At 38.1% G+C, this 288358-nt stretch overlaps 3 protein-coding genes across 6 annotated transcripts; all 3 read right to left on the bottom strand.

Moving 5' to 3' along the window:
- Positions 1–1548: 1548 nt before the first annotated feature.
- Positions 1549–10241, bottom strand: tmem267 (transmembrane protein 267). Of its 2 annotated transcripts, XM_084934841.1 has the most exons (4): positions 10132–10226; positions 9096–9406; positions 7967–8431; positions 1549–4521 (listed from the first exon to the last, which is right to left on the bottom strand). In XM_084934841.1, exons 3-4 carry the CDS (start codon positions 8372–8374, stop codon positions 4186–4188), a joined length of 744 nt encoding a protein of 247 aa, XP_084790967.1. In that variant the 5' UTR covers positions 8375–8431; positions 9096–9406; positions 10132–10226; the 3' UTR covers positions 1549–4185. The 2 variants fall into 2 exon arrangements, with proteins under 2 accessions (XP_084790967.1, XP_084790966.1); XM_084934840.1 differs by lacking the exon at positions 9096–9406 and having other exon boundaries at positions 10132–10241.
- A 9746-nt stretch (positions 10242–19987) lies between these two features.
- Positions 19988–232741, bottom strand: cntfr (ciliary neurotrophic factor receptor). Of its 3 annotated transcripts, none has more exons than XM_084934843.1 (11): positions 232464–232741; positions 198377–198417; positions 149775–149844; positions 117206–117439; positions 58846–58963; positions 58191–58357; positions 52404–52567; positions 33274–33342; positions 32734–32854; positions 24710–24839; positions 19988–21604 (listed from the first exon to the last, which is right to left on the bottom strand). In XM_084934843.1, coding segments are annotated over exons 3-11 (1074 nt in total). In that variant the 5' UTR covers positions 198377–198417; positions 232464–232741; the 3' UTR covers positions 19988–21603. The 3 variants fall into 3 exon arrangements, with proteins under 3 accessions (XP_084790969.1, XP_084790970.1, XP_084790968.1); XM_084934844.1 differs by lacking the exon at positions 232464–232741 and adding an exon at positions 232159–232295; XM_084934842.1 differs by lacking the exons at positions 149775–149844; positions 232464–232741 and adding an exon at positions 232159–232297.
- Positions 91512–104535, bottom strand: LOC146383538 (zinc finger protein 862-like). The gene is made up of 2 exons (XM_084936530.1): positions 104463–104535; positions 91512–104318 (listed from the first exon to the last, which is right to left on the bottom strand). The coding sequence occupies exons 1-2, from the start codon at positions 104533–104535 to the stop codon at positions 102760–102762; spliced, it is 1632 nt and encodes a 543-aa protein (XP_084792656.1). The 3' UTR covers positions 91512–102759.
- Positions 232742–288358: the final 55617 nt, after the last annotated feature.

Raw genomic sequence — 288358 nt, forward strand, 5'->3', positions numbered from 1 at the left:
CCTTAAGGCCTTTTCTTTTTGAGGCAGTTTCTGACGTCTAAATGCTTAAGCTACCTTTTCTTGTCTTCGTGACAAGGAATTTTAAGATTAATAATTAGAAGGAAATAACCCCGATATTCTGATCACACTTTGACAACAGTCTTATTTGTGGTGCAGGGGGGTTTAGTGCAAAGATACTTTGTCATAGCCAGACAAAGTTGGTGGCACCAGGTAGTGCTACCAATAAAGTCAAAGCAGGGTGATGAATATCTCTACACCGTGTAAGGAAATATAACATAAAAGGCAACGTTTGTGGTGCAAATAAGACAAGTCTTCATCGTGGCTCTCAGTGCTTCTGTTTATGCCTACCATAACAGCCGTACATTATAGCTCCGAAACCTTTGATATTTAAATCTTATAGTGTACTCGGTGCAGTCGGGCGTGACACTCTCAGCCAAATAAAGAGCTATAATCTTGGTGAGAAAAGGAAAAAAATGCACGGATTCATTTTCCAATCTGCACTTCTGTGTAAATCATCAAGTATAAACGTACTGTGAGTGGAATACACACAGTATTGTATTAGCACATTAGCACATTAGCACAAGGGCTTTGTACTGACCCTATAGGTCAGTTTAAGACAATAACACTTAGAAAGATAAAAGCTGTTATTGCTCGTGTTTGCCATCGTTAGTTTATAAATGGAGGCCATTTATAAACTAACGATGGCAAACACGAGCAATAACAGCTTTTATCTTTCTAACTGTCTTATGTTACCAACAGTGAGCTTTGCCAAGTAAGCCTTTTGGTTAATGTATCTCAGACCAGACAATTACTGTATATGCTTAGTGTTTCATAGCTATGCACTCAACTGTGCTTAACGAGGGATCTTAGAACATTTATCCCACCAGGCATGCACTGTGAAGCAGGATTTTGTCTCCGGTAATGTCAGGGTTAACCTTGGCTTTTTAGGACTATGAAGTTGGTTCGTTACTTATCAGGGTATGTCACTACAGTAACTTATGCTGGAGAAGGGCCCTGAAAAAGTCAACAATCCTTCACAGATACAAACATTCACAAGCAGTTTTGAACCAAACTTCCTTTGTGAGGTTTGAACCCAGAATCTCCTTGCTCTAAGGTGACAGTACTAACCACTGAACCAAAGTCTTATTAGACCAAATGCTGCATTTATCTGGTTTTTCTGGGACACTTCACTGAAACTTCTCTGGTAAAATGCTGCCTCCTGGTGGTGAAAGGTTAAGACTGGCAGTTTGCACATTTGCCTTTCACACAAAAAGATCTCGGAGGAGGCCTGAGCCAGTGTACTCCTACTGCTGGACGAAAGCCCAGAAAAATAGGAGGATTGTGTCAGGATGTTAAATCAATGCCAAATCAAACACGTGGATCCTCTGCAATCCCCTGGAAAACAGGGGAACAGCTGAAAGCATGCCCACCCCCCTCATTTCTTTAGTTTTGAGCAAATAACCAGACCTTGCCCCGTGACGAAAAACTTTCAGAGCCCTTAGAGAACTTCAGAAAGATGCAAGTCATTATACAAAAACACAACAAATATACACAGGATACATTTTATTGAGATAAAATAACACTACATTAAAACTATCTTGTTACTATATACTTTACTATTAAACAAAAACATATTTGTCCAAAAATACAAAACATTAATTTAAAGCACAAAACTTAAATAGTGCAAAATCCAACACTTAAAGTCATATGGTAAACATAAAAGAGAAAATGACACTGGCAGTTAAAGTGGGACAACAGCCAGCGTGTAAATTCCTTCCATAAGCACTAAATTTCAAGTTAAATAGGTGTAAAGTGGAGGATGGTGCTCTGTTTGCCACTGTTAAAGCTGTTTTTCCGCATCCTGGTAGTCATAAGCAAAGCTTTACAATGCCTTTGTCTTCTATGTTGTTTTTGTTTTATTTAAAACTCCAGTGTTACTCAACGCTTCTGTTACTCAAACAGTTGTTTCCGATCCGTTCTGTGACCCTTCCAAGAAAGTAGCAACAAAACAGACAAGCCTGTAATAAATCAAATAAAGAGCACTTCAAACTATTACGTACCAGCAAGTTTGTTTGTTTTTCTTCCCCCAAACAATGAGCACTTTTCAAACTTTCTCCCCCTCATCCATTATTTTATTTCACAATCACAACTAAATATTCCTGACTTACCTCCACTTACTAATGGAAATAAATAAATAAATAAATAAATAAAGATCATCAAAAGTGAAACTATAGTAGCCACCTAGTGGACAACAGGCACAACTACAACCTTAATCACCAAGCACCAGCTTTACAAAAATGTATCCCTGTTTTCCATCTGGAAACAGACAATTCAAGTCCACCTTCTCTTATACTGAAAGCATGTTGCTTATATTCAAATACCCATTTCTAAACCCACTATAATACAACATTACTAAGCATCATTTAAACCAGTGTATAATACTGTTAATGAGTGTTTATGTATTTGGTCTACATCTAAAAACAGTGTAATGACAAAAACTCTATATGTGGTATATCTTTGCTGCTGATAATGCAGCAAAGTGATTATAATGAGTGAAAACAAACAGTCCTGAAAACCCCGTTTTCACCGCTGAAAAGCTAAATTTCAGCATATAGACCAGGGGTGACCAACTCCAGGCCTCAAGGGTCAGTGTCCTGCAGGATTTAGATGTGTCCTTGATCCAACACAGCTGATTTAAATGGCTAAATTACCTCCTCAACATGTCTTGGAGTTCTCCAGAGGCCTGGTAATGAACTAATCATTTGAGTCAGGTGTGTTGACCCAGGGTGATATCTAAAACCTGCAGGACACCGGCCCTTGAGGCCTGGAGTTGGACACCCCTGATACAGACTGTACCTCACACTGTTAGCCATATAAATATGGCAGCATTATGGGAGGAAAAATGCTGGAACCACGCACAGATAATTAACACAGCATGTCCCCTTTCTTCCATTTTGATGATCTAAATCTAAACTCAATTTTTTTTCAAGTTTCACTCCATGCTGTCCTCTTTTCTGCTCATGTTTAGTGTAAAAACAAGATGTCAGTCAGGACACCGAATCACACCGACTTTACTCGTCCGTCACAGTTTTTGCTCAAACGATGAGGGCCGAGCTTGAAGCCGTCAAAGAAATACATAACAGCACGAAGCCAAAACCTAACTGAGCATCTTTACTACAGCATGTCTTAAAAGGGGATTCATTCCCTTCCTGTGATGATTGACGTGCACAGTAAAGAAGCCTCTGAGCCACATATAACTCACTGTTGGCAAGGTTTCACCTTTGGAATAAGGAGACTTGATGTTATCCATTTCTGTGGCTGGCTCAACTTACCCTACAAACTGATTTCTAAAAACTGACCATTACAGGAAAAGTTATGACTGAGTGCACATTAAGGCTTCTCCAGGCAGGAAAATGAAAGTTGCAGTGTGTTGACATGCTGGATATTACAAGCATTAACAGCCAAAGACAACATTTTGTTTAGCTGCTGGTAATAGACATGGGAAATAAAGAACCGTATGTGGGCAGATTTTTAACGTACTATAAAGAAAAAGTTTTGAGGTGCACTAAGAGTGAAACTGAAAGAAGTCTCGCAGAGCCTGGAGTTGATTTTGCCTTTGGTTGACGTTTCCTTCAGCGCCCTTTGAATGAGGCTGGATAGTGACAGTAAAAGTGATGAACCTCCATCGGGGTTTAAATCTGTGAGGTGTTGTGTAGGTGAGCAAAAAGTTGGGCAAGCCCTGGTAAAAAAGATATGAGTAAAAAGAGGGTTCACATCTTTACATTTAGTCCCCAGGTTATTGAAGAGGATTCTGATACAAATCCATGCCATGAAAAGGAAAACAAACAAACAAACAAACAAACAAACAAACAAACAAACAAACAAACAAAAACAGTGATTGGCACTTATATTGGGATGTTCCCATTTCAAAAAGCTAATTTAGTATTTTACAGCCATCTCCACCAATGAAAAGTCATACGTTTACTTTTTTCCTTATAATATAATGAGCTTTCTCATTCTTTTGTGAGAAAAGAAAACAAAAAGTTTTCATTATTTATGTCAAATGAACTGAAAAATGTCTTCATAGCCATATATACGTGTTCTTCAGAATTTAAAGGTATTTGATAATTATTTTAAATAGCTAAGAACATTTTTATCCAAAGGTGATCCAAAGTTGGTGATGCCTTAAACATCGATGGCCACCCCGTGTTTAGTGAATATCACATCTCTGGTTCCCGTCAGGTACATGAGCACTGAACACAGGTGAGGGAGCGTGGCTGTGGTGCTGACGTATAACCAGTATGGGATCGGCGCCGTGTTGCCGAATGGGCACACCCACAGGCCATGGCGCACTGCATCCCGGACGTGGTGTGTCACCATGGAAATGAAAAGCATCCATGGCAAGGAGCACCAAGCGTCTTTGAGGCGCCCGAGCCACATGAGGAAGCGGAGAGTGAGACAGATGATGGGAATGAGAGAGGAACAGTGCAGCGGTGGACGCTGAGGGAGTGAGACAGCAGCCTGGAAGAGCAGTGAGAGACGGCGTTAGCACCACGTATATCCTTTGGAAACATGTCAATCCATGTCAACAGTAGGGCTGCCACAAACGATTATTTTGATAGTCGACTAGTCACCGATTATTTTTGCGATTAGTCGACTAATCAGATCATGCATCCATTGAACGTAAAACGTACAGCTTATTGCAGCAGCATGCATCTGCTCTTATATAACTATCATTAGCTTACAGCTTTAAGTGTTTAAGGTATGTGCTAACTAAAAATAAAGACAAGATGATAGTTTATTAAATTTTAATGAAGTTTGCAGATTGTTTCGGTGGAGTGTAGTAAACTGAGACGTCTGCTCCTTGCTATCTAAAATATAACAGGACACCGGAGTATATTCTCGAGCATCTCACACTTCTGATAATCAGTTGTCTGCTTGACATTTATTCAGCTGTGTAAAAACTGTAACTTTAATCTCAGCCAAACCGATTTACTCAGGAACAAATAAAATACTGAAAAAAGCCAAACAATAACATTTTTAAGTTCTCTAAGTGACTTATATATATTTAACCTGAGTTAGCGAAAGACGGCGGTGGGTTTGAAAACGATTTGCCGGGAGTCCGGTGTTCTCACGGCTCTAGTGAGCCGTGTCCCCGGCTCGCTATCGAGCTAGTGGGTAACAGACGTCTCCGAAAACGTCGGAGCGCTTTTGAAAATATGTGGTGTCTTGATAAACCAAGCAGATATTTGAAGTTTACACAGCTACATTCTCGCCTGAAAATATGTTAAACGTTTATTTTGTGACCCAGAAAGAATAATAAGAGTAACATTAAAACTAACTAGCTGCCGCCATTGTTGGAAACTGAGCAGGGCCGCGCTATGAATTCTGGGACACAGTTTCTTCTTCTTCGGGGTTTAACGGCAGCTGGCATCCTTGTACATGCAGTGCTGCCATCTTCTGCTTCAGTCCGTTATTACACTCTTAAATCCTACTACTTATTCCTGCGTCTTTTGTGATCTTACAAAGCTTCAAACGACGCGTCGACTATTAAATCAGTCGTCGACGATTTTGATAGTCGACGTAATCGTGACTAGTCGACTAATCATGGCAGCCCTAGTCAACAGTGTTCTGTACTGTGGAGATCCTGTCATGAGTCATGCTCCAGCACACACACACACACACACACACACACACACACACACACACACACACACACACACACACACACACACACACACACACACACACACGTGTATGAGGTATAGGGCTGCCATGATTAGTCGACTAGTCACGATTACGTCGACTATCAAAATCGTCGACGACTGATTTAATAGTCGACGCGTCGTTTGAAGCTTTGTAAGATCACAAAAGACGCAGGAATAAGTAGTAGGATTTAAGAGTGTAATAACGGACTGAAACAGAAGATGGCAGCACTGCATGTACAAGGATGCCAGCTGCCGTTAAACCCCGAAGAAGAAGAAACTGTGTCCCAGAATTCATAGCGCGGCCCTGCTCAGTTTCCAACAATGGCGGCAGCTAGTTAGTTTTAATGTTACTCTTATTATTCTTTCTGGGTCACAAAATAAACGTTTAACATATTTTCAGGCGAGAATGTAGCTGTGTAAACTTCAAATATCTGCTTGGTTTATCAAGACACCACATATTTTCAAAAGCGCTCCGACGTTTTCGGAGACGTCTGTTACCCACTAGCTCGATAGTGAGCCGGGGGCAAGGCTCACTAGAGCCGTGAGAACACCGGACTCCCGGCAAATCGTTTTCAAACCCACCGCCGTCTTTCGCTACTCAGGTTAAACATATACAAATCACTTAGATAACTTAAAAATGTTGTTATTGTTTGGCTTTTTTTTTGTATTTTATTTGTTCCTGAGTAAATCGGTTTGGCTGAGATTAAAGTTATAGTTTTTACACAGCTGAATAAACGTCAAGCAGACAACTGATTATCAGAAGTGTGAGATGCTCGAGAATATACTCCAGTGTCCCGTTATATTTTAGATAGCAAGGAGTTTATTAAACTTCACCGAAACAATCTGCAAATTTCATTAAAATTTAATAAACTATCATCTTGTCTTTATTTTTAGTTAGCACATACCTTAAACACTTAAAGCTGTAAGCTAATGATAGTTATATAAGAGCAGATGCATGCTGCTGCAATAAGCTGTACTTTTACGTCCAATGGATGCATGATCTGATTAGTCGACTAATCGCAAAAATAATCGGTGACTAGTCGATTATCAAAATAATCGTTTGTGGCAGCCCTAATGAGGTACATCTCTAAATGTATGTATGTATGTATGTATGTATGTATGTATGTATGCATATGTATACATACTTACATATGTATATGTAGATGGATCAACTGACAGGTCAGATGCGTCTCTTAGATCTTTGCTGGAACTTTTTGTATTTATATGACTTATAGATGCTGTTCAGTTTTTTCACACTGCACACCATGCTAAGATATACCAAGTGTTTAGCTAATTGCTCTTTGAGAATCACTTTGTTGGTGCTGACATACAGTTTTATGCCTGTCAATTAAACTGTTATCTACTGTCTGTGTGTGTGTTCTCTATCAGTAACACAATGAAAGAAGTTACTAACATTTTTTTGTAGATTCAACTAAAGAAATGAGAACCAATGCTGTGTTTCTGCCAGTGAAAGTGTCTAAAGATACAATTTAAATTTTTGATACATTGCTACACTGTCTGGCTGAAAGACCAAAAGAATAGTCAATATTTCAATGATGTAATGGATGACAGTAATTTTTTAACATACATATAAAATGAAGTAGTATTTTTCTTGGTGCGTCACCATAGCTCACCCTGTGGATTGTGCTATGTTCCCGGCATAAAATCCATATCAGAAAAGCCCAGATTGAATTCTGCCCCAGGCCTGTTACTGCATGCCACTTACTATCCCATCATTTCTTCTGTGTCTAAGTGTTGTTATGTAACAAAGGCAAAATACCCCCCAAAAAATCTTTTTCATAAGGATCCAAACTTATTAATATTCAGTGGCCATTTGGAGTAGAAACCATTTGCACTCCAGCATTGGTTCTCCTGGCTCACTCGTTTGATTTAGCATCCCCGTGGATTATCTGGCAAAGAAACTGAATACATTTACAAGAAAAACAAGGCTGCTGCCAAACACAAACACCTACAATCCCTGATAAATAGCAAGTTATGAGGCTTAAAAATAAAAACAAGTCTGTGAAATTAAAATTTTCTGCATGGGTTGTTTCAGTGTTTTCTCTCAGTGGGAAGGTTATAATGAACATTGTGTCCTGTAATCTACTATAATGGCACATGTATGGGTGCATTTAAGACTTAATCACTAAATAATTAGCTCTCCAAGAGAAAGGTGAAGGACTTAGGGAATACTTTGTACCCTATCATTTGTAAGCTTATTAAGCATTCAGATTAACCCTCTATGGCGAAAGTCTTACCTTGAGTGATAAGGATCCAGCCATATAGAAGTGGTCCAGGTCTATGATTGATGCCAGGAGCCCTGCGAGTAACACCTCATATAAATCGCTCTTTTTCCTCAGTCCAATAACAACCGCCCATGACCACAGCCCCACCAATCCGTGCGTGGCGTTGTCCAAGACAGCACGCAGCCACAAGTGTTGCTGTATGACAGACAGCTGGAGGGCGTGGTCTGCCACCACACAGAACATCCCGAGTCCTGCCGACGCCAGCAGGGAGGCGGAACTGAAAGTCTGCAGGAGGGCCTGAGCTCTCTCCGTCTCCAGAGCCAGGCTGAGAGGTACGGGAGCACCATCTCCCCTGAGGCCAGGTCCCAACAAGGGGGACGAAGAAGGGGAGGAGTCGAGCTTGGAGTAGAATCCTTGCATGTTGTTAGATGGCTGGAGGGGCCAGTCAGCATTAAAGGTCAGCAAGATTCAGGCAGACTGGAGTAAAGGAAATAAAATGTTCATCATACACTGCTTATCTGAGCAAACGTGAAGCAATCACACACACACACACACACACACACACACACACACACACACACACACACACACACACACACACTCTAATGCATGTTCATGGACACAAATTTTATTTTATTTACTTATTTATTTTTGGTGACAGACTTTGACACTGATGTATTTTAACAGGAAGCATATTTTGTGTCTTATTTAGATTCTTTAGAGGACACATGTCAGCTGTCCTGAGGGCTTTCTAAAAGCAGCTTCCACTGTATTGCAACTCAAACCTAACTGGGGAATTTTTATAGACAAAACATAACAAGGAGTTCTTAATGATAAAATAACAATTAAAACAATCCAACTGTAAAATTCCCACTACCGCCACCCCCATCCTGTCTCCAAATGTGGACAACATTGCCTTTTAAAGGTGAAATATATTCATTTGACATGAATCAGTGCATATGAAACTGGAGAGATGAAAAATTGAATATAAAGGCATAAAATAAAGGATAATTAATTTTAAATGAATTCATGTATGAAAAGCAGAAAATACACCTGAAAAATGTGTGTCTGATAAATGAAACTATGGGCTCATTTAACAAACTTCAATGTTATTATTATTTATTTATTTAAATTTTCATACCTATATTGTTTCTGACCATGTCTGTCCCTTTTTGTTGGCTGGCAGGATAAGATGCAACGTTACCAAGCTCAGATCATCAACCTGGTTTCTTAAACACAACAATGAGTTCACTGTACTCAAGTGACCTCCACAGTCGCCAGATCTCAGTCCAACAGAGCAGGACGTGACTCACATCCTAAAGGAAATCTCGGAGGAATCTTTCCAGCACCTGGTTAAATCCATACCAGGTAAAAGGGGGAACAACCCAATACTAGCAAGCTGTGCCGAATAAAATGTCCAGTAAGTGTACGTATTTCAGTTACAGATCATACCTATATGAAAAGAGCATAGTATTAAAAACAAAAACCACCCCGCACCTTCCACATAGGAACAATACCTAATAACAACACATAATAAAGTACTGTGGAGAACTGAACAACAAATACAAAGTTCACGCACATAAGACAGTTGGAGTTCCCTGAAAATCCACAGCTTTCCAACACCCAGATTATTCTTTTATTTTTTATTTTTTGGACCATGACGGCATGCAAAAATAGATCTGATGCGTCTCATGCAACTGAGCGAAATGTAGGACAGACTCAAAAGGCGCCCTGCTTTTGTCTTTTACTACCAGCTGATGATGCAACAGCAGTGCTTCTCTTGAAGATGCTCCTTTGAATGAAAATTTAATTAGCTGGTTATTTTTGTCACCGGCTAGCGGCTCGAGCTGAAGTCCCTGCCTGCAAAGCTCCTTGCGGTCCGCGTAATGTTTGTTTGACTTGACATTAAAGTCAAACAAACATTAAAGACATCTTAATTAGACCCCATATAAGCTAGCTAAAATAACACCACAGACAGTGCTAGGCGCTACGTGGCTAGTAGTGACAGAGATGCTGCTATGTGTAGGCGGACAGCAGCTGTCACGATTAGCGGTGGATTGCACGTCATGACAGGCATCGTCCCCGATTTAAAATTAAGAACAAATGTATAACCGATCAATAAGAGATTTTTTTATGTCATTTTTGATGAAACGCTTGAAAAATAAACCAACACTTACCCCATTTCCCTGCATCCGTAAATCTACTGAAGTGTTCACACTTCTTCTGCTGTGTAGCGCCAACGCTCAGCGGTGCTTTGCTGCCACTCGCAGGGCATGAGTGGGCAGTGTTGCCAACTCCTCAGTAAGGAAAATCGCTATTGGTTGTCCTAAAAGTCGCTAGAAGTCACTAAATGACGTCATCGCCTAATTTGCATAATTGGTCATGCTAATCTAATTGTAACCTATGTTGTTGGAGAGAGAAATAACATCGTGGAAGAGACATAAAGTGAATAAAAAACGTCCTAAATGCATTTAGAGTTTATTTAGAAATACAAATTAAATTTCTTTTAGCAATTATTGTTTTTTTTAATGTCACAATTTCAACCCTGCTCCTTTACCCGGGCTTGGACCGGCAAAAGTGACCCGAAATAGGCACTCTGGTGGAGTTACTTTGTGTGTGTGTGTTTATAAGTAGTTTTAAACCTTGTGATCCACAAAACAGCATAAGAGTAAAAGAGTAAAAGAAGAACTGACTGCGTTACAGCACCCGCTGCTTGTTGAGAGTAAAAGCAATACGCGCTTTCACGTCTTTTTTTAGCGACTTTTTTTTTAGAAAAAAAGTCGCTAAGGGGTCTGAAAACTCGCTAAATATAACGACAAAGTCGCTAAGTTGGCAACACTGTGAGTGGGACCCACCAGCAAAGTATCGCTAGAAGACCAGAAGGGTTCAAATCCACTATATTGCCAAAAATATTTGCTCGTCTGCCTTCATACGCATATGAACTTGACTGTCACATTTTTAATATGATGTGAATGCATGCTTCCTTTGCAGCTATAGCAGCTCCAGCTCCAGTGTGTTTATGGGAATTTGACTATTCTTCCAGAAGCACATTTGTGAGTCAGACCAAAAGTATTCTGTCAGGTTGTGCGTCAGGACTCTGTGCAGAGGTGTCAAGGTCTACCACACCAACAATTCTTCAAAACATGGATGGCCTTTTTCTGTTCCAATTGTCATATTATAACAGGGAAAGGGCCATCCTGAAACTGTTTCCAGAAAGTTGGGACTATCCCACCTCCACTTTTCACTTGGCACAATGCAGTCAGACAAGTGCTGTTGTCCTGGCAACCACCAAACCCAGACTGGTCTGTTGAATTGCCAGACAGAGAAGTGTGATTTATAAAAACACATCTCCATTCTTAAGTCTAGTGGCACCATGTTTTACACCACTACATCTGAGGCTTTGCATTGCACTTGGCAATGTAAGGCTTGAATGTAGCTGCTTGGTCATGGAAACCCAATCCATGAAGCTCTCTGTGCAGTCTTCTTGAGCTAATCTGAAGGCCACACGAAGTTATGAGGACTGCTTCCACTTGGTTACAATAGATGACTGTGGAATGTTTAGTAGCAAGAAAACTTCATGACTAGACTTGTTGCACAGGTGGCATCCTATCATGGTACCATTCTGGAATACACTGAGTTCCTGAGAGCGACACACTTTTTTAAAAATCTTTGTCTGCATGCCTAGGTGCCTGCTTTCTTACGCCTGTGGCCATGTAAGTAATTGGAACAACTGAATTGATTTATTTGGATGGGTGAGTGAATACTTTTAGTAATATAGTGCAGGTCAGGGGGGAAGCAGGGCCTGTATGAAGAAAGCAAGTGAGTGATGAGTTCTGGGGTAGAATTGACAGATGGGTTTCAGGAGGGAGTGGGATTATATCATGGACCAACTCTGTGCCTCTTCTTGTTCGCGATGGTTTACAGATGAGGTCAGGCAGGAGTCTTTGTGGACTATGATGTCTGCAGATGATGCTGTAATCTGTAGTGAGAGTAGAGAGGAGGTGGAAGAAAGCCTATAGAGGTGGAGGCATGCTCTGAGAGAAAAGGAATAAAAGTCAGTAAAAGCAGGACAACTACAAGACTGAGACAAGTGTAACAGTCACAATGCAAAGAGCAGAGGTATTGTAGATAGATGAGGTTAAATACCTGGGGTCAACCATCATAAGCAACAGACAGTACACAAGAGAGATGATAAAGAGAGTGCAGGCAGGGTGGAGTGGGTGGAGATGACTCAACAGACTGACAAAAGAGTACCATAACACAAGTACAAGAAATACCTTTTAGCAGAAAGGTGATTCAGTTCATGTGAACACACTGCTTCCTGTTCCCACTGTAAACACTGTGAAATGAACCAAACCTTTACCTGGATGACTAAGCATGCATCAAGTGTCATTTGTTTCAGTGGGACAACAAACTAAAAAGCAAACCAGGGAATTAACAGTGCTCTCACTCCAGCTGCCAAACTGCCAAGCACTGTTTCACTGTGCTTGGTGCTGCAGAAATATCAAAACATTTAGAGAGGAGATCAGAGTTACATATAAGGAAATGTTCCTTTCCTTTCCTTTCCTTTCCTTTCCTTTCCTTTCCTTTCCTTTCCTTTCCTTTCCTTTCCCTATAAATTTGCTAATACAAGTTGCCAGAAGAGGGAGAAAGAGTCCACAAAATGTATCTCAACACTTTAAACGAGCACACACCCAAATAATAATAAACACCAAAGGAAATTTTATTAAAATAATAATTTCTTACTTATCACATTGTTACATTCAGACTTCTCTATTACATACACCATAATCCAAAGATGAAAAAAAGCCTCCAAAATAATAATTTCATGCCTCTAAAATACATTTGGGCTCAACTTTAATTAAAAGTGCATTTCTGGGGTGAATCCGACAGCCAGAATAATTCTAATATTGAACCCCGGCTGGCGGAAAATATTAATTCTCATATTTCAAATTATGCAAACCTGCTGAGTGGAAGGTATTTAAATAGGTGTGTCAGTTCAAATCCTGAAACTTACCATGCAATAAATTTTAATTTCACCACTCATATTAAATCCAATTTTAATAATGTCTCTATTAAAGATCCGAGATTAGATCTGTAACGACAGAGTCTAATCTCTTTTAATGGAATGCCTTTAATGTGCCAGTTTCTCTTTATTGTATCCCTGTAGATCAAATTCAATCTAGATGTGTTGGGTTTTTTTCTACATTTATGCTCTGTCTGCCCTTTTTGTATTCTTGTCCCCCCTTTGTTACACCGAGTTCCACTTGCACATGTACTTATCTATTTTATTTTTTTCATTTTTGAGTATTGAATGGTGCTGCAGTGCGCGTGTGCTTTGACATTTGACAGACCATTCTGCTGCACACACAAATCCTCATTTGGAAAACACAAACCTTTTGTGAAATGCTCTGGATTCTTCAGCTTCACAATGTACTGTGCGGATTTCAAGGAAGGAAATGCAGACAGCTGCTAATATGATAGACTCACAATATGTGAGTCATCAAGCTTGTGCAGTGAGTTCCTTGATTGATCTAAATCTTGCCTAATTTTATCTGTTCATGGAAGGCATGCCTCAATTCTCCAAGATCCTAACAATCACAAGAATCTCCACAATTTGAGAACGAGGCTTCAATGCAGTGCTTGGCAGAAATATTAGGCCGCAATGTTCCAGCAGCGGCTGTGCCGAACATGACCTCTCATTTTGTGTCACTGACTTACAATTGCAGTACTTCACAGATGTCAGTGCTGTCAAGTGTTGTCATCAGCATGTGTGAGCTCGATGTGTAAGGCTGACAAGCAATTTGTGGAGCAGGCCTGTGATTGGTTGGACTCTAGATGCGAACATGATTTGGGATTCAAGCCACCTTGCCGTGCAGAAAGTCACTTCTCACGGTGAAACGTTCCTTCTTTTCCTCATTATCCATCATTTCAAGTCACTTTGTTGTGACATGAAACAAGCACCATTAATAACAATGATGACCTATTTTTGTTTTTGAGGACAGATCACAAGAAGTTGATGGCATTTGGGTTTTGCCTCATAATCAAATTCTGTTGAACAAATAGAGTGTGTGTAAGTGTTGGATGTTTCAGGTCACCCAATGACAGAGGGCATAAAGAACCTGAGATGTGCGTGGGCTTGACTCAGTTAGCACCATGGGGTGACTCGCAGAGACCTAACACTTGGGTTTTGACTGTTTCAGGACCATAGACAGCGCACAGCAAGGCCCACTGCCTATGCTGCCATCCAGTGGACAAATGCATGTCAATTCTTTAAATAAAGTTGACTATTTTTGCTTTTCTTTTTGTGGCTTGACATTAACAAATTAACACAAGACACATCAGAATCAGAATCAGAATCAGAATCGTGTTTATTGGCCATGTATATGCGCAAACACATACAAGGAATTTGGTTCCAGGAGTAGATGGTGACTCTCAAGCACAGCAATGTAAATCACAACAATATGTAAACGACACAATACACACACACACACACACACACACACACACTTATGTGTATACATATATATATATATATATATATATACACATACATATGCACACATACATACACAAAGGTGTGTAAACCAACCATAAATAACCAATCTAAATCTTACATACATAAAATACAGGATGACAGAAATGAAATGAATACCACAGAATGTACATAAGGTGCAGCTGCAGTCTGCTGGTGGGAGCAGTGTGACAGTTTGACTGTTTAGGAGGGAAATGGCTAGGGGAAAGAAACTGTTCCTATGTCGGATGGTCCTGGTCTGCAGGCTTCTAGACCGTCTGCCACAGGGCAGCAGGTCAAAAAGTCTGTGTCCAGGGTTTGAGGGGTCTGTGAGGGGGGCGCTGATGATACCCATACAGTCTGCACCTGTCCTGTTTAGTGGCTGCACCATACCAGACTGTGATGGAGGAGCACAGGACAGACTCAATGACTGGAGTGTAGAACTGGATGAGCAGCTCCTGTGGAAGACAATACTTCCCCAGTTGTCGCAGGAAGTACATCCTCTGCTGGGTCTTTTTGAGGATGGAGTAGGTCTCCCACTTCAGGTCCTAGGGATGGTGGTACCAAGGACACCGGGCTGTCTGATATGGTGAGGGGGAGCAGTGTTGAGGGATGTCTCCTGAAGTCCACTGTCATCTCTACAGTCTTAAGCGTGTTCAGCTCCAGATTGTGCTGACTGCACCAGAGTACCAGCTGCTCAACTTCCTGCCTGCATGCAGACTCATCACCAACCTGAATGAGGCCAATGACGGTGGTGTCATCTGCAAACTTCGGGAGTTTAACAGCTGAGTTCTTGGAGATGGAGTCATTGGTGTAGAGCAGGGGTCGGCAACCCTAGGCACGCATGCACCAGCTGGCACGCGAAGGGTTAACTGATGGCATAACCATAGCTGGACTGGCCATCGGGCATACCGGGCATTTGCTCTGTGGGCGGATGATTTATTTTTTTGTAACGGTATAAACAACGAAAGGTGGTGGATTGGCCAGCTGGATGCTGACCAGTGTGTAAAAATTGTGGTGGAGGCCAGCAGGTGGATGAGGGAGAGGGGAGGCAGGAGGAGCAGAGACCCGAGGCAGCCGCCGGTCCGAGTGTCTGTAGCTAGTGATTTCCCGCAGGTCCCTCCACACTGACGCAGGGACGTTGGCTGAGAGCCGTTCTTTCAGCTTCTGGGAGTAGATCTTTTTAGCTGCTTTGATCTCCATGGTCAGTGTGTTCCTGACCTGCTTGTACAGGGCCCTGTCACCACTTCTGCAGGTGTCCTCCTTGGCCTTAAGAAGATGTTGGATTTTAAGAGTGAACCATGGTTTATTGTTGTTGTATGTGCAAAAGGTCTTGGTTGGCACACACACATCTTCACAAAAACTGATGTATGATGTCACAGTGTCCGTCAGCTCATCCAGATTCTCAGATGCAGTTTCATGTAAAGTGTAACATGTAAAGTTCCCTTAAAATCCAGAAAAATAATTAAAATTAAAAAAGAAAATTAAAAGAAAATGTCATGTAAAACTATTGCATTTAATATGTAGGTTTTTCCAGTGTTTTCCAATAAAACAAATTTTTATCAAATTTTATTTTTTATATCTGGGGCCTGGATCTCCTCCATACCTGCTTCATACCCTGGTGGACGGGGCTATGGCTCCCCACACTCCCTAGCAGATCGTTACATGGAGAAACCTTTGGAATACAAGCATGCTGATCCACACAGGTATGCACACAGGTGTACACACGGGTGTTCACAGACGCGGACTACACCTTTCTTGGCTGCTGCCTCAAAGCACATTGTGCGCTGTCTATCTTGCGTGCTGCACAATATCGTTTATTATTTAGTATCTACTGTTATCTACTGCTAGCTAGTTTATTGTGATGGTGCTGTTTTTATTATGTTGCTCTTTGTTGTTTGCTTTCTCTTCTGTTTTTTTTCTCCATACAGGTGATCCAGGCGTTTTGTTTGTTTGTTTGTTTGTTTTTTCCTTTCTTCCCCCCCTTCTCACCGTCTTTTCTCCCCTTTGGTTTTCTTTCTCTCCCTCTCTTTCTTTCATTCTTTCTCCCTGTCCTATCCCCCAGTCACGTCTGTCCCGTTTGTAGCAACTGAAAATAAAATAAATACATAATTATAATAAAGGTCAATCAAATGGACCAATATGGCAAGGCCATGATGATCCACTTGGTAAAATAAATCCGCTTGGCATCTTTCTTGGCCTTAAGACAACAATTCTGATGGCTAAAGATCCAAACGGGACACACACACAAAAAATAAATAAATAAATAAATAAATAAATTATTTTTTATGAAGAACAGGTGAATTATTCTCATTAAACCATTATCTGTGAGAGGTAAACAACTCTACTGCACAACATAGTGATTGAAATGGTTTGTAATGGAATGGCAAATTATGTATAAACACTGTTTATTGGGATTTTTGGTCTCTAACCCTTTTAGATAACTAAACCTGCAATGTTTATTGGGTCAAACTGAGTCAGGGACATCATTGCTGTCCCCTGAGAAACATAACAGATGGGTTAGCCATACATAAAAATTTCACAGGGGGTCACCACAGCGAGTAGCTCTGCATACTCGATTTGGCAGATTTTCACTGCGTGTAAAATAAATCACTCCAAGATCATTTTAAGTCAAAAAGTTTTAACTTTGGCACCCAATTTAAAATAATGGGAAATGTTCTTTCCTGCAGTCCATCGTTGGCACACACTCTGCCTTTGTGAAGTTCAGATTGCTTCAGCTTTTGTTGCAGTGTTGTTGTGCAGGACCGCATTGCAATGAAATATGTGTCTAATATTATTTTTCCTTCATATATGTGGATGGCAAATCACTGCAAAATTAACGCCAGCCTAACACAGTTTACTTAAGTGTCTAATAAAGTAGCAAGTGAGTGTATATTAAAGAGAGGCTGCCTTGGAGTATTCCTTGTTAGCATATCTGGCACAAAGAAAATACCTTTGAAAAGAGACTTTTTGAAGAGCAAACAACACATTGCTGCCAAAAGCAGAAGCAGTGTGCTCAGCAAGTCGTGTGCAGCGATGTTCATCTAACTTGAAAATGGTGTGAAAACTGGTGAAATAATGCTCAGAGAGAAGTTGGGTGTGCAAACGTCTTGAAATATTAGCTTAATGAGGAAGTTAGAATATTAGGAAGATGGACAAAAACAGTTTGACTGAGTGAGGCCGTGGATAGAGAGGAAGTAAGCTGAGTGTTTAAAGAGGTCAGAGCCAAAAGCCAGATCAGAAGTGATATGGACGCAGAGATCATGTCATTCATCCAGTTTTCTGTGAAAGGTCAAACTAGTCATTAGAGCAGAGCAAGGCGGATGGAACTGACAGGCTCTGGATGGTACACACACACGCACACAAAGACACACACACTCTCTATACATCTTAGGTTAATATGAATCACATCATGGTTGTGGACAAAGAGAGCATGGCTAAAAACCCATCTGTGATTTAATTAAAGCTATAAAGAATGAAATGTCATCATACAGAATTATTTTTAGCTATAAAATAAAAACAATACAAAGAACACAAAGAACAGAAACCTCCTTGGTTGTGTACCCTCCTTGTTCAAGTCCACTGTCATTGTAAATATTAGTTGACTCCTCATTGACACTGACATTAAAAAAAAAGCAAAGGGCAGATCAGTATAAGCAGGTGGAGAAGAAAGGAATGAAAGAAAGAGTAATGAACGCGATAACTACACAAGCAGATACACTCTTGTCTGCTCTCGCACACACAGGGAACTGCAGCTGACAGCTGTTAGATGGTGTATTGATTTGTCCTCGGCCTCCAAATCGGCCTGCCAGAGCTTGTCAGTATAATGGAAGAAAGAGAGCTTGAGAGAGGGACGAGTGAGATGGCGAGACAGCCAGAGTAAAAGCTAAAGGTCAAAAGGGAAATTTTGACCAGCCGTACCTCCAGTGCTCTGCTCATATTTCCTGTTGCATGCACATCGGTGCAGATGTTATATATCTATGAAACTCCTACTTGTTTACAACCCATCCGGTAATCACGTTTCGGCTTTCAACAATGCTACAGCGTTCACAGAACTCAGCTGTTATATCTACGAGTGCCATGTCATTGTGAGAGATTAAAATGATGACACAAGCCATTAGGGAAAACTCACAGGGTGCATTGTGGAGGAAATTTCATATTTTCCACTTTTATTTCCGTGTATATTCTGCAAGCAGAATCAGCTTGCATATAAGGTTGACCTTTGCTGCACTGATCAAAACGTCCTCCTCTCCTTTGAGAAGCTCTCATCTATTCACTCTCAAATGTTAATTAGAGAACCGTGTTTGGTGAGGAACAGAGAAAGATAAGTGCACAGATGCAACCCTGGGAAATGACAGTTGGCTTTATTGGTAGACAAGGCTGAAAGGGACACAGACACAAATCCCCTGCCACCTGTTTTTCTTCCTTCCCTCTCTGCTAGGAGAGGTATAGGAGATCGAGTGTAACTTTATTTCTTTTCTGTCTGTGAACTGTGAGTGTGCTTCCCTTTGCATGGACAGTCTGACCCACATGCATACACCAAAACCACATGAAATATTTCTGGATGAACAGCCATCCATTTTGTGCAATTATTTATAGTTTAAAAAAAATCTTCTTTTCTTCTTTTTTCCAGTCAGTTCTACAAATATACATTTCATTTTGACCTTTCTAAACATTCGGCTCCCATAATGGGATATAGCACAATCATCAAGTCAGTTTGCCCAACACTTTTGATATCTGCAAAACTATTTTAACAACATCCCAATTTCTCTCAGATGTGGGCTGTGTGATGCACTTGGCATAGTAGCATGCTAAAATAACATACAAAGACAAAAAAAAAAAAGCATACAGAACTACTAATGATCAGTATGTGACCTTGTCAGCATGCTGATGATGGCATTCAAGTAAACACACTGCTGAATCTCTTGGAGTCTAAACTTAGTTTTGTTTTCCTTGTATTCTTGTGTGTATTGAGTATGAAACTGACTTTTAAAAAATGCACTCGTCAAGGTTGCTCAAACCAATGCTGCTCTCAGTGTCTTTCTGAGAATTGACACAGATCCTCTATCTTGAAATTTTCGCGATTTTGAATATTCCCCCCATAAAAAAGAAAACAAGAAGTATATCAAGGATAATGCATCATGCCCATAAAGTATTAAGCTTTATGACCACTCCATGCAGTGTCAGTGGAGCTTGTTAGAATCTGCAGACACTCATCTTTCAGAAACAAACTGAGAAGCAAACAACGTTACCTCTGCAAGGTCAAAAGTATCGATCTGTAAAACCTGAAATGAGGCACTGTGTGTTTATAGCTGTGTCTGGGAAGTAATTTGTCTTTACTTTTATTATAATGAAAACTTGTTGCATCTTCTTTTTTTTAACATCCCCCATTGGCACCTCACCTTCATCTTGTTTTGCCAGGAGAAAATCATCAGGATCAACCAGACGGAGCAGGAGGCATTAGTCTGCCCTGATGTGTTATAAGTTCACAAAATGAACATGAGGCCAGTGCATCGTAATTCATTGTGAAATGGTCACATTTAATGGTTGAAACCTGTCATTGTATATACATCTATAAAAAAGACCCCAGGTACAGGTTACGACATTCTACGGCTAATACATACATTATTATTAAATAATAAACTTTTTGTTCATTGTTAAAGTTACATACTGTATCATAGTTTACAAAATAGGATCAAAGAGAATTAAGCCATTAAGAATGTCTGGAAAAAAAAAAAACTAAACTCCTATATGCGTCTTTTTATTATTTGTCCATAAAAAATACAATAAACACTTCAAGATTCCTGTGAATAACATAATATTAACTGGTAACTGATATTGGCTATTGAAATGTAAACTGCAAAAAGACATTTCTAATGTTTGTAAAGGCGTCAGAAGTCAGACAGCAAACTGATTTGTGTTACTGTATTTTACAGCACAGAGCAGAATGGAAAACCAACATAGCTTGTATCAGAGTTCCAATAACCAGCTTTGCTGCCATCAATACAAAGTCAACCCAAAAATAAAAAACAACGGTGGGGAAAGAATGGTTCAGTCTCAAATCCACTTTATTTCATTTATTTTTTGTTGTTTTTTTGTTGTTTTTTAGGTTTGTTTTTTTTTTACAGTTCAGGTCGTCCTTGCCGGTTTCTCAAAGCTCTATGTAAAGCTAACCGTAAATAAGCCAGACTATGGTTATTGAATTCTCCAAAGTGTTAGTCTTCTTGTTGAAAAAACAAAAACAAACAAACAAAAAGAAAAAACAACAAACAACACTCTGCTCTGTCAGTTGTTGGAGATGTGCAGACTCAGAGTCTGACTGAATAAATTTGTGACTTCTTTGTTAACTGGCGGGTTGACACAAACATGGGCTGCAGGGCTTTGTCCCCAGTTTGATTCCTGTAATGGGTTTCAGCATCCATTAGATGTCGCGCATACACGTGCGCACGCCCAACTTTCTGGGGGTTTCATCCCATGATGAAGACAGGCACAGGCTTCAGGAAGCTCAATGACTTGGGTGGGAACCACTTTGTTGGGGGTGTAGTGGAGTCTTTGGCATGATGATTAAGCTGTATAAGGGGCTGTAAGTATACACACAAATACACGTGCCCTATATCAGTGTGTGTGTGTGTCTGTGTGTGTGTGTACTGCACTGCACTGCGACTTAAGAAGAGAGTGAGTACAAAAAAGAAGAAAAAAAGGTCAAAAGAGATGTCAGCTGTGGCCTTGATTCTGTTGCCGAAGAGGAGCCTCTAAAACCCAACTGAGACAAATCAGTTTAAAGTGGCTCATCAAATCCACCAGGGGGTAATGTAAGACAATAATCTTGTTTTGGTGTTTGCCTCTCAGGTCGCTGCAGTTGCTGTTGGTGATGATACCGATGACAATCTTCCAAAGTTCCTCTGTAGATTTTTCTTGGGTTTTTTTGTCAGCAAATCAAATAATCCAAAAATGCTGAGTCGCATTATCGTTGTCTAATGTCTGAATAATTTTGGTGAGTAACTGTGTGATGGACCAAAATGATCAATGCACTGTATCCTAAAAACATGTGCAAAACAGGAAAAAATACCAGCCTCCTCCTTCTTCTTCTTTGTCCTCCTACTTCACATCAGCCTTCAGCAATAAGACATTCACATCTGCAGAAAGAGGAACACAAATTAGCCTCGTCAAGCTGCACTGCATCAAAATATGAATGATCTGTCTTCTTGCCTTTCTCTTATATGTCATTCTTAATTTGTTTGCTTTTTTGGCCTTTATATTTGGTTCAGTGGGACTTTTTTTGACTTAGCCATATAACTCTGTTTGCAAAAAATGCAAATCCCCTACACATTTGTTTGTGTTTCTCTTCTAATTCTTGGCAGGTAGCTGCACACTAGTGCGACTTCTCCAATCCTGTTGTGTCAGTGCACATATGTGGCTCAACTGGCAGGATGGCAAAAGAGGACAGTTTTTCTCTCTTTGCATTGTGTGAAGTTATTACACATTTAAAATCAGTGGGTAAAATGGGCAAAAACAACATCACAGTGACATGTATATTAGGCATTGGGTCATAACTAGTGTCTGTAAAAGCACTTGGATGCTAAACACATCTCCATATTGCTTGTGGCAAGGAAAAGAATAATACTCCCAAAGTCAATTAAGCTATTAGTTGGAACAGTAATGAGTTAATTTCCTTAGTAAGTTATGATATAATGTAACATAAGGGATTAATCCTTAATAGCAGTAACAGCATCAGCTCGTAATGTTATGAGCTGCTTTTCATTTTTTAAACACTGCACAAGACTGAGCTTTCGTTGAGCTGCCATCAACTCAACCATCTAAAACGTAATAAGGGGCTTCTAACAGCTTTTGTGTAAGAAACCAAAGATGTTGGGACTCAAACTATATGACTTGAGCCAGCCCTAATTTCTTCACATGTTGCTTCCAGGGAGACTGACTTTTGTGTATTTAAAAAATAAACAAAACAAAATAAAATTGTTCTCCAGGCTTTCTGAAGCTCTTTTCAAAATTTTCTTTGGACATGGGTGCTTTTCCCCTTATTTTTAGTCTGATACAAGGATTGGAATGAGAATGAGTGAAAAAAGCAGCCAATGTCATTTTCAGAGGGTTTTTTTCCACACTTAACACTAATCTATGAACCACTCAAGCATAAAAAAGGTACCTAATATGGATGAACCAATGTTGTGTCTCCAGACAACTTAGTAAAGAACCAACTTTAAATTGTACCATTAGGTCTTTTGTTACTAGCAGTAAAGCTGCCGGTCATAAAACCATAAAACCTGTTCCTAATTCTTTAAGATAAGATAAGATAACCTTTATTTGTCCCACACGTGGGAAATTTGTTAGTTTGCTAGTTTAGTTGAGTTAATAAAAAATTATAGTTATGGGCCGTTATAATAACAGTTTTAAAGGCATAAAATAATGTTTCTGCACCAACAAAGTGATTCCCAAAGAGCTATTAGCTGAAAACTTGATATATCCTCTCAAGGTGTGTAGTGCATCCTTAAGAAATTTGAGGAAACTTGACAAGTTGAGTGCAAGAGACTTGGCAGCCCTAAAAAGCTACCTAGACCATATGAACAGTGTGTGAAAGTCATGTCCTTAACTAACAGGAAAAATTCAAGTAAAGCCCTGACACAGGATCTGACAGATGAATCAGACACTTCAGTTGATCCATCAATACTGGCATACGTGGATAGAACAATACATAACTGAAAACTATCAGTCATTGATTGGCCTTCCCAGAGCTCAAACCTGATAAATGGTATGGTACTTAGTTGGAGTAGAAAAGCATTACATAAGTACTCAAAGCACTTTTTATTACCTCATTTGTAGCCAACATCAAAAGAAGAGCTTTAAATGTCATTCAAGGAGCCTGGAGAACTAGACTACTTCAAAACTACTTAAAGAAATTAGAAGAAACATTGCCTAAAAGAACTCAAGCTTTGTTAAAGAATAAAGCAACTTGAAATGTTCATTACAATTGTACAAACTTTTGTTTCCTTATATATTTTGTATTTTCATCTGTGTTTGCACGTTTCAATGAATTGCATCACCAGCTTCCAATTCCTATAGGAATTAAGTTGTTTAAGACTTTTACACAATACTATATAATTGTATTGATAATAATTTCCTATAATTTGCAATAATTCTCTACATATTTCCAGAGTATTTTTTAATTGTGCCGTCTAATTTGTCTGTCACCCTTTCTGCTTCCCTTTGTTGTTATAGAGTTATTAATCCTTTGGTGTGTATCTGTTGACATGGAAATGTTGACATCTTTTGAAATGGAGTGTGCTTGTAACTCTAAAACAAATTAGAACAGATTCCCATTTGGACCTGCACATACAGGCTGCATGGGAGGGGAACTGGCATGAAAGTGCCTTAATCGTATTCAACCACTCCACTTGCAGCGGGTGTTCAGCTGGAGAAGCGTCCATGTTTAATGTATTTTTGTTAAAGTGTTATTGGTATAAAGCTGTCGCTAATCTTTTGATTAAAGTAAAAAGAAAAAAATACAACTTCTACGCATGGTTTCATTAATTTTAGATTGTATATATTTATTTTTCAGCATTTAGATAAAATATGAGTTCATCAGAAGGACTGCTCAGGTCGAACCATTTGGAGCCAAAGTTAGAAAGGCAAGGATGAGATGATTTGGACATGTGTAGAGGAGCGATAGTGAATATACTGGAGAAAGAATGTTGACTATGGAACGCCAGGTGGGAGAAGATGAGGAAGACTATAGCAAACATTCATGGATGTAGTGAAGCAGGACAAGCTGAGGGTTGGTGTGACAAAAAAGTACTATGGATAGGGAGATTATCTGCTGTGGTAACCCCTAAACGGGGCAGCCAAAATTCAGTTCAATTCAGTTCAATTTTATTTATATAGCGCCAAATCACAACAACAGTCGCCTCAAGGCAAAAGAAGAATAAGAAATCTAAACCTTTACCGTTACTATTTCAACAGGATTTAAAGAGTTAAACTACCCAGATGTTACAGCTCCTGGTCCATTAAACATGCTCATGTAAACAGAACATATAAATATATGTCATATAAACACATAAACAGACATGCATCGACCTGCCAATACATGAGTGAGCGATTGAGTTACTAATCAATTTGAAAACTGGATCATGTAGACTAAGGAGTCTACATGGTGTATCTATGTATATGTATATACATAAGTGATGTGTATATATGTGTATGTGTGTGTGTATCCGGGTGTTGTCGCTCACCACATAAGCAGCAGCAGCAGCATTCCTAACAGCAAACGGGAGAAAAATGTGATGACCGTGGCAGCTCCTCCCACTGGAGGTTCAGCCTTCTGTGGTGCGTTGGAGCATGGCATGGGGGAGGTCTTAGTGTCTGTAGAAAATTTATCAGAAGACACAATAAACCTTAGGAACATATTTTAATTAACAACTGAAATTCTTGGTGAGTTTTATCATTTCTCTGTGTGTTTATTTATTAATTTTATTGGGCTAACACAGTGCACAATACTTCTGTCCCTACGTGTGAAAAAAAAAAAACATTAAAAAATGACATGCTGATGAATGGATGCTGAAAAGTGCTCATCACACCAGGAAGAACCAAGCAGAAAGGAAAATACAGTGAAGAGCAAAATCAATTGTAATCTGCACAAGCAATCAATATAGAACTTGTCAAGGCAGTTATGAAGTGAGCTGGAATAAAAAAAAATCCCCTTCACGCTAAAGCCACAGGGAAACGGGGCAAAGAAAGGACAGGGAACAAAGTATATAGATGAAATATGGAGAAACTGGAACGGAAACAGACGGCAAGGTAAAAAACCCTGAGGTAAAGCAGGCGGGGAATACAGCAGGAGATGGATAGAAAGAGTGAAAAATAAAGGAAATGTGCAATAAGGTAGTTAATATATTGCTGACAATAGTCAATTGCACAGCTAGAAAATCTATCCATTTATACCCAACTGTAATACAAAGCCGTAGAACAACTGGATTCACAAAAACTCTTTTGACTGCACCGGGGCTAATACTTTGCATGGCTTCACATTTCAGAATAACAAATCAGTAAAGATTAAAAAAAAAGAAAAAAAAAGAGAAAGACAGATAGAAAAAAAGGTCTCAGCAGCTTAGTAGCAGAAGCAAGTGAATTTTAATACAATCGGCACGCAATTTTCTTAAAAGATCTACTGACTTGTACAGTCTGGTGAGTGCAAAAAGTGTATATTCAATTATGGAAACATTAAAAAGTTATGATACTCTTGTATATTTTCAGCTAATCCAATTACGCTCAAGCGTACGAGAGTGAGAGAGGCACTTAACATCTTGTGGCAAACATAAATATGCTGAAAATCACTATGTGCTTAAGCATTTTTTAGTGCTTCGGTTTTTCATTGCTCGACAAATAAAAATATCACAGTTTAATGCTTTAGAAAACGGGACCTCTGCTACAGCTGCAGGCAGCAGAGTAGATATTAACTGGTGCACAACGTTTGCACTCATTCTTTTTTTAGCGAAGAGAGAATATGATTTCCCTCTTCTTGCAATTAATGACTGTTGTATAGTACTGCGATGGGAGTTGGGAGATATTAGAGGGAAGCAACCAGGTGTGAAATGGCAAGAGAGAAACGAAAGGGGGGGGGGGGGGGTAGGACGCATTTAACATGTTCAGCAGCTCAGTGCAATACTTCCTGCCTGGAGCAAAACATTGTGCTTTGGAGTGACAGAGAAAATAAAAATTATGCAGAAAATAATGTGCCTGTGACAAGGAAATACAGTCATGGGGTGTATGCTGATGTAACAAGCTAGGTGAGGACAGGTAAACATAGCAGATGAGACAGTGATGTGATGAAGAATGGAGGAAGAGGCTAAGAAAAGCAGAAAGACGAGGAGGACAAAAAGCTAATGAGATGAGAAAATTGCTGAACGACTTGAACTCCAAGCACGCTGCCTGTTTATGCAAATGCTGTTGATGTGTGAGGCGCTAGGATATCCTAATCCAAAATGCACACATGAAAGCGGTGTCTGTTATCATCCAGAAGTGTAGAGTTTCTGTTTTGGAGATTAGATTGGGCTTTTTTGTCCCCCTTGCTGCTGTATTTGTGGGTCAATGAAGTCATTTCAGCAGAGTGGCAAACAAGGTGGCATAAATTATGAATCTAAATTATGAATCCTCGAAACAGTTTGGAATGGCAAAGCAGCTGTGATTTGATATTATTGTAAAGAACTTATGTCATATGTTTTTTATATTTACATTGGGATCACTTTCGAACAGATTATGCAACACTATCTGTTGGCTTTGACACTCTGCTTCACCTTAGCAATTTTTACTATAAGTTTACACAAACTGCAGTGCTTTTCAGAGTGGGTATACAGAAGAAGAGGATCTTAAAGCATTTATGCAGGGTTCAGCCTGGTTGCCTTTTAATAGATACTCCTGTTCTACTATAAGGCATGAAACAGAAGCCATACATTTATAAATAGCCCCAGACATGAAATACACAAACTAATATACAGTGCCAGACAGTGTCCAGTTTCTGTCTCACACGCTGGGTGAGGCACCAACTTATATCTTAGATGCAATGCCTCGGCTAATCCGCTCTTCTTGGAATGTGGTCGCTAAGCAATGGCCCAGTCACAGAGGATGGGATCCTTAAATGTCTCTTGCCTGCCCCCCGTGCTATCCTTCTGATTCAAAGCTGCTCTGTGACGATGCCGGGAAACAGAACAGCCACTTAGGTTCAACTGGCAGCTACTTTTGCATGATGTATAGGTGACTTTCTGTTGTTGGGGGGAGGGGTGGGGTGTTACAAAGGAGAACACAAAATGTGGTACACGGACAGTGGAGAAGAAAAGGAGAATGTGTAACTGCGTGTTAAGACTCCGAGCAAGACAATCAATAAGTCACAGGAAGTCTGTTGATTTACTATTCGGCTGAGCAGCCAGAAAATATTGGTGAGTGTGGAGATGTTAACAAGTTGGTCAGCTAAAAGTAGCAGGCCTTGGCTACATTTTATTTTGTGTGTGTGTGTTTACGAATCATAGACAGGAATCAGATATCGTCTCTGTTTCCTTATTGCCTCATTGCATGGTTCTACTTCAGTAGTCCCATTCTGCTGTTCTGGACTGCTATTCAACTTTGTTTTTTGTTTTGTTTTTGTTTTGCAGCATGCTTTGCATCATTATCCATTTGCACTGTGGAGCACCAAACAATCAGTTCCACAGTATTTGAGCATTTCTAAATCTGAGCAGAGTCTCTTGGCCTGGACATTACATCGTATTACTTCTATCAGCAGCCACATCATCAGTAAATACTAGCATTTTCCATTGGCAGCCATTCAGGCACATGGCGTGACATTGCTGTTTTTTTTCCTTATTCATACATTTTTTTCTTTTCCAAAACTGTGCAGGCTCTTTCAGACATTTTCTGGCCTAATCTGGCTTCTCTGTTCCTGAGTGTAACCAGTGGTTTGCACATTGTTGTAAACCCTCTTTGTTAACATTTATAAATCTTAACCATGGAAAGAATTCTGTGATCATCCACTTGATTTCTGTGTTGTTGTTTTTTTCAGGCCTTTTTGGTAATCCTGAGCTCGCCAGTGCATTCATTCTGTTAAGAATGCATACCAAATTTGAATGCAACCTCACAAAGTCATCACTTCACATTAATTATACATTTGATTTATCATGAAATGACAAGGAAACAGACCTCACCTGGCCATTAAACTCCTGTTCAGTGAACAGTCCAATTACTTTTGAGTCTCTGAATAGGGAGCACTTTATAGAAAAATGAAGTCTGAACTTCAATCATCTCTTGTTTGCTTGCTTTTAAATCCAGTGTTTATGGTGTACAGAGGCAAGTTTACAAAAAAGTGTCCAAAAAGACTATATAACTCATTATTTATATAATCTGTTACAGTTTTTACAAACAAGCAAACAAAGAACAGTGTACAGATCACAGATCAGCTGGAATGACAGCCAAACCTGAATGTAATTAGTGATCGAGTAAGTAACATTTGTAAAGGAAAGTAGAAAAAGGCCAGAATGAAAAGCTAGAAATTAATATGAGTGAGAATATGAGAGAAGTGAGAAGGGAAGGAAAAGAAATGGAGAGAAAAAAGAGAGCTAGAGGCAAGATGGAGAAGGATAGGGGAAGAGAAACAGGACAAGGGAAGAGGGAAGGGAAGCAGAGAAGCGGCAGCTGGATCGAGAAGGAGCATGAGGAGAATCCCAATAACCTCCTGTTCTCCGTCTCCATGAGACCAAGAATAATACACTGTGTACTGACTGAGTGTTTATATGTGTGTGCGTCTGTATATACACTACAGGTTATCAAACTGAAGGACTCTGTGTGTGTGTGTGTGGGTGTGTTTGTGCTGATGTGTTTGTGGCTCACAGAGTATTGGAGAAGGCTGCATGTTGTGAGTGTGTCTTTCAGCATTAGTGTTTGTGTGTTGCCAGGTATGTGTGAGCTCATTTAGTGCTGAATGTGCCGATGATTGTGCAGTGCTACTCTTTGCCAAGAGGAGTCAGTATTCTACCGTAAAACCATTATGTTTTAACAGACTTTCAGAAAGACAAAGAGAAACACAGACAGACAGACTTTGCCCCTTAGAGAAATTAGCGTCAAATTATTGGCTTCAGAAGTGAGTGAAAGAAAATAATGGTAAACCCACATTAAAAATGTTTTAAACAGACAAATACAAATGCATAAATACACATAAACACAACAATGCAACAACATCCACCAAACCATTACAGCACTATGGTTTAGAAAACTCGGGGGAACAAAATGAAAGTTTCTGTAGTGTATTGGTGTGAGTGCTCTGTAATAAATTACAGCAAACTAAATTAATATATCATAAATTCAGAGCTTTCCTCATGTGGAGCATTAAGTGAATAGTTTGACATTTTAGGAAATATGCTTATTTGCCTTCTGCCTCAGAGTTAGCTGAGATGATCAATACTACTATCATTGCCTGTTCAATCTAATAATACAGCTTGCTAATGATCACACATCTCATTTGCTTACACTGGATGTAAAGATGACGAGGAGCAGCATTATGTGAGGGTTATCTCAAGGACAGTCTTTTTTTTGTCAAATAGCAGTTTAACCCAGGGAAACGATCAATTTACTACTCTTGATGAAAAAGAGGCGTTGTAGAAGAACCATAGATTATATGGTCAAAAACTCTTGACTTTTAAGTGACTCTTTAAATCATGGAAGCATGTAGGTAGCATGTAGGCTGCTGTCTGTTTTTGGAAATCTGTTATAATGAAGAAGGTTGTATCTGAGTTAGAAACTAAGAACCCATCATGCTCACAGAGTGGCAAGAAGTCAGAGTCAAACCTGGCTTGCCTTGAAGCACTCCCTACTTTATCATCTTTATACCTTTTAATGGGACCATAAATTAGAAAATGAATATCATGCAGTATTAAATAAGAATTGAAACTAGTGATTAAGACCATAAACTCACCAGGAAAATGTTACTGCGATCAAGTGAGCAATGGGGTTATTCGATCATAAATCGTAAAGTCAGACATCTTTCTTGCAAGCAGATACCCCCTGCTGGTCATTCAAAGAATGCAAGTTTGAGGCGCTTTGAGGAAACTGTGTCCATTTTTCTACATATTTTGTAAGAACTAAGTCACTTTCTACTGAGTTATATAGTTGTAATGCTAATACTACTACTACTACTACTACTACTACTAATAATAATAATAATAGTAGTAGTAGTATCATACTATCCTACTTATATTATACTACATACAATTGTGGAAATAGCAACCTTACATTTTTTTGCTACAATCTGTGAGTTGTTTTTTTAATTAATATTTTATCAGCTTTGTAATGAACTTTCTGGGGCAGGGGTGTCAAACTCAAATACACAGTGGGCCAAAATTCAAAACTGGAAAAAAGTCGCGGGCTAACATTAATATTTATTGAAAAAAGAATCTTCCTCTAGATATAAGAATGAATCTTTTCTTATGGACTCAAACACGTTTTGCTGAAAAACTGAATATGGAACAAGCAAAGTTTAATACTAAACAATATATATATTAGCTGTATAATACCAGTAGGCCAGCTCTAATAGTAATTTGGTATGGCTTCGCAGGCCAAATGTAATTAGGCTGCGGGCCAAATTTGGCCCGCGGGCCACAGTTTGACACCTATGTTCTAGGGCTAGTAATATATTTTCATATTATTGAATAATGTAACACATTTTGCAGACCTGCATCAATGTCTATGCTTGCCTGTCTGATACAGTACGCACAGTTTAAAGTTGATCTTGGTGGTTAGTTTCAAGATGTAACATATCGATAATAGAAGCTTCCTCATCAGCCCGAGTGCTTTCACGTTATGTTCTTTTAAGTTGCATAATTTAATACTGCAGATGTACACATTGCCAGTAGACCTACTAAGGATATATTTCTGCCCTAGCCACTTCAGCTTAGAGGGTTCACAGACAATGTAATATTCCAGTTTTATACAGTTTTTCCTCTGCGTGACATTTAAAAATTATCTTTTTTTTGCTAACTTCAAAAGATTAAAAGTACTGTTGCTGTAACATAGATGTATACTAATAGTGTGTCCTTTGACATTAATATAGGGTATTGATAAATTTGCCCACTTGCAATTTAAGCTGCTTTAGTGTGCCCACAGGTGCTGCACAAATATAAGCTACTTTGCAACCCACCTTCACACCAGCCCCACATTTCATGCTGTATCTGTCATATCAGCTGTCATGTTCTGCTCTAATTTTTTTGTTCTGCTAATTTTTGCTTCATGCTTTTTGTGTTCTGTGGTAGGGCAGTGAGGTCATAAGGAGAGTGTCACTGAACCATACCACCAAATGTAAATTAATGTCCTATAGGGGTCCTGACTGAATACTCATCTGGTGAGTAAATACTCCCTACATCTGCAAGACTAAAATGGAAATCGTCCAAATCCTTGTCTGCTTCATATCCATTTCTTTTTTTCATTCAACCATTTCTTCTTTCCTCCATCAGTGTGATGTGAAGATGGTGCACAGACAAGTATTTGGGCCTTGAATAGGTGTCTTGCTGAAGGTCTTCAGAAAGTTTTGAAGATATTAATTTCACAAGTGAGTCGTCCTTTGTCTTTGCTATATGCTCAAGTGGTGCCAACTAAATAATTCCCAGAGACTGTTTTTGTCACAGTCACTGAATATAGTGTCCAGTCAACACATACACATGCACACACACACAAAATCCAATATCCATAATGAATTTTTTAATATATATGATCTGCCAGAAGTTGACATTTTTTTGACAACATAAGAGCAGTTTTTTTGTTTTGTTTTTTTTTTAAAGGAAGGGCTCAGGTACTTAGGTTGATGTGTGTCGATTTGTCTCGAGGCAGATGGGTCTTATAGCTTAGACCGTAATAAAAATTCAGAGCTATCAAATGCTTATAGTGTACTCTGTTTAATCATTAAGAAAGTTATTAACTAAAATTAATTTCATACCTAAATGCTTCAGAAAATTTACTGTGAAAGCCACAGGCAAGAGGAACAATGTCGAGAATGTTATTGGAATACTATATTACGCTATCACGATTCCTCCAGCCAACAGACTACAATCTCATTTAACTTTTAGTGTTAACCTTTGTTCACTACTAACTTCACAACTACACATGAGCCATCTTAACATGTTAACATACTACTGAGCCCACTATGTTTTACATGCTACTATTTTTATTTTATCCCTCTATCCTTTCAGTCATGCCAGTGGTGTAGCTCATTAGAGTAAGCTGCTGAATGTGGGAAATATTAAACCTGCCAAGCAACGTTGTCATTAACAACCTGACATCAGGGCATTAGCTCAAAGGACTGTCACACTGAGTTGCCAGCACATTTGTAGACTTCTCTTTGGGTTTCCTTATGTTTCATTGTCCCCTGTTATTGATCTTTTCATGGAACAATGACTCATGTATTTTGAAAACGTCTGTTAAAGTACATTTACACACTGAACAGCCTCCAACCAAGAAAGATCTGCATGATAAAAACGAGTCTCCCTCTGACTGAAATTGGGGCTATAACTTACCAGTTGTTGTGTTCTGTAATGTTATATACAATATTGCACCACTAGAGGGTGGTATCATGAAAAACTGCCATTGAAAATATAGAGTTAGGAAATAGAGTTAAGATGGCGAACTGTTAGCATGATGTGTCACCCTGCTACCCCTACGATTTAAGGTTATGTGCTGCATTCATCCTCCTTGACAAGGATTTATTTATCACCAGCCATCGTTATACCAGTATGAAATTCCACTTCAGTTGTGGAAACAACTGGCACGGGTTCTTCAATCCAGGGTGTAGCATGGACAGCAACACTCCAGTCACTCCATGTTCCAATCTCTGTGTCCTTGGCAGCCACCTAATGAACACAGGGATAACAGAAGTATTCGATTCAGTTTTATTTATTTAGCATCAACTCACAACAACAGTTGCCTCAAGGCACTTTATATTGTAAAGTAAAGACCCTACAATAACCCTTCTTCTTTTGGCTGCTCCACAACAGATGACCTGCCTCCATCTAAACCTATTCCTATCCCCCACTGTCACACTGACCCTCTACATATCATCTTCACTACATTAATCTTCTCTCAAGTCTCCCTCTTTTCCTCCTGTCTGACAGCTTAACATTCAAAATTAATAGTAAAAGTGTAAAATTAATGTGATTTCAGTAGAATGTACATAATACTGAACCCAATATTTACATAAAGTATTGAGCTGATCTTGAAATAACTTTTTTTAACCTTCATTTTTCTTTAATAGTTAGTATGAAATCTTTACCTGGATGATGTACTCCTTCCCAGCGTAGGCATCAGTGATGTTATGGGATGTAGTGTCAGATAGCTCCACCTAAACATCAAACGGAAAAGAGCATGGAGTCAGTCTGGATCGGAAAACAGCACATGTGGTTTCCCTGGGTTACAGTAGGGTGTGTCTTGCCTGTTTTATTTTTGCAGTATATTAAAGTTGTTATCAAATATCCTTATTGCTAAATATGGTCTCTATGGCCCTGGGGATATGAAAGGTTCCAAGATTATGAATTATGAAAATTCTCGGCTAAAAAAGACACTTTCGAGGTCCTAATTTAACTTTTGGTCTGGATCAATCTACCCACAGCTCTACCCATAAATTATGATCTCTGTATAGCAATCCAAGCTTGAGCTTGTTTTATGGAAGCCTCAGCTGTGCCTTACTGAATACAGTGTTTCTGCAGTGATCATTTATTGATAACACGTCATTCATCATTATTCTATGCATAGGTCAAGTGTATTGTTTTATCCCTGTGTTGCTTTACATTATTGAATTGATTGGACCTTGATGGCCTTGCAGCCACAACGCTCCATGCATACCAACTGTCAGACACACATGTAAAATACCAGCTGCATAATTGATGATTATACCAGAAAACATTGGCATCAATGCTACATAATTTTATGACACAATATTATGCATGCCAACATTTGAAAGCCTTTTTGCGCACACTTTAATTTGCAGAGCGAAACAGAGAATTAACTAAATGTTCGAGTTACAGAGGAGTGTATGAGAGAATGATTTGCTGCTCCTCTGTAATTTACGGTTAGTGCTGTGTGTGTGTGTGTGTGTGTGTGTGTGTGTGTGTGTGTGTGTGTGTGTGTGTGTGTGTGTGTGTGAAGGACTGAAGGAAAACTAGGTGGAGGGAGGGAGCTGCCTCTTTTTGTTTCTCCTGAAGTCATAATAAATGATTTATTGACGTGCCTGTTGCCTTGTGCAAGAGACATATAACCACTTGTGCACCTGCAGATGGACACACACACACTCATACACAAGTTTAGGATAATGAGATACTGGATAGGTTACTTGAAATTTCTAATTTAACAAGTAGATACAATTTCATCTAAAGAACAATATAATGAATGTACATACTGAAAAATAATGAACAGGAATATACATAAAAAGAAAGTGCATTCAATTTGAATCTTAAGGTTTTATCTATTGGGACATAGAAGCAGAGGAGTTGGCTGTTTGCTGGTCTGAAACATTCCAGTGTTTTTTTGACACAACGCCAAGAAGGAAAGACATCAGCACTGACTTTGGAAAAGCAATGATAGCTGCCAATCAATCTTGGAAGGATCGCTGACCAAAAAAGCCCAACATTCTGCAGTATGAAAGATTATCCAAAAGTTCACAACATTCAAGACCGTTGCCAATTTTCCCTGGAGTGGACGTCCCACCAAATTCACCCAAAGATCACACTGTGCAATCCTCAGAAAAAAATGTCAAAAACCCCACGCACTAGATCTCAGTCTCTGTAAGCCAAATGTACATGTGACAGGTTAAAGGTTACGATAGTACAATTAGGAAAAGACTGACATGTTTGGAAAGTTGCCAGAAAAAAACCTCTTCTCTCTAAAAAGAACAAGACAGCACAGCTTAACATTGCAAAACTGCATCTGAATAAACCACAAGAGTTCTGGAACAATGGTCATAATGCACAGAACACCGTACATAGCATGTCAACACAAACATCTCATACCAACTGTCAAGCGCAGTGGTGGAAGACTGAAGATTAATGCTTGTTTTTCAGGCAAAAGACCTGGGCACATTGTAGCCATTTGTTGCCCATAAACTCCTATACCAAAGTACTGTAGAGTGAGACCATCTGTCTCACAGCTAAAGCTTGATGATCCCAAGGACAAATCTACAACAGAATGATTGAAAAAGAAAATAATCAAGGCGTTGCAAGTGCCCAGTCAAAGCTCAGATCTTAAAGTAATTGAAATGTGGTGGAACCTTAAGAGAGCTGTGTGCAAACGAATGCCTGCAAAGCTCAGTGAACAGAAATAACTGAAGCATGGTCTGAAATACCTCCACAATGGTGTGAGAGACTGAAAAAGTCATATAGACAATGAATATTTCAAGTCATTTCAAGTTATTGCTGCTAAAAGTGATTTCAGAAGCTACTGAAGCATGGGGGCACTTAGTTTTTCTACACATTGTTCTCCATCTTTGACTTAGTGTTAAAAAATAATCACACTGTGTAATATGTCCCATATTATTGTTCATCTCAGGTTGCATTTACATTATTTTAAGGCTTGCTAAGGACAATGATTGTACATTTCATGTAACCTGTGCTGGCTAGTTAATAAAACTTGTCAGAAAAGAGATTTTACAGACCCTGACAGGCAGCTGACCTGCTGGAGAACACAAATATAGTCCAGTACTTGATAAATGATTGGTGATGCAATCATGTAATCTTGATAATTCCAACTCTGCAACACAAACTACAACACGTGCTACTGATGCCCACCTAGCTATCTTCTAAATTATATTTATGGTAATGTTTATCTAGGTGAGAATTCCAGCAATGTCAGAAAAGACTACAATTACACAGACATTTACATGAATGTCATCAACACCTGCAGCAGCAAGGAAAAAAAATATTCAAATGTTGTTGTTTTTTTTCCTTTCTTTTCACCATAAACTCACAGCTCACTGTTAATTCCACTCAAGTAATTTAGGTTCTTCATTAGCATCTCTGGCTATTGTTTCTAGGTTTTGACACCATGTTAATTACTGATGTTTGGGAATGCAGCAATTTCACTAAAGTGAAGAATGAAAGTATCGAGCAAACGACAAAAAAAGTCAGCAGTCAGATGAACGGAGAGGATATCAACAAGGCAACAGCTTAGCCAAGTTTTCTAAACTGCTTCTTTTATGAAGAAGAAAGAAAAACAGAACAAAACAAAACTGAAAACACCTGTGAACGCACTAAGGAACAGCATAACCAGCAATGGATGGATGTTTACAAACTATGTGATTTTTCTCTTTGGCTTTGATTCGTTAACAAATAATCTAAAACAGATGAGGATGACAGTCAAAATAAAGTAGGGGAGTAAATAATAATAGTGATAATAATAAAATTCGAAATATCACTAGCAGCTGCTCCGAAGAGTCTTGTGATTTGATCAAAACTCCCTCACAGCCACCATATAATTTTCACCCACTAACAGTCATAGCCAAGCCTCAGCCTGGAGTTTCCCCTTTACTTCTCCACTCCTCCAGGATATGAAAACCTGTAGTCAATCTGACAAATAACCCACTGAAACAACCCCAGCATCACTGCTTTCTCTTTATTCCTGTAAGCCATCTCGAATCGCTCACGCTCTATGTAAAGTTGACCCCTCTGTTTTCCACATTGCCTTGAACTGAGGCAATGTATTTTTCAGCTCTCGCACCCTCGCTCTCTGTTTGGAAGGAAGCTTAGTCTTTATCTGCCTAACCAAGCGCTACATTTATAGGCTTAATTTCATTAGTGGAATGCAATAACAACATCATTTGAGCATGTGCGTGTGGTTAGACTGCAGTGTATATTGTGTGTGCATATGGATCGGTTAAAAGACGTCTGCGCTGGCTTTGAGGCTAAAACTTCCATTGTTTAGATGTTGTCCAACCAGCATATCCAGCCATTGCTTCTATCAGCATTCCTTAGTGACTGCAATCTGTATGTGTATGTTTGGATAGTGATGTCTATGTTAATCTGCTCACATCTGTTTGACTATGTGTGTATGTGTTGTTGGGCTTTTATTTTTTTATCCCTATCTCTCTATATTTTTCCTGTGCGTGTGTCGGTGCTTACATTCGATATGGGAAAGCACACATACACCAGTTTAGGCAAATATGCCTTTGTACAATTGTGTTTGCGTTTCTTTGTATTCGTGTATTTATTGTCATGTCTGCACACGTCTGTTGCATTATTGTTTGTGTTTGCGAGGCTGAACCGGAACTGACGGATCCGTACATCAGCATGTGTATGAACTACATATACCGTATGTCTATGTGAGGAGGAGTAAATGGAGTAAACAGCTTGCAAATAAACATTTCCAGAGAGATGGATGTGTTGCCGTGTTGCCAAGTGGCTAACAGGGAGCAGTGAAAGCAGCACTTAATATCGCGTAGTAAAAAAAGGTGGCGAGGAGGGGCTGAGGATAGATGCAAGGCGATTCACTTTGGAAAGGGCTTTTGCTATTGCTGCCAAAAAACACTATCAGATCATTCACACTGCAAGACCAAATCTGTGTGATGTGCCATGTGGTGGTGAAGGTTCAGTGATCAGCCAAACTGATTAAAATCACCTGTCTGGACCTATGTAGGTCTCTGTGATCCTACAGACTTGCTTAAAAAAACTCAGCATAATCCATACTAAAAGTGTGCGCAAGCAGAAAAGACTAACAGTTATTTGAACAAAAAAAGTCAATTTTTTCATACACACTTGCACACAGTGTTCCTTTTATGGCAGTCCACCTGGAAATATGCATATCTGGATTGGCTCTTTAAATGGCCACATTTAACCATAAATGGTCAATGCAAAGTACCGCGTGAATCTTTATGCATAGAAATTAGTCTCTTTATTGTGCTCTTTGAACCGTCCTTGTCCTTGTTTGCTGTGCAGTGGGGCGCATTGGAGGGTATGTTAAGTCTGTTATGTGTTGGTGCATGTCCCATAACATCCACATGCCAGCAGCCAAGGTTTCCCAGCACAATACTGCCTTGTAAGGAGATAAACATCGCGATTCACCTCACCTGTCAGTGGTTTTAATGTTGTTAGTGTAAATGTACGTGTGTATGTGTGTGTTTGGGTGCATGTGTTTGCGTGTGTGTGGGGATATGTGTTTCACATGTGTCTTCAGGGCTGATCTATTGTAAATAGAGCTGTTCAAAGCTGTTCATCAGACTTGTTTACCGCTCTTTGTATGTGCAGTTCTACACACTGACAGACAGGCAAGCAGGTACACACACACACATACACACACACACACACACACACACACACACACACACACACACACACACACACACACACACACACACACACACACACAAAATGCCACTCCAAAAACATATATATTTATCTTGCCATAATCATGTCTCATTAAGACAGAGTAAATATTCACTAACCCTGAGATATAATATGATAATAATTCAACCATAATAGACTAACCACAGAATGGACTATTTTGGAGGTAATTACTAAAATATTACTACAGTTTCTTGTTTAATGAATAAACACATATGTCTTTTGTTTGTACACAGCATATGCAAACATGGCTGTTTGAAGATACTTGCTGATGCTACAAGAAAACAACGGTAACCAATCCTCACCTTTAAATGCCGCTAACGCCATCTTCCCAAGGTGGGTCGTGTCTACTGATTGTTACTGGCAAGTTTCAAAGTGAATGAACTGTGTTTGAAGCAGCATTTACATTCTTAGGACATTTCCCAGCAGAAACTCCTCCAAAACAAAGCAAAGCAAAATAACCCACATATCTCAGTAAAGATCAAAGGAAGAGAGAGCACTACCCTCTGGTTACTTCTGATTTCTGCTAACACTGACCCTGCGTTTCACAAAATAAGTTTACTAACCAGCCTAGCAAGTTAACGAGCCTGGTAGGTGGCAAGCTAGTTAAGCACCATAAATAAAAGTGGTACAGGTAGATAACTGATTAAGCAACACTGACTAATTGATTAACAAGCTAAATGATTTTTTTTTTTTTTTTTTGATTTTGATTTGATTTTATTGATTAGCATTCAAATATCTCAGTGAAGACAGAACAAAGATCTACCACAAAGCAAGAAAGCATGAGACAAGGCTAATCAAAAGGTATTGGCTGAAGCATTTGCTTATTACGCCAACACGTTAAGTACATTTTATTGTAAACGGTGACGAGCGTGTCCTCAGATGAGTGGGGAAGAGCACTGTCAAAATTTCAAAAGTTGTATTTAACATGAGCGGGGTTTGCAACAATGTAACAGCTTCTTACAAGAAAAATATAATTTAAGCATCAGACAATAAATCCTGAAATAAAAAAAAAAACTGTTCAAGTACTGTATCACACTGACAGCGGTGTCTACAAATAACTAAATGGATAATTGTGAGAATGCCTGGTGTGGTGGTCATAGGTTGTTTTAAAAAAAGGTCAGGGGACTCTGTCTTAGACTAATGTGCTGGTATTGGAGCTTCTGTTTAGTTTGGTCCCAGGTTACTCTAGTAACCAAATAATACAATATTATTACTGCTGAGCAATAATCTTGTGATAAACTTAACTGGATAGACTGTATTGTGTAAGGATCAATAAAGTACACATCTAATTTCTTGTCATTCTATAAAACTGGAATGCATGACAAGCTTTACATTAGTAGTAAAGACAGAAATTAACACTAATATAGTATGCACTCTATATTTTCTGTTTCTTTGTTCTAACTTTATTCACAGCAGCTTGTAAATACTGTGTCACTCTCAGTCTGTTATAACACATGCACAAAGACACACACAATAAACTTCTACAAAAACCCAGACAATGGGAGAGGCAGAGAGACGAGCTGTGAACATTCCTTAGGGATTGCATAAGAAACTACAAGGAAAGTAAGTGACCCTTTGCTTTTCCTCTGCTCTGCCCATCTCATTTATTTTGTTTCATGCCTCCTTTTTCTTGTGTTCTCTTTAATTGTTTTGCCCCACATTGCTCTTGTCTTGTCTAGTACTTTGTTCAGTGTTGCAAAAACTACAAACAATACTTTCCATGTAGAATCAATAGAGGTTACTCTCATCTTAACGTGCACAGGTACAAATTCATTGTGAAGTGGAAGTGGAAATAAAAAGAAACAGAGGAACTCCAAAGGACTCCAGTGATCATGGCGGGCTTTGTATAATAATACAGTTGTAATTGTAACTCGTATGATTGTGATAATGCATGCTAAGATATCATATTTTGTTGTACACATTATCTGCAAGGCCATTTCTGAGAAAGCTACAGGTTGTAGGCTGACCTGGAAAGGACAATAAGACATGCTGACCAGTAAGGAGAAAGGAGAAATACCAGACAGAAAAACCAGGGGAAAAAATGAAGAGGCTGAGAAAAGAGGATGCAAAAGAGAGAAGAAAAAGCAGAAAGAAGGAGACATGGAGGGAATTGGCGTCGGTGGTCAGATCTAATCCAGTGAGCATGTCTCTTGTCCTGGAAAGGAAACCCAATTATATGGCACTTCCACTGGCCCGATGGCGCTCTGTGTGTATGTGTGTGTGTGTGTGCATTCAGAAGGTTGGTCTCATTAGGTTGACTGACAGCTCCCATTTTTCCGCCGCACTCTCCTCCCATTTGAGAACACATACACACGGACACGAACACTAGGTCCAGGGGTAATTTCTCAGACAGTATTTCTCTCTTTGAAGCCCCAATCACCATAGCAGCAATTACTGTAAAAGGAAGCTAACCCCCCCCCCCCCCCCTAGCCAATCGAAAATCCCGGACTAGACCTTACACCCTTAAAAAGCGTGTGGTAATTTGAACAACACAGGAGGTGGAGTTGGCTCTGTATTAACACTGTTTTATGCTATCTGCCAGCGTGTTAAGGATGTGAAACATGAACATGTCATAAAACCTAAAATCAGAGTTCATCTTTCTCCTACTCCTCTACTGTAGAAACTCTTAAAAGCTCAAGTCACATTTCCAGAATGTCTTTATCAGCTCATAATCCTGCCTTTCTGAATGCTGATCAAATGAAAGCTTGCCCTTTTTTAAAGATGCACACATCCTTATGTAGATGCTGTGACATGTCACACCTTATACACACATTAAGACAGTAAATGGAACATCATGGTCTTATATTGGAAAAAGGGGTTATTGTCCATGTATTATGAACAGCATTTACATAGCACTTCTGCAGTAAGTGTTATATTTCTCCACTCATACAGAGAATTCATGGTAAGTTTCCCTGCTTAGGCCATTTTAGTATGCTGGTGAGCAAAACCAAGCATTGAACCCTCAACCTTGAATTAGCTGACATGCTTTACCGTTTTACACAGACTTGTCATTGGATGAACTGAATGAGCTCAGAAGAGGAGTTATTTAGATGTGAGATTTGTGCCAAACAACTATTTTTAAAGCTTCGAATGTTTTGCTTTGTCATGTGCGGAACGGGAAGTCAGACATCCATTAAATAATGTTTTGATTTCTCAAATAATCAAAACCACGAGACAAATGACAAATAGCATTAATTATATTAGGATGCAGTGTTTCACAACGTGAATTCTAAAAGGGGGGAAAGAACCAAGGACTGATTAAAATGATTAATTATAAGATAACAAAGTATTAATGCTGAGCTTTGTTCAACTGCTGCTCAACAATGGCTACCTTCTTATTAGAACCACATGGTGTGGTGTTATTTTGAAACATACTATCATATAAAAATCACAGCTGATAAAGCATTACCTGCATTGCTAAGGCACTCCCCAATGGCTGCAGTCTCCCTTAGCAAGACAGCAAACCTTACCATACTTCAAAAAAACTGCTTAGGAGAAACATGTCAATGAGCCAAGGCTACCCAATCTTCAGACGCTCTGTGCTCTGAGTTGCCCCACCTTGTAAAACAAACCTCACAGTCTTCAGTTTTTCTAGACTCTGTCTAATCTGGGAAGCATGACTGAGAACTTGGAGAGACTTTCCAATGGCAGCAGTCTCCCCAGTCATGACAATGAACCTTACCACACCACAAAAAGTGCCCAGGAACAAATAAGTCATTTTATCAAGAGGGATCCATACAATACAGGTAAGTATGATGATGTGTCTGACTGTTTTTATATTTCTGCTAGTTTCATTTATTCATAAATGAGTGCTTTAAAATATATACTTGCTACATGGTTAGTCTCAAAAGGACTATTTGAAAATCCTTGCTATTTTTGTGGTCTCTGCTGGACGATAACAATAATACAGGTATATATATTTTTTTCCAAATCCTTAACACGGCTTTGTTGACTTCATTTGGTGTCTGTCATGTTCATTTAATTAGAACTATATTGACCATGAGAAGCAAGACCCCCTGAGATGAGGTCAGTGCGTGACATGCGTGCATCATGCTAAGTCAGAGCAGATAGATATGTGTGTGTGTGACAGGCCAGACTGACACAGTGATATAGAAATCAATAGAGGCAGAGAGAGGGCAGTGGCCCCATTCATCTTCATTTCACCCTTACACAGTAAGACATCTAAAGGACTACAAATAGAAAATGCTGAAATATTCCAACTGCAATCTTGGAAAGAGACACAAGATAAGACCTCTCTCTTGGATGACTCATATGCCCTCTTTTAACTTGTTCACCCCCCCCCTTTACAGAATCTTTAGGCTTCTCTTGTGGGAAATACATGTAACTGTCATATTCATTTATTAAATAAAAAAAAATTAGTTCAAATTAATAAAATGCTAAGAGTTTGCACAGTGTAAGACCATGCCACTCTATCTGTCTCCCTGTGCAAAATGTTTTTGAGTATATGTAAAGGTTTTGATCCAGCTGTAATGTATTTTGACAGCACAACCTAATGATGGTGACTTTTATATGTGATGGCACTGAACCTGCAGTTTGTGGGTCTATGTGCTTGAGTGTTAGGATGATGGGGTTTGATAAATGATCTGTCTGTGGCAGTGTCCTTTAGATGGGATGTTTTTCCCAAACAAGGTCTACACATTTATCATGTGCACATATAGATACAAATAGATGGCTTGAGGGACGGATGGTTAGACAGGTGGCTTAATGCATGGGTGGAAGGGTGCATATGTCGATGAACGAGCGGATGAAAGGGGGAAAAAAAGAGATTGCGGAAGCTGGAAATAGAAACTAATGGTAGAGTGGGAGGGAAAGGTGAAAAGTAAACACGAAGGTGGAAATTTGGACATAAAAAGGGAAACGATGGAAATAAAGAGAAGATGGAGAAAGTTCAGAAGCACTTTTTCACTTTCATGATGTGCACATCAGTAAGTTCTTATTCAGTGCCAATCTCTGCTTTTTCTTTGCCATGATAATGTTATTCATGAAAATACAATACTCTAGTTACGCACCATATGCATAAAAAATTTACAGAAAAATCAAATATGCTCACTATGAGCAGTGGATGTGAATTGTGACTTCATGTTTCCATCACTTCCAAAGAGATTACATTAAATCCTTTAGAGCATATCCTTAACCCTACTACTTTTTGCCTAGCACTACCCAAACCGTAAATCAAGACTCCAACCTTAAAATTACCAAGGACTTGCTTTTTGACCCCTCCCGAAATACCGTATGACTGTGTAAACAGATTTATGTTCCAAAATCAAAACTAAAAAGTACGCACACACAAATACAACTCGTGCCTCACTATTGATCCATCTAAGTGCTTGCTAGATGAGAGAGACTTTTGGCAAACATACACACACATTGGATGAACAGATGGAGAGAGGTGGAAAAGGACTGATGGCAAGACGGGAACAATACGGTACGTAAGCTGGAAAAAAAATTAGGAGGAGCGAGAAGAAGAAAGGAGGGATAAAAACTGAAAGGAAAAAGACAGAGGCTTGACCAAATGTGAGGTGGGAGAAGAATGAATGGCAGAGAGAGGATGCAGCACACATGTGGAATAAATAAATGAATGAAAGGCTAATCTGTTTTGCTCAAGGAGATGAAGATTAAAGAAAGAAAAAAAATAGGTCTGCCTCTTTTCTTTCTGCTTCGACTGCTGCATTTATCCCATCAGTTTCTCTGAATTTATGTATTTAACATGGTGGTTATTCATCTTTTGTCCAGTTCTTGTTTTTCCACTATGGAGTATGAATGCTGTATGTATTTGTAGGTGGACATGGTGTTTGCAGATATGCAAAAGGTTATTTCAGCATATTGCCAATACTAACCACCTTAGTCTATCAATATAAGCAATAATTTATGTGTTTGCTGCTTATGCAGATACACACATGCATGTTCTAGAGATTTCTTGACATTTGTATGCATGGTAGACTTAGTAATTATGAAGCAAAAGAATGTATGTGTGCAGTGATATTTGTGAGTATTGATTTATATGCATACCAGCATTTAATTGCATATCTGCGTATCTGTCTCTGTGTGTGTTTCCGAGTCTGCATGAAAATATCTGTGTTTTCACTTGCCTGGAGTTCAGCATCATCCCCAAAGGGCAATTACAGCACAGCAGATGCAGTTTCATACCATGAACTGAATATTGAGCAATCTGAAATTGTTCTTATCACAGTTACTGGTCCATTGCTTTAATTGCTGTGAGTGTGTGAGCTCACCTCTGTCTGAAGGGAGCGTGAGGAAACAATGCACACAAGGCCATGGGAAACAAAACAATTCACCGACCATTTAGAGATATGCAGATGCATTTTCATGTGTTGTTTCTGTTCTCATTTTGATAATTCGCTCTTGATAAAGTGTACTGACGTAATGTGAAGTGAAACGGTGGATGCAGTCATTCTCTGAATTTAAGGTGTTTTTAGTTGACACTAAATGAAAGAAATTCAATTTTATGAACAGGGGAAGAGGAAGTTTCATGGATTAAATCCTCCTTTTTTTTAACACTCACTTGCTTAATTTGTAATAATTGAAACCTGTTGATGACAAAGAGTCAGTAAAGGGTTGGGAGCAAGTATGTGCATTCCTTGTTGTGAAATGACCACTGATGAATCTAGGGATATAACACAGTGGTGTGATAATGATGTGTATGAAGTGTGGCTATCTGCCAACAACTAAGATGCCAGCTCACGCACATCATCCTACATTGTTTTACAGCAAGTTACTGATCAATAATTATTATGTTTTTGGGTTTTTTTTGCTTTTACTGAACTACAAGGGAATCACATATCGGTGACTTACTTGTTCCTAGGGGCAATATGTGTGTGTTACAAATCACATTACTCTATGCTGTGAAAAACTAAGTACATCTCATGGTTAGGTAGCTCGTAGAATTTATATATATATATATATATATTATATATTATATACAGCTCTGTTAAGGTCCTGCTACAGCACTTCAGCCAGGTTGAGGTCTGACTGGTATGAGGTGTTTGTACTAATATGTTGTGTTTGGTTTTAACCAAGCATGGCACCATGCTTTATGGCCAAACAGCTCCAGTTTGTCTTAATTTTTTCATAATTTTTCAGTGTTTTGCAACTTTTTAGTGTTTTTTCTTCTATTTGCACATGCTAACTGAGGCCTGTGGACTTGAGTGGAGTGGAGATGTAGCTGTTGGACTGCACAGTCTGACTTTAGGATGTAGCAATCCTTCAAACTCGTGCTCGTGAAAGAGGGGGTCACTGATGATCGAGGGCATTTAATTAGCAGCACTTGGATGCTTCTTGCCCTCCTATTTCCTATGGAAGCAGTTAGGCTGTATTTAGGGTTTCACAGGACTACAAAAACGTTTGTTTTTTAAATAACTGTGCACTGTTTCAAATGTGTAATAGCAGCTTCATGATCTGAAAAAAGCTCAGTACCAAGACTCCTAAACTAGTTGTAATTTTACACTTTAAAAATCAGTTGTTTGGCAGGCACAGAAAAATAAACCCTTTCAGCAAAACCTTGATTTTGCTGAAAGGGAATTTAAAAAGCGTTCCAATTTCGAAATCCAGCAAAGCAGTAAATTATTCCATGCCATGAAGTTCAGCTATCTAAGAGAAATAAAATTTAGGTGGTGGGGGGGCTTCACTGTTAATGCTGCACTTTACTTTTCACTACATCCATTTACAAACCACCACTAGCTCAATAAGAGCACCATTCTGTTGGTTTTTAGTGTTTTTGTAGCTGTTTATATGTCTGGCATACCTACTTAAAGGTTAAAAAAATATATGTACAATTCAATTCCCTAATGGGCTTGTTTCTGCTAAGTCCAAAGCCTTTCCCCCTCCCTTTTTCTCCATTCACTCCACTAGTTTAAGGCTTAAAATGTTTCAGATATATTTTCTCATTCCCCCCCCCCCAGGTAACCAATAGCCTACAAAACTTCACTTTCAAAGCAGCCTCTTTTTGCTCCCTTTTTCTTTACGTCTCTCCAACTTTCATCCATTTATCTGTCACACTGCTCTCCATACAGCAATTTCTCTTTTTCTCTCCATACCTCTCTCCCTAACCATCCATTCTTCTGTCACTTTTCATAATCAACTAATATGGTTTCAGTCTTATGCGCTCAATTTCACCTTACATCTTTTCAAATGTGGACTTTGTATTATATTTCTGTCACCCTAGTCTTGGACTCGAGTTCAAATGCATCTGTGTATCTATGCATGTCTATCTCATTTATGTGTCTCATTTTACTGTATCTATGAGCATCTGCTGTCCATTAACGCCCAATCTCCTTCTCTAATGCACTCCATTCATCTCTACTTCAAAACTTTTCATCATTTGCCTCCACCCATCTGACTTTCCATCACTCTACCTATCTGTCCCAGTCATCCCCTGATTCTTCAGCACGATGGATGGTTTCTTCTGAGGATCAGTCTGATCACATGACCGCTTTCATTTCTGACTGAAAACACATTTCAAAATATAACATGTGAAAGCCATTCGCACCCAGCTCTGCTGTCCGACCACATTAAAGGAGAATTCCTAAGCAACACTAAGCGCTTCAAGTTGTATTAAACCTCTGATACTAAAATCAATCACGTATATATGGGGGGCAGTAAATAGTGCGTTTTATTTTGGCAGCCTCATTAAACTTCAATTACTGATTTATGTCACAACTTGATAGTTCTAAATCCAAATATCTTCTGCTACAGTGCACTACCATAGATAGTCATTACAGTTTTTCTCAAATGTTAAAACACAAAAGCCAATCCTGTAACCCAAATGACCAGTAGTCTAAACACATTTACTAAATGTAGCCACCATATTCCAGTACCATAAACACATGTCACATGAAGACACAATTCACAAAACACAACCCTCTGTACTCATAAATCTAAACACATTTTTCCTTGCTAAAACACATGTTGCAAAACAACTCTGCTCATATTCTCAAATGAAAGCCCATGTGATGCAAAATGCTTGCCACAGTCACCAATCTTTGAACACAGGGAACACACCTGGCGTCAGTCACTACACACAGCGACTCAAAATTGAAGACACCTGTTGCTAATGATGTGACCCCACCTATAAAAGCATAGTTTGGTGAAGATGCCAAACAATCACAATGGATGAAGGCATTCGAGCGTGCGGAAGGAGAAGAGCTGCAGGCCAAAGAGGAAGAGGGGTTGAGATCAGAGGAGGAAGAGGTGAAGGCCTAAGAAGAAGAGGAGTTCGGAGTAGAGGAGGAAGAGAAGGAGGCCAACAAGAGAGAGGAGAAGGTCCAGGTGGGAGAAGAAGACAACCTCGCACCATCATAACAGATGATATGCGAGCAACAGTAATTGATCATGTCATTGGCCATGGCATGACAATGGCTGAAGCGGGACGAAGAGTACATCCAAACCTGAGTAGGTTCACCGTGGCCACCATTATCAAGGCATTTAGACAACACAACAGGTATAGTACGCTATTGCTTTCTTTGTCACACTACAGTTTTACAGGCCTGTGAAAGTGGTCTGTTACTTTACATGTAGTTTTACATATAAATCAGTCAATTGACAACACATGTTTCTTTCTTTAGAGCTGAAAGGATGCCACATAGAGGTGGGAGGGTTGCCATATTCACAGCGGCACAAGAAACCCTCATTGCAGATATGGTCCGTGAGAACAACTGCATTAGACTCCGAGAGATCAGAGACAAAGTCATTGCAGATAATGTAAACTTTGAGAACATTGATGCTGTCAGCGTGTCCACAATAGACCGAGTTCTCCGGCGCCAACAGATGAGGATGAAACAGGTCTACAGGGTTCCCTTTGAGCGCAACTCTGCGCGACACATAGAACAACGTTACGAGTATGTGCAAGTACGTATACATCCATGTCCACAGTACAGTTCGTGGACATACTGTGTTGCTTAGTGGTCTACATTACTTCTGGACAATACTGTGCTACCTGATTGACCGTTCTGAACACCTGTACGCTTTTCCATGTTCACAGAGGATAATGCAGTTGGACGCGATGGCCAGACCCCATGAGTACCTCTTCCTGGATGAGGCTGGCTTCAACCTCCAGAAACGAAGGCGAAGAGGCCGTAACATCATTGGCCAAAGAGCCATCACTGAGGTTCCTGGCCAACGGGGGGGTAATATTACTCTTTGTGCAGCTATGGGTACGGAGGGGCTTGTCCACCGGCATGCTGTCCTTGGGTCTTACAACACCCAACGTCTCCTCACCTTCCTAGAGGAGCTAAAAGACATCCTCCTGGACCGTCAACAACACCATCCTAGGCTAGCACATCACATGTATGTGATCATTTGGGACAACGTCCGCTTCCACAAAACACACCAAATCAGAGTGGTTCACCACCAACAGTGACCACTTTTTAAACGTCTGTCTGCCACCCTACTCCCCTTTCCTGAACCCTATAGAGGAGTTCTTCTCATCATGGAGATGGAAGGTGTATGACAGACAGCCATACACAAGAGAGAACCTCGTACGGGCAATGGAGCTGGCCTGTGCTGACATCCCAGTGGAGGCCTTCCAGGGATGGATTCGCCATTCCAGGGCATTTTTCCCGCGGTGCCTAGCAAGGGACAATATAGCCTGTGATGTGGATGAGGTGATGTGGCCCAATGCAGCTCGGCGACATGACGCCGCACAGTGACTGTGTGTAATACTGTAAAAAGACCGTGTAGACAATAAAAAAGACTTCACACCCTGATCATGTTTCCGAGAGTACTGTTGTGTGCGATAGATTCTGTTTTTGCATTGAGTTGTGTTACAGTAGTGTACGTACATGCAGGATGTTTTTATAGATTTATAGTCTTCATGTGAAACTCACAAATCTAAATGCCTAATCCTCTGCAGGGTTCTATGACGATCCGTTACTGTACAGTTTATAAAAATATGCATTGGCAGTTATGAACCAAAGAACCTTCTCACAAATTGAGCATTGTGTTTTCAATTGTTTTGCTGTAGTGTGTAATGCTGTGTATAGTGTTTACAGTTTTGACAGCTTCGAGCTGCTCTCTTGGTGTGGGAGTTTGAGTTTTGCAGTGGGAAGGTGTGGTTGTGTTTATGTAGCTTTAGAGAAGGGTGTTGTGTTTGGACATTGGGGGACCTGGTGGTAACGTTTGTGACATGTGTTTTAGCATTTGAGAAAAACTGTAAACCCATCCTCAACAAGGGCAGTAGCAAGCCAAAAGCTGGGTTTTCTAAAATAAACATTTTTTAGTTTTTTTTATAGTAGTACAGTTCTTGATTCAGTGTATTTTAAATTTCTGCAACGATGTGGTCTAATAATGTGGTTTAACACATGAAAGATCCCTGGTTCAAGTTTGGAAAGAGACACAGGAGACACAAATCCCTGGGAGGGCTGTGCCAAGTCATCCATCTGCTGTGGCGACCCCTTGCGCATAAGGGAGCGGCAGGAGAAGTAGTAGGTTCACTTGTATAGTGGCATTCAAAATTATCTGAAAGAAGCTTTGTCTGCCCTATTTACTATTCTTCAAACAAGACGGTGTGGAAGTAATCAAGAAGCCAAAATATTTGCAACTGAAGCTGCAATTTTGGTTGCTGTGTCATTCGTTCTTCAATCAACCTACTGTGGGTGTGTTTTTACTCAAACCAGTGTCAACAAGCTCAATACCAGCGTATTAGAATTGCAAAAAAATGTAAATGTAGAAGGTTATGCCGAGGTTTAGACAAATGTATTACATTTATAACATCTCTAATAATAAATGGTACTCTAACATGACAAGGCTGTCTGCTGGTTGCCACTCAACCTTTTCAATGAAGTGGCATAATCGTAAAAGTTAGTGGAGAAATTAGGCAACTCATACAAATACAAATTCAGCACACACTTTCTGTGTGATTGAGAACAGTGCCAACACGGTTAACCGACAGTTAACGAAGGGAGCCAGAGGCACAACTATAAAGTGCTCACAAGTCCAGAGGTGATGGTGTCGGAATTTCCCCTTCAGAAAACCACACTAATGGCTGCAAAAATAAAAACCGTGACCACAATAACATTCATCAAAGAATGCCGCAAAAACGGAAAACCTTGGAGTTTTCAGCTGTCATCGACTCTATTTATGCAATTTCCAAATTATGTCTCCTTACCAAATCCAAACATTGACTTAAGGTTTCCCAACTTTCAGGTCACGCGTCGGTTCACATATTGATTGATTAGCGGCAAGGGGGAGAAGAAAAACTTTGAGTGTGTGTGTCAGATTTAATCATCAGCTGGAACCACAAAGATCTGAGGCTTTATTATAACTACAGAGAGGCAGGAAGTGACTGAATGTCAACGTGTTTATAAAATAGCACTTTGCCATTCATATGTGTGACTGTGTCACGGAAGATTTGTAGAAAGATGTAACACAAAGAGATTATATATCATGTCTGATATCGCTTCTTTGTGTTTGTAAGGATGTGAGAGATGTGGTAATAACTAAGTGAACTTGGTTCTGCTGGCTGTTCCCATTCTGTTCTTTAAAACCAAATACCTATTATGTTACCTAAAACCTAAAAGCAATTTGGCAGTCAATTATACAAAACTGAACAAATCCCCACATTTGAGAAGCAGGGACTTGGCAATTCTTGTACTTCATGACTCATTCGAAACATTAAACCATTTGCTCTAATTGCTCTAATTAATTTTCAGCTGAGCAATTATTTAGACTTTCAGTTCATTGCTGTGAAGGGTCTTAAAGCCAGCTTATCAGGAGGAGAGTTTAATAAAGGATGCCTGGATTTTTTGTTGATGTCTTCGGTTCAGCTTTGCAGTTGTTTTCCCCTTTCTTGTAAAGCTCATGATGGCCTGCTTGGAGGCTGAATAGACCTAAATCACTATCACGAAATAACTCGACATCAAAATGCTTTAAGGTTTGCTGTACAGAACTACAACCTTGCCAAAACTCTTCTTATTTGAAGTGTAGAATAAGTAAGAAACAAAGAAGTACCATCAGACGAACTTTTCCGCAGTTCAAACCAAAGAAAGTTGAGAGGAAAAGTAGTAAAACAAAGAAACTGGGGGTGAGGGTGGTGGAGTGAAATACAAAGACAGTGACACAAGAAGGTGTTGAAGGACAGACGAGATGAATGAAGTAAGAGAAAAAAAAGTGTATTGGTTTATAATTTGTGTGTGTTAGTGTGTCCGTGTGATTCCAAGCCAGGCTCTGTAACTCAAGCTCTTGGAACAACACCTTAGCAAACCATTGACATGTTAATAACCCTGTAATATTAGACCTTGGTAGACAGAGCTTTTATCCCAGGAATCCTATAGTGGACACATATGCTTTTACTGTATGAAGCCCTCAGGGAATTGAACCCACAAAAAAATACTCAGATTAAGTAACATACACCAAAGCGGCCGAGCAATTGTGTCTGTCTGACCAGGGATCAAACTCCAATTTTTCGTAATATTCAGTAATTGTTCTCAGAGGCATCTCTTGACAGGGATTTTTTTTTTAAAAACAATTTCTATGTTCAATTTACCTTGGGCAATACTATTGATCAAATGTAGAAGAAAAAGGAGGCTTATCCCTGTGTTTCAATAAAAGTGCCAGATAAGTAAGCATGTCTTGGTAAAATAAGATTATAACGTGAAACGATACTTCCTAGCGCTTTAAGAAAAAAAGCAGTATGCCGTTTCCATTTAGAGGATTATTTTTTGTGATAACTTCAAACTCTGGCTGCGCTATCTGAGAGCCTTTTTCTTTAGAGCACCAATAATTAATAATTAACTTCTATCCTAGTGTTGACTTGCAGACACTGAGAAAACAGTGTTTGAGCAAACTGTTCTGACCATTTATAACCTCTTACTTGTTTTTGGCTTGTGCCAGATATTCCACTTGTAAGTTAGAATTTTCCTGAAAAAGAAAAGAGAAACAAAACTTTTCTACTTTGCACTAACTAATAAAACTAATTTTCTCTGCTCCACTGGATAAAACCTTTTTCATAATGGCATAACAACACGTCACATCGTATTTCTCATCGCACCTTTTTTTTTGGGGGGGGGGCTTTGTGAGCACTAGTGTAAAAGGTACTCACATGCTGCCACTGCTCTCGGATGAGCGGCCGGTATCGAAGGAAGTACTTTAAAGGGAAGTTATCTATGTCAGGCCACGTGGCGGGGCTGTGCCAGGATACCTCCAGTCTCCGAGGGTTGAAGCGGATCGGGGTCGCTGTCACACGTTCCGGGGGGTCTGGCTTTACTGTAAAGTGGGTATAAACAGTTAGTTAAAGGGGAATATTAAGGTCACTCAGACAGTTGCATAATGTTTTATATAGCACTAAATTGTGTCATAGAGGTGGAGTTAAGGCATTAACTTGTTACTTTAATGATACTTATTTATATCATTGCACACGTTCTTTTTTATTTTAGAAGAATAACAACAATTTTCATAGTTTCAAGTCTAGCAGTGGTCAGCAGCAATTGGCTGCACTCTCAAGGTTAATTGGTAAAATGTCAATTTAGAGAACAACAAATATGAACTTTCACCAAAGACCTGCAACACTATTTGTCCAGCAAATATCTGCACAAATAAAAACTTGCAATGAAAAGTGAGAGCTTTGAAACATGCAGGAAGGGGAAAAGACAGGCAGGGGTGGTGTAACAGAAGCACCTGTTGAATTGAAGGCTGAATACATTCACTATTTAGGATCTTCCAGCCTCTGAAACATGATTTAGAATTTTTATTATTTTTTTTATTATATCTTGCAAGTCTTGACATGATAGAAGGGATCTATTTAATATTGCTACTACCATTATTATTAGTACATGCTTAAGGTCGCAATGTATTCTAATGCAAGAAAGACTTTAAATAAGGCTGAACTGAAAAAAAAGCTTTAGCTGAAAAAAGTGTCTGAGGTATCTGTGGCAAGACAGAAGATGAGAAGCCATCACTCCCCAATGAAAAGGCATGTGTGTCTGAATACCTGTCCACTGAGGAACACACCAAGACAGAGAGATTGAGAGAATTCAATTGAAAGCTTTTCAGATGATATTGAATGACCCAGTCTTTGTTAGATCACTCCCACAAGGGAACACACCGGCCTGCCACTTAAGCTACATGAAACCCTTTCCCATCTAGATGCAAACATAGCATTACACAAGCAAATGGAAAACCACAGTAATAATCTCAATGTCTGATAACATACTGATGGCAGCAGTGGATGAAAGAAATGTGGATAAAAAGGTAATGCATACTTATGAAGACTCATAAACAGGCAGCACACAATTAATGAGTGAAAATACGAAAGATGGCTGTTGGCACATACAAACAGACTGCTTTCTCACTCGAGAAAGAGATGTTAACAATCTCTTTGTGACTTTCAAGTAAATTTTAAAAATCCCCAAAAAACTAGGGAAGCACACAAAGAAAAGAAAAGAAAAAAAAAAAGAAAATTGCATGCTGGCAGAGCAAGAGCAATGTAAAGTCAGTGGAGACCAGAGAGAATAAATTTTCTTTGTTCAACAGCACCTAACAGAGGAAAAACATGTGCAAGCACAGAACAAAACAGCGAGAAATATGTCTGGGTGGGGCGTCCCTTAGGTTTTTAAAGTATCCATCTGACCTGAAACATATACTAGTAGCTTTGTGTTGCATGAGTAATGAACACATCCTTCACTTGATGACCTCTGCAATAGCAGCTGGGGCGTGACAAAGGAGTGCTTTTTTTATATGAGAGATAAAAGAAAGAAAGAATTTACACTTAAAAGAAGGGTGTGAAATTTACCGAGACAAGAAGTGTTTGGACATTACTGACCGATGCAAATGCAGATTTAAATTTGTGCAATGCAAATACCAGGAAAAAATATTGTCAGCTATATACCCAGAATTAGTTTGAAGATAAAATCAACCATGTAATTTAGCAAGCTATAGAAACATAAACAAAAAGAAAGGCAAAAAATGTGATCACAGGGTTTCAATTTTTTTGACATCCCGTTGTTCGATATGTTCTTGCCTGGCCTGAAAACGCCTGTCATTCCAGCCTTAGCTTTGTTCTTTCATTTGTGTCCACATTACTGGCCCTCTATCCTCAGTCTCATATTGCACAGTAACTGCAGTCCCTTATTTTCCCCTTTGTCGATGTACTGTAACATAAAAATCTAACCTTTCACAGGCGAGAGACAAACTAATTTTTTTCTTTTAAAAATTGTGGAAAATGTATCTGATATATAGCTTCAACATGTGGTCTCTTTAAACATAAAAAGGGTAAATTCTGCAAAAGAGTGCTGTGCATTTATTTATACATGCATGTATTTTTCGTTTTCTCTGAAATGCTCTGATTTAGTGTTTCTAACATGACTGCCATGTGTCTATTCCCTCCACCTAATGGTGTAGCCTGTTTTTTTTTCTTCAAATAAATAGGCTTTTCAGAAAGAACAAAATCTGGACATCAATTCACTGATGTGCTGGATGACATCGTCTAGCAGTGCACTTGCACAAATGGGAAAATCGATCTGCAGTGTTATCTTGCACACTGATCATTGAATCTTGTCTAAGGTGTAATGACAGTTGAGAGTTTTTGTAATGAAGTCCCAAATCAAAATCTCGTTTCTGAAAGTAGCCTGTTTTTGAATTTGTGAATGGACTGATTGCACGCGCAAAAGAGAGTCAATGGTCCAAAAAACAGAAAATATCCAGTGTCCAACAGTTCTCTGGGCAAAAATGTCTTGTTGATGTCTGAGGAAAACAGCCAGACTACTTTCGAAGGAAACGTAAATGAAATAACCACTTGTTACAACCAAGGAAACAGAAGGGTTTCTCTGAACGCACAATGTGTCAGACCCTGAAGGGGATGCCACTCCTGTCAGCTAAGAACAGGAAACTGAGTCTACAAAACTGGACAACAGAAGATTGGGAAAAAAAAATAAAGATCCCGTCTGATGAGACTCAATCTCTGTTGCTGAATCCTGACGGTAGGCTCATAATTTGGTATAAACATGAAAACAGGTATCCATGCTGTAATAGTGTGAGGATTATGTTGCTGAGTATTGTTGATAACCATCCTTTCATGACTGCATCTCAAACTGATTTATTGAACTTTAAAATAAGTCACTAGATCTCAAGCCGAAAGAGCACCTTTAGCATTTGGTGAAACAGCAGAGACACATTAAAAATATACTTTGACTGGTTACTTCTGGCTGACTATTGTAGACCCCACAGACTATCCCAAGTTAATACACCCGAATGAAGACCTCTCTTCTAAGAAACAATTCAAAGCATGACACAGGTAACAAATAATTTCAATGATTTCAGTTACTGCAGCTACTCTGACCTGGTGGAATTAGGTTACAACATATTGTCTTTCATCTCATTGGATGAGTAATGTAGTAAAGCTGAATGACGGCGGGTGCTCAGGTGGGCTGCTGTCAGAACTGCCAGCAAAAAAAAAGCTCTTTGTTGTAAGTGAAAATACTTTAACTGTAGAAGCCTTTAAAGCTCGGCAAGATCAGTTAGCGTTTGATCATCTTGGCACTAGAAAGCTTTAAGTTATCATTTGATGAGTGTGGAGCTTCCTTGAGGGTTCTCTTTGTAACTTCACCCACAGCACGCACATGTAGGGACACACATGCAAGCACACACATCTCATCTCATCTAATTCCGCCCCAGCTTTGGTCGGATGAACAAGGACAGTTGAGAACCGTCTTACTCCCGCTCAGAATTCAGAAGTGAACCAGGAAGCATGAAATTGTTTTATTTATTTACGATCTGCCTCGTTGTCCCTGAAAATGAATGTGACTTACATCGTAGAATGGCATAAGAAAGACTTTTAACAATGCAGGAACGAAGAACAGATGAGGTGAGGAGAGACAGGAGGGCTAAGTTTCAAAACATACTTTGTTAGAAGTTTTGGCCTTTCAACTAGCAACTTTGCAAACTTTGCAACTTTGCAAAGGTTTGGGCTTGTTTTCTAGAGTCAGTGACAGAAAGTTTCTGTAGCCACCGCCTCTCTTTGGGATCAATGACAGCTGTATCAGTTATCCAGGAGGAAAAGCGAGTGATTGCGTGTAGATCTACAGTTCAAAAGAAGCAAACTTTACTTTATTCAGACCAGAGTATGTAACACCTAGTTATATGTAGCTGTAAGCATCTAAGTATGTTTTAAGGCTTAAAAAAAAATAAAACAACCAAAAGCATGGACGAAAAATGCAGAAAAAAAGTGAAATAAAATGATTGTTTGATAATAGCAAAAGAGAGGGAGAGATAACAGGAAGGAAGGAATTAAAACAGGAGGAAATAAAGGCGGGAAAGAAATGCAAAGTTACACTTTTCAGGAAATGAAGAGAAGGAAGAATTAAATGGTATTTTGCAGTGGGGTATTTTGCTATTACCAATAGTTGAGGGATATTTCCTCAGCCAAAGCACTAATCCGGCTACCATTAGCATTTTCATGAGTCCTGTGTCCAGGGCTTGGCAGAGCATGTCACTGCCTCATTTGGTTACTTATGTGTACACACACACAACCACACACACACACACACACTCGCACACGAACAACACACCCACACACACACACACACACACACACAGACTTTCTTTCTTTCCTCTCTCTCTCTGTCTCTCATTTTCAATACCTAACCCTCTCAACCGACACTCCGCACAATCGCTCACAGCCCCATTGGTGTCTGTGTGTGTTTATGCACCATGCACACCCATATCACCCTAAGCAATGCAATAGAGCTGAGGACTGCTGGCAGCAGTTCCCTTATCTATCAAAGTACTCCTCATTCCTTCTTTAAAATGAATTTCTCCTCTTCACTGCTTTCCAGTCAGAGTTGCTTGTGAATTTCAAGAGTACTGCTGTTATTATGAGGCCTTTGGTAGAGTAACTGATGAAAAACTTCACAATTCAAAGTTAATTTTGAAATTACTCGCCACATAATGAATTAATTAATTGAAAGTACAAAAAAAAAAATCAACCTTGAAGCACATTTATGGCTTCTTTTGTTTTTGTTTTTTTTAGATTAGAAATGTGCTGATATGGCAGCTGGTGTTTTGGCTGAGGGAAAGTGAGAAACCAGACCATTGATTTGTGACCATCACATCCTGTCCAAACCTCAATTAAATACTGTTTGCTGCAGAAAAGGTTCAGAAATCAATTGTTTATTATCTGCTGCTTTTGGTAATGGCACGGATGCACAGTCAGTGGGTTTCTCGCTAATGGACTATGCTGTGGGTTAAAAAAACAAACAAAAAAAACCCCAAACAAAACTGTACACTTCTGCTATCAGCTGGGTGACATTTATTTGGCCATTGCATTTTCAATTTTCTATGTCTTCCTGGCACCAAGCATTGCTGTGTGTGCAACAAATCTCCAAAGGGAACCAGAAATGAATGAAATCAGTCATCTGTGAGCAAACAAATGCATTAACATTGCTCGGCGGTTGGCACACACAAAGAGATGCCTTGACACTCGGCATTTTAGTTTTTTCCTTTGCCAAATACCCGTCAATCTTTGTGGGAAAAACATTTTACATTTGTCCCTGAACTATGTGCGGATAACAATTTTAATGAAAAAGTGGTAATTTGTTGCGAGCGGAACGGTTTAGGAGCAAATACTTGTAAGATTTTCAAAATGTCAGTGTGGGTTTCATTTAAACTCTTTGAATTCAGGGCTTAATGGAACCCTCTAATTGTGAGCAAAACTTAATAAGAAAGCACAACTGTTTCCTTTCTGTGTAGCTGCAACAAAAAGCCTGTAATTCATTTCGAGTCACATTTGGTCAACACACGCGACTTCATGAGTGCTTTAAGATGCAACAGAGTGAAGGAACAGGAAAAGAGAATGTAACAGAAACCACAAAGCATAACACAGAGCATGTTTTACCTATAGTGGACTCTTCAAAAGTTTTAGTGGCAGAAGCTTTCCCCAAAGCATTGATGGCTGTTACATTAACTTTGTAGGGGAAGCTGGAGAAAACCTCTGGGAAGCGTACATGGCAGCGGTTCTTGTGGAACAAATCTTTCTTCACCTCGAGTGAACGCTGGTTATGTCTGAAGAGAAAAAGGTGAGAGAACAGGGAATAAAAAGGAACAGCTGTTGCAGGTTTTCTGCTTAAAGGCAAAAACTGTTGTAGACTAAAGACTGAATGATACAGATACTTAACACAAACACTGAACACTAAAGACATGGGCTTGCTATTAATCTTTGTATCAGTCTCTTTAACTATGGCCCATTCCTCATCTTTATTCAAAGAGAATAATATTAGTGTTACACCTTCAATGAAAGCACCTGCCATGGTGTTGGCTGTGGGACTCTGGGAGTCTCAAAGAGAACTTGACAGAGACCCACTTCTAAAATGCTAAAACTCGTCTAGGCAACCGAGACTTGTTTGTTTGCCATGTTGGACTAAGATATGAACCAAAATGATTATATCACTCTTACTGTTTTATTATTATAATGGCAAAAATAACAGGAAATAATCTTCAGAAATCCACAGGTTTCATCCTGAAACATCTGTATATGCATAAAATGCACTTACTGTACTTCCACATCAAATGTAGTGTTGATGTACGTTGAATGCTGCTGGTGCCAGCTGCAGTAAAAACCTTGAGGGTAGGTGTTGGACCTACAGGTGATAGTAGGCTCCAGAGGGGGAACTATAGAGAGAATAATGAGAAGAGAAGGGAGGGGAAGATGGTTAATGAATATCTACATGTATACAACTGAGGCAGACATGAAAAGAAGCAAACCAAGAGGAGGGATCACAATCAGATGAATGCACATTGCAATATTCAAAGGCAAGGCAACAGTGCCTTACACATTACCTCACTGCATAATTCAGTTTCCATCAAATGTTTAATTGAAAAGGCTGCTACTCAGTTAAAATTAAGACATGTTTCTGCCAAGTTTTTTGAAAACGTAATTAATTTTGTTGTTGTTGCGTACTATATTTAAATATTTAATAAGACTAATTAAAATTTAATGAAAGTTTAATTAAAATCATGGAAATTTTAGAGTATGACTTTTCTATAAAGTTAATCTCAGGCAAAATTAAAAGTGATGTTTTCATTTCTTCAATATATCAGTGCTTTTTGCCGTTGTGGCTGAGAGAATCACAAAAAGCAATTAAAATAAAGAAAAGAAGGAAATAAATAATTTGTGGTGATTTGTTTTCTTATTTGTCTGAATTCTGTTTATAGAGTAAAGGAAATGATGAAAAAACAAAGGAGAAAGGGTTGCAGTGTTTGGGGGATTGGCGTTGGGGCGCCGGTGTTTACGCTGTGTGGAGACACAGAGGATATTGAAGTGGTAGAGCACAAGAAGAATAAAAGAGTTTGGCAAGAAAACGTGATGTTACACCAGCTCTAACCTCCTCTGAGATTAGGGTTCTTTTTCACGGTTAGCCAACCATGTACTCGTCTGCCACTCCCTCTCTCTCCACACAACTTTTCAACATTTTACCTTTGTTATAGCTAATATAGCGCATGGACACAGCTCAGCTGCTAAAACCAATCTTGGCAAGTTTCATTATTTCCCCCCTTGTGAAGTTCTTTTGTGTCTTTTCCTTTCACCTAATCATCCTCTTTTTGCTTTCAGTTAGCTGATGTTGATCTAAATTATGGCTTATAATTACACACTAGAAGGTACTCATCAATTATTCAGATTACTGTGGGGTGTGTGTGTTTGTGTGTGTGTGTATCTAGCTATATATCTAGGACTGAGGACATGCTCCAGACAACTGCACTTTACAACACTTAATACAATACTACTTCTTAAATTGTTTGCTTATTGCATATCCTATTGTATACTCTATTTCCATTTTTTGTTTTTTATTTATTGTGTGTTTGTCTGTGTTTTTAAACTTTCTGTTCTACTCTGAGTGCTACTGCACAGTATTTTGTTATGTGAAGACATAATGACAAAAAAACTTGAATCAATCTATCTATCTATCTATCTATCTATCTATCTATCTATCTATCTATCTATCTATCTATCTATCTATCTATCTGTTGTTTTGACCAATGTGAGAAGAAAGTGAATATTTCAAACAGCAGCATCTTGATAAGATTTAGAAAGAGGCAACTCAAATGACTTTGGGAAAGTAGTTATTGGGATGATTTATGCTGGGATGGTGTAAATGTCAGTACAGTGGTAATAAACACTAGGTTATATTCCAATTTAGAATCAAAATGCATTCTATTTTATTTTAATGATTATTTTACTTCAATTCAATGTAATTAAATGTATATTTTCAACACTACCTATAGTTACTGAAACCATAGTATATTTAAAGTGAATTATCCAGTCCTTGTTGTTATTAAATAAAATCTACATCTAAATTTCCAGTATGACTGGCCTGACTTCAAAGCAGCCCTTATTCTCCGAGATACACTTAAGCTCTGTGGGACTCACATCATCTCAGGATTGACTGTTCTTGTCTTTGCTGAAAATGGTTATTTAGGACTCTGGTTGTGCGTCTGGGTTAATTGCATCATGCTACAGAGTGAATTTGGGATCAATCATAAGTATTCCTACAGCAAAAAGTCAAAAAATCGAAAATGTCTGAAACTTTTGCACAGTGCTAGATAGCCTATTTAAATGGAGATCACTCTTTGAAGTGATTTATAATAATCGTTACATTTTTGATTAAATAAAAGGAAATGCCAAATATCTCATCAGCGGCAAACGTTCCCTGGGTCTGAAAAAAAGATGCAAAGTGACTTACTCTATCAGATGTGAGTACCACTTTTGTTTGTGTGATTTATCCACAGTTTCTTAATGTTCCAGTCACCACTTATAATTACTGAGTGGATGTAATTAATCTGCCGCCACAGTTTCAGAACCAAAAATATTTTTTCTTCCTATCTCAGCACTTTCTCTCTCTGGATGCACACTTGTTATGGCTTGGTGGCTATAATAATAACAATAATAATAATATTAAGCATAATCTAGCAGCATCTTGTTGTTTTTTCCTGCAACATCCTTGTAAATTTCTTGGAACACCTCCCTAAAGGTGTATTCGGTCAAACACGCATACACTCACACACCCACAAGCAAGAGGTATGCATGATTGGCTGCGGTAGGGTCGTTTCACTGTCACACACAATCAACTGTGTTTAAACGGTCACCAAGGCAACTAATTAGACTGTCAATAACGTCTAATGATGAGGTGCCATGGACGACATCCAATCACACTCAATTAACCGTGGAGACTAATTGGGGCCATCTCAATCAATTGGCTTCTCATCTGAGAGTTTCAGTCAAAGTCGTGAAAACACAATGTTAAACACAGACATCGCCACACACTATTATCAGTACAGACCGGCATACACACACACACACACACACACACACACACAGAAAGGGCTTTTTACAAAGTTGGAAAAGCTCAGACAGAGCAGCTAAAGATTAGTCTGTTAGAGGAAAGAGAAGCAGCAAGAGGAAAGTTGAAAGACAAAAATTGTGCGGATTGGCGAGAGACATCAGGTGTAAAGAAGATGAGCATAGGTGTGTGTGCTCATGCCAGCCGTGTTTGTAGTGGTTTGTTTGAGCTCTGGAGTGTTTGCGCCTTTAATTTAGTTCATTTTCCCAGATGTGAGTAGTGTCAGTCAAACTACCACTGAAACACCTTGAAAGGGCAGTTTCTACTGCAGGGTTCTTCAAAGGGGGCTGATGTATGGCTTATCAGGAGCGAGAAATCTCTATCTCTCCATCTACCCATCCACGATCGCTGGGAGCAGATCCAGCAATCATAGGGTGAGAAGTGGGGTACACTCTATTGGGGCGACCGTGGCTCAGGGGGTTGGGAAGCGTATCTGTAACCGGAAGGTCGCCGGTTCGATCCCCGGGCTCTCTGTCCTGGTCGTTGTGTCTTTGGGCAAGACACTTTACCCTACCGCCTACTGGTGTTGGCCAGAGGGGCCGATGGCGCGATATGGCAGCCTCGCTTCTGTCAGTCTGCCCCAGGGCAGCTGTGGCTACAACCGTAGCTTGCCTCCACCAGTGTGTGAATGCGAGAGTGAATGAATAGTGGCATTGTAAAGCGCTTTGGGTGCCTTGAAAAGCGCTATATAAATCCAATCCATTATTATTATTATTATTATTACTCTGGACAGGTTTCCAGTCTGTTCCACGGCTGACACAGACACTATGGACCCAATGGATTCAAACCCAGGACCTTCTTGCTGTAAGGTGACAGTGCTAACTAACCCCTTTACCAGTGATACTAAACAATTTTTCAAATCTACGGTTTATGTGTGTGAGGAGACAGATGACACAGTTATAACAATAAACACAGACAAAAATGGACTAATATGGACACAGTGATTAACCTCTGTCTAATATAACTAACTCCAAGTCAATTTGATTTCAAATAGAGCCTAGCCAATATAGAATTTTTGGGACTGATACTATTATTGATATTTGGTGATTTTTGAAAAAGCAATATATTGGTCGATTCATGGAAGATAAACATCTATCCCACCCTTAGCCTTACTAAGATACTCTGACAACTCAGTTTAAAAACAAGGAAGTTGCGCAGTCTATCACCATCAACATATTAACAGGTTTAAGGGAGTTTCTCCCATCTCTTTCTTACATTTATACACATTTTATATGTAAACTGCCCAAAAAAGGGCTCTAATTTTAATTTGTAGTTCATTGAGATGTATGTTATTAAGCTAATAATTAATACTTGTGATTTCTCGAAGACTGTTAAAATGTAATTAAAACCTGAGGTCAGGGGTCTGTAATAGAAAAGTGGAGAAATGAGGACATGAGGAGGAAGGAAGAAAGAGGGAACAAATGGATTGGCATGAGTGGAAGTAAAGAGGAAACATCTCAAAAGATAAAGGGAAATGTAGAGGAGATGACACAAGACAGCATTCTTTCATCATATTATACTAATGTGCCCTTAAAACAAAACAAAAACAACAACAAAAAGCACAAACAACACATAAGCATGCGCACTGACAAAGAACTGCTGCACAGTTTCTCCAATAATATTACAACATCAAAAGCTTTCAATGAATCTCATTAAAGTAGAGTTAAAAGAACAAGAGATCACACACCTGTAGAACAAAGGCAGCATAAATATTAAAGCAAATAAAACAATAATTGAAATTAAAATTACATTGAGCAGGCGGTCATTTTTGTGTGTGTGTGTCTCTGTGCACTGCGCATAGCACCTGAGCCAATGGCACACAGGACACCGCTCATGAATAAATGGTATTTGAATTACTGCCTTTTCATCATCTGGTTTGAATTGCTAAATCAAACGTGATTCTGAAGGTGCTTTTTGTTAGCCTCACGAACCACAAACCACATGTGTGCATACTCAAGTAGTAGGGTTACTTTTTAATGGAAATAGGTTGCAGAAATGCATACAGATTTGTTCTTGAAAGGTAACTTCATGAGTTATTAACTAAAACAATGTACTTAAAACTGTGAAACAAAGTACCAAAGAGTATAGAGCTGCTATTTGGATTGAACTGAATTACCCAGCTAAAGTTACAGTGAGATGGTGTCAGTCAGGAATTTGATCAATTTTTGTTGGGGGGTTGGGGGGCAGCAGCTTGTTCATTTCATTGATAAGCAGCCAAAAAACACTGCAGCTCTTTCTCTCTCCCCATATTCTCTCTTCTTCTCTGCCACTATTCTAAACCTGTCACACAAAAATTCAAGATCTTGCAAAAGAGGATCTTTGTCACAGGAGCACTCACACAAACACAGAAATGTGATGAGGGACAATGACATCCAGTTGCCTGGTTGCTAGGCTGCAGACACTGTAGTAAATGCTATTTGGTTATGTTGGTAGCCTCCCTGTTGCTTTGTGTTTGTGTTCATATGCATCCCACATTCATTTCATTTTGTGCAGTGTGTGTATGTGTTTGGAGTGAATTCTCTGACTACGACAACCAAAATGAATGCATTTTCTTCCCTTGCTCCAATTTCTCCATTCATTCGCTTTGCAATAAACATGGTGGTTTATAGGCCTGACAAAAACACAAAATTGCAGCTTTATCAACCTTCCCAGGAATCAATTTGACAAACTACAAACCAGTGTTGTTACAATAGCAAACAAATCCAACTATTCGACTACCTATCCCTCCAACTGTCTAAATTCTCTTTTAGTGTAAGAATTACATTTTTAGAAATCCTGTTGGAAAGAAGTGTATTCTCTTGGAGTCTGTACCGGTCTGAATGGCAAAACTTGTTTAGGCAGATGGCTTTGGTCTCTGCTTGAGTCAGCCTGCCAATGCCAGGCTCACTGCATTTTAGATTAGCTTAGTCATGTGTCATGGGAGAAAAAGGAATGTAAATAAAACTGTAGAACAAAGTCGTAGAGACGCTGTGGTGCCTTTTTGTCCAGACCAGCTGTCTTGGCTAACGGTAATGTAATTGTGGTGTAATATTTTTAACTGCCACTCCAAAGCTATGATAAAGTGTACGCGGACACACAAGTGTGCATGCGCTTGTGTGCCGTGTGTGTGTCCGTAATGAGAATATGCAATTTTATATATACATAATCAAAATAGTGCAGGAGTACTAAAAATGTTCATATTGTGCTTGCGTGTTGTGCGCTTCTGTGTACCACTAAAAGTTTCTGTGTCAGAAGTTATGATAAGCGCATTTTTATAAAGCACGTCCAACTTTTTTTAAAGACTATATGTACACATTTTTGTGCCTTTACTGGGCATCTTCTAGATTTGAAACATTTCTGAGGAAACTGCAGCGTGATTGCCGAAGGTTTGCTTGCTACTGCTGACGCTGACTGTTTATAATCTCCACTCGGTTGATGTTTTAAAAGTAAATGGTAAATGGATTGTCACTTATACTGTATAAGGGCTCAAAGTGCTTTCTTACTACAAGTCCCATTCACCCAATTACACACGCATTCATGCTTTTGTTTTTATCTGTGCCCACACTTTGGCTTGCAGACTGGAGGAATCAGAGATCGATCCACCCCACCACACTAGAACGTGGAACCACGTTTCTATCATTTATGGTATTACATCAACAACATTCAGCAGTGCACACTCAGCTCTCTTTTATGTTTCTTGCTTCTTTTCTACTTTCCTCCTGTATCCATCTTTATTCTCATCCTACCAACCACTCTCTGTCTCTCAGCAGTCTCCTGGTTTAGAGCTGTTTCTTAACATGAGTGAATGAATAGAGGGGCAGTGGGTGTGCAAGCGCACACATAGACACACACACTGCACAACACAATGATGCCTTGGCATTCCAGGAATGTCTGTGAGCCAATTGGAAACAGCCGTGTGTGAGGGATGAATGAATGAAAAGAGGACGGATACCTTATGAGAGCATCAGGAGTTGATAAGGGACGAGGAGGGAGAGAGAGAAAGGCAGAGAAACTAGGTAATGCAAACAGGTTATTATTTGAAATAATGTATTTTTGCTCTTTATAATAAGATTCTGTCATACTTATCCATCACTAATAAGCTCTGATAACAAAGTTATTATAAAAAAACTGAAACAGCTATCTAACCATGATATATAAGCTGTAGTAACCTAGATTTATCTTTTACATAGGACAGAATAAAAAAGGCATGGAGGTGGTGAAAGGGTTGCACTGACCTCTGTAGCTCTCAAGGTCAGACCCAGGAAGACAACCATTATATCTGGACACTTAAATTACCCTGCAGCCAGTCTCTCACCCCCACTAAAGCACACACACATGCACTTAACCAACTGACATCACAAATCTTGCTCAAAGCTCAGGAATAACAAGAAGATTCACGCCTGAAAACAACATCTCACTATCTACTGTATCTACAAGAAGAAAATGTCTTATAACCAAGGTTGGTGATGACAAGGCAGGTTTCACACCTGCCAACAAAAACAATAAGTAATAATAAGTAACAGTGCACAAATGCATTCACTTACTCCACAATATGTGATTTTTTTTAAACTTGTACATGACTTGGTCCACTGAGTGTTCTTGACTTTCCTCAGAACTCTGCGCAAACCAGCAGCCTTAAATACAGAAGCTTATGAGAGGCTGCGGATTCCTTTCATGCTACTTCATTCTGGCCATATTTCATTATTATTTATTTTGAAAGTGCAGTGGAGATTGCCAGGAAAGTTGGGGGAAACAGCACGGTGCCATTCATGAGTGATTTGTTCATTTAAAAGTAATCTTCTTAGTAAAACTTGGAATTCAACTTTTCAAGCCGTAGTCTCACATGCCTGGACCTTTTTTAAACTTTTATTTTTTTCCAGTTCTTTTCCAGCTTGTGCACAACTTCAACAGCAAAGGTCTGGCACTACAAGGACAAATGAAACAAAATAAAAGCAGTAAAAAAAAAAAAAATGTGGGCATTTATTTTCCCTCACACTTAACCAAGAAGAAATTCATCCTTTTATTATAGTGACTGAATGCCTCAGAGCAGATCTGCTTATAGATTGTTTTTGCCAGGGCAGCCGCAACACAACAAACAATTTGGTTAGCAGGGGACTGAGCCCAGCAGCATGTCAAATTGTACGTATGACAGGGTGACACAAATTTAGGCATTGCAATGATCATAATGTTTCTGTTTCAAGTGGGAAATGGAAGGGATTTCTTATTTTCTGCGGTTCTGCCCATGTGTGTACGCTATTTGATCAGTGTCATTCCTAACACTTTCTTTGTAGCTCTTTTCTGTACTTTAATATAAATTATGAACCTGCTATGTATGTTGGGATTTTTTGTTCATACTAATTAAATAATAATGTCAGCAGCCCTTTGAATAGCTTAACTCAAACAAAGTAAGGATCAAAGTAAGAGAACGCTACATGGATGGTTGGACACTGAAAGAGAAAGGATGACATCATGCTAGAAATGAAGCTAGAAATTGCCATTCCATCAGTGCAAAATCCTGTCTCCAGTAAGCAGTACGTAAATGGACCGCATTTATATAGCACTTTTCTAGTCTTATCGACCACTCAGATGGTTTCACTGTAGGGTCTTACTTGCAGGTAGCCTTTTACTGTGCAAAGCTAAAATTTGAGTGCTGTAAAGCACTTGAGTTGAGATGTCTCTAGACTCGCTAAGAGGTAAAGCTCTGTGTCACTGCAGCAATAATAGCCCGAGGTCCTGTCACTGCAGCGACAATTGCCTCTTAGCTGATGTGTCCATGATGGTGTAATGAGTGACAACCTGGGATTGACCAATCAGAGGTGTCAGTCTGCCAAACGCGCAAACAGCTAACTGCCATCACTCCCAGAGCGAGCCATGAGAGAGGCAGGTAACACCCGAATCGCTGATGTCTGAATCGAAACAGCTGACTCCCTTTAAATTTAGCTGTCAGATTCAAAGCTAGACAGACAGACAGATACACAGCGAGACAGGCAGGGAGACGAAGAGAAATCAAAAGTGTCTGGCCTGTAAAGCTCGGGGCCATCATTGTTAATTCTGCCAGGAGCTTTGTGCAGGAGCACACTGTGCTGTCTTTTTACATAAACCGCATTCTCTTTATAGAGTTATGAAAGGTGTCACATTACTATGGAGGCACAAAGAGAAAACCTTTAGATACACACATAAACTAGTTGAGAAAGGTCAAACAGGCAGCTGCACGAACTGCGAGTACCTTAAAGAAAAAATAGGAGGATGCACACACCGTATACACCCATAGAACTAACAAGAGATAGAGCATTTTACGCAGCCACATGTTGGGGCTACTGCAGAATAACAGTGATTCATACTAATACCGTAATGCTATTCTAATGGAATGTTTGCTCAGAGACTTTAAGCTACATGGTTTCAATCAGGTCCTCCTAACACCAGCTGTGCACAAGCCGATCTAACCCAGGCTCCCTGTCAGCCAAGCTGGAAGATTTCAGCTCTTGGCAATGTCAGCAAGAGTATAAGTGCCTGCAAAACTTCAAAAAAGAAACGAATACTGTCTGTGTTTTCTCAGTACTGTATGAGTCAGTTAGTAAATGTGAAAGGGTGCCCGTAACATGTTATTTTGCTGAGGTAAAGACAGCATGCATTGAAAAAGGAAACAAGGAATAAATAAAGATTTAAAATTGCGCACTGGATCATTCAGGTGGATTCAACGTGGATCTGAAGGTTCTGGTAGATTAAAATGTATCACACTGGCCAAAAGGCATCGGTTGAGATCATTCAGTGGTAACCATATTATGACTAAATGATTATATTGAATTTTTCATCAATTCTGCTGCTGGAAAAAAAAATTAAATGACCTTTTTGAAAAAAAATTTGAAAATGTTGCCCATGACAAAAAACATGCGCAAAGCTAATGTGAAGAAACAAAATGCTACCAATTATAATAACATAGGCAATACATAATAAATCTGAATTGCACAAGCTGTCTAAAGGGATATATTTCATCTTGGATTTTGTGCAGATGTCAAAATTCGATGTGACCTTTCCCCGTAACAGTTATTAAATCCACTTCAGCTCAGAACTGGTCACTGTGCATCACAAGTGTGATATATTACTTGTCAAAGCATAGAAAGGAAATGACAGTGTGGAGTATTCTAACATGTCCTTTGCCAGTAACTCTAGATCAGGGGTCAGCAACCTTTAAGACCCAAAGAGCCATTTGGACCTGGTTTCCACGCAAAAGAAATCACTGGGAGCCGCAAATACTTTTTGACACCTAAAATGAAGATAACACTGTATATATTGTTTTTTACCTTTATGCTTTGTGTGAACAACTAAGGTGTGTTGCTTATGAAATCCATAAAGTGCTACAGAGAAAATTACATTTTATTTATGTAATTAACACATTTTGAACTCTTAAAGAAATATAACAAAAGGAAAGACACCCAGCTGAACTAAAATGATCCATGTAGCAAACAAAAACAAAAACATTGTGAGCCGCCACCCTTATGTCGCCTTTGGGCTTTTGGAGCCTTGACTTGACTTTTAAAAATAATTGGAAAAAAGCACTATGCTGCTAAAAAAAGTGTGTGGAAAGTGGTCAATAAAGAGATGCTGAAAAGCGTGTTCATGCAAACATCGTCGGGTCTGCCGTGGTATGTTTAAAATGGGACTTCTGCTCCTGAACCTCTGTGCACAGCGTCTGTAAATCGGGGCTGTACAAGTCACTTTCATCTTTACGCAGGACTGTAAGCTGTCGTCTGTGAGGCGTGAGTGGTGTTTGTTTTTAACATAGTTCACGGTGGAGAACAGCTGCTGACATAATGTGGATCCGAAGATCCATAACTGGCCTACCTGGGTTTGAAAGTCTCGATAAATGCACGGCGTTTCGCCCGGTACACCGGCTTCTGCAAGTGTGACCCTTATTTTGAGCGATGAAAAAATAATAAAATATAATTTTATTTTTATATGTCAATATCACAATAATCTTCCAATTTAGAAATACAAGTTAAAAAAAAGAACTAACATAAATAAAATACACTTCAGCTATTTACTTCTAATTTATTTTCCCAAATCACGCGGAGCCGCACTATATGGACTAAAGAGCCGCATGTGGCTCTGGAGCCGCAGGTTGCCAACCCCTGCTCTAGATCATAATCATAAAATTCAGTTGCTTTATCCTTGAGATAAAACGTCCAAAACTTTCCAGTTCTGGAGGCACGAACCAGCAGGGAGGAAGGATAAATTAAAGCAATACAGCAAGCAACAGTCAGTCTACATGGTTCAGTGAAAAAACAAGCAGTGATCTCATTCCCTCAGCCGCATTTTGGCAAAAGCACAACCACAACAGGATGCTCTTATCACACCTATCCTCATTGCTCTGAGTGCTGTTTGGAGTCAGCAGCAGGAAAACATATACACACAAGCCTTGAGTTTTGAGCTCATTGCTGAATTAGAGTGATGGGTTAGAATGAGCTGATTTTCTTTCCCCATTTTTGTTTATCTCCAAGTGGATTTTGTGATATTACCGAACGGAAAAGTTTGAGAAGAGATCAGAGACTGTAAATGCTAACATAAAATATTGAACATTAGTTTTTCCTTTTCCTAAAACATGTGTTTTCTTTTCAAATTGTGGCAATTTAAAGTCAAAAGATTTCTGTCACGAGCCGCAAACACACAAGTTGCAAATAGTCTAACCAAAGAGTAATGGTCTTTCTGAAATTCTTTCTTGTAAATGGGTCTTTTTTTAATTTGCCTGCCATGCAAGCGATTGTGCTTGTTTGCCTGACTATATCTGCTTATACATCCTAAAAACAGAAATGATTCATTCTCATCAACAAGAGTGCCGAGTTTCAGTCATATATTTGCATTCAGATATTGCTTAAGATGATTGTTCCCACCTTGGTATTTGGGATGCCAGATGCCAGTGTGCAGTTTGGAAATCATAGCTGGAGATTTTATTTAACTACACTGGAGATGGTATTCCATGATTACATTCTGTGATTAGACCCAAGCTGTTTTTAATGGAGCAGTACTGCCGAACAATGCTTAATGTGAATTCTTAATTTTATTTTCACTTTTATTCTATTTTTTTTTTGCTGAGAAATTTAGATTCTTTATGGGAACAATTAAGTATGTGGCAGGCAGACAAGAGGGGGAGACAGGCAGTCATGCGGGGTGGGGGTGGGGTGGGGGGTGGGGGTGTCAGAGATTAAAAGCAAGGAACAGAGAAAAAAAAAATACAAATAAAAAGAGAAAGAAAGGAAAGAGCGTGAGTAGGCAAGACAGAAGAAAAGAAAGAGGATAAATGACACTTATTGTTCCGTCCTCTTGCTGTCAGTTCTCAGTAATGCTAATGATTAGGCCAATCTGACAGGATGGCACGCACATTCACACAAACACACACACCGTGTCTCCTACCCCCCTGGTGTTGCATTCCAGTGCCCAGTGTCAATGAGAGGGAACCGCCACATTACATGGCTGTTTGTTCCTTTTGTACGCTCGCCTGCAATGCTTTTAACACCAGGGAGTATGAATGTGTGTGTGTGTGTGTTTTGGGGTGGGGTGGGGGGTGGGGGGGTGATCAGTACAAAATCAAATTTTGTTTAAGAAAGAAAAACAAAACTTTTAACAGGTTTTGAATAGTGACACTGTGCATTCAGATTACCATGAGCAAGCAGTTTCATTCCCTCATATATGTACCTCTACTGTGTTGGAATAATTGTGTTGCTGTTCCTTTTTTTCATTACATGCTACTTATAGTGAGCCTATAGAGTGCCAGTTACTGTGGCCTTAAAGGAAGCACAGTTTAGATTTGAAAGAAAAGCGAAGCCAGAACATAATCTGACCTGACTAAGAAAGCAGAAACAGTTGTACTTGTGTCTTAAGTGTCTTTTTTTTTTTTAAATGTATTTTTTTTTTATGATGGATCCTTTACCATCCATGCTGGACAAAAGTATGTAAACCTCTGAAAGCTACTTTCAGTTTGGTCTCCCAAAGACTGGACTTGGGGCTGTAGAAGTTTTGTACACTTTAAACACATGTCTTAAAACTCTGATTAGTGAAAGAGTCTCCTTTTGTCATGAGCAGATGGCAAATGTAAACTAGGGAGTAATCACAAGAACTTATATAGGACCATAGAAATAGGCCTGAGGAGATGCTGAAAAGCTGAAAAAGGCTACAAGTGGGTTTCTGGTACACATGTTAAAATAAAATGTACACAAATAAAGGAAAATTATGACTGTTGTTATTCTCCCCAGTAGAGGCCAACAATTAAAGACCACATCAATCTTGAAACAGCGTAACAACTAAAACTTGCAGAAATCTCTGGGACTTGCCAAAAGCCCTGCTAGTGTGTTCACTATGAGAAAATCACTGAATAAGAAGAGTGGAAATGGAATCAAACAAACAAACAATGAAACACGGTGGGGGTAGCATCAGCATTTGGGGCTGGGACATCATTACATCATTAGGGGGTGGGGAGACTGTATCTGTGTCATGGCAGCAGTCCATGACTTCAAGCTCAGAACAACCTCCTTTCTACTGAGCAAACACAGGGAAAAAAGTTCTTAAAAGTCTACACGGTACAAAATGATTCTTACTTTCAGTGAAAGTTAAGGGGTCCACGCAATCTTGGACTTAAGTGGGATGCAGAACCGTTAAATAAGTATGCATGCTTGTGTGTGTGTGTGTGTGTCCTGAGGGAAAAGAGGGATCTTGGTTTAGACTAAGTAACAGTGGAATGTAATTGAGCTGAAAATTGAAAAGAGGAGCCGTAGCAAAGCCAAGCTAGTGTGCATGTGTGTGTTTGTGTGTGTATAAGCAGGTATTCTTTGGAATGTGATTCGATGTGTGTTTTGTGCACAGGATTATTTGTGTGTGCGTGTGTGTGTGTATACCTGTGTTTGGTTGTGTTTTAAAACCAGAGTGGGATGCCAGTGTAATCCTTGCACAGATGGACCCCCAAGGATAACAGAATGACTGTTGAGTGGGTGAACCATACAGGTATGCATATGAGAGTACACACCCACACACACACACACACACACACACACACACACACACACACACACACACACACACACACACACACACACACACAATAATGCACACAGTCCCATGCCAACTACCTGAGAGTAAAGAGAAGTGAGGATGAGAGCATGCTGAGTCTCACTCCCCTTCTCCCCAGAAACACTTGCTTAGAAAATTGGAAAGAGCTTTGCCATCTCCACTGGGCATCACTCATGATGGTTCATTTTAAACCCCACATAAATAATGCAGTGGGCACAGAAATAGGTGATATACTGTATGCTTGGTGCTTTGCAAAGTAGTTTGGATGTTGCGACACTGTAGTTCTCCTTGAATAAATGTATAATCAAACCCAGAGATACATAGCCATGCCAGTGATTAAATCAAGGCAGGAAACGACTGATGTAAACATGGACACACAAAAGTGGTGAAACCTTGAGATTTTGCCCTGAAGGGGTCACACTGTCTAATCTATGAACAGTGCCATAAAGACTAATGGCCACTTGAGGAGGAAACAGAGGCAAGTGGATGTAAAGTATTAAGCATTTATGTTTCTACTTACAGCTGGACTTTGATGCTAATAGTGCAGGTTATATTCATCACCCTTCAGTGGAAGTAAAGTGAAACGATGTCCTTCCCACAAGGTCGCCAATTACACCTCAAAATATTAACTACTCAGGCGCCTAATTTTTATGATTAAAGTATGCCATGTTAATTTAAAGTCAACAAACCTGCAACTTTATTTATCATCTCATATTTGGGTCAAAGGACATTTTCTTCTGCTACTTTTGGGAAAATTGACACTTCAAGAGGAGGTGGAGTGTTTTTCTAGTTTAATGATAAAGCAGATAGTTATGTTTTGCACCCATTAACCACAACAATAAAGCAGGTAGAGTTAGTTACAGTATGATGTTTTGCTGGAATGGGGAACGTTTGGTCAACAGAAAATACTTCAAGGCACTGAATCTCCAAATAATCATATATCTGAGGGATGGAAAAAGCCCAACTGACAGAGGTAAATAAGATAAAAGTAAGATGTGAAATATTTGTCCTGTTAGTCCTTTATGTGGGGGGACTAACAGGACAAATATTTCATATCTTACTACTACACAAAATTTATGTCTCTCTGTTTCTTTGTTTCTTTGTCTGCAAACTCTTCCTAGACCATCAGGACTTGAGCAACCAGATTTGGCACACGGGTGCATCTTATGCCTCTGAAGGTTCTTATCTGTATCAGGTCTAATGGTAATCATGTTACCTAGCAATCAACTTGCGATAGACTAGAACTGTACCAATGACACCTCACAAAAGCGTGTATCATTTTAGGAACCTCCTAGAAATGGACTAAAATTACCCATTTTTAGCATATAAAGAACATCATCAGCCATTTCCAGCTACATGTCAGTTGCATGGGCATGGACCTATTTCAGATCTGCGTAATGAGGATAAAGGTTTTAATTACTTTTAAATACATGTTTTTTAAAAAATAATTAAAACATGTTTGAAGCCGATTTATTTATCAGAGACATTGAAAATGTAACCACTTGCACTGCTTTATACTTAAGAAGGAAGACTTGAGCATGAGATATTCTCTCTTTTCCGAAGGCTCTTGGTGCCTAGGTAAATCGCTTTTGCTGACTAAAACAAAAACTCAAACTGAATCATGAGAGTTGGTCTGGTGTGAACCCACATTTCACTTAAACAGGCCAGAGGCTTCACTGCCTCAGTTCTTCTATTTCTGATAAACATGAAACAGAATCATTGAGTTTCTTTGACAGTCCTGGCAGGTGGTCAGTTCAGAAAGCAAAAAAGAAAAAAAAAGTATTTCCCTCATCTCCTTTTACAGTTTCTTCTCTCTTCATCGTATCATTTCTTTTTTCTTTTATTACCACTCACATTCTGTCTCTTCTGCTATTCTCACCTTTCTGCAAGTGTCTGAGTGTGTTTGTATCTGTGTAAGTTCATGCTGTGTGTGTGTGTGTGGTCTACAGACAGGGTCATTTGACTGCTTGATAAGCAACACACACAGGCGCTGACAGCTTCATCCATCAGGATGTCTGTCTGATGGACAGGTCCTGTAGAGGGGTCAGACTCCACACATGCATCTGTATATGTGTGTGTGGTCAAATATAAATACAGTAAAATAAAGTTGGCAAATTGTGACTATGCATTAATCAGAATGTAAAACAGACTGTGCACTCCGCTGTGATGTCCATTTCTTTCTTTTTGGTTTTTAGATGCTGTGCCCCCCCCTTACTGGCTACTCTTGCTTTCCTCTCCCTTTAGTTTCTTTTCCCCAACAGGTTATAACTCTTATCCCTTCTTACCTTGGCATTAGCTGAAGTGCAGGAAAAGATCATCAGCATGTTTATACTTATTTCATGTTCCCTGGAAATTGCAGCATGAGGGTTCATTCATCCAATAGCTTGACAACCTTGGGAACTTTGCTATTTTGCACATTCATTCATCCACGGGTGCACACAAATGACAACACTGGTATGTGAGAACATGCATACCAGCATGGCGTCGGAAGAAAGAGCGCTGTCACTCATTTCCCAGAGGCTCAAGATAGCTCCCAAATACCTAACAAGTACGTTCTGCCTGGCAACACAAGCAGCTAAAGGAGGTAAAGAGGAAACTGACCTCCAATTTCTAGATAAATTGACCCCTCGAGATGTTTCAATGCATTTTTTTTTTTATTCACAGGCAAATTTGTTACGGGAACATGATGCGTTGATTGCAGTTATGTCATTGTCAACATGGGAAGTTACATAGCTAACCCCTCCTGCTACTCTCCCATGACACCCTGCTATGGAAGCAATAGTAATGAGAAGAAAAGCAATGCAAAAGAATTACCAAAAATCAAAGTTAGAGATTGTTCAAGTGTCTCCCTACTGAGTCATGTGTTTCTAAATTTCTAAAAATCAGACACAGTACGCAAACAGTTACATTCTGATTCAAACTGTGGGTATTTCCACTTTCAATATTCAAATAAACACGCCATTTATCTGTCTCATTCCATTCACTGTGGTGACATTTTTGTGACATTTAACATTCTATCTTCAGGTTTCCCTCTGTGTTTAACTCTTTCCCACCCGCTCTCTTTGACCGTCTGACTCTCACAGTTTCACATCCCAGCCAAGCTTGGCTCCTTTGTCCTGCATGACATCACAGACATAAGGTCATGACAGGCAAGACAGGAGGAATGTGGTGCGAGAGAAGGATAGAAAGCATAAAAGAGAGAAAGACGGAGAGACAGAGAGAATTACCAGATGATGGAAAAAGAGTACGTCTGCGAGGGAATGAGAAAATTTAAAAGACAAACCCCCCCCCAAAAAAAAAAAAACGGGAAACCAGACGGGGAGAGTGAGGGAGAAAGAATTCCATTCAGATGGGCATGAATGGACTTCACAAAGCAGCACACACATATACAATCGCACACACACCCTCACCTACCAATGCTACAACCCTCCAGCCCTTCGGCTCCCTCTCTTGCAGCCTTTTCTCTCTCATCCCTCCATCTGTCCCCTCCTTCTCTGTTTGTAGTCCTTTCATTAATCTCCTTTAGGGGAATCAGACAACAGCCCCCCCCCCCCCCCCCCCCCCAAATCCACACACACACACAAATCCAGAGGGGAAAAAAAAGTTTTCACACATGCAGCGGTAAGCACAAGTTCCACTCTGTTACACAGTTTTGGAGAACAAAAGAGGCCTGGTAGGTCTGATAAAGGCTGTCCGGAGCATGTTTTTAAAGAAAAATTACACTTGTTTCACAGATGACTATATATTAATAAACTCCAACTTTAAGAGGTGCCCAAATTTCCATTGTTTTTACAAATATCTGAGTCACTGAAATTAAGAAATTTGCACAACTCAGCTTGTCCTGATAAACTACAGCACAGATATTTATAAATCGTTTCTGATGAATATGAATAACAGTTTTACTGAAATTGTTGTCCATTTGTAGTCTAGCAATTTCTGAGCATGCTTTGATTACACGGCAGTGGAGAATTATGACCTTACAGTGATTTATATCGTTATTCCTGGTTTTCTTTGTTGGGTTGCTTTTAATTTACCGGCAATAACAAACAATAACAGATAGATAGAACAGCAAATCTCAGTCCAGACATGTTATACTGGGAATTTCAAAATACTGGTCAATAGGCTAAATCAGCATAATCTTAAATGGGGTCCCAGAATTCTCTGATATTAAGTGTGAGTTAGTGTGAGCCCACTGTTAAGCAAAATTACTAAACTGGTTCTAGTTTTTTGTTTTCTTTATTAATTTGCTGCCTACATATAAATTAAAGCCCATCATTGTTTTGACGTCTCATAAATTTAAATTTTTAACACGTAGACACAATTTTCTGATCATGAATAGAATGGCTATTGCTTCATTAAATAAAATAAAGTAAAAAATTCCAATACAAACTGAAGAGTGACTAGTAATTAAGAGTAGACATTCTCATTCTCATAATAGATCTATTGAATGCTTCAGGCATGAAAAGTCCGAGTTCAAGGTGGATACTGGCTATCAAAAGGTTAGCTCCACTTATGTAAATTTTGCTTTTAAGATAAACATCTTTGTAAGAAAGCACGTCATGCTATTAAAACAGTGCAACGTGATCGCATATAAAAGTGCATGCACGTGAAGAAAATGCAGCCAACTGAATAACAAATAAAAAATAATTTAAGCCATTTTTTGAATGGAAATTGCCTTAACTTCTCAAAGTGTTTTATTTAATCCAGCCCAGCTAGCGTCTTACTTCACCCTCATGAGGAATCATTTGAAAACAGCTGCAGTAATAACTGAGAAGAGCTGCAGGATATGGTGGCCTTTGCGGTTACATGGTAAAGAGTAGAGAAGTGGGATAGACGCAGGATGTGGGGTATTCTACAATGGCTAACACGGTATGAAACTTACTCTTCTGACCACAAAATCACACAAGACAGATTGCATTCTCTCAGATATCTGAGCACAACCACATCAAGGACAAATCTGTCATTCTGATGGAGAGAAAAATAAGGTGATTTAAAGAAAAAAAAAGGGAGAGATGGTCCGAGGACTGAAAAGTGAAACTGGAGCCTGGAGGAACAACACAAAGTTAAAGTTAAACAAAGTGAATGAGAGAGACAGAGAAACCCATGTCACGCACCAACCATCAGACAGACTTCCATGGTGACTAATTAATTTGTCGTCAGATCAATAAGTCATTATCACATTCAAAACAGAACTGCACAGACATTTATGCAAAAACACAAAGGGATGAACACATACAAATACACAAACAGATTCAGGGGAGTCACACATAATTTCTTGCACACACCCAAAGTTAAGAGGTTTGAGATATTGAGTGGTTGGATGAACTTTTCCAAACCTCTCTGCTGATGCGGTGAAATAATTTCATCCCATTAAAAACAGCGAAGCAGCCTTGGCCAAACTAATTATGGTGAATTCTGTCAAATGCAAGGGAGGAGAAGGGTGGTAAATACGATGTGTGTGTGTCTGTGTCTTTCTGTAGCCACAGATGAGGTTAACACACACAAGCCCAACGTGAGCGCACCATCTGCAGATGAAATTAAGAGCCAATACAGCCCATCGAATCCAGAATCAGCTGGAATAATCCAAACCAGATCATTTTTATTTTCAAATCAATAGCATCTTGAGCTCATATTAATCTCCATTCACTCTTGGTTTAAACAAAACAAAAGACTTGACGACACAGCTGTCAGATGGTGTATTGACAACTGCTAATCGAATCACTAACGACAGTAATAATTACATAGGATCTAAAGCAAGAACAACTATACCAGTCTGTCAGTCACAGCATTAGCTGTTAGATTAGATGCACTAAATGTAGCCGCATATCGTCTAATGGCAGTAGCCTGAAGCATGTTTTAGAGGGTAATACAAGCACTAAAGTACTAAAGTACTAAAGGGAGGAATGTTGTCCATTATTCCAGGAAAAAAAGAAAAGGAAACTCATCATGCAACTCTCCAAAAAGGGCTTAATCTAGAACAGTTCTCATTACTGAAATAGAAGAGTTGTCTCGCTTCTCAATCAGCCATACAATAAAGCTTTTAAACATTTGTTTCTGCAGAATTGGGCTTTGTAAGTACAACAAAATACCCTAAGCAGAACACATAAAAATGAATCTGAAGACTACTAGACCCTAAAGATGGATTGCACAGTTTTACACACAGCAAAACACTGAGCTAGCTAGTCATTAGAGTGTGAGTGATGGTGTGTTATGTTTGAGCTGACTCCGGTCTGCATCAAGGCCAGAGTCAGCTTCTCGGCTCGCCTCATTTTTTATTTTCTCAAATTTCTCAGTTTTTCCAAGCTCCCCCTTGTTTTTCCCTCTCAAAGTGTAATATCCATGTGTTATTTCAGACTCGCTTTCTTCGTCTCTTTTCGTTAATTGCTTTCCTGGTCCCTCTTGGTCCCTTTCTAATGCCACGTGTTTGTTTTGCTTTGTAAATCGTTAAAACTCATTTTCACTCTTGCTTTCATTCACTTTTATAATCTGCTGTCTTCTCTCTCTTCACTCCTTTTCCTTTTCTTTCGTTCTTTTTTTGTCTCCCATTTTCCTTTTCCATCCTCTTGATTCTCTTAATCTCCTGCTGCTTCTTTGTAGACAGACAGCTGCTCCATTTAGAGGATTTGATCAGCTTGATAAAACAAACGCCCTCAACAATGCATCTATATATGCTGATCACTAGCATGATGTTTTGTTAAATTTTTATGGGAAGTAAGGGCAGAGGATAAGAGAGAAGGGAAGAAGGACAGGATGGAAGGCACACACTGTACAAAGAGCATGCCTGCTTATTTCAGTTTATGGTTTAAAATATTAAATATTTGGTTTACAATAACATTAAGTGGCCTGGGCCTGAGTTATGGTGCCGCAGTGGGTTCTCTGTTTGTTTTGTTGTTTATAGTTTTAAAATATTAATCCTATGTTGTAGACTAATAAGGCTAAGTGGTCTGAGTGAAAGAATTATAGTCTGTGCATCAGTTTGTTAGGTTTTTTTTGCAGCACTGATCACATTTGCATGCTCACACACTCATGTTCCATCAGAGGTCATATCTCAGATGGACTGTGTAAAACCTATCATGCCGATGCTTGCTTGTTATATACTAGATAAACACTCACCTCCATGCTCGTCGGCCACTTAAACTGCGCATTGATGCAGCAACTCATTGTTTTTATGCATGTGGATATGGTCAAAACAGCCTGTTGTAATTCAAATTGAGCATCAGAATGGGGAAGAGAGGTAATTTAAGTAACTTTAAATGTGCTGTGCTTGTTGGTGGTGGACGGGCTGATCTAAATATTTCAGAAACTGCTGATCTACTGGAACCTTCCCACACAACCATGATTAGGGTTTAGAGAGAATGGTCTGAAAAAGAAAAAATATTCAGTAATACTAAAAAGGCATTCCTGGTCAGTGAACCGGCCAAAAATGCCTTGTTAATGTCTGAGGTCAGAGAAGCATGGCCGGATTGTGTTAAGCTAATAGGAAGGCAAATAACCACTCCAACCAAGGTATACAGAAGAGCATCTGTCAGATGGGCTACAGCAGCAGAAGACCGCGTTACTCACTAAAGAAGACAAAAAAGAATCTAAGTAAACAGAGTGTCACAGTAGACATTTTATTGCCTATACTCTGCAAGATTTAAGTCAGCAAACACTTTCACCCACTCAGAGAAGAAAGCAGTTTCAACAGTTTGCAGTTTGACCAAGACCAAGACAACAGTGAGGGCAGAAAACTGAAGCTGTCATAGAATGCTGCAAAAAGATGTTGGCTGGATAGATTTTGGCAAAATTGGTGCACTTTGGACCCCTACCAGGTATCTTTTAAATACTACATGAATATTCTTGCTGACCGTGTCCAGCCCTTCATAATCACAGAGGTTCAATCTCCTGATGGCTTCTTCCAGGAGGATGTCAGAAAGCTTAAAATACATCAAACTACATGACTGACAGTGAGGTCAATGTATTCAAATAACATCCACAGTCACCAGATCCCAATCCATTAGAACATGTTTGTGATGTGATGAAAGCTGTTTTATGATGCTGTTAGGGCAATATGGACAACAATCAAGTTGTAAAGGTAAGAAGGAATCCAAACCAGTACTATCAAGATGCAGCTTATAAAGTATATATCAGGATATTCTTTATTTATTTTTAATGTTATAGAGTACAACATGCATTTCATTACATTTAAAAATCTATAGAAATAAACATGGTGGTGCTATAATTAGGACTGTCGCTCGCTTCACAGGTTCTGGGTTGCATGGTCTGCCTGTAAATTGGCTGTACTTTGGTTGTCTGTCTCTCTTTGTTAACCCTGCAACAGACTGCTAACCTGTCCAGGGTGCATCGCTCCACAATTCTGAACTGGATAAGTGGAAGGTGAATGGATGTATTTATCAAGTCTGAAGCCTACTGAGACGTCTTGTTGCAATTTGCCCCTCCTCCTGTTATAATTTAGGGAATAATTTTGACAATGAGCTGAATGAAAAATCCCAATATTATTAAATCACCTAAACTTGGAATAAAAAAATAAATAATAATAAATAATAAAAAAAACCTCGGAGAAGGTTTACTTTCAACTCCATGGGAGATAAAAGTGAATAGTTATAACTGCTCAAGCTGTTTTTGCCATTTTCAGAATTTTAAAGGGCATCTTTAAACTCTTACAAAGCAACAAATTGCTATTTCATTAAAAAAAAAAAAAAAATTAAAAAAGAAAGAAAAAAAATCCTTTGTGCTTGTTGTCTATTGGTAACAACCAAAAAATAGCCTCTTACACTGTACATTTTGATGTTGCATTCACAACAAAATTCAGTTAGGTATATGAACCAAATTGGCTGTTGTGATGCCAGAGATGCAGAGAAACAGAAATCCAATATTTAACAACATGCCTGCTCAGTCACATGCCATCTCTTTAACCTCCTAGGACCTGGCGTCCACATATGTGGACATCACATTTTGGGACGTCTAGACCAAAATACTTAATTTTTCTCTACGAGGGTCTGATATCCACTTACGAGGACATTACACTGTTCTATCAAAATTTGAAACAAATGTCCTCATATGTGGATCTCATTTTTCTCAAAAAACAAAAATTAGGTAAAAAAAAATCTGGTAATTCTTTGTTTTTACATTCTTTAGGTCCCAATCAACCCAAATAGCAAACAAAAATTAAAAATGCATGCCATGAAAGAGTTCGGGTCTTAGGAGGTTAAACCAATACCACATTCTTTGTAGCATGAAAATACCAGATACTGACACTTGAAAACTGAACAACTATATTAGACATGTTACAGCCTTGCTTGTGAGATCAGTACAACATCACTCAAAGAACTGCCATCTCAATAAATGACTGCTAAATTTCTCCACTTCTCCAAGATATGCTTTAGCTGGCTGGGACCAAAGAGTTTGCATTTGTGGATTTCACCTTTCTGAACTGTCAGCAGGCATCACAATGTGTTGACAGCTTCAAATGAAACCTTAAAGCTATGTTTACTGAATAGCTTTCTTGAGATGATGCAATTCAAAATATTGTTGATGCTTTTTTTTCCCAGTTCCCTTCCACCACAAGCGGCAAAGAAAGACACAACTCTCACAGCATGTTGAAAAGTGAATTTAAACATATTTTGTGCCTGAACAGCACACACACACACATATATATGTATGTATGTATGTATGTATGTATACACATACATACATTTTTATTATTTATTTTTTTATTTATTGATGCCCAACTCATTTTATTCTGACATTTTAGCATTTTTATGTATAAAGAATTATCTAAATTCTGTGGATGTTTGTACAGCTTTCTTTTTCATACTGTATTTTTTCTGCATTTATCTACAAACACGGGGATGCATGGTTCACGTCTTTCTGTGTGGTATATGTCTCTGGGGGGATAATGGCTGGGTAGAATAATTTCTGTGTGATAACTAATGGGATTAGCAGATTAAATAGAAGATTACAGCATGGCTGTCTCCATCACCACTTTACCTAAATTAGAGGGAAAAAAAGCAGGTGGAAAAAGGAATGAGATCCACTATCTAAGATATACTGTATAAGGAAAAGAAAACTTCTTGAAACATTTTGTCAAGAGCTCTATCTATCTATCTATCTATCTATCTATCTATCTATCTATCTATCTATCTATCTATCTATCTATCTATCTATCTATCTATCTATGTGTGTGTGTGTGTGTGAATACAAAAGTCATGTCAGCATCATTTTTAAGGCAATGTTTGTCAGTTTCAGACACTTTTGTCAAATTAAATAAATTAAATATGCAACTTAGTCTGACTAATAATTACTGTCATTTTGCTTTTGACGGCTTTCTTGACGACCACGCTATCTATTGTACAAAATGAAGAAGAATACAAATGCAGTATCTCCACTGACTCATGCTACTTATTTTTAAACAAGTGCAAGGTTAGGGTTTTACATCTGGTGTGACCCCCAGGGACCACACTGGAGTTTGATTGAAGTAAAGCCAGGATCACTGTTTTGAGATAGACCTGACAGCTTTTCTGCACTGCACCTGGATTTGACAACACCTGTCACACTTCACCAAATGCACCGAACCCTCTGCGCATACTGTGGTGCTCTGGGAAAAGAAAAAATAAATTAAAAAAAAGAAAAGCAGCATTTGAAGCCCACGGTAAGAAAAAAAACCCCTTAGAGATTAAAAACAGGAGAGCCTCTGTCATTTTTGCACCTTTGTTTAAGAAGTGGTAAGTGCAGTCCAAAAACTGTTAATGCTTATTTGTGCAAATAATCCATCCTGAATAAAATTTTATTGTAATTTATGAATCTGTTCTACAATTTCTTTGTGATTTTTTTCTGATCCCCCCCCCTGTACACACACACACATGCACACACACAAACCCATTAGATTTGTGTTTGTGTGTTTGCGTGTGTGTGTGGTACTGTGTGCCGCTATCTGGGAAACAACAACATAACAGATTCCCAAAGGACACGCTAGATTTGGACTACATTGAGGTTTATGGTTCTAGTGTCCCTGAAACTAAGAACTGTCTACTGCTATTACCAACCACTGGGACTGACTGCACATGTACACACATATGCATACAGTATGTTCAGTCCTTTGCCCACACAGTAGTGGCCGGGAGGAGAAGGCCATGGGCAGACCCAGCCAAGGCCACAGGTCAGCAGATTGCTTGTCATAACAACACAGTCTCCTGTCTGGTTCACCCAGGATATTTGTGGTCAGACTTGATTTGGGCTGAAAAAAATTATACAGTGTAGGCATTTTTTTCATTTGTATCTCTCAAAAAGGAAAAAAAAAGAAATATCAAGTCTTTTGGTGCAGTTTTAAACAATTGCCTACCAAATATTTCCATCATAATGAGTTCTTTTGGAGTTTGTTGTTTTTTTTGGGGTTTTTTTTGGAACGTACACATGCTGTGGATGCAATTCTAACCTTATTTTAATTAATTTACACAACATTTTACAACGTAGAAAAGAATAAGCCAACCCATTCACACACACACTATTAACTATATCCCTTAATTTCTCTTTTGATATATTTAAAATGTAAAACATGGTGTCCTCAGTCCCAATTACATCAAAATGTTTAGCTCATCCCATAAAAGTACTTGCTTGTAAAATGTTGTGCATGGAGGAAAAGAAGAAAGAACTCCATTAAGAAAGCAGACATCACTGATGATTCACTTTGAAACTCATTCAGTGTGACATTAGTCATAATATACTTGTTCCTCATTATAAACACATTAGCGTGCTTCTGGCAGGTTGAGCGGTAGTCTGGGTCTGCTCTCCATTATACTGGAACTATAGTGTAAAGAGAGGAGCTCCTTACTCCCAAGTCTGCTCAAACACTGAAAGATACAGTCACAGAAGGGCCAACCTGAAAATGCACTCGAAGCTTTAATATGACAGTGAACAGAAGATTCGAAGAAAGCTTCAGAGAAATCAAAGGCAGGGATCAATACTGATCCAGGAAGAGAAAATTTCATAGTCCAAAAAAACCCCTAGTAATAATTTGGTGGGCTTGTGTGCAGTATTGTGAGTCTCTACTATCTGTTTATATTTAACAGTCAGATTTGGATTTACCTTCTGTTTCTTATTATGCTCTTAATTGTGTTGCCTTGTGGGACGTTTTTATAAACAAAGGGTTTTATGATTAAAGTGGTGATTTTTTTTGCACCAAATTGAAATATCCTCGAGGTCTAGCAAACATGTTAAATCCATTTTCTTTCTCATAAACCTTTGGCAAAGATGATTTTTTGCATATTTTCACACCTTAATCGCTTAAATACATGTTTACATCGATTAGCAGTGTTCTTTTAATCTACTTTTTTAGTTTGAATGCTTGATTACAGCTGCCAAGTTAGACCATCAAAGCCAAGGTTTAGCTTTAAAAGTAGCGGAAAGTGGCAAGAAAGGGGCCAATGAAGTGAGCCTTCTCAAAATTTATGTGTATTGTTTTTCTGTTCTATTTCAAGATCAAGCTTATAAAGTTTTATTTTAAAGCGAGGAGACTAGCTTGTGTGTTTATATGTGTGCGCCACACAGTATCAAAGAGCAGGCTATGGTGTTAGCCGGATGGGGATGGAGTGTGACATGACTAATCGGTACGTGGCACACAAACACCACCGATGTCACATACCCAAGGACCTTTCCTCTCCCGAGTGTAGACGCACACGTTCAGACAGAAAATCACAGATATAGCCTAGACAATATATTATGTTGCAGTGAAATCATGCAAAAACAATGTGAAAGCTGTGCAGAGTCCCCGTGTAGAGGTGCACTGCTGTTGATTGTGCGGTTACTTTGAAGGGCAATTTCATCTGGCTGACGGAAATGCGTGTGCGTGTGTGCAAGGGGAGAGTGTGCTTTTTCAGCGACAGGGGGTCAGTCACCTGGAGTGTTAGGGAATTTTCTATGAAAATATTCCCCTGTAACTGAAGAAGCCTTGTGTGTATGTGTGTGTGTGTCCACGTATGTATGTGTGTTCATTTTGTCAGTATAATTTGCAAGTAGTTATCTGTGTGGCTGTATGGATTCTCTGTGTGAGCGTGTGCACATGTGCGTGTTGCAGGCTGGCTTTAGGCCAAAGAGAATAGAAGCCTTGTTGGTGTTTTAAATGCCTTCTTGGATCTGACAGGACATGTGCAGGCATAAAAGCATGCCAATGAGGTATGCGTGTGTGCGTGTGTGTGTCTGTGAGAGAGAGAGAGAGTGAGGGAGAGAGTTTGCGTTTAGAGAGTGATTTAAGGAGCCAGTTCATCAACCATTAGACCTCTTGTCCTTTTAGCATGTGCATGTGTGCATACGTGTGTGCTGAGAGAACACTGATTTCCAAGAAAGCTGTCACATGATGTTTAATTTTACAAACAGCCTGACATATCGCTCCTGCATTAACACTCTTTCAAAATAGGGCAACACTGAAAATAGGACCTTACATGTGGTGCTCACAAATACTACTTTCGGAGAAGCTCAGTCATCCCAGCGCTCATCACACCAAACATAAAATGGCAACGACATCAACAGATTTAACATTGTTGTTGGAAAATTGAGATAGATTTAATTTAATTGTTCACAGGTTTATTACATAAAAAAGGCAGGTGAGTGAATTAGAAAAGGAGGGAAAATAAGTCAGTGCAAGAAAGTGGATGCTCTGACTAATAAAAAATTAGCAACTTTCCTTCCTCTTAGTCAGAATAATCTTCTGGGATCTTGGCACAGATGGAGGCATCTTTTACAATTACTGTGGCTTCCAATTACATAAAATCTCTTAAACTATGTTTCCCCTCAATATAAATTCTTCAACCCTAAGAAATGTTTCCATGCAGCAAAAAATACACTTTAATTGGAATGAAGGTTATGAATTGAATTTAACACAGTGTGTAGCAGGGATTGTTAAGAGGAGATTTTTCCAGTATCTGTCATCCAAAACTGTTTGCTGAATATATGAATCCTCTGCCTTTTTGTTGATTGCACCCTTGCGCTGGACTGATGGCAGCAGAAATGGTCTGCAACATTTAATAAATGGATGAGGTGCAAACACTCAAAGCACCGCATAACCGTACATAGCTCATTTAGCATTTGCACTCCAATTAAACTTTGCGCAGGCAGCAAGAGGCTTGTGCAAAATAGGACATTTCTACTTTTTATGCACTGCAAAGTGGTTAACCATTAGGCAGCAAAGTATTTTAAATGTGTAACCAGCCAGGAAGCGCTTTCTCCTCATCATTTAGAATGGCTTTATGAATCTTTGCATGTGCAACAGGCTGGAAAAAAGAAAAACAGTAATGTAAAGGACAAAAGCAGGAATTATGAGTAAACTCAAAAAATGGTATGGCAACGTGCAATTATGAGAAATGAATCACACAATATAGACTCATAAATATTAGGGACTGACAATCTCCAGAAACACAAATTGTTATTTTCTGCATCGGGAAGAGTATTTTGGGGAGAACTCATTATCCACCAAGAGGGTACAGCCTGGCCATGGATGAAATCAAGTCAAACCACTGCTACTGGTTATCTATTCCTCTTAATAAACAGTCTTAACTGAGCCTCAGCTGCACACATCCCAGCGGTCAAGCTGTGAGTTAATCAATCCTGGCCACCATAAAATAGAACATTCATATCGCTCTCTGTACTGTCATCATCTGCTGTTGATTTCCAATCACAGTTTAGCACAAAAAGAATTCAAGTGTATTTGTGTGAGTTTGTATGTTTATGTGAGTGAGAGTGCATGGACGAGTGTGCACATGAATCCTAGTGTACGTGACTGCTTCGTGACTGCCTAGCTATATATAAATATAAAACTGTGGTTTTAAATGATTCTATTCAAAGGTTGAATTCGTGCCCCTGCATCACTTTACAGAAAAGGAAGAAGAAGGAACAACATTGGGCAACAGCAGAAAAAGAAAATATGAAGAAAGAGACAGTTAACAGAAGTGAGACTGAAAAGCTGAAGACAGAAAGAAACTAAAAGTAGTATTTCAGACAGGAGCACGAGATAATGAGACTGACACAAAACCAAACAGGATCAGGAAAAGATGACAAAAGCTGTATGAAAAAAAGAGAGAAAGGGCAGATTGGAGGATGGTAAAATAATGGAAAGGGCAGAGAAAACATTGTGAAAAAAGCTGTAGGAAACATAACTAAAAAGAAAGGGAGCATGGGAAAGCAGCAAAGAATTTCTGACAAAAAAAAGGAGGAGTGTCTGAGAGAGCTTTACACAGTTCTTGGGTGATGAAATCATGAATGCCCCCCTACCGTGGATCACTCTTTGAGGGCGCGTCCTGTCTCTCTCTCTCTCTCTCTCTCTCTCACACACACACACACACACACGAAAACAGATCTGCAGACAAACAAACACAAAACGAAGCCGATGAGAAACACACACAATCCTTAAACACCAAATCCCATCTCGACCACCATCCCAAGCTACGATTCTGTTCCCCTCCTCTCATGCATAGCGCCCTGCTCTCCCTTGCTTCCCCTTTCACTCTTTCCCCCCATCGCTCCTCACGCTAAACACAAGGTGACAGTCCGTGGCCAGAGAGGGATAGATTGACACAGAGAGAGAGAAGAAAAAAGACAACTAAGACCAGAGAGTAGGCAACCTCTTGACAAGAGGAAAGAGAATGGGATAAAGAAAGAAAGGTTTTAGATGGAGATATACGGAGGCCAGTGAGGGAGATTATTTAAATCTTTTTCACTTGCTTCAGACTTAACTTCAAAGTATTCTTATGAATGGCTGAAATGACAAATGTTCTTTCTAGCCTATACGGCTCACATAGCTGAACAAGAAGACATTGGTGAAACAGGCTTCTGATGTCGGATGGTAGAATCTGGCTGACTGCTCACAGCATCCCTATTCATCTTAATGCTGCATACTTGAGCAACTAAATAGGTGAGCGGATGGATGAAAATGCACATCGTACATAACAGTCGATCGCTGAAAAACTTTGTCTCGTCTCCATGTCTCTTAATCGCTAAAAGGAAAGGTCTCATAACATGTTAATAGTGCATAGTTACAGTGACCACTGTAACATACAAACATACTGTGTAGGCTGATATCAGCATAATTGTATTTCAGTACATTTATGAGTTGTTGATTGATGTAGAAAACTTGACACAGTGACTCTCAGCATAAACAAATACATAAATAAATGTGTAGAAGTGTATTTTAATTAAAATGTCATAACAAAGATAACCGTTAACTGGTATCATGCATCATTGGTCTACTTAAAGCTAAGAGTTGCACTTGAACTTATTTTATATAATATATTTTTCTTAATGAAGAAGACCAGGCCATCTGTAGAATGACGTCAAGATACATCTACAGCAGGTACAATGGATTTTATCATTTTACAGTGGCTTTCAACAATAATACCGAGCAAAATCATAGTAGAGATGCGAATTTCTCTTCTGATAATGGAGCAGAAGCCACAGCTTGCCTTTTAAAAAACTAACTCACTTCTTCTGAAAAGCTCACAAACATAAATGGAATACAAATGCATGCTTTTTGAGGGTTTGTGTAGATGCGTTTCGGGAAACGTAGGAAAACACTGACGAAACCAGAAGTGGATGAAACTGACTGAAGCAAAAAGCAGGGTAGAGAAAAGTCCAACTTCCTGGCGCATTACTTCATCACTATGTGGCTAAGAGACATGGACACGACTTAATGCAACAGATGGAATATTCGATTACAGGCTGCATCACGGGTAAATTAGAAGGGAGGAGGAACAGGAGAGTGATGTGCTGTCACAGTATCAAGGCAGGGAGATGCACCGTGGAAAGCCACATGCACAGTCATTAAGCAGACAGCTGGCTTGAATCCATATATACATATATATATATATATATATATATATACACCACAACATTTACAGGATTACTTACATATGTACAACATTCTTACTGTTTTCTTCTTATGGACACAGCTTAATGAATCAAACATAACAATATAATCCATTAAAATGTATCATGTCAAAACTGAAACCCTACATTCACTTAGTGCTACTGGGCTAGCTGTGCCACATGCTAAAGATTCCTAAGAAAACAGTCTGCTTTGATGATGCACATGAAGTTTCTGTGGGGGGTCATTTACAGCACTTCCCACCTCATTCACCTACATATCAAAATCTCCATACAGGGAATGAGGTGACCCTGTTCCATTCACTGAGATTAACAGACCTTCAGAGATTGAAAGTCAATAAGTATCTCAAATGACTCAGCTCTGTAATGTGTTATACAGCATAATGAACGTCGAACAGGTTAGGGCTGATGTCGGCACACCGGAGTGTGGGTGCTCCTCTCTATCAGCACATCACAGCAGCTGCAAAACCAACAAGCCATGTGCGTAACATTTCTTCAGAGTGCACTTCATAACAGGGTTTCTAACTGCAGGTTGTTACAGACAGTGCCTGTGTAGCACAAGTGCATGATAAAATAAAATAAAATAAAAGGCTACATCTCACCTTTGTGTTTGAGACTAAGTAGGCAAATTTCTAGGATTTTTTATTTTTTTTGCAATATTTGAAATTATTTTCCTTTATTTAGTTAGTGGTAGCTTTCATGTTGAAACAGGTTTTTGGTGGCATGATGACAAGTTCTCTCCCCCTTCAATCTCCAATGCTGACAGTGAAAGTCAGTTTCTTGTTATGTTATTATTGGTTGCAGTGCAGACCGTTCCAAAACGCAGTGCTAAAAATTAGTTTATTTTTTATGCATACCAGTGACAGAAATAATTTAACAGACAGGGAGAGAGGCTGAAATATATGTACTAATGAATTATGTAACATAATGGTTACAAATTAACGTGAAAACACAATTTTTGTGCCTATTTAGCACCAAACGCCACTTTCAAAACTTTCATAAATTTTTTATATCAAGTCTATTTATCAGGTGGCAACACAAATCTGATGTTAAAAAGCAGCAACATATTTTTTATATGTTTTGATATTATAATATATAAAAGTTGTCTGTATGAATCTTTTTGAATTGTATTTTTAAATGAGCTAAATATTTCTCAGGGTTTTTTGTCTAATTTAAATACTGCATGTTCTTTCTATACATAAAAACAAACAAAAACAAAACAAATGACCAAAAAAGAAAAAAAAAGAAAAAAAAAACAACTTAAAATTAAAAAAGGGAAGGTTGATGGTAAAAAGTGAACAGCAAATATGAGGCTTACAGTATGTGAAGTGTTGCTGCCTTAAAGCACTCAAATCCTCTTATCAGACACACACAGAGGACAAGGCTACTCTCTATGATGTACCAACAACAGCATGTCATGGTAAAAAAAATGCTATAATATACCGTTGTCACTGGAGTTTTGTGGGGTTCTCAGGCTTACCAAAGGTATTTCTGTGTTTATTTCCAGTTTATTTTCCTGCAGGGTTAAATGTGCCTTTAAGTGTGAATCATCTGATTATTAAAAGGTAATCATTCAGTGCACTGAATTGTGATTCAGCCACTTATAATAGGTTTTACTGATCTGTATAAGTATGATGATTTTCAGTTATGGTGATCTCAATTTTACTACTGTGGACACAGCATTTAAAGTTTGGTCAGTTAAATTACACAGGTGTCATTGTCCTTAGCTAGCTACCTCACCAAGACTGACAGTGAATAAAATCTCCTTGTCAGAAAATAAATGAAACTATAATTAACATAATGAGTGTGGATGGTGTGTATAAAAATATTTTTTGTACATGCTATATTTAAATGTATTTTAATAATCAACACTAAATAGTAATGCAAGAATGAAAAAAATATATATACATGGCAATTAAATATTTTACAATATCTTACATTTTTTCCTCTGAGTCACCTCAAATGCTCTGGCTGATGTTCATCGATACTAAGTGTAGGCTCAGCTGTCAAAACACCAGGTGTGAAGCATCCATTTACTATTTGGAGACTGTAAAACTTTGCGAAAGCCTCATTTCTGACTGATGACAGTGATATTATGAGTGAGTGTATATTGGTGAGAATGTCTTAAACTTTTCTGTTGGTAAAGGCTGTTGTTTTTGTGCTTTTTGGCTAACTACTGTTAGTCTGTGTCACTAAAATGTTCTTTGAAGTGGATGCAACGTTTCCAGATTCATAAACTCTCTTACAATGTGAGAATGTAACTAAACTGCTTATCAGAGTGAAAGTGTGATTTTTAGGACACAAGCCTAATGTTAGCTGGCAAAAGATTAGCTTGTAACCAGCTGTTGCTGTTATTGCCAGCTTGCTGTGAGCTGTGCAGAGATGGGAGGGTTGCTTGACTAATCTGCTGACAGAAACTAAATGTGACAATATTGGAAATAAATAAGCATGGTTGTGCGCATGTTCTTATTTTAGAGCCTTGACTTTAATTCAGGAGTTTGATGTTTCAGGTGAGGGGGAAGAGAATGATTAAGGAGGAGGACACAGTGATCGAGGAGACAAATTACAAAGTTGACTCACGAAAAAGAGATAATGAAAAAACAAATGTGCAAATCTTAAACGGTCATAAATAGTTTGAAACACCTATTTGTGATCTTTAAATTAAAAAATAATTTAAAAATAGCAGAACTGACACTTTTCAGTAGTTTCAGTTTTAGTTATTTAGAACATTTGGATTTTCTCTTGAAAACAGGGGAATTAAACAGTTGTATTATTTACCACATTAGCTAACATGTAAGTCTTAGAATTCTTCAATAAGAGTAAGTATTTCTGGCAGTAACCTGAACCCATGCTAATGAACTCTGTGTGTAGGTTTTTTATATATATATTTGTGCTGTTGCAGAACAACACTAAGGTGATATGATAGTTAAAATGTATAGGGGTTTAGCGCAGTTTTTAAGCCAGCATGTTAAGATACTCTTTTATTTTCACTACACACAAAGCCAGGTATTTTAATTGTTGAATCAATGTCTAGAACAAATCAAACAGCAACCACAACAGCTTTAAAATTACTTAATTAAATAAGAAACATAATGTGTCTAATTATCAGTTTTTCAGATAAGAAGTAAAAAAGAAACTAAAATATGCCCAAAAAATAACTTTAATGTCGACTTAAACTGTTTTCACCCACCATTAAACACATTTAAGACAACTCCCAGGTTTCTCTTTATTATGCTTCTGTTTTTCCATTAAAAAGAAAGAAATTCATAATTCAGCTGGCGTAAACTTATCTGAGGCTGTGTTATTTCAGGAATTCAAAGGATATGTTTTCAGCTTTGCTCATTATTTGGATATGGTGACAGTAAACAAAATACTGCGGCTCCATTTCAAGGTGTCTGAACCTTAATTACATTTTTAATAAACTCCTGGGCATGCAAGCATATGAATGTGTATTTATGGAGGGGAATGGGGGGGTGCACAAATTATCCACTAGGAAAGGATTTTATGTGTGCTTCTCTGCTTTCATTGAAGGGCAATTTGTGGACACACAGGCACAGCAGCACAGATACTCAGATACAGTATGCACACACACACACACACACACACACACGGATGGCCAGATGCTACATGGGCCGTATATGGTGAACTCTGAGACACGTTGATATTGAAGCTTCTAATGGCCATCATTAATCATATGATACTAAATCACATTAGAGATAGAGAGTGATGGGGAGAGGGGAAAGGAAATAAAATGGAGAGCATGATAGAAGACCGAAGTAAGAAATAGTGAAAATGAATCCAAGAAAACCAAGCTGAGTGAAAAAATGTGAAAGGGCAAGCAAATGTTTTTTAAATAAAATAAAGAAAATACAGGGATTATCAACTGATTGTAATAACGCTAATACTACATGCAAGTTCAAATACATTCACTACTCCACTGTTTAATTTCATGTTTTCTTCCATTATATGATATAATAAAATATGTCTTTAATATTATATACTAAACCAGCTCAAGTCATATATAGACAACACTCCTCATGAAGATGGACAAGTTGCAACTCTCTGTCATTTACGTACATGGCTGGGCAATACGTATTTGAAAACAGTTTATTTTGGGGATCTAGAGTCCAGCTTTTTAAAGGGATTTCCTGTTTGAATTGGTAATTTTATCCTTACACAAAACAAAGACTTACTTGTGCCCCAATCCATGGTATGTTTTTGTCAAGTTGTTATATTGCACTGATTTAGTTTTGTTTTTAAGGCCGCACAGTGTTTTGCTTCTTTTCACATGTCTTCGAGCTCTGGCACTGGTTGCTTTGTTTGAGATACTAAACTAAGCTACGGTTGTGTTTTCCAGAATTGCTGTTACAGTACTTTTCTTGTTATTGCTTGACATAGCTTGCTGCACATGTGACCTTTTCATTAACACTTGTACATGAGACAAGTTGCTCTGTGGAATTAACTCTCCCGCCATAGCATTTTTAGCTCTGCTTTCAACCATGCTTGTAATGGCCAGAAGAGCTCTATGCAGCACTGCATTTAGAATATTCTGATATGATCAGTACATCGTGCTTGTATCATGAACCAAACCAATTGAAGGCCTCGATAAAAGAACAGAAGAGTGGTTGGTGGTATGTGGCGAGACCCAAGGATGCGCCCATATCATTAGCTGTGCACATGTTTGAACACATCCCATTTCTAAACAACAACACTGACGCAAAACCCTTTAGCCTTGAACATGGCCCAAAAACCAAAACGCACACATCAGCAAGGCTGCCGTCAGAATGAGTAGCTTCACTGTGGGTGAGCCTGCAAGCACATCACATAACCGCTGTGTAAAGGGAAATGACGGGTTTTGATACTGCCAGAGGAAATTCCCTGGTCAGATTATATACAGATCAATTTTCATGTGGGTTTAGAGGTAGTCAGACATTGCTATGCGTTAATCATTGCTTGCACCTAAATATGCTTATAACCACACATGAAGCACCGCGGATGTCAACACACACACATTTAGAAGATGCTATCATAGAGATTGCTTTACAAGAAATGTAACCCAGGGGCGATGTGGGAAAATTATTTTCCTTTTAAGACAAACACAAGGTTAGGTCCAGTGAGAAATGGGTGGTAAGGGTAGAGGAATGTGAGATGATTCTTCAAAAGCAACATTTTCAGTTCACAAGCAAAGACAGGCAGTGACTGTCAGTCTGACTGGAGCAAGAGGGCCGTTACCCCACTGTAGAGCACAAGCTGATAAGAGGCGTAGCAGTGACACAATCACTACAAGAAGGGAGATACAAGTCTACAGACTGCACAGGAGAGCTGTGATACATCGCACTGGAAGAAGCTAAAAAGCATGTTTGCATCATATAGCATTTTTAAATCTGATAAGAGATGGCCAATAACCTCTATAAACAGATACCTGCACATAAAAGCAATATAAATATGCACAGTCTGTGAGGAGATTTATACACCTCTGTAGTCTGTCACTCGTCCGAGTTCTACTTACTGATAATTTCTGGGCATACATTGCATGCAGTGTCGATAGCAAACGATGAACTGGACTTGTCAAAATGCAGTGTTAAAATCCTAGGCTATTGCTCAAAGACTATTTTGATATTTATTTGTATTCATGGGTGGCAGTATAGCTTGCTGGGTTGAGCAAGTGACCCCTATGCTGCGAGGCTATTGCAGAGGTCCAGAGTTTTGTCCACCCTCAGTTGTTTCCTGCACGTCTTTCCGTTCTATCTCTTTACTATCTTTCCTTTCTGGTGTAACCTCTGGCTACACCAAGGGCTTGGACAAATTGTCCACTGCATCCAAGGGTTGAGTCAACATACTAGCTAAGATATTGGCTGGACAGTTTCTTTCAAGTAAGGTAGGGTAGGCTGATAATATTACAAGCCTTTAATACTTTGATTTACGTTACAAATGTACTGTAAGAAAGTCTTATTGTCTGTATGTCCAAGTGACCTGCAATCATAATAGAAAATAATATGGATTTTTCAAATACTATAAGGTTAATGATCAACCAAATTATCACTAAAGTAAAACCCAGTCAGAATGCCTTGACAGCCTTAACCACTTTTAAAAAGAACTACAGCCATATTGAACAATTGCTGTCTTAATAGCTATTAAACCTATGATCAAATGAAAGATGACATCCTGCATCGTACTATCCCGCTGCCTTCAGCGTGACACCAGTCAGTAATCAAATAAATTATGTCCAATTTAACTGTGAGGCTATTAATCCCCATTTAATTGCTTAGCTTTGCATCTTTATCCAGTTTCAGTGGCCTCTCAAAAACCCTGTCTGGAATCTCAAAAGCACAAGCAATATTATATGAAAGCATCATTCTCACATGTGTTTCACCAGATGTGCACATCGCCCTTGACATTGCTATAGGCCAAGCTGTGAATTGTAAAACAGGCAACACTCCACCTTGCTATATCCAAAAGATATCTGAAGATATGAAAAACTGTTGTCATGTAGAAGCCTCGAATGAATAATGCATTTTCTTTCCCCAAACTGCATTGGACAGCAGACATGGTCTCCATGAAATGTGTCCTGAGCATGGAAACGACTTAGACCGGTGAGATTGAATTTTGTAATGACACTAGAGGGCAGAACTAATAAGCTTTTCTAATACCTTTTCTAAAAGGGTATTTGATGCTTGAGGTGTTTGATGTTAGCCCGTCATTAACCTGGAGGTCACAGAACCAAGACAGTAAAGACACAGCAGGAATTGCCTGTTTCACTGTAATTTATCATCTCCAAAGTGGTGAAAGAAATAGTTATTTGAAAAAGAAAATCTCTAATATGCAGATAGATACATGAAAAGCTCATAAATTTGACAGTTAAAGTGATTATTAATTGCTAAATATATTTGATTACATCCATTTAAAAACAGTGCATGAAAAATGAGTATAGAATTATAATTACAGACCTTAATGTGACATGTATAATAAGTACCTTCTTATAAAATATGTCATTTTTAAGTGCTAGGTGATATTTGAGAAGTAACTATCTTCAAAGTAGGACTACACTTAAAAGATAAACATTTAGTCAGACTTTTTCATTGAGTTTTAAATGCATGATACACTCATCTGTGATTAGTTTTGATGTAACCACAAAACTGCAGTAAGATGTTTTTAGTGTGACGCACGCCCAAAAAAGCTTTTTTTGTCATTATATATTGTGCCCATGCATACTGTGTGTGTCCAAGTGTACACTGTGAGTCAGTGAGTGCCTATGTTTCCTGGCGAGTGTTATGTATCTAATTGCTGTATTCTTTAATAATTTATATTCACTACTCTCTGATGGTCATCATTAAGAAATGAGGCAATTGCCCTCGGCTGCATGTGTAGCTGCATGCGAGATGTACATATGTGATTGTGTGTGTGTGTGTGTGTGTGTGTGTGTGTGTGTGTGTGTGTGTGTGTGTGTGTGTGTGTGTGTCTGTGCTTGCTTTGATGATTTTTTGTGAAAATCTAACATAATATATCTTAGCTGACTGTTGCGTGTGTGCTCTCTGAATCTCTTACAGAAAGTGTATGTTATTGCCAAGATCATTATCAACAGAGTGCAAAGATCGACGTAAAGAAAAGAAAAGATTGGAGGAGGAAGTGAAGTGTGTTTTGGCTTGTTAGATGAATGGCAAAACAGTTCACCTTTTGTTACCAGCACTTTATCATATTGCATTTTAGCAAATTTATTATTAGGACATGTGAGCACAGAATAAAAAGAAATACTCCTCTTAAAACGTGCACTTAGATAAAACATTTTCCAGAGATGTGACATGCATCAAATGGAAAATAAATATACTTGACAAAATTACATCTTCTGTGTGATTTTAAAATGCTAATTAAACTGGAATGAAAATTAAACATTCTTATTTGTTTAAATGTAATGTGTTAATTTGTGTAATTTCTGTGTTTTATACTCCTCATGAGCATGCTTACTTGTTGTTTCCATCTATCTGAGCATATTAAACTCCAGTCTCCTGTGCATATAAATCAAAAGGAAAACAACTGGAGATTGCTTCTTCTGTACTAAGAAAGTGAGCCTATAGTGAGTAAGGCTTTTATGTGACATATGTAATATTAATGTAGAACTGCCAGAAGATGAGCAGGCAATCATATACATCCAATTTACCAGTGCTTGTACCGGTGGACCAAATTGTGTCTGTTTATTTTACTTACGTGTCCTTTAGACCGAGGACACAATTACATTTTCATTGAAAGAATACCAACGTTTTATTGTTTCAGCTCTTCTTTAAATCGTAGTTATTATGACAGCGGATAAAGAATGACCTTTGCCATCAATGAATGTCATCGTCTTTGCCGATAAGTCAATGACAGCTCATGAGGTTCCTGGTATAATCATGGTGAATCCTTATTAACTTTTACGTGGTGGCTCTTCTCCAGTCAGACTGGCAGACACTTATTTGTTCACATAAATTATAAGAAGACTGTACGTGCAAATATTAACATGTATTGCATTTATGTTAACAAAATGCAACTTGTAAGACATGGCTACGTGTCAGGCTCAATAACTGACATTTAAAGGATACTATAACACTAGTATCCTCCTCTCCTGTCAATCACAGTATGCTTATTGATTGGACATGATGTTGCTCGCCTTTTTTGGACAAAAACTGCAGTCGGTCCAAAACTAAAAGATCTAATATAATCTCTGCTTCAGAATAGTAAGTCAAACATATTTTCAAGTTGTTCTTCCCACTAAAAAACTCTAAAAACATTTTTTCCTTTATTCATTTATTTTTCTCATTTGATTCTTTCCTTCAACACATTTGGCATTTGAATCATGCTCCAATAATGAGTTGCATGCCCAGTGCAACAGTGCAGTGTTATCATTAATTCTGTCTTCATTTCCCAAAAGCATTTTCATGCTGTCCACTATCTCTCTTTTCATTGTAAGTCCGTATTATAAAATACCATTGGGAAAATCTGCCTAAAGCAAAAGTGAATCAGGTTAATTATTTCTTAATGAGCTTTAGAAAGATAATACAAGAGGACTGCAGAGCCAAGCTTGAGTTTTTCAATTTATTATTTTAGCTAAAAACAAAAAATTGCATTCATTGTGATTTTGATGATGAGACAGATGAGTGGGGCAGATGCCAAACAAGAGAGAAGGAAAGAAAATGTAAATATGTTTACAGATAAAAGAGGAAGAGGGGACCCTTATAATCATTTATTAATAGCCTCGGGCCAACAAATCCAATTTGTATTTCAAATCTAATACTGAATGTCCATGTCGCAGTTTGCAAATGACCAGAGTGAATTTACACAGAGTAAACAACTGCTGCCATTATGGCGCTGGTTGTCAAAGAAACAACTGAGGCATGGACATGCTGAGTAAGGGCACATTTTCTATCAGCAGCATCCTATTAGTGTGGACATTCAATCCAGTCATTCTTTCTTTCTTTCTTCTAAAAAATAATAATTTACAGCAAAACATTATATTAAATATAGTGTAAAAGTATATTCTGGTCAGAGATTCGATAATAACTAGCTCAGACTGTCAGTTACATGTCAGACACAGAGGCAAATTGAACAAAACTGACAGAAAGGACTGACAGACAGGCTTGGAGAAAGGAAAGAGGATGAAGAAAGGGAGAAGGAGACGACGTACCGAAAGCAGAGGAGGGTGAAAAAGAAATGAGAAAGCAGACTGAGCGTTGCGATCCAAGCAGACTCACTAGACTGTATACTGCTTTGATGATTTCATCTTTCTCTCTGATTAGCACACAATAAGATTCCCCTCCAGAGATGCTGAAAGAAATGTGAAATGATTTCTTTTCTTTTCTGAGTTTTCTCAGCTTGCTGTCTCGCACAGTAACAGTCCAACATGGGCACTTGCAAACACACATCTGCTAGCTGAAAGAAGAACACTTCTGCATGCTTCAGAGGTATACACAATGGTTTATTATTGTGTTTTAAAAACATATTGAAAAACATTGTTTATGGATTTGCAATTTGTCTCTTAAGCTGTTTATTCAAACAATCTTCAGTATTTCTAAAATAAAATACAATATTCCTTTGAAGATTAATCTTGCAAGTAGCTTTATTCAAAGCAGAACAATATCTAAGCCAGGAAGTATTTGATGTTATATTTTTTTGTCTCAGTACAGATTTTTTTTTAAATTATTATTATGTATACTTGCATACTTTAGGCCATGCACACATACATGAATCAAGCCTAATAAACTGAAGTGAAGATGAAAACTAGTTTGGGTGAAAAAGCCAATTCCACATTCTTGCTCTTCTTATATATTTTTTAATATATAAAATTGACTATTCGTATTTATAAATGTAGTTGCCAAAAATTGTGTGTAAAATATTTAACATGGTCTCTTAATCATGCTATAATTGTCTTTGGTCACATTTAATAGTAAGGCGATGCTTTGTTGTGACTACCAACTCTTCTTTTCACCTGTAAAGCTCTGTACTTAAATAGTTGTTTATTTTCTTTCCTTCATTATTTTTAATCATTGATTTATTTAATTAAATTGCAATTGTAATTATTAAATTTTTATTTAATTGCAGAACTGAGATCACAAAATTAAACACAGTTCCTTTTCTCCACTGAGTTTTCTCAATTTTACTTCTAGTGGAACGGCACTTCTTCTTTCCTGTAGACTTCATTGCAATGGCAAATAAATTGAGCTATAAACACTGAGTGTATATGCAATTAAAAAAACAACAACCCAAAAAACAAAAAACAAAAGAAAAAAAGCAATATGTGTGTGCGTGTTTCAGTTTCAGTGGAATAGAGATGCAGCTACTTTCATAACTTTAAATAGTGACAAAGTCTTTGGGAAAACCCTGACAGTGGCATGCTTGTGCAATTAACTGAATCTGACATGTCATAATACTTCTTGTAAGATATTTACATGATTGTTCACAGAGGGATAGAAGAAGGTCAAGTACTGTTTGATAGCTTTTTGACTTTGTTTCATGTTCTAGAAAACACACTAAGAGCTGAGATGATCCACGGTAAATGAAATCAGTTTTACTGTGAAGGAATAATTTTCACATTCAAAGACGAAGATAAATGAATGTATAAATAATCAAATGTTTTGCATTTCCTGAAGTGCTGAATCAATCACAGCTACAAAAACTACTTCAAAATGGTTGGGCTGACACTTCCTCAAACTATACAAATGATAATTAGGCTTGTGATGATTGTGTGAATGTGTTTGCATCTTCTTCTTTAACAGTATAAAACAAAACCCGCACAAATAACTGAGCTTTCATTGGTCACACACAAGTGCTGCTGATACACACAGCACAGATCCAGCTCACATTCTTGTCCGGCCAAGACCAACATTTCTGTGTTTTTCCACAATAAGAGTGGTTCATTCGACACAGGAGCTATGTTTGTGTGAGAGTCCTTTCATCTGCCCACTGCAACATGTGGTGGTGTATTTGTGTGGCTGAATATCCAGAAGGTGCTTGTTTATCTTAAACAAAAGTAGACTTCCCGTACCCATTTCTGTAAATCTCAGATCTCAATTTCTTTTATGAAAATTTTCAAGTAGGTGCATTTATTGATATTAGTATTGTAATAGCCACCCCCCAAAAAAGTAATTACTTCAACCACACTGTTGCGTTCTGTGAGTATATCTGTCCTTGGGGACTGTCCCATTTAGCCACAGTCCAGGCGCACAGCTTCTTGGTCCCCAGGGATCGGGCCAACAAGCTGGTGTAATTGAAACGTTTCCAAGAAGACAGCAATGCTGAACCAGCTATTGTGCTAGAACTTAATCTTAGAGAGCACAATATCACTTAGGTATATGAAAAAAATACAGATGATAAGACAGTTCTTGCCTATAATGTTACCATGACCACTATAGCTGACCTATAACAAATTATAGCAACAACTCTTGCTGTAGTTGAACAAAAGCTGAACAAAACACTGGTTTGTTAGTTTGGGGTTATTTATTTATTTATTTTTTATTTTATTTATTTATTTATTTTTACAAATTTTGTCCCTTTTTAACAATAGACAACAAAGAATAGACAGTTAGGAAAACAAGCAAAGAGAGAAAAAAAGATTTCCAACAAGTAATTGGAGAGTGGAGGACACAATCCCTTGGTATGTGCTTCAACCCTTTGGAGGTGGGGCAACCACATAACAGCACATGTTAATGGGTGAGACCTCTGTTCAGTTCACATTTTAACCATACACAGTGTTAAAATGTGATTCAAAATCAAATTTTGGTAGGCAGAGCTGGTCATCTGCTAACTGGAAGGTTGGTTGTTCGATCCCTGGCTACTCTAGCCTGCATGCCAAAGTATCTCTTAGACACTGAACAAGTTGTCTTAATGTTAGATAGAAAGCACTTAGATGTAGGAAAAAAGTATTTCTTTTAATGGGTGAATGTTATAGACAACATTATGTATAAAGTGGTTTGAGTGCTCCAGTACAGTCCATTTATCACCTGGCTAATCATATATCATATAGCTGATTTACAGAGGTATTTACAAAAAAGTTGGAATGCCATAAATATATGTATTAAAATAAACAAGCAAACGGCTTAAGTTTATGAATTTTCTGCATTCGTTTTCTTCTTTTTTGCTGGCTAAGTAAAATCGATAGCACATTTGCAATCTTTCTCAAAAATACATTGACTTGAACATACTCACTGACACACCATTAACTGTTTGTTGAAGTCTTAAATTCCTACTGAAGCAGGTGCAGCAGAATACAAGTTAAATACTAACAGTCTGCCTTTACATCAGCACGACTTTAATAAGTCAGTCAATGTGTGAAACGATCTCCTTGGGAAGAGCAGATTAGTTTGCTGCATCAAACGTAAATGGCCCAAATAGACTAAATGGAGGAGTCACTTTTATCCTGAAGCAGAAAATTATGTTAGGTACTAGTTCATTACACACCAGGGCTCGCAAAATTTTAAAATCCCTGGTAGCCCTTCGGGCAGGCACTCTTTAGTTTTTGGTAGCCCGAAATAAATTTGAGTAGCCCGAATAAAAAAAGATTATTTTTATTGTATAATATTGTAAAGGAAACAAAACATCAATCAAAAAATTGTTAAAACACAAATTACAACAACTGTGTAAACATTACAATCAACTCAAATATCTGGTTCTAATTAAACAGAATTTTCTGTGAACTTGTTAGAACTGTGTAGAACATGAACTGGTCTGTGTCAGATCCTGAATCTGAAATTTCCACTGAAGTCTCGGATGAGAAAATGCCACTCGACGTTGAGGGCATAGCATCTCCTTCATCAGCTTTCTCTTCCTGTGCATTGCCCTCCATTTCACTGCTCTTTGTTCTTGTCGGGGTTTTATGATCCAGGTGTCTTGAACCTTTTCCAGAAAACATCCAGAAACGAATCGACTTGTCAGGGCAAAAAGATTCAACTGTTTCCCCATTAATGGAGAGTTGCATGCAGTCATTCTGGGGTAGGGAAGAGTGGAAGGGTCAAAAACCTTGAAACAAGAGAGAGGCTTTTCATGGAGATTTTTAAATCTGTTGTCCATGTACTTGACTGTGTTGTCAATAATCTTCTGGATCTCTGCACCAAAGGTGTCTTTGTCTGTTCCCTCACCTCTTCTAGCAGGTCGCTGACTTTTTGTTAGCTGAGTTCCACAGTAGCAAATGCTACCATCCTGGTTCGCTGTGAACTTTGTGTCCAAGGTTTTCTGATATTCTCCTGGTTTTGTTTTTAGGCTGAGTAAGCGTGATGTTGTGCTCTCAACTAACTGATTTGTTCGTGTGATGTTTAGGTTATCATGCTGAAAATCAGTAGAGCACTTGGATAAGATGGTACTGTAGTCCAACATGAAATGCAGGAAGCGAACAAATTTCTCAGTCTTCATCTCCTGCACCACCCCCTTAGCCTTGGCTGCATCCTCGGCTTTGACATCACTTCCTTCTGCCATGTTCTCCATATGAACAACAGTGGGAGTGTAATTTTTTTCCACAGCCTTTAGACATCTCAGCCGGCTTGGAAGCCACCGTGTGCTCTTCAGCCCACTGAAATGTGCCAGCCTCTCATTTAGCAGTTCACTTATTTCTGTCAGCTCTCTTCGCTTCTTTGGGGAATAGTAGTACATCTTAAAGATGGTTTTCAGTGTATCTTCAAATTTCACCAGGTACTCACAGCCTTTCACGCTATCCAGCACGGCTAGCTCTACTTTGTGTGCCACACAGTGGATTGTTATGATGTGGGGTATCCTCTGTTTCAGTCTCCCAGCTACTCCTGTTTTCTCACCCATCATCACTGCAGCACCATCAAAATTTGCACACACTACTTTCTTTTTCCATGTGTCCTCTCTGATACCCATGGTGTTCACTGCTTCATCAATAGCCTCTAAAATACCTGCAGCATTTGCACTCTTGACTGGCTGACATTTGATCATGTATGTGGCTATGTCACCATTATCCCTCACATACCTGACGTGAACCAACTCCTGTTCTATTATACCAGTGTCTGTACTGCCATCTGCAAGAATGGATAAGAACCTGCTTTCTTGAATTTCCTTTTCAATCTGGTCTCTTGAAGTTTGTGCTATTGCTCCAATAAACTCTCTGCAAGCATGGTCATTGAGGTAAGTGGAACCAAGATCTAGGCCATTTGCTTTCTGAAGTTTGCAAAGACTGCTAAATTTTGCCAGTGGTAGTTCACTCTTTGCAACATAGTACGCAGTTCTAAACAGCTTTTTCAGGACTTCTTATTGTGCTTGGTTTATTTTTAGTATGGTTTTTGCAATTGGTGTTTGTTCTGGGACAGATGCTGCAGACTGAGCACCAATGCATTTCTTGTGATGCAGAGATTTCTCATGAGTTCTGATGGGGTCTTTCCTAAAATTACTGGTCCCAGTAACAAAGGCGCTTGTCGACTCAGCAATAGAGGGAAACTCACGACACACCCGGCAGAACATCATGTTATTTACCTTGTCATATTCCAGCCACAGAAATTCTTTTGCCCATGAATCCAAAAAACTGCGCTTTCTTTTTGCCTCGTAATCTGATTTATCATAACTTTTCCGCTTTGTGGTAGGCCTTTCTTTGCCTGTCCCTTCTTCATCCTGACCTGTCTTTTTTGGCTCAGCAGAACTAAAATACCTGCGTAAATCCATCTGTCTTTACACATGCCAGAGATTTTTTTTTTTAAATTCTCTGCGCAGTCAACCTCTAGCACGTTTAAGCTTGCTGCGGGAGATTTCACGTGCCACGTTTGAAGAGTAAGCTAGTGAGTGATGTTGTGTCCTGTCTGACTATACCATATTGCACCACTAGAGGGTGGTGTCGTGAAATAAGAGGAAAGTGCAGTCGGGAAATTGTAGAGTTAGAATATAGTTAAGACGGCTATCTGATAACTCGATATGTCTCCCTGTTACCTCTACGATGTAAAGTTATGTGCTGCATTCATTAAAGAGCACTGTTCTTTGATGAGGACTCAGCTAATTACTCAGCTACATTTGCGAAAGAAAGCAAAGGCATTGTCATATATTTTTACTTCCTATGATAGCCCGACGGGCAGGGCTGAGATAGATTTTGGTAGCCCGACTGGAAATATCACTAGCCCCGGGACGTCGGGCTAGCGATTTTGCGAGCCCTGCACACGCATATAAAGAACATGCAGAAGAGAAGAAAAAAAATACCAGGAGACCATACATAAATGGATTTGTCTACACAAATACATTCTACATGCAACATGAGCACATGTAAAAGACATCTATACAAAGACATGTAAATCAATGTACTCTATCTATCCATCCATCCATCCAGCTAGCTAGCTATCTAAACTTCAAAGAGATTTGAGAATGGCTTGCAACATTGCTCAAAATGACTTTTAATATCTGTATTATTAAATTTAATATGATTTTGGTGCACGAATGAGTATCTTTTCTGTGTCCGCCTATGCAGACATCAGTTGAGTTGATTAAGCAGCCCTTCAAGATGGCCCAGGACACATTGGCGTACACACAGCCATGGAAATGTGGCCATATGCATCTCAAGCTACATTCAGATATGTTCTGAGCAATTGGGTTTCAATGTGTCCCCAATACATATTGAGGTATAGGAGAGAGTACAAAGGGGGGATATACTGCTGAAACCTTCTATCCCCATTTATTTTCTATGCATCCATGTGACATGTGTGACTATTGTTAAAAACTGAAAGCTTAGGGAAATCTTTGTAACAGTTAACAGTTTCTTTTTCTTTTGCTTTGACCAAAAGTTCTGTTTTCAGGTGGATTAGACTGAACTTATGTGACATGCCTGGCTGAAAGGGTCAGCAGAAGGAGGACAGTTTTACCTTTCAAAACATTTGACATTTGAAAATCTTTGCAGACACAGGCACGCACACACACGCACACACACACACACACACACGCACACACACACGCACACACACTCATATACACATACACACAGGAATGGCCATTGAGCATATTTTCATGGATATCTGACCATTCCTCAGTTGCTTGACGTCAGTGGAGCAAACTATTCAACCTCACTGATGGACATTGAGCCAGGGGGAATAGTTTCTGGTCACAGTCACTCCTTCCTACTGATTCTCGCTTTCTCTTTTGCCTTCACACACACATGCACACATGTACACGCGAGCACACAAACACACGAGATCATAAAAGGGCCAAGACAGCCCAGAATTTTCTGTTTTACTGGACAATAGCGTGAACAGGGCTTTTGCTTCTTAGCAGACACACAAAAACACATTGTGACATCCAGTGACAAATTATTATGAAGCATGCAAAAAGGCACCCATAGACAGCAGTAGCTACATTCAACACACACACACGCACACACACACGGTCACATAGCAAAGACATTTGTGCTTTATTGCATGTCAACTGTAGGAAAGCGGAGCAAACAGAGAAGACAAGATAATAATACAGTGCATCACTTGGTTTATTCCACTACCTCTGGATGGGTAATTACAGCGAGAAAGGGAGATTAGAGTTAGGAAAGGCAAACAGAGTGACACAGGGAGAGAGAGAAAGGGAGGGAACACAATGGATTTTGGCTTGCTTCAATTAATCCTTTTTATCAGAAGTTTGATCAAAATCTAACAGAACCAATAATTAATGGACTGGCTCCTACAAAGATTAGTAATTTAAAGAAAAATCAAGACTCTGGAGGAGAGACAGAAAGAAAAAGACAAAGGGGGCAAGATTAAGTTGGGGGAAGAGGAGGACAGGAGTAAAGGGAAGAAATGAGAAAGAGGATGAGAAAGAGTCAGTGAAGGGACAAGTAAACTCTGACTGTGTAGATGGAGGAAGTGATGAAAAATCAAAATTTAATCATAAGAATATATCCATCAATCCATTTCAAGATTGACCAGAGAATGTTGGAGAAGGTGTGAGACTGGCAAAAGGGGGAGAAAAAAAAGTTTAGGGCAGGCATGGCAGCACCAATAGCACACTCCCAATTACCCGATATACTTCATGGTGTTTTTTCATGCAGAGCATGCAAGTGGAACGAAGCTGGAGCACTGGAAATTTAATAGGGCCAAGGAGCAGAATTTTAGGAGACTAGAAGTGATGCTCTATTTGCTATGCTACCAGAAGCAAAACAATGAGTCTCATGTTTGTGAAACGGACGTAGGACTCTTACAACCATGCTCTTGGCTGAGCATTGTTGTTCGTGACAAAACTCACTTGTATACTTGTAACACCAAATTTGCCATTTCTAAAGGCACTGATCTTGTAATTTTAGTTGCATTTCTGTGAAGAATCAACACTAACTTTCTCACATCTCATTTCAACAAAATGCTTTGCTGAGAAACCTGTAAGTATTCAGGTGGATGTCACTTTACATTAAACGCTTTGGCAGACCAAGCAGATCCAAAATGCCAAAGAAGTTCCGATGCAATCACCCAGACGACCAAAATAATACGGTGCTCTGACAGGTCAGAGGTATTTTAAGGACATTACTGTGAATGTCCTTAAAATACCTCACTATTTGTAACAAACCCCAGTGCTAATTATATCAGGCTTTTTTGAAAGAGTATACAATTTATAAATAAAATATTTTTTGACACTTTTCATAAGTGCATGTGCAGTTTCTAAGTCCTACAAATAAGATACTGGAGTTTGCTTTCTGCCTGCACTATTAAGACTCGGTTCCTTAAACTAAGCTCAGACGTATGCAGCTGGTCTTCTTATACCACTTCATCTTCTTCCCAGGAATATTTTCCCTAAATGTAGCCAACTTATAACCCTGTTTCAACTTTAAAGTTAATGTTAACTTCGTAGCCTGCCAGTGTTTTTAAATGAATATTACCTTTTGAGACTCATAAACATGTCCTGTATTTAAGCCCATCAGGCAGCCAGATTTCTAAATACCAGTCTTCACTTAAGGGTAAAAAATCTATACAGATTCAGATTCAGTAGTACTAAGATATTGTGGGCTTTTGATACACATGTATACTGACTAATGTACTACATACCATACACTTTTTCTGGTCTTAATAGTAAACATTAAGATGGGAAGAAGTGTGAGAAAAGTGTGAGACTTTTAGTAAAAAGTTGTACAGATTGAAACGCATGGACGAAGATGAAAAGGAAAAGACAAAGCAACAGGTGAAATGGGACAGACTAGGCGCGGTGTAAGAGGATTAGTGAGAGAAAGAGAAAGACAAGAATGAGATAAAAAAAAAAAAAAACAGGATTGGGGCAGAATGTTAAGATATGAGGAAGAAAAAGAATTACAGTAAAATATGCTTCATGGGTAAGAATGATGGGGGGTGATGAATGGCCACAACCGTGGAGGTGGGATATTAAAATATTATGCCAATATTATGTCTAAAATGATGTGTATTTGTCTACATGTACTCTTTTCTACTCTAACTTCAGAAAACATTATCCTCAGTCTGACACAGACTAAATGTAAGGCATCTCCGAAAACGTTAGAGCACTTATGGAAATATGTGATGTCTTGATGAATCGAGCAGATATTTGAAGTTTACACAGCACCATTCTCGCATGAAAACATCTTAAAAGTTTATTTTGTGACCCAGAAAGAGTAATATTTCAAACTCCACCACTCTGTGTTCCTCCGCCACTGCCTTGTTTGAGTTTTGGACGAAATGGAATCTGGGATATTGCATTTCGTCATTTCGAGCTGATTGGAGACCAGAACAGCCAATCAGATATTTTTGCATCCAAGTCTGTGATTGGCTGGTTTTGTGGCACAAATATAACGGCGTACACAAAGAGTTGAACGCGCACGAGCAACACATTGCGAGCGAGCGCAAATACAAAAACTGAGCGAGAGGGGCTGCTATTGATTGTGTGTGTATGGATAATAGCAAACACTGAAATACATTTTTTGCACGCAGCAATGAATTTTGTTCACTCAAATTCAGCTTTTCTTCACTCAAAATACATTTCTCCTCAAAATGCAACACTTGCACCTGCAAACTTTTTTTTACTTGCGCTCAAATTTTTTTACGTGCGCTCAGAATAGTGGCACAAAAATAACGCCATAGATAGCTTGCTGAAGAACTTGAGCTTCTTCTCCCCCCTCCATGCTGTCAGACACTTGAAAGTGACCTGCGCGTGCTTCTCAGCCAATCACAGCGGTACAGACACCCAGCCTTCCGTTTCCACTATACTCCTTCATTCACATACATTATTCTCTTGCATACATATATTTTCTTCAGACATGTATGCATTCTCTTCTTACATACATATATTATTTGTGAGATTAAATGCATATTGAATGCATGTAAATGAGCGCAACATGTAGGAATGCATAAATGGAAATGCATGTATGTTAGAGTGAAAATTTGTAAATACGTACATTAAAATACATGTATAAGAGAGCAAAATATTGCAATGTGTGTGTTAAATATGTGTAAACATGAGAATAAAAATACCTAAACATAAAAATTAAAATAAAACTATGTGAGAGTGAAAGTATATGTATGTGAAAGAAGAATGTATGTGTGTGAGAATGAAAGAATGCACACACTATTTCATACACATGTATTCACTTCTATTTGACTTCTTAAGCCAGGGCCATTTTCCCATTTGTTATGGTTTTCTGCTACAATAAACTGATGGGAATTACTGTTGTCCTGCAAGTAGAGCAAAAAATGGTGCAGGGAGAAATTTGCGATGTAGAGCGGAACAACAGAGGACAAACTGGAGTAAAAAGACAGAAAGAAGACAATGATGGTCACGATTAATATTTCAGTGTAAGGGAGGTAACTAAGATGTGGATAAATAACTCTTATCTGTATGATTATCTCATTAAGCCTCTCCTAGCCGTGTGCTTTTTTTTCACTGTTTCCTAAAGGAAAGAGTTGTTTTTACTCCAGGAGTCAGAGATCAGCTACAACACTAATCCTGCAGCAGAAATTATTGGATTTACTCAAAACACTTGGTGGCACTGCTGACTTTGGTCAGATCTCTGTACTAAAACTTTTTCCCATACTTTATAAATAAAATAATGTTGTGAAGACAGGATAACTCTATTCTTCATAAGTAATTTTTTTCATTCTATTGATAAATATCTAACATTTCACGCAATATAGGAACTGACTACACTACAAAACAATCAAACCAAGCAATCTGATTTACATATGAATCAGATTATGCTATTTCTTTGAACATGTATTTAAACTGACTGACTTAAAAATACTAATTTTACTCTGTTTTGACAGACTGGGGCAACTGGTCTTGTAGATTTAAAAAAAAAAAATGACGTGAGAGAGCATGCGCTTTTGCTAGACTATTGAATTAAATTCTAAGCCTGTGTGAATCCTCAATGATTCCATTGACTATGATTGACTGGATACTGGGACACGCAAGGAGAGTAATTAAAAAGGAAGCAAAGTAGTTCTTGCAGTGCCCTTACATGTGGGGGCAACTTCCTGGTTAAACAGGAAGTCTCAGAGGAGCTTTATGGGTTCACCCTCCTCTGTAGCGATCTGTCTGCAAGGAGACAAGACAATTCCATTACCCAGCAATGTAGCACAGGTCCCTTGAGTGCGTGTGTGTGTATGTGTGTGTGTGGGGGGGTTACGCACCAAAACAAGCTACCCAGGGAAAGGAATAAGACATCAATTCATGGTGTGTCTGTGTGTGTTTGTGTAGAAATAAGTTGCCTGAGGATGGAGATGCACATGATTCTAACGACAGAAATCACACCTTCTTGTATTAGGAGGTTGAAAACACTCAGTGTGTGGTATGGCATTTCATTGGTCACATTTTGTGCTATCCATTACCTTATTTATTCAAAAAGTGTCATCTAAAAGTGTCATGTGAGCTTAATTAAACTCATATTAAATATACTAAAGTTATACTCTTTGGATGGGACAACAACAACAGCTACAGTAAACAGCTATAAGTAAATATCATTTTAGTTGTTATATCTATTTGCATCTACAAATACAAGTACTGCATCTACTAAAAAAAAAAGACACACCAATAGTATGGAATGGTATAGTGTCCTGCTGCCTAATTCAAATGGTGATTTACACACCCCTTATTGATCAAGGATAGACTGGACTTGGAATTAAGAAGCAGGGAAAGAATGACTGCATATTTTGTTCCATTTCTGGTCTTCCAAGTATGGTTTTTGAGCACTAACCACACTCACACAGCAACATGCACATGGGTTAAACAAATCAACTCGATACTCCAACACTAGTGGTTAAGACTTCAGTTGCAATTTGTAGCATTAAGGAAAAAAAAGCAACTGTTTACATAATGTCATTGCTATGATCTGAGAGGAGCTCAAACTGGATTTGTTTACAAGAATGGGTGCCAAACCTAGATCCCTCTTTTTTTGTGTGATGATTTGTGGTATAAATTCATTACTATACAGACACAATTCTTGCTTGCAAGATGAATGCTTTTCTTCATTGTACATGTTTAAAATGTTGTCATTACAGTAATGGAAGCGGAGGAGTGGTTGCGGGCAGGGGCTGGTTTTGTATCGTCTCAGCTGGCATTCTGAGTGGCATACTGAATAGAGTATGCCACTGAGTAGCTGAATTATGGGCTCTAAAAACAGGGAGTCAATAGCAACAATGCTTTTAGACACTCATGCATGTGTTGCATGTTCTTAAGGTGATAATCACTATCATTTCAAAGTTGTGAGAAAAGTTACCTCTAAATGGAAGGAAAGAAGAAGTGGTCCATCTCAGTTTTCAAACTGGGGTTTCTGACTGTCAGTCTCTTAAATGCCCATCATTCAGAATTTATTCATTGCCACTGCATTTGGTGAAGAGGTGGTTTACATACGTCGGATGATTTTTTTTCGGTGAACTTTTTCTGGTAATAATAATAATTTAAAAAAATAGCTCAAAACTTTGATTACATTCGCACGTTATATATGTTTTACACTATATATTTAACCCTCTGTATCCCATAACAACCCCTTTTTTATGTTTACTCCCAAGTCACCTCAAGTGCTTCTGTTCATCTGTAGCATCTGAGTCTATAAAACTTTGTGAAAGAAGTCTGACATTGATCGACCAGTCTGTGAAGTGTTGAGGATATCCCGAACTTTTTTGTCAGTAAGGTTGGTTGTTTTTGCCAGACTTAGCTGTTGTCAATAACACTTTATCTGAAATAAAGCTAGCATCATCAGACTCTCACAGTATGACTTTCTAAACACTTGAGTCTAACTTTATCTTAAAACAATTTGTTGTTGTTTTAGCCGACTAGTTGTCAGCTGTGCACAGATGGAAGATTTACATGTGTAATCCTGCTGGCAATAGATAATTTCAATAATATAAGGAATAAATAAGCAGATTTCTGTAAATTCTTTAAGCTTTTTTTTTGGCTAAATATGAGTGTTTATAATATTCACCAGTTTCTCCCTTTTCTTCAAAATTGTCAAGAACATTTTAGTAGAATTCTGTTGGAGTGTGGAGGGTTAAATAAAACTTTTTTTCCTCAGGTACTCATGTTTCCTACAAAATAAGCCTCAGTAATTAACCGTCACACTGTACATTAAGTACTTCAATTGAACAGATGAGTTTATCTAGTTGTTACATCTGAACTAAGTCAATACAAACATTTTTCAAAGAGTTATCATCATGTAGTAGAGCTTTCAGTGAAATTGACTTGTATGCTATCATATGTAAAATGTTTCCCTAAAGAAAAGGTCCTTCTGTACTTTCCTCCAGCTCCCTGACATATTTTAACCATGGAACATCCTTTTGCAGAAGATGTAAACTTTAAGTTATTTCTTTGTGATATAACCAAGTTGCACATAGACTATGTCTAAAACTTGCATAAAGTGCAGCTGGTTCTCACTAGCAGTATAATGCAGCTGACAGGTGAGTGGCTGGATATATGATGCTATGCTGTTAATGCTGTGTTTGCTGGGAGGCTTAATAACTGGTTGGGTGCAGCTCATCTTGCTATACTATAAATTGTTTAGCTGACGGTCATTGAAAAACAGCAATACATACAAGAATGGACAAAGCCAGAGAAGAGGAGGACAGCAATAACTTCACTGTTGTGACAGCAAATGATGCACTATCCCACAAGCGCTTCAGTGTTTTATGACCGCTTGCTAATTAAATTATAATGAAATTTTACTGGGTGTACTCTTTCATTTTCTATTGTATTTTTTTAAGCCATATGTCACTTTTTATTTTACCAGCTTTATGTTACCCCCTTTACCAGTTAACATCACGTCTTGTTCTGAAGATACAGTCTAAAGACGTCACTGAGTACTTGGGTGCTGAAGTTTCCTTGTGTGTCTCTCTGTTTATGCGTGTGGATGAGGAGATGGACAGTTTTTAAAACAAAGTAACAGAGAGAATGTAAACTAACAGTTATATACAGTGGTGAAATAATACAAATGGGAAAAGAAACAGACATCAAAGCAGCACTATATTTCCACATGAAACTCAACACAAACAAGTGCTGTCTCCTTGTGCTAACATTATGTTGACACAGTCCATAAATTCGGTGTGAAGGTGGACCAAGCGCGCATACACACATAGCATAACACTAGTGTTCCTAATGCAAACCAGTGTAAACACAAAGCCAAGCGATGCTGCCTAACACAAATGAAAAAGCTGGCGTAGATAGATGGATGCTAGAAAGAGTGGGAAAATAAGGACGTCATACAAGGTTGCTTTACACACGCACACATACGCATGACGAATAACGAAAGGCAAGATAAGAAAGATGAGAGATAATCAAAAAAGTTTGAGAGACAGAGACACAGAGTGAAGGAGAAAAACTAAAAAGCATAAACAGATGGGTCTGTGCTATTCTCCTGATAACACTTCTATCTGTGTGAAACATAACAAGCCCCCAGTGTAAGTAATAAACGCTGCATAAAATCAAACTACCATCATGATGGTAATCAGAACAAGTGTAGCCTGTCATGATGTCATTATCACTGTAGCTGCACAACACTTAAAGTTTTGTAGGTGGCAGTTAACATAATGAAAAAAAAATGTAGCCAGAAAACAAAGTCGCAGTCATAACAGACAATAAAACACAGACAGAAGAGATTTAGCAATGCAGAGTTACAGTTGCTGCCACCCCAGCGTATCTTGAACGTGTCATAAAATCACAGACTGTTATTGAGACAGTTAGATTCAGTGCTAAAAGTAGGTTAGCAAAGTAGGATCTGACCCTTGATGAATGAATAAAATAAAACTCTGTTTGTCTCTCACACACAAAGTGTCATTTTGATAGCAGAAAAGCAGCTCCAGTCTTTCACATGTGTTTGCACACAGATACTGTTTCCATCTGTCCGTCTAAGGCTCGCTCTCTCTCTCTCTCTCTCTCTGTTTTATGCATACCTAAACATACACACATATCCTGGCCTGTTTGTGAATTGCATCATTCCCCCCGCTGACATAATTTGCCATAACATAAAAGTCATTAAATCAGTATTACTTCAGCATTGTGTAATTCATCACTGCTGATATGATTAACCAAACTGTCATGCGCTCATATAGTCTCATTCATCAAACATTTGCTTGGAAATGTAACATTTAACATCAGCACTGGGATAAAATCTTGATGGGTTGTGTGTTTGGCCTCTATTGGTTCTGTTGACAAGTGGATGGAATCATACTGGCATGGTTTACTGTTTAGCTAAAGGGGACGTGAGCTGACCGCTTTTTCAAAAATATCTTTAACCGTTGAGTGTTTATTTATTTTATTTGTTTGTTTTTTTGGATCGGTTATTTGTATGCATGATTCACGAAAGACATTTTAACATTTCACCTGGCACAAATGAGATAAATGAACCGGTCGACCTGTCTTTCAATTTGCTTTTCTCAAAAATAGAGTTGTGGTGGACTCAATAACACAAGAGTGTCGGAAAGATGAACGCTGTATGGGCTATTCCCCCCCCTGGAGTGATGAATCATGTGCTGTGTATCAAAATTTGCCACCGTTCTGAAGAAGCCTACTGTGACTGATGCCAAGAAGATATTTAATTTCACTCTCTAGCCTTCTTGCAGCTACAGTGTGATTTCTGTAAAAAATTTAATTTAAAATGTTGTCTATTCCTTTTACTACTAACAGACTGAAAAGGAGGGAAGACAGAGAGTGATCATTTTCATGTGAACAAACACTGCCCAGCAGAGATAATGTCCCTGCTTTTTTTTTTATATTTTAACTACAGTAAGTAGATAATAATTCACTGTTGACTGAACATTGTTTTTATTCAATCTGTCATTTAAGATTGACATTCAATCTGTCATGAGGCAGAACTGCAGTGACAGATGAATTCAAAAATAACAGCCAAGCTAATGGATGGAGGATGATAAATATAATAACTGTGAATAAGTTATGTGATGTATTATAAATAAGGCAGAACGCTAATCTGCTGGTTAGAGAAATCGCTTGTCATTAAAATCATTATTAACATTTATAAACATTCAAATATTTGGACATCCTGTAAGCTATACCAGTATACCACACAAAAAGCATGTACTAAGATTAACGTTTAACTTATATAGAGACCAACTAATGAAATTACTTCTGGGGTTCTTCTTTTCATTGTCATATAAACTGTTCAGCTTAGTCAATAAAGCAATTTATAACAAAGGCAATTTCATTCAAGTCATCTTCTTGCCATTTACCACTCCATCCAACACACTTATTATGCAAAGAATAAGTGCATAAAACTTTCACCATGAAAATAATGGATTTAAAATGAGGCCAATGCCAACTCACAAACCCTCATGGCAGTCCATTAAAAGTGACATCATTTACTTTTCGTATGATTATTACGATTATGCACACCATAACAGGAAATAGACCAAATATAATTTTAACAGCTATTCATAAGAACTGGTCAGCTGGCAGCAGATCTACTGTAAAGATTGTTATCACAACAATTCAAGTTTTATATTGGCATTTAAAATTTGAATGAAACAGCCCCTCAAACATTACAGCGTACTATTAAAATTGTCATTTAGCTGAAGTGCTCACTTTGCATGGAACAAAAAGAATCTGGAAATTTGGTAGCCAGCTGTATGTTGACCCTCACAGTCGTTAATACAAAGTCATAACATCAGGACCTGTGACTAGTCAATAGAATGGATTCAGCTTCTTAAGTAATATTCCTCAGTCTTTAGACACAGTTGATTGCAGGGATGGTCGCAGGTTTTATAAGCTCTGACCATCCCGCAGTCAAAGCTTATTTCAAAAGGGCCTCTACTGTGATTCCACTAAGACTGGAATGATATCACAAATGATATCACAAGCATCGACTGTGACTATCTTTCAGTCTAAGCTGATCACATATTTAGACATATTTGTCAAGCTTTGGAAGCAGCTGAAGTTGGAATTGTGGTTGGAGGGTTAGGGTTGCTGTTGGTTTGAATGTATGTAGCATGATTTTTTATTTGTACTGATTATCATTGTTATTAGTAGTAGTAATAGTAGTAATATAATTCAAAGTCATTTGGTTTTAAATGTGTTAAAGACATAAAATGTACTTGTTTCTTCATTATTTGATGCTGTATATTGACAGAATGGTATCATACATTTAGTTATAAATTCTTAATGGAACAACAAAACTTTTTTCCATGGAGACATAAAATATAAGCATTAATGACAGCTAGCGCTAATAAGGTTAAGCTAATTGACTTAATTCAGTTTGTTAAGAGACAGCCCTCAACAACGACAAAAATAGTAACAGACTCACCGTGTGTTAAAGAAGTTTATATTTTAGGATTCTTCACAATTCTCATTTATGTGTACATTTTACCATCTTGTTACTTTCTTGAGTAATTTTACATTACACAGAAAGCTACTTAAACATAGCTGAAGTAAGACTAAGCAGGGCATCTATAGCCATTATTTTTATCACATTTTTATCAGATTACTTTTGAAATTATCAGCAGTGTCATACTTGTTTCTATGTTGTTGGGGTTTTTTTTCTTTGTTTTTTGTTGACATCCCAATGGCATCAAGAGTAGCTTATTTTATTTTACTACTTTCTTATTTTATTCACCTTTTGTCTTTCCATCTTATGCCTGCAATCACTCACTTTCCCTTCGGGATGATTAAAAATGTGTCATGTCTCATCCTTAACACTTAGAGGGCAAATGCGCCCTTCCTATTGGAAGTAAGCTACTGTACTTACTTCCAATTTGGAGAAAGATGGCTTCATGTTTGTCATCATCTTGCTTCTGAAAACAGGTGTAGAGTCCAGTATGGTTCAGGGACACGTTAGTCAGGATCAGTCTGGGGCCTTCTAGACTGTGCTGGGCCTTCACATATGTCCCATTCATCTTCCATGATACTGATGCATCATTGTCCAGGGAGCCACACTGCATGGTGACATCACTGCCTATTCGTCCATACTGGATCCTATCAGCTAAAAAGAGACAGAGACAATGATTAAGTGCTGGTGATAGCAACAGCTAATAACCACTAAAATATCTGTGCAGTGTAATTACTGCCCTGTGTGCATGTTGGCCCTTGGCAACTGAACACAGACTTCCAATTCAGGATTCAACACACTTCCAATTAATCTATTCTTATTCTTTTGTTGTTTTTTCTGTGTGTGTGTGTTTCTGGACACTAATTCTCTCTCTAAATCGCTTTCATATATGTTTATTTGTGTACACAAAAAATATATTTTCTACTTTATGGAACAAAGTTTCAAATTTTGGCAGTGACATGAATCATTTTGCTGCTCCCGTCAGAAACGGTACCTTAAGGGACAGATTTTCACAACTCAATTGCATTATGCTTTTAAAATGTTCCAGTTAGGTTTAGGTATTAAACACTACCTAGTTAGGTTTGGAAAAAGATGGTTTGGGCAAAAATATAACAGTTGCTATTTCACAGCTCAATTTCCTGATTGGCAGACTGACACATCCCCGCAGAAAGCTCTTGACAACATTTCTGCTACAGACAAACAATACATTGTGATTTATAATTGAAATATATTTCAAAAATGTGGGGACTGACAAATAAAACCCCAAATCATGTCCATGAACACAAACAACTTTCTGTGACTATTTCTATCAAATTTTGAAAGAGAAAGTCGATTCTGACGTGTCTTTTCGTTGATGCCTTTAGCCTTCTGTTAACTAACAGCAATGCCCAGTCAGGAAAGTAGTTGGGTCTGTGACCTCCAGGGTTAGGGGTTATATGTGAGCCTAATGGGTGTTCTCGCCAAACACTGGGGTTAGTAGCCCTGTTGTGTTGATAAGCCTCATGGGGCATGCCACGACCACAGAGACTGAAGACCTCAGATTAACACTTAACACTGGGGATCAACAGCACAACAAGAAACAACAATAAAATATTGATCTCCATCTCTGTAAAAGCCCTCTTCTATGAACGGGGGGGGGGGGGGGGCTGCCTCTACTGGCTGTAGATCAAATGCTGTCAAGATCCTTGTCTTGGTCTGATGTCTCTTTCCTTGACTTTTTCTTTGTGTGTCTCTCCCCACCCACCTTTGTTTCTCACCACAATGCCTTTTTTTTCACTTGAGCTAGCTTCCATCTCTCAATCTACTCAGACATGCTTCTTAACACAGCTGATACAGATGTCAACCCAGTGTTTCATGTATATTTCATGTCCCATAACAGAGCCATCTATATTTAATGGGGACAAGATCCTTGTCCCCATTAACATTAACCCAACGCTGTTTGTTCTCTTCGTCTTCCATTCCACCGTTCATTACCCCTCACTAACCCTTTCTTTTTGTAATTCTCTGTGATTCATGCCATCTTCATTTTTTTTCTATTATTATCACTTTTTTTTCTTCTGCTGTCCGCCCGAGCCATCTCCATGCTCGCCCTCCAAATTTACCAAATAATGTGTGTGCATATGCATGTCAGTGGCAAGAAATGCCAATTCCTTTGATCTCCTTCTCTGTCAACTTACTTTGAACAAGTTTGTGTGACTTTATTTACATAAAAAGCTATTTGCATCTTAGCATAAACCTTAAAGTTTGACTTTGATGTTAGCTTTGATGATGATGCTGGTGCCCTGGTGCTTCATGTGACAAGGAAGAGAAGAGAAGAGTAGAGACCTTGAATTTTAAGTCAGTGGTCATTCATTGCGCTTTCAAACCAACTAACTGCAGAATATATTGTGTGATTACTGGTAACTTGTAATAGTAATTCTTACTTATCAAAGGCACAGAAGTCATTTCAAAACTGATTTGAACACTGACACTGAGTTGTTAATAGAATAGAAGTGGAAAGTCATGAATGTCATCCAACTGATTTCATCAGAAAGAAGTTGTTATTAGTAGCTGAAAGAAAAATGACGTCCCTGGCGAGAGCTTACCCCTCACAAAGTTTTTGCACTTAGCATTTCTTGTTTTTGTGAAGGTCAGTACCCGTCTATGTACAGCAATGATTCTTTAACCTCTCCTGTCCCCCTCAATGCCCCATCCAATCCTTTGTATCTTCTCAGGTTACATCACCTTCTCACTGCCTCAGTCCTTTCAAATATCCAGTCACATCTTTAGCCTTTGCTCCCTCTCCATCTCTCTCCATTTCATTTTGTCCTCTCACTTCTCCTTGTCTTTCTTCTGTCCTATCAACACTCTCCTCCTCTCCTCTCACTCTCTGTGTCAGTCTCTATCTTTATCGTTCATCCTCCACCCTTGTCTATGTGTCACTCCCTGCCATCTGCCTGTATCAATGACCTGCTTTGAACTTCAACTTGTCCTGTTAGCTGATGACGATTCACAAACAGTGTCCAGTGTGTACCAGAATTATATTTTCTGGGCTCAGTGCATTCAAGCTGTTGATTCCTGTTGATTCATCTTAGTTAAACTTATTCAGATAACCTGAAAGATTTTTCTCCTCGTTGCTTTGTGTCGCTATACTTCCCACTCATCAAGAAGTCACAGTTTCCAAGACAGAGTTAAAAACGTCCTCAGCTGGTACAGTTATAACTACTGACTATTCTCAGCTGGGGGCTGATAAACACAGAGTGTTCTGCTAAATATTTAAGGATTAAAAATGTTCAATGTGGTATTAAATCAAGTGTGAATTCATATTACTGAAGTTACATTTAATCCACTTGAACAGTTTGGATAACTTGTGTAGTTTATGGCACCAGAGAATTAACTTTATCAGGATTTTAAGCTTCGTCCTTCAGTCATACAAGCTCCAGTTGCACAGATAAAATGGTCTTATGGAGTCTTAATATACCAAAAATCAACATATGATAATGTCCGTGAGCCCTCCATGCTGTAGTACTACTATCTGCTGTAGGGATGCTTGCTGTTACCTCTGTGTCTGCTTTTGTTTATCCTTCTGAGAGTTATTCTCACTGTGTCTCTCTTATCTTGTGCCCCCTCTGTATATCTCATTGCTCATCTTTTGCTCTCTCCTCTCCATTACTTTCGCTCCCTCTGACCTTGATGCTGCTCACTTACATGCCATTTGAATTGTGTTGAAACTTCAGTATTCATTCATGGTATATCAGTGATCAGTAGTCTTCTAACATGCCACTCATGCATAATACACCTTATAGCAACAGTGGAAACACAAGCAGATACTTATGATTACAATCATGTACTCACTCGCGTATACGTAGACTGCCCTGCATAATGTCCTCATGCCTCATGACCATCTAGACAAGCAGGCCTAATAACCATAATGGCATTCAACTCAAGTGCTATTGTTCTCTTGGTAATAGACAGGGCACTTTACGCAGTGGTAGAACACTGGTTTTCTCTGCTAAATGAGAATATGAACCACAAATGTCCTTCACAAAGATTTAGTGTTACTAATTTTACTTATTATTCTTTTCATTTAGTTTGAAGCCAGTTGAGACTGCCTAAGTATATACAGAGCTTATAACTACCCTGGAGCCTTAAGAAAAGATCATTTATTGACTACCTCCAAAACCTCTCATCTAGCAACCAAAAGTACACAATTTTGGAACTAAAAACAGGATTCAATCTGATGAATTATATTAGTGCGAGTTTTTTTTTTCTTTCTCTCCTTTCAAGTTGAAACACCAGAGTCCAAAAATGAACCATGTCAATGGCATGCTGCTAGCATTATATTCATGATTTAATGTCATTTCATCTGCTATTTTTCATGCTTACCACCACCAACAACACAAACATCAAGCGCAACCTAAAAAAAAGTTACACCACAGCTTAAAAGTAAAACAAACAAAACAGTGAATGCATAATTCAAGTCACAAGTTCAGGGTTTTAAAAAATACCACATATATTACATTTGAAATGCTTGGAAATGTAATGTGGTAAGTTTCTTTCAATGTGTGTGCACCCGCACGTACACCACACCATCACGGCCCAAGGGAAGGCTAGTTTCTCAACATTTTTTTTCTTGCCAGGAAACTTGAACTTTGCATTGAATGTGGGATTCTGCACTGAGGGCATTGCAGTTCTTATGCAGTCCTGTGATGTTTTCAGTATATTACGATTTAACGATAAAGAGCCAGCATAATGTCATATTTTGGCTAAGACCTGCAAGACAATCCAGTATTGCTGTCCAGGGGCTATTTAAAGAAAAACAAGCACATTCAGAGAAACCCAAAAAGCAACTGGCTGTACATCTAACTCCATGAGCTGTTTACTAAACCAACATAAGCAACGAGCCCACATAAACAAACACAGGCAGATTAACTTATAGTGATGTATATACATGTACATTAGCATGTGTACAGAAACTTGTGCAACGGCAAGTGCATAACACTAGGATTCTAACACAATAAATGTTTAAGAAAATATAGTACATATAGAATTTTTTCATTATTGTAAATTACAACGATTCTTAAGGTTATTAATTTGTTACTTTTAAATGTATTTTAAATCTAACATGCAGTTCAGAAGTAAAGAAGATATATATGCACAGCTTTGCATTCTATCACAACATTTAAGATAATACATGCACATCAATGATCATGAAACTGCTAATGTTTAATCGTAAGTATCTGATTGTGTTTCCACTGTTGCTATGCATGAAACTGCCATACCACAATCCTAGTTCATACACACAGTGATCATGAAAAAAGTGACCTCAAATAAGATTATACACTTGGGATGCACACACACACATACACACAAACAGTGTTCAAATATAGTAGTTCAGGCCAAGGTTAAAGCAAGCACAAATGTAGTTAAGACTATTGGAAGAAAAATTTACATTTTATGGGAAAAAAGTCAAAGACACACAAAGACTCAGTGTTGTATTGTTTGCTTTATGTGAAATGCAATGACACCTTTTCAATTCTTGTCTTCATTCTCTTCATTCCTAAGACCGTGATTAATAATTATTTGACCAGAAAGATCAATTAAAGGCAAATTATCATTAGACTTGTGCCACTGAGGATATTTGTGAGTAAGAGCAGCCGTGCTGTTTGATTAGCTGATTAAACATGGCTAGAATTACTTGTTCAAATATAAAGTTCCAGTGTTATACCTTTCTAATGCTCTGCTGTCAAATGTCTTTGGATGAAGTGCAGCCATTGACTTAGAGGATAAACTTCTCATCAGGTTTTCTGAGCTGGAAAAGGGTTTCAAATAATTTGATTTTGCAAATGTAGTTCAGAGGTTATAGGCTAAACTGAACTAATGCTGTAAAAGACTTGCAATAGCTCACATATGGCATAAAACTTGAAAGTACAACTTTAAAAATCTGGTTTTAATTAGAACATATTTGTAGTTAGTTAGTTTAAAGTGTTTCAAAAACAATGTTGATCAGCTTACATGGTATGGAAAAGGGTTAGTAAGATATACACTCTTTGCAGTGAAGTCAGTTTGGTATATTCTCTGAGCTGGTGGAGCAGCAGCCATATTGGACACACAAATTCTCACATGTAAACAGTTTGACCTTGTCACAGACTCATATGCACAGATTTATGTTGTAACCAAGGCTACAAGCCATTAAACTATCATGAACACCCTTCTGACTAGATTGGAATACTGATGAATTTTGATTGTGGTGAACCAACTGTGTAAGCATGTGTGTGTATGTTAGCGTTTCATTACACAGAATATCTTGCCAAAAATCTTTTGACTGTTTTATCCTTTATATATTTTGTTCTTTTATGCTTTTATATGCATTTCTTTTGCCTCTGTGTTTTAATGCCATTTAACATGCTACCATGCTGGTTCTTTGCCATAGCCTTCATCCTCCCTGTTACTTCATCTTACTCTTTTGTATGTTAAGCACTTTGGTACACCACTGATTTTTAAATGTGCTATATAAATAAAGTTTGTTGTTGTCATATATGAGGATGATTCCTTATCATTATGTGTCTGTGACTTTACTTGTGCACACATGTGTGTTTTTAAAGTGTGTGTCTGTGAGCAACCAGCTGTAAGTTATGATGTGACTGCGCAGCAACGGCGTGAAATGAAATTGAAGTTCAGCGCTGGCATTCTGATTTACCATCCCAAAGACTTATATTCTCTGTGTTTGTGTGTCCACAACAATGCACACTCGCGTGCTGTATTTTTCCGTGACAATGTGCAGTTCTCCATGTACACACAGCCCTCTGTGTCGATTCATTGCCATGTACATATCAGACTGTGTGACTCTGTCACTTTCCAGTCAGGCTGTAACTCACTAGAACATTTATCAGTGAATCACATTTGTATGCCTAAGGGGAGCCATGCCTTTTGAAAGTCCAACAGTAAAATGTTGGATTGGCTGACACACAGAGATAGAGCCCAGAAGAATTATCAGTTTAGGTTGAAAAGATCAATTTTTTTCAGTCGGTGGCTGCACATGCTGATGCTGCCTGGGCCAATTCTACTGATATAGAGAAATAAAATGCACACAGCTGAACAGTGATTGGAAGAATAGTGAGTATCGATCTTATTTTCAGAATAGAAAGACTTTTTTTTCCCTTCTTCTGCAATTTCACATTAACTGAAAAGGAAAACTTGAAAACTAGTATATTTGACAGAAGCTCGGATTTGCTTAAAAATCTCTGCTGACTTGCCAGCGCGTGTTCTTGAATAAACATTTCATATTCAATTTTACAAGCTTTTTTTCATCAGTGTTGTTGCTACATTTTTAGACAGATTTTACAAGATGTATATATGTTTTCACTATAAACTAGTAAAATCTGACATAACACAGGGTCAGGAATGAAAATGAAAATATGTAACCACCATTTAAAAAAGTCTGCTACTTTCCTATATTTTATTAGAATCAGCTTCACTGAGTTTCCTTAAACTTATTATACTGTTGTATGTTAGATAAACAGTAAATTACTAAGTTTAGTCCTGACAGATAGAGTAAGCATACGCAGTAAATTATTTATGATTTCACACATGGGTTATTCATGTCTGATTGGGCTGTTGCTCAGGGCCCTCTGATCCACCACCCCTCCTCCACTTTTGGCCTTCATTTGTCTTTGTATTGGACCCTTGTGAGCTCAGGCTCTGAGCTTTCAAAATCATTTCCAAAATTATTTCATATTATTACACAGCCTCAAGCCACAGAGTTCTTATTTCTTTGCAAATAATGTTCAATAGTGCAAAAAAGTCTAATTTTTCTATGTGGAAAAAGCTCTAAAGCTGAAATTAAAAAAAAATCCTGGTAGAAGTCAGAAGGTTAGCCATTAATGATGTGCTTATATATTTTAACCAGACAAACGGCCAAACAGAAAATCATTGCAGACACAAGGTTTCTTTTCACATTCGCTTTAAGTGAATGTGATATTGCATTTCCTCTTAGCACAGACACCCTTGTGTCTAAAAATGTTTTGTAATGAGAACAGGGCAAATGAAAGGCTAACACATTTCAAAACTGGAAGTAAACTCGCAATACTTTTGGCTTTACAGCATGTTTATTTACAAAATTACTCTCAAGGTTGCTATCACTGTCTGCAAAGCTGACAGTGATAGCAGCTTTGCAAAGTCTGCCACAAAATTGTTTATTTGCAGTGCAAATAAGCCGCAGGATTTTATTTTAACTACAAACACTCTCCGCAGATTATATCAAAAACACACTGCAAATACTGAAAAAAATATTACTTCCCTTCAGATTTTGTCACATATATCACTAATAGTGGAAGTTCAAAGAAATCATTAAAGCTCAAAATTACGATGTATGTTAATTTTTTTTTATTTTTATCACAGTTGTATACAGTATTCTGCATCTGCAGATACTGTTTTCTAATCATTTTCACAGGCACACTGAAATCTTCTTGCCTCAGTCAGCATGTGGCACAGCTGGTTAGGCAGGGTCCTCAGATGTTTTGTGAGGTATGACGCAGCAAAATGCTAAATCCTCCTGGCAATTTATAAAAGAGAGATCTGATTAACTGCTGTATGACATAATAACTATCAGCAATAAACTGCTGTTGGCACTTTCACGGTCATGCACATATTAATGCACTGATACAGATGTACTGTTGATACAGACCTATGGGTACTTTTCTCACAGATGCATACAGTCCACACTTCTACACAAGTATGCATGAACATGCAACTTCTGCACCCACAGACACACTCTCACACTTACACTTCCTCCGCAAACATCTTGGAATGAAGTTATCACTTTATCCTCTCCTGTCTCTCTTTCCCACGGAGAGCTTAACATTCACTCGCTCTCTCTGCATTTGCCTCTCCTTTTATGTGAACACTGAGGCAGCTGCAGCTGTGTAAGTGTTTGTATGTGAGTGTGTATGCGTGTTTTCTGTGCATGTCTGTCTATGAGTCAGGGCACCAATGCTCAAATAAATCCACTTCCTGTTTCCTGCCATCTTATCTTGGCCCCACTGCACAAGTAAACGTAGAGTGTCTGAGTGTTTATGTGTGTCAGCCTGTTCATTGCCCATCATCCGGCTTGCCAAATCCACTGGAGAAGACAGGAAGATTTGCAGGCAACCGGGTTAATTGATACTTCACGTTTTAGACGGTTATGTTCTGAGAGGAACTTGGGAGCCAGAGAGAATAAGTGGGGTGTGTAAAAAAGGAGAGGAAGTGCAGGGAAAGAGAGATGGAATGGGAGGTGGTGAGTAGAGAGACGTTAGATGGAAAGGGGTACAGCACAAGAGGGAGGATGAATTGTTGAGACTGAGTAGGGCAGTTAATATTTTACAAGCCTGGATTAGAGAGGTCATGAAATGAGGAATGGGAGAAAGATTCCTGAGAATTGGCTTCAGGGATGGGGTGGGGGGTTGAGGGGGGAGACAGCTGGATAACACTGCTTTGATCAGAAACATCTGTAGGTTTTGCGGTAGAGAAAGAAAAAAAATTGAGCGGTGAGAGAGAATTGAGAGCTGTCTATTTTTTTGTTTCTTTGTTTTTACTTTATACAGGTGGAGTTATCGCTTAAATGCACCTTCTTCTATTTGGCGTATACATTTAGCTTCTTCTTTTTTGGATTAAGTGGAAAAAAAAAAGAATGAAAAAAAAGCACAAGATTTTGGGCCACCACGGGGCCAGAAGAGCTTCAGTGCACTTTGGCTTTGATTCTACATGTTTAACTCCTCCGAATGAGCTACGTCATTTCTTCAAATGGCATTACTGTATTTGTTCTTAATTTTGAATTACGTCAAACACATCAGTCCAAATTCTCCATTAAATGTTAAGTTAGATTGAGATAGATAGATTTTTATCATAGCATCATTTTCATACTTCCTAAGCCGTTCACTGACTCCTTGTGACACTTTCCATCCAGCAAGACAATACTTCCATCAGGGCAGTTTTACACCAAGACTTTAATCAGTGGGTACATGTCGTTCATAACAGAGACACCTGATCTCCCATTTTAAGGTTCAAGTTTATTCTTATATTTTTTCCTGTATTTGAGTCCAAATCCAAAGGTGTCTGTCGTAGTCTACCATTATGAATGTATTCTCCTTTTTTGCCACATCAACAAGAAACCAATGCTCAACATCTAATTCATATTGTTTCAACCTGTTCTGATAGTTTCAAGTGATTCTTTCACCTAACTCTACCCTCCAGAAACAAATTTGATGACATTTTATATCAGATTTTTTTTATTGTTCTCAATGACATTTAAGCTTATTTCCATACCAGATTTTATTGTGGCTAAAGTTAAGGTGATGGGATTAAAATTACTTTTAGGGACTGATATACATCCAATATAGCATTAAGAGCAACATCAGTGGCATCATGGTAAACTTAGATAAGGGGAAAGAAACTTTTATTATCTGTTTTTAGAATTGAGTGTGTATCTAATAAATATTTCTTCTTGCTTCCCATTGGCAAGACGAAATAATGATAATACTAATCAGACATAAGCCAGCAGGAACCTCCCTCACAGCCCTAATCCTTTTGGTTAATAACATAGCTAACATAACCCAAAACATCCCCAAGAGCCAAATTCAAAAGGTCAGTGCTAATACCAAGACATTCATTTATTAAAACCAGTTGGTGAAAAACAGACAGAGAAGAAAGAAAGAGAGTAAAACAGAGATATGGGGGAAATGAATATGGTGATGGGGATGATAAAATGGAGAAAGAGAGTGAGACAGACAGGAAAATAACGGCAGAAAAAAGAAAGTCACCCCAAAGGATTTAGGAAAGGGGACGTGTTGGAAGTTAGCAAAGGAAGTATAAAGTAAAAAGGGAGGTGAAGGGCAGCTAGAGGAGGAAAAGGTTTCAGATGGAGAAGTCAGGGGGAGGGGGATGGATAGAGAAATGACTGTCTTAATTAATGGACTGTAATATATGACAGAATTCCTGGGTTCCAAGATAATATCAGCAAAAATTACTGCCTTCATCACTGGCACACTGTGCAAATATACCATGACCTTGACTAGGGAACTGAAGTGGCATGGAAATTTTAGCTAAAAGTGTATTGCATGTGATAAAAAGTTATGATAGTTCCAACGATGGGAAATGTAAAACTCTTATTTCCCCTGTGGTGCAGAAACAAGGACAGTTTTATCTATCTGTCTGTCTGTGTATATACACTTAGCATGAGCACAAAGCCTAAAGGGACACCCACACATGAAGCAATTAGCTTTGTTACTGACAGATCTGACTAGACTGATCAGTAGTGGACCTTCCAAGGTCCACTTGCTTGCCTAGATAATCCTCCTCTATTTAAAGATTTACAGTAACAGATCTTTGTTATATTCTGTAATATGTCAGTCAGCAGTGTATTTCACTCTCATTGGCAGTTGTTTAAATCAATTGCCTCAAGGTTTTGAAATGTTTAATTCAGATCCCGTACACTTTATTTTGCCACTAGTTATTTTGCTCATCCACCTTTAAAGTCGCTGAATGTCATTGATTTTCTACAGTCTCTGGTTACCAAATCACTGCTAATCGCTTCCCATGTTGATGCCCCTTAATAACTAAGTTTCTAATGAGTGCCTACTTATAGTTTAAAGTTCTAACTTGATGTACAACAAATTATGTTTATATATTGCTCTACATTAACACGCGTTGCCACATAATAAATAGCGTGATGACATCCCAGCAAGAAATAAAGATGAGAGGGTGTTGTTAATAGCCTGTTGAACTTTGGTTGTAATCGGCTCCTAGGCAGGTGTAGCTTGAAAAAACTGCTGCAGAGATCAAGAAACATTCTTTGAAGAGGTAAAGAATGAAAATTTGGCTTTGGAAAAGTTATTGTTAATAATAAGTTAAAAGTAAGAAAGCATACTATCAAACAGCATATTTTTGAAGGTGGAATGCATCTAAGTTATTTCTGTCCTGTTGCTGAACTCCAGTGTGCAGTAGCTGCCACTCAGCTATCAATCTCCTAACTCTTGGAACAGCAATCAGTCTAGTTTGTCAAGCTGTTGCTGTGGGAGCTAAATGGGGCATGGGCGCAACTCCACCACACAGCAGGGGGGGCTTCCAGCATTATTTTCATTGTTATTTGAGTCAGCAATCAAAGAACTGCCATTCCAAGTGGAACTAGGGGCTATGTCACTGTCACCACAGAGATTCCTTGAAGTTCAAGAATGACTTTTCCATGGCTGTGTGAGTGCAGTGTTTGCTGTGTGACTGGTTTCCAAGTACTGGCGAGTACCGAGGGACCTGCACATGAGTAGTTTTGAAGCTGCAATCAATCATGTGTGACGGTGGAAATGTAACAAACACAACAGACAATGCACGCAGTGACTGTGCACACTAACGTGCACAGAAGCAATGACACACACTCAGACTTACACACCTACATAATAAAATGTGTGCATGAGTGCATGTCCTCCTGGTCTTTTTTTTTTCTTTGTCTCTGATTCCTCAGATAACAGTGCTAAAATACACACAACAAGCAAGGTGTGAAAGGAAAAGAGCTGCTGTCAAGTTCAGCGACTGCAAAACACATCGCCATCTGTAATCCAAGTAGCTGAGGAGGCACAGATTACTACTCAGTCTCCTGAGCTTCAGCTGGCATGCAACGAAGGGCTGAAAAAAGCAAGATGTAAAACAAATACATTTAGAAGAAGCCAGTGGTGAAAACACGCAGATTTATTTGAACTGGAGCAAAGCCTAAGGTGTTGTTGCTCTGTCCTTGACGCCGAAGTTTACTTACAGTTTCACGCTCATCATTTGTCAGAGGAAGACTAATGATGCTGAACATAACATTTGCTACAATGAAAATCATTATCAGCAAATAATTTCCCCTGACAGTCCTGCCTCTCTTTCCAGTAGTCCTCATAAATACTCTTGACTTCAAAGACTTGATTTGACATGGATTGGAGAATGCTCATTCTATTATGCTCATTTATTGGGAGTTCAAAAGGATTTAGGTTAATTAACGCAGTAAGTTACAATCCTGATTAGAAATAACGACCTGAGTGATCATAAGTCAGAGTCCTAAATAAAAAAAAAGATCATTTTGTTTTGTATAATCACATCATTTAGGAAAAATCAGCAAACAATTTGAGTAAGATAGATTGTTTCTAAAACGCACATCTATATGAGAAGTGTTGCTTAGGTCCTTCCCTAGACGCACATAACCGACACGCACAATCTGGAAAAAATACACACACACAAAAAAAAAAAAAGATGGTTTTGTACCTGTCTTTTTATCATTTTGCCCATGTGTGCAGGAGTGTGCATACCTTCAAGTATGGTTGTGCACACAAACATGCAAAACTGTTTTAAAAGAAGGTTGTCAAGACAGACTCCAGTTCACCAGCTGTTTTTCTTTGGTATGTGTGAATCTGGAGTTGACACCTGGGCCTTGATCTTGTCATCTAACCACACACGTTAACCCCCTTAAATGGACTGGTTATTTTATAGCCACTTCTACTCTTTCTGAGTACTCAAAGCGCTTTACACAACTTGCCTCATTCACTCATTCACATAAGCACTTCTTCTTTTCTATGCTCTTTCTATGTTTCGGTATTCGGCGGTATTCTATGTAAGTGATTTCTATCTAACATTCACAAGCATTCATATCCCAATGGAGGCATCGGCGACTTGGGGTTAGTATCTTGCCCAAGGATATTTGACATGCAGACTGAAGGTTACTGAAGGTCCGCGGCTCGGAACCATAGTAAAGGGACCTCTGGCTAATACATCGGGTTCTGTGTCGGGCTCGTAGCCGAAAAATTGCTTTACTTTGTTGTCTGGGTCAAGTTTGCTAGTGAGAGACGGAGAGAGGCGTTGAAAGGCTGCTGCAACAGAACTTATTGTTTCGGAGGAAAACACGAACACGGTGTACAGTCGAGTCTTAATAGCTTACTTACAACTGGGCTCGTCAGGCACTCTTCTTGTAGTGATGTGTCGGTCGCGAACGAAACGGCTCTTAGAGCCGGGTCTTTGAAGTGAACGACGCGAGCCGGCTCGTGGTTTGTTTGTTTTTTTCTTTCTCTCACCCTCTCTCTCGCACTTTTTTTCTGCTTCACTCTGCATGCGAGCCTTGTGCTTTGCGCTGGGGGGAGGGGGAGGGGCGGTAGTTACACTCGCAGTAGCACAGGAACAGAGCAGGAGGGAGAGAGAGAGAAAGAGAGCCAGGGACAACAACGTCACATTAGAAAGGTATAGTAATCATCCACAACTATTTTCAGTTGCAGATGATAAAGGATACAGAAAGTTTATTCATGCAGGCCCATATGACAGAGAATATGCATGTTCTTTTTGTTTTCATATTTTAATTTATATTTAATTGTGTTGTGGTGTACAAACCCCGAAGCACATCAAACTCCAAAACACATACAAAAGACAACAGAAGTGCTCCAGGATGCTAGGCGCAGTGTTGAGCTTTGTTACCTATTGGCTACACAAGCCAGCAAGTACCAACGACCGGATTTGGTGTGTGGTAGTAACAGGTAAATGAATATTTTTTTTTAATTATTTGAATATATATGAGTGCTTGTGTATAAATACACAAACAATACACATATGCTTTCATGCTTTCAATTGTGTAATTTAAGTGATCTAGGTAGCTCTGTTTTGGAAGTTCAGTTAACGCTAGAAATGTGTTTTGGAGTTTGTACGTGCTTTGTCTCTAGGGGCCACCGCATATATTTATATATAAACATATATAAATAAAACCACTCTTTTTTTTACATTAGTAATTCCTTTTGTGCACAATTTTATATTATTACTAATAATAAATTAATTAAAGCAACAGAACAACCTGAAGAGCCGGTTCAGGGCCGAAAGAGACGGCTCGGCTCATTAAAAAGAGCCGGAAATCCCATCACTATCTTCTTGGCTGCAGTGGTTATTATTATATTTACATGCTTCCAGCTCCCGTTTTTGCTCGATGACAACTCGTAGTTTTCCACTCTCCTTTTTTCTCCCTCCCCGCGCTCACAGACACATAACGAGTATGGCAGTCCATTCTCCCTGCAGCACGGACTACACTGCCCATGAGGCTACATTCTTTAGGGCTATGTCTCTAACACTCTGCCTATTAGCTTAGCACAACAACAACAAAAAGGCGCTCTCTCACCCAGGAAACACACAGTCGCAGAGAGAGCGCGTCACCCTGTAACCATGGCAACCATAACGCTGCCGCCTGGAACAACAGAACAAACAAACAAAACCCAAACAATCCTGACCCGCGACAATCCCTTTATTTCAACAAAGTAACTGTATTCTAAATACCACCTTTTTAAACGGTAACTGTAACGAAATACAGTTACTCATATTTTGTATTTTAAATACGTAACAGTGATACATGTATTCCGTTATTGTCTACCATCCCCTTCTCTTGTGTGTCTTGACTCCTGGTACCCCATGTTGCCTAGATGCAAATGACACCTCTACTGACTATCACCCCTCCTTTCCATGTAATCTGTAATGCAATGTAATGGTCCTGGGTTAGCTTAGCTTCCAAGGCTCACTCTCTGGGAACCCACCCTATACTTAAAAAAACCTATTGTCACAGTATCTTTAAAAATCCTTAAAAAACAAAACAAAAAAAGAAGCAACAAAAATGCATGCTATCTAATCTGATTTTGTGAAGTCAAGTCAAGTTTTAATCAGTGTGCATTATATTTGATTAAACTCCAAACTTGAAATGAATAGGTGCAATGCAGAAGCATTTGAATCTTTTTCTTCCTATAAACCTATATGGGAATTAATTAAAATATGCTCCCTTTTACACTAAAAATAATCTGTGCAGTGTGTAGACAGCAGATCTGGTGAAAAAGTGCAGACCAGATGGTCAATAACAAGCGGAAAGAACTGGCCAGGGTAGACACAGCCAAAATCAATGGACTTCTACCTTAATGACCCAAAAGTCAGTAGTCTTTTTTTCTCTCCCTTTTCTACTTTATCCCTTTTTTTTTGCTTCTGTTATAGACAGGTGGCTTCGTGCTACACACGAGCCAAAGAGAGTACAGATCCATTTTGTCTTTTTTTTTTCTGCTTTAAATTTTCAAAAACCGAAGAAGCAGGGACAGAGTGGCGACAATCATAGCTCAGAACAAAGAAAATACATATATATGGATGTTAAAAGTTCAGTTACTCAAATTAACCTCCAATTGTATTCTTATTGTCTCTCTGTCCTTCTTTATGATAAACACACCATCAAATGGTCTCGTGCTCATTCGCAGCCACAGACAGGTCAGCCTTCTTTGCCACAGACTGTGAAACCACAAAAATGCAGAAATGTCAGAGCTATAACAACAGTGTTTCCAAATGCAAGAAATTAAGAGGCTTTGTTGGTGCTTTGAAGGAATGTCAAAACACATGTTATGGATGAGTGTGTGCAGTGAGAGCACACACTTGTAAGAAAAGAAAGAACGAATGCAAGATAGAAATGCAAAAATTAAGCGAATACAAAGGAAAACCTTAGGAAAGGCAGGGAAACATTTCCTGCAAACCTAGCAATGCTGGTATGTATTTCTCATGCCATGTATTACAGAATAAATATTAAAACTTGCCATACTGCTAATACACCCAGCACACTCATCTGTTGGCACACAAGGTACTTCATGTGTGAAAACTTGCAAAAATAAAAAGCATATGCACACACACGCACACACAGTTGCTTATACGCCCCATGTTTTAGTAATAAGCTGGTCTGAAGTCTGGCTATAATGACATCCAGGTATGTTTGCTCTTCATTTTACACGGCTCATCGCAGCCCCAAAACAGGGTATTAGGAAGAGTGGTGTGGTTGTGTGTGTGGGGTTCAAGTATGCTTTTCTGTACACACAGTGATCACTATGTCCTTGTGGATATATGAATGGCAGTGCATGCTTGGACACCGTTGACACTGTTGTTGATGATGTGTGCATTGCCTCCATGGGATTTTTTTTTTTTATTTGAGTGACTAAAAGCTAATGTAATTGGATGCACACACACAAGCATGCACACACATACATACATACATACATAGAGCCTTCTTGTTGACATTCCAGTAGCTTGGCCTCTTTGTCTGCTCCAAACTCTCTTCTCATTAAAAACAGACCTCCCCACTCTCTTTTCTCTTTCTTACTCACACACAAACAATGTATCCATCACTCAACCTGCTCCTGCCCTACTGAAAACAAGAGTAAGACATAAGTGTGCACACTCACTCTTTCTTCCATGAGGACATAACCGTTAATTGAATGTACTCATTAGTTTAGAACGATGTTCCAAAGTAACATGTTACTGGAATCACATTACATTTTTTAGTAATGCAGTAATGTAACACGTCCTTGTACTAAATTCATTAAGTACAATTATGAAATTATGATTATGTTGTTACTTACGTTACAAAAGATCTTCCACTATCTGCGTGCCAGGTTTGAAAGAAGAAAAGAAAAAAAACATCAAACATGCTTTTTTTTTCTTTCTGCACACCTGCTTGAGAGAAACGGTGGAGTGGACTAGAGATTTTGAGGAGTGGAGATATGGACATTACTTTTTTTAAAATTTTACAAAAACCATGTGATGGAAAATAGCATCCAGGATAGCAACAACTGCGTTATACTGCTAACACAACTCTTTGCAAGTTTCTGCACAGACAACATGCTAAGCCATTGCTAGCCAAGAAGCCAGAATAATGTTAAACCTGAGTGTATGCTGACCTCAGCCTAAAGCAGTCAGACCCTGAACTTCAACAGGTAATGTAGCCTCCATTTCTAAGTTTCTACAGTAGACTAACTTGCCAAACGCTTTAAAATTACTTTGTGCTGCTTTTCAACTTTTCTTCGTGTTGTTGTTTATACGTAAAAACTAAAAGAAAAATCGTATATGTGTTCTCATTAGGATAGAGAGTTGTGTTGTTGTGTGGCCTGTAGCCACTGTAGCCTAATGTCTGTATCAACTGGTACTAATGTGACAATGCAGTCAGGTCATGCAAAGTAATGCAACAAGTAGTGTACTGAATTACTTTACGTAATTAAGTAAAGCACTGCATTACTATGAAAGCAATGATATGAAACCTGACATATATTTTGCACAAGTTCCACCTCTGCTTTGCGTCAAGTAAAGGTACGGCTTGTTTAAACACTAGCCAAAGTGATGTCTGAAAATAATTTTATAAAATTAAAATATAATCTTTTTTTCTGGTTTAAATTTAACTTTAAAAGAAGGTCAGATGTTCCAGTGAAACAGAAGGGGCTGTACAAGTCTGGTACAGGGGTTTTTAATATGATGACAATATTTTCTAAATCAGCAGCAGAAGACAAATCCTTCAAATTTCCTCTAAAAGAAGACGCAATAGAGCCATATTCTGTACCACGGTGACCGTACAACTACGGTATCAGGAGATGTAAGGGTTTTGTTTGTTTGTTTTTTTTATTTTGGCCACACATAAAAACCCTCTACTTTGGCAAAATTTCTCTAGAGGGGATTCATTTAAAATTGAAAACATCTGCCTCCAAGCTTAATGTGATATTTTCCAGTAAAAATCTATCCAATCTTTGATCAATTAGTAACAAACCAAGGTCTAACCAAGCAAATAAATCTTTGGACCTTTGGAACAATTTGTTTTTCAAACTTTTCAAACTGTTTTTCAATACAGTGTGCATTTGCACACTGTATTGCAGTACTGAAGACATGACAGTATGTGTGTTAATCCCATAGTTGAAGACAGGAGTAGTCATGCTTCAGATCCTTGTTGAAGTAAAGTATATTGTCCATTTGTTTGAGCACACATGTGCTTTCATGTTTTACCTTTAAGGCACTAATGCATCTGGCTAGAAATTAGATTTGGCTGTAGGTTATACGCTTCTCCTAAAAAAATGACATGATCCATAACTCTTAAAATAAATTCAAAAGTAACAATTTTGTAACCATAACATTTTTCTGCTCAGTATAAAGTTATGCAAGACTTGTAAATTTCCTTTTCACACTGGAATATCAATACAACCTTATGAACAAGTGTCAAATCATTGTTCACAATTACAGTTCAGAACTGACATTTCTAAAACTTAACTTCTCACAACTAATGCTGCAGAGGCTAACAGCAAAAAGTTAAACATGCTGAAGTCATGAAGCATAGCTGAAGAGAAATAAATGTTCAAATTTCTAAATAATAAGAGGCAGGTGTTACATGTGTCATAAAACATGACATAAATTTGACAGAAAGGTTTGGTAATTTTAGCCACAGTGGCCAAAGAGTGCTTGCTGTTTTGTTTTTATGAATTTAACAGGAAATGTCTGTAAAAACAATGAGTGCATGAGCTGCTCTATGTGAACACTAATTGCTTCAATTTGTGCACTACTCTGAAAAGACAAATGCTCTTACTGGTTGTGTGAGCTGTTTTGTTTCTATTGTGATTATTGGCAGTTAAATGGGGCAGTTAGCACTAAGGATACAAGTCAGATGAGCCCCACAAAGACAAGAAATTACACTTCTATGTTCATAGGTGCTAAAGTAATTCAGTGCGAGAGTGTGTAAAAGTCAAAAATTTATCATGGGGCCTTTATCCTGAAAGACTTCACAACCTTCTTAGAAAATAAGTACAATGTATGAGAAAGAGAGATGCAGGAAGTGGCCAAAATCTAAGAATCTAAGAAGATGTGCTGTATGTTAGCAAGTGTGAGAGGGGAGAGAAGGGGAATGCATTTCATACTGTAGATATATTTGTAAAGGGAGCAAAAGGCAGCAGAAGTCATAATTCTATCAACTGTTGTGTAAATCAAAAGCAACGCCACATATCAATCTAAACACATTCTACAATTAATGACATTCATTAAGCACAATGAAAAAGTTGGTGGAATCATAAGGAAACGTTCCTCCCCTGTTTTAGTCAAAAAAAAAAATGGTTTCACCATATAAAATCAAGACTTTTTGTATTCTGAAATCTTTGGTATTTTAAATGTGTGTAGTTCTCTGACTACACTCATTAAAAGCAAACAACACACATTCCTTTAAATTATCATCAAGATTGCTTGCTTGCGGACCTTTGGACAATTCCATAAAATTTAGATTTGCATATCTGTTATTGCAAAAAAACCAAATAACAATCTTCAGTGGAGAAGTCCACACTGCTCAAGCAATGCCTCAGGTCAGATCGTTTTTTTCAGCTTTCACCAGTTTGTGCATTGTGAATTCATCCCCTTGGGTCACTCTGTTAATGTAATAACTCTTTTGTAACATTCTGAGGCATTTGAGGGAGAACATTTGGTGTAAACGAACAGCCAAAGCAACGCAGTCTTCACTTGTGTCACCTGATTTTGGCTCCCTGCAACTTTGCCCTTTTTCCAAACTTAAATTTAAGTTGAAGTGTTGCCATTTTGACATAGCGAAGGAGATCCAGTGCAAAATAAAAACGCTTAAATCAAAGTAGTCAGAACAAAGCCTCTAAGGAATGGTTTAAAAATGGCAGCAGTGCTGCACTGAATATCTAAAATAGGTTAAAATAGGTTATTTTTTGTTTTGTTTTTGATGAAAAATTCTGGGTTTTGGATTCAGGAATGCTGACATGCTGCAAAAAGAAATCAAAATCCAATAGACATTCTCACATGGATGTCCTTGGATATAGACTGATTGTAGCTTCCATTAAAAAGGAACTATAGACACAAACAGAACTAACTTATATGTGTGTGTGTTGACATGAAGATGTTTCTATAGTGTGTGTGTGTGTGTGTGTGTGTGTGTGTGTGTGTGTGTGTGTGTGTGTGGGTGCCAATGCACAATATGTGGGAAAAGGTTAGAGAGCACAAGTTCAACCAAAAGCTCAATACTGCCGTTACTAGATTACCTGAACTGTGTGTGTGTGTGTGTGTGTGTGTGTGTGTGTGTGTGTGTGTGTGTGTGCGTGTGTGTTTGTGTTTGAGCAGGGGGACTTCTGTGTGTGTAGATAGCTCTGGTCAATACAGTATGGTTACCCATGTGATGCTGCGGAGGAAGTATAGCAGGCACAGACTATTCTAAGCTAAGTGAATGGTTATATTCTTTTACACTGCCTGAGTGCCACTACCTTACCACTTACTTTAAAAACTGCATTTTTTTAGGAACACAGGTATGTTTGAAGGTGCCTACGTTTTGGAAGTATGCCTTCATGATCTCATTACTGCTTAAATTAACAATTTTGAAATATGAGCAGCAGCGAATATTTTGCCAACTCTTGGAATTTGACCGTTTTTGATACTTTGATACTTCATTTTACACAGAGATATCCATGAATAGCTTATGTTTACTTCTAAATTAGAGAAGCCAGATAAATCTATGTAGCCCTTTAACATTATAATGCTCTGACAAATATGTCTTGTTATTATGCCACTTAGAGCTGTTGATATGTTTTTAAGAAGAGAGATGAAGAAACAAAACAAAAAAAGAAAAAAGAAAAGAAAAGATTTGAACAGGACTGTGGCCCAAAAATTGAATCGAGTGTTGAACTCAACCATGGATTTGGAGAACTGTTGCACTGCTTTAACGCTGCCACCTTTATGAGTCCCCATTAATGTGTTTGCCAGTGGGCATAGCGTCATGTCTCAGGTTATGTAATGCCTTATTATGCACAAGAATTGAGAAATGGATTCGAGGGGATAGAAGGAAGATAGCTGCGTTGTGTTTCTGTGCCCCCAGTTGTTTTCCTTTTTATGTATTATTTATTTGTATCACTTTATTTCATGACATCTGAATTTAAGTATTTTTAAACAGACACACCCTGCTCTTAATCAGCATCACCCACACAGTTTGCTCTGGTGAAAAATTCATGGCACTTTATCCAGAGATGATATTATCCTATTACTGGTGTCTAAATGAAATCCAATGACTGGTCACTTAGGCTATGACAGGACATTACACTCCATAATGACCTGTTAGCCTTAGTAGATTATACCATGTCCCAGAGCAGCAGCATAGTTGCATCTCTGACAGTGACAGAGCAGGCTGTGGTTCTGTGTTTTGCTTAAGGGTGTATGGCTATTGTACAGAGGTGGCCTGTTATTTATTAATAATAGAATAAACTGTTTTGCAACACACTTGCATTGTTCAAGTCTACTGAAATGTAATATGAAGCCGTAAACCACTCTGCAGATTCAATTTCACTTTTCCCTCCATGCAGAGCAGTTTGTTCCTCATGAGGATCTTTGTTATTTAATATTTTGTTTCAACACATACCGTATTAGAACATTTTTTGTTGTCACAAAACAAAGACGGCGACTAAAATATGTCCTGCTTGAAATGACCTCCACAGTCTACAAATTTGCAATCTTACGCAAGGCTACTCTGCAATGCAAATACCCCTCATGCTGTGACTCAAAGGTTCCCAAGTGGTTTGTACCCAGTGAAAAAAGCCCAAACACTAATTAATTCTCACAAACAAAATGTTAGTATGGTTTCCTGTGGATGAAAACGTTATCTTATGTGTGACGACACAATTTCTCCGCCACAAGCCTTTAAGCCTCTCTGGACTTTCGGTATCTCTGAGCTGTCGACGGTGTTTTGTCAGTATGATGGACAAGAAAGCTTTGGGAATTTGAATTTGAAAGGAATGGAGGGAGCCTATTGTCCCCAGACAATACAGTTTCAGGGTTTGGAGAGCGAATGGTTTTCCGTATGAATCCATTCCACCACAGGAAATCATACTACCCCCAAGAGAGATAGGACTGTCCTTGCACAATGTCATGGGCAATAAATATAAACACACATGCATGCACATGCAAACACACACAGTCTCTTGAGAATGCACATCTACACAAATATGCACACACTTACTCTGAGCTTCACTTCCCTTTCCGCTACAAGGACAACCAATTCTTTCAGAAATGTTGTGGTGTCTTTTTTTGATTTTTTTTAGCTTTTGTAAACTTCAGTCATTGCTGTTTTCTTTCTTTCTTTTTTTGATACACAGGTATTGGCTTACAGCTCTGGTATACACCTTGACTTTCCCTTTAAAAAAAGTTTTCTAAGGAAATACAAAGTGACAGAGACACAAGCTCAAAGTGACAGGACATGACAAGCCTTTTTTCATTCCTTGCAACAATAAAATAAAATCTTTTCCACATGGAAAACAACCTCAAAGCAATCACAGATAGAATTCACTCCAGATACAATTTTTAAAAACGGTTAAGTTTTTACTGACAAAACTGTGAAAGGTCACTATAACAAGGGGGTTTAAGAAAATGTTCTTCCATTAATATTAATTAATATCATTAATCAATTAATTTGCACAGTTAATTAGTTTTGAAGCAGTGTGTTAGCAGTTTTCTTATAAAATTAATTTACTGTTTTTTTTTCAGTTTTTTTGACAAAATTTGATTGTTTATATAAACATTAAATGCAGTTCGGCTGATTTTCTTTCTTCTTTTTTTTCTATTATTTTGCCTTCTTTTGTAGTTTCTGCCTTGACTGATTGCTCAGTTTTCACTCCTCGTTCAGTTGCGTCACTGCACTCCGAATTTTGTTTTTTGTTTTCTTGTTTCTTTGTGTATTTGAGCTAAGGGGAACAGTTTAAGTTCAGAGCAATGGCAATAAAGTTGAGCTGAATTAAATTAAACTGAAGTTCAGTGTTATAAATGGTAATCTTTTCCCTCTGTCACTCTGCCACTTTCTCCCCCCAATGCATCACACTGAAGGTCTTTCTGTCCGCAATAGATCAAATTAAATGTGTATATTTAGAACTGTTGCACTACTGAGGGCCCAAGACCCCTTTTAAGGCTCTTGTGATTCAGTTCCAATGTCTTGGAACAAAGTTTTATTGCAAAGCAACATTAGCCAAAACTCAGCTCATACTAGCAGGAATTACATTAGGTTCCTGGCAACATTAACTTATTGAACAGTCTATCAGGAGGAACTGGGGGAACTAGTGGGGGCTCAGTGATTTTAATGGCACAGCAAAACACAACTTGAGATTTAATGGGTTAGAATCAACAAAGTGGCTTTGGAAACAGAAAATCTATCTTGCAAATGGTCACTCGATTCAATGTAGGGGACATTCTGTTCATCTACGAATGAAATGCTTCTTTTAATTACTAAAATAAATTGATTTGTTAAGTTGATTTCTTTGAAATTACAGCTAGCTCTTTTATTTTTAATCAATTCTGTTAGTGTCCTCTTTCAAATGCCACAATTGTAGAACCTTTTATTCTTACTTTGTCGGCAAAAGAAAAACTAGCTATTGTCCACCTTATAAGGTGGAAAAAAAAGACAGATAAAGGCATAAAAACATTATAATGTTTTTATGCCTTTATCTGTCTTTTTTTTCTTTTTACATTACATTGAACTGGAGTCATAAAGCAGAGTGCATAGAAAAGAAGAAAGCTGCATTTTTTTCTATTTGTAAAATAAACACTCTAGATGATACGCAGCATTCTACATTTAATAAGAAATGAGCTATTGAATTACATTTAAGATGAACTGTACTATGGAAGAAAAAGAATGCCATAAATTAAGTATAAATAAAAATAAATAAAATGTACAACTATGTATATTCATGAGGCCTTTTACGGCATGATATACAGTATGGAAAGCAAAAGTGCTTAGGTTTCTGTTTGCATGGCACATTAAATGGCACACTCTAGAAGCAGTGCACATCACAGTATGTCAGAACCACTACATCAGCGGTCCCCAACCCCCGGGCCTCGGACCGGTACCGGTCCGTGAGTCGTTTGGTACCGGGCCGCGAGAGTTGAGACTCAGGTGTGAAATGTATAGTTTTCAGGGTTTTTATCAGTTTTCAGCGTTATTTTGTTATCGTTTTTATCGTTTACTCGGTTTTCCTGGGTCTTTTCACGTGTGTTATGAATAAATCTTATTTTTTTCGGTACCGGTACTAGTTTTATTTTGTTGTATTTATCTGCGACACCTTAAAGGCCGGTCCGTGAAAATATTGTCGGGCATAAACCGGTCCGTGGCGCAAAAAAGGTTGGGGACCGCTGCACAACATCCTCTTAAGTAAAGTCAATAAATTGAAACTTAAAATTCCTAACCTCCCAAAGACTCAATCCTGAGTCAACCTCTAATTTTACTTCTGCTTTCTTTTCCTGACCTAATCTTTTGATTGCACACAGACACAGGTGGTCATTTACTGCACAGCAGGGTAGTGGTAAATTATACAAGTCTTTATAGTGACCGCAGCCAAGACAGGGTCACATACACTGCAGTCTATACTGTCGGACACATAATCACAAGCACTGCAGAGCATGCACTTATTCAAACACACTTTAGTGTATTTTGAATCAGTTATATACATTAATACGGACATACAGAGAAGCACCTGCACACCAGACGACTAATGTGTGTTAACACACACACATATATACATACACACACATTCTCACTCACATTTTGGTTTCAGGTCAGTGAAGCAATAACTGAAAACTTCCGGATAGGATTACCAGCAGTTAGTCTCTTAGTAAGTAGAAACACACACATACACAGACACACTCACACACTAGCATATCTGAAGCTCTGTGTGCACATACCATAGATGCTCAATAGCAGAAATATACTGTTATAAGTCTAAAATGCTGAATGCTGTCTGACCCTAAAGCAATCACATCAATCCATTCACTATTTATTTGTCATTAAACGCTGGTTAACTGTGACCTGCTGTAAGCCTCATTAGACTGCACTTCCGCTAATGACTCACATTAGCCAACGCACACATCAGCATATTCATATTATTCCTTTAAAGAATTGGGTAAGGCCTGGCATGAGTGTATATGCTGGCTAGTGCAATATAATGCTGCTCAAGGGCAGCTTCACCTGCGCTTTCTCCTCCACTTTCATCTTGAGACTGTGTTTGAAACAGAGAAATACAAGCAGAGATGAAGAGAGAGAAAAAGGCTGAAAAAAGTACCTCTGCAACTTCCACTTTCAGGAGTTGAATGTCAGAGATCAGGGAAGTTGTCTTTGTATGTTGAATGTTGTTAATGAAAGTAATTCTAAGAGAGGTGGAGAGGTAAAAGAAAAAAAGACATAAAGCAAGGTCGTGAGAAGATGCAGTGAAGAAAACTTGTTGCTCATTTGAGTTCTGGTGCGGCTCTCACATATAGTGTTTATTTTCACTTCTAAAGGGCCATATCAGAAGGACTCAACTGAGATTTAGGGGTTCTACTTCTACATTCTATCAACTGTAATTTAAGAGGTTTCTGGGTAATATAGCAACATCTGTTAAGACTTATAGTTTAATATTTTAACAATTTGTTAATATGTTACTACAAGTTTATGAGAATTAACAAAAAATATGGCAAAAAACATGGTGGTTAGCCACATATTTTCTAAAATGGGTTTATTATTATGAAAATGCATTATAGACTAAACCTCAAAGTTTTATGGAAAACCATCGATACAATATTTATTTTATGACTATTTGAACCATTAGGACCTTCAACTGCACTGCTGCCAGTCAGTGTCAGTTTTCAGGAGCTTCCCTACTGTGCTCCATTAAGGCCTACAGATCTAGTTTTCAAATTAATTTATACATTTTGGGTGGAAAACGGAAAGATAAAATTTTAATGTTTATGTTATTCAACTGCTTCAGAGTTTTGGGAAGCAGCCATCAGAGAGTGATGACTTTACTGGGATTCCCAGTCAAGCTTTGATCAAAGGCTTACTGGGAATGCCTGCTAAAAGATTAATGAGTTAAGAGTTAAGAGTTAGATGGGACAATACACATAGACACACACTAAGTCCGATAGCACACAAACAAACACTTTGACTCAGATAGCGAGATTCTGAGATTCCATATCTTGGCATAAAACAGTGATTGGTTGGAAATGGGCCATTACCAGACAGATTGTATCAGGCAGTCGGGAATCCAAAATCTATAGTGGACAAATTATAGAATATTTAGTAGTGAACATTAATGGATTCTACAGATATTTGTTTTTCCTATCTCACATTTTGTATTTTCCGGCTGAAGGGAACTTATGATATGACAAAGATTTAAATGAAAACTGATAATTTTGTTTCTCTTTATATTGTAGTTGTCTTCCAGTATTTATTTCAAGTTTTAGCCTGACAAGATATCTATATTTCCTTATTTCAGCTCCTAACACATATAAATCATTGAATAACTTTACAAGAACAAAGTAATTTGTTAGAGAAAGAAATGCCCTGTTTTCTTCAGGAGTTGGATGTGAATCTACACAGATCCTACCTCAACTAAAATAATAAAAACAAACCCCTCAAACTTTATTAAGGCAATTGCTGTGATTCTAAATTGGGATAATTTAATATATGTTCAGGATTCCCTGCTACTTGAAAGGTCTAATCCAAGGTCAGAGAGAGATAATATCATATCATTTGAAATTTGAAAATTGCATGTCATATTTGATGTTCCAATTCATACAAAACCAATTTAATCAAAAATAGATAAATACTTTAGAAAGGAGTAGCCATCTGAAAATCAGTACCAAGCCCATTTGATCCATTATCGCTAAAATGTATTTTAGTCATTTGTGGTTTCATTTAAGAACTTTTGGTCTCAAACATGACCTAGTAGCATGTTGGGAATAACAGAGCATATCAACAACTTCATTACTTTAAGTTGTATTAACCCAAACATTTTCAGTGAAACAGAAACATTTCACTACATTTATCTCAGGACTGTTTTAGCTATTGACCAGTTTCTTTTCTTCTTTTTTTATGTTACTTTTAGTTTTCAATGTATTCTTTTGGCAACATTTGTTTTTGTGTTTCAAAATCATGATCAAATTAGGCTACTTCACTTTACCTGTATGCCAGTCAGTCAGACTGTAATCCATTTGCCAATCCAGTCAGTCAATCAATTGGTGGAGCTCCATCTTGAATTTAATACAAGCAATGTGCCAAATAAGGAACACTGATTACTTTGAGTGCTACTCACAATAATGAGTGCACTTGAGGTTTCTTCTGCACATACATGGCTTAAACATACAAGACAGCCAGGCAAGCAGACACACTACACCAGCATCACCTATAATTTACAGCAGCTGTCTATTTTCTCTGATAACACATTAGAAAGCAGCGAGATTCCATGAATAATTGCTCCAAATGAGTTGTCTCTGGTAATTCTAAACGTGTGCTCAAGACTTTTAGAATTACCAACAAAAACATTGCTGCTGCCATGACAGCTTTTCACTAGAATGGAACTTGTTTTAAACCTCTCTCATTTCTTTGGCTTAAAAACCTATGACTTTTTTTGTTTGTGTGATTTCAATCAACTTGTCTTACAGCACATTTGTCGAGCTTTATGCAAATATACATGATCAGTTATAATAAAGTTAGTTTGCATGTCAGATTTTAATAAGAAGTCATCCTGCAGAAGATCCTACATTCCCAACCAAAAACTGCAGCATTTGCACTACAAGTGAGTTAAAAAAATAAAAATCTTTGGTAAAAAAAAAAAAAAAAGTCCTTTTAATCACCCGTTTGGATCTTAATTTATGAAAATACACAGTGATATAGACAGACTGTACTGGATTAGTAGGAGATACAAGCATTAAAAAGCACCCAGGTATATGTATACTGTATTTCAGTCTGACATCTTGCTTTTGGAGTGCTGCAGCTATTAAAGCTAATTACGTATATCTAGATGAGCATCTGCACATGAATTAAATTAGACTTGGCAGCCTTGCATGATAAATGGTGAAAAAATGGCAGGATTGATTTAATTTCAGCATTTATCATGATGTATTCAAAAGAGTATGGATAAATAAGGCTGCAGTTTAGCAAAGTATACGCCCAGGCATGTTGGAAAGCCATGGCAGCGCGTGTCGAAAGCTCAAGAAATAGATACAGCTTTGACAGCTGTAATACCATGGAATTAGTGCAGGAGTTAACCTCTTACTTTCCTGCTCTCTTTTTCTCTCTCTCCTACTTTCACCCGGTTGTACCACTTTCTGTTTCACGAGTCTCTCTATCTTCCTCTCTCTCTTTTCAATCCATAGCAGTCAGGTGGAGGGTAAGGTACAGAGACTCAGCAAAGGCCAGAGATGAAGCACACAAAAACATTTAGTGACAGTGGTGTACCAGCAAATGATGTCACGGGTGATAAATCTGCTGTTGATCACTTGTCAGATGGATTACGGAGTTAGTGGAGAAAGCAATGATGTGAAAGCAAAAAAGTATCTAGAGCAAAGGGATGGAATAATGTAAAGTATTAGAGGGACTGAACAGGAGGAGAAGGATGGCAAAATAAAAAAAAAACAAAATAAAATAAACCATAAGGCTGGTAAGTGTGGATGATGTGAAGACTGAATTAGAGAAAGAGGATGAAGTATTGAGTTGGGGAGAGAGGAGGATGGAGGGGGAAACAGAGAGACATAAAGACACTGAGGGAGGGGGAGAGATGGAGGGGATGATTATGAGTGGAAATGTTCGTCTCTCAATCAGGATATGGACTCCCATAAATAACTTGCCCTCTCAGTCAACAGCATGATGTCACCACATTTACTCTCACTCTCTCTCTCCTACAGTAGTCGCATACACAGAGATAAGGTGGAGGAGCAGATGTAGCTGCACTATTTCTGTCATAAAAAAAAATAAGAGGAAAATTCAGCTGAAATGTATGCAATCTCAAAATGATCTCAATTACGCCTCATTTTCCTCACTCCATGTTTAATTTTCTTCACTTGTTTTGTTCTACTCCTTCCGCTCTCCATTGAGTGTTCTTGTGCAGTTAATTTGTATTCTCATTGTGCTTGTTCTCAGTATTTACTGTTTGAGGCACCCCATTAATGTAATGGTATTGCTTTGACTAGGGACTCTCTGGTATATCTCAGGAATAAAACAAGACGGAGAGAAAGACGCAGAGAACAGGATGAAGAGGGAATGAGAGAACACAACGAAAGACAAAAAACAGAGCTAGAAAGAGGTTTTTGAACTCATACGTGATCAATCATATAGGCGGATTCATTTTTTTATATAATGTGAGTGACTGTATCACTACTGAAATATAATAATCTGGAAATACAATAATGATAATTTTATATCTCTCTTTCTCTTTGTAGAAATGTATTCTCTAATGCTTTTTCCCCAAACATATTCTTGGCTCCATCCGTTATCATTCCTGTCCCCCCTCTATCCATCTCCTTGTCCATTTTCACAAGCAATCAAATAGAAAATCAAATATCACATTCAAGGAACCTTAACTGACACAACTTTCTCTGACCTTTCGGTCATTTATTCTGTTCATTGTATATTTTGGTGTGGATGTAGCTCAGGAGGTAGAGCAGGTCGGAAGGTTGGCGTTTCCATCCCTGGCCGCTCCAGCCTGCATGCTCTGGGTAAATTACTGAACCCCGAGTTGCTGTCCTTTGGGTCCACTGGAGTGTGAATTTGTGTGAACGTTAGACAGAAAGCACTTAAGTGTAGAAAAAAGTGCTTGTATAAATGGGTGAATGAGGCATGTTGTATAGAATGTTTTGAGTGTTCAAGTAAAGTAGAAAAGTGCCACGTAAGAACCTGTTTTATTAGGAGAATACCATTTCTATTTTCTGAGTTTCCTTTCAAGTGTTGTTTTCTTTTTTCAGTAAATAGCTAAATGGCCAATTTATGTACTGTCCTCCATATCAGAGCAGCTGTAATTACTTGAGGTGAGGACTTGTTGCTAAAAAAAAATAATGCACCCTATGACCAGCCATTCTCTTTTGATTATTAAGTAAATAGCAGTAAATAGATTTATTGCACATTTCATTAAAAGAATACGTTTTGTTCCAGTATAAATAGGAGGTAAAACAGATTTTACGCATTTCTTTTATTTCTCCCTTGTGCACTTTGTTCGTGATTGAGAACACCAGCTGCTCTAAAATATCTCAAGATATTCTTTAGTCCCATCGTAACCACTTATGCTGATTATTGCTGAATTCATAATCACAATGATCACAATGTTCTGCTCTTTTTTTAATATATTTTAATGAATATTTGAATAAAATCGTAAAATACAGCCAACACATACTTGGCACAAAAGGATAATAACAGCTTCCCTAATTAATATTAGAGAGAGCTGATTAATCCCAAAGTGTTTTCTTTTTGTGGGTTAGATATAGTAGTCTTACAGCAGTCTTCCATTTAAGGCCATTTTCTCTCTTTACTTCTCAAGAGAGTTCTTGTTTGTTTCATCCCTCCTCATCTGTCTCTTAGTCTCATCGCGCGCCATCCTCTATCCTGTCTTCCAGACAAGAGCGACTTCTGTAAATGTGAAGCTTATAACTATTTGATTGACTCAGTCTGTAGATGCTTTCTACCACTGTTTCTTATTGTCTTTGTTCAGCATGCACTGCTGTCATTAATTAGGAAGTCTCAAATGGATTACTACGTATATATATATATATATATATATATATATATATATATATATATATATATATATATATATATATATATATATATATATATGTGTGTGTGTGTGTGTGTGTGTGTGTGTGTGTGTGTGTGTGTCACAGTGCACGTATGTGCTTCACTCTCACTGCCAAGAAAGGCATACCCCAGGGAATCCTGTCAGTCAAACTTTCTGGCAATTTGTCAGAGCAACAAGGCACTTTGCAATACAACCAGATGTGTTTCTGTGTGTGTGTACGTGTGTGTGTGTGTGTGTGTGTGTGTGTGTGTGTGTGTGTGTGTGTGTGTATGACATGTATTGAGATGTGGAATGTGGAGTGCAAATTTTGATACTACTCATCATCCTACTGCTTTTGTTACGGATATGTGTTGTGATTCGTTTACACAGACCATATAGGCATTTGTGTGTTACACAGTATAAGATTGCCGAGCTATGGAGCACAAAAAACAGAAAATCCACAAGCACTAGAGTGCTAACATACACCCACAAATGTACAGAAGTTTTTTTCTCCCACAGGCAGAACTATTTGTTACTAATTTCTTCCTCTTTTCATGTGTGCTATTCCTGTATGCCGTTTGTTTTCACATATTCTGTAATTACTTTTCTTGCTGCCTTTGTCTTACTTTTGTTCAACTTTTTAGAACAACGCAAGAAATTTAAGTGGAAAAGCATGATTTCTAAAATACAGCCACATTTTCCACTGAAAAACATCCTTAAAACATATATAAGTGAAGAAGATAAGCAAGAAAACAAGCATTCACTTTTATTTTTCTCCATAGGTCTCCTTGTGTTTGCTTTCTGTAGTTTTGATGTCTTCCTCTTACTTTTTTCTTCCTTCATTTTACCCTGAGAAGCTTCCATTTTTCTACTTCGCAGATTTATATATAAATCTGCCATGTCTGCTCTGCTTGTGTGTGTGTGTGTGTATGTGTATGTGTGTGTGTATAAGAGACCCTCGTGACAGAGTGATGTGCGTCATTGACTTCCTTAGACTCTTACTCTGGGTCATCTGAGTTAAACAGTCCAATCTCATTGGCTAATAAGGCAATGCCACTCTTCTCTAGAATTGAAGTGACTCGTTTACTTCCTTTAAACACACACACACAAACATGCGCATGCACACACCCACCCACCCATTTAAACACATGGTCTAATTTACAGTCCTGAATCTTGGGTGAAGTCTCAAAAGAGCAGTCACTGCATTATCTACTTTCCAATTTCCCTTTCTCCCTCACAACTTCAGTGCACGAGTGCTCATGATCATCAGTTGAGCTGGCTACCTACTTTGTTGAACCAACATTTGTTTCTGAGTAAGCCTTAGCACCACATAGCACCACATAGCATGGGGTAACAAGATGATTTGATAAGCTTTCTCTCAAAGGTTCATTTGTCTTAGACTGTTGCACCTTTGACCTCAGACCGAGTGGCCAAATGACACACAGCTCAAATCCATAAACATACTGCAATCTTTAAAACGACTTCATGAGCAGAGAAATAGAAACAATGCAGGGAGCCGAGGGTGTAGAAGACAGTAAAGTTAACAGGGAGAAGAAGAAAAACTGTCAAACTTTCTGAGCATAAAGGAGAGGCAGAGCAGGCCTTAGAACAGAAATGGAGGAGCAAATCAAGAAAAGGAAATGCATACTCACCATTGCGAGGATAGGCTACCACCACTGCAGCCAGAACTACACAGCACAACGATGTCACAAGGTTTGCCATCTGTAGACACATACACAGCAAAGTTATCAGTGCGTGCAAGAGCCAAGGAGCCGGCTAGTGAGTGTGTCCGCCTGTCGTCCTGATTGACTGACAGACCCATAGACGCCTACAATGTAAGAGATGGAGAGATAGCTGCTTCCTCTCTTCTCTCTGTCTCTCTCAGTGTCTATCTCCCTTCAGTATTGCTGTTGCTGAAGTGGTTTTGGGGTTTTTTTTTTTCGTGTCCTCCTGTTTCTTTCCCACTCCTTTATTTCCTTTCTTTACTCCTCTCATCTGCTGATATCATTTTCACTGTGTAACCTTACTCTCTTTTTCTTCATGTGCATCTCTCTCCTTCTGTCTCTCGTTGTGTTCATCAGTCTAATGGGTCCATCCTCTCTGGGATGGGCTATGACCAGCAGCTCTTAAAGGTATAGCACACCATAAACAAATGCACAGCTCTCGTCTAAAACAACAATAATTCACGGGCACCCCTTCGTCTTACGTACTTTAGTTTTACCAGTTGAAAGTGAGGTGAGATGAAAGAGGTTTTAAGTTGCACACATCTTTTGCTTTCTAATACTTTCAATGCTTTGGTCTTTAAGTTTTATGCATTTTCTGTTCCCAAAATAACAGTCTCAGTGCTCTCTTAAAATAAATAAGTTTCGTTCATTCTTGCAAAAACGTTGTAAAAATGACAAATTGTGGTTATAAAAGGGGAGTTATGGTTATTTTACAGCAGCTGGCTAAGGTAGCGGGCTCCTCTAAAAAGAACAATGTAGGATTTTAGGGGTAGTTGTGCAAGGTCTTTTTTGCAAACCACAGTGGTTTGATCAATCGAGTAGATCTCAGGCAATAAGTCATGTTGCCAGATTCAAGTATGGTTTTTCTTTCTGCTAGGTCAACTCAGGGGTTACGGTATGCATGGTGTCGTTCTACAAGTACTATGAGTGACTCCCCTTTATAATGTCTACATTTGTTTTTAACAACTTATTTGCGAAGGTTCCAGTATATGATCATTTGTCCGCTGATGAGATGCTAGTGCCCCCTCATCTGCAGAAAGTTGCAAGGTCAGAGGCCAGGGTCAGCTACAACAGAGCTACCCCGCAGCAGCTTCTATGAATGCACAATCTTGTACAAGAAAAGTTGAGCTTGGTGGAGCCTTGCCAACAATGGGGCTTGAACCTAGATCCTCCCATTAAAAAGTGGCCTCTCTCTTCACTCTCCATCTACTCTCCGGTGCCTGGGCTGTTTCTCTGTCTCCTTTCCTCTGTTATGTGAGGAGAAATACTTGGCTCTCATACAGACAGAGGTTGTCTAAGGGTCCGCTTGCTGCTGAGACCTGTGGTGAGTAAGGTGTGTGTGTCTGCATGAGAAGAACACAGTGAGCACTCCAAATAGAGGCAGAGAAAGGAAAGTGAATTTCCTTGTTCTTTTGATGCGAGACTCCAGCTGTTAAAAACCTGTGTCATATCCCATTACATCTTCCTCTTTGTTTGGCTTCAGCTCTTCTTTCTTCCCTTTACTTGATTCTCTTTTCTGCTTCTTTACTTCAATCTCTTTTTTTCCTCTCCTAAATCACTCGGTCTTCTCTCTTTTCAGTATGCATCTCTTCCTCTCCCTCCTTATATCATACCCTTCACTTGTCTTGTCTCTCTTTGTTAGGGTTGAACATGAACACCACTACTCCATGTTTAAGCATCTCACAAACGGGAAAATACATCTGCAACTACTGCAGAGTTATGCTCAAGAACATGGAAAAGCTTTTACAATCACACTAAAACAATCAGACACTGAAAACTCTAGGGGATGTTTTTTTATTTTCTTTTATGAATGACCAAACTAAAGCTGGGACACAAATAACTGAGTATTAAGACAACCATTCAATTTAGTAGGTAGCTATTTTCCCTCTCTGTATGAAAATGTATACCATGTTAGCTTGGGTGCCTGACATCAGTCCCAAAGAAGTAATCATCACGCTTCAGCTCAGCTGACAGTTGTTAATTTAGTGACATGGGGCTAGAAGTACTTGTTGTTCATAATGTTTTAGAACAAAAAAAAAAGAAAAAGAGTGAATGACAAATCTATAGCTGTGTAGCATAGCTATGGAAGAAGAAATCTTACTCTTTTCTACACTGTTCTGTGATTGGCAGAGAGCTGCAAGTATTAGCGCTCCGAATTAGATGTTTGCACAGGTGTTGTTCTTCTTGTGGTTTGTTACCCAGACAGAGGCTATGCACAGTGTGAAAGATAAAACCAATGATGCAGTTATAAATTCTGCTGCCACGCCCCGCATCACCCCCAACTCCCATTGCCCAGACAGCCCAAGCATATCCGTTGCTAACAAATATCCATAATAACACAATAACTAGTGAAGACTGGTAGAAAACTGTATTTGGGACCGCACTACTGAGAAATTAAGGGGAATAATATAAAATGCTGTCCTTTATTCACACAAATCACAATAAAAAGGACAAAATGTGATTTTTCCTGAAGAAAATATCAGATTTCCACTTACGGAAATCAATCCACTTATGTCTTTAAATACATGGAATTCAAAATGCATTTTTTCCTTTACTTTGGTGCAATTTTTAATGATGTTCTTTTATATAGAAATATATTATATTGTGAAAAAATTTTAATGGGACAACTCTCAAAGAGTATACCAACCCCTGTGGCAAAAATGCAAACAATGCACACTCAGTTTGCTATTTAGCCATCATCATACCAGTTTTAATTGCTCCAACTACGTATTTTGGGGGATTTTCTTGTCTTTACACAGCTGAGCTGAGACTGTTTAAATGGTACAGTAAAAATGGAAGAAAGTCTGTATAGTTATTTTCATTTTATCTGTGATGGCTGCATGTTTGGTTTTAAGATTTTAACAACCTTCTGTTGAGTCACCTGTTGAATGCTGCGTTGCACTACAATTTTTTACTTAACAGTATCGACTTTGCATTTATGTTTTTTGGTTATGTACGTGTGTGTGTGTGTGTGTGTGTGTGTTTGTGTGCGCCAGCCAAAGATTAAAATAGTGACTGAAAGTTTGCATGCAAAGATATGATTGAGAGATTGTGTGTTTGTGCCCCTGCACTGGAGTTTCTGTTAGTATATATGAGTGATTGGCAGCTCATATGTATTTCATCTGAACAGATATTGAGGAGAATGACAGGGGGTGAAATTAAAATTGCATCCCCTGTCACATCATCACAATCCCCATCTCTGCTCTTCATTTTCTAAGTGCTGGTTTGCTCATCAAAATCCAAATGACGTTTGTGTGCCTGGATGTTTGCATGCATTTAAGACTATGTGGGTTCAAATGCTCCAATATGTGCGTCTATGCTCGAAACCGTGGGGGTATTTAGCCCGTCTATCAGAAAACAATACAGTTTTGAAATCTGACAGCTTCAGATCGTTCACATAATGACAACCCATGGGCAGTTAGAGCTGCAATCACACAAACTCGGTACAAACTCTCATGCCTTCATTTCTCCATTCCTACCTACCCTGACTCACCCATTTATACCCTCCATTTTCCATTCTTATTCCATATTTATTTATTCATTTCTTATTGGAGGGGAAAGGGCTGAATAGGCGTGATTCTTTTGGCTGCTTAATTAAAATATATAATTCATCTGCGTCAAATGATTTTGCCTCTGCGCCTTTGTGGAGTCCGATTTGGGAACATTTGCATTTAAATTGGAAAGCCAGGAGGGAAATACACTAGGCAGGCTAGGTTTGTGTGTAAGTGGAGATAGAAGGCATCCTTCTGTTAAAGAAATACACATACATTATTATTAGTATTAGTATTAGTATTTTTGTTACTCTGGTCCAAAAATGTCAGAATTCAAACTACTGTGGCTGGCCAAAAGCTACAATAAGGCGTCTTGTAACTGAAATGGTCCTCTTAGAACTTTGTGATCCCTTCACAGCAGCAGCTTCAGTCAGTAAGGTGTGCTTCTCCATGCCCATTAATTTGAATTCAAACTTAATAAACCAAACGCTGACTGAAGTATAGATGCTATATTGTTTTTTGTCTCTCAAAAATAAAGTGTCCAAATTCCTCCTGTCAGCAAGCTGTCAGAAATACCTTATTGCAAATGTGTCTGCTGTTCAATCCAACAAAACTGAATCAAATTAAAAGAAAAAAACAGCATCCCCCTGAGTAACATATAAGTCCTTTGTTTTATACCAAGGGAAAAGAGTAAAGCTATCAACCGTATAAGGAAACCTAACAGAAGATGACGGTTCCCTGCTGTCTGTAAATAGTTTGTTCTTCTTGGGAGATATCCACCATGTGGGAAGATGAGGCCCATTCACTTGACAACATAAACCCAAAACAAATGATTTAACTTTAAATGGTTATAGCTACCCATCTTTATTCAGTGATTCCTGCAGGGTATGTAGTGCATTGAGATTTATGGATCTACGGGCAGTTAAAGAATATATGATGCTGAGACAGTGGCGCATTATCCGGCTGGGACCTAGCTAAAGGTCGGATGCTGAAACCAGCGTGTCTGGCACCACAGAGCATGTTAAATGTCTATGAAATCATACCTTACCTTCCCTGCTGGCATTATATACTAACTCACAGTAACACAACTCACCATCTGGAGGAATAAGCTGCTCAGATAAACAGGAAAGGCTGCCTAATATAGAAGAAAGAGTGTACAAGACAGTCAGTCACACCACCCTTCTCTTGCAGCTAGAATATAAGGCCTGCAAGAGTACTAGTCTCTTTAAATCCAAGCAATTTAAAAAGATACATGCAACCATAATAAATTGTAAATGATGGCAGGAGATCCAGAAGGAGAATTTGACAATGACAAGGAGAAAGTTGAACATCTCCAGATAATTGGATATTCGTATAAAGTAAAACCTTGAAACTCTAAAGCAAGGCATCATATCCAGGAGGTACACTTGTACTTTAAAAGAATCCTTTCTTCAGAAATACAACCCCTGCTCTATTTGCCATTTAATGTACTTATAATATGACTTACTTTTGATAATTTGTCCTACCTTGGAGCAATGATAGAAAAGCAGAGTTTTTATTTTATTATAGTTTTTTTCCTCCAAGGGGACATAGATAAAGTTTGTGAATGATCTCTCCTGGTCAAAAATAAGGAAAATATGTATTAAAATATATATAAATATATATTTTCTGTTCCTTTAAAAAAAAAGCAGCCACATGGCATGTGAATCAATTTTGGGGCAGCAGGGTTTATGTTGCTAATTGGAATTTTCTCCAAAGGGTGACAAAAGTCAACAAATTGTTTTAAGCAACAATTAGTTGATCAAACCTCTCTACTCCCAAATTTGTGACTAGTGCACTGCAGGGAAAAGAAACTCCAATGAAAAAGCATAGCAGCACCTGATGCTGTCTTTCTGTTTACAAAAAAATTACTGCAGTGTGTAGTTTTTCATTCTTATTTTTCTAATTTCAGAGCTCTCAGATAGATAGATAGATAGATAGATAGATAGATAGATAGATAGATAGATAGATAGATAGATAGATAGATAGATAGATAGATAGATAGATAGATAGATAGATAGAATTTCTTGCACATCACCTATTAGTGGCACACACTTACACTCAAACACAAAATCACACATAACCATCACCACTGTAATTTTTAATTCCCTGCTCCCTATACAGTAATACAAGTTCTTCATTCCCATAATGCATTGCTTTGCTTGGCAACACTAATTCTCTCATCAATCATGCAGAGTTGCTGCAGATTATCTACAATCACTGGGTATGGCAGGGTGGGAGATGTTTAGCCTGATAGTGTGTCTGCTGGCATTTTGGTTACAGTGTACACACATGCATACACACACAGTTGGCATTTGGTGCAAAGTGTTGATAGCTGGATGACTGTGACCTTTTTCACAGTCGCTCTGGCTATAATTGCTCACTAAAGATACCGTCAATCGTGTCTCAAGAGGTAGCAGGGGTTGAGCCCACAATCACACACAAGCGCACACACGCAGTTCCTTGTGCATGTGGATGACAGCATTTAGGTCTAAGTGATAAATTTAGCAATTGATCACATGTGACTGCTCTCAGCTGGCTGAGATTTAGAGGACCTGAACACGTCAGTTACTATGTATCATGTGTCCTGCTGGTGCTGCTGTTGTGGTGATCTCCCGTCACTAAGCTGGACTGTCTGATGTGTGTTAGTGTTTTAGAAATAGCCAAAAGCTGCACACTTACCAACACAGAGGCACGAGCTGCTGTTTTTAATCCTCCGAATATTATTTGTGAAATGTTATTAACAGCCGGAGATTAAACATTGAAGTCTAACTCATTAACAGAAAGGAAAAACAAAATTAAAAAAAAACAAACAGTCCAAACAAATCTAGCACTTGGATGCATGAATGGGACTTACCCTATTTATGTCAGGTAACAGATATTTGAGGTGTGCTATGCGTTTTGTATGCATGTGTATGTCTGTTTTTGCCTCCACCCAGCCATCTGGACCTCCTTGTGTGTGTACAAGTGGATTTTAGGTGGTTATAAGCTCTGAAAAAACACACAGTTACCTCCAGCCCTCTCACCTTTGAACTCTATAAGTGTATCAAAGCTAAGAAAACAGAGCACTCTGTGTGTGTGTGTGTGTGTGTGTGTGTGCGTGTGCGTGTGTGTGTGTGTCTGTGTGCAGATGTGTGTGTGCAGATGTGTGTCCCAGCTTTCTTAAATTCTATCAGGCTTCCGATAGTGGGTGTGTTCTCCCCTTTGCGAACTGGGAGCTTCCAGGAGCTGTGCAGCATGTGTAAGAGCGGTATGTGTGTGTGTGTGTGTGTGTGTGTGTGTGTGTGTGTGTGTGTGTGTGTGTGTGACAAAGGGAGAGTGTTATGTATGGGCTGTGATGTTCTGAACAGAGGTGTTTTTACAGAGAGTTAATCAGAACCAGGGCTGAGGCCTTGCACAACTGGGTGAACACCACACACACAGGAAATAAAAAGCAAAAGTCACTTTCTAATTGCTTGAATGACAGAACTGTAACTGGTAATTTCTGTTATGCCAGGCTGTTATATGATGCAACTTAGTGAACTCTAACAAAAGATGTGCAGACGTTTCAGCCAATGTATATGTATGTGTGTGTGTGTATATATATATATATATATATATATATATATATATATATATATATATATATATATATATATATATATATATATATAAATATATATATATATGTTAGGGGTGCAACGATACTCATATCGATATTGAACCGTTCAATACAGTGCTTTCGGTTCGGTATGCATATGTATGAACAATACAAAAATTTTAATTTATTTTATCAACTTTTCTTCTGACGATGCTGTCTGAGTTGAGTGCTCAGTGGATCTGCGTTCGACTACTCCGCCTAGGCTGCACTGTCAAGCGCAGATCCACTGAGCACAGCGCAAGCTAGCAAGACAGAAGTTAAGCTCTCGTTGCAACATGGCAAACTGAACCTCCCCCACCCTCATTCAGATCTGGCCTTTGGAACTATTTTGGTTTTCATGTGACGTATGACCCTGAAGGTAAGCGCGTCATGGACAAAAGTAAAACAGTATGTCGGATGTGCCACGCAATGCTCAATTACATTGGTGGGAACTACTGCAGTTAGCTCGTTAACGTGTTGACGCAGTCCAGCCCCATGCACGGGGCGATCCGCGGCAGCTTGTTAACGGAGATTTGCCGTGTTGTGGCGTTAATGTCATTTCAACGAGATTAACGCTGACAGCACTAGTGGGAACACAACGAATATGACTGCACATTTACGCTGACATCATCCTAGTGCAAAGACAAGTGGAAGCAGACAAAAACAACAAGCACGCATGCTACAAACTTTACCCGAGTCATTTAGACAGCCGTTAGCACCAGAGATGGGCAGTAACGCGTAACGCGTTACTGTAATCCGATTACTTTTTTCAAGTAACGAGTAAAGTAAGGGATTACTATTGCAAAAACGGTAATTAGATTACCGTTACTTTCCCGTAGGAACGCTGCGTTACTGCGTTACTAAAACCGTGATTTTTTTTGCGAGAATGTCTCATGACAGTGACGTAAGCAAGTGCAACGTTTGTGACAACAGCTGTGTGCAGATCAACAATGGATCGACTGCGGGACAGAGTATGACCGTGCAGCGTTTAAAGCGTGGAAGTACTGACCTTACTTTAAGTTTGATTCCATAAAAAGTGACAAAAACATTAGTGTCTGTTGTGCGTGGGAAGAAAACTTCTTTTTACAGCGAAAAAAAACCCCTAAACTTCCAAGCAAGCACCAAGTGCGCTACCACGTAATGGGAAACTCACAGAGAAACTCGCGGATTCTTCCACTGACCGCTGCGGCACACCTGCATCAGAGTAAACCTCCGCCTACCCTACTCCTGCTTTACAGGTGAAAATAGAGCAAAAGGACCGCTAGTCTTTGACTTTATTTATTTTCTGCTGTGTTTTACTTGCATCTATTTGAAAGACTGAGTGTAAACACACAAAAAAAATATTTTATGTGCTGGAATGTGCAGAAAATAGGTTTAAATAGGTTTAAAACAAATTTCTTCCAGTCAGAGAATGTTGCATATAATTAAATTTTTGCTTGATGCATAAAGTTAAAAGATTAAAACTAATAAAACAAGTTTTAAAAAGGGACTTTTCCATTTGATTACATTTTGTATGATGGATTGTAGAAAAAGTAGAATTGGGCTGAAAGATCTATCGCTTTATCACCTATTCAGGTTGTAAATCGTGTTTTTAAAAAGTAACTAAGTAACTAAGTAATTAATTACTTTTGAAAATAAGTAATCAGTAAAGTAACGGGATTACTTTTTTGGGGAAGTAATCAGTAATTAGTTACTGATTACTTTTTTCAAGTAACTTGACCAACACTGGTTAGCACATGATTCTCCTTATGGGGACCTGATATGTTTAATATGCTGCTGAGAGTATACCCCAGAAGAAGCGTATAGTATAGCTTTTATTTTGGAAAGAGCCATTTCTCTGTAATAAACTCTCTTTTCCAAAGATGAGTGATTTCTCGATAGATTTATTATTTTATCCCTTTGTTGTTTCAGCAACATTAAATTTAAAAACTGTACGTTTGAGTTAAAATGTATATTTATAATTTTAATAAATGACAAATTAAAAAAGCATGAACATCTTTTTTTGTATTGAAAAAATATCGAACCGTGACACCAAAGTATTGAACCGAACCAAACCGTGAATTTTGTGTATCGTTGCACCCCTAATATATATATATATATAGCATATCAGGACAAATACCAACTGTCAAGCAAAATTGGAAAAAGTAAAGAATCAAGGTGTTGCAATGGTCGATCAAAGTCCAGACCTCAACCCAACTGAAAAGCTGTGGTAGCACCTTAAGATAGTCATATAAACAAATTCCCACAAACCTCAATGTACTGAAGCAATGTTGTAATGAAGACTGGACCAGTTCATCTACAATGATGTGAGAGACTGAAAAAGTCACACTGAAACAATTACTTAAAGTTGGTTCTACAATCTACTGGATACTTCACAGGAAACTCTTTGTGTTTTTTTTACATGACTATATATCCAGGTCTGTCCTGGTTTATGTTGAGAGGGTGTGTGATTCCTTAACCTTCTGGGAAATGTGTCTTCAAAAACAGTCAAAGTGACATCTTCAAGAATAACCTTTACTAATGACGGGCCTCATTTACCAGTAGTGTGCACGGGTCTGTGCCTAAATCATGCATACGAATACTTCACACACATATATGTGATTCCGCAATAATAACTTTCTGACACTGTCCCACAGAAGTAAGTTTGTTTTTTTTTCCTTCATTGCAGTGAGTTTCTCATCTCAAATGACATGCTACTTGTCTGCTTTCTTTTTGTTATATTCTGTTAGCCTTTTTTCATATCAACTTTGATTCCAAACTTCTCTTTTGCTGCTTTTTTTCTTTTTTAATTAACTTCAGCACCCCAGTTATTTCAGCTGGAGCACAGATTATTTATTTATTTTTAAACTGTTGTCACTGCAATGAACACACTTCGGAAAGCTGCCCCTTCTCTGGATTCCTGCTTGGATGTCAGAAAGTTTCTCCAGTTTATGCAGGATTATTAAATGAAGCCCAGTAATCTTGTTTTAACAAAAAAAATAATAGGATGATTTTGAGACAGTAATATGCATATTTAAATCTGTTTTCTACCTTTTTTTTTTTTTTTCAAAAAAGCACATTATTCAATAATTTTTCAGAGATCAAGTAGCTATAGGCATTATTTACTATTCTTATTATTATTTACTGCTATAATAGAATTTTACTTACTTTTTAAAAAATGTATCAATCCCATTCATAATTACACAAAAGCTACATATCATTACACATATGCACCTATGTATTCAACTGTATTTGTTTCTTATGGATTTTTTATATTTTAATTTGTTAAAACAGTTCATCATCCTTATTGGCCCCAAGAAAAACAGTTGTAACATTTGTAACAACTAACTTAAATTCACCCGAAGCTTTGCTCTCATAAAGTCACACTCAACTTACTGATGCAGAGTTTAACCAGAAGTCTTTTGTGACATGTGAGTAATAATTTATAGATCACTCAAGAGCAGACATTCCTAAGGGTTAGTGTGATTAAGGGTTTTCCTCTTCCAAAGCCAGTTGATGTTATACAGGGAATAATTGCATAGGGAATAGGCAATAATTACACTGACCAGTGTGCAGGCCAGTCTCTTTTAGGCACCCCTCCCTTCAGTAATGAAAATAAAGAATAGCAAAAATATTCAACATTTTCCATAAAGTCAGATAAGTTCATGGTCCAACTTTAGTCTGGGAAAATGTTTCTGCACCAGTGGAGCCCAAAGATACCATAATGATAGAGGTTCAACAGAGTCTCAGTGGCTCATACTGCTGCCTCACAGTGAATGAAACCAAATTTTTTGGTACATTGCTGAAAGGGAATATTTTAAATGCCCACGAGAAAATATAGATTATTGTTATTTTTTGTAGCAAACATGTGTAGAGGGAGATATGAACATGTAAACACTTTTTCCCCATAAATGTCTGTTTATATTTACTCCCAAACTAGAAATTATTGATCTCTAGGACATGAGCTGTCTTTGTGGGTAAAACGTTTGGAATGAGAATGAGTAAAACAAGTAACAGGGGAACAAGCCTGAAAACAAGACAGTAAGGAGAGAAAGGACAGATATTGAAACCTAGAAAAAAGAACCCAGAGCAAGAAGCTGAAGACAAACACAAAATGTATTTCAGACCTGATGTGCACTGACCGTGTGTGTCTCAGACTGTGTTTGAGAATGCAGGCCTGAGTGGAAACTAAAAACTTTATGTTTACTGGACGTATTTGCCAAGCCCTCTAAGTAAACCAATCAAGTACAGTACCACCATACATAGGGCTTGCACACACTCAAACACAAACATATACAGTAATGTACACATGCACTGCACAAAACTCTATCTGTCAACTGTCCACTGGTCTGTACCACAGGAGTTTATTTGTAGAGTTCCTCTGGCCTTCATGTAGGTCTGGCTATCGGCTGAGTGGCCTTGCACAGTTGGCTGAAATATACAGTGCACATACAAACACACACAATGCACAAAACCACTTGTGTCATGTTGATGCGTGACACACACACACACACACACACACACACACACACACACATGCTCTTCAAGTATGGTTTCTCAGAACCTCAGTCACCAGATAAACATACTAAATATATTGGAGCATTCACTTAAGTACAGTTAAGTGTCTGTTGCTGAAATCCTGAAATAGGCTTGTGTCTGTGTACACATGTGCACATACACAGCCAAGTTGTATTTCAGTTATACAAAAAAATACTCAGGAAAATTGTATTAGATGTTGTTTAACTTATCTGATTCTTTTAATATCTAAAAAAAGTACTTCATGTATTCAGATGTGAACAGTTTATTATGATGTCCCACCAAGAGCTGCCCAAAACCACAAATTTGATATCCATAAAAAGTACATAAACAAGAGAGCTACGAATCATGGAAATAAAGAAAATATGCAAGAAAGGTACTTACATATTATCCTTTCATACTCTAAAGCCTAGGAAACAGTGACTGCATGCTACACCTAAACCTACTGAGCACACAGGACATCACATTACATCATAGTCATGTGTTTTGTTGCCCCGGGAAGACTCATCTACTACTGATCATCAGTTTTCTGGAGGTCTACACTTAGTCATCGCTGACTTTAACACTGATGTCATTACTGAAGCTCACCCTGTGTCTATGTGTGTATGCGTATGTGTGTCTCGCGGAGTGAGAAACTCATTAATCGTCTTAGTCAACTGTCTCTGTTCAGCACAAGCCCCATAGGCACACATCCTGTCAGCCATCCTCTTACTTTCTGCCTCTCCCACTGAGGCAATAATTCAACATTTTAACTCAAACTGTCTGTCTCTTTTTGTCTCAATTCACATCTCTCATTCCACCTATTTTCCTTTCCACCTGGTGCGTTTCTGTCATCCTTCCACCTTTGTTCTGTCGCTTGTGCCATTCATTATTCTTTCTAGTTTTCCATCTTCTCTTCCTCCATATGCTATCTCTCAATTTTCAGTTTAAAATAAACAAAAATACATTGGCTATAATTTAGTTTGGCTAAAATGTGTGAGGGCTGTCTAGTGTCTTGTGTTGTTTGGAATCTTCCTCATCTTCCTCTTTCTTCCTCCCTCTCTCCTTCCCTCCCGTAAATGCTGATGACAGCATTTTGTATTTTCACGAGGCAGCGAGCCCTCAACGTCCCCGAGGAATTGGTGTGACGATGATAGACCAATGAGTAAGCAGATCCAGTGACATCCTCTGAATGTAAATGTGCTTCATTGTATAATGCAATAGTGTTGATGAGCCAAAATATAGTAGATATTTGGCCACAGATTGTAGGAATGGTAATTTGATAAATCAGATGTGGGTGGAAAACACAAATGCAACATCTCCACCCACGACAAACTGCTTCATTCTTACGTAAAGTAGTGACATTCAATCTACTTCAGTGGAGCCGCCCTGTAGCCAGCAACATAAAGCTGTATTCAAGATGCAGTTCACACTTGTTAATGTGCATGGCGACATTGAATATAAATCAGGACATTGTTGAACAAAACATACAGGTTCAGTCAACTTTACCCAAGCACTTTAAAATATATACTTGAATTTCCTTCAGCCTGAGGTGATTCTGGGTAATGATCTGCATTTTTATTATTGTTCAACTTAGCTCCATCTGCACAGCCCATGATGATAAGAAGCTTAAATGTGTGCATGTATAAATTTACTGTGACTGCTAGGTAAGTGGCTAGGTCATTTTGAATGAGTGTCAGGTTCATTAGTCTTGCACACAAAGAAGATTTGAATTTATAGAAAAATGGAATAAATGTAACAAACACAAAGCAGAATAAATCTCAAAAGTCAATAACATTAACATACAATCACCCCTCATTTCTTTATATTTTACTTCCAGGGTGTCACTTTCTTGCACCTTTAAGTGGTCCTCAGCAATAGCTCTTTGGACACTGACTGCTTTTTCAGTCATTTTCAGTCTTTGTACCTTTCTATAGTAATGTTTTTTTTTCCTGTTTTTATGTTTGCATTGGAAAGTGAGTCTCCCTCTGTGTGCTAAGCCCCTTAACAATGAGCAACACCTAAATCCAGAGTGCGGTGTTTACACTTACCAAACTATGTAGAAATGAACCAATTTTAAATTGTACATTTTGTTACCTTAGTCACTAACAGAACGTCACCAACGTCATTAAAGAAGTAATAATAATATTGTTTCTATTTCTTTAGCTGAGTCTTTGAAAATGTCAAAGATAACAGTTTGATAGGCATGAAATAGTATTTTTCATGAGAAAGCGCTATTAGCATTAGCTATTAATATCTCTGCACTGTGTGTAGTGCGTTGTAAAAAAAAAAAAATTGAGGGAACTGGACAAGTGAAGAATAAAAGAAGAAACAAGCCTAAAAAATAAAGAATGTCCACAGCAGATGAAAAGCATCTGAAAGTCATGCCCTTAAGGCATATGAGAAGTCCAGCAAATACCTGACCCAGGACCTGAAAGATGTCTCTGGCATTTATAGCGGTTTTATACGCTGCTCACCAGAAATAGTCTCAATGGAAGGGGAAGAAACGATTCTTATGGAAGGGAAACTGCGAGAGAAAAGACTGAGGTATGAGAAATTACACAAGAGCTGGACTGAAAATCAGTGGCAACAGATCTTCTGGAGTCCTGGGAATCGTGTTAAAATTGACGGAATTATGAATGTAGAAACATACCCACAGATTTTGATCTACCGTGCAATTCCATCTGGAAAGTGTCAGATTAGTAAATGCTTCATTTTTCAAGATCACAATGATCTCAAACACACTGGTAGTGCACTATAAGTATATCTGGATAGAAAAACACACAACAGAACACTATTAGTCATGGACTGGCTACTCCCCAGAGCCTGGACCAACGTATTATTGAAGCAATGTGGGATCATCTTGACAGGGAACAGAACAAAAAGCAGCCAATATCTAAAGAACTCTAAATGTCCTAAAAGGCTGGAGAAGTATGTACTAGTTAAAGAAATTATAAGAAAGAATGCATAAGAGAGTTCAGGCTGTGTGGAAAAAAAGGTGGTCATACCAAATATTGAATTTTATTTTTTTAGAATTGTACGAACTCTGTTTTTGTCTTAAATGCTCTTTTTCCATTTATGTTTGTATGTTTGAATAAATTGTGCACCTATTTCTCATTTTCCTAATAAAATATAAAAAGATGAGAGGTGGCTAAAGACTTTCGCACAAGTGTCCACTACCATTAGGGGCAGACCTGATTGAAACTACAAGAAGTATGTGTGTGTATCTTGATAAGCACCTGTGCAAACACTTGACTCGTGATTGTCTTGACAGAACTATTAGCATTCTCTTTCCATTTGCCCCCCTCCCCAACACATGTTGACACACCCCTACCACTTTGCTCCTGCCCTTTCATAGTTTATTAGCAAGGCAATCTGTTACACAGCTTTGGCTCTGGCTGATCCCTAAGCACACACCTTATGTCCACCCCAGCTGCATCTTAATGACATCCTGTGGGGAAATATCCCATCAAGGTTGTATTCACGCTCCTCAGAAACACATATACCCCAAACCATAGAAGGATAAGAGAAAAAAAGAAAGCCAAAAGGAAGTACTATTAAAGAAAAATGAAGACAGAAATGAAGTTGGACACAAAGAAGATGAGAAAAGGAACTGAAAAACAAAAACATGAAGAAAGTAGAAGGGTATGAACAATCTTTAAGACAACAGGAGCAAAAATAGTAGGAGAGAGAGGAACTGAATGAAAGAAAAACAGCACAATAGCAACTAAAGTGGAATAAGAATGACAGGAGAAATACCATCTCCTTACTTTGGACTCCACGCATGATGGTAAGAGAAGAAATACACACAAATATTGACACACACACTGTGGACGAAGCATATTCACTTGTGCACACACAAATAGTCAGCTACACGGCACATAGACGGATGCTTATGTGCAGTTTATATAACTGTGTTTGTCTTCCGATTATCAAGGACTCATTTAAGACTCTTATGCAACAGCACTTAGACATTCAACATTCAAAATCCAGTCTCCCATGTTGCTCAGCCAAATATCTAACCACCCAAGTCGAAAAAAGTCCCTAAACTGAGCTGACTAGAAGAATTAACTTTAAGCAGAAGATAATGAAATATACTTGAGACCAGAATATTAATCATGGCTGTGGTGTCGTGTATCTTTTTCGGTGTGAGTTTTAACGTGGGTGGATACTATTAGTATTAAAATGTCAAAACGAGAAATGAAATGAATTAAAAACAAACCAAAACATTTGTTTACCGTTGGTGTTATGGCATAATCGTTTATCATTTTTTTTAATATCTCATAATATCAGAAGTAACCTACTGAAGAAAAATGCATTTTCGAGTCTGGGACTAAGCCAGAATTATAATATTCACTCTCATTAATAAGTACACAATGGATACATTTTAAGAGTCAAGTTGGAATTTAAAGTATTGATTCCTTTTGCATCCCAAGCCCAAGCTAGATTCCTGGATCACACAAGGCACAACAGTCCTCTTTCAAAGTACACCAGCTGGTCTCCTCAGTTCCAATGTTTACGCACTGTTGTTAAAAGAAGAGAGGTAAACATCGCCCTGTCCAAACATTTTGGGGACTTGTTGCCATCATCCAATGAAAGACCTCATGTCATTGGTTGCTGGCCCTGTCTGCCATGTAGTCAGATCCTAATCCATAGCTATTCACGCCTCATACAAGGAGCTGTCTTCACCTGCTTGCTTTCTTTCCAAGATGGACTTGGAATATTGGTGCCTTTCAGTCTTTCAGATTTTCATTTCCTTTGGTGTCATTGTGTTTGCAGTTATCGCTAGTTTAATCCACAACGACTTTTGTGTTAGCAAGTATATATCAGTTCTATTTGGTTTATATTCTTTGACTTAATACGTGAATACATTTCGACTTGGGGAAAATTGTTGCTGTTTTGTAATGTCCTGAACCAGACAGGCATAACAATATGTCTTAGACTGGGCTTGTTTCTCTTTTGTGAAATAGGCCATTTGCTGCAATTTTTTTTTCTTGTACATGATGAAAAGCTACTTCCACAGACTGGAAAATTACCCAGGCTTGATAATCCATCACAATAAACAATATAAATGTGGGTTTCATCTAATCTTAGTTCCTTGCTATTCAGTTGAGAAGCAGCTGAGTGATGTCTTTGTACATATCTCATTATAGCACAAGTTGATTCCAGTGCCCTGAATGGGCAACCAAAGCCAGAAGACTTGCATTTGAATGGATATTTGATGGAATAAAGTACATGAGACCCTTAATTTCCTTCTTGTCAGTCACCTTCTACTCAGAGGAAAATATTTTCCAGTAAATAATCCCTAAATGACACACTTATTCCTCGGTAGGTGGTGGTGGTGACAGCAGTTGATTAAAACTTGGATTATTGCTTGACATTAAAACATATAAACCCATAATAACAAATGCAGCAAGGACTAAGGAACTGCGATGGTGCTCTCAGTAAATCACAAAAGATCACAAACCTGCAAATTGGGCTTTAAAAAATGGGATGTAATAAACACAAACAGGATTTTGGTTCATGAAAGTTAAGTTACAAGGCAATTCTTTGCCAAAAGAATGGAAACATAAAAGGATGAATAATGACTGAACAAAAGTAATCTCACAGTATTGTTATCGGCACAATGGGATGACAAATGTTCACTGGTGTACAGCAAAGTGGCTGTAATGGTTTTTATTGTTCGGAGGTGGTTCAGAAAGAGGTGATGCAGAGATGGATGATAATCAAATGCTTTCAAGCTTCCATATGCATACATATAAATGAGTGGAGGAACACACTGCTTTTTGGCGCACCATTTTAGACTCTATTTTGACGCCCGTGTGAGATGACTGACAATTGCTGTCAGATTTCACTCCATTACTCGCACGCACACTCAGGCACACACATATATATTGATTACTAAAGTCGGCAGCCTGTGGAGTGAAGCCAATGTTGAGTGGGCAAGTGAGGGAGGAGGGATACGCACATACAAATGAAGGGAATAGAAAGGCTGTGGAAGGCCAAATTTTAAGGCTCTGCCTCCCGTCGACAGGAAGGGCTCATACATGCACATCATGGTTAAACTTAAAGGCTATTCCACCTGCTTGCTCCTGCCTCAATCTATAAGGAAATTGAGGAGAGAAGAAAAAAGGAAAGGAGAGGAGGGGATTTAATCTATTAAACTTCCCATAACTCTGCTTTAGCATGATTATTCTCCAGGGTCAAAGGATTGCTGTAAGAAAGCTAACACTCTGACTTTTGTGTTTCCTATTTTTAGGGGTTGCTATAGTAAGACTTGAAGCCTAATCTGCTGTTGCATTTAGCATAAGCGTCAGATGGCTAAAACTGTCAGCCTAATGTCAAAAATGTAAAGTGAAGAGAGTGGAGGAGGGGGGCAAAGGAAGAGAAATGACAAGGAAATATATTAGAGAGGCAATTGAGAAGAAGATCAGTGTCACTGTAAGGAACATGGGAACAGAGCGGGCTGTTTTGAACTCAAAAAACATGTCTGATCCTCGCACTCCAAAAACCACAGACACACACAACCGTTTAGAAAGACTCCAAAATGCGTCAGCCACCCAGGAAATCTTTTTTTTTTTTTTTTCGTTTGAAACTCAAAACACTTTTATTGGGATTCACCTCACCATTTATACCTTGTTTCTGCCACCTAGCCTCACATCTCTATGTCTATCTGTCTCTCTATCCACTGTGTGTTGCTTGACTACCTATCTTTGTTGTCTGTCTGTGTTTTGCTGCCTCTACAATGGAAAACTTTGGCTGCACAAGGTGTGAAATGAGACTGTATTGATCTGTCTGCCTGTGTGGATCTGTGTGTGTGTTTGTCTGCGTATGTGAGCAACTAAGAGTGGTGGCGGGTTTGGGGTTGGAGGGGGGTCCTTCTTGTTGTCTTCAGGTTAATTCATTTTTCATTTTACATTTTCACCCACAAACAAAATTACAAAATAACAGCAATATGTAATGTCAGTGTATTAAAAATATGAAGCAACGTGAGGAAAGCAGACAAAGCTGAATGCAACTCTGAGAAGTGGGATCAAAATTGCAGCTAAGTAGAAATTTCCCTGGTGAGGCAATGATATGTTTAAAGAGTACACATATAACAGCATGGGAGCCTAATTGTTACAACAGTATGCTCTTTAGATATGCAAGTTACCCTTGATATATGCACTAATGTACCCAGAAAGTGGATTCAACAGTTGATGCTATTTTTGATTTTATTTTAGATTTTAAATGATTTACAACTTATAGCATTTTTATTTAGAGTTTACACAGCATCTCAACTTTTCTGGGAACTGGGTTTTAGTATAAGCCTAATTTGTTGTTTCTGTGCACAAACTTGGCCAACTAAAGATGATTTTGATTGTGATAGCTCCGTCACTTGCATTTAAGTTCATATAGTCACTTAAAGGTACCATGAAGCCACCCTTTAATTTTTCATATTCTCCCTATTTTTGTTTTTATGACAGAGTATTAGGGCCACATTAAGAAATAAACAAATATTACACTAACTCATCTACACAAGGCATCTGGTAGAAGGTATAGGAGCTGTAGCAGCTGAACTGAACTGAACTTTTTCTCAAAATACAAATTTGACTTTAATCTCCAAATTTCAACTTTATACTCAGAATGAGTAATAATGTTTTTTTTTATTCATAATGTGTCTCTAGTACTTCTTCGTAGTCTACCAGGTAATATTTTTGTAACATTTACCATTTCCATCTTGCTTCCTCTTCTGCTCTCTTCGCCTAATGTCCATTTCATCAGTCCCTTGCTTGATCCATCTAGCTTCCACCACTCTGCTCTCACCCTATTTACCCTTTACCCTTATCCTTCACTTCCTCTCTGTTTGCCACTCTCTCTTCATCTCTCTGTTCACTCTCCAGCACCCTTCTTCCATGATACTCTCCCCTTCTCTTTACTTCTATTCCCTTCTCCATCAACGCCCCCCCCCCCCCCCCCCCCCCCACACACACACACACCCACCACCCCTCCTTTGTAAGATAATACATTTGCAGCCTGAGTGATCTATTGATTCCCTGAACTCCAGCGCCCTTCAGAAAGGTAATTTTTAAGAAGGAAGAAGAAGATTAGACAGAAATGCAGCACATTTCAAGGTGAAAGGGGCTCTCCCTGCTTTACTTATCAATAGAAATATTGCATGCTTTTCAGAGAGGGTGATGTGAGCTGAGAAGCGCAAAGAAGTTCTAGAAAACTCCCATAAAATCCTCACTCTTTCCTTTTCTATAACCCATGTGTTTGTTTACCTTTCCACATTATCTGAGATGGGCTTCAGAATCAGATACTGAAGTCAAGCTATATGAATGCTGTTTGAAACAGCACTGTACAGGTGCACAGGTTCTGGAGCAACATATGCTGTCATCTTCAGGGAATGCCTTGCTCATTTCAGGCATGTCAAACAAAAGTGTAGCATGTATTGTCTAGCTTTAAGGAAGGAGGACCCGGGCTTCAGACATTGTAACCAGTAGGGAAATGTTTGGAGTGTTATGAAACAAAGCCCACATCAAAATAAGCCAAAAAATGATAAACAGACAAATTGCCAATAGGAAGACTGCTTTCAAACAGTATAGTAAAATGAATGTGAGTATCCAAGTACTTGCTGTTAAAAAAAGAGATGATAAGCATGTCCTAGACCCAAAATCTTGCTGAGATAGCCCAACATGCAAAAGTCTTTTTCAAAAAAGTTGAAAGTCTTTTCAACTTTTTTGAGGTTTAGGTTTCATACACAGCCACTGATTAGACTGGATGATAACACATCTGGATTACATGAGCAGGAATGAGAGGACACCTACTAGCCATATCTATGGAAGTGATTACAACTGATAACAATGATTTAATAAGATGATAACATTAGAGACTGGCGTAACAGACGGAAAGGGAACAGAGATGTGAAAAGGAGGTCACAGACAGTGAAAGGGAGAAAATAGAAAGTAGAGCTTAGAGTAAAGGCACATTTTGAAAAAAAAAAGCAAAGAGATAAAATGTAAAAAAAAAAAAAGTTGGCAGACAGATGATGAGGCACAGAACACGAGGAATAATTTAGCATCACATCAACAGAGCTAATACCAACGAGAGCCCTCTCTCGGTCCCTCTTTGCCGTTATCCATTTTTTTCTCCGTCTGTCAGGCTCTTTTCACCTCTCCTGGGAAGGGAGGATAAGTCTTTATCAAAAAAAATGGGTCTTTGTGAAAATACTGCACTTATCTGTAATCACAGGCAATCAAAGAAACTCTTATGTTTTCTGTCAAGGTCCCGATAGCAACCATCTTGACCGACTGTCTTTCTACTCCCTGGCGACTACACCTCTACTTTTGCATTTTATTGGGAATGTTACACATCGATATCTGTCTGCAGTCATCCGTTCTTTCAAACCGCTATTTCACTGACTCCTATAGTTCTCAAACTGTGCTAATTTTGGGTTTCTTTTTCATGTTTTGTGTGTGTGTGTGTGTGTGTGTGTGTGTGTGCGCGCACGCTTCCCCAAATAAGAGTTGAATAAAATTTAAAGGAGAAAAGCTAGATTGACAGGATGATAAGCACAAACAGGTACAGGAATATAAATATTAAATGGTAAAGAAACAAGTTAGAACGTAAAAACATTGCAAAGCTGCTGACAGTATTTAGCAGATGGCTGATAATAATTAGCTACAGAATGGGACCCACTGTGCATCAATGGCTTTGGCTAATTCACAATATGCTGAATTTAATGCATATGTTCACTTCTGCAAGGTCAATTAGCTTCCTCATGCTTCTTGGAGGAGCATAACTCACTTAAACATAGAAACTAAAATGACAGAAAATAGAAGATAATAAATAATTGGAAGAAAATTGCCCAAAGCGCATGACTTTTAAAACAAAGTTGTTTTCTTTTCCAGAAAGCAGTGAGTTAACATCTAGTGTGTCTGTGTCTCTCACTACTTTTTTGACTGACAGCATGACTGTGGATCAAAGTTCAGCCGCTTTGGCACGAGTAAAGGTCCCTGTGATAAAAGCCTGAATGTCAGCGTCTAACTTTTCGAGAGAGCTTAGCACTGAGATTGGTTGATGCGTTTTCCCCTCAGCATTAAAATGAGTCAGAGTGATCTAAGTTTGCATCTTAGCATACATTTCTCATTCACTGTTCTTATATGCACCCTGTTTAAAATGCATCTACTTTTCAGCTTGCAAATACCCAACGTAGCAGCCAACCATTGTTTTCTTTAGTAATTTAATCAACTGATTCTGCCAAACTGCCTCCAGCTTCTCACACTAGTGCTACCATCTGATTCCTCGTCACCTTTTTTGCCAACATCAGTACCTCCTGATTCAGGAGATGAGCAATTATAGGGTTCATTCCAGTAATCCAGCATTGGCTGCAAGTGAAATCTCTTTTGATCTTGATCTACTTTGACTTATAAAAAATATTTCATTCATGAATTAGACACAAATTTACCTTGTCTAACCTTTGGATTATATGGTCCTTGCTCTTCCTCAAGCTCCCATTTGCCTCCCGAAGACCCATTAGAGTCAAAACTTTACAAATTGGATAGGTGGCTATCTGGCATATCTACATAATTCTTTTGGATGCCATTCTTTATCAACTCGCAATAATAAAGTTCACAGCTCAGGAAGGTAGATTATCTCTAACTGCACTCTGAGCCAGGGCAGTATTAACAAATCTCCCTGAGAAGTAAGGGGAGAAAAGATGGCATGTCAGAACTGATAATAAGAAGCTAATGAAGATGAAAAAGTTATGAGTAGATAGGGAATATGTTTGCACAGACTGAAACACAGAGAGTAAGTAAGTGAGCTCCAAAGGTAGAGTGGAAGGAGAGTAAATTACAATATTGTAATAGCTGTAAACAGATTAGGTGAAAGCAATGGTTTGAATGACAGAAAAGGGATGAGTAGTATCATACACAGGGAATTCACAGGTATTTCTTTAGCCCTCGCTCACATTTGTCCACCTCTCTCCCCTTCTTATACCTCACAGCAAGTGACAGGAGTCCGTCCTAAATCCCAGAGCCTGCAGACTGACAGGTGGATTAGTGCCCGTGTTCTTCGGTTATTCTCCCTGCTAGATTCTAGCATGGTTTTACAGTCAAGGCAGGAGGCATGGAGCAGGAGATCTGAGTTCATGGCGGATTCTGTCGGATTAGACAGGAAACTGGAGAGGGTGCCAAGAGAGGTTTGCACACCTTTCACCTTTTCTTCTTACCATCCACTATGTTTATTGGATGTCCACAGACTTGTATGTCTATGGGTTTATGGTTTTTTTGGTAACTTATGGTATTTATTGTTTTTTTTGGTTTTGTTTTGTTTTGGTTTTTTGCCTGTCCGGTTTATCTGTCTGACTTTATTCATCCTTCATTTGATCCTTTTATTTTGTTCTTTAAATTTTGCTGGGTTTTCTGGTAATCCCATCTAAAACAAAGTTTACAGAACTTATGCAAACTTAAATTTGATTTTTTTTTAATTTATTTGAATAACATTGATCTTTATCAATGATTACATTTTACTATGAGTTGAAATTACATTTTTGTATTCTTAAAACAAGACTTTTTAATCATTTCTTTCTGGATAGTCTGCGTGTTAGGAAAACACGAGGGTCCTTGGAGGCCTCAACGGATGAGACGGTATAAAAGTATTTCTGGCGATCACACACAGCGTCTCTTGCTCCTTCTGCAAACCCTTTATGAATCAGAGGAGCCTCGCCTGAGACCTTGTAAGCTGAAAATCTTACCTGGCACAGCCTGATTTCACCTTTGGCTGACTTGTACATGTTAACTCCAAACAGGAGAGTATCTAGTTTGAAATATAGTCTACATTTATTGGAAGTGGAGAGAAGAACGGGGTGAAGGTAGAAGAGAAGCTTGATGCAAAATTACTGATGTGAATTATTTGCATGAATACTGAAGGTCATTTAAAATTATTTTTTAGTCCCTGACTGTTTCATATTTAGTTGTGGAAAGGAAATCATGACCCAGAGTTGAAAATTTAGCATATTTTGAACATCTAAAGAAAACTTGTAAACATGCTCAATATTTGCAGTTGTTCTTTAAAAATATGCTATCTAATTAACAATTCATGTAATTCATTTTAATTCAATGTTGTTGGTGTTTTTTAAGAAAAAATGAGTCAGTTTTATTTTTTCAAATGGTATCTAATTTTCAAGAATAAAAATAATCCGGGGGGAAAAAACAAGACCTTTAAGCATTTTTCTTAGGCTGTGTTTTCATGTCGTCGATGTCATGTTACAGAATCTACAGTACAGTATGCAGATTTATTTAAAAACTGCAATTTATTTAATGTGTGCAGTTACAGAGGATACTTAACAATAAATCTCACAAGTTTACTGATTTTGCCCATTTTGGTCATTTCAGGATGATATTCCACTGCCAGAAAACAGAAAATATAATACAGAAAATAATAATACCATTCAGACTTCAACATTTGATTTAAATAGGAAAAGCAGTTTTATTGAGGCATTATTTCCTTTCTTCTTTTCTATCTGATAATTACAGCCAGTGAAAATATATAGATATTTCATGTTTCTGCCATATTAGTTTCTTTTTCTTTCTTTTTTCTTTCTTTTTTTATTGGCTTGAAGTGAAATCTAGAATTGAACTTAAAATCCTTCCCCTCACATACAAATGTCTCAATAATCAGACCTCGTAGTCACATCAGAGCACTTTGCTTTTTGAGTACAAGTTTACTTTTGGTTCATTGGCTTTTGAAAAGTAGAATGTGAGACACACACTTCAGTCATTAGGTTCCTTTCCAACAGAAACATCTTTTTTGGGCTCAACAGTCAGACTTCCTCTCTACTTTTTTAAGATTAGTCTTATAATTTTAATGTTTTAGCTACTAGGGGACCCTTTTTCTATCCCCCCCCCTTTCACTCCCCATGTGCCTCTATGCAACTATTGCACTTCATTAACTTTTGTCTTCTTTCTCCCATAGTTTGGATTTTGTGCTCATCACACTGTCTCACTTTACTCTCTTCTCCTCCTCCCCCTCGTCCTCCAATCTGTTGCAACAAATGCCTTCTTTTCCCTGAACCTGGGTCTGCCGTTGATCTCTTCCTGCTTTAAGAGAGGTCTTCCTCCCCCATCATCTACAAGTGCTTGGCCTTACAGGGTCAACGGACTGTTGAGGTTGTTTTTCTAAAGATCTAGTGTCCTTATCTTACATCAGAAAGCACTTGGAGATTAATTTTGCTGTGAACCAATGTTATAGAAATATTACCGAACTTAATTGAATGTATAAACCCTGCTTTACCTAGTGAGGGTGTCTTGTGAAACATCTCAAAGTTTATAAAATAGCTACTTTTTTGGCAAGCTTTTACTGATTGATATGTTTTGTTTTGTTTTTTTATAAACAAATAAAATAAAATAAAATAAGTGATAACCACTCATGCTTCCAGACTAAGATTAGCCCTTAAGCCCTTAGCCTTAAGCACAAACCCATTATTTTGTTTCCCAAAACATAATCCGACCATATAGAAAACACTTTACACTGTATAAGCATTGAGCCATAGAGCATGCTAAGCCTCAATTTCACTGCAGTCTCAGGGAAACTGAAACAATTTAACCTCAATGTAACATTCACAGCTGAAAATGTGCAAGGCCTGAAACAGCTTTGCCGTGTTGATAAACACACACTTGTGTTTGAGTATGTTTTGTCATGATTTATTGCATCTCCATAAACAGGCAATCTAATGACCGAAAATATTACAAACACTGTCAGAATTGTGTAAGACTCAACTCCTCAAACCCACATGGGGGCATACACACACTGACACACATAAAAGTAGCTCAGACAGTCCTCCCAGACACATGCAAACACACTGTGATCCACAGACAATGATGTGCTGCAAGCACAGGAGGATTAATAATAATAATAATAAGATGAATTAAATATATTGAATTCAGTGCATATGGGCATAGTGGATTTGTCATGTGGACATATTTCCGGCAGTCCAAGGAATACTGACTATAACGTGCTTGCGCTACAAGGACATGGAATATCGCTACATCAATAAAAACCATTAACAATGATTCTACAAGAGGAAAAACCAAGGTTAGTTCAGGTCACTGTCATAATAATGGAGCAGTGATCTGAAAGCTAATCTGAATATGGTTTGAATAAAGTGTTATGACTAATTTCAGTGAGGTTAAAAATGATCTGCTTTGACCTGAGTGTAGGTGTCAGAGTCAGTTAGCTGCCTAGGTACAGTGTTGCTACAATATAAGTGACTAAAGGTCAGATCAATACAGGCAGCAGTTTATAGATGCAAAGATTCACTGTTGAGCCTTGAAGAGAAGCTGAAGGTCAAACTTAGGCAAGCATTTACAGTGCCCACATAGTAACCTTTCTGAAATTATTTCTTTAAGGGTAAGCCATATTTTATACTGGTCAGGTCATCAGTCAGATTATTTCTGTGCGCTTTCAGTGTAACCAACAATCTCTCTTAGCAGACCTGTAAAGCTACCACGTGCAACTTTTCACAGTTGAACGACACACTGTAACCCAGTTAACTTAACATCGTCACAAACTACTCCCCTCTACATTGTATGCTGTTATCTAGCATAAAGCCAACTGAAATTATAGCTGCCAGTATTTTTGTTGATGGTTGTAGTCATGCAGCAATTCAGTTAGTAGGAAAGACAAGAAGAAACACTCACATTATAAAGTTCTGAGTTTAAAATGTTGTTTTTAAATGCTGGTCATCCAGATAAATTATAAAAGTTTCAATGAGAGATGTCTGACAGCTGAGTCTAGACTTGGCAGACAGGAGGACTTGGCTCATTTCTATGTTTAAATTTAAACATATTCTGGAGCTAATATCACAAAAAATAATAGTCTTAAGATGCAAATTGTGCATTAGTTTATTAATGGTTTTATGGTTTAATGGTTTATTTGAGTTTCACAGTTAACATGAGGGTTCTTTGGCCTCTGAACGCTATTACTAGCACTCTTGAGGGAACACCATTTTAGTGTTTCTCTACCCTGACCCTGATGAGCTTCAACTTTTTATTCATCTTCTTTTTGCTCTGGTACCCAGCACCACTTCAAATCTCAACATTTGCCAGTTCACTTGAATTAGTTCCTATGATAAATTGGGAAATGCACTTTTTAAAGCAAAAGAGTAGGCTACTACAATGCTTAACGGATTCATGCATAATTCAACAATGGTAAGTGAAGAACATACAAACAAGGTCCTTAAACAGCACTTCACTGTCTTACTTTAAGGGTTAAAAATTATCATCCTTGAGAGATAATTTTCAAAAAGGCACCGTGCCGTATGTTTGTACGGATACGTGTTGTGTTTATAAGAACAATGCGCATAGAAACACTTACTCTGTAAGCAGGTTGTATGGATGGTGTTGTTGTGGGTGTTGTAACTGTATCTTAAAGTATCTCTTTAAAAGACAGTTACTGATGCATACAATTTAAGCAAAAATGTCTGTGTGTGTGTCTTTGCATATGTGTGTGTCTGTTTGTGCGTCCGTTGTGGGTGTGTGTGTGTGTGTGTCCACCAGGGCTGAGGTAAGAGGCTGCTGTGCTGTGGAGTGAGACGGAGGGCATTAGTCAGATGTGACCAACAAAGAGGCTGTGAGCACACAGCCGGGGGATTAGACCAACACCGCAGACTTTCATTAGTCTACAGAGAGGAAGAGGAAAGAAAGAGCAACAGAAAGGTGGAGGGAGAGAGACACTGGATTACAGAGATAGAGGAGGACCTCCATTAGTTGAGGCTAAGGGAGAAATGTAAAGATGGATGATGAACAGTGGGATACAGAGAAATGAAGCCAGGGGGACCCATACAACACTCTACTATAGTCTATATAGTCCAATACCAGGATCTTTCATTAAATGGGAGGGAAGGAGCTGGAGAGAAAATAAGAGAGTGGGAGAGAGGAATAGGGAGAAAGAGTGGGAAATAAAATAAGAAATAACCTGCAAGGGAGAAAAATCATGGTAACTAAAAATAAGTAAATAAGGAGAAAAGACACGATGTAAAAAGACAGAGGCATGAATAAAATATGCACATAACTAAAGAAAAAGAAATCCAGAAGAGAAGAAAGACAAATAAGCGAAAGGTGAAAGAGAACACAGAAACAATGAGACTGAAAAGTGAGAGCCAAAAAAGTGGAAGGGAAACAGAGAAGGAGGGAGAGAGAGGACAAGCAGAAAGTTAAAAGGGTCTAAAGGGGGTACAAAGGAGGGTGGGGGTATTGGTGTAGAACAACAAGTTGGGATTAACACCTCCACTGCACCCCCAACACACACCACACACATATGCACATGCACAGACACATTCAGGGCCTGGGAAGAATGCTCTGTGCCAAACTAATTAGCTACTAACTTCACTACAGCTCACATAGATGAACTGCGGCATTTACAATAGAGACCCAGGCCAAGTCTCAGAGGTATATGTGCGTTTGTCTGTGTTTCTGTGCGTCTCATGTGTATTCATGGTATATTTAATTTTAAGATTACTGTTATTTTGTAATGGTGTGACTTTTTGTCCAGGTCTCCCTTGAAAACGATATACTTCCTAGTCACATAAAGGTTAAATAAAATAAATACTTGACATTATCATCGTTTTGTGTTTTTCTTCTATCTAGGAATGCTATACCTCTCTCCTGAACCCCTCTGGTAGATGCTGATGGTGATTTGAACTAAAAATATCCTGGATTCATCATTCTATAAGACGTATTGCCAGTGATGTTCAGTCCAGTTTTTGTGTAATTTGGCGTACCTCCGCCTCTTCTCCCATGTTTTCCTTAAGAATAAGTCCTTGACAGCCACCGAGACCATTCCCAACGAGGCTTCATCAAATAATACATGGATCAACTGAAGGTCAGGTCAGATGCATTTGGATACTGTTCATTTGCTGTAAATAGTTTTGTTTTTGTTTGTTTGTTTGTTGGGCTTCCCCCTACTTCTTCTGTCCTCCGCTTGTCCAGTTTCCTCATATTTTTTTTAAGGAAACACTGCACACAATGCTGACATGGGCCAAACTTTCAACAAACAAGTCTTTAGGAATCAATTTGTTTTCATAAATATACAATTTTAGTTAGTTCTTTGCTAACTGGTTCATCCCTTGAGTTAGATACTTTTTTCTGTTTGAATGATTCATAGGTCAGTGTTAAGTGGCTTAGCAAACACACACAGAGACACACACTGTGCACATGTTTGGATTGCGTCATGGACAAAAGATTATAAAATAATAATCCACTTTTAATTTTACTCAGTGGGGAATGACAGTCTAGTCCCTGCACCACCCAAAAATCTTCAAAGAAATTAAATAAGATTTTGAAATACTTCCGATACCTTTAATTGCACTGTCAAAAGTTTCAGTATATCTGTGAATGTTTTTAGACTGGATTGAAATGCCATCTTACACTAGAATGATGTGCTGCTCTTACTATACACTTCAAAATGCTGTGTTTTTTCTCTCTCTTTTGTGTTTGAAAGAGAGAGAAAAAAAGAAATAAATATCGTGGCGATCGTGGCTCAAGAGTTGGGAGTTCGCCTTGTAATAGGAAGGTTGCCGGTTCGAGCTCCGGTTTGGACAGTCTCGGTCGTTGTGTCCTTGGGCAAGACACTTCACCTGCCACCTACTGGTGTTGGCCAGAAGGGCCGATGGCGCGATATGGCAGCCTCGCTTCTGTCAGTCTGCCCCAGGGCAGCTGTGGCTACAACTGTAGCTTGCCTCCACCAGTGTGTGAATGGGTGGATGACTGGGTGTGTAAAGCGCCTTGGGGTCCCTAGGGGGGGCTAGTAAAAGCGCTATACAAATACAGGCCATTTGTGTGTGTGGTTTTAAGTTTTATTTTTGGGAACTGTTACATTGATTCACATTTGACATTCACCTTTGAGATATTTGTAATTTTGTCTCACCTTGAGGACCTTTGACAAACTTGATTTGATTTTGGCCTTATCACCACCAAGTATGTGATACAACATGAAAGATTAGTGAAATGCTTTACATACCTGCCCAACACATGCATGCAAACAACTATCATTGCATATTTTTTCCAATCTCAGATTGGAAAAAGTATGACCCTATAGAAACTACCAAACTTGATATGCCCGGCACAGGTCACTAGTCCATCACAAAACTAATTTTACTACAAACTCCACAAATAAAGGTTGACCAAGAAGCTCAAAACAAGAACACTGTACAACTGCCTCCCTTTAAAATTGTGCTACTATTTTTTTTTCTTTTTTTTTCATATAGCACATCTGCCACAACGAAGCGATGGACATTTGCAAGAAATGTCTTTGTTTTGATCCACTATGAAAGCAAAGAGGGTTGAGGTCTTCACAATATATAAAGAATTAAGCAAATGTAATGGAGAAACATCCCTTATATTCTTATCTTGGACGGTACAGTCATGACCCACCAGACTTGACACTGTGATTACTTAGCGTCACTTGGAAGAAAATTGTATTTGCCAGTTGCTTAATTATTAAGTTCACTGAGATATAGCGGGCTTTCCATTCATTTACGCACTGATAATATTTCATTTGGTTCAAATTAATGGTAGCGTAAATCAACATAAATGAAAAAGGAACAAATATTGCACAAAATTCAAAGCTAATTTTCAGTGAGTCGGAAAGCACCATGGCAATGAAACTAATTACTTTGTGATTGTTTTTTACTTTCCACAAAGCACCATCAAGCAGGAGAAAATATGATTTTAATTTTAACACTGTTTGCTTGTCATTTTTCATGGTTTGAAATAGAGTCTGCAGTTTTGCAGGATACCTTTAATCTTTTGTGCATGTTCTGCCAGGGTAATGTAGCGCTGCACTACTGTTGGGTTGACACTTCAAATGCACCACCAGATGTTGTCTTTGTCATAATGTGTTTTTAATTACCATTCCTGAAGTCAGATGCCAGCAGGCAGCATCCAGTGTGATTTGCATCACCAGTTCTCCCTCATCCCTGCTTAACAGCTGATAGGGAGACAGGCATCAATCACTCTTAACTAGCAAACTGTCAAAGATTTCCTACATCAACCTTTGGGACCCCACAGTCATTTATGAACAACATTGGAAAAAAGAAAGCCACAGTGTAACTGTTAGATCTGTTTTAGACATACATACAGCTATTCTGTATTTCTCAAAATAACAGTTTAAACAACTGAAAATAACTCAAAATGCAATTCAAGCAGATTTTCACATCATTTAACAGGTTTAGAATTTAATACAAAGGCTGTCTGAACATTTGAGAAATTACCTTCGTAAAGGTTATTATGAAATGCCTTACATAAATAGTTAAACACTTGCAGAACACTTATCTGTACTGCCCTCACAGGGTAAAAGAGCAGAGTGGTACCTTCACAAATCACAAGTGTGAAGCATGCATTTCATGATCAGTCTCTGTGAGTGCTTTTGACTGTGTGGGCAAACTCTTAGACTGTGTGTGTTGCTGTCTAAAAGTTTATAACAGTAGACAACTGGTCTACAATATGTTCTCTTTTCTTCCTTTCATCTTTCAAACATGTCTGTATCACTTCAAAGACATGCTACAGTTTAAACACATAGAGCTTGTTTCATCAGGCCACTGAAGGACTGCTATGTATCCCTGCAAATGAGGCATTGTGGAAAAAAAAAGAAAATCACAGTTCAAAAACACATTTAAGCTTAAGAGAAATCATCTGGATTTGGAAAAATGCAAAGCACAGTATACTGCTGCCTATAGCGCTTGACTACAGTCCAGTCACGTTTCTAATTTTCTTACTCTTTTACTTTAGATACCAACTGGTAGCTATAATGGAAACACATTCAAGATATAAATGAACAAGTCTATGAAAGATATTTCAAGCAAGATTGAAAAGACAAAGAAAAAGCTTCCCTCTATACCTCTTCTCTCTCCTATACATTCACTTCCCACTTCAATACAGCCTTTCGTGGATTTTTTTTCTTACCTCATTAATACTGACTGAAAAGCTCTGAGCCAAACCAAAGCTTCGTGTTTTAGATGTCTCTTTCACAGAGGTATAGCTTTAGTTTCATTAGAGGTCAGCTCATCTGTCCAACAAAGTCTGCTTTTGTTTTAAGTATAAATAAATACAACTTTTAAAAAGTACAAATCATCCAGAAAATATTCCTGCCTTCATCAGATAAAATCTTTGTATGGGCATTTTAACAATTTATTGAAGATATACTGTGCATGATATTTCTATGGTCCACTTTTTTATACTTCAAGATATGGTTTATGGTTAAATGAGCCTTGTATTGACTTTGGTAAAAACTAAAATAGAAAAAAACAACAACAACAAAAACAGACACAGAAACACTTTAATCCCCACATACTTCACATATGTAAAAATACTGAGTTATAATATATATAGCAAAATATAGAATTCAAAGGTAAAGGGATGTTTTCATTTAATTTAACAAGCATGCCTATTTAATGGTCCTTAAAAATAATTTATTTTTAATCTCTTCTAAGTCAATCAATTCTGCTTATGTAATAAATTTCAATTCCAGCATCCAACAGTTATATCCAACAATCCACTGATATATTTCAGCTTAAATTTGTGGGACTACTGTCACCACGGTTACGGTTAACATGTAGGTCTTTACTGACACTATATGTAATGTCAACCCAGGGCTGTAAATGTTACACTTATTTTTCTGGGAGTTGGAAGGAATTCACCATATGTTAAGACTCAGCAGTAAAAACCATACATTTATAAATGCTCGGCTGACCTAAACTGAATCGGTCAAACAAGTATGCACAAAAACCATGTCAAAGAGGTGCATTTGTCCCACTCTATGATTTTTTAAAAAATTTATTTCGTTTTTAATTTATCTGCTACACATGTAAATTATTGCAGTGTGAACTCTGAATCTACTGTAGAACACAGGGTTTAGAATCAGAGTTGGAAGAAGCTTTTAGTTTTGGCACATCTTTTAATTGTTTTTTTTTCTTTGCAACTTCACTGAAATTGATCATTTCTGCCTAGTAATTTCTTATTTCACATGTATGTCTTCTGTTAAGTGTGATGTGGCAGTAATTAATGTTTCAGGGACCAATCTTTAAATCTGTAATTGTGAAAAACCTTACACAAAGGTTCCCTCAAATATGAAATGTCAGCATTCTACCATTGGCCATAAGCTGAGTGTGACTGAAAATACGCTGCATGAATCACTTTAGAGAAGCACTTCCCAGCATGTGTGCAGGTGGTCAGTCTTTTTCAGTCAAGGGGAGTTCTTAAGAAACGCTTAGAGCCCCAATCAGTCCTCTTTAAAACTTGTCATCTTCCAAGAGAGCTCGTTTCACTGTGACAAAATCCTGTCACCTCTCCTTTCTCTGTCTCTCTTGGTGTCCTCTCATCTCATTGCTGGCTTGAAAGGAGGAAACATGATATTTCCAGCACTTTATGTATGCCAAGCACCCTCCACCCTCTATTTTCCTCTGTCTTTTTCTTTCCTTTCCTCCTCCTCACCCCATCCCATTCTTCCTGCCGGTCTCAGACTATTCTTCCTGTAATATTTCAACTTTCTGCAACACATTTCAAAGAGCTGTTTGCCATAATGCCGTGACACTGAAAAAACAAAAAGGAGAACACGAGACAGCAGTGCAGTTACTCATGTTCACTTTTCAACAATTTGTGATCCTTCATGCCTCCCAACATTAGCTTAGCTCCTTTCTTCACTTCTCCTGCAATCTTTTCTTGCTTTCTTTTTTTTTCTACCTTTGTCTTCCACAGCCATCGAGCCCTCACTACCTCCCCACCCCCTCCCCTCACTACCCACCATCTCTCGTCACTGCCCTTTTCAAAAGTAAAAAGCTGTCGGCAAAACTTCAGTAGGAGAACCACACTACGATCAGTACCTCCATCACACACACACATGTCAGCACTTCAAATACACATACACAGAGACACACACATGCACATGTCAGCACCTTTAACACACGCATACTCACAGACACACGAGCGCACAGACAGAGGTCCACATGTCATTAGGGAGGTCCACATGGATCATATAAAAGCCTGTGCAGCAGGAAGGGAGCAAGGCACAGAGGAAGCAGAAAGGAGGATGGAGGACCGAAGGGAGGGAGGGAGACAGGAGTGTCAGTGCGGAGAAAGAAGAGGGGAGGGAGAAGGTGAAGGAGCGAGGTGAAGAGGGAATTTGCTGAAGCAGCGAGGAAAGGAAAGAAGAGGGGAGGTGAAGGAGATAAGGGACGTTCAAGAGCAGCTAGTTCTGAGGCTCACCAGTCACTTGAGGGTTACTTTAGCCATCACCGAGGCTGTGCTGTGTATGTGTGTGCAAGGGGGTGGATGCGTTCAGTACATCAGTTTCTCTCTGTGCTTGGTTTTACTGGCATAGCTCCAAGACATTTGAACTACCGCTTCTCATCAGGTGTTCTTTCTTCTGTCCTTTCTTCTACTTCTTTCGTTATTTTAATTGTTCTTCCTTTATCTCCATAGCATGTTATGTTTCCTTTCTTCACAGATAGATTCCTATTCTCATTTTCTTTGTCTATTTCTGCCACTTCCTTACTTCCTCCTCAGTCAAGCATTTAACTTTGTATTTCCTCCTCTTGTGTACTACTTTCTGTTTTTTTTTTTTGTTTTTTTTTTTCTTTTTTAACTTGCAGACTTCACCTGAATATTACCTTCAAAAAATAATGAAACATGAGGAAATAAGGATTAGTGGGAAGATATATATATATAGAAGGTGAAGCTGAGTGAAGGGAAGAGCAAAGAGATAGATTATTTTTGGAATAAAAAGAAATAAAGACAAGAGTGTGGGAGAAAGCATGGTTAGTGCAAGAAGGCAAGTAGCTAGAAAAGCAGTAGAAATGGCCTACAGATAGAAGGTGATAATATAGAGACACAGAGGGTGGTTGATCATAGGGTGACAAAAAATATATATGTGTAGGACAGTGGAGTGCAGATAACACAAAGAGCAGAGAAAAACAAGGGGTTGCAATGGGTTGGAAAGGCAGAGACAGTGTGGGGTAGCAGCTCGAGAGAAGGGAGAAAAGAGGCTGAGAACGAGACGAGTTTATACTCAGATCAATGGATGGCTTGTCCTCTGCTGTGTCTGCATTTCCTCTGGCTCACACAATAAGGCCCTATCACTAGACTTGGGAGAGAGAGCGAAAGTGTGTGAGTGTGTGAGAGAGAATGCGCGTGTGTGTGTCTGTGCATGTGTGTGCACATGTATATAAGGGAAAGAATGACATTCAGAGAGAACATAATCCTTCTGCACTTTCACCGTTGACCTTTACTATTAAGAAGTGACCAGTGTTCCAGTGGAAATTTCATGGAAAGTCATTTATAGGTTTTTACCAGCTGAATAAGAATGTGAAAGTGTTTCCCAGTGTGTTTGAACTATAAATGGACTTCACACCAAGGTGCTTTCACTGAGATGGACCAATTCATAGTGAAACTGATTATTGTGTTAATACTAAAAATGAAAATAAGAATACTGAAAAGTCTTCTTGTAACATCTCCATAAGTCCAAGGGGAGTACTTCGTTTGTTTGCTTAGACGAACCAACATGATGGAAATGCCAAGCTGTTGACTCAACAAGGGCGCGTAATTGACTAACAAACTAATGTACAGCTAAATGGATGAATGATGGCTCCACATTAGGAGATTAAGTCTGGTGCACACGCAGTTTCAAACGCACACTCATGGCGATTTGCATGACCCAGTGGGTAACTGCAACCGTTGCACAAAGTGATCGACAGTGGGGATTGGACGATGATGAATACGTTACTGATAGGAGAAATGCACTATTAGCAAGCTGAATTTGGGGTGGCCTTTAACACACACTGACTCTTTCCCTCTGATCCAAATTAACTGCTGATTGAAAGTAAATCTAAACTTTTAATTTCACAATGTTATAAACAGATGATATGTTTTGTATTATTATGATAAATGGCAATGCAATCGTGGAAAAAAACCACAAACAATAGTACAAAAACTTGAAGTGAGGTGTAAACTACACTAAAAATACATACCAAATAATGTAGGCATCACCCTGTATCACAAATAGTTGTTACTCACAATGTCGTGGCTAATGTATGACCTCAAAGTATGACATTTGACTTCATTAATTTGAAATATCAAAATTAACCTGGTTTGAAATTATCCTGTATTGCAAATGTGGTGATATGTTCTTTAGCTCTTTAGGGTAATTTAGTATCACTATGGTAAATCAACCACCAGCAGCACTAAAACAAATACCCAAGAATGAATCACCATTCATCTGCTGCTTCTTTGGGGCTGGGTCATGGGGGCAGTAGTTTAAGACTTCCCTCCCATGGCCAAGTCCTCCAGCTCACCTGGGGAGACACCAAGGGGTTCCCAAACCAGCTAAGAAATACAATCTCTCCAGTCTGTCCCAGGGTGTCCTCTAGGTTCCTTGTTGAGGAACATCTCACCACACAAGAGGCATTCTAGTCAGACACACTAAGCCCCATATGGGATCGACAGGTCTGACTTATTACCTGCAATATAGATCAGTCTCTCACAGCAGTTTTACAGGGTCTGAACGGCCCAGATACCCTTTTTTTCCCAAAGTCTCTGCTCAAACACACACAAACACACACACACACACACACACACACACACACACACACACACACACACACACACACACACACACACAGGGTCTCCCATGACAGAATGTTTTCTCCAAGTTCACAAAACACATGTAGACTGGTTGAGCAAACTCCCACGCATCCTCAAATATCCTCAACAAGATAAAGCACTGGTCCAGCATTCCAAGACCCTGACAAAAACCACAATGTTTTCCTTCTGAATCCAAGGTTTGACTAACAGGACTGTCCTGTAAGTATCCTGGCATAGATCTTCTCAGGGAGGCTGAGCAGTGTTATCCCCATGTAATTGGAGCACACCCCTCTGGTCCTGCTTCTTAAAAACAGAAACCACCCCATTCTTCTAATCCAGAGGCACTTTTTGGATCTCCACATGAACTGCTGGCTTTTCTCAAGAGTTGTACATTTAAAGTCACAAATATAATATAAACAATTTGTTGGCTGTAAATGCCTCACACTTGCAGATAAAGAACATATGGGGTCAGCATGTTTTGTCTTTTCATTCCAATAAATTCTGTGGAGTTATATTAGAGTCTGTAAAATTATAAGTCAATAACTCTAAAAATAACTGTGAAACTAATAATTTCAGTAATATTATCATAATGTATTGGGGAATACAGAGGTAAAAATCATTTTGATAAATTTAAGATGTGTAAAACGTGTACTTTAGAGTTGATATATTAGCTGAACATCTATACTTCATTTATACATTCATTCTATGCTTCATTTAATTTCTGTCATTTATGGTTGGTTTGCACAGCTTTGTGTATGTATGTGTATGCATGTGTACATGTATATATACACACGTGTGTGTGTGTGTGTATTGTGCTGTTTACATATTGTTGTGATTTACATTGCTGTGCTTGAGAGTCACCATCTACCAGAAGCAAATTCCTTGTATGTGTCTGTGCATATACATGGCCAATAAACGCGATTCTGATTCTGATACTTGCTAATATGGATCCTTGTTGACTGACATCACCCCCTCAATTCAGTTCAATTCAATTTTATTTATACAGCACCAAATCACAACAACAGTCGCCTCAAGGTGCTTTATATTGCAAGTTAGACCCTACCATAAAACATACAGAGAAAAACCCAACAATCATATGACCATCACCAAATAAGTTGACAGTTATCCTTTATCTTGTCTTCCTTCTCTCACCCCAACCGGTCGCGGCAGATGACCGCCCCTCCCTGGTTCTGTTGGAGGTTTCTTCCTGTTAAAAGGGGGGTTTTCCTTCCCACTGTCGCCAAAGTGCTTGCTCATAGGGGGTCGTACGATTGCTGGATTTTTCTCTGTATATGTTATTGTAGGGTCCACCTTACAATATAAAGCACATTGAGGCGACTGTTGCTGTGATTTGGGGCTGTATAAATACAATTGAATTGAACTGAAAAAGTTACAGGATGGCAGTGACCATTTTTTCTCTGATGTGTGACATGAAATTCCTTTCCAACAAAAACAATTTGTCCAGATTAGGAATGAGCACTTGAACACAGAGTGAAATCACAAGTACAAAGCTGTATCTCAGGTTTTCCCATAATGTAAGTTTAATCTTATTAACACGAGCTTATGTTGAAATAAACTGATCTGCCACTGTTTAACCTCCACCAGGCCTCTTTTGATCGTATATGACTTCAGTTTATTTTTAGAGACAAGTGATTTACCCTGAGACAGACGGCAGAGTGCTTGCAGCTTGCAATAACACAAGGCCACGGCCATGCTTTAAACCTGTACAAGGGTATCAGCACACAAGGGTGTGTGCGTGAGAGAAAGAGAAAGAGAGATAAGGTGAGACAGAGTGTGACGAGGCGTGTGCGTGTGTGTCCTCCAGCAGCCATGATGCATTAGTGTAACCTGATCCCTTTCCTCCCCTGTGAGCCCTAACCTTCAGATAGAAAGAGAGATGCAGGTTAGAAAGGCATATTGTCTTATAAACGAGGCTGTTGGTGTTCATCATTGAATATGTCTAATATTAGATAACCTAGCTTATGAAGGAATCATTTAATCTTCTTGCAGTTTAGCATCAAAACTCATGAAAATGCACAGATTTACAACGTTTTGGGGTTTTTTTACTATTTGGGTCTCCCCATATATTACATTGCAAGTATGCAATAAGTTAAACAAAGCCCACCCATGCGCAATCACTTAATACCCATCCTTACCTGTACCTATAATGTGGCAATTTTACAATTCATCTTTGATTGTAATCTCCTCCACTGTCCTGACCTCCTGATTAGCAATACAGACTCCTTTGAAATTCTATATTAAAGCATAAAATGCTCATTTTCCTTTCATGCTTGTTACAAACCAGATAAAGCAATAGTGAGGAGGAGACGTTTCATTACGTTCCTTTACTTCATTTAAAAAAACAGTGTTATGCCTCACAGTCATTTCTTTCATTAAGGAACCTGGGTCATTATTGGCCCAAGTATAACAAAAGTCAATTGAAATTCTTCATGCCGAATTCATTTTGTAATAATGGTGTATTATTCCCAATTTTATTCCCCTACATTAAATAATACTATTCCCGGAGCCCATTAAGAATTTTAATCATCACTAGCTGAAATACACTGTGGATAGATAATTACAGCTGATGATATTCACAGATAATTTGCAGATGATTTTTCCTGTCTTTTCTCTTTCTTCATTTCTTTCTGTCTTTCTTTCTATTCGCAGCTGGCAGGCTAATAAGTCATTGCTATCTGTCATGGTTGACATTTTTTTAAAAAGTATGAAACCCGCAGCTGAAAAAATGTGTCAGAAGAAGAAAGAGAAGAACATGAAGAGTTGAAAAAGGATTTTTTTTTTAAGACAAAGGATCTAAAAATAGATATGTGGGAGAACAATGAATCATTTAAAGAGTTACGGTCACCAGGGTTTAAATATTCATTATGAGTGTCAAGTCGAACCTTTTAGCTCTTATGCATTACAGTTTCACTTCCTTCCTTATTTGATGTTTATTTTCACTTTAATTATGCATCAAACGCATGTTAAAAATACCAAGTCTTTTTTTTTTATAATTTGGATAACGAGAAGCTCGTGCATGACCCCTCACACTGTCACAGTTTAAGGTTTAAATCCCAGCAGATGTTGATTTACAGAGATACAAGTAATATATTCTTGTTGTGTACATACTTTTTTTTCCTTGTACATGGTAAATGGTGTAACACAACATGAATATTTGTTTTTTTCTTGTATCTCTGTAAATCACATCTTTTGTGTGTGTGTGTGTGTGTGTGTGTGTGTCGGGGGGTGGGGGGGTGCACTTTTATATTATTCAAAGATCGAGTTTCAAAAATACACAAATAACCTAATTGAATTTTTTTTAAAAACAAGAGCCATTTTTGTAACTAAATTTTACTTAGTTGCTTACAGACAAACGGACACCTGTTTAACATAAAAGAGCCCCGAAACAAGAACAAATCAAAAACACAATGACAAATACTCAGTTGCTGTTTGTGTCAAAGTGTTTAGTTTAGTTTTCTGAAATGTCGGTGTGTTTTGCACTTCAGGGTCAACAGTAACTTACACTGTAACCCTGCACTTGCCCTTTTCCTCACCCCTTTTCCATCACATTCTTCTGGTTTTCAGCTACATTATTCTTCTCCCCATGTTCTTCCTGTCCCTTCTATCTGTTCATTTATCACCGGCCACATCTATTCTCCTTTCCTATTTCCATCCCCGTGTCCTTTTCCCTGTTGCTTTTCCACTGTCCATCCATCTCGCCCCCATCTTTTCCTTCTCCACTCTTACTTCACCCCTTCCTCCTCTTCACTCTTTGTCTCTCTCAGTCTATTACTTTCACCCTCTCCACTCTCAGCTGGGTGTCCTGTTCCCTCTCTCTGGGAGTAGCAGACCTCCTGACGGCTTAGTATTGATCCGCCTATCTCCTCACTTGCTCTCTCTCTCTCTTGTTCTCTCTCTCTCTCTTCCTGTCCTACACACATGCACACACATACATTAGGTTGACAAGATAAAAGGCTCTGCATGCCCCAAGGCAATCCAGCTAAACAAGACACCAGTGGCTCTCAGCTTCTAGTATATGTATCAAGAACATCTTTTTCTGTTTTTACAAAAGAAAAAAAAATAATCAAGATCGGAAACACTTAACATGCCCAAGGATAGAAACAAAGTATGATATTTGTGATATAAACTGTTCAAAAATTACAATTCAGTTTTTTCACAACAAGCTTGTTTTTATCTGCAAGTCAAGCTCTGCGTGAAATAACATGAATCGTGTAGAATCGCTGTGGTCGAAACATTCTTCAGCTGTTGCCTCAGAAAGCTAAAGGCAACCAGTACGCTGTAGCCTCTGTGAAGGAAAATTTCCGGATAATAATGCTATTTATAAGCTTTGCCCTGGGGGGGGGGGGGGGATAGTTGACTCGTACTGGAAGTTCCTTGTTTTTCTGTAAGACTGTTCAAGCCAAAATGTCTTGGAGATGATGTTTAGGGCCCAGTCTGTATTGCATATGCAAACAAATTGAAAATCTGAAAAAGGCAAGGTTGAGACTTCAGTTTCTGTTTGATCAGCTGCCTTTGTCCTGACAGTCTTGAAAAGAATTGCTGTTCTGAAGAGCTTAAGTTGCAAAGAGGCACTTCATTTTTCCCATATCCGAATGCTGTCAAAAATACAAGTGTAGTGACAAGCAAATTATCAATTTATTTGCCTAATGAAAGGGGGGAAAGTTGTGGATGCAGGCACCGAATTACAAGATGCACAGAAAAATTATGCAACCTTTTCACTTTTTATTTCTTTTAGGTAAATATACGGACTAAAAATGCAATATCACTGTTAACCATGAGTCGCTTTGGCAGAAATTTCTACAAATAGATATCTACATATAGCTGATGGGTTCTCAGATTGCTTTTGCAGTGACTGAACACAAGTCTGTCACCAAAATGCCTCCAGCTCAGTGTACATTTGCAAGTTTTACTGCCAATGTGTTGACATTTTGAATTTCCTTTACACGCCTAAACCTTTTCTCAAAGCCAGACACATAATGGCAGATATTTCATATTTCTGTTATATGAAGCAACAGACTTGTAATGCTAACGTGACCTGCACATCCTTTATTTATGTAAAATCTCATGAAATAAAATCAAAATATAAAACAGAATTTTATGCTCAGCAGTACAACTCCTTACTAAAATCAGTTTGCAGCTCTGTCTTTTTTTACAGCTGACATGCTCCGAATTTAGAGTAAGATGCTTTTGTTCAAAGCACCTTTCAGCAGTATAACAGCATACATTTCAGATGGGAATAAAACCCCTACCATGGTGCTGTTTGTGCCATGCCCAATCTGCTGCGCCCCAAAGCTAACAAGAGGTTGTCAGGAATCAATACCTGGCATGAAAAACGATGTGACTTTCAGCTGCTGTGGCCACATCAATCACGCCATTACCATTAGCTCATCTCTCGACACCAACTTGGACTCCGCTCTCCTGCCCCCCTCCGCAGCCTCTTTCCACTCCTATATCACCGTTTTCCCTCTCCTCCTCCACTCATTCTCGTTCTTCTCATTTCTCTTTCCCTCCCTGCCTCTCTCTCTCTCGCTGCCAGCTCAGCGGATGCCCCTTGTCACAGCTCCTATTTCAGCCTTCTGAAGTTTCCTAATTGATCGCAATTAGAGCCGCAACAGAGCAAAGGGGTGGGGGTGGTGGGTGTGTGTGGGGGCGTGTACAGAGATGTGGATAGAAAGCAAGTATGCCTGTGTATATGACAGACACACCGAGTCGCACAATAATTCTGAACGTGTATTAGGCTTGGATATGTAGTACAAGATTGTATTAGCAACTTGACTAAACTGGACTGCAGTACAAAAGCCATCTGGAGTTGGCCTGAAATGTTACACGATTGTCCATGTCACTCCCACTCGCTTGTCCTGGAAAAAACTCGATTTTGTACCCAAGTTGATCATATATAAGCAGAATATGAAATCACAGTGTTGAAGTGGAGCGGTCACATTAAGCCAGTTCATAATAAAGTAAGAAACAAGTCTTGACAGTCTTTAATTTTTGTGTGGCTATACTGACACCAGCCCTCAGCAACTTTTAGACAGCAAGTTCCAGATTCTCGATGTCTCCCAGTAAGACGTTTTAGCTGTCATGTGAAAAGCCCTACTTCTTCAATGCATGTTTTTATTGCTTGTCTTTTATTTTTGTGACAGCTGCATGTCAGAAAAGGAATCAGACTGCTGTCTCGTCTGCATGGAACTTATCGCTGTCTCTTTTCTTACTTTACTGTGTCCCTGTAGACCTATGCAGCCATGTTATGGCAGGGGGAAAGTGCTACATCAACTGAGGGCAAACGTAAATCCCCAACACCTGGGGTTGGGGATTTAACCAGCTGCTGGGACTAACAACTTCTCTGGCATGCATCGTGTAACTCTGAAATCCATTACCTTTTTGTGTTGCTGAAAAGGAAACACAATGGATGGCAAACAGTGCTACAGAAAAACTGTAAGTCACTGAGTAGTATCAAAAGTGAGCAGATCATTAGTTAATCAGCCCATTCTGTCAACACAGTGGAAGCATTGGTAGAACACAAAACTTGTTTAGTGAAATCGCAAAAACAGTAATAAGTTTGGGATCAAATCAAGAGCTGACAGAGTGACTTATATGAGACATCTGGGAGTCTGGAGTGTGAGGAACAGAGACCCAGAGATGTGTAATAGAGAGATGGAGAAGCAGAATGACAAAGGGGCAGAATAACAATAGTGCCAAAGCTTTTTCCATCCTCCTTGCAAACGTTCCCTGACCCCCCTTTTTTCTCATTTAAATTCCTCTCCATTGTTATTGCAATCCAGGCCTAACCCCCCACTGTCTGGCAAACACTCATGCACACAATCACACACTAACACTGACGGACATTAGAACACACATGCATTGACCTGCAACAGCAAGCAAGACCATCCCAAGGAGCTATGCTCACACATCGCTGCTAATCCCTGTCAATGGGCATACACAAGCAGACACTAACAATATCTGCTGGAAAGATGGGCTCAAGTTTCTCAGGCGGCAGATGTGTATGTGGCCTTAGCCATGCTGACATGGGCGGGGAGTAGCAAACAGCTCGTCAACAAACATCCAGTGTCGTGTCAGCGATGCAAGGGCAGGCAGACTAGCGCATTTCAGAGCTGTGCCTTGTCAACATGTAGAAATGATATAGCTAACTTGTTTCTATTCCTTGCCTTACCCATCCCTGCTCAGCATTGTTTAAGACCAGAGAAAACTCACTTGTCAGCAATCACATCGTACAGAGCAGACATACTGTTCTCACTAGTGTTAGCCCACTCCACTTTCAGAGTTGTCTAACGCAGCAGCACGGCAAGAAATAAAATTCTTGTCAGCAATGGTAAGGACACGGCTGGGTTAATACAACTCCTTGGCCTATCACTCCCTTGTCAGCATTTTAGGTCAAAAACATGGCAAGTGGCACAGACCTTAATATTTTTGCCTTGTCAATGTGCAACATTTAATCACTGCAAGTTATAATCTTACTGTGATTATGGCATAAATATTTGTCTTATGTATCCAACAGGTGGTACATTTCAATGAAAATTTGCACAAAAAACATCACCTATAAAGCAATTATTGACGTTGATTTTTTTTAAATTCTCATTAATTCAAATTCTTTTCATTTTTTAATTATTCATCTCTGCAAATGTTTGTTTCACCTGTCACATTCAACATGCCTGTGTATAATTTGACAGTCACCAAAATTTGTATCCGCAACACAATTTTGTTCAAATCACATTAAATTGAATGACTACACTGAAAAACCACTGCTTTTATATATAATAAATAATTATATTAGTATTATTCTGTATTCTAAGCAAACCCTCCCATATGGAAAAGATATATATAAATCTTATAAAGTTTGTATCTGTCTTGCATGAAACTTGTATGAAAAGCATACAAGAGTGAAAACAGATAAAAGATCCCTTGAAAAATTCTATAAATGAAACTTGTATGTTTTGGATACTTACTAAAAAAATATATGAAAGTAATGAGAAAGTGGCCACTTTCATGAGTAAATCATATATGATTCACTATATGAAGTAGGCCACATCTTATGCAAGTCTTTTATGAGTTTTTTTCTATTTCTTTTCCATATGGGTTTGCATGTGTTTGGTCAATAACATCTTTGACTCATAATGTTGGCGAATTGAACATTTTTTTATTGAGTAAAATTAGAGGTTTGCGACTTATTACAATATTACACACCACATGGGATTCTTAATGTCATCAACTAATCCTGTTGAACACCGCAAATATACATACATAATATATACTGCATACATGATAAAATATTTAAATGCATGGTACAATATTTTAATGAAGGGATATAGTAAACTAGAAAATTTACCAGAACAATATTGATAACAATCATATCTCATGACATGATGATGCTCACCCAAATTGTTTTTTTCTTATCCCCACATTGCGTTCTGGTGCTCTATTTTCTAGACTTTGTTTAGTGGCTTTTGATAACTTCTCATTAATCAGCAGCCAGTCAACTGCACTGGGAAGATGCAAAATTTGCACTGACTGTTAAAATACGTAGTGTAACAAATGTAGAATGTGCACAAACTAAATAAACATATGTTAATAAACGCATGCATGGTGAATATAGTCGTAAGGTCCCCATTCAGTGATCAATTGATAATATATATGATTGTGGGACTTGTATAAAATATTTCTATATACCTTATACATGTTGGGACTCAGTGCCCTGAGTTTATGCAAACTTTCCAGTCAGACTGGTCCACTCACCTATAGGGAATTTACAAAGATGTGTTACAATCATTATAATATGATTTAAATTGGGATTACTCCTTATTGTTATATTGGTATTTCTTATTCCATATCATTCCCATGTCAACAGTGACAGGTCAGAGCCAGTGATATTGCAAGAAGTAAAAATAAAGAGCAAGTAGGTTAAGCCATAAGGTAATGGGTAAAGGGTAATTTATAGTTACACTATAAAAATGACACTATGAAACAAAAACAAAAAAACAACAACAACAAATATATAATGTAATTTAAATTCCCATTAAAATTATTTTTTTTACACTTATTAAAGATACATTTTTTAAAATTTGCTTACAGAGATTTGCAGTGTACTCTATACCCTCCTCTAGCTTTTTTTTTTCCTGAAAACTGGGTTAAAACACTGAAAAAACTCAGTGACATCTCCCTGTACCCAGTGGTAACTAATGAACGTTATTAAGCACTGCTGTGGGCTAAATGAAAGTGTATTAGCTATTCTAAAAAGGAACAAACACACTTCTTGATGCTTGACATAATGAGAGAACTAAAAAGAGCTCTCAGGTCATTTTGAATCCATTAGGACAGAGCAGGCTCTTAGGTAACACGCACACACAGATGTGCACATACACACAAAGATACAAAAAAAGGGGACATAAAAATAATTTCAAAAATCCCTCCTCACAACTGCAAAACTTAAAAGTCAATTTCAAAGTCAATTTTATGCTAAAATGCATTTGCAAAATAAATCTGGGAGCTGTACATGGTACATTGTAGATAAATCAATGTTGAAATGATCTAAAAAAAAGTGTGCTTTTCAACTATGTACAACAAACACATGGAAAGTCTGATTGTCTATGTGCGTGCGCATACATGCATGTATCTGAGTAAATGGGATTCTGACGACCAGACGACCCGCAGTGATGAAAACACACTCCCACGTTACAGATCACCCCTACACACTGATGCACTAAACAGAAGGAGGTAGATGCACTTGCGTAAGTGTAGAGGAATTTGCCAACCTACATGTCAATGGAATCATTTGCAGAGAGAGAAAGATGAAAAAACTGGGTTTTGTGGACAATGTCTCATGTGTATAGTACATCATGAAGGCCTTTTTTGAATACAGCATCAATAACTATGCAGTGGACTTGTGTGTTTCTTCCAGTTAGTATTTGATATACATCATAATATAAAAGAAGGGTGGGCTGTTTGAGTAGATATATTTCTTCAGAAGGACAACTCCCCCTTAGCAATATAACCAAATTAGATGCATTCAGTGGGAAAATGGCCAAAAACGTGTGTGTGTGTGTGTGTGTGTGTGTTTCTTTTTTTTTTTCCTTTACACTGAGCCAGTGTTTGCCAGTATGTAAACCATCTCTGGTAAGATTTACCAACACTGAAAAACCATCTAGGTTTAAAAAAAAAAAAAAACTGTGTATAAAGCTACAAAATACAAGCAAATGTAAAAGTTACATTTGTTTCTGAACACTAAAGTAAGAGACCAGAAAGCATTATCAAGACAGGAAGAGGGAATGTGACATTTCAACTTCAAAAAGGTTATAACCTCCATCATATAAATATATTTTCACTAGGCCATCCCTTTTCATCTGAAAAAGACAACTCTCATGTTACTCACCGAATGAAAAATAAACAGGGAACCACAAATGTGACATTTAACGGGGAAAATATATGGATTTTAAAGGTTTTTTTGAACTGTTCCAACAAAATATTGAAAACAGCTGATGTGAAGATGTAACAAAGCATAGCAAACAAAGCAAATCCTTGTCATGTCCAAAATATTTACATAAAAAAATATATTACCCCCCCCCCATTTTTTTTAAGTCAAGCTAACTGAGAAGCATTGTCTAAAAATTGCATGAATTCATTCACTTTCCTTCATGCCTCCAAAACTAATAAATGCTCAAAGTAAAATATTCTATAACAATACCTTCGTAACATGGTATAAATGGATTACATGCTCAGAGCGGAGTCATCCCACTTTATCGAAAGTTTTCGAGTTAAAAAAAAATACAACTGTATCTCCATTCCCATTATCAACCTTACCTGTAACGCACCTTCCGGTCTCCTGTGTCTCAGTCTCCTGAATATTCACTGCTCTTTGTTTATTGTGATTATCCTGCATGAGATATGGCTTGCTGCAAGCCAAATGTCCCAGTAGGGAGAAATAATTCTTGAACTTGAACTCAATTACAGTTATGCCGAAAAGAGAGTCACTGAGTAACTGGATTGCCTTCCACCTGTTTATCAAGAGTAAAGCTTGTGTGGGCTTGTGTCCTCAGTTCAAATCCCAAGACCTACACAAAAGAGCTGTGGCTGGGAAAGCCAATCTCCAATCCTTTCTGCTCTCTCATCAGCTATAGTCAAGTCGTCCTTAAATAAGGGCCCTTCAACAACATTTTCACTGCAGCTACTGAATGAACAGCAATTTACATTTGCTAATTTTCAATATAATATCATCTGTCACTTATGAGACATTAAGACAATTCTGACAAAATAAGAATGCTCACATTTCTTTACTTTAATTCAGTGACATTACATTTTTAGTTCCAAGTCTCTGTGACTGAAGAAAAGTGTGCACAAATACTATTAGTGTTCAAAGCATTGCTCCAGGCACGGATTTCCCTGTGTAACCTTATAGTCCTTAGCTGTCAGTATGAATGCATGGCATTGGCCTGAATGGAATCTGGATATCTGTCGACGTGTGTGTCCGTGCTGTCTGTGTATTTCTTGTATATATGTGTGTACATACATGCAGGTGTGCAGTGTCTGCATACCTACAGTTTCTGTATCTGATCACTGACATGTATGTGTTGCTGGAATTTCTGGACAGGGGAACTCTGCCTCTACAGAGTCCTTTCAACACCCGCTGCTCCATGCGCACGCACACACAAGCACATCACACATCCTACCGCTGACACACACATGTCACTACGGCAACCAGATACAGCTGAAGCCGTGCTACTGACAGAGAAGGAGAGACCACCATACTGGCAGACCAGAGCTTTTCAAAGAGTAGAGCTACTGGGATCGCTTATTACTTTTTTTTTTTCAAATATTTTTTTTCTTGAGAGCCACAAAAATTCATATTCATCATCTCATCAAGTACCTGAAGGTGTATATTCACACTTACATTATTTTTACCACATGGGACTCACATTGACTGATTTCATCTTGAATGCTCACTGTCAAAACCATCATCGTCAAAGTGGTGTGATGTAAGTTTCATGTGTCACCACGACACATTTACGAGATGATGCAATCTCACTGCTGACATGGTTAGGCAGGAAAACAAAGAGGGGAACAAGCTTTTTTGCCTGTTTGTGGTGAACATTAAACGCACTTTGTAAAACACGATCAGCACAATGCATCATAAAGCTAAACTGTAAATAAAGGCAAGAAAACAAGTCAGATTTGAGTTTTGATCTACAGAAAGCATGCACACACACACACACACACACACACACACACACACACACACACACACACAAGAATTAAACTTACTTCTGACAGGGCAAAATGTCAGCACGTTCCTCCTCTTCACCCTGTCAAAAACAACATGGAGTTAGTCACTGCATACACTAAAATGCACTGTTAAGGATTTGACATCAGGATATGAGAATCTGATCTTTAAAGAGATTGAGCAGTCATTTAAAAATGGGGGGATTTAGGCCTGCCTTTCCCTAAGCTTTTTGAACATGACAAAGTGGTCACAACCTCTAAAGAGTGATTATCTGTGGTGAGGTTGAGAATATCATCAGGTCATCCCTATCTTTGCAGTCTAGTCCCCCCCCCCCCCGAAAAAAAGCATACATAAAAACAGTCAATGTCAATCAAAAGTGAGCTCTATCTAAAAGAAAGATTTGAAACATTACTGTTGAAAAGTAGAACATCCGGCTAAAAATACTAGCAAACCTCACCAAAGAGACTCTAAAACTGCACTTCCAGTTTGAAGCAGGTGACACATTACCATTTTGTAAAAATATTAAATATGAATGTATCCACACCATATCCTGTCTTTGCAGTCTTATCTACCCCCTACCCACCCTTCTCCACCGCTTCTTCCTCCCATCTGGCTTTCATTTTCTCCACCTGCCCATCAGTCTGCAGGCAGAGACAGGTGAGCCTATTACACGCTTCTCACATTCTGCTAGACACACTCACAGATACACACACAAAAACACTCTAGCTCCACTTCATGGTAATTTAACTTGCCATGCACATCAGCCAAATCTGCTGCGCTGTAAAACGGCTGTTACCGCAGCCACGTCATGCTTCTGATGAAGTGGTCTAGTGTCCAGTATAAAAGCTACAACAAACTCCATTACAGTCTGCCGAATCATAGATAATGGATACGAGTGAAGAGGTTCAGCCCTAAAATTTATATTTTGTGGTTTTGAAAAAGCGAAATGTTGAGCATCGGAAAAAATAAAAGATAGCTCCTGTTAATAAATTACAATTATTGTGTGACTTGAATAATATAGCCAAGGGTTAAAGTGGGATATAGCAGGTGAAAGAACCCTAAGTTCTGGTGTAGTGGGAAGCAGGTGAAATGAATCAGAAATGAAATAATTTTAGATAATAATGTCTGTTGTGAGGTCTAGCAAATCCAGCTGACCTATGTTGCTGCTGTATTTTACTGCTCTTTGTGGATTTAGCTAACTACAGTCTGGAATACAGCAGATGCTAGATGAGTGATATCGTGGCTGCTTTCCAATCAGTATAAAGGTGGATTTAGCCAACTGTTACTAAAGAACATTATCAGCTTGAATTCAAATTGATGACTCCTTCAAGAAGCAAGTCGTGTTACTCTTCTGGACACTTATTTGGGCAGTTATTTTGAAGCACTCTTTCAATTAACTTTCATTTTAATGGTCAAGGGGACATAAAAACTACAGAACATATCCAGTTAAATCTGATAAAAATCACTTAAAAGTTTGCTGACGTTGCACAAATATGGTTTTAAATCTTTCAGCCTTGAAAGATATATATTGTACCACAGTCTTTACTGTTGCAAAATTCCCCCATAAATTTCTTGAGGATTCTTTCAGTACCATATCTCTTAATTATAATGTCTGCTACCCAGGACCTAAAGTAGCGCCGACTGTAGATACCACTGCATCAGTTCAGCAATGTCCATCTTTGCAAAGTTTACCGCAATACTGCTTACTACACAATTTAGCCAATACAGTAAAGTGGTTAAACTAGGTAGTATAACAAATGTTGAGCAGCAACATTTGAATAACAAATTTATTTAAGTGATGTATATTACTGCAAAGTTTTATAGCAGATTTCTACTGTACAGCAGGGTTTAGTGTTTCGAAAAAACAAAAAACCTCATCCGAGGATTTATTATTAGATTTTTTTTAAGTAAGCTAACACATCTAATATATACTACTAAAAGTGATGATCAGTGCACTACACAGCACAAACACATGCCTGGTCATTAAGAACTGCAATATCATTAAAACGAAAACAAATGAAAATCTCTTTGCTTAATAATGATGAAACGGAAATAAAAGTTATGGCCTTACTATGTAAATCCTGTTTTAATCAACTGCTCAGTAAACATTGTTGGCCAGGATTCATCTGTCCACTTTGCAATATGAAAAAGCTTGAATTGTGCAGGATAAATAAATCCTATCAGAACTGTTATTCTTCCTACCTTCATCCTTTAGTTTTCAGTTCATTAAAAAATGTTGTCAGATATCTGGTCTCCTATATTTTCTGGTATAGATGAACTGAACTGAATTCGGTATAACTTGTTGTTCTCGAAGGTTATTTATTTATTTTCAGACATGTTGTCTGCCTGCCTGGTTGGGTGGTGGGAAGGCAGAGATAACAGGTGTGTGTGTGTGTGTGTGTGTGTGTGTGTGTGTGTGTGTGGGTTTGTCATGGGGACAAGGAGGATGGGGTAGTGGGTTGCTGGTGGCAATGCTGCAGAACATGCTATCATGTGAAACATCCCCTTTAAGACAAGTACACACTTTGCACCCATCACTCACTCTTCTTGTTTGCTCCCCTGATTCTCTCCCTATTTCAGTCTCTCCTGGAGTTTTTGTTTCTTTACACAAACACATAAACCTTTTTCTCTAATTGTATCCTTCTTCCAGACTTTGACACCAGCTGAACTTTTCCAATTCAGCAGTTTTGCTTTAAACAATTTCAGAATCACTAAGAACAAACCATCATTAATAACACTAAAAACAAAAAGTGCAGCCTTCAACAATAAGTAAATAGATAAATATTTTAAAAAAGAAAAGTAAATCAGCAGTAATCTATTCACCAGGTCTCCAGGTGCAGTTGACAGTATTAGCAGGAGAGACTAAAAATATTTATGTGGATATTCAAAGCGTGATTATTAAAGAAAGGATGACTGAGGGAGAAAACAAGGAGGAGCTGAATAGACAACAGTAGCAGAAGGATTAAAATAGATAGATGAGAATGCAAACTGAGAGACTCTCAAGAGATAATTACAAACTCAGCATGTGTGTTTTCAACACCCCCATAACAGCAGATCACTCTGGTTCAGCAGCCAGAGATATCTGAATTCCTTCTTACTAATACTTTTTAATAATCCTGACTCTAAAGCATCAAGGTGTGGGTGAATTTTCACTTTAGTGGGCAGCAAAATCATGGTAAAACCTCAAAATCATGGCTTAAAATCTGGTTTTAATTATAACATGAAGTTTTCTCAGTAGGAGTGAATTGGCAGTATGACTGTTTGCCTTGTGTACAGACTATTTATTATCCAGATGCTGGGCTTGTGTTTATCAAATCACCTGATTTCTTTAGTATGACTTGTGGAAAAGTTTTCATGAATAAGGTCAAAGTTTAGGAGGAATTAGGTTCTGCTCAAACAAATAAAAACCGTGACTACTAAACTATCATCTTCACATATAAAATCACATATTGGTGATTTTAATTCCCAGTCACTATTATTTGTTCTCAAAGTATTACACGTTTTATGTCAGTAGTATTTCATTCATCAAGATTGCGTGTGTGATCCAAATGTTCCTTTCATTATTTGACAAGTACACATAACATACAAGAGATGCCATCACAGAGCTGGTGAATAAAAGGAGGAGTTGATTCCACACTGAAATATATCTGAAATATTAACATTAATAGCTTACTGCCATCAAATGAGGACAGAAGAAGAAAAAAACCCCTAAAGTAAACATAGAGAATTTAAAGATTTAGCTGACATTGGTTGAATGCTATTATAAATCAATGGGCTGAAAGGAGATTCGCTGAGCTGCACATTGCACAAAATCCAATGTGAATTCAGGCAACAATCCCTCAGTTCTCTCAGTCTGCTCTGTTTCCCTGCTCTTTCTGTTAAAACCAGAGCTATTAATACCGAGCAGAGGACTCAGATTAGGAAGATAAAGGCTAAAAGAGCATATAGCAACAGAAGCTATGGACATAGTAGGAGGTAAACCTACTGACAACAGGTTGACCTATTTTATTTGCAGATTACATTTGAGTGTTTAAAAAATCTAAATTATATCAAATTAAATTATTTATATTCATCCAGCACCACAAAAATGTAATGAAAGCAGAATAAAATTCATGACTTTGTAACTTTTGTTCTGTTCAATATGACAATGCTATGTCATATTGCAAGTTCTTATGTGTAAAGGACACACAGAAGACATATTAGCTGAAGCAGCATATGTAAAGTCTCACCAAGAAAAACAAAACAAAACAAAACACACAGAACTGGTTTTGGATCCACATTTAAACAAACAAAAATCATATTGGTTATTTCACCACATCCCCTGGATTTTTAGAGGGTTGCATCAAATTGGGTTTTGTCTGGGGTTTAGAAATATTTATTTCACAGGTGTATTTGTGACAATTTTCATTGCGTAGTTACGACAGAGCAGTGAGGCGACATTTCAGATCATCTTGAATGCACCTCAAAGGAAACTAACAAAAAAAACTCCAAACAAACTAAATAGACCAAAAAAAAAATAAAGTTAAAAAACTCATAAGAAGCCTGCAGTGAAAGACACAAGGATTGCATAGTTAAGATGTTAAGAGAGGGAACTGGAGGCAGTGAGTTCAGGCTATAAGCCTTATAATCTGCTTCATAACTGTCATCTGACATCACTGCAGCAGATGCTTCATCTTGGATCATGTTCTGTCTGCCTATTCTAAATAATGGGTAGGGGTCTTATTGTCATGCTGTACTCTGATGAAAATGAAGACGACTGAGGGAGAGCAGAAAAAGGCCATTGTTTATTATCCCACTACAAAACAGGGTGGAGAGGGCGAGGAGGGCTCTCAGCCATAGACTGCACGGACATAGAAAAAGATGGACACAGAAGGAGGGGTGACAAGCAAACCGGTTCCTATACAGCTTTTTTTTGTTTTGTTTGTTTAGTGTCACAACCTGACTAGTTAGCCACCTAGCTCAATAAGAAATGCTTAATGTGACTTTTAGTAAACTGCATGCAAGTTGGGAATTTGCATCTGATGAAAATAATCTAATTTATTTAATCAGGAACAAAAAAACAGCAAGAAGAAAATAAATCTAAAATGGAAAGTAATGATTTTTTCTTTCTTTCTGAAATACAGACAGCCAATTCACTGAATGACATTCATTGGAAATTAACCTACAGTGATAACACTGAAAGCCAATTCAGAAGCGGCAAATGTTCTCCCTTCATCCTTCATATTAACATTGTTTACCATGCTGCATTTCATGTTTATTTCCTCAACAAAAGAAAAGAAAACACGATGTTCTCGTTCTCCCTTTTGGCTCTTTGTGTCAGTCTCTCAGTCATCTTTATTACATTCAGTGTTCATGCTTGCAGCTTGGTGCCTGCCTTTAACTTCAGGTTTACATATATGGTCAGCAAGGAGAGGTCAACCATGGGGCTTGAGGCTGCAATCACCTGTCAGTCTCACTCTCACTCCACCTACAGTAGTCAAGTTAATTAAGTGATTTAAGAGAGGAAAGCTGCTTTGCGCACTATAAATGATTTCTTGTTAGTAGACATGACAAAAACAGAATTATGGAAAAGAGAGCAGCACTGTATATGACAGTTTTAGTTTAGGCAAGAAAATCAGCTTTTGATTTCCTGCCAGCCCATAACAGATGGCCCAAGGCTTTTACTTTTTCTCATAAATTTAAATCAATTTTGCAATTAGTAGACATTAAAATAGTAAAATTTTGACTTGATATGGTAGTTGAATGATCATATGTCTCAACATTTAATTAAAAAAAAGTAAACCTTTTATTGAAAATAGTTTTATTTTACTTTGTTTAGTTTTTTTTTCCAGAGCTGACTCATGGATATTTGGTTAGGTTTTCAGATTTATAAGTAGGCAAGTAGACTGTGGTGGACTATTGCTGGGCAAGACTTTATAAAAAAAACCAATGTTAATAATTACTTACATTTCAATGAAATAACAATCCATAGTCTTTACCTTTTTTTAATAACTTGTTTGAACATTACTGTAGAGTTGACTTTGAGTGTTGCACATGTATGGATACTGAATCTGCAGATGAAGCAGTTTCTATACTAATTTCAGTCTTGTTGGGCTAGATACCTAACCCCAAATTACTCCCAATGGATCCATTGAAGACTGAGTGTATACATGATAGGCTGGCATTTAAAGGCATAAAATAAAAGTAATTTGAGTGCCCGGTAAAAGCAGAAAAGTACTATAAAATTAGTCCATTTATAATTTACCACAATGCTAACGAAGACACTATTCATAATTGAGAAGGGCTTCATTTAAAGAGCGCTTTTGAAACATCAAAAATAGAATGATTGCTTAAAAAATAAGAAAATGTGTAAATGTCAAGAGAGCTAGGAAGACATATGGCTTATGGCCTATAAGAGCAGGTTTCTGTGAGTGTCATAAAATGTGTGAGATTTAAACATCAAACCTATTTAAATTTAAGCTATTTGAAAAAGATAAATATTTATGTATGTCAGAAGTACATACAGACAGACATTGTACCATTATTAACTTTAAGTATTCCTTATTGATAATTCCTTTACATTTTCTTATAGGAATGAACCCGGTGTACTAACAAGTTCGCCAGGTGTAACCTCTTCATATTCCAGCCTCAGTTTTGCATGAACAATATTACCAGTCAGAAAGTGATAATTTTACTGTGAGTCAAGTTGATAAAATCAATTGGAAATGTTCAAAGTAATTAAAAATGGGCAAAGACAGAAGATAGAAACCCCAGAAGCAAGTTCAGTTGATACTCTACTCTCATTATTGAGAGTGCACCATGAAATATGGCATACAAGACGGGAATACAAGTGAGCAGGGAGTAAAGAGAGGTAAGGTATGAGGTAAAATGAAAGGCTAAATTAAAAGATAAAATTAACTGAAAGAAAAAGTCTGTTACAGCCGTTTTAAATATGAATGTAAAAACTATCTTAAATATTTTTTACGTTACAGTAATAATACTCTCTTTTTATGTTGAATAGAGTACTTGATTTTGCTTTCGTTCTCTCAAACCACTACTTTCATTGATTGAGCCACCTTTTAACTGCCTGCTAGCTGATTGCACTGAAACCCTTTCAGACAAAAAAAAATAATAAAATAAAATAAAATAAAGTAAAATAAAATAATTAGATAAGGTGGTTTGCCCAGAGGACTACAATGGTGACTGGGAAGCTTGGCAGACCAAAGAATGACGGCATCTAATATGGGAAAAGAAGAGATACAGAGAAGGAGAGAAGGTAGTTAGAAAATGGTGAAATGACTGGCAGACTGATAATAAAAGGCTGTCATCTCTGCTGAGCTGTGAATAAAGGACTGGATGAAAATGTGTTGAAAACAGAGTGGAAGGTAAGGAAGGCAATAAGAAAGACACTGAGAATAACTGGGGTTATCTAGCAATGTTAAAGCAAATTGTCACCTCTTCTAGACACTGAGAGAACTGTGAGAGCGAAGGGTTAGTGGTAAAGAGAAAGCAAGATACAAAAATGGAAGAATCAAGAAAGGAAGATGAAATAAGCTTAAAAACAAGCCTAGGACGTAGGCAAAGTGCAAAAAAAAGGAAAGCAAGACAGCAAATGTTGTCAAAACTTGGCGAGTGATAGAAGACATTGATCACAAGGCCAAGTAGATGGATAGCAAGAAAGATCAAATGGGAGGAAAAATGGGAGAGATGAAGGGAGAACAGAAGAGCAAACTGGACTAAAATGGGCTTAAATGCCAATCACAAAGGAATGAGGAGGGAAATCAAGAGATAAAGACCGAAGGGAGGGAAGGTAGAGACAGAGAGCAAAATGGTGTGAAATTGACATGAAAATGGAGTTATGGTGGTGGGGGAGTGTGCTTCGTGAAAAGCCAACATGCTGACACCTGAGGTTTGTGAGGGTTAGAGTAGGTTGGCTCAGCATGATAAGATAACTGCCACCTTATCTGTGGCAGTCAGAACACTAACACACATACACGGTGACATATCAACACAAACGCAGCTCACACACAGTTTGACCAGGGAAAAGCGGTCAAAACACTATTGGAAGATTGGCAGACAGGTGTTTGGAACTGTGACAGGAATTGAGTCTGATGTCTATTTGTGTATTGCTGTGCGTGTGCCCATGTGCTCATGCGTGCGTGTATACTGTACATGTGATAGGCGGTGCAGACGCAGATGTGAATGAGGCTGTAGCAATGACACCAAAGTAAATAAGTACTTTTGATCAGGTTTTGTCACAGATTCGACACTGATTTAGAAATTTTCAGTGAAGGGACTAATGTATACTTGTGCAGGTTTTTGTCAATTACACAAACATTTTAAATACAAACATTTTGTGCAAGTAGAGGTTCCTCTCAGTCTACCTAAGTAAGCTGTTTTGTTGCCATGTCGATGACCATCGATCAGGATGCTGGTTTACTTGCTCCCAGTTCCTAAGTCTTAGTCTACGCTGTAACTGTCAGAAACAAACTGTCTCTCACCGTGACTTGTATTTAATCAATGTTTCAGTTGTGAAAGCCAGGCCCAGCTGTAAGGAATATAGACCACTGTGTGGGCTGAGAACAGATGAGAAATGAAAGAGTTTAAAGCAGGAGAAAAAGAAAAAAAAACATTATGAAGAAATCAAAGAAGTAAGAAAAAGTGTGTGAAGCCTTTTTCTAATGCTTAGCTGTGCCCTAGCATAATGCAGGATCGCGTATTAAAATAAAAAATTATTAAAAAACATAGTTAAATGATCAAGTGTTTAATTAACTGTTAGCACAGCTTTAAGAACACAAGCATATTCATCCATTTGGACAGGCCTTATTAATGATGGGATTTCATGTTGGTGGTATAAAAGAACAATATATACATGCATATATGTTCATTTAATGGTTAGAAGTTTTATGTATTTGTTACTAGATTTTATTTTTCATCTTTAACATTTGTGTAAAGACTTATTAATTACTGTGAAAACTGATTTTTCTTCAGCAGAAGCATAGAAAGCAACTGAACGGACAGAAGGAGACCAACGTTAAATCCCTCGTGCAATTAGTCTGTGGGATTTAACAAAATATCTGCATGCCTTAAAAGTATTCCACAGACATCCTCTGCGTAAAAGGACAAACAAATACTGTGTCCCCAAAGGGGATCAGTGCAGTGTAGTTTAAAATTATAAAACAAATCAACATCATGATCTGCCATCATTACTTTGGCATAGAGTCAGGGATTGAGATTGAATTTTTATACCCCAGCTGGTTTGATGTAAAGGCTGTGACAGCCAGTCTAACGGTCATCTAGAGCCATAAATGTTAATTAACAGCCTAAGCTGCTGGACATTCAATTTCCTGCTCTAGCTGAAAGGAAGGGCTCATAAAAACATGGTCCTTTCACATGTGGATATCTCACATATGTATGTAAGAATTTAACCATGTGTAAGTTCTTATGTGTGACTATTTGTGTGTTTTTGTGTGTGTGTGTGTGTGTGTGTGTGTGTGCAGCTTTATATGTGACAATGTGTGAACGTCTGCATGGTCCAAGGACACACTGTGATGCAAACTGTCCCAAAGGCTCTTCTGTCCTTTTCTAATACAGCAATAAGCCGTCAGCACAAACCATAACTAGCTAATCGCACTATGACAACAGAATAAAGCCACACAGAGACAAAGTCAGGTAAAAGTCAAAGCACAACCACATGAAGGTACACAACCGTATAAGGTCAGGTGAGTTACATGGTGACATCACCAAGAAAAAGTAAAAATAACGCTATGGAATCAAATTACGACTTTGACCACTGTAAAACGTAGGTCATGCTATAACATCACACCACAGCTGTACATGACCTAAATGAGTGTCAGCAGGCTGAACACCGAAAGACATTCAGTATCTGTTTCCTATGTGGACAAAGCACAGCAGAAATGTCATAGATGTTTTGACTCAAAGCACACACAAAAACTCTTCCAGAAACTAGACTTAACATTAGGCAGCTACCCTACTAACAACTCCAGGCTGTTATTTGTAAAGAATCTCCAGGATATTCAGTTTTTTTTTAAAAAGCCTTTAAAACTCTGGATTCATCATCCAAGATGAAAATTAGATTTTAGTTCTGTTTCCACTATGCATTCACACAGTCTCATAACATTACAGTTTCATTAACTGCTGTTTTGGAAAACATTTACTTTTTAATTTTAACAGTTTTGTTGACCTCAAAAACACAATTGCATTTTTTGGGATCTCGATAACTTGCTCTTGCTTTGTATGCAGTGCTGAATTCTCAGATCAAATACATAGCTTATTAAGCTTCAGGTTTTCAGTACTATTCGGTTTTCATCAATATGATATTGTGGCTCAAAACACCTCAAAGCAGAATAAGAGCAAGGATATTAATAGAATCAATAGTGGCCAAGGAGCCAGAACTCAACATATTTTTGTGCATGTATAAATAGTGGGATTGTGGCTGTTCTGTAAATGTCATCACCTACCGTATCATTGTTTATTTAGCTGTTTTCTCATTAGCTTTGTTTAAAATCCAACCCTTGCCTGGTGATGCTGGATAATTGATGACAATGGAAATTTTAAAAAAGAAAAAAAAAAAGAAAAGAAAGACGTTCACCAGTGTTATCCCTTGCTGTGGAAAACAGAACTAATGGACGCCAGCCATGACTCTCTCTTTCCATTTCTGTTGATGACTCTCTTCTCCCCCATGGCTCATCTATCAATCCATTTACCCATTCTACCTCATGTATCCACTGCTCTCTCTCCCCCCTTCTCCTAATATCTATCTAAATGTATTGTAGGCCGTCAGTATTTCAGGCTGGTGTAGTATTCTGACCATGAAGATGTTTTACAGGCAACCCACCCCCCACCTTCTCAACCCCCTTTCACCAAACAGATAGGAGTAAAGCTCCCATGTTAGAGCCACGGTTCAGTGGTTTCTAATTATGTGTTCACTATAGGAGCCTGGTTGGAATATTTCATATAGACCCATGAGGAACAGATAAGAGAGAGAATGGGAAGGGAGGAAGGAATGGAGGACCAAGAGAGAGATACAAATAGAGGGAGAGAGAATTTATATCTATACACCTTACATTACATAAATGTTGTTTGTAGTCTATATTGTTCTATAATGAAATCAAACACTAAGGACAAAGATGTTATGAGATCCATCCATCCGTTTTCTTCCACTTATCCAATTCAGGTTCATGTGAGGTTACATGGGCTGTCACAGGGCTAACACAGAGAGACAGACAATCACTCACACCTAGGGCCAATTCAAAATTGGCAATTAACCTAACCTCACTAACTGTGTGTCTTCACACTGTGTGAGGAGAAAACCCAGGGACACGGGGAGACCATGCACACTCCACATAGTAACCAAACAGAATCGAACGCAGGACCTCCTTGCTGTGCAGCAACAGTGCTAACCACTGTTCATGGGCAAATGTGATGTGATGACTGAAAGTAAACTGTGAACTTTTTACTCATTTATATTCCTTTAGTATTTATGTTTTATTTAAAAAAAAGTATAAAAGTGGCTTTAAAGGCCTCTGTGTCATTTTAATATTAACATAAAATTTTAAAGATATGGTTTGGTTCTTCGTTGAGGTAAAGAGTGTACATCCTTGAGGGGGTGCATCAGTATCCTGTGAGATATGAAACATACTATTTTTTTTAAGCTCCATGATAATCAGCTTTTCCTACACATGCATCACCACTACCTACATCATTTTAATTATCAAAGACTTTTGGTGACGAATGACAAGGTCTTAAGTTAGCAAGCTTGTCAGCTTGATTAAAGTCTGTTATGTAAAAGACATATTTGTAGCATGCATGTCTATATCTGCTTTTGTTTAGATTCCATCAGAGGATTTGAAATAAAAACAGACTCGTAATAAGGTGCTAAAAACAACCCAACTTCAACAAGGCCAACAATGCGGCGCAAATACACAGATTTGCAAGTTGACAGACCTGACCTGAATTCATTTTTATATGAAGAAATATTGATGAAGAAGTTTGCATACAGTGCAGTGTCCAAACCTTGACCTGCCATTCTTTTTAATCACACAATGAAGGTTAATGTCTCCAGACCTTGCCTTTTGGTTAATTATGCAGTAATTAGAGGGCCTTCTTGACCTTGCAAGTACAGTTAAATGAGCCACATGCATGCACCCCCAGGAAGACATGCACACATACACAGCAGCTCTTCTCAGGGCTCTTAAATGACTGGTGTCATTAATGTTGGTGTGCAGTTGCCAGATGTAATATTTCCTGTGGTCATTAGACCATCTGGTGGCCTGACTCCTCTCATATCTCTATCTTTCTCTGTGTCTACCCATCTGCAATTCATGTGCTTCACAGCCCATGTCTCTTTATTTCTCTATATTTTGCTTCTTCGCATTTCTCCCGTCTTTTCACCCGATTTCCTCTCACCTTTTTCTCTCTATCTACATCTGCCATATTGACTTTTTAAAATTATTTCCTCTCACTTTCATCCTCATGTTGTACACGACTACCTCTTGCTCTCTGGCCACTTCATTCACAGGATTATAATGGCATTCAATTGATATATGTGGCCATTTTGGTGCTACAATATGTTAATTTGAGAGAGCTCGCGCCTCATTACTGGAGGGGTCAATATCACTTTAAATCAAAGCTTCATAAATGCTGTAATTATGGTGTTATTGGCAAATTCACCCGGACACATAAAGCAATACCATTTTAAAATGCTGGCTAAGACCCTTCAGTAATTCTGAACTGCATTTATACTGAGAAAAATATGTAATTAAAATGTGACCTTCAGGTTATATTACTTAATACAATTGAAAAAGTAATGGCTGGGTATCTGAATCACATCATATAAAACACGGTAGCTATCCTATAAGGACATTTTACTGACAACTAAGCATTTAAATATAGTAGAAAAATAGTATTGGATAGTATTTTTTTAACTCACTGTAACATAAATTTCTCTGCAATTTAAATGCTTCATATTCCAAACAGCATATGTAGAAAGAAAAACACAGTCGTGCAACATATTCCTGCTTCTCATAACCTTAGAAACACTCACATATACTGAATACAGAGGCTAAAAATCAGTGCATCCTTAATTAAAACAGCCATCAGGGCAGTCAAAAATATATCTTTACTGGTTTTAGTGTTGCATTTCACTTTCCTCAGACACAAGTTTGATATTTTCTGTTAAAAAAGAAAAAAAAAATCTGTCTCCCCCTTAATTACTCGTCCTCTGTTCTTTGCTCACCTACCTGTGTCTCACCACATGTGAGAAACTAAAATCTGATTGCTTCAGTTTCATAAGCCTGTTGGCTCCTCGCCTGCTCAACTCCTTACATTTTTAATGAGTGAAATTCCTTTGAAATGTAAGTGTAGCCATACAATAATCTATAACTTTTTTTTGTTACATCTAACTTCCAGTGAAAAGTTAAACAGATTAAAGTAAAGTCAGACAAAATATATTTTTAAAAGAGGCATTTTTTTTACATGATGTTCAATGTCTTTTTGACATTTCTTGTCTTCTTTTTTTTCCTTGTCAGAGATTATAGCACAGTCTGTCTGTTGAATGCCAGATTTTGTCTAACTGTAACAAATGCTCAGTGATATAAGAAGGGTTTTACAATTGACAGTTTAATAGATTGTCATCACTCCCAAGCTTGACTGTAGATTTCCATGGCTTATAGTGGCTTTAATTAAATGACAATCCCACTTTTCTTGAAATAACTCATAATCAATACATATGAGTGCTTTTTGCATGTTTGAGAAACTCAATAAGCTGTTAAATCAAAGGAACTAAACTAAAACATGGTCTTCTTCACAGCCTTCCTCGCCCACACACAGTATAGCTGCACTAAAAAGAGAAATGGATAGTGTATCATGATCAGACTTCATTAAACTCATGTCTGAGTCACACATCAGAAACATTTCTCACTGCATCCAACAGTTCCAGCTACAACAGGGTATCTGTGGTCTATTTCTTTTTTAACTAAAAGGCAGATGATAGGAAGTGGACACATGATCAATTTTAATCATTTGTTAATGGCAAAGAGCAACTCCACACTAGCAAGAGCCAGAGTGTTCAGAGGTTTTAAGACTTTGAAACAAGGAACTTGTAATAGAGCCAAAAACTTTCTTGCTTCTGGGAATTTGGTTATGGTGAAGAAAGTGAACACTAAATTTAAGAATGAGTTTTAATTATACAAACATCAGGAGGAATGGCTGACCTTTAACCAAATTCAGATACCAAGTGTTGTGGAAATTTAACAGAATGAAAGGATTCATTTTATTTAATTCCCAGTCAATCACCATCAGTATCACCAATATGTCAGCCATTAATCAACTGAGGAAAACATCCTTTTTAAATAATAACATTTTCAATGAGTTACAGTATGTGCTTAAAAAAAGCTTTTTTCTCAACAGGAAATGGTGTAGTACCTCATTGCATGTGGATACATGAACATGTTCAAACTGAGCTGAGTTGGTTAAAAATGCCAAGTGACTAATGATCTAAATGGTCCTGATGTGGAGACCAGACTTACAGATTCTTTTCAAAGCCATTGGCAGCATGCTTACAGTGTTATGATCATACTTTGGGTATAATATTGTGCCTTGGAACTCTCTAGTCCAAACAACCTTATATTCCTTCAAGAGGAACCAACCTGGATTCTGCATTATAAAACTGTCTGGCCCTCAGGAGCTGATTTGATTGACCGTGATTAAGGCCAGGTTTTCACAGACACACTGGTCATATATTCCTTGTGAACAAAGTTTTCAAATGTGCCACAGGTGTGCACTGTTCCTCAAGTCCCATGTGGTTTGTTTAATAGGATTAAAGGGATTGCAAAAAACATGAAAAATATTACAGTGTGGCCCATTATGTCCTTAAAAATCCATTAAAACCAACGAGTTGAAGAAAAGCACTAAAAGTAAAAATCCATAACATTCTTAGTCCACGTTAGTTTAGGCAAGTAGAACATAATCTTAAAGTAGTGCTAATATATAATAATATGTATGCACAATTTGGATTTGGTGCTGCAGGCAGGGACTACAAAGCTGGTCTGTTAATCTGTGTGCTATATTGTAAGAATCACATTCTTAATGGGAGTGTCACAGCCTCATGAGAATCCCTCATGCCTGTCCTTTGAAAAATAAGATCTAAAAGCCTCTTACACATTAAAAACTATTCAAAGAACAAAGTCCAGCACAGCCCTAAGCACTGGGTGGGAATTACTGCGCAAAAAAAAAAAAGTATTTTTGTGTTTATATTCCTGTCTGACTGAAGGTTGTCTGTATGTGTGGAAGTACTTAGTACATAGTGCACTGTACATCAAAGAAAAATCTTTTTGATTTGGAAGCATGGTCTAACATGAACAATGTCAATCACCTTAACTTTAATGTCTTTTTATTTTATTTTATTTTCAAATGTCATTTGACCCAGTTCTTCTGGGCCTACTTTTTCTGTTCTTTTTTGCCTTTGCTTGTCACACAAATTATTTTAAAAGAGCAATGCAGATTCGAGACTGGTTTGGCTTACAGTCAAGCTAATTTAGTCATGCGTTGTGGCATAGGGTGTTAAATCAGATGATATTGTTTGACTCATGACACATTTGAGGAAACAGAGATAGAGATTATTGTCAGAGTCGGAACGATGTGATGATAATTGAAAGACTTAGAATTCATGCTTAGCCAATTAAATTGCTCCCTATAAGCTTCATCCACAGCCATTTATCACTGAAATTATGTGAGAGCAAAAGCTATTCATGAACTCTGACTCAGCAGAATGTGTGCAGTGAGCCCATATTCTTGAGTATCAAGTCCTAGTGCACTGAAAAAACTGATTATTTCAAACTAATTAACACCCCTCCAGCCAGTCAGGATGGAGTGCACACAGAGGCCACGGTGTTATTTAGGAATCATAACTGAGAGGGAAATTTTCACTACGAATATTTTTATGATGCAAGGTTGTGCAGCAATAGACCAATTTGCTTCATCAAAGTATCCAGTTAGTCACCCTTGTATACAAGGAATATTGCACAGAAGGATCTCACCCTCCCTCTTTCTCTTTATAATGACCTCTCTGGTTCGTACACTTTAGCTGGTTATGTTGTCAAATTTTTCGTTCAATTTCCACTTAGTTCAAAATGTAAACAATCGGCTTTTAAAGATAAACCTACCAATTACATACAGTTTCTGTCAGATCCTTCCCGCATGCATACAGACACACGCTCCTTATGCTTTGTAACTAGCATCTTAAAGAGGCTTTCCAGTCTTGACAGCTCAATTTTCTGATTATTATAGCATAATTGTGTCAGTTAATGGGTATTCTCATATTTCATTTAGATTTTTCTTTTTTTATGACAAAAAAATCTAGTTTGAGGCCATATTACTTCTAAGCTGGCAATTACAACAAATTGCTCCTAGTAATGGAGAAATATGGTTGCTTATGATAAGTTCCACATGGACACTTTTTTTCTACATTTCTGTCTTTTTGGGCTAGCAGTCAGAGGATTTATGCAATAGTGGACGGCTGTAAATCACACCACAGACACATATTTAAATGGAAATATGAGTACAACAGCCTAGTAACACAAAGAACCGTAGGTTCCGTAGCATAACAGGCGTACACAGACACGTTAATGAATCATGAAGGTAGCTTCAAGTATGAGTGTGAGTGCAAACACACAAACACATTCAGACACATGCACAACTTGTCAAGTCAAGCATTACCAAAGGGCTTCGGTATGGATTTTACACTTGAGCTAAACCTTCCTGACTTTTCTCAACAATACAGAGGCCTCAAACCATGTCAGCTTTCCCAATGCCATTCACTTGGTATTCACAGACAATTCACCCTCTGGTTTAAAACCTCATTTAGGAATGCTGTTTATGGAGGGAGGTCTGAAGAATATTTTAATATCATTATGTGGTGTCATGTATCTACTTTAATGGACTGAGACAGGCCATGAAAAGACACATTTTTACAAGCTGCTTTTAGAAACCACAATATTCCTCATATGTAGTAACAGTGTTAGATGTTTGCCAGAGATTTTAACAGTAGCACCGGAAATATCCTACATGTACTTATGAAAAGGCTTAAAACTGAGATTGTATTTTTCCCCCATGAGCACAGCTCTAAAAGCTGGAGAAAAAAGCAATAAATGATAAACAAAAAACAAACATTCTTACTTCTTTGAAAACTTCTTTCTCAGCTAGCAATAAAATGTTAGTGGCTTCCTCTTTTTTCTTTCTTTCTTTCTTTGCTTTTGGCTTTCTCAAATGAACACTGAAGCAATCTGATACTCAGAGGGACTCAGAGTATGTTGGACTATATAACGTCCATGACCAATAATGATATAGGAATGTGTTATGAGGAAATCGAGGCATTTGTCATGGAGGAACAACAGAATGTGCGGCAGGAAATTGACTGACTGTTCAACATGGCTTTGCAGTGAAATCGAATCCACTCATGTCATGCATGCACATTCAAAGACAGACGTTCTATTTAAACATTTATATGGACTTTGTGGCTGTGCTTTTACACAAGCATATGTGCACATTAAAAAAAGTTTCCAGTAAACAACAAATACTTGCAAACTGTTTCTTGAGCACAATGCTGTTCTTCAAACAGAATTTAAGATGAAAAGATTAAAACTAAAAAAAGATTATGTCAAACATGGTACATAAACAGAGGCATCTCATCAACAAAGAACGATAACGTTGCTAAAATTATGGCCGGGACGGCTCATACTGTTTGTGCCTGCCAGCGATGGCACCACTGCAGGTGGCTGTTGAGAGCAATCATAGAGCCACAGATGGAGCATGTAAGGTTGCATCTGGAGGGAAAGATGGCAGAAGGCTTGCATTACTGGAGCCTCTAGGCTCTCAGCTGATGGGTCCATTGGTTTTCAAATGTGGCTTCACCAGAAAAACATAATGAACACAGCAGTGGCAGAAATCAACTGATGGCTGTAGCATAAGAGTCAATGCTTTTTATGTGGTAATATTTATGAAAACATGGTTAAAAACGAAGTATTGTAAAACTGGTTGTGATTACTGTTTGTCAAGATGTTTGCACGACAAACCTTTCCAAAATGTGTTGTATCAAAAAGGCAGATTTGGCTCATGACAAAAGAAAAGTTGAGAAGGAGATGCTTACAACATTATGCAAACGAGCTATGGAAAAGCAGAAGGGATTTGATTATATTCACTGCAAAATATGAAACAACAAAACAAACACACATCAAGCGTTTATCGATCTGCACTCAGTAACAAAAAATTTAATGACAATAGAAACGCAATGGCAGAAAGGAGCAGGGCTATAGCAGTGCCCATGAAATGACAAGGGGAATAATGGAAAAAAAATAAAATATGTACTCCTAATGAGTGGAATCGCAGAGAAACAGATGGTGTGTTCATCTGGTGTTTGGACTGAGGTTTTTATCCACCAGACATCAATTTATTGGCCGAAGAACTGTGCCGCTTCAGGCAGCCAGTTTACATGCTCTGTCCGGTTTTGTTGTTGCTAGGGTTGCTTCAGTATTAACAGTGTTCATTTGCTGGTTGATATCAGTGTGAGGAACATACATGTCTAAGGTGACCTTTTAAATTACATTCTACTGCATGGTAATGTGAAAACACTCCAGGCTTTTATTGTCTTGGGAAAACTGACATTGAGTAATGTGCATTGATTTTAATCACAAATTAAAATCATGTCAATAGCCTGAAATGCACTGAATCTAAATGCAATGTGCATTGTCACTAAGCTCACACATATAGCCACAGACCTTTCCACACAAATATGCAATCTAACCTAAAATCCTTTCATCTATTTTGGAGCCTATCCGAGTTATCACAGAGTGAAAAGCAGGGTACCCTCTGGACAGGCTGCCCGTCTATTGATGGGCTAACACAGAGAGACAGACACCCATTCATGTTACACTCACACCTACTACCAACATATTTGAATAGTGGAAGACACTCACAGAAATCATTAAAACTATACAGAGAAGGACACCTACCACCGAAATGGAACACAAGACCTTCTTGGTGTTAACCAGTGCACCACTGTGCCATCTATAAACAGATACAAATGAAGAAACAAAAAAAAAGGTACACACACTCACCAACTGATGGAAGCTAGAGTCATTTAGAGGGTCTAAATCCATCTTAATTTGTTTTTAATCCTTCCTGATAAGTAGCTCTTTTCTACTTTGGCTCAAGTCAAAGGAAGCTGAGTACTATGTGTCTCTCATATACATTTCCACAGCACACACAGAAAACAAGAACAGTCATGTTCTACCAGAGGGAGGATCACAGGAATACGAGAAATGGCATCTTAACTCCGACATACCAGTGTGCATGAAAAGGTTAATCAGTGCGTGTTGGCTCGCTGACTATTGTCATTGTAGATGACATCACACAGCACTTGTTGATATATACATGTACACATTTGCGCAGAGGATATGTGAAGTCTTGTATGCATTTATGCCTGTGTAATGTATAATGTTTGTGTCTGAAAGTGTGGCATTTGACAGGTATATGTCTCTTTAGCCACAGGTGAAGTGAGATGATAACACTGCTTGGAGAGACAGTCCAACAGAATGGGTTTATTTACCCATCTCTGTGCTATTTTCTTGATTGTCTGAATTCTGCACTGGGTATGTGTGAGAAAAAGAGTTGCACAGACACACAAGCACTCAGACAGAAACTTGCACAGAGGCCAACATGTGAGCAATCAGACAAATAAATATGGCTCTACACATTGGCAAACATCTGGGAGGGGTCTGGGATCTTAGGCATCTTGCCAAGGTAAACAGAGGAATTTGCCAACCTTGACATTTTTGGTAATAAGAGATGCCTCTCAAGGTGACAGCTCTCACTAGGTGTTAGTGGGAGATAGGCAAATTTGTCATTGGGGGAATATCAAAGGGTAAAATCTGGAGATTTAAAAAAAACAGCGTGGATGCAAAAGAAAAAAAAAAGAAACTGCAGTTCCCCTAGCTGCTACTTGAGGCTCCCTCTAAAACTCAGTAAATCCATATAAAATGCCCAAACAGAGATTATTAAAATGCATGTTTACAGCCAGCCACATTGACTAACAGTTGTCCTGATCAGTGTTCGGCCTAAAAACACTACTTTAAGTATATGCATGTCTCTGTTTTGTGTGTGCTACTGCACCCTTTTAAAGCACTGCCTGATTATTATTTCTGTGTGGTATGGACCATCAAAGAATTTTGTGCTTCAGATTTGGTACGTGAAATTCTATTTTATTGATCCACTACTTAGCTCTAAGTAGCTGATATGTCTCTCTCTCTGTGCCATACCCATACAGTTTGAATTTGAATACGTGCTACTAGCGCCAGCTGATAACTTAGCATTCTACCTTTTCATCCATATAAGGCAACTTTTATCTTTCAAAAAACATCAACATAGCATCAGCCAAAGTGCTGATGATTTAGTTTAAAAGTCTGGAAAGTAAAGTGTCACATCTATCTTTTATAATGCCTATGACACATTTGCATGTGTTTGTGTTGATGATTATGCTAGGCGTCATGCTATGATCTATCTTCCTTTTTTTTCACAGTGACATTAAAATGGTAACATACTGGCATACAGTAAGGTACTAATCACCCATTAGTCTGTAATTGAAAAAGCCCACCTACCCAGATTTAGAGGAGAAAAACAAGTTAAAGAACAAAAGTGTTTACATACTCACAAAACAGTCTCTGTGTTTAATGGAGCAGTAAGGCTTCTTTTGTCTACTTGCAACAAAGTTGTGTGTTCACTTTTTTCTATACTTTATATTCATTTTCTTTTGTATCCACGATCTCATTTTGTGCCTGTTGTTTGTCAACAACACAGGAGACACAAAAACAGGTTATGTAAATAATCCTCTATTCACACACTTTCACTTTTGTGCACTGCAATGGTGGTGTGTGAGATGATTCTTTCCTTTCACCCTGACCACCTGTTGTGTGAAGTTCAGTGCATTAGACAACTATTGCATTCTGTGATGACAAATACGTTGCAAAAATAAAAACCCAAACCCCTAATCAGGTGCAGTAAATCATCTTTTTTTCCTTCTACCTTTTCTGTGAAAGGAGTCAGACGAGGGCAGACATACATGAAGACAAGTTTAATAGAGCGTTATATACTATTACCAAACCGGACAACTGAGCAACTGTAGTTTAAATATTATTTATTGGGTGGGTTACCTGAAGCAATCAGAGAAAATTGTAAAAGAAATAATCACATCTATAGAATGATATTTATTTATTCATTTATCTATATGTGTTCAAAAATTGCTTGCTTTTGCAACATATTCATCTTCATAGGTTTTATGTGGCTTTATTGCAACAGTATAAAGCACCTGTCTACTTAGTGGCTTTAATGGAAACTCTGCTTCAGACTTTAAGGAAACTTTCTGGATGAGTGAAAATTGCCAAAAAGAAATCGTCCATTAAAATGAAAGTTGAAATGATTAACATAGTAAAAAATAAAACCCTACAACCTCAATACTTATACTTATTGTAGCAGACATCAATTTCTAGTTGACAAATAAACAATACATTTAATTTTAAATTAATTAGAATAATTAAGTCGTCATGAAAACAACTTCCGCTTACCTTTGTTTTTTGCATGCTCAGCTCTTGCAAACAATTAATCCCTTGTGAACCTCGGTGATAGAACCTGACAGGGTTGCCAAGCAATTTGGGATATGATTGCAAATCTATTAGAGGAACATGGAGGGACTGTCAGATCCGTATAACATATTAGGAGCAGATGAAAACATCTCTCACTGTAGTGTTTGGGCCGACACTCTTAAATAAAACATCCCTCTCATAATTATGTTTTTTGATGTTTAAATCTCCGCATATTTCTTTTGCCTAATCTGCAGAACAGGTAAACCCATTCCCCTTCACACTCTTGTCTCTTTCATTCACCCTAAAGTTTCTCTCCCCCCGTTTTCCTCTCTCTTTCTAAGACCCCACTTTTCTCACTTTAATCACCCTCCCTCCCTCTTCCCTTTACCCCCTTCTCTTTCTCTGCCTGCAGTAGCTACCCAATAAAGGATGTTGTTAATATCATTAGGCAGACTTCCTCTCCGGCCAAGCGCCCAGCCCACTCCCTTTCAGCCATAATCAAGCGTGCACACTAACTATCAAAGGAGACATTGCTAATAAACTACCACAGTGGAGCAGAAAAACACACACGTACGCTCCTGCCGAGAAAATACTGTTGGCTAAGCGCAATAAAATAAATGTGCATGGTTCTTGGGGATAGGATTGTGGGGTGTTGGTGCGGGTTACACAGACAGCACTAATAAACTATACTCCAAAGGTAAGCAGTGTAATGCAAATGTGCCACTTAAGTATACTAAATTAATTGGGGGCGAGGGACATGTACATAACCAGACATAGCTAATAAAATATGCTGTGAGAAGTGGCAAATACTGTCAGTTTAGTAGGTTTAAATGATAGATAGATTGGGGGGGGGTTAGGCAAGTATGCGTTTGGACTGCAGACATTTGCTGTAAATCGCTCTAAATCAGCCCTAAACGGTTGTGCACATTGTCAGCTGTATAGCTTGAAAGTGTTTGGTCCTGACAACTAAAAGCTACAGTGCATATCACTAGTTAAACATGATCTAAAGGGAAAACGTGATGCAATACTGTAAGCATGGAGGATGTTTAAACAAGAAAAAGAAAGGCAGGAGGCCAATGACATGAGGCTGTTAGTACAACATGCTGTGCAAAAAGAGCAAATCTGTGCACACAATAGAAAGAAACATCACATTGGCTTTTCCAGTTTTTAAAGTGCTTTTGCTGCATTGTTTATTCCTTTAGATAAAAACAAAGACACAGATATGTTAACTGATGCAATAAATAATAAAGACGCTGGAAATATCCATCCGCTTGCACACCAATTTCTTTTACCTGTTAAATAAGATTTCCAGTCTCTCAGGTGTGCACTCTTTCAAATCAAATGCTGACACCTGTCTTGCTGAAACTAAAACCAAAGTTTCCCAATTCTGCAGAGTTGAAGTGCAGAGTTCCAAACTTCATCTGACATAAAAACTGTGTGCTGGAAGCTTCGTGACATGATTTTACATGGCTGATCGGCTCCTGTGAGTGCAATGTGTATGTGAGCCAGTACCAAGTTTAATTCTTAGAATTAGAGACTACTAAATTGTCAAAAGTTTTAGAAAGGAACAAAAAATGGCTATATAATGATAGCTATGTTGCACCAATCATCCAGCCCTAAACATCCTACCATACAGATTAGATTGTATAAAAAAAAATTAAATTACAATGACCTAGTTTAAATAGTTCAGCCCCCTCTTGTGCACCGACAGCAGTTGGAACTTTTCAGTGTTATGTGGCCACTACTGAGCTCCATTGTCATGCTTTATTTATCCCTTTCCCTTCTGCACTGTAATGGAAATATAAAAGGGTACATTGATTAGTGTTTAAGGATCAGGCTTTAATAGATTAAAAGCCCTCGGCTCAGAGAGAGGCACTCACTCACTCACACACAGACATACACACTTGTACGGAAAAGCTAACTTATACACACACCAATAGGCAAATTTATGGACGGATATTGAAAGAGATGGACACAGTCAGTAACACAGAGTAGCTTCATTCATTTGGTTGAACAAAAACATTGCATGGACAGAAAACTGAGCATACATATCTGGAGCCAGCAGCGCAAAAAGCCAGAGCCCCAAGCCTTTCAGCAACCAGCTTTCTAACGTATTTGAGATGGGATGGGGGGGGATTAATAAATATCTGTAAAACAAAAATGAAGACAATACAAAGTGGGGACCATGGTGCTAATATCCCAGTTGATTGGGAATTCATGCATTTTGAACTTAGTGCATTATTAATAATGTGGCATGGTCCCAGACAGTTTCCACACACATACACACAGAGGGGTGATGTCAGTAAACGTTAGAAGGCTCTGTTTCAGCATCCCACTGTAGTTATTTTGATAAAATGTGTTTCGCATTATTACACATACACACACACACACTACACTTTATGCACTTGCTTTCAGGGGATGATACACCATCATCAAATCTGATACACAGCATCCATTTTGACATGTTTGAAAACACCAAGTGATTGAAACTGTATTTCTGAGAAATGGCATAGTCTACTTAAAGTGCATCCCCCCCTCTTCATTTATTCTCGCCTGCCCTTGTCTCCTAGCTGAGAATTTAAATTCCCACCTATACTTCCATTGTCACGTCTTAACTCCAAGAAGCACCTCAACTCCAAACCTATCCAGCATGTCCCCTTTCATTTTCTCTATCCTTTGCAGCTCTTCCTTTTCTCTGACCTCAATCCTGCAACTGGACATAATGGTGTTCTAGCATTTTATGTGCTCTTCCTTTTTCCCTTTGCCCAGTCATTTCCCCAGTCTTTTCAAGCTTTACACTCATCACAGTCATGTCTGCTGATGGTCTTGCCTAACCTTTAATCCCCCCCCCCCACACACACACACACGCACACACACACACTCCACACCATTTTCAATTGCTACTACTCTTCCTCCAATGTTTGACCACAATCACACTTGATGTGTGCCGACTTTCTCTCTCCAGCTAATTTCCTTCAAGTTCCAATCATGCCCAATGGTATCAGTCTGTTAAAATGTCTTCTGCTCCATAATTGAATCTCTTGTGTTCTTATACTTTTCTTCATCCACCATTCTGACCAAAACCGCTTTTGTTGTTAGCCTCCTCCTCACCTCTTGACTTTTCATTCCAGTTCTCTCTTTTTATCTTTCCCTCAAGAAGACATACTTGTAGCTATCCCAAGGCTTAATCTTGGCCATCTCTTGAATTTCCCTATTCTGCCTCAGGTGAGAAAATTTTTGCCTTTTCTTAAACTCAACTTTTCCATTTACTTCTCTTCACTTTATCTTCCCCTTAAGAATTGACCACAACCTACTCTATTAGTACTTGCACCTGATGTCTGTGTCTCACTTCTTCAGTTGACAGCTTTGCTCAAGTGCATTCAAGATTAAAATTGGTTATTTCAGGAGAATGATCAAATTCCCTTTCACTATCATTTCTTTCAGTTGGCCAGTTGGTGCTTTTATTGTGTTCTATTTTTTTTTTATAACACAGGGGATAAATAACAGTAAAACCCACACATTAAAAAGTGCCAACAAACAAGAGTCATGGCCATTTTACACAAAAGCACTGCAGTTACTTATCAGTCCAATCTAAATGTTGAATGTAAGTAAGCTACACATCGAACGGGTCTGTGTTCACTAGGAGTCTAACCAGGCTCCTAAATCTCCGAGCTGCTCATTGAACACACTGAATTTTGGACCTCTTCATTATGCTTATACGTTTGATGTCTTAAGGAGCATTTTTTTTACACCAATTATCTGACAAATAATATGGTTTGCTGTGAAATTAACAGCACTAACACAATGTCAAAGAATAATGAGCTTCAAGTTTGTTACTGTTAAATGATAACTTAGTAGTCAAACTTATCTTCTAGAAGGAGTTTCTGCATCTGATAACTGATGACAATGGCCGTCTTTCACATGAAGTCCAGGATTTAAAAAAGTAGTAAAGCGTTTCTACGAATGGTGCACGTGTAAGCCGGAATAAACTTTAGACTGTATGTAGTCTAATGCTCTTTTAATGTCCCATTATACTGATCATAAATGCATCCCCAATCTGTTTATAGGAGCTCTGTGTAACCTCAGAACACTATTGTGGCTAATGACACATGCAGCCTTTAAGTGGACTGCTGTGTTGCTCATGTCTGCACACAGTTTGTGCTTGCACACTTTGTGCGAGCTTGCATCAGCCAAAATAGTGGTGAGACATACAGAAACAAAGGAGAGTCGTATCCTTTTGATTTCTGAAGAAAATTTGGCCTGAATCCTTCATATTGAAGTGACTCCTTCAGCTGCTAGGGGTACCTAGTACAATCAGGGGAGGTCTGTTTTTTAAGTTAATTATTAGCCATTTGTTTGCTGAAAATAAAGTGTTTAACAGGTGAAATAGGTGCTATATACTCTTTACCAGCTACAGCAATGTAAAATGTGCAAATGAGCTAAAACAAACAACATTTTCAGTCACCTGGCATGAACAGATTTTAACCTTGTAATACAGTGGGAATTTTCACAAAGCAAAAAGGAGGAGATTTTCCAGCTATTCTTTTATGTGCCGTGAAAGCAATATAACACAAGATTATATTATTATATATTATATATCAGGGCTCGCAAAATCGCTAGCCCGACGTCCCGGGGCTAGCGATTTTTCCAGTCGGGCTACCAAAATCTGTCTCTGCCCTGCCCGTCGGGCTATCATAGGAAAATATATTTCAATGCTTTTGCATTCTTTCGGAAATGTAGCTGGGTAATTATGTCATTGGCATCGGTGAGCCACTGTCAATATGTGACATATTGAAATCGTGTTTGAATTTGCGCTTGTTTTTTGCTTTCACTTTGCAATCGCGCGAACTGTTTTATAGAGAGCGACAGCACTGATTGGTGAGTGATGATAATTTGCGCACCAATTCCTCTGACATCGTCTTATCAATCGTTAGCTTACTATGCAAACATGACAAGTGAAATCTCCCGCAGCAAGCTTAAACATGTGAGAGGTTGATCGCGCAGAGAATCGCTGAGCGTTATGTGAGTGCGTGTGTAAAAGCAGCAGGATATATATTTTAGTTCTGCTGAGCCAAATAAGACAGGTCAGCGTGAAGAAGTGACAGCCAAAGAAAAGCTTACCACAAAACGGAAAAGTTATGACAAATCAGACTATAAGGCAAAAAGAAAGTGCAGCTTTATGGTTTCATGGACAAAAGAATTTCTGTGGCTGCGATATGATGAGCTATATAACCAGGGGTGCACATAAGTGGTCCGCAGGTGCGCATTCGCTGTCAAAATAAAAAACGGGCACAAGATAAGAAGTTGCAACGCGTGTTTGCGTACATAAGATTTTCTGGAGGAGGACAGACATTTGTTTAGAACTCTTAAAGATGTCGAAGAAGCAAGCTCCTTTAAGCAATTACTTTGGTGTTCCTCCACATCCAAAGAAATGTCAGAAGGAGTCCGAACCACAAAAGAAGCACGTATTCTCGGAAAAGTGTTTGCAGGAGGTGAGCTGGCTTCAAACAAATGATGAACGCACAGAGATGTGGTGCAGAATGTGCCGTGAAAATCCCACTCTAGCGGACAAAAACAGTGCCGTTTATATGGACGCAAACGCGTGTTGCAACTTCTTATCTGGTGCGCGTCTTTTATTTTGACAGCGAATGCGCACATGCGGACCACTTATGTGCACCCGTGTAAATAACATAATATTCTGCCGGGTGTGTTGTTGCTTTTCCCTCGATTTCTGAGTCGACAAGCGCCTTTGTTACTGGGACCAGTCATTTTAAGAAAGGCCCCCATTAGAACCCATGAGAAATGCAAGAAATGCATTATTGCTCAGTCTGCAATATCTTTCCCAGAACAAACACCAATTGCAAATAACATACTAAAAATAAACCTGAAAATCAGTTTAGAATAGCGTACTATGTTGCAAAGAGTGAACTACCACTGGCACAATTTAGCAGTCTTTGCAAACTTCAAAAAGCAAATGGCCTCGATCTTGGTTCCACTTGCCTCTTTCCCGTGACTTCAGTGGAAATTTCAAATTCAGGATCTGACACAGACTGATTCATGTCCTACACAGTTCTTACAAGTTCATAGAAATTTCTGTTCAATTAGAACCAAGTATTTGAGTTGATGATTGTAATTTTTATACAATGTTGTAATTTGTGTTTAAACAATTTTTTGATTAATGTTTTGTTTCCATTACAATATTATACTTTAATGTATAATATTGTAACGGAAACAAAACATCAATCAAAAAATTGCTCTCTTTTTTATTCGGGCTACTTAAATTTATTTTGGGCTACCAAAAACTGAAGAGTCCCTGCCCGAAGGGCTACCAGGGATTTTGAAATTTTGCGAGCCCTGTATATCTTACATATGGAAAAAGAAAATAATGTGGCTGACATGTGCGTAGGGAAAATATAAAGATAGCAAGTTAGTCAATACAACTGAGCAGTTAAACTCACAATACAGAGGGATTAGTGGATGCACCACACGGCACGCATACACCGCCCCCAGGATGATTCTCCCACATCATGTATTCCTATACAGCATACATAGTGTACTACATTATACAGTTGCCTTAAGGCAAATTACCTCCAACAGTTTATTCTCAAATTGCATTTATATAAAATGCAGTAAATCTGGAAAAAAAGTTTAAATATTTAAAACCCTGAAAAATATAGTAAAATGCACAAATTGCACTTGGCTGTGTAGATAACAGTGTGTGGCTGCTGTCAGGTACAGGACATTTTCCTCTGGTATGCTAACAGAATGTGAATAGCCTTCAGAAGTTGTGCGCAAATCCACCTCAAAGTGTTTGCCCCCTACTGGAGGAGGCAGCTTTTGTTTGTGTTTGAGTGTGTGTATGTGTCTAGAAAGCTGGGAGCTCGTGTTGGGGGGGGGGTGTCAAGTGATGCATATTCATAAACTTTTTTTTCTTGATTTCCCTCCTTTTATCCCTCATATGCTTTGATCAGAAAGTTAGGAGTCAAACTCTCCCATCGCCTGGGCTGCAAGAATGCTACAGGGGCTGAATAGAGAGCTGTCTAAGGATAAAAATACAGCCGAGCCAAGCAGATATGCACAGTGTGACACACACTGACCCACTAGCACACACAAAACTTGACAGATAAAAAGGCTGTTTCTCAAAGACAGAGAAACAAGCAACTTGACAAATAGAACAAAAAGCCAACACTGAAAAGCTTAAGCTTAGAAAAATGCCGGGCCACATGCAAAAAGACTTAAAGTTTGTCTGTCTGTTTGTGCGCTTGCTATCACAACCCCATACAAAAAAGGCTTTCTTTTAAATAAACATTCAACCTTTTTTTTTCAGAATTGAAGGTCCTGATTCAGTCTTTTATGGCATTAGAGAACGGCTTAATATCTGCATGTTCTTGACACTTTAAAAGTGTACAAAGAAAGTACAGGAGCTCTTTCAGATTACCAAAATAATTGCACACCGGCTCTCCCTCTGAGCCAGATCTTCGTGCTCAGGGTGTAGAGAGGAAACAGTCGTAAAATGTAGATCTCTGAAATGCATGTGAGGCGGCTTAATTGGGGCCAAATCTTAACAAAATCTTGTCATGTTTTCACACCCTTAGGTGCAGTTAGATAAAAGCACACAGCAAGTGGCACATCTAACTAAAGAGAGAGAGGGTAGACAGAAAAAGCGTGGGAGCTGTGCATTGCCAGAGAGAAAGCTGACTTTTTAATGTGTGGCTGTTGGGAGGCTTGTTGCATTCAAAGCTCTCGCCTGCATTTGTTTCACAGCGGCGTATAAAATGTCTGTGATGCGTACATGTACACACAAATATGCTTACCAAAACCTCATATTTATTTCTCGCTGTCCATTCTACTATAGTTCCATTGTTGGGTTAGTGCTTGAGAGCATTTCATCAAATCTGAATCCAGCATTAAATCCACTTATTAAATCTAAATCCTTTCAAATCCCTTATTAATTGCAATTATCGCCATCATTTTGTGTTATATTTACACAAGCAGATGAAGATCTAAATATTGAAAACTAAAAGATTTAGATCAGATATTTTTGTTAGTGGAGTTAGTGATATGCTAATTAATTCTGATCCTGAAAGTAAGATGAGCAACAGGCAAAATTTTCATTGTAAATATGTTTAAACTACTTTTTGGAGTACCCAATTCTGCGCTATTAATTTGATAATTATCAATTATGGATTTGTGATTATGACACTGCACATACTGAAACTGATCTCACATCTTCAAACAGATTTCTCACCAGAGAAGAACCAGGTGCACATTATGATCCTTCGGTTAACTAATTGCACAACAGCCAAACAACCATCTATATAAAGCAACAGTTGTTTTAACAATGGACAGTAACTTTTTTTTCCTCTTTTGAAATATGTTTGATTTTTATGATGAGGAAAGTCTTTGTCTCTCCGTACCTCCCCAGCTCTCCGTCCAACCCTCTCCACACCAGCTTCCAATTTGTAGCCTTTGTGTACATTACAGCACTGAGAATTACGGCCCCCATGCCCTCCTCTGATCAGACCCATGCTTGGACATCTGTCGGAGGATGTTTATCCAGGCAGTAAGTATGTTAGGGGAAATATTATCCTAGTTTTATCTTACCTTTCTTTTGTGTTAATATAAACATCGGCATTGCAAAGTGGGGATTGGACAGGAGAGGCGGGGAGCAAAAAAAAAAAAAAAAGAACAATGGCGCTATAAAAGGGGAGTGTGAGCAACGAAAACAAAACAAAAAAAGAATAGATTTCAGGAGAAACCTGGACTTGGGAGGTGATGAGCTGTGTGGGGGACGGGGTGGTGAAGGGAGGAAGACAGTTTGAGAAGTGTGTAAATCACACTTGTAGGTGATAATTACAGAAACACATTTAAATCTTTCAGTTTATCAACTTTAAAATTACACCACGGTGTTCTTGTCGGTCACTGCAGACTTCTCAGTAAGATGTAAGCAACATTTTCTGTCTTAATTTTCAAGGTTATAAAAGAGGCTTTCCCCCTCTGCTGCTCAGAAATTCCATTCCTCCACCAAAAATGTCTTAATAGAGACAGAAGTAGTAAAACTTCCAATTTCAGAATCAATGTCCGAATGTCTAGACAGGTTTTTACAGTCTATTAAAAATCAATATACAGTTTATGTGTAGCATGGCTGTTTAGTGCTTGGCATACAGGCATACAGACGGACACACAGATGCTTACTATGCGCTCAGGCACACACAACCAGTTCTTCATCTCTTTTTCTCTTCTTCTTATCTCTAGCTCTCTCCCTCTCTCTTTCACGCACACAAACACAGAAATATGCACAAACACACTCAAAAGTTGATGCACACATAGACCTTTTCCTGTCTGGTGTTGCTTCCAGCCTAAAACCAAACCATGTGTGGGAGCTATTCTGTGCTGGCCTAAACTGTATGCCCCATTGGTGATAGGTCCTTCCACTAAAGACTGGAAAGACGCTTATTGGAAAGATATGGTTGGGTTCATTTTACCGCTTTCTGTCATATGACTTCATTTTGTGTTGTTGACAGCAAGGCTCTTTCATTTATTCTTTGCTTTTCTTTTTTTTTTTTTTTTGTCTATTTTGTTTGGTAATCAATATCATTCGCCTGCTTGGCAGTAACGTTCTTATTTACAATGCCAGAAGTACGGGTGCTGAGGGTGCTGCATCACCCCCTGGTGAATCGTAAAGTAAAGTTTTATTATATATTCTGTTAGTTTTTAATTTTTAACATTTTCAGTTAAGTAAGTTTAGAGATTCTTCTGTTATTTAGATTCAGTGATGTCCCTGCCCACATTGTGGTCACCACCCTTTGAAACAAGGCCAAATATACACAAAACCTGGCTATGCAAACTGGAATTTTAGACTTCTTACTGAATTCTTGAAAGAAAAAAAAACATAGCAAAACCAAGCAAATTCTCAAAATCAGCAAGCCGCTGCTAAAACACTCACAATGAGAACCCATGTATCTTGGCTCTGTCTTTGCTGGCAAGAGTTAGGCTAACATATATTAAGCTAACAACTCGATTTTAATGGCATGGTGAAAAGTTTTAGAAACTTGAAACTAAAAAAGCATACTTTTGGAGTATCTCTTGGAGTATCAAAAGGTAAGACCAGTTTTTCACATTCTGCTAATATACAGTTAGCATTAATGATAAATAGCATGTTATTAAGTGTTAGTCGATTATCTCATGCCCCTGACTTTCCAGAGAATGTAATGTTCCTCTGATTGTCAAAATAGTTTGTAAATGTGGCTTTCTGAACAGCCTGTGGAGAGCTGCCATTGGCTGTTGCTGTTATTTGAGGAACTGTGGTATCCTTGTTATCCGCTCATCATTGATTTTGCAAAGAAAGGGTGACCCAACTCATAGTGACATCTCCACAGCACCTCCTACAAGAAGCACATTCTCACGGTTGTTCTGATTTATACCCACTCTCTATCTACCTATCTTTTCCTTGCTTGATTTTTTTTCCCTATCAGCCTTTCTATTTGCACACCCTCCTATTCCCCCTCCACCTCCTATCACTCCCTCCTACTCCACCACCAACAAGGCATGAAAACGGCGCTCCATTAGGAGTGCCTGGGCTAAGCCCAGTCAGACACATACTGCTTTGATCAGCCGTGAGCTGGGCTAAACACCTCACTAAACTCCCAGTCTGAGAAAGGGGGTATTGGGGGGAGAGCAAAACTAGCAAAAGTTAGTTAGAGATGGGACCGGGAAGATCAAAACAAAGAAATGAGATGGAAATGATGACTGGATAAAAGAGAAATGCACTCAAACATTCTAGGAAGAACTCATTTTTCCCAAGCTGCCCACGTATGTTCCCCCATCACTTTTGTCTTCTGTCATATTTTCTTTCACATCTCTTTTTTATCTCTTGCATGCCATCCTTCCCATACAGGCAGCCTCCTAAATATATTGCTAACAATTTCAGGTGTACAGCTCATACAAGTTAAGGAAGGTTTGAATTAATTCCTGAGGTAGCATAATTGGTACAGAGAAGATGGCATATTAGAAGCCCCCTCAACAAAGTGTGTCTCTTTTGTCATTAAAAAAACATTTCGTACCCACTTCTGCACTTGTGCATGCACACTGACACACACAAACAAACACACACGTTGTGGAAGAGGAAAAAAGGAAGGCAGGAAGACAAGCCCAGTGACAGACGATACATAGAGACCAGACCTCCATAACTGACAGCAGTTAAAAAAAAAAAAAGAAAAAAAGAAAAGCAAGAGCTTTCAACATTCAGACAGGCAGATACTAAACCAGCAGCAGCAAAAGAACAAAAACCTTCGGTCTTTTGCTCCCAAGGAGTGAAGAGAAAAGGGATTTCCGCTCAGTGCTAATCAATCAGGTTGTGATAATGGCTCCCATGCCTAGCTGTCGACTGGAAGGGTCAAGGCATCCCGTGACCCAGCACCCAGGGCTCAGGGGCCAAAGCCCCTCTCAGAATAGCACCCCAGGACAGACTCCCTGGGCTAATTGTCCAAGCCAGTGTCAGCCTTTTCAATGCCCCCCCTTCTACTTTCGCCTTCATTCCTCTGTCTTTCTTCTCACTTTCCCTCCCCTCTTTCCCTCCTCACAACTCTGCGATCCTCTCTCTTTCTACGCAACTAAGGAGTCTACTAAGTATGCCAGCATATACCAGCGTGGGGGAGAGAAATGAGACAGAAAGCAAGGAGCTGAATGAAAGACCTTTTAGAACTGAAGCGACACAGATGAATCAAGGGAGCTGTGTACACGGGAAAAAGTTAATGAAATAACAGAGACAGAAAAAGACAGTGAACAGAGAGAGTGTGTCAAAGAAATATCAGCGGCTGCAACAGAAATGAGCGGGAGGGAAGTGAGAAGGGAGGATGAAAGATGTAGGGGGGCAGTAGGACAGAGAGGGACAGAGGGATACAAAGAGAGTGGGACAGAGGCGATACGAAGAAGGGGAGGCTTTAAAACAGTCCCCTTTCTCCCAACACATCACTCATATCACTGGAGTGCAGTGACAGGTCTATCTACTTCCATCTGCATATCAATAGGTTTCTATTAATCATAGCCAGACCAGCGTGTGTCGCAGAGAATCTGCTCAACATCAGTAGACTGACCATCACAATGCAGCTGGCATGCAAGAAATAAAAAGAAAGAAATGACAAAGACACACACACTCACACACACACAGAGCGCAAGAGTCCGAAACAAACCCCACTCTAGCTCCGCGCAATGGCATTCCTCTCATTCCAAGTGCATGCTGCTAATTAACAGCATTAGATCCCACAGACAGAGGGAGAGATTGATGGAGAGGTATTCCAGTGTTGCACTAGAACCACATCTGTGCTCTCTTCTGTCGTTTCTGGCTGCTCTTCCGTTCTTATTTATTTACTTGCCCCCCCCTCAAAGCACCTTCTATCAAGTCCCTCTCCCTTTCACAGTCACTGTCAGACAACGCTGAAGAAGAGCAAAGTCCGCAAATGTGAATAACATATGACAATCAAAATTGGTTACTCACTGGGAACCTTTTTCTTTTTCTGTATTTCTTTTTTTCAGAGCTGTCAATCGTTATCCTCTTCTCCACTGTAGTAAGGGGAGTGTGTCTATCCTGGCGAGTGTGTGGTGTCAGTCCACTAGAGGAAAGTTGCCGTCTGCGTGCGTGAGCATGTGTGTGTGTGCGCGCGCGTGCGTGAAGAGAGGAAGAGAGAGAACGGGTGCGTCTGTCTCTGTGTCTCGCACTGCTCTGACTGAGCGAGCCGAGGCTGTTTTAAACAGGCTGCTCTCCCCATGTGACCAGCCCAGGGACAGGCAGGAATACATTACTGAGATACACACGCTCTCTCTCTCTCTCTCTCTCGCTCCCTCTGCCCATACACACACCGTGTCCACAGTGCACCCCCTAGCCACCACTCAGGGTAATGTTGGGAAAAGCCCTCACACACAGCATGTGCACGCCCACACAGACACAGATATATATGTCCATACATATGTGTATCAAATACGTATGAATATTGTTTTGATGCACTTTGGACAAAAATTTCCATACTCTATTTTCTTTTTTAATTTCACATATTATATATAAATATATATACATATATATAGCTATATAGTTGTTTTTCCAAGTGACTCTAACTTTTCTTTTCCTGAAGTCTTGGTGGTTTCTTCACACCTGGAAGCACTGACCTTTTCAGTAATGGAAACCTTTTAAAGCTGACCTTCTGTTCTGAAGCTGATTCAACTGCACCACAGCTACTACACCTTAAGGAACAACAATGGAAAACACAACAGATGAAGTGCTTTGAGTGAAATATTAGATACGAAGAAGTGCATTTTCAAAAAGCCAAATATAACTTTAAAAGTTTAAACCTTTCATGTGACGGTATGACTTTGGAAGGCGATAGATTATTCTCTTTAAAAATGCAGGTAGTACAGTATTCAGACTGCAGATATACCAGCAGATATCAAATGAGTTCCTGAAAGAATTTATCTTTAATGTTCGACTTCAAGTGGCAAACTTCTGTTCTTGAGAACCTTTGACTGAAATAAATCTTTTCTGTGATTCCACAAGGAGCAATGTCCCAGGCTGAAAAATGAAACCAATGTGGAAGTGTCAAAAACAGCTCCCTAAATGGTTACTGTAAGTGGGCTCCAAAAGTCAGCCAATCCCTAATTATTTCCAGGGACAAATGCTAAACTTCACATTGGAAACAAATATATTTATAAACAGATACAAAAACAAACAAACAGGGGGAAAACACTGTAGCTAAAGCCTCAATATTAACTACTTTAAAATATTTTTAAAAAATCTGGCTAAACAGTTGAATGCCCGATGATCATCCAAAGCCTTATTTTTGACATTTTTAAAAATTATGCTTTTGAAGATAAATTTAATTATTATATCAATTTATTTATTTTTCTAATCACTCAAAATTGTATTGAACCGTGACCCCATAATAGGGTTTGGGGGATATGTTCGAATAATTCAGCTGGCCATTTTTAGTTCAACAACCAGCAACTGACAATTTGTGCATCTTATGAAATAAATGAACTGTGACTGAAATTAAACAAACACATACAAGTGAGTAAACAGGTGATAATATGATGGGATGGGATCTATGAAAGAAGCAGCAACATATAGAAAGGAAGAAATGAATAGCTCTGGAAGCTGTAAGACGTAGGAAAGCAGACTTCAACATGGGTGCTTTGTGCTACAGTATTAAATATCCACCAAACAGTACCAGATGTCTACAGTACTACATGGACTGGTTTTACTAATGGTAATCTCTGTGTGCAATTCATTATATGTAACAAGAGCTTCATATCTGATGCTCACTTTAAAAAGATGAAGACAATCTTCTTTTCAGAGACTTTTTTGTTGTTTAACAGAAATGATTTATTATAAATCTCTGCAGGTATTGCCACCCTCAAATATTACATTTTGCATTTCAGCAGCAAAAACAACAAACTTCCCTGGCTGTAAACAAAATTAAAAAAACAAAAACAAAATGTGTGCATAGAGGTGCCATTAAGGGTAACTTCATTCTTCTGTGGTGTTAAACTGTTTCATTTTCTTTTGTCTCTTCATATAATCTCAGACTGACTTGATGGCATTAAAAAAAATTGGGCCTTTCTGGAGGCCATACGTCTCTGGGGTCCACACCATCTGCTGCTGAACTCTTTGTTCTTTTTGTCGCTGAAGATAGTTCTTTCGACTTTGGTTGTCAGATGCTTTGCAGCTGGTACTTGAAGTGGAAATAAGGATTGACTAGGGGGTCTACATCCCAATTCCCAGCATCTATACTTTCAGAAATGCTTCACCAAGCTTTTCCTTGGAATAATGCAATTCGGATTTCAATTTTGTGAATGAAAAGTTTCTATAGTTGTATATAAAGACTGAACAGGGTGATGGGAAAATAAAGAAATGAATAAGAAGTAAAAACATTCATACTTAAGTTGAATTACTCTTATGTGTGACTTCTGTTCTTTTGATCCCCAACACAATTTTGCCTAGAGGAAAAGCCCATGGAGTGTCTGATTTCAACAGTGAACATCAACATATCATGATAAGCTTCACCTGACAGACAAATGCTTTAACTCATATTCTATATTGGATGCATTCACAGCTCCACTCTGTGATTCAAAGACTGATGGAAGGCATCAAATAAAAGTTTCCAATGTCAGGGTCCATTTAGAGCAACTAGGCCAGATAGTCTCTGCAGGCACATTTCTAAATATCAGCCACACTTGTGATATATTTGGGACTGCAAATCAGGTTAAATGTTACTTTCCACATTTCCCGTGGAAAATCACAGTCAGAATTTATTTGGTTAAAGTCAAGATAAGGTATGGATCATCAGCCTTCTGACTACTCACAGGGACAAAATATGCCCACTAGTCTCCCACCTTTGACAGTAACCATCTTCTTCTTTCTTTTCTTTGGAGGTAGAACTGTGCTATGTTTGAACCTTAAGGAAACAGACCCATATATAAAGTCACAGAAAAAGTAAGTTAACTTTTGTTTAGTTGAGAATTTTCTGACACTTCTTCTAGAAGTACATTTGTTAGGTCAGACACTGATGCTGGACTAGAAGGCCTTGGCTAACTGTCTCTGTTCTCATTCATCCCAGAGGTGTTCTATTGGGTTGATGTAAGGACTTTGCAGGTCAGTCAAGTTATTCCACACCAAACCCACTCACCCATGTCCTTATGGGTCTTTCTTTGTGTACTGGTGCACAGTCATCTTGGAACAGGAAGGGGCCATCCCCAAACTGTTCCCACAAAGTTGGGAGCATGACATTGCTTAAAATGTCTCAGTATGCTGGAGCATTAGAGTTCTATGTCTCTACCATTTTTCCATTAAGAACTCTACAACAAGCTGCTTGTAACTGGTGTTTACAAGAGTGTCAATGACTTGTCTCTAGGCATGAGTGAATGGGGCTTAGCCAATTAATTTCATAGTGACTGCTAGCATCTTTCAGTAACAGCTGGCTACCAACTTTCTCTAGTACCTGTCGTTGCCAGATGGTCACAGACTGGTCTCTAGGCCTGCGCGAGTGATGTTTTAGGCCCAGATTAGTTTCCATGTCCACAAGCCTGTTAGGGTCCACTTCGACCTAAAAAGAAGTCAAAGGAACCTCAACAGGATCATTACAAACAATAGGAAAACTATTTGGTCAGGTCCAGTGATCAATAAGGACATCCTCCCCACCAATACTAATACTATAGAATACTAATTGACTACTTGACATGTGATCATTGCTAGTAAATTCCAAACAATGTTAAGCAGAATAAAGCATACCCATCCCTTCTTTGTCAAAAATGATAGATTTCAGCTGAATGCTAATCTTACCCTTTTTCCACAAATGTCACTATAAAAGGTTTATACCAAAATTAAATGGATAATTCTTATTCACAGAGTATGCTGAATAATGTCCCTGGGACTATTATGAAGAAATTTTCCCTCTCAAATTCAATAACGTGAAATACAGGTCATGAGTTTATTCTCTTCCATGCACTAATCCTACCCAGAGATAACAAAGTAAAATGAATGTTTTAAGCAAAACTGATTCAGTCATTTCTTTGTAACGCTTTAATTCTCAGCAGATGCCAAACTCTGCCTCGGGCTCGGTATCTCATTGAATATTATCATGTTAATGAAAGCACTGTGAATGTGCGTAAAAAAATACATGGAAATAATTACCTAAAAATATTCCTATTAAAAGGTTTTTGTTTGAAGGAAGAATATGGCAGAAACCTGCACAAAAGTGTAGTCCTACAAATCGACTGCTAGCACAAGTCCAAATGTAAACCAGTAGTTCTTAAAACGTCTGGTTTAAATTTCTTAAAGAATACCTTAAAAAATGCTATTTACTGGTTTGGTTTACTGCTTTTTCTTTGTTTGTTTGTTTTTAACTGGTTTGGCTTGCACCTGATTTAGAATAGAAATGAATGAAACTATACATCCATGTGACAGAATGCACAAATGTAATATGAATTTGTTTCTTAATAATGTGGATAGTGTGGTATTATATAGGGTATTATATTAGCTCAGGAAGTTCTGATGGCAGGAGGTTGGTATTAAATAACAATTTAATTTAAATTAAAAAAAAACTTAAAAATGACTTCACTAATAGCTTAACACACACACACACACACACACACACACACACACACACACACACACACACACACACACACACACACACACAGGAAGTGGCACATGAATCAGAGGAAAAATGCAGCCACACAGAAAACACAAATAACAACCAGCTTATGAGACTGATATTTTAATTTTTACCCTAGATCGATCAACAAATTTTAAACGTTAACCATGGATTTTCTACACAAATTGATAACCGTCTGTCTGGTGCTTGGAGCTGACCTGGTGGTATACCATCAATTATTAGTGCTTTTAAACTAAGGAAACTGATGCCTGCCTCCCCCATTGGTACAGTGACAACAGTGAAGGTAAACCAAAAATCCTTTTTACTTAGCCTGAGCAGCACATTAATGAACTGGTACCAGAGCAAGCCTGAAGCTCTGTCTGTGTAACTTAATGTGGTCATATCTACTGCTTTTATTGTGTTCCTTGTTTGTCATGGCTAGGAATCACATTAGCAATTTAATATGGTTTTTAAACTAGCTTGAATCATGTAATAGGACTTTGTGGTTGGCAAAGTCAGCATGTAATATAAGACATCTTCAAATAAATGTTACTTCTTGAAAGAAAGAAAGAAAATCCCATGTTTTGTTTCAGTATCTTGTTCTTACTCAAGAATGTGCAGGGATTGTTTATGTGCCTTACATTTATGACTGCGTGTGATACAAAAAATATGTACAAAGATTAGGCTGAGTGTACAGGTGCAGTTGGATTTTCTTTGGCGAGACAGGAAGATATATTGATGATGGTGTGAGTATGTGTTTGTATGAGAGAAAAAGCAAGAAATTGAATGATTAATATTCAGTGTTTATCAGTTAGTTGAGGTCAGGGAGATGGATTCCTCCCGAACAGCAACAATATGCCTTTGGGCCCTGCAGCACTTGATTCCTGGAATCAGAAACAGCATCTGGCCAACAATCCTCCATCAGTGCTAAGCCAATATTTATTTGCTCTGATAAGATGACCACAAAATGTCATTGTTTGCCGTGCAGCGTATGGTTGAGTTGCCTGTTGGATTGTTTGCTTTCCCAAAATCAGAACTCTTTAGCAATGATATCACTGCAGGCTATGCTGGTGTCACAGTGTTAAATATCTGTCCACATCTTCTTATCGACTTACTAAGTTAGACCACTGACACAATCCAGTAAAAAGGATATATAATATATACAGAGTAGATACAGTCTATCTATCTATCTATCTATCTATCTATCTATCTATCTATCTATCATCTATCTATCTATCTATCTATCTATCTATCTAGATCTAGTATGAGTGATCAGTGGTTTTCCATGAAGCAAGCAATCTGTCTTCTTGCATTCTGTCCCATAAGGCTCTCATTTTAGCAACTCGTCAAGGAAAGCCTTTATGATAGAGAAGGGACATTAGTTTCCATCATATCTGGTATAATAGAACAAGCAAGATGAACAGGTGTGGGTGTACGAGAAATCATTTGCTTAACCAGCTGTTTTGCTAATATGTGGTTTTCATTTTTACCTCAGCTGTAAAAGGCTGGTGGGGTGTTGTCACCCTGCCAGGCGGGCAGGTGGGCAGTTGGGTGATGTGGACACCAAATTCGGGAATACAAGTTCAAATCTCAGCAAACTAGACCTACAGAGGTCAAGTTTTTCGTTAATATTGGTCATTAGTACTTTTTATTTTTAAAATCTATTAATGGGGGCATCAAAAGCAATTCTGGGGATACCTTTTTCTGCAGAGTAATTACTATTAATTTTAAGCAAAATGTACAATTTGGTAATAATACAGTTTTATATATAGTAAGGTATTTGTATATAAGTTTATAAGTTTAGATTTATATAAGTTTAATTAAAAAAAAACATTTCTGTGTTTACAGTACTCTCTCTGTCTCAGGTTACATTTGTCAAACAAAAATATTATAGTCTTACAGAAGTAACCACAGCTCTAATAAACCTGCTTTTGCATAACCAAAAGTAGCATTAATAATGTCACCCACTACTTACCTTTTTAATAAATACATTTAATGTGTCTCTTCATTATTCCTTGACTCATTCAAAAAATATGATTTTCTAGGTTAATCTGTCTTTTCACGCTCAGTCACCGTCTTCTACTTTGCATTCCTGTCATTTTTTCCTTACCCTGTTGTTTTTCTTTATCTGTGCTCCTCAGCCCTTTCTTCATCGCCCTCTCCTTCCCTCCTTGTTGTTACTTTCCCACCTTTGTATTTAAATTTCTCTCTCTTTTTTGCCCTCATTTTGTGTCCTTTTCACTCTGTCTTCTGACAAAAGGGATACATTCCATGTCTTTTCAGATGGCAATATTGTAAAAACAAAAAAGATTGAAGGTGTCAGTTATGCTTTCCTAATGCTTTTATGTGTTCACTTATTTTAATGGTAGATAACTGACGAACTCAATAATTATCACAGATAACAGAACAAAAGTACCTTTAAAATTAAAAATTTGTGTGATCATTTTTTTCTGCCTTTATAGTAAAATAAGCAACAAAGAGTTCCTATTAAAAGAATCCTGAATAGTGCCCTTTTGAAGTACTCTATAATAACAACATTTTAATGCCAATTCTGATTTCATTCTTATCCTTAAACTGCAGATTTTAAGTCTCTTGCCAATCTTATACAAATATAATTTTAACAATTCAACATCATACAGTTTTACCAAGAGTTCAGTCAACATCTCATGTGCACTTACACTAAATACATATACTAAACTATACTATTGTTATTCCAGTAATGCCATTTATTCTTACTGTTTTCATGGAGTTAAGATTACATGTCCAAATCTTGATGATACCCATATTTCCTGGTTGAGCATGTGATGTGGGTATCATAATTCTAGCACTAACCTTTAAGACAGAATTTAACAAAAAACAAAAACCCAACTTACACTGGTCCACATTCATAGATGAACAAGAAAACACATCAAATTCAATTTGATAAATGTATTCTCTTTATTTGTTTTTGTCAGGCTCTTTATTTTCCTATTTTGAAAGACTGTTGCTTGACACACTTATCAAATAGTACTTTTTTACAGTTATGAACCAATAATTGTTTCAGTAACTTGTTATATCACATTCAATAAATGTGATATAACTTCCTAGTTTTGGGGCCTTGTGCCTACTCCGATCAACTGTGGAGAATTTTTCTAATGATCAGTGCTGACATGTTCAAAAGGCCACATGCAGTAGCACTGCTAATTTTACACCAGCCTCATGCTAACTGGATTAAGTATAGTTTTTGATTGCCTTCACTCTGTGCCTTTTTTAAACCGTCTTTATATCCAGCGTGATTTGATTCCAATTCAAATGTCATCAGTAAGGTTCATAACAAAGAGGATTTACATGCAATCAAGTTGTTTCTCTTCCAACAGCACCAGTCAAATGGATCACATCAATGTTTGAAAATTGCCAGCAATTTAGCACAGTCATAAGCATATCAGTAAGGTGAAGCATGAAAAAATTAATGCCACATGACAGTGTATCAACACCCTATGATGTCCCTTTTAAAATACGAAGAAACATGGGCAGATGACTTTGCAAAAGACATTTGTGCTTAAGTCAAGCTTGATCTGAGTGACAGAAATGCTGAAGCCTTCATCTGACTACTATTCAAGTATTTTTGTATACAATAATCTGCTTGATTACCAAGATAGTTGCTGCGAAAAAAAAAGTCATCCTGTATTTGATTTAATTTTTTTCCAAAATGTTTGGCTATGAATCCTTAGAGGCAAATTACAGCTGGAATAGAGCTACTACCATTATGAAGTAAAATATTTATGTCAGTTGAATCACTTTACCAACGTTATACGTGGAGCCTTAAAATAATGAGCATGCCACATGCCTACTATTGTAATTTTCCTGTAGTGTTACTAAATACATTTAAATATAGATAGCTGTTAATAACATATTAACTTTACCTACTTATGATTGTTAACATCATTTTGACTCATCCTACAACATCAGCAGTAATGGCAAATAAACAATTTCCTGATGAAGTTGTTCATTTTCATCTAAGATTTGACAAAACAAGTTTTGTGAGATCAATTTTGTTACAGATTGTAAATCTAAAATATACATTTGAATAAACTAATAAAAAAGTGTGCAACAAATAACATAACAGCACATCTAAAAAATGTAATAATTACATAAGAAGAACTTCATGAACTGATTGTCTTCATTTGAGAACTGATCTCACAGCTGGTTACAAAAATGTAAAACACACCAGTGGTAAAGAACTATTAAACACACATGAACATTAGATCTTTAATAAGCAAACCCATGAGCTGGAAAACCTAGAGTAGTTAGAAGTCTATGGATATAAGACTGCTATGATGAAAATCAAAAATTAAAACAGCAAAAAAAAAACCCCAACAAGAACCAAAGTTTGTTTTGTTAGTTTCAAAGTGTGCATAAAGCTCAACAAATGACAGAATGTTATATGCCAAGAGGGGTAATATACAAAATGATTCTCCTAAACAAAACACAGATTTGTAGAAAGTTTAAGTACGAGCTTGTGACTCTAATTAATCAAATTGTTGGTGTATTTACTCACAATATACTTTTCATTTCCAATTAATCCCACCTTGCATGATAGAACTAAAAAAAACCGTCTTGTTTTGAACCACAAGTTTAAAAAGGATGAATTATATAATCCCCATACCTGCCACCACTACATGTTTTATTAGCCCTAAGTGCTTAACATGCCAACAGGAAGAGGGCTCACTGAAGTTGAAACAAAATAAAGAAGATTAGTCCAGTGTGTGTGGCTGGCAACATGCTGTGTTTGTCAGTTTCAATTATCCATAACACTCTTTAATCCTTATTACAATTAAAATTACAAATTAAAAGAAAAAAAGAGAAAAAGCAATGAATAGGAGGAATGCTTGGTAACCACTGGTCTATCACACTGTCAACACTTCAAGTTTCAGTCTGAGGACATACGGTAAAATAATATGTACAATAGCTGGAGGAATCATCTATGAATATAAAAAACTCAATGCATATGCAATAACTATTAGTGGCATAATGTTGGATAAATAAGGGTACATCGATTTCACAAACATAGTAATTGGATAAGGATGATTGCATTAGCATAATTTAAATAGCAAAGCAATCACTGCATAATTCATTTTCATCATGTTATCAGACGTTGATAACTAATGTGATGTAGAAACAGCGAGTACTTTACTTTTATTTTCTGATAAGCTTTCTTTTCAACACGTGATTCTTATATGCTGCTTGTGTAGCTTGGGTTTTGCTGGAAAATGTGCATTGCTTACATACTGCTTAAATTACAGAGTTTAGACAAAAAGCTTATATTTACCTTTGAAACCTTTTTTAAAGTAAAATATGATCATTCTGATTGAATCAGAATGATCATATTTTACTTTAAATTTGTTAGCTTTCTCAACCCTCCATCTACAAATGTGTTATCTAGACCTTTGTTAAAACCAAAGTCGATTTCCTGTTCCTGTTCTTTATCAGCAATAGGGTACCTAATTCCAAAATTAAAAGACATACTTTCTCGTTTACCTTGCATAGCATATGACTATTCACATACTTTAGGCTTTAAATGCCTAAACTTTGACTTCTGTCAAATAACATTTCACAGTAACTAAATTGGTCCCGGTGAGTTCTATGGGATTATTTTTCTGAATTTTAAATTTGTAAATTCTTTGAATGGAGTTATTCGACTAATTATTGTAAAGTGTACCTTTTTCAGATTGCACAAAATAATAAGTTAGAATGCAACCCAAACAAAACATTCATAATAGTGATAATTATTATAGAATCTTTGAACTGATTATTAAAAAAAATGCAAAAAATGAAGTCATGTTATTAAGCTGTGAAAAAGAGCACAGTGTTATCGTACATCGAACCAAAGACCATCTGCTTCAAACCTTTCTTGCTCTTGTAAACTCTCATAGTTTCAGGCCTAAGTAAGTGTCTGGTTTCTATATTTATCCCAGATGAATATCAGTTTGTGTTCTCTCTAAGCCAGCTCACAGTTCAATATCCTGCTGTGTGTTAAGGGGCAAAAGAGAGACACAGAAGAACAATGACAGAGAAACGCTAGACATACATTTTGCATCAAGATATGCACACATGCAGCCCCTACAGCTCCTTGAAATACCTAAAGGAAAAAAAATAACCCTTTTATTAGAGCACAGAAGATAAAAACAGGATGGGAAAAAAATCTTAAATGCATAAAAAACCCATAGTCAACCACTTCTTCAGAGCTTCACACATGCCAGGGTGGGAGCTTGGCTGCTGGGGGTATGTGTCAAAGCGAGGCCCCTGTCTGAGGAGATTTAGGCCTCAGACAGAGATGAAACAAAGCCTAACCTCAATGCTGAGCCTTGTGGTCTTCTGCCTCATCCCGTCTGTGTGAATTTGTGTGTGTGTTAACACATCCGTCTCTACATGCCTTATGCATGTGTAGGTCCATATGCATATTGTATACTGATACTTTTGTGTGGGTATTTGAATGAGTCAGCCTGCATGTATGTCTGCGGATTCTTTAAATATATGGGTGTGTGTGTGAGAGAGAGAGAAAGAGAGAGAGCGAATCATCATGCATAAGCATTGTGTGTCCTGCTCACCACAGTTTACTCCCTCAGATCCCTCAGCCCCAGTTCTGTGGCCCAGATTTCATTAGCTGCCCTTTGGCTTCCCCTCCACCATCTGAATCTAATCCTTTGGCTTCCTTTGACATGGAGCTGACTAATGAACGTCAATATTTTGGTTAGAGTGACCAGGATGTAAAGAGAGAGGGGCACAAGAGTGATGAAAGAAGTTTGTGTATGAGTGTTACTATTTTTCCCATATAGAGTCTTGGGTGGGCCACAAAGGCATATTAACATCAACTAAAATATACTTTAAAGCTAAAAAAAGTTGATGAAAGTTGATTTTTAATTACCTGTCGTAGAGATGAGAGCAACCATAGCCATGTAACAAAAGAAATGCCTTAATCTTATTTTGAATGTTAATTTTCTGCTAACCAGCTAGCCTCAGCCATTCCCATCTCATATTTCCCCAACGTCTGAGGCAGTCCTGAATATATTCTGAAGATTGTACTTGTTCTACTCTTCTGAAGACCTAAGATGAGCTGGAAGGCCATTCAAGCTGCAAAGCAGCACAAGGAGTAGTGGCAGCTCCATTCCAGCATGGAGTCCTTACATGGGACCAGGAACTGACTGGGGACACCTAAATTCTTTAAGAAATCATATGTGCCCTTCCTTTGGAACAAATATGAATGCACTCATGTGTATGTGTGTGGGTGTATGTATGCAAATGGGAAAAGACTTGAGAAGTGTTATTATGTAAACAGCAGCATATTCATGCAAGGTAAACCAGTTTGATGAACTGAAACTAAAACAACTCTGGGAAAAAGGCGGTATGATTAGGCAACAAGGCTTTGTTAAAATAAGTGACAGACCACAACTCTTGTTTTTGGCACTTAAGTTTGGGATCCCTAGACCTTATCTTCTAACCTAATCTACACAGCCTTTCTTATATTTTTGTGGAACAGTGGGTATTTAACTGAGTAGACTGGTGTAAAAATTGTTTGGTTGACAATCATATATAACTGCTAGAAAGTATGTTTTTGGGGTTAGGTGCTACAGTAGGCATTTTCTTGTTTCAATTTTACATCAACAGCTGGTGGTTGGCCTTTATTGAAGTAATTATAATTCTTAAGATAGAACTAATTCAAGATTTCTGTCACCTCGTTTGCGCGCAGCACCTCCGTTCCTGTATCCTTGTGATGTATTAATGTAGCTTTGGGACAAATTCAGAACAATTGTCAAAACAGCTCTCCCTTTGAATCCAAAAGGTCAGCATTGTTGTCATGGGTGAATTATGATACTATATATGCAGAAAAAATATGTTTCAGTTGACACATATGCTTGTGTTTACAAAAACTTTTTTGAGGGCTCTTGAAATGCGAGTAAGCATGAAAACCAGGGATATGTGTTTTGTTTTTTTGTTTTTAATATACCCAGTGACTATAGTCAGTGAAGATGATCCTCGTTTTTTTTTAGAAACTCCTTCAGAATCACTCAGTTATACACTTTTCACACCTGGGAGCTACCAAGTACAACCACAGTATTATACTCTTTCTGTCTCTGAGTGGCTCCACTTGGAGCACTTAGGGATTCAGCAACACCCTCAAAAGCAGCTCGGTGTTAAAATGAAGGAAGAAAGCATCTACTCTCCCCTTATTTTCTGTCCTTATTTGGAGATTTCCTTGGTCACTTGAGATATTACAAACTGCGCCCCATTTTTTTTTCAAGAAATCTGTTTCTCAACTTTTTTCTTTTTTTAAAATCCAATATATCCAACACATTTCTGTGTCTATCATCTGTATCTGAAAGGAAGTGTGCAAATAACATATACAACTATACAGTGAAATAATTATACATATACATTACAATACTGCAAAAGAAGTTCCAAAAGATGCTTATTAGACACTTTATGGAAAACAGTCTTCACTGCTGTGGTCTCATGGTATTAATTTTACTTTGGTCTTTAAGCAGATTCAGGTTAGATGAATGAATTGAATAATGTATGGTTTCAGTTAAACTTTTGCTCCCATTTGTTATACGTGCATTAAGTTCCCAGGGAACACATTTCCATCCTTTAGACTTTCAATCAAAGACTGCCCACAAATTCTCATTGTGGTCTGGCAAGGCTCAAAAAAGGTCTAATTTCAAGCAGAATGTACGACAAATGATTGACATATGTTCTCCTTTGCTAGGCTGGGAAATAATAGAATAGCGTATACTTGGTAATATATTTTATAAAGATTATTTAAGTGGCTAAAAGCTAAATCTACTGTTCCTAATTATTTAGAAGAACATACATGTAGGTGGATGGAGTGGGATGACTGTGAATCTGCAGATTTTGGCTTTCACTCACAATGTTGCTAGGTTTAGACACCATTGCTACTTCATTAGATTTAAGAAAGGAAAGTGTGTGTTTTAGGTAAAACTATGCCTACTCATAATATTACCCCTGAATATGGCGAGGGTCCTGCACAAGCATGTTTTTATGAGACGGACAGATAGTGCTTTTAAGGGTCTCACCGATTTAACAAATGGCACTGTTTAAAGTCCAAGGAATTTCAACTCGCATAAAAAAACAATACGATTTGTTGAACATTGACAAATACACAATATGTAAATTGATATGTGTGCTAATGCCATCAGAAGTTAATTGCAATTGTTTAACATAGTACATAATAATACAATGTACAATACATGTATGCACACTAAAAAAACATGGTTGCAAAGATATGAACATCTTTGTTAAGGTGTGTGTGTGTGTGTGTGTGTGTGTGTGTGTGTGTGTGTGTGTGTGTGTGTGTGTGTGTGTGCTCTTAACAAGCCTTCAATCAAGATGTGATTTACAAGTCTTGGTTTCTGTAGCCACATTTTACTGCCTACAGCCCTCTGAGCAGGAGCCTGTATTTGGCAGAAGCTTAAACCTTGAGAGCAACATTTTTTTAATTAAATTTGACAGCGGGTTCCAACTGCAATGGTTTTCTTCAGTTCTCATGACCACAGAGAAGTGGGGTCCAGGACAGAAAGTGTGGCAGAGTAGTCAAGGAAAAGGAGGGGGGAGGAAGAAGGGAATTGGGCCACTAGGTAGAGAATGGAAAGATGAAAATGAAGGAGGTAGTATGATGATGTGATGTGAAGTGATATAGAAAAGGCTTTGGGAAGAGAAAATGTCTTGAAAAACAGAGACTTAAACTGGTTTGGTATTGGTTGGGCTAAGGATTGGATGAGGTATCAATGCCATGAGTAGACAACAAAATATTATCTAAAATGATAGGGCCAAGTCGCTTATTCCTATGAGTGTGTGATCAAGCAGCTAACAGAAAGTCTGACAGCAATTTCAGAGACTGCCTTTGACTTTCCCAAACTGATGGCTCTCCCTTGCTGTAAACCAGTAGTCCAAACAGATGTAAGGAGAAGTGGACCAACAAGTAGCTAGCTGTTTTATCTATCTCCAGCCACCAGCTTTAATTACTCAGCACAAAAAAGGTGCAATATATAAAGAGAGAAAAAATAGTCTTGAATTTTTCATATTTGGATCAGGCTTGAATTGGAAGCATTGTACCCCACCTTCCGAACAGAGTATAACAAGAAAAGTAAGATTTTTTTTTTTTAAATCTCTAATCTAAATTTTAAATAGATATGCATTAGGCTGTACTTTTGTATAGTGTTGTCTGGTTTAACGTGGCATATAAAATAGTATACACTAAGCTGTACTATGATTCTTTTTAAATCTTTGAGACACAATGACTGGTGGCAGTAGGACTTTTTCAGTGCTGTTAAATTCACACAAGAAAGCTGAAGGAGTGTGGAAAAAAAAGGGTGTACTTGGTAAAATGTTGCAGCTCTTTTATCCAGCAATCATACCAACATTATATAGCAGGATCAACCCTCCTTAATTGTGAGAAAAACAGCATTAGGAATTCATTTTTTAAAATGTATCTGAAAATTTTTAGAGCGATGCCAATCAATTTTTAATTGGGACCGTGCCGAGTACCTGTCTTTGCAATCCCATCACAAATCAGCCTTTCCATTCCTTATTTATACTCCACTCAAAAAATCTAATTAAACACCAAACACAACATCTTTGCTATGTTTGGGTAGTCAGTACCTTATAAACCGATACATATTGCACCATATTGTGAGTAATAAGCAGGACATGTAGGAGAAGAACAATTTTGATCATTCTGACTTTAATATAAATCAAATTTGATTAAATCCAAACAATAATACTGGTGCCACAAAATGTATTTAAACTTCTTTGTTTTATTTCTTACTATGATTAATAGCAGTGGGTTAAAGTTATATTCCCTAATGAACTAAGAGAGAAAGCAGAGTAAGGACTCCGCTAAGAGCAAAATGCAGAGAAATAGAAAACAATTGTGATGTGAGATCTGATCATGTCTAAAATAAATTTTTCAAAATGATAAGGTAGACACTTTCCCTGTCTATTTGTTCTTTTTCTCTGTCAGCTCTTTTATCTTTGCTTCCTAGTTTGTCTCTCTTTGTATTATTACAGTTTTTCTCAAATGCTAAAACACATGTCACAAACGTTACCACCAGGTCCCCCAATGTCCAAACACAACACCCTTCTCTAAAGCTACATAAACACAACCACACCTTCCCACTGCAAAACTCAAACTCCCACACCAAGAGAGCAGCTCGAAGCTGTCAAAACTGTAAACACTATACACAGCATTACACACTACAGCAAAACAATTGAAAACACAATGCTCAATTTGTGAGAAGGTTCTTTGGTTCATAACTGCCAATGCATATTTTTATAAACTGTACAGTAACGGATCGTCATAGAACCCTGCAGAGGATTAGGCATTTAGATTTGTGAGTTTCACATGAAGACTATAAATCTATAAAAACATCCTGCATGTACGTACACTACTGTAACACAACTCAATGCAAAAACAGAATCTATCGCACACAACAGTACTCTCGGAAACATGATCAGGGTGTGAAGTCTTTTTTATTGTCTACACGGTCTTTTTACAGTATTACACACAGTCACTGTGCGGCATCATGTCGCCGAGCTGCATTGGGCCACATCACCTCATCCACATCACAGGCTATATTGTCCCTTGCTAGGCACCGCGGGAAAAACGCCCTGGAATGGCGAATCCATCCCTGGAAGGCCTCCACTGGGATGTCAGCACAGGCCAGCTCCATTGCCCGTACGAGGTTCTCTCTTGTGTATGGCTGTCTGTCATACACCTTCCATCTCCATGATGAGAAGAACTCCTCTATAGGGTTCAGGAAAGGGGAGTAGGGTGGCAGACAGACGTTTAAAAAGTGGTCACTGTTGGTGGTGAACCACTCTGATTTGGTGTGTTTTGTGGAAGCGGACGTTGTCCCAAATGATCACATACATGTGATGTGCTAGCCTAGGATGGTGTTGTTGACGGTCCAGGAGGATGTCTTTTAGCTCCTCTAGGAAGGTGAGGAGACGTTGGGTGTTGTAAGACCCAAGGACAGCATGCCGGTGGACAAGCCCCTCCGTACCCATAGCTGCACAAAGAGTAATATTACCCCCCCGTTGGCCAGGAACCTCAGTGATGGCTCTTTGGCCAATGATGTTACGGCCTCTTCGCCTTCGTTTCTGGAGGTTGAAGCCAGCCTCATCCAGGAAGAGGTACTCATGGGGTCTGGCCATCGCGTCCAACTGCATTATCCTCTGTGAACATGGAAAAGCGTACAGGTGTTCAGAACGGTCAATCAGGTAGCACAGTATTGTCCAGAAGTAATGTAGACCACTAAGCAACACAGTATGTCCACGAACTGTACTGTGGACATGGATGTATACGTACTTGCACATACTCGTAACGTTGTTCTATGTGTCGCGCAGAGTTGCGCTCAAAGGGAACCCTGTAGACCTGTTTCATCCTCATCTGTTGGCGCCGGAGAACTCGGTCTATTGTGGACACGCTGACAGCATCAATGTTCTCAAAGTTTACATTATCTGCAATGACTTTGTCTCTGATCTCTCGGAGTCTAATGCAGTTGTTCTCACGGACCATATCTGCAATGAGGGTTTCTTGTGCCGCTGTGAATATGGCAACCCTCCCACCTCTATGTGGCATCCTTTCAGCTCTAAAGAAAGAAACATGTGTTGTCAATTGACTGATTTATATGTAAAACTACATGTAAAGTAACAGACCACTTTCACAGGCCTGTAAAACTGTAGTGTGACAAAGAAAGCAATAGCGTACTATACCTGTTGTGTTGTCTAAATGCCTTGATAATGGTGGCCACGGTGAACCTACTCAGGTTTGGATGTACTCTTCGTCCCGCTTCAGCCATTGTCATGCCATGGCCAATGACATGATCAATTACTGTTGCTCGCATATCATCTGTTATGATGGTGTGAGGTTGTCTTCTTCTCCCACCTGGACCTTCTCCTCTCTCTTGTTGGCCTCCTTCTCTTCCTCCTCTACTCCGAACTCCTCTTCTTCTTAGGCCTTCACCTCTTCCTCCTCTGATCTCAATCCCTCTTCCTCTTTGGCCTGCAGCTCTTCTCCTTCCGCACGCTCGAATGCCTTCATCCATTGTGATTGTTTGGCATCTTCACCAAACTATGCTTTTATAGGTGGGGTCACATCATTAGCAACAGGTGTCTTCAATTTTGAGTCGTTGTGTGTAGTGACTGACGCCAGGTGTGTTCCCTGTGTTCAAAGATTGGTGACTGTGGCAAGCATTTTGCATCACATGGGCTTTCATTTGAGAATATGAGCAGAGTTGTTTTGCAACATGTGTTTTAGCAAGGAAAAATGTGTTTAGATTTATGAGTACAGAGGGTTGTGTTTTGTGAATTGTGTCTTCATGTGACATGTGTTTATGGTACTGGAATATGGTGGCTACATTTAGTAAATGTGTTTAGACTACTGGTCATTTGGGTTACAGGATTGGCTTTTGTGTTTTAACATTTGAGAAAAACTGTATTAGCCGTAATGCTCCGACAATCCATCAAGCGGTGCGGGTTCGTAGCTTAGCAAAGTCGTACTAAAACATTTGACAGATTTTCGAGCGCCGTGTACTACATAAAATCTTTTTCGAGGTCAGTAAACACAACCACGGGATTATAAGGGGCACTGTCGATTTTCAGAAAAATCAAAGGATTGAGTTTAAGTGTGTCGTATTTTCCAAAAAACATGGTAATAACGACGGCCTGCTAGCATGCTCTACCAAAAATAGTGCTTTGTTGTGTATCTGACGGACGAAAGCTAAACCAGTGAACAACTGAAGTTGCAGCATTTTTACAAACCAATTCTGGTTCATCTGTTTCATTCAACGATCCGCTTTTGCCCTTCTCATTCTCCATTGCCGCCATGCTTTTTCTGCCATGTGCGTATGAAAACAACATTATACCGGTATTACCATGAACGATATGATATGGCCCAGCCCTACTGCAGAGGTGGTTTAGTTTCTTTTGCTTATAAAAAAATGTTTTACTGTGTCCAACAAACTAATACTTTGAGTTTTCGTCCCCAAAATACATTATTTGGAGTAGTTTAAAGAAAAGGACAGTGAAAGAAGAGCTGGCCTAACTCTAACCTATCTGTGTTACATATTTACTTCGACAGTCACTGCCCTGAGTGCTCCGATTACAACAGTCACCAGTTTGTCCGTCTCTATCTGGAAGTCACACACAATCTTAGGTTGGGCATTTTGAACCTATCCTGGGGAGCTCCTCAGGACCCATACTCTGCACAGATATTTCTGTATATTATGCCATCTACTTAGGTTATAGCATTCCATGTATGCCCTGCCTGCTAGAATGCTATTATGTACTGGATTATCTCAGGGGCATCTCTACACAACCTGCACCTGGCATCCTGCCTGGTGTGGTGGACCCCAGTCTTTATGGATCTTGTACTTAGAGCTTGTTCCTGTGCTGCCATGATTAGTGCCTCTGTGCTGTCTTTCAGTCCAGCTTTGTTCAGCCACTAGCAGCATTTCTCGATATCAGACACCAAGTTGCAGCGACCATCTAATAAACCATCTTTCAAGGTGGGAGGCAACCTTTCTCAACAACTGCCATATAGCTTGGCCTGACTGCAGTCACTCTTGGACAGATTGTTGAAAGTCTGCAAATGTGAATTTATAAATGACAGGTTTCTTCAAATAATCAGTTGGTCTGCACTGACCAGTTGTATAACGGACTTATTGTTGTTTTATCTCCATGTTGACACACCATAGTCTCTTTGAAAATAACAACACACTGGGTCCTGCTCCCCATCTTGAATGCAGCGGTTTCAAAGGTAACAACAGCACAAGTTAAATGCACACGGTAATGGAGCCAACAAAATAGTTATAATTGGAAATATTTTTTTCAATCTAATGAGCTTGTATAAATTTACTGTTGCGAAACAGTTACTGATAGGTCAGTCCCTAATTATCCACTTCCAGAAACTTTCATTTTGAATCTGTATACTTAATTTTATCACTTTGGGAATATCGTAGTGATCCAACAGCCCACTGATTACATTTTGTAAAAATAATTTAATTTGTCAATTGACAGTGGAAGTAGAATATTAAGATATGTAATTAGGAGTTCATGTTTTGCCAATGTATTTGCATCATTAAAACAACTCTAAATGTGCTTAAATTAACTAAGTAAAAGACCCACCACCACTAATTATGAGGGAAAGGGGAAAAGATGTTATTAGGATAGCTAAGAAGGAAACTGATAATACATATGTAGACAAAGCTTATATGACAAAGGTGAAAGGGAATGGTACAAAAAATGATAATTAGAAAGGGAGAAGCTGACATATAACAGAAAGAATACCAGCCATATAGCTAAGCAGAAATAAAAATGTGTACTGCCCCTTCAGAGGAGGCAGAAGATATGGAGGTGGACTTACTATTTAAGAGCTTACTTGAGTGTTTTGTCATATAGGGAAGAGAAAGAGTGGGGAGAAATGTATCACTAACTGCCTACACAGTACGCAGATTCTAAAAGTAAAAGCTCTGTCATAGATGTTTATATAACATAGTAGAAAAGATGGCCAAACTGAATGAAACATGTATTGTACCTTTGAAAGAATGCTCCAAGTAATTGAAAGTTTTGATTAAGCTAACCACGAGGCTGTAACAGCAGAAATTAAGTTTTCAGGTTTCCTGTTAAAGATATGTACCAGCACAGAGGTGCCATTCATCTTTTAACACTGGTGAGAGGGTTTAAAACAAAAGCAACCTTTACAAGACAGCAAAGTTACAAGAAAGCAAGGCTCTGTTCTGATTCCTGATTCTGTGCATACAGCACATCTGAGGTGCAGCAGGGTGTTGTGAGAGTTCACCTCATAAGATTCTTTTGATCTCCTTTGATCTGTTTCCAGTTTCTACAGTAGACCTAAAGCCCTAAAATCTAGGTTAGATATGTATATGAAGATATGGAGACAGGTAGCAAAGTAAAGGAATGAACAACATAAAATTTCCTAGTAAGGTTTTAGGCCAGTAAGTACAAATAAAGCAGCTTTGTGCCTTGTATTGATTCTGCAAGTGTATGACACTGCTAGAGAGATGGAAAACAATTATTTTAATATTTCAACATAAGGTTTTTGGTAATGGTGTTGGAGAACGCCGTCAAACATGTTGAAACAAAATGTTCCATAAGGGTTAATTTTAGTTTAGATGTTTAGATGACTGCAAATGGCATAGTATATGATTCAGAATATTTTTTACTCTTGTCAGTTCTCATCATGCTTTATGAGTATGGGGGATTGGCCACTACTATACATTGTAGATGAACAGGAAACCAAAGGGTCTAACAAAATAATAACATTAACTGTTGAAGGAATTGGACAACTGATGACAGTTTCATGGTCAGGTGACGCCTATTCTTAGTTCCATGACAAATTAAAAAGATAAGAGGTCTGCAGCTGATTCCAACTTCTGAAGTGGCATTTGATAGCTGTTAACTGGATTTTTCAATATAAAGTTCAACTAGGTGTTGTTGTGGACAAAGGACACCATCATTAGGCTGCAAAAAACTAAATAATTCCTGTGATCCCTTTTGGAGGGATAGCAAAAACTTTATGCTCAACGCAACAATCTGGTGCATTAAAGGAATACACTGATCACTTAAGGAACACAAAAACAGCCTGAGAGACCAGTGAAGATGAGTAAAGTGGATGATTGCAGATCTTTTACCTTGGTTAAGAAAAAACTTCACAACATTTGTCCAAGTTAATAGGAGTCTTGATCATTCTCAACGTGTAAGAGATGCTCTAATGAATTCAAATGCAAAGGGGTTACAACAAGAACATGCAGTAAGGTCCTGTTTGTGGGTTTTTTCAGCCTAATATCTTTCATCAACATCAACACCTCTTTGAACTTTATATTGAGAAATTAATTCAATACCTAACAAATGCCAGTTCAAAAGCTGGAATCTGTTCCAGATTTTTAATTTCAAGAAACAAAATTTCAAGACTGAAAATGCAGCATTTGGTGATGTCCAAGGGCTGTAAAGTACAGACACTTATTGACTGCAGATAATTTGATTCCAAGTATTAAAACCAATCCCTATAGTTACAATGATGTTAATTTGCCCAATTACTGTTCAGGCTGCAATTCTTAAATAGATGATAAACCCTCTGCAATGAAGCTGAGAGTCAGCCCTTGATTTACATCCACTGTGTTGGTGCAAAATTAGAAAAGAAATCCGTCTGTGTATATTAAAACTGCATACCCCATTAGTTAATTTAAAAGTTTTATTGTGGAACTTGTTTCAGAATCACATGTCTGTCGGTGCAAGTTCCGGTTTCATTTCCTGTTTTAAAATAGTCTCCCTTTTACTTCCATATTGTTTTCAACATGGGCACATAATCACAGAGACCAAATTTATGGGACTGGAACAGATGACCTGTTTGATCTTAATCAACTCCCATTTTCAGCGATTATTATGCAGTTTGTAGTGAAACCATATAGACCACAGAATGCACATTTCTTCCATCAAGGATATTTTGGAAAACACTGCCTGGGAGGTAGGCCTACAGGAAATTAGCCTTTTTTTAAAACTAATATGCACTGTTGGATGGCATAAACAGAACACACACTTCCAAGCTTCTACAAAAAGAATAGAGCAATGGGATTGAAAAATTAATTGGATTTTCTTCAATATTTTTCTACTAAATTAATTTGTGCTGGTAATACCTGGTAACATGCTAATCATAACAATATAAACATAATGAGGATAATTTGGTACAGTAACTATTGTTACTGTCTTTGGAAATGTTGCCATGCTAACATATGTAAAGAAGGACATGGCCCTGCCACTGAAGTGTCTGACAACTTTTAAAATAATAAATATTTATCTGCATCATAGTTATTTTTCTTTCCATATAGTGTTACCTCTGAAGCTGAAAATTTACCCCAATACAAAAGTAACAAGAAATGCAGACCTAGGTGCCACGTGAGTCTGGCTCCAAAACTGTGTGAACTCCCTTAGACTCCCTTGTTAAAATGCCTAATTTTATGTCTTCAAAAAGCATATTTATATCCTAGTACAAAAAAAGCTTTTGTCTTTCTATGGATAGTTTTTCGTACGTGATAATTTATAATTATTCAAAAAAGGGTGAATTTCTTATAACTTTTCCCCCTGCATACTGAAGTTGGGGTGTTGCTGCTTTAGTTCACAGGTGTCTGGACATAGGTAACTGTGTTTATACCTTGGGGGAATTTTTTAAGCATTTTCTGACTGACACTATTTGACTTGTTATGTGCCACAGGCCACTGAGAAAGTTTATCTGTTCAGTTTAGGTGACTGTAATTCCACCGTTTTTTTTAGACTGTTACGTCAGTAAACCGAAAACCAGTGGGTGTTGTCACTGTGGTTTTGTCCATTTTTTATAATGTCTGTGGTCTTTGCCCATGCAACCCACTCTCCAACAAGGTTCATTTAATTAAGCTGAGCAGTTTGCATAGTCTTGGTGACAAAACTGAGTGAGACTAAGAAAAAACAACAACCAACAAACAACACTGAAAAGCGTTCCTTTACTAAAATTAGTGCTTAACTCAACATATAAGTGTGGTTGCTGGGAATGTTTTGGTTATATCTGGTAATAAACTACACGACTGAAGAAATTAACACTTTGACCTGATGGCACTAAATGAAAAGTCAGTGGATCATTCACATTATTAAAATCCATCCAGACAAGAGCATGAATGTACCCACCAAATGTCAAGGAAATCCATCCAACAACTGACGAGATATTTCATTCTTATACCACAAATGTCATCCTCATTGGTGTGGTGGAGAAAAGGTTTTTCCAGAGTCACAAGGACTTCATTAATCACAAGAAAATAATTAATTTCTTTTAGGTTTATGGCAATCCACTTCTGTTAATTTTTTTGCAACGCACAGTGTTCTTACAGGTTTTCAAAACTAGAGACGCTTATATAACTTAATCATGCAATGTTTCAACACTTAACTCACAATCACAGTCACCCCTGACTCACATATCTCATTTCACTCTTTCACTTTAATTTTCTATACTGCAAAATTGTATTAATTGTGTTTCATCCAGCTTCTCAGCTGACTTGCATCTTTCAAACATGTGATGCTTAGATCTATACAATGGTATAGCAATAAAACCCAATCCTAAGATCTCTATGAGGCTGTTATTAGTTTTAAAAGGGAAAATCATTTAATTAGATGGGATGACTTTGCCAGGTGTCAAACATGCTACTCTTTACTTTCATTAACCCCACTTTTCATGAGATTCTTCACACTGAAATACTTCAGAGGAGATTCCTATTCGTAGAGTTTTTACCCTACATAAAGCACCTTGAGGCAACTGTTGCTGTGATTTGGCACTATATAAATAATTAAAACTGAGCTGAACCAGCAAAAGGTGACAAGGGAAGCTCTTAAGTATCACTGTGTTAAATTGTTAAAAAAAATAGCATGTGTATTTAGTCAACTTTCTCTGAGTAAATAAAAGCTTAGCAATTTTCTCCTTGAGCAGTTTTTCATTTTAAGAGTAATTTCTCTAAATGATGGGAGGTGCAGCAGTTTCCACTCTGAAACCCTTCATTAGAGGTAGCTCCTTCTCACCAGCCTTTGATTCGGGGTCAAAAGTCAAGCCACCTAAAACTTGCTTGTTTAACTGCTCATAGTTAGATTTGCCCTTTCACACATGTGTGTCATTACATATAGCTTGGCCCCAAAACACATTTCTGGCCACATGTAAGCTGGAGTAGATTTAGAGCTGTGAAGTGGCCGTATCTTAAAAAAAAAAAAAAAAAAAAGGGAAAAAAAAATCTTTAAAATGTTGGTTGTGTCACACTTGGAAACGAGAGCCACATGTTTATGGTTCCACTTTTAGCTTTTAATACTCAGTTGTGTTGCTAGGAGGGGAAGGGAGGAACCAAAATAAAGTCGACAAACAACAACAAAGCTGACATTTGTGTGATTTATTGTGAGAATGTTAGAAACACAAAAAGGGACAGAAAGTTTTGGGGAAAATTATCAAAATCTCAATCATACAAAGCACATGTTGATTGCACAGTAGATTAGTAACAGAATAATGACACCATGTGTGTTTAGACTGGTTCCCTATGAAGCCTGGTTTTCACTAACACTGAGGTTTGCAGGAAAAAATAATTCTCAATGGTGCATAACAAGCATGAACAGCGTAATGCTTTTGTTTTTGTCAGTAGCTTTCAGGTAACTGAAATGATGATTGGTGGAACAAGTACAGAAACTGTGATAATTCAATCCAGGAAAACAAAATAAAATTTATTTTCAAAGAGGACAAACATTACAAAGATAGATATATTTAGAAAAGAAACATTTAATGAGTGAACCTAAAACAGGAATTTACTCCATGGACTCCAGAGAGTTCAAAAGCCACATTTAGGTGGCTGCATTTTTAACATGCATCTGGAGAAAATGGAAAGCTTTAAGTCATGAAGTGATGATGCTTGTTGGCATCCCGTACAAGTAAAGGTTTCAAGAAAATATTCCCTGTGTTCCTAAAAAGAAATAATCTTACCAAGCCTCCGTATTCTCCTTCTATCTCCGCTTGAAGCTAGTAGGCTCAAGGCTTAATTAACTTGACTAATTAGTTATTAGTCTATTAACATTACTGACCCAAACATCTGAACTAACTGTCCGCGATCACATCTTGTAATGTAAAATGTCAGTACCACTTTTTCAGCAATCCAAATTAGATCTGTGGGAAAAAAAAGTGATGAAAGAAGACAGAAAATGCATTTTGTGGAAACACTGACTTGTAAATGTGACAGCCTGTATGACTTAGCATGTGGTTTTAATTTAAAGAGTCATCCCATTAGTCTTTAATTATTGGTACAAGGTGCTTTCTGAACTGCTTAGTGCCAGTAGGGTCAAACGCCATAATTTTGATGTAAATTGATCCTGAATTATGCAGTGCATTATACATTTTCTTCAAAGAGCCAGCCACCACAGGCACTGGAACCCTCTTAGTTAAGTCTAGTTTAATTTTGTTTTGCCACTAAAATTAACTTAATTAGCCAAATGTTTCACATGTAAAAACTTTGAATTATGTATCTTAAATTGATTTTGGATTTTGCAGTATCAAAGCAGTTAATCAATGATTTACTGATTCTTACTATCCAAAAAGAGCTAACAGCAAACACAGATAGAAGTAAATATGAGAATGTTTGATGTCTAAGTGAGAAGATTTCACATATGTTTGTGCTTCAGCCCCAGAGCGCCTATCATGATGAATACAGTACAATCATTTTAATTTCAAATCACTTGCCTTGTGGGCTCAGACTCTGCCAACAGAGGGAGGAGAAAATGTGAGTCTGGATTAACTTTGCGATAAGTTTCTCTCCTCAGGACAAGCCTTGTGTCATAGAGATTAGCAGGGTGACAGAAAGGAAAGCAAAGTTTAGTGTTTGAACAAAATTGTGTAACACCAGCCTGCATATGTGTATGAAGTGTGTATCCACTTTGCAATTCAACGGAAACATGCCAAAAAGCTTGGCTTTAAACCTTTGCATTAAAAGTTAATATGAAATTTTAGGTCACTATTAGTGTCACTATTACCAGGTTCTACTGTTAGACTGTTCTCCCAACACAGTTTTAACATTAGCAATATTGTTCCCGCCTGCTCACAGTAATTTGAATATAAGTGTCACTGACCTAGAAAAGCCTTTATCCTCATTAAGACATCAGAACATGTCACTGCTTTAATCCTGATTTGAGTTTGTGTAATTTAATACACTACAGTACAGTGGTACATTTTTGGGGTTTGATTTTTTCAAGTGTGTATATGTCACAAAAAAGACATTGTAATGGTGGATTTCATGTCAGAAAGAGTGAGAGAACGTGTTTTCTTAAATCTGTCACAATCACCTTTAACAATGAATACTTCTATGTCACCAATCATGTCCCACCCGCAAAACCTACTGTACGACATCGAAAAACTAGTGACACATTGAAAGAATGCTTTCAGACATAATGCTAGAAAGTAACAGAAAAATGTGACTATTAGTGTCACTATTACCAGGTTGTAGTTGAGCAGAATGATAGTAGATTAGACTCATTTGGAGATTCAAAGTTTTCAGTTACAGTAACACTCAGATTTTATTTTTCTAACGTTCTTTCAAAGTTTCCTGTTTACAGATTGCCTCACATAAGTCAACATGTCCCCAAAACAAGATGAGACCTGCACTGAAAACTGAGCACAACATTATCTATGTTGCCAAGAGGGAGAGGATGAGGGAAAAGAAGGAAACTCATCCAATTTTAATTTGCTGGCCGCGGCAGCCAAAACTCTCATTTACTGTATAAATTTCTGGCTGCCAAGAGCTGGTGTCCAAATCAAATAGCCGAGCACAGCAGACGCTAAAACCGCTTCAAATGGTGGACTGTTGGTCCAATTCATATTTAGTCTAAAATGAGCACAGATGGGAGGAGTTTTATTTATTTATTTTATTTATTCTTTGTATGCTGGTGGGTGCTCTGACTTCTCTCATCATAAAAATGCCTTGAATGGAAGAGGTTTGTACTTGAAAAGGACATGCAGTAATGAAAATGGTATCGTGATTGTTCTTTATACAGTTATGATTTGAGAAAGGGAACAGGAAGAAGGCAGAGATGTGTTTGCGAATGTGAGAGAAAAAGTGGTGTGTGAGGCGTAAGTTTCTGCATGTGAGGAAATCTGTTTAGGCTCAACTTCAAATTTACAAGGAGGGTAACTCCGGGGCTATGTACTACATTCTGTGTGCGTCTCATCACCCGAAAAAGCTGGGAAATTTATGCTTAAAATCACAAGTCGCAAATACTGTCATTGTGTCAGATTTTCTTTTTTGCCCTCCAGCATGTAATGAAAAGGCCTTATGCTGTGAAATTTGGCAGTAAAAACATATAACCAAGCTAGATTATATTTAAAGTGATTTGTATGATACTGGTCTTTTTGCATTACAGAGAGAGAAAGCGAGAAAGAGACAGGGTACACCATGGACAGGTCACCAGTCTAACACCGTCCCTATGTGCAATTTAGAATTTAGAATGATCAATTAAACTAACCCCACTAACTGCATGTCTTTGGACTGTGAGAGGAAACCTAGAGTACCCAGAGAGAACCCATGCAAACGCTGGGAGAACAAGCAAACTCCACACAGAAACACCCTGGCCTGATGGCGGAATTGAACTCCTTCTTGCTGTGAGGCAACAGTGCTAACAGCTGTTCTACTGTGCTGCCCCTATATATAAATATAAAAAATGTGTTCATCCCCTTATTGGTTTCCTTATAGTCACACCTGCTTAGTCTAAGCCAAAGCAGGTGTAAGGTAAGACAATTCAAAAAATGTTCTCCAAAAGAGTGTAAATTTGCAAAGCCATTAGAATACATTTAACTTTGAGTTTACAAGGTGAGTTTGAGCTTCTGTCCTGCAGAAAAAGTAGAAACACTTCTTAATACAGGATGTAGTTTGGTTCAACCATGCTGTATATCTAATTCAATTACAATGTCACCAACATTTGCAAAGGTAACAGGTGCTGAGTTTCATTCAGTTTAGACTGTACTGCTAAAAAGGGGCACTGGGTGTGTAATCATTAATTTAATGAAATTTCAGTATTAATTCAACTATATAGTTACACCATCCACAGAGTGACCTTGGGTGCTGTGAAAAAAAATATGTAATTCAAAATGTACATGAACTATATGCTTAAATGAAACAACTGGGTAACCATGGTAACAAAACTGCACCTGGAGCTGCAGTGCTTTGTTCTACACAATTTTTATTCACAATTTTAAGTAATTATGCTCATATTATATAATATCCTGTATCTTTATGAGCTCTGTGACACAACTGCCTACTTGCTGCCCTATTGTTCGATTGTTCTCCCAACACAGTTTTAACATTAGCATTAAATATTGTTCCCGCCTGCTCACAGTAATTTGAATATAAGTGTCACTGACCTAGAATATCCTTTATCCTCATTAAGACATCAGAACATGTCACTGCTTTAACCCTGATTTGAGTTTGTGTAATTTAATACACTACAGTACAGTGGTACATTTTCGGGGTTTGATTTTTTCAAGTGTGTATATGTCACAAAAAAGACATTGTAATGGTGGATTTCATGCCAGAAAGAGTGAGAGAACGTGTTTTCTTAAATCTGTCACAATCACCTTTAACAAGGAATACTTCTACGTCACCAATCATGTCCCACCCGCAAAACCTACCGTACAATATCAAAAAAACTAGTGACACATTGAAAGAATGCCCCCAGACATAATGCAAAAAAAGTAACAGAAAAATGTGGAAGTGATTTCACAAGACATGCTGTCTCCTGTTGGCTGCTTGCCATGTAAAGTACATGACATAATGTTTTTGGTCAGCTTCTCAGCTACTATCTGTGTTCCTGACACAGCACTGATAAACGGAAGTGAACACATTCGACACACAACTTGTACCTTGTGAGAAAATGAAACCAATATCCTAGTTAACTTTTATTGGAACACTACCAGGAACATATTCACTAACTCCATTTACGATCACTTAAATAGACTGTGAAAACAGTGGAGCTCATCGTTGGTGTTCAGCTAACAGGACGACTCTCACAAAGTACAGGCAGCCAAAGTGCACTGGCACTTTTTTCCCTTCTCATAACTATGTAGTCTGGCAAACAGTAGCAGTTAGTGAATACATCCCAGCTGGAGCTCACTGTCAGACAGCAGTGACAGTCACAGCAGGATGCAGAGTGCATGAGCTGATCAAAGCTACATAGCAACAAGTATGCATCAAAAAAACATTAATGTTTTTCTTTTTCATTTTGCCAGAAGTGTCACTCTAAAGACCTATTGGATGAATATGAATGCGTTGATCACTGCATTCTTCTGGCATGAGTTTGAATACCCCAGTGCACTAATGGTATGCATATGTCAGTAGGGTACCTACATGTCAAGAAAGAAAGAACAATGTTTTACTTATTTCTCTAAGCTCTGTTCTGAAGCTGAAAATATAAATGATAAAAAGAATAGACACCCAGAGTAAGGTGAGAAAGAGAGGAGAGAGAAACACAGTATTTGCAGCATTGGGATGTGACAGCACCCATGGCTAAAGTGTTCTGGAAAAAAACATTTTTATGTTTTCTTATTAGCTCCCAAAATATCAGGTTTTTACACGAGAGCTCACTCCAGGCTGAAATTAATTCATGCCATCGGCATAACTATATTTGATTATGTAGCTCCCTGCCGTGAGGACAGAGAGAAAAAAAATACTTAATTAACTTTCACTTTCACCATGGACTAGGTCATGTAACTGCCATGTCTACAGTTAGAAAAGAAGTATGCAACAGAAAAACATGATCATGGAAAAATGTAATGGTATTTGCTAAACTTGGCTGGTCATTGTACAACTAATGACTGATATGTGTTAGAATCTAATAGACACCTAATAATAATTAAATGTGCTGAACAGAGTGGAGGTTTGGCTGTAAAAGAATAAATAAATAAAAAGAAAGTGGAATGAACAATCTAAAAAGTATCAAAAGTTTGTGTTTATATTCTTTATGCCATTTATTTATCTCCATGCTAACGTGGCCTTCGGCAAATAACTCAGCCTATCAAAAAACCTGACTGTGTCATCTGTGTGTATTAGAGTGCTGACTAAATATGGGTGTGAAGTGATCAATATGGCTTATAATGTAAAGTGTTTTAAGAGGTCAATAAATTCAATAATTCAGTAACCTTTTCCTCAGCATTTTTTGTTATTTTTCTTCCATACTAATAATTGCATTTTGGTGGGTGTTTGTGAGTTTCTGTGTGTGCTTTTAATGACTGTTCTTGCTCTTGTTCTAAAAATGCAGGTGTATACAAAGTGTTCAGTTCAGCACTACAGCTTTAGTAGTTATAAAATAGCCTGTAAAAGATGAGATTATATTTTTGAACAAATAGGAGGTCATTGTTTTTTTTATACCTGAATGGACTCTAAAAACAGATATGGACAGATAGAGTGAGACAAAACTAGAAAAGCTGACCATTTCAAAGTGCAGTTAATTCAACATTTTAATAATTTTACTTTAGTAGGAGTAGTACACAAAAATGATACAGTATAAAATATTTGTTTGCAGTAAAAGTATTTAAATATTATGTAAAGTTTGCAATATATATTAGTAAAATTACATTTAAGCAGTAAAAACCTATTTACCTATATGTACAGTTATGTCCATATATATAAGGAAAAAGACAGTTGTTTTTTTTTTTTAGGTTTTTATTTAGCCTCTGTAATCAAAGATGTGATTTGTACTCAAATATGTTATTGAGTAGCACACTTTTAGCTTTAATGGAAGTGCTTTAGAAAAGTATTGTATTAACTGTATTAGGAAGTATGACTATAGAAGATATATGCAGGAAAATCTAAAATCTGTAAGAATATGAAATGTTGTATTTCCTCTCTGGAGCTGTTTTCAGTTGCTACCTGTCTGAGATTAGGTGACAAACTTGACTACTGAATATTATATCTTTGTTTTGAGAAACTCTTGGGTTCTTTTGCAATATGGTTGCTTGCCATTATCCATCAGCACTACAGAGCGCTGTCCTATCAGTTTGGCAGCACTTTCCTGAATCACTACCAATACACATCAGAATCCATCCTAATGATTCTTTCTGTAACCACATTATAAATAAATACTAATTTCATTAGCAACCATACATGTCCATGCCATAATATTACTTCCACCATGTTTGACATGTGGTGTGCTTCAGATGATGAGCTGTTCCTTTCCTCTGTCATATTTTTCTCTTTCCTTCATTCTAATGAAAAGAAGGGTCTGTCAGAAGTCATAGGAGGTGGCAGGAACTTGTTGTCTAGAAACATCTGATCTGCTCTTCAATTTAATTAAAGTCAGTTTTATTTGTATTGTGCCAAAACGCAACAACAATTGCCTCAAGGCACTTTATATCATAAGGTAAAGGAAAAATGATATGATCACCTACTTTTTTTTTCTCCTTTTAGTTTTTGCTTTTGCTCTGGTAGTTTTATTTTGGCATTTCTCTCATGGTCTCCTTCTTCTGTTTGGACTTAGTATTAAGCGTTCCAGTGAACAGTTACGAAATAGCAGTTCAACACTTCCATCAATCAATTCCACATCATTCCTTTACTGAATTTTTGATGAAAAACAAGCCTTATCTGATCATGACACTGCTTGTCAGACAATTTTCCCATTACTTTTTGGGCTCTAGACTGGGGGACTATGTAATAACCCTTATATAATGAAACAAAACTCTGTTAGACTGATCTAAATTCCAGAAAATTCCAAAAGAAGGCTGAAATCTGGGGAACATTCTAAAAAAAAGTAAATATATCCAAAAAATCTATTGAAAATGTCAGCTAAAGTCTTTATGAACTGAAGATAACAAATAGCTTTTTATGATCCATTGAGAATCACCAGCCCCTCATTAAACAAAATGAAATAGATGAAAAAACTCTAATTTCCTAATAATAATAGTGATAATAATAATACATACATTTCAGACATATGCCTGAAACCCTAAAGTTCCAGTGTGCTTTCAATAGGCAACAAAACTGGGTAAAATAATTTTAAATTAGTCTTAATCAGTTTCTTTTTTTTTAAAGTTAATATATCTACTCATCAGTTCCACAACTGTAAGACAATAAGAAAATTAGTGGACACGTATTTTCATGTCTGAACCACATAGGGCTGGATGGAAGGAGAAGCTGGATTTACAGTCCATGGTGCCTCAGTCTCTTATCTACACTGTTCCTGACCCTTTCCTTCTGTATAGTATATATAGTATATTCTCTGCTCACACTCTCTGTCATCTCTACAGCATCTTCATCTGCTTCCACCTCCTCCTCTTCTTTATCTGCCTCCTACACTGCTACTCTCTCCTCCCTCATCACCATCTCACCTCTTCCCCCTCACTTCAAGTCTCATCTCCTGAACTAAAGTTAAACCTCTAACATAAGAAAATATTCATAAACATGGACAAATTATTCACTCCCAGTATCACTGCAGTTAAGTTATTGTGAACAGATTAGATATGTGATCCTCCCCTAGAGAGAGAGGGGGGGAAAAGAACAACACACAGTAAGCCATAACTGCAACAGCAACAATAGTCGGTTATAAGGTAGCAGTATGCCAGAATTCACATATTAAAGTTTATCTGCTCATATTAGCTAATACCAGCTTATGGCTAATATGAGGTAACACCAATGAAAATGAAAACTCCTGTCGACAGAAAACTTTGGGATATTCTTAACAGCTCACTTCAATATCACTTGGACAAAAGTCATACTTCAGTGGCACTGACCTTTTCTGGACTCCTTTAACAAAGTTTTGCATCCTCCTCAAGAGTAAGATGGACCCTTCACATCATAGATGTTGACAGGTAATCAGAGCTCTGATAGGCTGCACTTCCTATAGATCAATGTTGGCCAGAGCATTTAATGTGATTCGAAAAACATAAAATGTCATAAAATATTTAATTAAGACATACCAGGCTTTTATTCCTGATTCACTGTTAAGTGTTGAAACTTATATGAAAAAAGTTCTTATAGAAAGACCATAGTGGAAACTTTGTTTGCCATCTGTGGCCAGAACTGGAAAATGCAGAATGACTGATCATGTTCTAGTACTACTACTACTAGTAATAGTAGATATAATACAGTATTATATATAATATTATATAGTATAAAATCCATTATGATGGTGTGGAGAGGCAAATTTAATCTTAAACCCCAATGCCCTGGTTCCGGGGGCACGGGCTGTGATGCCAGGTCTGTTATGTAAACACAGACAGACATTAGAATCTCAACTAAAAGCTCATATAAACCATTTCTACGACCACCAAACACAACTAAAACACCAAACGATTAAATTAGTGGGTAGTGTAAACATTTCGTGAAATGACGTAAGTGCAAACCACCCAACAGCATGTGAGCGGAAAAACAATACATTTTCTAAAAGCTGACATCATACAGATTCCAAAACAGCAACTTCCGTCACGCTCTGACCAAAACTCACTGAACCATCCACAAAAGATGACCAAAACTATGCTTTACTTTTGAAAAAACAGTAGCATGAATTCTCTTACCTCTGCTGTCTTGCCTCGAAAACTTTATGTGTATTTCTCACCTTGCAATTTGTGATTGGTGGGATTGATGGTGATGTTACTGTGAATCTATTGGCTTAAATTATTAAAAAGAGGGGTCAGTCATGCAAATCCGCCACATGAAGCCAAAGTTACTGCCCCTCAGAATTTAAAGTCCCGAAGACCTTTTTTGCTGTGCAAATTACATTCACGCAAGGCCCATTATATGTGTGTGGGTGGGTGATTCTTCCAAAAAAAATTCAAAAACAAGCATTTTTAAGGCATGTAAATAACGTTGAATCATTTCTGATGCTCATTACCTAAGGAATTTCAGCACTCAGAGACTGTGCCAAAATGTGCCAAACTGCAAAACACCTGGCTATGTCTTCACTGAAAACCTCTCTAACTGAACTCTGTTTCACTTTAGCAGCATCAGTCTTTGCGCAAATAATGTCCATATGTTGATGTTAATATGGGTTTTATAAGGGGTTATACTCTATTGATTTTGGGCATGTCATTTTTGAACAGGAACCTCAGAAAAACTCTTGGGATTTTAAAGGTTATTTAAAAAAAACAACAACATTGTTTTTTAGATAGTTATACACCTGACTGCAGTGCATTGTTTTTATATTTTGTTGTTATATTGTCACCAACAATAAATCACACAACAAATGCATAATATGGAAAAGTACAATTAAGCAAAAGCGTAACTGTTCAAAGTACTGCAAAGAACACAGTGTTATTTGCCATATATAGCATAAAAGAGATTGTTTTGTTTTTGTTAAATTTATTTGAAAGAATTTAGTAGATTATACCCAGCCCCACAATTATCCACTAACATCCCGTGATCAAGTTCCTCACTAAAATGGGACTTATATATCAGCAACATTTAAGATGTGTCTCTTTTAGCTTCTGTGACAGTCAATTCAATTCAATTCAATTTATTTATATAGCACCACATTACTACAGTCATCTCAAAGTCATGTATATTGTAAGGTAAAGACTCACGATAAAATGTACATTAGTGCACATGATGTAAAGAAGGGAGCAGGAGAGATTTCAACCTTCCATGGTCGACTGGTGGAGGAGTACATGAGAACCCTTGAAGAGTGAAATCCTTACTAGAATTGCATACCTGTTTCCACTGAGCTGCTTTGCTTTTCATGTAAGCCTTCTCTGGAACACTATCCCTCTGAATTTGCTTGTACTTCATGAAGAAATTTAGAAGTCCCTCTGACCATACATATATTCAAATTATGACTGCCTGGCTGTCAAGGACATTTTAATACACAAATTTCAATACGTAAAAATTATAACCCTTTAACCCACCTTAATTTATATAAAAACAAGCCTTTGATTGAAAGACAGTATTTGAAAATAATGCATTTACTAACTTGCCACATAAAGCCAATTTAATAATGATTGCATTTTTGCACTTTTATGCTTTAAAATATTACAATTAAAATATTTTTAAAATATTCTATATATAGAAAATGACATTTTGATTAGCATATTTCTTTTCGTGACTATTTTCGTGACTTTGTGTAGCTATCAGGTAATAGCTAATGGTTAAATGGCTAACTGTGCACTATCCAGGTTAACGTTTATGATGACTGTTTAATACTTAAGTGTTGCTGAAATTGGAGCAGTGTGAAAACACCATGATCAACACCTCTGTGTGCAAATGTTGTTCCTTATTGACAGGCATAAAATCATTTTAACATTTTTGGAGTGTCACTCTCCTAGGACAAGAATGGAGAATGAAATAACAATGCTTAGAGACCTCCTGAAGCTTATGAGATTATGCAAATCTGTATTAAAAGCAGCAACAGAGCTCATCAAGTTTTCTGCACCTAGCCACCTGTAGACAGGTTCTGCACTCTTAACTCAGTATGTCTGGAGTAGATTGACATTGATGTGAAGAAAATGGCGAATGATGAAAGAGTCAGAGTGTTGTATCTAATTTGGTGAAATCACGGTTATCAAACTTGAACAAAAATCATTTAGTCGATTGCCCAGGTGTTTATCTAACTTAAAAGCATCCAGAGCCATTCCCCTGTTACCCTTCTTATGCGAGCTTATCAGATTTTATTCCAACCCAGACTCTCTGTAAACTGTTATTACTGAGCCCAGTCTCAATCTTATGCCTCAGTGTTGTACCATAGTTTGGCTTTGTTTATTTCAGCCCTCACCTCCTTGCTGAATTCATGAATGCATTTTTTTTCCCTTTCACACAACAGACAGTTTCTGTCATCCCTTAATTCCAAAACCAAATAAATGCACGAACTGTGGTGTAATTGCCTTACATTGCAGTGCTTTTTATTTTTCATATGATTTACAATATAATCCTCATATATTTTTTTGTAATGTCAGTTGTTTATCTTTAAAGTGGAGACAGCCACATTACACCTCTCAACTATTCTTATTTTCCATAATCACAATCTTTCCCCTAATCATGGTGTAGTTGCCAGACATCACAGGCAGTTAGAATAAAAAATAAATGCCTTTGGGCATATGAGCAAATGGAAGTACAGAACATAATTGGGGGGTTTACAGAATTGTGCAACACCTCTGTTTCTCATTTCTCATGGAAATAGGATTTGGTATTTTCAATACTGTTTACTGTGATCCTATTACATCCTCAGTTTACCCATTTACTCCCCAAAGCTTTTTAAGATTAAACTCTTTGGCATTTTCAGGCTTAATAAGGCAGAGAATAGCATTATTCCTCTGAAGGTGATACAAATTTGCATACATAGTTGCCCACTTCATACACACATACATACACACAGACACCCACACCTACTGCAAACAGCGTCCATCCTTTTATTGTCACACCACACATCCCACCACCCTCTACCTCCCTCCTCCTCTTTCCATCCAGCTAACCCAGCAAATGTTTAAATTACACGACCAAGTAAGCAAGATTAATTAAAATGATAATCTACAGGCTGAATATATTTCACAGTTAGCTAGGCGGCTGTTTGAAATTGCTGTGCAGAGTTTTAAAGTCAAAGTGAAGTGTTGACCTAACCGTCTGCTTTAGTGAAACAGTCATTACCTCAATTAAGAACACACAGACAATAAAGCCCCCATTATATGCAAAATACCCAGCTCTATAATATACTTTATTAATGTAATGAATTGTAATGAGATTAAAAAAATATAGTAATATTTGATTTATGCTGTAAATGTTAAATCATGTATATTTAATTTTAATACAGATATCTGGAGAGCTAACATCTGTGAAAATGAAGCTATCCGAATATAAAGTATTCCCCTTAAAGGCTTAGGAAGAGAACAAGTAGTCTCTTGAGCCTCATTACAGTATACACAGTATATGCAAAGGTTCTATATATTACATTTTTGTGTCCTTTTCCATATAATACAGAACTGAGCTCTTTTGCTATATTTAGTACACTGTTACCAAAGATGATTCTTCAGGTTTGAAGATGCTGCAACAATGCAGTTCTCAACTGCTCTATCTCCCAAAAACAAGCTTTAATCAAAACATGGGTGAGATTCTCTATTTGCGGATGCCAGATAATCCTCTTATGAAGTAACTATAGACTCAAACTTGAAACTGTTTCTCATCATTCTCCCATTCATTCTGATACAACATACGGAAGCAGCACACACTGTACTGTGTTAGATGAGCCCATCACCCTGACTTGGGTGAGAATGGGAAAAGATTTTCAGAATCCTCAATCACTGTCAATTAGTGTCTGAAAAAGTGTAATCTCTGTGAATGTATTTGCATGTATTATGTGTGTGCATATCTGTACTTTGTGTGTATTCCTGTGTGCACAACTCTGTACAAGCCTTCTCATCTCCATGCTTCATTTAGCTGTCATTAGTAGAATTAATGGCTGTGGGTTTGGGCCAGGGAGAGAATATGGCACATTTCCAAAAATATGGGCGAACAACTCTGTGAGCAACTCAGAAGTTGCTCAGAGTCATGGATGCTAGAAGGATGGTGGTGAAGGATGAGAATTTAAATGAGGATTAGAGTAAGAGACACAAACATGGAGAAGAAACAATGAGAGAGGGAGCTGAGATGCAGATAGGGAGTGCAAGTATTAGAAAAGATTGACTTGCAAGGGAGAAGTAATTGGTATCACTGGTCGAGCGACAAATGGGTTGAAGGAAGAGTGGAGATGGAGGCAGAGACAGAGATAGAAGGAGAGAGACACTACAGCTGGAGAATGGCATGATAGCATATTGGACTGTTCTTTCATTCACGTTTAAAATATATGTTTTTTTTTAAATCATTTTTGACTTTCTGTCAACAAAAGATATATTTTTCATATATAGTGAAAATAGAGGTGTTTAAAACCCACCCTAAAGTACATGAAAAGCATCTGTCCAATTGTATTGTAAATGCAGGCTGTAAAAGGAGCATTTTGAAATCCTTTTCAGAGAAATGGTCAAGTACTTTTTCACAGAGCAGCAAAATTACAAACTGTTTTCTCTGTGTCATTGTGACCGATAAAAGTGCATTTAATAGCTTATCATTAAGTTTTTGCTGTAAAATGGTTACTTCAGTTTTGAATTATTTCTTAGCAAAACCGTCCCGGTTTTGATTATTTGTTAGTTGGAGGATTTCAGTGTAGTCACTAGTTTATGCCCAGTCAGCTTTTGTTGGATTTACCAGAAACCCGTTTTAGCAACAAAGCTGAAAAGACAAAAGCTTCTATCAGTGCACTGTGAAATATCTCAACAAGGACTGGACAGCATTTAGCATGTATTGGTGCATTTATGGTTTATGAGATGAATCTTTAAATCTTTAACGTAAAGTGGTCAACATGTGAAACAATACACAACATTTAAGCATTGTCATACAGCAATACTGTTGTTAATGTGAAGATTTAAAGTGCCACTATGTCTTGGTAGTTTGCAGAATCTCAGAACCAAAACTATTCAGGTGGACTAATGAATGTCTTAATAAACAAACTGCAGTGCATTGTGGATACTATATATATATATCTATAATTTTATAATAACGGAGTGAATAATGTGATGAATGAGTCCACTGGAAAGTTGAAGGATCACGATAAAATAAAAGTACTCGACTGAAATGAAAATATCCAAGAGCTTTGGTTGCAAGGTAGAGACATGTGAGAATGTGAGCCGTTAAGGTATTTTGAGCAGCAAATAAAATGCTTTGGCCTTGCATAAACCAGTGCTTAACCATGACACTTAATACAAGCCCTATTTTGTGCAGAGCTGGTGAAGAAAGGTTAAGTGGATGCCACTGGAGAGCAGAGAAAACACAGCTTGGAGTAAAGTCAGTGAAAACAAAAACAAAACAAAAAATGGGGATTATTGTAGTCATGTCAAAAAGAAGATTATATGCAGGGGAATGACTTATATGTGCGCCTGCTATTTTATCACTGCCCTTGTCATACATCCAAATTTTCCTTGATGCAGCCATGCAGATAGGTATATTTATAGGATGTATACTTTCAAACAGATCATTACTTTCATTTAGAGAAGGCCCTTTTTTCTTTTTACATCTGTCTTGAACATCAACATTTTGTGGGTACTATCAGGATGCATGATTGAATATGTGCTTCCTCCACAAAATGAGGTTTTGGTCTTTGGGGTGAATTTGGATATGTCGTACTTCTTTAGACCTTCACGCTTACAAGGGAAATTCAGGGAGGAAGAAGAACAAGATGCCTTCTTATCAGTAGCTTGTCAAGATTAACAGCTTAATTTTGACCGAATGTTATTTATTTGGTTTCAAATCCTCTCAAAAGACAATAAAATAGATTCGACCACTGAAAGTTGAGGTATTGTGTTGTGTCCCCAGTTCAAAAAGAACACAGAAGATTCCTGTGAAATAGAGATGACTGCTATCAGAAAATGTGTTTATATCTCTTGATTTATAATTAAGTATAAGTATATATACATTTTAGATGTATAGATCAAATAAATTCTCCTGTCTTCAAAACAGAGCCATCATTTTCCCAGAAAAGAAAGCATTGTTTTCACACTAATAAACCAGTATGTATACATGCAGCACTAATAGCAGCAGCACATAGATACAAACACACACATCAATGGTGGTGCCCTGTCAGCCTAATGAGCTTTTCAAAGCCTTGTTTTGGCCTTGGATGTGTGTTTTGAAAGCTAATATGACATGCAAAGCAATTTGAAAGTCAGAGCATGGCCATTAGGGTGGGATGGTTAAGGTTAGGCTTTGTGTTAGACTCCTCTCAATGAATGGAAGTCAGTGTAATGTCTTAACAAGCATAGCTGTGTGAACCTGTCTGTACTTGTATTTAAATACACTTAGATGTATGCAGGCATATTCCTACAGTATGTAGTATTTGTGAGTGTCTGTATTTTACATGTGTGTGTTTCCTCATCTACTTTCATGTGCAGGCAACTGTGTTACACCAGGTTAGACAGTCATGTCAATGGCAGGAATGACTGAGGTATCAGTAATTAAAACGTTTTTAATTGCTTTACTTGGTGTCATTAAAGTAGTGAGGGTCAGACTGCTGACACACAAAGACAAATGTAGACACAATGAGCACAGAGTTGTACCTACATACACAGATATTTGGTAGTGGGATGCATTTCTGGTTATTGTGCACTGTGTGGATGACACTAATCACTGTAGCATGAGATTTCTCCTAACCTTTCTGCTAGATGTGGGTATATTCACAAACGGCTAGCTACACTGATGTACTTCAACTTAGTTCAGCTTTGTTATGTGGTTGTATACTGTCTTCATGGCTATATAGGAATAGCCATTTACAAGACAGCAAAGGCACAGCTTTGACAAGAACTTAATTGTTGTGGTATGAAAATATCATTGATTTACCATTGCTTAATAAGCCGAGGCTGTGAGTGTGTCTCATACTGGTGTCAAGCGTAGCTAATTAACATTCATTGCACTGGTAAGCAAAACTACAAAACAAACAAACAAAAAATGTTTAAAGGCCTTTCTTATAATGAAATGTGTGGGCTTACTAATTCCTGCATGTCACCCACCATTATATGTAGCAACTGACTATTTGGTGCTGTAGATAATAGAAAATTATCAGTAATTTTCAAACATATATTCATAAGAATGGGTCTGTTAAATCATCTGTTGGACTCACCCCACTAGTTAAACATACATGTAACTTGCCATTAAACAGGTTCGTGTGGATGGAGTGCAGTAATTTTTTAAATGTACTTTCATTTAATGTTACATTTCACAGTACAGTACAAGTGTAGAATTTACTTCTTTTTATTTTACACAATACTGACTGGCCAAATTTCTGCAATGTAAAAGTCCAATTATACTCTGACATGACACCTGATCAGAAGTTCTTCATACTGTATAGCCTCCTCTGTGAAATAGACCTTTGTAAGTTAAACAGTCATGTGTACTGCTGTCAGTATGTGTTACATTATAACCATATCTGTTTATACAGTTTATTTTGATGAGTTATGAAATATAATTGTTTATATATTTATTTTACTTAAAATAATCACCATAGCCTGGTGCTTGCCTCACAGCAAGAAGGTCCTGCGTAGGTTCTCTCTGCAAATGAATTTCTGTCTCTCTGTGTTAGCCCTGCATTGGGCTGGCGACCTGTCCAGAGTATACCCTACCTCTCACCCTGTGGTTGCTTGAATAGGCTCCATCGCTCCCGGAAAAAAATAAGCGGGTGAAAATGGATGGATAGATGGATTAAATGATCAATTCAAATCAGGTGGCATATTTGCTTTCACATCATGACTGTTCTTCCATTGTTCTCCTTAGGACTAAATACCTCTATTTTCTACTCTTGTTGTCAAAACAGACTTGTTACTTTTACTTGTTTTATGCATTTGAGAGGAGTAGTTATTTCACTTTGCTGCAATGATTCTCAACATCAGCCCAAATGGAGGGAACAATAATACATACAGTCCTATTGATATAGCCATCACAGGCATTTACTGCACATAAAGAGATGCAAGAGGCAGCAAATAAATGAATAAAGCCATCTGCTGTACTATACTCAGGTGTTAATGTGCCCCTGAAGATTTCAGAATGGTTTTTGTTGCAAATCTCCATAAGTGGTGGCCGTGGTATATCAGCATGTAGCTTAGGAGTAACTTCATTTAAGTTGCAGGTTACTTCAAATGCAGCATTTCCAATAGCTCATTAAATATCAGAAAACACACTTTTTCTGTGCAGTTTTTAATCTATATCACAAACTGTGTCAGCTAAAGGTACAGGTACTATATTTCTTAGGGAGAGAAAAGATTGTTTTAATCTTCCTGAGGTGGATAAAGATGTAAGAAAGACAGAATGGGAGAGGAACAAGAGATTATTTTTAGAGGTATGGACTGAAAAATTAAAGCTTTTAGGTAATATCTTATTTTTTTGCAGCGATATTAGATCTATACTAGCTCTGTTGATGAAGTTATGTCTGTTTCCATATTTTGAAAGCATTGAAAAATAAACTGAAGCATACAAACTGTGTCTTTTTTAGAGATTGCATGAAGATTCCAAGCTTACTTTTGGTTAAACGGGTTACTTTACTGCATTGTGGTAATAGCTCATGTAAGATCTGCTTATATCTTGTTGAATTCAGTTGCCAAAATCCACAAAATGCAGCAGCACAAGTCTGCTGATCACAGCCTGCACAGAAAATCTACTGGAGCTCACAACAGGAATTACTGTGACAAATTACTAAGTGACTCTTTTCCACACACTCCACCACTATAACAGGTATTATGGTTTGCACACCTGCCAAATCTCACTTTAACCCCTGACTAAACAAATCTTTCTGTTTAGGTGCAGAGGCAATGTTGCTCGTCTACGGTGCAACCACAAAAGCTATTTTTTATTCCTTTTGTTTTCTCTGCTTGTATTCTACATAACAGCTGTTCAGGCTTAATACATTCATTAGAATTTGAATTTAGGTTGATATAAAGTTTTATTCCCTTTTATTAATATTTCTTATCATCATACTAATGTAGCATTACATAAGAGGCCATTATCTTTGGTTAAAAATAGATGGTATAAATGTTCTAAACCTAACCTTTACTTTCATAATTTAAGTTGAATCAGCACTTTTTCCTAGAGTATTGCTTCAATACAAATGTCAATGCTTCCATTTAAGTGATGAACATCTGCGCCTTTGACCTCTCTGCTTTTGGTAGCATTATGTATTGTGATCTTTGTCAAGCACATCTTAAAAGATGTGCTTAACAAAGATCACAATACATAATGCTTTTTCCAGTCTGGAAAAAGTAGACAAAGAAAGAAAAAAAAAACACATTTCCACAATTCATTGCTTATTGGCCCAACACTGTACCGTCATTGCCTCTCTCTTCATGTTTAAACTCTGATTTTCCCTCTTTTCCACCATATTATTTTATTTTTCAATAAATTGTGTAAAACAAGAGGTATGACCTTAAAGTCCTGTCCAGAGTGAATGCATTGTGTGTTAACTGCATCATAAATATTTCAAGTGAAATGTTGATCAATAAATGTCAGTGACCCAGCGCTACAACATCTTCAGTTTTCCACCACACACTTCACAGTATTAGCATTCTGATTCCAATACACCACACTATACTGTGAAGGACGAGTAGAGGTCATGTTTTCGATAATTACAAGCAGTGGATCACTAAGCTGTAAATAACATCAGCATCATTAGAGTGTGTTCGAGCAATTAGGATGCATCTGTCTTTACTCGCAGGTTGAGAATACAAAAATATGCCAGCAGACTCTCATCTGAAATCATAGAGTACATTGATCCTGGGTATTTTATTTGTTTGTCTGCTTTTGCTGTGTGCTTTGCTATAGAATTTGGTAACTAAGTAAATAAGTGAATGGATTACAAAACTTTTCAGTTTGTTTGTTTGTTTGTTTTTTTTTATTACAGAATTATAGTGATCTTCTAGTTTTTCAAAATAATGATACAAAAAAATTATACAACTCTGTTTACCTGCAGTCCTTTAGATAAGAAATATGTTACACCACCACTCAAAACCCCTTCTCTCTCTGTTGACACACACACACACACACACACACACACACACACACACTCAAAGATGTAATGCCACTTGAACTTCATTTATTTTAAAGTGAACCATTTGTGTTTAAAGCCAGAGTCAGAGGCGCGCTCATGTGGCATTGCATTGTGTTCGTCAGGAAACACTGATCTGCACATAGTGAGAAACTGATATCATTGGCAGTGAAACCTTGGAGTGTAAGAGCGCCACAAATTTGGTCATATACTGTACTGCCGATGCCAGAGGATGAAGTGCAGTCTCCTGCTGTTTGCATGATCCACAGGCAGTTAGCTCGGTTTGTGAGCTCCAGGGGATCCGGATTTTTTACAGTTTTGAGGTTTTGAAGTCTTTCGGGGACTGGAGATGTCAGGCTGATATGCGGTTTATGAGGTCCAAGTCATGTTTTTTTAAATTATTATTATTTATTAATGTATTAATGTATTTATTTATTTTCTTGTTTTATAGTGAATGGCATCATAAAAAGTTGTACTATGATACAGCATTATATTACGTTTCAGAGTCAGTATAATGCAATCTATATATTGAGGATGCCAGTATAAAATGGTGATAATGGTGCTGCACAGTGCAGAAAACAGCATGAACAAGGCCTGCTGTGGCCTTGGAGCCTTCCTGGTGTTAAATCTGCCGAATTTCCGGCATACCTCTAACAGATCGTAAGGCTGTACAGATGGCTGGAATTGAGGTGTGAAGTGGTTGGTTGAGAGGTGGGCTCAGCCAGGAGCGGATATCAGGTTGTTTTTCAGTTGGTAGTCTGGTTAGCTGGTGGGAGATCTGTTAAGCAGAGAAGACATCCACTAGCAGCTGATATCCAGCAGAATGACACATGCAGAACCATTTTACAGTAAACCTGGTAACCCAATTACCATTCGTGTTTAAAGGTTGACTCCATTTCCTGTAAATTGTTTTCATATAGCTAGGAAGTGGGTTTTTTTTGTCTGTTTTTGTTTTTGATTGTTTTTTCTTTATGCTGTAGATGTAACTTTGATTTGTTTATTGCTGCTGGTGGTGTTTTTTTTAAATGAAACAACAAATAGTTGGGGTAGTTGACAGACATTCATAGCACAAATTCAATTTGCTGTTAAACTTAAGTAACAAAATGCATAAAAAAACAGTGTCTCAAGTCACAGAAAAGTTTTGCCATACTAAAACTGAACTGGTTTTAAAACATGTTTGGGTCAGATGTTCCTTTTGTCTTTAAAAGAGAATACAGTATTGTCAATGCAGTATTGTCATGGCAGGTCAGTTTGGTTTTTTGCATATCTATGTTCTACTTTTGGAGGTCTTTCGTCAGGTGGCGTTGCTGGGATGGCTCAGGTTGTGGTCTGCACCTGGTGACGGAGTTTCCTGGTGGATTACCCTCCTCTCATACCTGGGGGAAATCATGTCATTGGCCATTCAGGTATATATTAGGCTGGTAATCTGACAATTAGTTATTAAATAAAATGCCAGGGTAGATTTTTTTTTCATCCCAGTCCAGCCCTGTATTAGATAGATGGTGCCACAGTTCCTCACCAGACCATCTTCATCACTACGGTGATGATCAGGCCACTGCTGGATTGTGGTAGATCTCACAGTTTTTGCTGGATAAACTTGTACTTTGTGTTCCTTAGTTTGTTACCTGGATGCCCTTGTGGAATCTTGGCTATTTGGCAGTAAACGTACCTTCTCTTGGTGGTTCGCCCTTTGGAAGTCAGCAACCAGCCAGTTCCTCCATAGCAGCCATGGCCTCCACCTGCTTCTCCTCGCTCTGCCTGCCCGATCTCCACCTGCCAGCATTCTGGAACACTCCTGCAGGCTCAACACCCTTCCTCGTCCTGTTTGTCTGCAATTGCAAGTAAGATCAAATCTGACAACCTGTGATTATTACCCTTTCCTGTTTGGAAACCTGGCTAACTTCCAGTCTCTCCCCGTGATTTTGTCAGAGTTAAGGCTCCCTTGTTCCAGTATCACATTTGTCAAAAACTTCCCTTACTAACTTACTTACTAAACTTACGAAAGCTAAGCAAACAATAACTAGCTCCAAGTCTGCCTTTCGGGTCCACCTTGCACTCTATCAAGACAAGTATTTGATAGCTTTGAATTTGAGGTGTGTATGAATAAAAGTGGTTTAAAACAGCGGTCCCCAACCCCCGGGCCTCGGACCGGTATCGGTCCGTGAGTCGTTTGGTACCGGGCCGCGAGAGTTGAGGCTCAGGTGTGAAATTTATAGTTTTCAGAGTTTTTATCGGTTTTCAGCGTTATTTTGTTATCGTTTTTATCGTTTACTCGGTTTTCCTTGGTCTTTTCACCTGTGTTATGAATAAATTTTCTTTTTTTCGGTACCGGTACTAGTTTTATTTTGTTGTATTTATCCGCGACACCTTAAAGGCCGGTCCATGAAAATATTGTCGGGCATAAACCGGTCCGTGGCGCAAAAAAGGTTGGGGACCGCTGGTTTAAAATATGTACAGCATGTTTTGTTGATAAAAGTTGGGTTGGGAGTTACATATTTGACTGTATTATTATCTTGAATGCTGGATATATATTAAACTGTATAGCTTATTCTGTCAGGGCTCTGTGTGCGGGCAGGTGGAGAGGAGGATCCAAACGCAGGACTCAGACACTAACTTGAAACTCAAAAACCTCAGCTTTATTGCTGGTACGAAAACAAAACATGAAGTGAACACTGAATATGGAGAACAGAAACACACAGGCATAATCTGATGGTACAACGCGACACCGAGCATGGGAAAACACAGGGCTTATATACACAGGGTAGTAACGAGGGAATCGGCAACAGGAGGGAGACACAGCTGGGAGAGATCAGGGCTAACGAGACAGGGGGAACAAAGCTGCACACACTAACATAAGACAAAGACTTTCACAATAAAACAGGAAACATGAATCACAACTCAGAGACACAGACTCAACACAGAGAAAATGACACATGGAACTGAACTATACATGAAACCACAATTCATAAAACATGGATAACAGAAACATGAAACTCTAATAATAATCATCACAACAGGAGAACAAGAAAACAATCCATGATGCAAAATTAAACCAAAACATAATAAACTCAAAATACTGGGTCCAACGGACCCAGAACCGTGACATATTTAATATTACATGTACTTATTTGAGGCTACAGACTGAAATTAGCTAGTAGCTAAATCTGGTATAATGTGTTGTTTCTCTTATAAGATCAATGTTTTGTGAAAGGCCGCTGAGAAATAAAGAGTGAAATTAAAATAAACCCAAAAACTGATATAAACCTTAACCAGAACGTCATCAAGTGGAAAATATTAATCTATAAAGAAGAGGCAGCATCATTGTGTTTTCCTTAGTTAATTCTTCTGGAGAGAGGCTTAATGGTCAAAAGCTCTACCACCTATTTTAGTTTTTGAAACTCTGTGAACCACAAATAAACCTGTATCCTGATTCAGCCAAATAATTCAAAGTAATCTAATAATATGGGGAAAATATGGTCTCTCTTTATAGTCCCTGTTAGTACTCGCACTGTGGCATTTTGGATCAAGTGAAGGCTTCAAAGGAAGCTTTTATGGCAACCACATAATAAAGAATTACAACAGTCCACACGCATATAAACTTGAGTGAAATCCCTTTCTTAATTCATGTGTTTAATATGATGTTAGCCCACGCTTGCAGCTTTAACAGCTTCAACTCTTCTAGGAAGGCTTTCCACAAGGATTAAGAATGTGTTTCTGGATCAGTTTCTTTGACCAATCTTCCATGAGTGAATTTGTGAGGTAAGAGACTGATGATGGACGAGAAGGCCTGGCTCACTTTTCTAAGTCATCCTAAAGGTGTTCTTTGAGGTTGAGGTCATGACTCTATGCAGGCTAGTCAAGTTTTTCCACATCAAACTTGCTCATCATGTTTTTATGGACCTTGCTTTGTGCACTGGTGTGCAGTCATATTGGAACAGGAAAGGGTCATCTCCAAACTGTTCCTCTCAAAGTTGGGAGCATGAGATTATCCAAGATGACTTGGTATGCTGGAACATTAAGAGTTCCTTTGCATGAACTAAGGGGCTGAGCCCAACTCCTTTGAGTTGCTGTCAATTGCTATTGTCAATCCCAGTTGTTATAATACCACTAACAGATGACTCTGGAATATTTCGTAGTGAGGAAATTTCAAGATTGGACATCATATCACAGTACTACGCTGGAATTCAGTGAGCTCCTGAGAGTGACCCACTTTTTCACAAGTAATAATAATAATAATAATAATGGATTGGATTTATATAGCACTTTTCAAGGCACCCAAAGCGCTTTACAATGCCACTATTCAAGTGTTTGTATAAGCAGTCTACATGCCTGTGTGCTTGATTTTATGCACCTGTGGCCATGAAAGTGATTGGAACACCCAAATTCAATGATGGTCAATGTGTGAGTAAATACTTTTAGCAATATAGTGTATCTTGTTAACAAATGATTGCAAGGTTCCGCAGCATAGAAACTCTTTTTTATTCTTTATCCTTTGCAATTAAACACATGCATACACATACATACTCACAAGGTCAAAACAGTACACATATTGCATTAGCAAAATGTGTAAATAAAAATGCTCATATACCAAATGAAAGGTGCAAAACCTTAAACAGCAAAACAGTCACATTTTCAGTGGGATAAAAATTACTTTTGTTATAGCTGCTGCTTCTACATTTGTTATCTCCTGGACCATGTTCTGAAATGATAACAGACTCAGGCAAATGATAGCAAAATACCTCATTGTTTTATTTTCAGTAATGTTGCTGGCTCCATCAAGCTTTTATTTAACATGCTGGAGGGTTTTAATTTGTAGGCTTCAAGCTTTCCCTAATAAAGTTGAGTTCAGCCTTAAGCCAGTGTTTGCCAGTCAGATCAGGAACTGATCTAGAACTGTAGTATAACTAAGACTTTAAAAGCTTGTCTGTGAGGTATCTGTGGGTGTTATTCATTATGAATGTCACCAACAACAGTTTTTTCTGCTTTAAATGGAGGCTACAGCCTGAACATAATAATATATTGTAAGTTGACTACAAATTATATTTTAAAACATCTTCCATGCAATACTAAACTATATTTAGCTCAAAATATATAATATAGTGCCTTTGGCAACTAAAATTCAACAACACAACTATATATTCATTTTTGGCATCTCACCTTTATATAACTTGTTTGCTGAAGGAATCTACTATATCTACTATTGTTGGGGGGGGGGGGGGGGGGTCATTATATCCAGTTGGATATAATGGAAAATTGGCTGGCTGTTCATGAATGCACAGTCTTGCCAAAAATCACATATGCTGTGGAAAAAAAATGCTTAAAGGGGTTTTCATTTCCCAAAGTAAGAGTGATGTGGTAAACAATGACATTTAGAGAAAAGAGTCAGAGAAACAGGAAAGATGGGAAGACAGAATTATTAAACTGGTAGGGGGCTAATTACCAACTCCAGAGAATTTCCAGTGCCATTATGGAATAATGAAAATATCACTCAAAACACTATTATAGAAATATTACATTTCATTAGACACCCCTAGGGCTGCTCCACTCCTTTATCACATTTTACAACTCGGGACACTTGTTTCATTCGCTTAATATTTAATGACTAATGGAATTATTAGTTGAACCACTGAGCACTCAGCTTTTGTGACAAAACTCAATCTAAGTGGAGACTGCATTAAAGTAGATATGTTAAAAGAAAGGCAGTATTGAATTTAGGTGAGTTTTATGAACTACATTGGAAAAATGTCAACTGAATTGTCAAAGCAGGTAAGGAATTTGTTAAATAGTCAAATAATAATGCACAAGACATTATACCACTGTAATAAATAAATAAATAATCACAATATTCATTAGAGGCATGTTGGTCTGAAGATGCCCCTTTGTGAAGTACACGTTGCATGCAGATATTTTAAAAGGCATTTGGAATATTGCAAATATCCACAAGGAAATCAATTTGGCACATAAGCTGAAACAAAAGGAGCACTAGAGAAAGAAAACTAGGAATCTGCATTCAATTATAGTGTGCTAACTAGCAGGTCGATACACAGGAGAAAGTATTTGGTAAATCTAAGAGTTGCAGGACACAAAAAAGCATGGAGAACAAAGCAAACATTAACAGTTGAATGAATTTAGGCATATTGCAGAGGTAGATGTGGTTGATCTGATCAGATTAGTGTAACAAATGGTATGGAAAGACTTAAAACGTCCTTTTCTACAGTTGCACTGAATACTGCAACTGAATGTAAATGATCAATGCCAAATGTCACCAAAGCGAGTTGTTCAGAGGAGACGTTTAACAAGTATCGTCGACAAGAGAAGGAGTGGATATGGATTTCTAACACTGGTTTGTTAAAGTGACAAGCCTAACAGGATTCAGTAAAATTTCTTCAAATATGGAGCTTCTTGTTTACTGTATGTATTCTCTGATGTTCAAACTGTTCTCTATAGAATCTTACAAAGGGTAGTTCTGATCCATTACATACTTAGTCAGAGCAGATTAACGTGTGGCTGTCTTGAGAAATTTATCAGCTTTATTATTGTGATTTTTTTTCCAAGGTGATATTTTTTTTTTTACATTTAAATTTACATTTTTTAACGTGGAAAATTCCTAAAAAATGTTTTCTTCCTAGAAAACCTCTCTGAGCTCAACTCTGAGCGCTATTATTGTTTCAACACTCATCCAGGAGCGGGGATGTGTTACTGGTGAGAGACACTAAAAGTAGAAAAAGGACGAAGAGATTGTGAGGCAGATAGACAGGGAGAGAATGAGTTAGAAAGAGATGAAAACCTGCATTAGACAGTATTATTGTTATAAAAATATTGCATATTGAACCCTTGCATATTGTTCAATATTCATGCTTTCACGCTGTGGTCTGGGCAAAATTTGCAAAAATTTGTCTTTGGGTAAAAATGATTTCCATAATAATAGTTGTCTGAGGCATATTTTGAGCTACATATATTCTTTTAGAGTGTTTAAAATAACAACTCATTTGATATTAATAAATGGATGATTAATACTTAACTATTTAAAAAGAAGATTGCATTTCTTAGGGTTTGCATCACCTGTTTTGGGAGAAAATGTCTTTTATACAATATTATGTATAACTGCCATAATGATTTAAATCGATTTTATGATTCTTTTATTGAAAGTGAAAAAGTCAAAATTCTTCCACATGTAGAGTGAGATGCTCATAAAGTCATACAAAAAATGACTCCTTCAAGTTACTGGTGCTAAAAGTAGTTCCACCACCTACAGAATCATTTTGTTTCAGAAAATTTCAGAATCATTTAGTTTTTGTTAAATAATGTTACCACCAGGGACTGGCCAAAAAGACCTAAATGCAGGATTCACAAAAAAACATAAATGAACAACAAAAACAAAATAAACTTTTATTAAGTGGGATGTCCATCATAATTCAACACAGGAAGTTCACAACAGAATCCAAAACTCCAAAACACAAGGTACACTTGATAGGAGGAGAGTAAGGATAAGACTAAGACACACTCAATTCAATTCAATTCAATTTTATTTATGTAGCGCCAAATCACAACAGCAGTCGCCTCAAGGCGCTTTATATTGTACAGTAGATACAGAGAAAAACCCAACAACCATATGACCCCCTATGAGCAAGCACTTTGGCGACAGTGGGAAGGAAAAACTCCCTTTTAACAGGAAGAAACCTCCGGCAGAACCAGGCTCAGGGAGGGGCGGCCATCTGCTGCGACCGGTTGGAGTGAGAGAAGGAAAACAGGATGAAAGACATGCTGTGGAAGAGAGACAGAGATTAATAACAGATATGATTCAATGCAGAGAGGTCTATTAACACATAGTGAGTGAGAAAGGTGACTGGAAAGGAAAAACTCAATGCTGCGTCTATTGCAGCATAACTAAGGGAGGATTCAGGGTCACCTGGTCCAGCCCTAACTATATGCTCTACCAAAAAGGAAAGTTTTAAGCCTAATCTTAAAAGTAGAGATAGTGTCTGTCTCCCAAATCCAAACTGGAAGCTGGTTCCACAGAAGAGGGGCCTGAAAACTGAAGGCTCTCCCTCCCATTCTACTTTTAAATACTCTAGGAACAACAAGTAGGCCTGCAGTGCGAGAGCGAAGTGCTCTAATAGGGTGATATGGTACTACAAGGTCATTAAGATAAGATGGGGCCTGATTATTTAAGACCTTGTATGTGAGGAGCAGGATTTTGAATTCAATTCTGGATTTAACAGGAAGCCAATGAAGGGAAGCCAATACAGGAGAAATCTGCTCTCTCTTTCTAGTCCCTGTCAGTACTCTTGCTGCAGCATTTTGGATTAGCTGAAGGCTTTTCAGGGAGTTTTTAGGACATCCTGATAATAATGAATTACAGTAGTCCAGCCTGGAAGTAATAAATGCATGAACTAGTTTTTCAGCGTCACTCTGAGACAGGATATTTCTAATTTTAGAGATGTTGCGCAAATGTAAGAAAGCAGTCTTACATATTTGTTTAATATGTGCGTTGAAGGACATGTCTTGGTCACTCGATCAATGAATATCAGCCAACTGAGTGAGATTTAAAATAGACAATTGGTAACAGCGGAAGTGGAGACAACCAGCCAACTACGTACAGGTAAAAACAATTTAGGGTCTGACACGCAAGTAAAATTAAAGAGAAATGTGACTACCAAAATAAAATAGGAAATGACATAACAGATTAACACAAAATAAAGAGATGGAGACTAAATAAGTTGCAAGATAACACAGGGGAGGCAGAATCTCAAGGAATTAAATATAAACTACACATGCAACCACACACAGGAACTCGATTTTCAAAAGATAGCAATAACTAAAACTGAGAATATAAATATAAAGAATTCACCACAAAATATCTAGCTAGGAAAGCTGCAACCACCAAATACCTGGAGAGTACACCTAAGCACTTTCAGATATCCTGCTGGATAGTAAGCTGGCTAAAGAAGGAGATAGAAACCAGTGACACCAAGACAAGAAAGCTCCTCACCATGCATGGAGGGTTTCACCCCAAGTCCAACACCCTGAGCCTGTACGCTAAGTGGAATGAAGGATGCTGAAGACTAGTGAGTGTCAGAACCACTATCCAGGATGAAACAACAAATATTCATGAGTACATCAGGAAGATGACCACAACTGATCATGTATTTAGTAAATACCTCAGACAGCTGAAACCTGAGGAATAAGAAGAGTAAGATGAGGAACCATCACAGAGGACAGGCCCCTGCACAGCATGTACTACTAGCAGATAGAAGAAGTGGCTGACATTGAGATGCCATGCACTCATGGAGTGATTTTCGTTCCACTTCTCACGTGTGTACACCACTTTGTATTGGTCTTTCACGTGGAATTCCAATAAAATTGATTCATGTTTGTGGCTGTAATGTGACAAAATGTGGAAAAGTTCAAGGGGGCCGAATACTTTTGCAAGCCACTGTATCTACCTTCCTTCTCTCCATTATATCAGCCAACTCTCCCACTTTACCAGTCATAGTCACTACATTTAAAGTGCCTACGCTCACCTCCTCACTCATGCCTTCCTTCTGTCTGTCTACACCAGCTCCCTGGTAGCCAACAGAACCAGAAGTGGTCGTTGTTAACCCAGAACGACCAATCTAGTATGTAAACCTCATTCTTGATGAGCCACATGTTCGATTTTATGCCTGAGGTTTGAAAACAGCACAAGGAATACAATGGCTTGTGGGCCCCATGGCTGGGTTGAAGTCTCTTTCTGTCATGACTGTATATGTTTGTAAGTGTTCCGGTGTGATTCTACTGTAATTTACTCCCCTCTTATCATCAGCTGTTTGTAACAGCAATGAAAGTAAAAGCAAATGTTTCGATTTAATCTTGTGAGGTTTATGCATACTTCTTTTTCACAGTGGCCCAGCTTCTTTACATTCAGTCGTAATTAATATATTTTAATCCATTTAGTAAGTGATTGCATCTCAAAAGATATTTAAGCTTGTGCATTATGTGAACATTAACAGTCAAGCACTATCTTTTAATCATCATTACCACCTTCTAGTTGAATTTCACGTAAACCATGTCCATAGTTTGCAGTGAAGATAGAGGTTTTAAACAAAATCTTACAACAATATATCAATAATCTATTGTTATACTGTTGTAGTTTTCCTATTTCATGGTGTGATTAAAAATGAATATTGAGTATAAAAAAAAAGCAAAAAAAATTATTCACTGTTTCAGTGTACTGTCAGATAATATAAAACATGTATTAGTAGTCTCACCATTAGAACCTTCACTTGTGCTTCTGATGGTAATTGATGCTGCAAAAGCGAAACTATTTTAAAGTCCATCAACAAAGAAGCAAAGAGAAGTGATATATTTTTATGCTCAACTTCTAGCTGAGAGAACACAAGATTTTCTATATTTTAAAAAACATTAACAATCTGTGTTATTGTCAGCAATCAGGTTCATGTGTGCTGACTTGATAAAATTTTAGAACTTCATAAATCTGGTAATTCTTTCACCAAGTGAGATGAGAAGATAAACATACAATTTAGCCTAGCTAAACAATCACATTACCATTTCTAACCACTGATCTGCACAATGCTTTGAAAGACTGCCTTAAACCCCATCCAAACGAGCACTACCAAAAACAGAGCACTGATAGTAGATGGTGGAAATTAACTTGTCATTGGCCGTCAGGCTAATTGGCTGGGCGATGCGACAGCTCACGAAGCAAGGTTGTGAGGCTCCAAGAAGACTTTATTCTCTGGTTTGCATGGTCTCTATGATGCTCTCCCTCTCTCTTTCCTGTCTGTCTGCCTGTCTGTCTGTCTGTCTCTCTCTCACACACACACACACACACACGCACACAGACGCACACACACACACACACACACACACACACACACACACACACACACACACACACACACAGCTATACTCGCAGCCACACAAACTCACACCTACCTCATCCCTGTGACAGCTAAATTGGGATTAACGAGCTTTAAGGGAAAAGCTGTAACAGCAGATCCCTTTCCCTTTGTTTTTCTTCCATTGACACCCCCATGCATGCCTGGCAGGCTGACTGTCTAACTGCCTGGTGCTTGGTCTTGCATCAAATGGAAAGGTTTCCTTTTTTAACATGGTATAGACCGTGTTGGTACACACAGCCCAAGGACTTTAGTTTTTTTCTGACGCAACATTGGTGAGCAAACTGTGCTTTGGGATCAAGCTCAATTTGGAATGAAAAGAGAAATTTTTGTACAAAACATAAACATTTGAGTTTAAAACACAGCATATTAAAAAACACCCACTCAAATACAAATATTAATAGGACAGGACTAAAAGGAACAAAAGTTAATGGGCCCTAATGTAACAGACCATAACAGATGGTGAGGCTTTGAGTTGGCAAAGTTAGACTGAGCTGAACTCAGCATGATATACTAGTGCCAGTTTCACACCATGCCATATTTTATGGTGAACCGAAGCTTCACAGCATGCACAAATATTGTGGGAAATATTGGTCTTTGGTATTTAAGACTGTGCCACAGAGATACATTTTTGTCAATAAAAGCATCCGACTGTCTTTTGACAAGGCTGTATGTTGATTTATTTAAAGGCCTACTGTGGGAGGAAAGGTAGCGATGTGTATAGAACTTTTTCATAATTATCATTTTTTTTCTGTCTCTTGCTATCTATGTCCAAGAACAGGTATCCTGCATCTTTTTCTTGTTCTAGTTGTCCCATGTGCACATGAACTGAATAGATTTAGGACCTTATCTTGACTTTTCTTTTCAGTTTGTGCTTCTCAGTTTTAATAGAAATGAATTCCTCCTATCGTGTAATACAGAATGAGTGATAGCAACATATTCTACTGCCTTTTATCTGCTACTGATAGTCTAAAATCATGCTTATTAGCCACGTATTTACTCATTTGTTATCTGATCATGATTACAGCTTGAGAAGTATGCCATACATCATATACTACAAATAGAGTTATTATGTTTTCTTTTTCTGGTACATGAGCAGGTGACACATCAGAAAAGCCTAGGTACAAGGCTGTCATTGCCTCTTATATAACTGTAGAAGAATTTCCTGACACACTGCAACATAAAATGAAAAGGATTTGCAGCTTTAGGTT

Source organism: Perissodus microlepis, chromosome 7 (assembly GCF_051167445.1).
Source record: "Perissodus microlepis isolate ML-2025 ecotype Zambia chromosome 7, ASM5116744v1, whole genome shotgun sequence".
NCBI classification, from domain to species: Eukaryota; Metazoa; Chordata; class Actinopteri; order Cichliformes; family Cichlidae; genus Perissodus; species Perissodus microlepis.

Bases quoted from the DNA above. Each gene is read 5' to 3' on its own strand.
- cntfr (XM_084934842.1), bottom strand. From the start codon at position 232,193: ATGAGAGGAATGCCATTGCGCGGAGCTAGAGTGGG. The intron at 117,440-198,376 runs GTAAGTTTAATT...GTCTCTTTTTAG, and splicing joins GACATTTTGCCCTGTCAGAA to CTGATAGGATCCAGTATGGA. The intron at 24,840-32,733 runs GTATAACGATGG...AATTTTCTACAG, and splicing joins TGAAGTGGAATTTCATACTG to ACACTAAGACCTCCCCCATG.
- tmem267 (XM_084934840.1), bottom strand. From the start codon at position 8,374: ATGCAAGGATTCTACTCCAAGCTCGACTCCTCCCCTTCTTCGTCCCCC. The intron at 4,522-7,966 runs GTAAGACTTTCG...CTGCTCTTCCAG, and splicing joins CTGGATCCTTATCACTCAAG to GCTGCTGTCTCACTCCCTCA.
- LOC146383538 (XM_084936530.1), bottom strand. From the start codon at position 104,535: ATGATGTTCTGCCGGGTGTGTCGTGAGTTTCCCTCTATTGCTGAGTCG. The intron at 104,319-104,462 runs GTAATTTTAGGA...CACAATAAGAAG, and splicing joins CGCCTTTGTTACTGGGACCA to TCCTGAAAAAGCTGTTTAGA.